Below are 255,089 nucleotides of genomic sequence, written 5' to 3' on the forward strand. Positions count from 1 at the left end.
ACTGTAGACTGCCACATACGTCTCGTGTCTGAGCCGTTGAATTGCGACTCTACTTTGTCTCTATTCTGACGCTTAACTTGATTGGGGCATCGGGTTAATCTCCCTCTTAATAAGCAAGTAATTCTAAAACACTAAGAAATGTTGATATTTAATAAATTACAAATTACATGACCCTCCCCTGGACTAGATTTAGAAAATACTAAACCCTCCCCTTGACTGAAATTGAAAAATCACGGCCCTCATTTTCCTCCAGGTACCCATTATGTCAATTTTTATCCATCCCTAATTTGTTCACTTCTAACCTAAACACATTGTCTTTTTGTTTTAATCGTTGGGGGCCATTTCACAGGTTTGGTTGGCTTGAATTTCACCAATCGCCAGGTAGAGTAGCTTTCAAGCCGGGCTGAGGAGTCAGGAGTGTTGCGTGCGTCGCCGCTGACCAGCTGTCCCGTCCAAGTCTCTCCACGGTCATATCAGGCAGTATCGTCTGGTCACCAGCTGTTACTGTATTTTGGCCAAGAGCCCAAGACACCATCACCAGCACTTTGGGGGGAGTCATTCACAATGCTGTGATAATCGCTCATTTAATATTTTATTGACTAATTGTTTGGCAAATCTATTGTTGACAAATAACGTTAGCTGTTCAGATGGTCCGCCACAACATTAGTTATAGCCTACAACTACCAGACTACTGCCATAATGACAATTTGTTTTAAGCAATTCCAAGTGGGTTTGTCACTATTGATTAGACGTACAGTTGATGTCGGAAGTTTACATACACCTTAGCCAAATACATTTAAACTCAGTTTTTCACAATTCCTGACATTTAATCAGAGTAAAAATTCCCTGCCTTAGGTCAGTTAGGATCACCACTTTATTTTAAGAATGTGAAATGTCAGAATAATAGTAGAGAATGATTTATTTCAGTTGTATTTCTTTCATCACATTCCCAGTGGGTCAGAAGTTTACATACACTCAATTACTATTTGGTAGCATTGCCTTTAAATTGTTTAACTTGGGTCAAATGTTTTTGGTAGCCTTCCACAAGCTTCCCACAATAAGTTGGGGGAATTTTGGCCCATTCCTCCTGACAGAGCTGGTGTAACAGAGTCAGGTTTGTAGGCCTCCTTGCTCGCACACGCTTTTTCAGTTCTGCCCACAAATTTTCTATAGGATTGAGGTCAGGGCTTTGATGGCCACTCCAATACCTTGCCTTTGTTGTCCTTAAGCCATTTTGCCGCAACTTTGGAAGTATGCTTGGGGACATTGTCCATTTGGAAGACCCATTAGCGACTAAGCTTTAACTTCCTGACTGATGTCTTGAGATGTTGCTTCAATATATCCACATAATTTTCTTCCCTCATGATGCCATCTATTTTGTAAAGTGCACCAGTCCCTCCTGCAGCAAAGCACCCCCACAACATGATGCTGCCACCCCCATGCTTCACGGTTGGGATGGTGTTCTTCGGCTTGCAAGCATCCCCCTTTTTCCTCCAAACATAACGATGGTCATTATGACCAAACAGTTCTATTTTTGTTTCATCAGACCAGAGGACATTTCTCCAAAAAGTACAATGTTTGTCTCCATGTGCAGTTGCAAACCGTAGTCTGGCTTTTTTATGGCGGTTTTGGAGCAGTGGCTTCTTCCTTGCTGAGCGGCCTTTCAGGTTATGTCGATATAGGACTTGTTTTACTATGGATATAGATACTTTTGTACCTGTTTCCTCCAGCATCTTCACAAAGTCCTTTGCTGTTGTTCTGGGATTGATTTGCACTTTTCGCACCAAAGTACATGAATCTCTAGGAGACAGAACGCGTCTCCTTCCTGAGCGGTATGATGGCTGCGTGGTCCCATGGTGTTTATACTTGCACACTATTGTTTGTACAGATCAACGTGGTACCTTCAGGCGTTTGGAAATTGCTCCCAAGGATGAACCAGACTTGTGGAGGTCTCCAATTTTTTTCTGAGGTCTTAGCTGATTTTCCCATGATATCAAGCAAAGAGGCACTGAGTTTGAAGGTAGGCCTTGAAATACATCCACAGGGACACCTCCAATTGACTCAAATGATGTCAGTTAGCCTATCAGAAGCTTCTAAAGCCATTACATAATTTTCTGGAATTTTCCAAGCTGTTTAAAGGCACAGTCAACTTAGTGTATGTAAACTTCTGACCCACTGGAATTGTGATACAGTGAATTATAAGTGAAATATTCGGTTTGTAAACAATTGTTGGAAAAATTACTTGTGTCATGCACAAAGTAATGTCCTAACTGACTTGCCAAAACTATAGTTTGTTAACAAGAAATGTGTGGAGTGGTTGAAAAACGACTTTTAAAGACACCAACCTTAGTGTATGTAAACTTCTGACTTCAACTGTATTTCTAAGGGATTACTTTAATTCTCTGTGTGGTTTAGAAATGAACAAGAATTTTGTGAAGTTTCAGCTCTCAACCAAGTGCATTTTAGATATGAACACTTGATTGGAATTAGATTTTGCAACTTAAATCAAGTGTAAAATGCAGGCTATAGGTAGCCTTCTGCAAAACATCAATTTTTACCAAATCTGATATTAATTTGACAGCTAATTGTCGAATTCACCTTCATATTTTTATTTTACATGTAGGCTATAATTTAAGAGTTACGTTTGTCAACACACCATTTCTGACCGTTCCCACTTAATTTGGCTTACAATAAAAGGGCTTTATCATTTTCACAATTTCACAGTATTATTCCAACATAGTGTATATATATATAAAACAAAAGTTATGTTTTTGACTGCATTGGGCCTTTATTAAAGAACATTTAGTTGTATGTTTAGAGATGAAAGAGGAGAGTGTGCTGAAGCAGAAGGTTGCTGGTTCAAATATCCGAGCGACAAGATGAAAAATATTCTGTGCCCTTGAGCAAGGCACTAAACGCTAATTTGCTCCAGGGCCTCCTACTACTATGGCTGACCATGTAGAACAACACATTTAACAGCACCTATCTGGGGTTGTTTTGTGCACCAGAGGCAGCGGCTAGACCACCCTAGGCCACGTTTTGCTTTCATTTCTAATGATTCCTTAATTTAATTTTAACCGTATAGAGGCCAGTGTGCAATTCTGTGCCCATTGATTGGCTAACATGACTCCCTGTCAAAATAAAAGTTAAACAGGCCTAATAAAATAAAAACTCAGTCTAGACTAACTGTACTAAATCTTCTTTCGACCACATATTTTGAGTGAAGGGTAATTTTTGTAGAACGTATTTATACATTTAAAAAACGTAAATACATCCCCTTGTTTTGGCTTTAACTGGGATAGGATACCTTGAAACAACCAGATGACATTGCGCGAACAATTTCAAATTAGGCTACATCTTTCATCTTCAAAAAGTTTCACTGTTGCCCCATGCCCAATATTGGTCGTCCAATTTGAGCGGAACGAAAAATTAATGTCATATTGAATTAAATGCTAAAGATAAATCTGGAACGTAGGCCCCCACATCTCCATTATTTGCAAATATCATGGACATATATATTGTTATAAACATAGGCTGTAACCACGTGTTTATTTTTGTTATTTTTGTTTTTAGAGAATAACAGGGCTCTATTCAATCTATCGCTTAAGCGTTACAGATTGCGTGATCGAAAAGCTCATTTCCGATGGGGGCCGACATGCAGCGTTTATCGTGGATGCAGTATACACAAATGTGGGAAGATTGCCTTTGCCAGCTCTAACGCAGAATTTCAGCAATACAAATTTGATCCAGACCCAAATTTGTGCTAACACAAAATAGCATTTTGGCCTCAATCCAATAATTTCACGTTGATGAAAGAGCCTTTTCGTCAGCCTAAAAAAAAATATGAAAGCCCGCTCTGAAACACACAATGTTCAATTAGCCTACACATTGGCCTACAAACATGTTTGTCATATTTTCCCCTAAGCCAAACAGTTCACTACATTTCACAAATATCGACCCAAATAAAAGTTTTGACTTTCAAAGTCATGTAATTTTGTTCATGTGCAGTCCCATTTGTTTGTCAGCGAGGAGCTTGCGTGGGTGCTGACAGCTATGTCCGTTCATCGATGTGTAGGTCGAGGGAGGACCCCAGATAGAGAGGAGAGCGGCTCCCCGTCTCCCTGAAGACCATGGAGGGGGATTCGTGGAAACAGAGGACGCTGGATAGGTGGTGGTGCCGAGGGTCCTCTGTACAGATATAAGCCCGCTGTGGTATCTAGGTTCGAAACCAGACTTTGTGAGTAAAAATATGGCGAGGGAAACATTCTTTGAAGAGTCGAGTAGTTGCCAGCTTCGGCCAACAATTCCAGTCCAACCGCGGTCTGTCGCTTCCATTTCGTTCTAAAAGGAAAATTAGGGTTTAGAGAAAAAAATTAAGCTATTTATTTGGCCATCGTTATCTGCTATTATAACAAGCAGGAGGAAATAGAATTGGATGTAGCCCAGAATTTTTCATAGGCCTACTTTACTCACCCAACAGGCCTGTTTATTAAATAAACAATGTAGCTACATTAGGGGAAAATGTCAAATCTCCTCACAGTTGACAGCCATTTTTGGGGTAAATAATAATTATAGCAATTGTGTAATAACAGCACGGCACTTCAATTATTGATACAGAATGCAGTAATTGATTATGCATGTATTCATGTGTTGTCCGTAATTGTGTTACTTGTAATTTCTTCACAACGGACTTAGAGGACTTAGACAAAACTATATGTTTGTAATAACATATTTTTGAGTGGCTGAATCCAATAACTAGGCCTACTTACATTAATTACAAATTACGGTTTCGATCTGTCTTGCAACTCACCGTCTGTTCTGGTACCAAGTTTTGACCTGAGTGTCGCTGAGGTTGAGCGAAGCTGCCAACTCCATTCTGTCCTGCACACTCAGATATTTCTGCCGTTCGAAGCTGCGCTCGAGCTGGGCCAGCTGGTGATCACTGAAAGCGGTTCGAGCTTTCCGGGGCTTCTTCAGCCGAGACGACGGACTGTCCCTGCTGCTGTCCATGTCACGGTCTCGCGCTAAAATTCATGAACATGTATTTACAATTAGATACATGACCAAAATATAACCAGAATCATAAAGGATAGAATTGTGATCTGCACATTTTCCGGTTAGCCTACAATCTTGGTTATGATTGGACAGGGATTTCAAGGGCTATAGGCCTATAACTGCCACATAAAATATCTCGGTTGTTTCCATGGTTATTGCACAGTGGATATGTGAAGCGCGAAAACTGGTTTTTATATGGGCTGATCTGATTCTCAGGGAGTACAATAATCCAGTTAATTGATCCACAAGGGATGAAAACCAGTCAACTGACTGGCGCGACTTCACAGGACTGTGGATAAATCCGAAATATAGAGCTGACAATATCCTCGGGTTACAAATCTGATTATCAGGTAGACAAATTGCACCCAAACCCCGAACAATTGGATGTATCGGTGGAAGATAAACCAACTAGAGAGAGAGAGACAATCTGATATACGAAACACCACTCATCCATGCAATGAAAACCAGTCATCATAGGCATTTATATTGGTCAATGTAAGGATGAGATGATGGTTTGACGCACACACTTTCAGGTTGATCACAAATAAGGAACGGTCTATAATATTAAAGTGGCCTATAATAGTCCTAGTCAAATTACATTATTATTATCATATTTATGTTAGCTGCAGCCATAGTCAATTAACCACGCTGAATACATTGTTTACGCTTAAAGGCCTTATTGAACAAATCATCATATAGGACTATACTTGGACTTTTTCTGTTTGCATTTTCAAAATAAGTGGCTTTAAAGGCAGTTAAATGGGCGCGCAATTTTATTTTCTCTCAATATAAATACTAATGTATTGAAAGTAGGCCTACAAACCAAGGGTATTGGGCTATATGCCTAATGCCTTCATATAATTGATGAACTAATATGATAGCCTAGTTTTTTTAATTAACGTTTTTTTTCTTTAATTTATAAGACATTCGGCTATTTATAGGCCTATCATAATTTGACAATTCTTAAAACAGCCGTCTATATGAGCGATTTACTCACTGTCAACTTATTTTACGGACTGTCAAGTAATAAAGCTTACCTTTGTATTCATTGTCCGAGGACGAGTTGCTGTCGATTTTATCCATAAAGTCGTCCGCTATTTTGGACTCAAAATGCTCGGAGTCTGGCATGGGATGTTCATGACTCTTGTATGGGGCACATGCTGCAAGTGGTTTGTTACAGTCTGCAAGAATATCCCGAATAAGAAAAGATGATGCGACTGTCCGTGGCTGGGGCAGTTGCCCATGCTGTAGCGAGGACTCCAGTGCAAAATCATGTCTGTGCATTGCATCTTCGACAGATTCCGGTCGCGGGGAGAGAGGAGATGAGCAGCCGCTTTCCAGGACGGACCTCGGGCTTAACTCCAGTGGACACCGGCATTTTTCGATCGAACTTTCTCCTTTCAAAATGTGTAGGCTTGCTGGTCTGTGAGACAGCAGAGAGTCAACACCAAAACTCGACCCGTTTGTGGAGACCTCCATGATAAATATAAATATGAACAGGGCAATTGGGTAATTTCGTACTTTTAAACTACAATTTGAGACCAAGTCAACTGTCCAGTTGGAAAATCCCAAAACAACTTTGACCAGGCAATTTGTTTTTATCCACTTTCCGTCATTAGGCCTACGCGTTTTACTGCAGCGTGTCTGTAGAAATATATGTTTATGTTCTGAAAACGACACTGTAGGCTATTCTCCCCCCCCAAAAAAAGTATCCTAGCTTAATAATAGCCTAATTCCACATGTTTTGTAGAGTAAACTTCCCCATGTAAGGGAAGGACCTCAACCAGTTAGCGAGTTCATTTCAGCACCAGTCTTAAGGTCCATGCAGTCTGCAGTCACGTCCTGCCTTTGAGGAAACCGGGAGACTCTGACGACACGAACAAACATGATGGGCTTACTGGTACTGTATATGGGTGATGTTGTGGCCCCCAAGAAAACAGAAAATAATAGACAAAGTCCCCTAGTGACCCTGTTCACAACTAAAGCACAATTGTCAGCTTTTAAAGGTGTCTCTAACAGTCTTACACAATGCCCTGAGCCCATTGGCTCAGAGAGTTTTTGGTGATAACTGAGGGGAGGAGGAGTGGGGGGGAAGGGTGGATTCAACCACTACCACCCTGTTTCATCTCACTCCTCATTACTGTAAATATGATACAGATATTTGGCCTGGGCATAATAAATTATATCTCCGTACAGATATTTTCCACACTGATTCATTACACCTTTACCAACGCTGGCAATAGTCCTCTGGTAACCTAGATGTACCTTTTCCTTGGTAATCCATGTCTAACAGGGTTGTTTATGTTTTCACTTCTTGCCACTGCAGAAATATGTATTTCAATGTTTACATATTCATATTTGTTGAATTGGCATGTTAGGTGTAGGTAAAATGGGGGGGGCATGTATGTCAGTTCCTCCCAGTCTGATATTTAAGGAGATGTAGCAGATGAGGATCTATGAAACTCACTCCTTAGCCTGCAGTAGCGCAACAGGTTAGAATGCTTCAGGAGGCCTGTCATGTGTATTTGTGAGGCAGAGGTCCCGAGTTTCTCATCTTGGTATGAGCTGGCTCGGGAGAAAGCGGTATGGCTTAGCAATCAGCGTGACGCCCTTTATAATGGTGCTGTGATCTGCAGTTGTGCTCAGCTCATCTACTGGGGTTGCTGTGGAGTGAGTTTGGGAGTGTCAGGTATATGTACTGAACAAAAATAAATACGCAACATGTAAAAGTGTTGGTCCCATGTTTCATGAGCTGAAATAACACAATGCCACAGATGTCTCAAGTTTTGAAGGAGTGTGCAATTGGCATGCTGACTGCAGGAATGTCCACCAGAGCTGTTGCCAGAGAATGGAATGTTCATCTCTCTACCATAAGCCGTTTTATGTTGTTTTAGAGAATATGGCTGTACTTCCAACCAGCCTCAAAACCGCAGACCACATGTAACCACGCCAGCCCAGGACCTCCACATCCAGCTTCTTCACCTGCGGGATTGTCTGAGACCAGCCAGCTGTACAGCTGATGAAACTGAGCTGTATGTCTGTCTGTAATAAAGCCCTTTTGTGTGGAAAAACTCATTCTGATTTTTTCCAGGCCCACCCATGGCTGCGCCACTGCCCAGTCATTAAATCTATAGATTAGGGCCTATTTAATTTTTTTCAATTTACTGATTTCCTTACATGTACAGTAAATCAGTAAAATCGATGAAATTGTTGCTTTTTTGTTCAGTATACATATAGTATTGTACCATATGTATAGGTTGTGGTTTTCCTTATATTATGCTAATGAACATAGAAAACATTATTTTCTATGTAGGCAAACAAACAGAAAATAGAATATATGAATTTATTGAAATAAATGACTCTAAATCAGTCTGACTTTTCCATTAAATGTTTTATACTCGGAACACAACCCGAGAAAATGATTTATAGCCAAGCTATGACCTAATAACAAACAGTGAAAAGTGAAGCAATATTAGCATATTTTAATAACTTTTTTCCTTTAATAATATTTTTCCTTTATTTTTCCTGGAACACATATTCATACCATTTGAGTGTTTTGTACTTTACCTTCTCGCTGAGTTAAAGAGTAGTGTAGTTTACGAACATTATATTACAAACCCTTGTGGTGGTAACAGTGTAAGTCTGGCCAGAAGTACAATATCTGTTGTTTTTTTGCCAATCTGTAATTGAGGGGTTTTAGAAATCAGTAAAATCCCATGATAATAATATTGTCAGTATCAGTAATACATATAGGTTGATTGCATCTGAGAGCAATTTGATTAAGGCCGGTTGGAAAATAAGACTTTGCCCCCTACTCCCTACCCAAACAGTTACTACATAGACTCTTCTCTATGTATGTTTTAGCCCACAGTGTAGGTTCCCTGGCCCAGCTGTCCTGTCCGTGCCACTGAGTCTGAGAAGTGTGCATTGAAGGCCTTCTTTCTAGCATATGGATCCCGGAAGGTGTCCAGAGCTGGGCCAACCTGCAGATAAGAGACGAACAGTGATGGTGAGTTTGGCTTGTAAAGAGATATGACATGGTTAGTTTGACCAGATTTACATAGAGATATGTTATGGTGAGTTTGACTTGGCCCAGTCTTATATGGCAATGTTTTATATAGAGATATGTAGGAAAGTCTTGTGTATATATAGATATGACTCTGGGCTCTTCGATCAATCCATCCTGCCAGATAGGGCTCAACACTGGAAACAAAATGAAAGCGACCTGCCATGTGGATTAACTCCAATGTGTGAGTAAACCCACTGAAAGATGTGATGGAGAGTTTGAGGAGCACATCTAATGCATCTCCACCGGCTCTTCTCACTCTTTCCTCCAGTCATTTAGATTTCTGTGTGTGGATTGTGGAAGAGTACTGTATAAAATACGTTTAGAATTTGGAATAAAAGTTGTTCTCAGATATGGAGTGCCATTTAATCCTGCAAGTACACACTTTTTTCTTACGTTTGACATGTTGCAAATCGCTTGTAGGATGCTTCAAATACAGAGAAAACAGTTCCTATCAATCAGTTCCCTTATCAAATCTACAAGTAAGAAAAAAGCACAGTGTAACTTTGCCTGTGTGTCATTTGTTTATTTAAATATTTACTTGTTTGTTATGTTGTCTTTGTTTGGTAAGAAATCATGTATCCTGTGGAACCATAGTATCTTATTGAAACAGGGAAGAAAAAACAAGCGATTCAACAAAGATAGAATTGAGAGAAGCAAAAGAAAAATGACAACACAAACAAACAAATGATGAGCAGATGAAACGCGGATCACGCCGGAAAAGTCAGGGATGCAAATGTCGAACCCAGAGCAATCAGAAATGCTACTTGACAGAAAATACTGAGGATTGTTAAGTATTTTATAAGGTTAACATTCGCCTTTCACCGTCAGCTGTCAGACAAGAAAGACTTTAGTGGTGCGCATGCCGCCAAAATAAACCTTAAATCGCCTCATTAAAGCTGACAGGCATAGAATGCAGACCTCGCCACCCCATTTTGTGTGTAATTTCCACCAAAAATATATATGCAGGAATGGGAAAAGATTGGGGAAGTAAAGTTAGGTGGGGAAGACTGTGTGTGTGTGCGCAGATTGTTAGTGTGGCAGGAGGCTGATTCCCCCATAATTGGAAGCAGTGGCCATTGTCAATGGAGTATTTTCATTGCCTCACTGACAGGTAGAGCCGTCACAATGATAGCCCACTTGTCAGTGTAAAACACCAATAAAAACACATCACTTTTGATTTAATTGGAGGCCTGTGCTAGCCATGAAGTAGGTGAGCGAGGGGGATCACTGAGGGTGTGTGGGTCTACGTGTGCCTGTGTGTTGTAAATGAAGGGGAGGAAATCTTAAATTTGACTATAAACATTCCCTAAGGCAGTCTATTCTTTATTCTGCTCCCCTTCCCTATTTTGCCTTCCATTCCTCACTGATTCCCTATGGACTGTGTGTAGAAATGCCTTCAGCAGACCAGGATACACCTCTCTCACTCACACACACACACGCACGCACGGTAATAGAACAACTACAATAATACTGGTTAGGCTGTCTAGGCTGGAGTGTTGGTGACCCTGTAGCTGTGCTCTGGTGTTACTGTACTGGGCTTTTACCTGCTGGAAGCGGGGAAGCTTCCACAGCGGGGTGGACTCAGGCATGGGCCGACTCTTCCTCAACAGAGTTGTCCGTGTCTCCTGGATGCGGCCCAGCTTAGGCTGCAAGGATAGCCACGCCAGAAGAGAAATGGACATACATATAAATACTTATTCTACCACCACTACAAGTACGACTTACTACTATTGCTGGTAATACCTTCTCCAAAACAGGTTATATAAAATTATACAAATATAACCCCTTCCTTGCGTGCCAGTCTTCAGGATTCAGAGTGCATATGAGTTGGGCTCAATTCAGTTTTCAATAAAGTAAATTCAGGAAGTAAATAGACATTCAATTCATGAATGGAAAAATGCTCATAGGAAGCAATAAGCAATTTCAGAATCCACCCCCCGAATTGAAAACGGAATTGACCCAAACCCTGGAGCACACTGCTCCTGGCTACCTTTAAACCAGCCTCCTCTCCTTTCCTCTCCACTCGTCCCCAAATCTCACCAAGTTTAGCTGCCTCTCCTCCAGGGCTCTCTTCTTGGCCTGCTGCTCCTCTAACCAGTCCTGGGCGTACTTGTGCTCCAGCAGCTCACAGATGGGAGTGGAAGGCCTGAGACGACACAACACAACACAGGACTGACATTGACCTGACTGACTGTCCTAGGGGACCACTAGAAGAGGGACCTCTTTGATGCAGCTGAAAAATGTGAATGTGGCTGCATTTGAAATCACTTCCTACCAACTTGGCACAAACTGGTTGAATCAACATTGTTTCAACGTCATTTGTCAACGTATTGTGACATGGAAAATACATTGGGTTTCAAAAAAGTAATCAGTGTAAACTGTTCTTTTGAGGGTAAAATTTAAACCACAGAATTATGTCATCAAGGTAACCAAATATCAACAAAGACAAATCTTGTATAAAATGTTTAATTAGTACCTTTAAAACGTCAGATCTTCAACATTATATCCACTATGAGAAAAAAACAGGCTGTGCAGTACCTCCTACTGGATAATTAATCTATCTACAGTTACCCTTTGGTTTCCCATCAAGGATTTGAACTAAGCCCAGCTTAGCTAGGATATTTGTCACTGACTATCACCAATGTGCTATCGTGGGAACGATTGTTGAGAATGGATCTCGAATAAAAAGGAAAATAGATTCATTGTTGCTATCGAAGTCACTCCAAAGGGTAGGTTTAACAAAGCAAATTAAATGTGCCCATACTTTATCACTCATATACTGTATAATCAATAATGCTATTTAAGCCTATAGCATTTACAAAGTCATCAACAGCTATTGTTTCAATTCAACCCAGAATAAAAAAATGAACAATACAATAAGCCTAGGGTTTCAAGCTCCAGTTGATTTCAAATTTAATAACATGTAGTGATATTGAATTATGTGTTTAGTTGTCAACGCAACCTAATATAAACATTTCAAGGAGATTCATGTTCTGTGTGGATTGTTCCATCTGTGTCACTGATTAGTCTGGCTTTATTTCCAGTATTTTTTTAAATTTCAAATTAATAATTAATGTTTTGGATTCATGTCTCGAGATTGAAATACAATAAATAGCCTATTAATTATGTGTTGGATTCACGTCTCCAACTCGACCAAAAGTTAAAGAATGGGCTGAGATGTAAATATCTCCTTTAAATGTTGATATTTAGTTGCATTGTCAACCAAACACAATTGGATATTACTTTTGTAGTACAGTAAATAGCCTAAAGTTAAGGTGATCTTTTTTTAAATATATATGTACATAAATATATTTTTTTTTACCCCCTTTTTCTCTCCAATTTCGAACTTGTCTCATCTCTGCAACTCCCCAAAGTGCTCGGGAGGCGAAGGTCGAGTCATGCGTCCCCCGAAACATTACTCGCCAAACCGCGCTTCTTAATAACACCCGCCTGCTTAACCCAGAAGCCAGCCGCACCAATGTGCCGGAGGAAACACTTTTCACCTGACTACCGAGGTCAGCCTAGAGGCGCCCGGCCCGCCACAAGAAGTCCCTAGAGCACAATGAGCCAAGTAAAGCCCCACTGGCCAAACCCTCCCCTAACCCAGACGACACTGGGCCAATTGTGCGTCACCCTATGGGACTCCCGATCACGGCCGGTAGTGATACCTTCTGGGATCGAACCCGGGTCATAAGTGACGCCTCTAGTACTGAGATGAGGTGATGCCTCTAGCACTGCGATGCAGTGCCTTAGGCGGCTGCGCCACTTGGGAGGCCCAAGTTAAGGCTATCTTACAAACTAATGTGATATTCAACCTTAAAATGAGTAACACATCCACAGCCACATTTTGAGGCTACTGTAACTATACACAGATGCATCTTGCCCATAGGGTGCACAAAAGCACGTGCCCCCTCTGATTTGTCTTGTAATTTCTTTTTACTAAACTTCATTTTTATTCCCAGGTTTTTCATAATTATTTATAAAAATATCTGTCAGCTGTATTTTGCGGAGGGGGCACATTGACTGTACAATGCAGAGAGTACCCCCCCTCCCTATTCTCCCCAGTAAGTTTTTCCTTCTAAGGTGCACCACAGAACAAAAGAGAGTGTGTAGAGTGACACACAGCATTTATATTGATTTTAGCTGCCGGTGATGGGCAGAACTCAAAGGAGGTATCTTTGCTAAATTAATTTGATCTAGCTTTGTAGCCTATTGATTCCTTCTCGATGAATAAATAAAATGGAAATGGAAAAAAGTATGTGGACACCTGCTCGTCGAACATCTCATTCCAAAATCATGGGCATTAATATGGTCCCCCCTTTGACGCTATAACAGCCTCTTCTGGGAAGGCTTTCCACTAGATGTTGGAACATTTCTGCGGGGACTTGTTTCCATTCAGCCACAAGAGCATTAGTGAGGTTGGACACTGATGTTGGGCGATTAGGTCTGGCTCGCAGTCTGCGTTCCAATTCATCCCAAAGGTGTTTGAAGGGGTTGAGGTCAGTGCTCTGTGAAGGCCAGTCAAGTTCTTCCACACAGATCTTGACAAACCATTGCTTTCCTGTTCAACATTGTCATGCTGAACAGGAAAGCACCATCCCCAAACTGTTGCCACAAAGTTGGAAACAGACAATTTTTACGTGCTACGTGCTTCAGCACTCGGCGGTCCCGTTCTGTAAGCTTGTGTGGCCTACCACTACGCGGCTGAGCCGTTGTTGCACCTAGACGTTTCCACATCACAATAACAGCACTTACAGTTGACCCGGGCAGCTCTAGCAGGGCAGAAATTTGACCAACTGACTTGTTGGAAAGGTGGCATCCTATGGCGGTGCCACATTGAAAGTAGCTGAGCTCTTCAGTAAGGCCATTCTACTGCCAATCTACTGATTTTATACACCTGTCAGCAACGGATGTGCCTGAAATAGCCAAATTCACTAATTTGAAGGGGTGTCCACACACTATAAACTCAGCAAAAAAAGAAACGTCCCTTTTTCAGGACCCTGTCTTTCAAAGATAATTTGTAAAAATCCAAATAACTTCACAGATCTTCATTGTAAAGGGTTTAAACACTGTTTCCCATGCTTGTTCAATGAACCATAAACAATTAATGAACATGCACCTGTGGAACGGTCGTTAAGACACCAAAAGCTTAAGGACGGTAGGCAATTAAGGTCACAGTTATGAAAACTTAGGACACTAAAGAGGCCTTTCTACTGACTCTGAAAAATACAAACATTAAGATGCCCAGGGTCCCTGCTCATCTGCGTGAATGTGCCTTAGGCATGCTGCAAGGAGGCATGAGGACTGCAGATGTGGCCAGGGCAATAAATTGCAATGTCCGTACTGTGAGATGCCTAAAACAGAGCGACAGGGAGACAGGACGGACAGCTGATCAGACCACGTGTAACAACACTTGCACAGGATCGGTACATCCAAACATCACACCTGCGGGACAGGTACAGGATGGCAACAACAACTGCCCGAGTTACACCAGGAACGCACAATCCCCCCCATCAGTGCTCAGACTGTCCGCAATAGGCTTAGAGAGGCTGGACTGAGGGCTTGTAGGCCTGTTGTAAGGCAGGTCCTCACCAGACATCACCGGCAACAACGTCGCCTATGGGCACAAACCCACCATCGCTGGACCAGACAGGACTGGCAAAAGTGCTCTTCACTGACGAGTCGCGGTTTTGTCTCACCAGGGGTGAGGGTCGGATTCGCGTTTATCGTCGAAGGAATGAGCATTACACCAAGGCCTGTACTCTGCAGCGTGATCGATTTGGAGGTGGATGGTCCGTCATTGTCTGGGGCGGTGTGTCACAGCATCATCGGACTGAGCTTGTTGTCATTGCAGGCAATCTCAATGCTATGCGTTACAGGGAAGACATCCTCCCTCATGTGGTACCCTTCCTGCAGGCTCATCCTGACATGACCCTCCAGCATGACAATTCCACCAGCCATACTGCTCGTTCTGTGTGTGATTTCCTGCAAGACAGGAATGTCAGTGTTCTGCCATGGCCAGCAAAGAGCCTGGATCTCAATCCCATTGAGTACGTCTGAGACCTGTTGGATCGGAGGGTAAGGGCTAGGGCCATTACCCCCAGAAATGTCTGGGAACTTGTAGGTGCCTTGGTGGAAGAGTGGGGTAACATCTCAAGGCAAGAACTGGCAAATCTGGTGTAGTCCATGAGGAGGAGATGCACAGCAGCCGGTGGCCACACCAGATACTGACTGTTACTTTTGATTTTGACCCCCCATTTGTTCAGGGACACATTATTCCATTTCTGTTAGTCACATGTCTGTGGAACTTGTTCAGTTCATGCCTCAGTTGTTGAATGTTGTTATGTTCATCCAAATATTTACAGCTGTTAAGTTTGCTGAAAATAAACACATTTGACAGTGAGAGGACATTTCTTTTTTTGTTGAGTTTATAGAAAAGTATCTCCCAACCACAATTAGCTACTAAGCCATTTCAGGCTATCAAAGTTAGAGTAGTTTGTCTAACAATCTTTGCTGGCATACCTGCTGGCAAGGTTGCTAGATTTTAGAAAAGCAAGCAATTATTAAATGTACTGAACAAGACTTGCATTCCTTTCAAATAATTTACCCAGATTTTAGCAGAGAAGCATATTTAGTTTCTTTCAAAAAATAACCACCAGTCAGGAGGATACAGACATCTCAAGAGGTATGCTTGGATAGGCAGAAAAATACTTGGTTTAAATGTAATCTGATACCTTATGATAATATCATGATATTTGTGTATTGTACTGAACAAACATATAAACGCAACACATTCAAATATTTTACTGAGTTACAATTCCTATAACGAAATCAATCAATTTAAATAAATTCATTAGGGCCTGATCTATGGATTTCACATGACTGGGAATACAGATATGCATCTGTTGGTCACAGATACCTTTTTTAAAAAGGTAGGGGCGTGGATCAGAAAACCAGTCAGTAGTGACACATCTCCATGCAGCGTGACACATCTCCATTGCATGTTGATTGTTTCCTGTGGAATGTTGTCCCACTCCTCTTCAATGGCTGTGCGAAGTTGCTGGATATTGGCTGGAACTGGAACAAGCTGTCGTACACGTCAATCCAGAGCATCCCAAACATGCTCAATGGGTGACATGTCTGGTGAGTATGCAGGCCATGAAACTCGGACATTTTCAGCTTCCAGGAATTGTGTACAGACCCTTGTGACATTGGGCCGTGTATTATCATGCTGAAACATGAGGTGATGGCACGACAATGGACCTCAGGATCTCGTGAAGGTATCTCTGTGCATTCAAATTGCCATTGATAAAATGCAATTGTGTTCATTCTTCGTAGCTTATGCCTGCCCATACATAACCCCACCGCCACCATGGGGCACTCTGTGTACAACGTTGACATCAGCAAACCACTCGCCCACCCGACGCCATACACGTGGTCTGCGGTTGTGAGGCCGGTTGCACATGCAGCCAAATTCTCTACAACAACATTGGTAGAGAAATGAACATTCAATTATCTGGCAACAGCTCTGGTGAACATTCCTGCAGTCAGCATTCCAACTGCGCGCTCCCTTAAAACTTAAGACATCTGTGTGTTGTGTCACAAAACTGCACATTTTAGAGTGGCCTTTTGTCCCCAACACAAAGTGCACCTGTGTAATGATCATGCTGTTTAATCAGCTTCTTGATATGCTACACCTGTCAGGTGGATGGTTTATCTTGGCAAGGAGACATGCTCTCTAACAGAGATGTAAACAAATTTGTACACAAAACTTTTTGGGCATATGGAACATTTCTGGGATCTTTTATTTCAGCTCATGAAACATGGGACCAACACTTTACATGTTACATTTTATTTTTGTTCAGTATATTTAATATACAGGGTTGGGCAGTAACAGATTTTTTAAACGGATAACAAAAACAATGCAACTGTAATCCGTTACGTTACCAGCTAAAATATTGTAATCAGATTACAGATACTTAAAAAAAAAACTTGATTACTTTTAAAGCGGTAATCTGCAGTAGAAAAAATAACAAAGTGGCTTTTCCACCTGTGGTTCAGTAAAAATCTGAGGGATGGGGCTGGTGAATTTTAGATAAATAAGCTTTTTGTGCTTATGGAACATTTCTGGGATCTTTTATTTCAGCTCATGAAACATGTGACTAAACACTTTACAAGTTGCCTTCATGTTTTTTTTCAGTGTAAATATCATGCCATAATATGCACCTGCATTGACGTGTTATGATTCCATGTACTGCGTTGTAATTTGGATGTAATATCCTAGGCATGTTAGTGCAGTATATTGAGATGTGTGATTTATAACAGTCAAAATGACACCCTCATTAAAATGACAATTGAACAGGTAAATAAGTATGCTTAGATAACCTATGCAGAAAATATACAATTAAACATAATGAATATGATTCTAGATTGTTTGAAAAATGCCCTCCACCCTCACGTACATCGTGCCCCCTCTAAGATAATGGGTGCATGACGCCCCTGACTATACATTTATTCTGGTGTAATCATATAAAGCATGCATGTTCAAGACACAGCAGCATTCATAGGTTGTCGCAGGCATAGCCGCAGGAAGTAGGGGTGCTGAGGGTGCTGCAGCATTCCCTGACCCCCCCCCCCCCCATAAAATGTATAAACTTGCCCATTATTACTCCTATATTTGCGGAGAAAAACTCAGCAAAAACTCTTCAGCAAGCCCCCCACCACCTTTGTTTTTCTATTGGAATTTTGTTGTGCTTTTAGATGGTTGAATGCATACTGATAACAGATTGGAAATTCAACTTTTGGCTGTCTTTTTGGGTGAATATAGGTTGGAATATCATTGATCAATGTCTCAACCAAATATTATCCAATAATTGATGTTGAAATAATCTGATGTGCACAGTGGGTATTCTCTAAATAGTGCACTACTTTTGACCAAGGCCCAAATGGGTGCCAGCTCCACCCCCCGTGGTGACTTTTATTGCTTCATTAGTGCACGCCACATGCCCCTGCACTCATCCCCTCTCCACGAGCCCTAATAAAGTTGGACAGGGGTGCTACAGGAGCCCCGCTACAAGCAGCCTGGTCTGGAGAAGAGGAGAGAGTATTGGTCCCTGCCCGTCCTGTCTGCCTGGATCTGAGCATTCCTCTTTTCTATCATGGCGGAAATAAGACCACCTAGAGCGGAGTGTAAGCATTCCTTCTCCAATTTCATAAGTGTGATTAAAGAGTCACTCACAAGTGTATACAAGTGTAGACTGTTATAGGATGTTATGTTCTCCTTCAGAATACATAGCTCTAGGACTGTGTGTGTTGTTATCATCATCATCAGCATCAGTGTGTTGTCATATGCATGGGGGAAGGGGGGCTTCAGTAGTAGGATCCTAACTCATGCACACAAGAGTTCACCTTGGCATTTGGTGGATAGGGTGTGGGGCCAAACAAGTCCCCAGGGAACCATGATTTTATCTGTCATGGTTCCCCCCTCCCTCCCCGTGACCCTGCCTCAGCCCCCTCACAGGCCCAGGCGTCAAGATAGAAGAAGATAAACCTTCCCCTGACACCAAGAGGGGAAAAAGAGAGAGGGATGGGGAAATACTCGGAGAAGGAGAGCAACTGCACACAAGGGCGTTAGCCAAATAATCCTGCTCCATTTTACGGATCCATTGCCCACAAGGAGGGAGAAGATAGACAGGATTCTTGGAACCTATGCCCATTTGCCTCATCGTAACAATCCCTGCATTTGAGGATTTTCATGATACCAGTATTGCAACACTCAGAAGTATTATGGCTAGGAAACAAAACATGAAGCTGACATCGGCCAGGATTCATTTAAAGGCCCGTTGCAGCACTGCGCAACCAGCGATGTACCTATTGAAGATAATTTCCCTGACATTCGCAGAGATCACATTCATGGTAAATACTTGATGTCAGCCAATCGTAAATTACCTTTAAAAGTGAAGGGCAATGCACTTGAACTGAATGCCAGCCTTATTTGTTGAGCAAAAGTGCTAATGCCTTCTGTTGTCACCAAGAGTAACATTTGTTTATTTCCGGAGGACCATAGAGTTTAGTCTGCTTCGTGTTTTCTTTTTTGCCATGGAAAATTGAGTTTTGTGGTATCAACGTATACTGGTATTGTGACAATCCTACTACAATTAGGATGTGATGTGAGATCCCCTGTCACATGATGGTGGAGGCATCATTTTCTTTCTCACATAGTCCCTCTACCACCCCATGCCCTCCCACTCTTTTCCATCCCCAGCCTCCGCTCTCAGCCAGTGGCTATGTCGTGTGAGAGCCAGCAGGATCAGACAATAGGAATTAACACGTCCACTTCCATAATGTCTTTCTTAAACCAATTCCAAGTATCAAAATGCACAGTGAAAGAATATGTGTGGATGATGGGCTTTATATTTCTATAATTTGTCTCCAGACCCATGTCAGCATTGAGTTTATTTTTACAGGGACAGTGCACATTAATCAACGTTTCAGTAAAAGTGCCGGTTTTAGCCAGCCGGCTAATTTTAAACCGCAGTCCCTGCGCAGGTTATTAAAAACAATTACAATATAGACAATCATTGAGCAGTGAGCACACGCAGAGCAACATAGGACAAGCAAGACGTAGCATACAGACAGAGCAACATAGAACAAAAAACAACATTGCAATGCTTTTCAAAGTACTGACTAAATACTGACTGAACGCTCCATAGTACTAACTGAATGCTTTATAGTACTGGCTGTGAATGCTTCATAGCAGGAATGGAGTGCTGCCGAAATGTGGAGGAGCGGCACTCCCTAATTGTTTTCAATTTGAGAATACATGGACCTGGTAAAAATATTTCTGATAGATTCTCAATAAATTATATTTAATTACCACCAAAATTCCATGAAAACTATAGAATGACCAACTAAGTAAATATGTAGGCTACAGCAGCCTATAGGAAGGTAAATGGTGGTTTCTTCCCTGTCTTCCATCTCTGGCGGATAAATAATCATAACATTTAAAACTATAAAAATAAGACTCATAAATATAAAAAAGTAGTAACAAAGACTAATAGAAACAAATTTGTGTTGATTTGGCACACGAGCATCAATACATTACCCATCCCCCAACACTGTCAACCAAGAGTCAAGACTAAACCGATTCACCTTGGTGGTGTGCAGACTGGTTTTATATTATTCTTAACGATTTCGCACAATCCAGAAAAAAAATGCTACAATATGTCTGTGAAACTATATTGTAGCAGGCTCAAGGGTGTGGGGTTTCCACATCACCAAGTTCAATAACCAAACACGCACAGGGAGCACAACTAGAATGCAAATGGGGGAATTTATTAGGGATATTTGCACACGGGGGGGATCCAGCAACCAGTTCACAACGGGCAATCGTACAGATAATTCTCCCGCTTCTCACACTCTCCATAACAGGCGTTTCACTCTCGGTCAGCCTGCTTCCTCTTATCCCCAAGCGCTTAAAGCTCCACCGGCTTGCCTCGTTGGGGCAGGAAGTCCATATAAGGTGCGGGGGTGGAGCCAGCGGGCTGCACCCCTGAGCCTTTTATCCCCCCCAGCTCCCTAGAGCATCCCTCCTGGAGAGGGTATCAGCATTTCCATGGGCTGCACCTGATCTGTGGACGACAGAGAAAGCAAAGAGCTGTAAGGAAAGGAACCAGCGAGTGATCCGGGTGTTACTGTCCTTATTCCGTGACATCCAAACCAGTGGTTGTGCCGTCCCAATAAGTCATATTTTAGAGTCTCCAGCGCCCACTTGATCGCAAGACATTCTTTCTCCACAGTGGAATATCTTTGTTCCCTCGGCAACAGCTTCCGACTAATGTATACAATTGGGTGTTCCTCACCTTCTTGTAGCTGTTATAGGACGGGCACCCACCCCTGTTTCGGATGCATCGGTCTGTATCACCAGTGGTTTGGAGTAGTCCGGCGTCACCAGCACGGGTCCAGAACACAGGGCTCCCTTTAGGCCCTGGAAATCTTTCTCCGTCTCCTCTGTCCACATCACCTGGGCGGGCAGACAGCTCCTGGTCAGATCTGTCATTGGGCTGGCTAGGGAGGCAAAGTGGGGGATAAATCTCTGGTAGTAACTAGTCAACCCCATAAACGTACTGTGAGCGGACCAAGTAATTGGGCGTCACTCTAAAGCGGGAAGGTGGAACAAACGAGTCAGGAGTAGGTTTTCTTGATTGAACAAAGTTCTATATTGAGGACATTTGGTCAACACAAACACTCCAACAGAATCAATGAAACTCTCCAAAGGAAAAAACATATCTTCTTCTCCAGAGCAAAACAGGAACACAATACGATTGTCTTTAAACTACCACAAAAAGTCACGACATTGTCACCGTCTTAATGGTTCTTCCTAGATAGCTCTTCTGTCTCGGTGGCCATCTTCCAGAGATAGTCCCCCTTCTTGCTGGTTCCATACTCTCTCTTATAGGGGAAGGAGAATATCTCATTAGTAGTGTCAGCTGTGCTTAATTGCCTCTGGTTCACTTGTCTCCCATGCCTTGTTGGGCTACCATCCGTGAGCCCAGCCTGCCCTCTGGTGGTCCTTCCACATACCTTCCCCCTCAGGACCGAACCGGAGGGTCGGGCGCCAGACGCACCGTCTTGGTCGCGTCGGGACAGCGCGTCTGCATTCCCGTTCCTCGATCCGGCCCTGTGGATGACATGGAAAGAGAACGGTTGTAAAGACAAAAACCATCTGGCTATTCTGTTGTTATTGTTTCTCTTACCAGCCATCCACGTGAGGGGCGCATGGTCCGTAACTAAAGCAAACCTCCGACCCAGTAGGTAGTACCGGAGATAATCGAGGGCCCACTTAATGGCTAAGGCCTCTTTCTCTACGGTAGCATACCTCTGTTCCCGATCGCTGAGCTTCCTACTTATGAAGAGAATCGGCTTCTCTGCTTCACCTTTACCCTGAGCTAGTACGGCCCCGAGCCCTGTATCCGAGGCGTCGACCTGCACAATGAACTCTTGTGAGAAGTCTGGAGCCTGTAGGACGGGATCAGAACACAGGCCATCTTTTAACGATTGAAAGGCATCTTCCGTCTCGTCTTTCCACTCTACCTGGTTTGGCAAGTTTTTCTTGATGAGGTTTGTGAGGGGATTGGCAATGGTTGCATATCCCGGGATAAAACGGCGATAATATCCCGTTATCCCTAAGAAGGCCCGAACGTCCCACTTGGTCCGGGGTCGCGGCCAGTCCCGAATTGCCCTGGTCTTCTCTGCCTGTGGGCGTATTTTCCCATTCCCCACGGTGTACCCCAGGTATTCCGCTTCGGACAGACCCAGGCAGCATTTATTTGGATTGGCCGTCAACCCTGTGGCTTCCAAACTCACGAGCACCGCCCGTAATCGCAGGAGGTGACTATCCCAGTCCTCGCTGTGGATAACCACATCGTCTATGTACGCCGCTGCATACTCTTGATGGGGCCGTAGAATGGCATCCATGAGGCGTTGGAAAGTTGCAGCGGCACCATGCAGTCCGAAGGGCATCCTCACATACTGGAAAAGCCCCTCTGGTGTGGCGAAGGCAGTCTTTGGGCGATCCTCCGGAGCCACCGGCACTTGCCAATATCCCTTCGTCAAATCCAGGGTGGTGATGAACTTGGCCTTTCCTAAGCGCTCCAAGAGTTCATCCACGCGGGGCATGGGATATGCATCGAATGTAGAGATGGCATTCACGGCCCTAAAATCGTTGCAGAGTCTCATACTACCATCGGATTTGGGGACCAGGACTATGGGACTGGACCACTCACTCGTCGATGGCTCGATCACACCCATCCTCAACATCTCCCTTACCTCGTTCTTAGCGATGACTCGGCGAGCCTCAGGAATCCTGTAAGGGCGGATATGCACCTTCTTGCCGGGTTCAGTGTGGATATGGTGGAACAGGACATCTGTTTGTCCTGGGAATGGAGAGAATATTCGACCGAAGTTCATAATCAGCTTGTCTAGCTGTCTTGACTGCTCCGGCAGGAGAGTTTGACCACGGCGCACCGGTGGTAGAGCCTCCTCTTTTCTTTTTCCCTCCAGGGCCATCAAAGCCACCTCCTCCTCTCTTCCATGGTACGGCTTTAACAGGTTTATGTGATAGAGTTGGACCTTCTTCCTTCTATCAGGTTGCTTGATGAGGTAATTGACCGGTGAGACCCTTTTCATTACCTCGTAGGGTCCCCTCCACTGTGCCAGCAAGCGATGTTCGGCCGTGGGCACGAGCACCATCACTTTCTCTCCCACGGTGAACTCACGGGGGGGGTCGCGGACTTATCATAGGCCCGGCCTTGGGTCCTTTGTGCCTTCTCCATATGCTCCTTGACTATGGGCCACACTGCTGACAGGCGGTCTCTCATCAGGGTAATATGTTCTATTGTGGATCGAAAGGGGCATGGTTGGATCTCCCAGGTCTCTTTGGCTAAGTCGAGGATCCCTCGACAGGGTCTGCCATAGAGCAATTCAAACGGAGAGAATCCAGTGGATGCTTGGGGTACTTCTCGCAGGGCAAACATTAAGTGTGGAAGAAGCATGTCCCAGTTTTTCCCGTCTCGGGACACCACTCTTCTCAACATGCTTTTAATCGTTTTGTTCAAGCGTTCACACAACCCGTCTGTTTGAGGGTGGAATATGCTTGTACGTATCTGTTGAACCTGATACAACCGACACAAGTCCTTCATCAACCGCGACATGAATGGGGTTCCCTGATCAGTTAAGATCGTCTTGGGGAGGCCCACCCGAGAGAACATCATGAATAATTCCTTGGCAATTCCCTTTGACGACATGTTACGCAGGGGTATGGCCTCCGGGAACTTGGTAGCGTAATCTATGACCACTAGGATGTACTCGTGTCCTCTGGCGGATTTTGGGAGGGGTCCTACGAGGTCCATAGCTATGCGTTCAAAGGGAGTCTCTATGATGGGGAGAGGAATCAAAGGGTTACGCAGGTGTGGCCGTGGAGCTGTACGTTGACATTGATCACACGTCCTACAATACCTGGCCACATCCCGGGTGACCCGGGGCCAATAGAATCTCTGCATGATTCTGTCAATAGTCTTGTCTCGTGCCAGGTGTCCTCCTAGGACGTGGGAATGGGCTAACTGTAGAACTGTATCCCTGTATGGTCTAGGCACCATTAGTAATTCCTGGTTTTCCCCCCTTCGTCGTACGACCCAGTATAAGAGACCGCGCCTGATTGCATAGTAAGGAAGAGGGGGCTCACCTGATCCGTCGACGTTTCTCCCGTCGATCACCTTCACCTTCCTCATGGCCTCCCTTAGGTCTGGGTCTCTATGCTGTGAGGTGCCGAACTGTCCCTTTAATTCCTGGGGCAGATCAACCTCGGTAGAGGGATGTGGAGGATGTTCCCCATCCCCCTCAGGGGTGACCGATGAGAACCCCTTCCAGGTTCCCTCCTCGGATGGAGCTTCAAATATATCCCTTAGCGTCTGGTTGCTCCTTCCTTCCTGTGTAGTGTATAACCCTTCACAGGTGTCTTCATCGGTGGTTTCCTGGAATATCTGTCGTAAACGTTGGGTTGCTATTTCTTCCTCTGCTGCAGAGGACGAGGACGTAGCTACGTCTCCTTGTAGGACTACTACCTCGGGCTTGGATTTTCTCTTCTTTCCTGTCCCCCTTCTTTCCACGCATAACGTCATCTGCCGAAGCTCCTTATATAGGGGACAGTCTCTCCCGATCAATAATGGTACCTTCAGCTGGGGCACTTTCCCTGCCCTGACTGTACACCTTCCTTTTGGAGTGAGAATCGGCAGATTCACAGTGGGGTAATAGTGGGTGTCTCCATGGATACAGGATACGGCTACTTTGTCTGGTAGCAGTGTTGCGGAGGTCACCAGCCGCTCCTCTACTAACGTAACCATACTTCCCGAGTCGAGAATGGCTACCACATCTTGTCCTTCGACTCGAACTGGAATCTCTGGGGCTGGAGCTATTTCTGCTAACCAACAGTGTTGATCCTGCCCCCTCAAACCGAGATGTGTGGGGGTGGGCAGTGATGACTCTGTGACCATGGGCTCGTCCTTGCTAGGACATTGTGGGGCATAATGGTTGGGAGACTGACATTTATAACACCGACCCTGCTGTGTGGGGGATGACTTCTCCCACCTCCGGAGGGGGTTTGGACGTTTCGGTGGCGGACGCGCCGGGGTGAGTCGTGGTACGGGATTGGAAGAATCCTTCCGTTCCTCCTTGTCACTTTTTAACAACTCCCCTGTAGACCGATATGTTTCCACCGCCTGTGCTATGTCGTCGGCTGACAACGGGTTGGCTTGCCCCACAACCCTTTTTAAGTCACTGGGTAATTCCCTCAATATCTTGTCCACTACAAGAGTCTCTATCACCTGTCCTACTCCCTTTTCAGGTTCTAGCCACTGTTTCGTCAGTGGTATTAATGCAAAAATCTGGGAACGGACGGGTTTGTCAGCTGTGTAGGTCCATTGATGGAACTTTACGGCCCTATCTCTGGCAGTCAGCTGGTACCGGGATAGGATCTCGGTTTTTAGTCGCCCATAGTCTGCAGCTTCGCGGGCATCCAGGTCAAAATAGGCTTCCTGAGCCACCCCGGTCAAAAGAGGGGCTAATGCGCTCGCCCATTCTGTGGGCGGCCACTCTTCCAAGGTGGCCGTCCTTTCGAAGGTCATGAGGAATGCCTCAATATCATCCTCCTTGTAGAGACGAGGTAAGATGGCGTGAGCAGCCGCTCTTGGCTTAACTCTAGGTTCTTCTCGCCGGCTCAGCTGTTGTTGCAGGAGTTCTATGGTTGTATGCTGTGCCGTGATCAATTGTTGTAGTAGGGCGTTATCCATCGTACTTGAATGGTTCCTCCTGGTCTACTGGAAGAATCTTGAATTACTCACTTATCCTTGTGTCACTCGTCCACCTAATGCCCACATTCTCCACCAATGTGAGCGGACCAAGTAATTGGGCGTCACTCTAAAGCGGGAAGGTGGAACAAACGAGTCAGGAGTAGGTTTTCTTGATTGAACAAAGTTCTATATTGAGGACATTTGGTCAACACAAACACTCCAACAGAATCAATGAAACTCTCCAAAGGAAAAAACATATCTTCTTCTCCAGAGCAAAACAGGAACACAATACGATTGTCTTTAAACTACCACAAAAAGTCACGACATTGTCACCGTCTTAATGGTTCTTCCTAGATAGCTCCTCTGTCTCGGTGGCCATCTTCCAGAGATAGTCCCCCTTCTTGCTGGTTCCATACTCTCTCTTATAGGGGAAGGAGAATATCTCATTAGTAGTGTCAGCTGTGCTTAATTGCCTCTGGTTCACTTGTCTCCCATGCCTTGTTGGGCTACCATCCGTGAGCCCAGCCTGCCCTCTGGTGGTCCTTCCACAGTACGTACCTGCTTCTTGGTGAGGGGGCGTGGCCAGTCCTGAATCGCCTCCATTTTCTTCACCTGGGGTTTTACACATCCCCTCCCGAGTACCCCAGGTACTCAGCCTCCCGCCCCCTGTAAGGCCTGCAATACCACGCTCACCTGGTTTAGATGGGTCTCCCACTCGCTCCCATGGATTACAATATCGAGGTAGGCCGCCGCGTACTCGCGATGGGGACGGAGAACCCGGTCCATCAACCTCTGGAAGGTGGGCGGGGCCCGTGCAACCCAAAGGGCAGCTTCCTGTTGTGGGACAGCCCATCAGGGGTGGCAAAAGCAGTTTTCTCCCTAACCTCGGGAGCTAAGGGCGCCTGCCAATAACCCTTCGTCAGGTCGAGCGTGCTGATAAATCAGGCGGTCCCTAGCCGTTCTATTAGTTAATTAATTCGGGGCATGGTGTAGGCGAACTTTGAGAGTTCGGCACCATCACTATGGGGCTGCACCACTCACTCTTCAATGATTCCAGCTTACAACATTGTTGGAGAAAGCTGAGGGTTCAGCCTTCCGTGGTTGTCCTCTGTGCAGTACCTCCAAAGCCACCTGTTGATCTTCCACCAGTTCCACTAGCTGATCCTCTTTCTGCTGGTTAGCTTGGCTTACTAACTCTTTAGCTTCGAACGGGAGAGAGCGTAGAAATAGATCTATGACCACTTTCTCGATGGGCGTGATCGTCAGTGGTTCAGCAGTTAGCCAGTTCTTGGCCAGCCTAATCACATCATGTATTTGCGGTCGGGGGGGCGCTGTGACATCATACACCCAATCATGGAATCTTTGCGCCCTGCTAATCAGGGTGTAACCATACCGGCGCAGGATTTACTTTTTCAGACCCTCATAATGCGTCGCCTGGTCAGCAGTCAGATTCTGATAGGTATTTTGTGCCGCGCTTGACAGGAAGGGTGATAGCAGGCTGGCCCATTGCTCATGGGGCCATTTCTCCCTAGCCTCCATCCTCTCGAAGGCTTGGAGGTAAGCCTCGATGTTGTCAGCCCCTGTCAGTTTCAGTATAAACATACAGGGTTTTGGGACGAGGCGTTGCTGCACCTGCATGGGCAGCTGTCAGCTGGCTGAGTTCAGCTCGCAGGAGAGCGGTCTGCTGACGCTGTTCCTCCAGCAGCTCCCAATGCATAGCTTGTTGCGTTATGTTCACCAATGCTTCCATTATGCTCTGTGTCTGTTTAGTTATTGAGCTTGGTTTGCTATGCCCGTATTCTCCATCACATGTAGCAGGCTCAAGGGTGTGGGGTCTCCACAAGTTCAATAACCAAACACGGGTAATCGTACAGATAATTTACACGCGTTTCCCTCTCGGTCCTCTCCCTCTTTGTGCAGCCCGCTTCCTCTTTTATCCCAAAGCACTCAATGGCTTAATTATCCACCAGCTTGCCTTGTTGGGGCAGGAAGTCCATATAAGACTTGTGGGTGGAGCCAGCAGGCTGCAAGATATTTTCCTTCAATCACCACTCCCCTCACCTCTCCTTGCTATCTGCAAAAATATATTCACAGTATTATGAATGAATTGTGGTTTATTTAGGAGCATTTCGTAGTGTGACTGATTTTACCAATTGCATTAGTACTGTACAAAGTTAGAGGTGCGCTATTTGATAGATTCTCCCGCTCCCCGTATCTCAGGCTTCCAGTGGGGGGACCTGAGGTCAACCTACCCCCCCCTCCCATCTCATACTTCTGAGTGGGAGACGTTCCCAGGCAGTAGCCTGCCTAGCTCACAAACTAGAATCAGGGGGCCCACTCCGACAAGGTTAATTGACCCACAGTCCCACACGGTGACATGATATCATTGACGTGACGTGCAAATGTCACCATTCCAACTTTTTTTGTGCGGGCGCCCTGGGCAGATTCCCATGTCGCCTATACCTAAATCCACCACTTCATCGGAGGCTTGACCACTTTGAGCGGGCCAAATCGGTAGAACTCCCCTCTTGTGTATCAGAACCCAGAAAGATATGTGATCACATGGTTAAGGTGCTGTCCTTTCAGCACCACAATTTGAAGGGCGCTCAAATTGCTTAAAATAGCTCTCATCATCAAGATCTGTTGCCTACGCCTAATAGTCCTACTCATCACTTATTATTATTACAAATAGAAGATTCTCTCTTCTCACAATGGTGCCGTTTAGCAAACTTAGATAAAAGCTGAATCGATCTCTCGCAAAGTCATATAATTGTTAATTTGTATTTTACATAACAGACCCGAAAATAATCGCATATACTGTCAATGTAACACCAAAAACAACACCTCATTTCTTATCTGAAGAGTACATTTTTTAAAGTAATTCAAGAAGATCTAAATGCATATTCCCATGAAACTGATTGAGATTAAATGATTGGCATTAAGTTTGGAAATTTCACCGGTAAAACGTGAAGTATTATTTACTATTTTGAAATTAGGTAGGCCTATGCCTAACTTGGTGTTTCAGTGTATTAATAATATAATTTTTTCTTGAGACAATACGTGTGGGCATAAGCGGACGTTGCAATTGGAGGATGGATGTTATGCATAGTCCAATTCTACATCTGTCGGTACAAAACTTTGAATTAGAAATTATGAAATCATAAAAGAAAAATTGCGCTACACCACTGCTTCATAGTACGGACTGTGAATGCTTCATAGTACTGACAGAATGCTCTACAGTACTGACTGTGAATCCTTCATATTAACTGAATGCTTCATAGTACTGACTGTGAATGCTTCATAGTACTTACTGTGAATGTAAGTTGTGGGAACGTATGTTTTTGGTTTCACATTGATTGTGAGAATTAAGCCATAAGTTTCCAGACTGGTAAAACTGAAAGTTTTTTTTACATTCTAAAAACAGAAATTACAATTTTGCCTGTTCTGGGAGCGTTTATTTTTAGGTTGCTGGGAGGTTCTGAGAATTTTTACTCTGGTCGCTTAATTTTTTTAATGCTCCGCAGAATGGAAATTATAGGTTATTTGCAGTGGTGGACAAAGTACTAAATTCTCAAACTTGAGTAAAAGTAAAGATACCTTAATAGAAAATTACTTACAATTGAAGTCGGAAGTTTACATACACTTAGGTTGGAGTCATTAAAACTCGTTTTTCAACCACTCCACAAATTTCTTGTTAACCTCTCTGGGTTAGGTCAATTGTCCCACCTGGCCAATAGCCAGGGAAAATGCAGAGCGCCAAATTCAAATAAAATGATATAAAAATCAAACTTTCATTAAATCACACATGTAAGATAGCAAATTAAAGCTACACTCGTTGTTAATCCAGCCAACATGTCAGATTTCAAAAAGGCTTTTCGGCGAAAGCATAAGATGCTATTATCTGATGATAGCACAACAGTAAACAAAGAGAGTAGCATATTTCAACACTGCAGGCACGACACAAAACGCAGAAATAAAAATATAATTCATGCCTTACCTTTGACGAACTTCTTTTGTTGGCACTCCAATATGTCCCATAAACATCACAAATGGTCCTTTTGTTCGATTAATTCCGTCGATATATATCCAAAATGTCAATTTATTTGCCGCGTTTCATCCAGAAAAACACAGCTTCCAACTTGCACAACGTGACTACAAAATATCTCAAAAGTTACTTGTAAGCGTTGTCCAAACATTTCAAACTACTTTTGTAATACAACTTTAGGTATTTTTAAACGTTAATAATCGATCAAATTGAAGACGGGATGATCTGTGTTCAATACAAAAAGAAAACAAACTGACGCAACTTTTCTGGTAATGTGCCTCTCTCAAACAATTTACTTCAAGTGACTATCATTTAAGATGGCCGTACTTCTTCATTACACAAAGGAAAAACCTCAACTAATTTCCAAAGACTGGTGACATCCAGTGGAAGCAAACAAGTGCAAACAAGTCCCTTAGAAATCTGGTGTCCCAATGAAAACTCACTGAAAAGACAGTGACCTCAAAAAAACTAATCTGAATGGTTTGTCCTCTGGGTTTTACCTGCTACATAAGTTCTGTTATACTCACAGACATGATTCAAACAGTTTTAGAAACGTCAGAGTGTTTTCTATCCAAATATACTAATAATATGCATATCTTATATTCTGGGGATGAGTAGCAGGCAGTTGAATTTGGGCATGCTATTTATCCAAAAGTGAAAATGCTGCCCCCTACCCCGAAGAAGCTAACAAACTATAGTTTTGGCAAGTCGGTTAGGACATCTACTTTGTGCATGACACAAGTAATTTATGCAATTATTTCACTTATAATTCACTGTATCACAATTCCAGTGGGTCAGAAGTTTACATACACTAAGTTGACTGTGCCTTTAACCTGTTATGGCTGCAGCCCGTCGCCGGTACACCTATGACAACATCCAGCTCAAGTGCAGGGCGCGAAATTCAAAATCTATTTTTTTTTAAATATTTAACTTTCACACATTAACAAGTCCAATACAGCATTTGAAAGATAAACATCTTGTCAATCCAGCCAACATGTCCGATTTTTTTAATGTTTTACAGAGAAAACACCACATATATTTATGTTAGCTCACCACCAAATAAAAAAGGAGGACAGACATTTTTCACAGCACAAGTAGGATGCAAGTAGCATGCACAAGCCAACCTAACTAACCTAGAACCAACCTAAATAACCTAGAAAAAACTACCTCAGATGACAGTCCTATAACATGTTACACAATAAATCTATGTTTTGTTCAAAAAATGTGCATATTTTAGCTATAAATCAGTTTTACATTACTGCTACCATCATAGCTACAGTCAGAAATCGCACGGGAGTAGCCAGAGAAAATACAGACACCAACGTCAACTACTAATTACACATCATAAAACATTTCAGAACAATATATGGTGGATAGCTAAAGAAAGACAAAGATCTTGTGAATAGAGCCAATATTTCTGATTTTTGAAGTGTTTTACAGCGAAAACACAATATATCGTTATATTAGCTTACTACAATAGCTAGCACACAGCAGCATTGATTCTAGTCAAACGGTAGCATAGCACAGTTCGACAGATATATGAAAAAGCATCCCAAATTGGGTCCTTATCTTTGTTGATCTTCCATCAGAATGTTCTCCAAGGGGTCCTTTGTTCAGAAACGTCTTTATTTCGATCCAGAACGAACGATTTCCCTCTTGAATTAGCAAGCACACTGGCCGTGCGTTGCTAACCTCTCGTTCTTGAACCAATTCTTGCGTCGCATCACGTCTAAAGTCCAGAATAAATTTCAATAATATAATGAAACTATATTGAAAAAACATACTTTAGGATGATATTGTGACATGTATCAAATAAAATCGAAGCCAGAGATCATATTCACCTTTAACGAGTGTTTTCCAGGAGCCGAGTCCAGGTCCTACTTCGCGCCCAGAAAAAAAAATTAAGTGCGCAAGTCTCACTCCAAGAGGTTGTGTTCAATCCCAGGACGAGATAATCAAGTCATTTCTGCTCTCACTTCCGCATGACACCCAGAGGAAGGCGTATGACGTGTTTCTACAGTCCTAAGTGACATGCCCTTTTATAGACAAGGTCTTGAAGAGCGACATCGATTTTGGAAATCTCACTTCCGGATAGGAAATGGGCTGTAAAAATAGTTCTGTTCCACTTAGAGAAATAATTAAAACGGGTTTAGAAACTAGAGACTGTTTTCTATCCAATAGTAATAATAATATGCATATTGTAAGAGCAAAAATTGATTAAGAGGCCGTTTGAAAATTGGCACATATTTTCCAGTTTTTCAATACGCCCCTGCAGCCATAACAAGTTAAACGGCTTGGAAAATTGCAGAAAATGATGTCATGGCTTTAGAAGCTTCTGATAGGGTAATTGACATCATTTGAGTCAATTGGAGGTGTACCTGTTGATGTATTTCAAGGCCTACCTTCAAACTCAGTGCCTCTTTGCTTGACATCATGGGATAATCAAAAGAAATCGGCCAAGACCCCGAAAAAAAATGGTGGCCCTCCACAAATCTGGTTCATCCTTGGAAGCAATTTCCAAAGGCCTGAAGGTACCACGTTCATCTGTATAAACAATAGTACACAAGTATAAACATCATGGGACCACGCAGCCGTCATACCCCTAAGGAAGGAGACGCATTCTGCCACTGCTCCAAAACCGTCGTAAAAAAGCCAGACTGCACATGGGGACGAAGATCGTACTTTTTGTAGAAATGTCCTCTAATCTGATGAAACAAAAATAGAACTGTTTGGCCATAATGACCATCGTTATGTTTGGAGGAAAAAGGGGGAGGCTTGCAAGCCGAAGAACACCATCCCAACCGTGAAGCACGGGGGTGGCAGCATCATGTTGTGGTGCACTTCACGAAATAGATAGCATCATGAGGCAAGAAAATTATGTGGATATATTGAAGCAACAGCTCAAGACATCAGTCAGGAAGTTAAAGCTTGGTCGCAAATGGGTCTTCCAAATGGACAATGACCCCAAGCATACTTCCAAGGTTGTGGCAAAATGACTTAAGGACAACAAAGTCAAGGTATTGAAGTGGCCATCACAAAGCCCTGACCACAATCCAATTTGTGGGCAGAACTGAAAACTTTTGCGAGCAAGGAGGCCTACAAACCTGACTCTGTTACGCCAGCTCTGTCAGGAGGAATGGGCCAAAATTCTCCCAACTTATTGTGGGAAGCTTGTAGAAGGCTACCCAAAACGTTTGAACCAAGTTAAACAATTTAAAGGCAATGCTACCAAATACTAATTAGTGTGTATGTAAACTTCTGACCCACTGGGAATGTGATGAAAGAAATAAAAGCTGAAATAAATCATTCTCTCTACTATAAATAAATCATTCTCTCTATATATTATTTCACATTCTTAAAATAAAGTGGTGATCCTAACTGACCTAATATAGGGAATTTTTACTCAGATTAAATGTCAGGAATTGTGAAAAACTGAGTTTAAATATATTTGGCTACGGTGTATGTAAACCTCCGACTTCAACTGTATGTAGGACTTGCATCCTTGGCACAATAAAGTTATTATATTCTACTCTATCCATAGGCTTCATTAATACCATTCAGACTTGAAGTTGATACAACAACTATGATAGCTGAGGTTCATAGATTGGTATGAATATTAGTTTCAGAATCTAACGTTTTAGGGTCCATACACAGATAGGTTACATACAGTAGCTAGCTACACATCCATAGGCATACAGTTATTTTTATCCTCCACTACACAATAAGCAAGTAAATAGTTAGCTATCTATGTTACTTCAGCTGCATTGCACGGCAAGGCAAGCTTACACAATTGTACATTAAATTTGCAGTAAATGCTTTAGCTAGCTTGTACATTTTTTGCTTGACTCGTGACGTTATAAGACTTACATTTGCTTCCACCGTCCTGTTTTGTCAGCCATCTTTGCTGAAGAAAGTCACCAGGAACGGGTGGCTCTAGTCAAGTTCGTTAATGGAACCATGATTGGTCATATAAAAACCTTGGGTCCCAAATGTATAATGAGTGCTCTAATTCCCCCTTGTGGTGGTCTGGAGCAATGAAGCTGTGACGCTGGGTACCTCTAAGTCCCGCGGTGTAAGCTCGCAACCTTTAAAGGTGTATGTATTCACCCCCTTTGCTATGAAGCCCCTAAATATGATCTGGTGCAACCAATTACCTTCAGAAGTCACATCATTTGTTAAATGAAGTCCACCTGTGTGCAATCTAAGTGTCACATGATCTCAGTATATATACACCTGTTCTGAAAGGCCCCAGAGTCTGCAACACTACTAAGCAAGGGACACCACCAAGCAAGCGGCACCATGAAGACCAAGGAGCTCTCCAAACAGGTCAGGGACAAAGTTGTGGAGAAGTACAGATCAGGGCTGGATTATAAAAAAATATCCTAAACTTTGACCATCCCACGGAGCACGGTTTCCACGCGAGTAGAACACGGTGTGCATTTCGTTGTTTGCCGCACATTCCGGTTAAAACGCCGAGAAAATAACGCAGAGAAATGGTTTGAAATGAATGACATAAGTAAAACCACCCTATTTTGTGCTTGGAAGTGAAATTTTTGTACAAATAGGATTAGCTTAGGATGCTACATCTAACAAAGGGAAAACAGCATTTTATTTTTCCTGTGTCGCGTTGAAATTCCTCCGCCTTGCGCAACGCCCTTTGTAATTCCGGGATTTTGGCTTTATGCGATCAGTGACCCCCTGGTGGTGAAGAATCGTCAGTACAGTAATTAGGTGACACCCAAACGTGGATCACATTCAAAAAGTGGGTACTTAGGATATCCAGCCAATCAATTGATTGGGTATTGATGTTAGTTCAATTGAACTAACAAGTGAAATTGCCATATTTACCTTTTCAGGTGGATCTTTTAAATAATATCAAAATTGATTGGTTTTCACATTAACCTAGAGTAACGCTTTCAGGTTAAAGTTTAATTCCCAAATAGCCTATACAGGTTTGATTTATCATTAAAATTGATCAATCAGTAAAATCTGCCTTTTCAAAGCACATTCAGTAAACCCCAGTACTGACGGAAGTCCCGCCTCCAGCGGGAATCCCATGTGGCTTCGGCCTTAGGGAGAGGTGAACCTAGTGGTGAATGTAACCTAACATTTAAACTACTGCTTACACCTTTTATGACAATCCAGACAATCCCAATTGCTTGGATATCATCGTCTCATTCAATTGAATAGGTTAAATTGTCGGACATACCTTTTTAGGTCTTCCAATTAAATGAGACATTTTAAACTTTCCAATAGTAACCTAGATGAACCAACTTCCCAGGTTAATTAATTACCAGATAGCCTATCCAGGTATGATTTATCATTGATTAATTCAATTTGCTTTTGCTTTTGCAAATTCATTCACATCCAACTCCCACAGTACTGATGGTTCATTAACATCTATAAATAGATTCAAATCGTCTTTGCAGCTTCCAACATATTCCAAAACCAAACTTTGGAAAATTAAGAAAAACATTTTTCCTTTCAAATGTTCTAATAATGCGCAAGCTATCAGAGGGGGTAGCCCCCACTCGCCCGCTAATTAGTGAACCTCCACCCATAAATGGATTGATCTCTGACCTCAGCAGCGATAACAACCCTAATTATGCCATTAGCGGAAAAACAGCAGACATGGCGAACAACGCTCTCCAAAATCAACCATCGGGCGCAGGCCTCAGTGTCTCTCCAGTCTAGCCCTGATGTCTTGCCATCCCAGATTGGCATCGGTCCAATACCGCAGTGCACAGTTGAAGCACGAGCAGGTAACGGTAGGCATAAAAAGGGACAGGTGGATAGAACCGGGAAACCAATGACAAATTCAGAAAAGGGAAACATTCTGCTAGCTATGGAACTGTGTTTGAAAACTGAATTAAATGTAATTGCAAAAACTTATGATGATGAACAAGCACAAACTCTTCAACAAAATCGTCTTCTACAGGAACAAAATCGTATGCGAAAGGAACAACTCAATTTAGCCAAAACTAAATACGATGAGGTCCACGCCAAACTAGATAAATCTGACAAGTTATCTACAAACAGGAGCGCTCAACTTGATAACATACATGCAGTTTTGTTGAACGTTACTCAAACTAACATGGTTCTACTCAAAATGCTTTAGACCAAAGACGATCAGTTAAAGAACACAATGACTAAGTTGGATGACAGATCAGCAGAACTCATTGAAGTCGCTGACCAAATTAATGATGAGAGAACTCAGGTGATGAAGATGGAAATATTGATTTCTAAGCAAGCGGAGGAAATCTCATCACTGAATCTCTCGCTCTGTACTCAATACCTCTATCTGTAAACCATGACAGATAAGTTTGAGACCGAAAGGAGAAAGTGCGACACTCACCTGTCCAAAATCAGTACTCTAAGCACTCAAGTGGACTCTGCAATGCAGCAGAATACCACCCTTAGGTACCATCTGGAGGAAGTCCAGAATGGTCACGCTCTACAGCGTGACTACCCATCCAATCAACCGGAGCCCTGTACTCAAAGGAGTAAAGACGATAGGTTTCAGACTTTGCCTCCCTCGTGTCCCTCAGTCTTCTTCTCTTGGCCATTCGGCACTGAGTAATAGGGTGCCTCTTGGCCAACAAAGCCAAAGCTTGGCTTCCCCTCTTGGCCTTTCAGCCCCAATTTCCCCACAGGATGAAGCCTGCGCCCGCTTGGCGCGGAATACCTTCACAAACTCGTCTAGAAATTTCCCACCTTTGACCCTGTACCAGGTCAGCCAAACGATACTGAGACGTTCCTAGCTGACATAGAGGACGCATTGATGGCTACCCGAACGCTACGGGTTCTGACAGGGTTTACCTGTTGACGCGAACATCAAATTAACACGTGACAAGTTTCATTCGTCTACAACAGCAACACGTGCTAAATGACAATGCTAAACTTGCCACAGCTTTGAAATTAGAATTCAGTGGTTCTGCGACTCGCAAACACGATAGCTCACTTGCTAACACCATCAAACAAGCTCAGAACGAACACCCACAAGCTTACTATCATAGGCTTTGTTCAGCTTACTCTGGCCTATTCACTGAAACAGGAATAGAAGAGCTGTTACCATTCAAACAAATGTTTCTGTCGAACATGTATCCCACCTTCATTACCTACTTGTGCCCTGCAGCCCACGTTGACTTGCCCATCTTACAACTCAGAGAGCTTGCAAGCAAAGCTTTTGAGGCTTTCACAATCTGGGTTTAAAAAAAAAAACTAATGTTTTTTTCTTCAATAACTAATAAGCCTTTTTGCCTTTTTACTAAGTAATTAAAATTTTGGAGTCAATTAAAGATGAGCAAAAACAACCCATTTCCAGAGCTTTCTATTTAGCAGACATAGAGCCCTGACCACTCGGTTTTGAAGTTTGACCAGGAGCACTCACACCAGTTAGAGGGTGCATTATCAGGTATTGGAGAGATGACGCACAACAACGGTTTCTACCACAAAACCGCGATTCCAATAACCTCCACAGTCTAAATAACTGTAAAGTACGTAGCCATCGAAACTACCGCTACAATCGACCTGTTCGCTACATTCCTGCACCAAACCCACACAGTGTCAGAGCACAAGGGTAACAAAGGGTTAAAGGACGATAAAAAACATAGACCAATGTTCTCCAGAAGTTCCACTACGTGAAGAACTAAAGCAAGAAAAATTTGAGAAAAGGGTAAAAGTCACAAGGACTGGACAGGGATTTACAGGACACCAGGTCCGCAGGAATTAACACCCATATCAAGGACGTTAAAATTTGAATTTCTCCCGCTCTCACTCGAGACCCTATCCAGGGCCCGCTTGATCAAGAAACAAGCCCACAGGCTTCGTCTAAAGTTGCGAAGAAAAAGATCAAAAGCTTAGTTAAAGCCAAGCCCACTCAAAATCCGAAAAGTCGATCTGCTTTCACCTTGAACAGACATGCCACTAAACCCGAATCTAAACGCCCATACCTGGAAACAGTCTTGGAGGACTGCTTAACTTGTCATGCGCTAATTGATTCGAGCGCGACAATCTCATCTCATCTCTCAAACATTGTTTGATGATCTCAAAGGGGCTTTGAAGCCAACTAAATGTTGGTTAAAAGTGGAACGATGCGATACTACACTTCGAGGGGTCACTCAGACTACCTCGCCTCTCACATTGAGAGTCATGCTGAAACTACACTTCCAGGACGTATCGCTCGTTCCTGTGTATGTTACCAGCCTCGAATCTGTACCTCTGCTACTTGGAGCAGACTTGATGGAGCGGTTACTCCCACTGATGAATTGGAAAACCAACCAGGTATGGTCACAGGCCACAGTGCATTCTCCACTGACCACACTGTCTTCCCCTAACGCTAGCTGCAACGCAGTCATTCACGGGTGGTAGCTTTCAAAAGCACCCCTTGGGAAAAAGATGTTTAGAAACCAAGGAGATATTACGATATCTCGACACAGTCCATCAGAAAACCTGATTGACCATTCTTTTCATGATTTTGAGCCAGCTGTCTCTGTGAATGAGCAACTCCCCCCCGCCCTTGCAGTCGTGCATTATGGTCATTTAGATTAACTTCTCTTGCCCTTCGGACACTTCCGCAAGCACTGCGACCGTCTCAGCAAGAAAAACATTGATGCATAGAGTGTACTCTGCTTCCGATGATACACCTTCCGCTTTGTGGGGGATGACTACCACTGCTGAAACATTTTGCGATATCACAGACAGATATCCTCATCTCAGTTCGCAGGTACTGAAGAGGTTGCCACACGTGGACGCTATGGTGACTGACAGCCCTCGACAGCCACTGAGCGTTTTGAAGCACAAACACCAGGAAATTTGGTTGAAAGGTTACAGCCATTCCCATAACGCGGCCGCTGACAACTCGTACATAGGGTCCGACATTTTCGTTTGTGCCTCGGATACCAACACCACCCGCTTGTGGGGGGGAGGGGGGGGTATAGTAGCCCAGACCCATGATGAGTACCACACTGGTCAGAGAAGTCATGCCTTGCCATGTGTAGGTTCAACTACAATACAACTAGTAAAATGCTCTAATCATGTGTTCCGGTAGGATAATATTTCATAATAAATCGGTAGGATAACTGCTTCCCTTGAGTACCAGTACCAATGCCAGCAACAGTCAGACTAGCTACAATCAGTAAGAAGGTTAGAGACCTAACCAATCAAATTATCCTTGACAACAGCGACATAGGAGTCACTCAGAGTGCAACACAGGGAAGGGAATCTCCAGAGCACTCTTCCACTAATAACTTTCCTCCTGAATGGAGGGTTTTATTTATTAGAAGTCATGAACCATGATCACACCGCGTATGACTGGTCCAGTGCTTATAGAGTACCTCCGTCGTGAGGTTAGCTCCTCCGTGGATAGCATAGCTATGAAATAGACTTCTTCACACCTATCGCCACATACCTATCGCCACTACAATTGTGGAATACGCAGTGACTTGTAGTAAAACCGCTAATTGACTCCCTCGACCAATTCTGACTAACCTCCAGGCATTGACCTGAAAATTACCTGATTACGTCAAACTCATTCTGAACAAGTTGTAGTATGCCAGGATACTTGGTTTTCTTCCCTTGACATGCGCGCTTGTGTAAGCATAAACGCACATGTACAACGGAACATCCCATTAGGATTTATGCTAGGATCACTTAAGGGTCTGAGCAAAATACCAGCCTTAGTAAAGTTGAACATTTACTTTGAGGCCTTTGACTCTACAGCTACAGTACTCACCAGTTTTCTTCCCAGAGCTCCATAGGTCATCCCTGTAGACTGCCCAAAACTGGTGCCTTACAGCTGTAGACTCATCATATAGTTATCAACTTAGGATAGTGCCTAAGCAACACACCAAGTAGGAAAACCCTAGACTTGACATTAGAGACAATTCCACGATAGAGTCATTTAGCCAGGACATTGAACGTATATAGAATACAGTCCAATTAGATGATTTTGGTGCAAGATCTATATTTGGTATATCTTTTGTTTATGCTTTTATTCCTTTTCGGTTCAGTTCCTTTGACACTTAGGAAGTGATAGAGCCATAAACAAAGTCCCCATACAACCATCACTTACTGCCACAATGCCGCTCATTGGGGAATTAATGTAATTATATATTTTGTGAGTGTGTGTGCGTTGTTAAAATCTGCCTAAGTTACTGCCCAGATCTTCCAGTCTGGATGACCAGACCGGACACCCACTGCCCATCCTTGTGGCGGCCTGCCCCACTGTCAGAGAGCCTACCAAGGTAAACCACCAGAGGGGGGGACCGTAATGGCGATCACCAACCAGGACATCCCCTGGCCATTCCTGTGGTACTTTTCAGCTTCCAGGAAACCTACCAGATTAAACCACTAGAGGGGGACCGCAACGGCAAGGTAATTATATATTTTGTGAGTGTGTGTGCGTTGTTAAAATCTGCCTAAGTTACTGCCCAGATCTTCCAGTCTGGATGACCAGACCGGACATCCACTGCCCATCCTTGTGGTGGACTGCTACGCTTTCAGAGAGCCTACCAAGTTCAACCAACAGAGGGGGACTGCAACGATGAACTACAAACAGGACATCACGTGGTCATTATTTTTATGTTATTTGTAGGATAATTGCAGGATAATCACAAGATCCAAACCATCGGGACTGGGGACGGGGGACGGGGACGGGGGGACGGGGGGCTGTCATGATGTGGTCCTTCCTGGTAATAGATCGTGGCTTCTCACTCTCTCCTACACCCAGGTTCTGTTATCTCAGGTCATAAACTCCTGGCGGAGACTCTCTCCCCCTTTTCATGCAGTATGGAGAGAGAGAGTTTCACAGTAGAACAAAGGAACTCCTGCCAAATTCTACTAGGTTGCAGAATTTGAGAATGGAACAATATCCATATTTTGGAGAATGTGTAAACGGTCGGTGGAGAAGCCAGCTACGACCCGATCCGTTTCATGTTTATGACCTCATGAAAGAAAGACAATACAGCCACATTACCCTAACTCTGTTTATACAGGTGCCTCCGTTATGAGGTTTGCATCTAATTATTGTATAAAATGAATGAGTAAAAATGAAACTATTTGTGAAATGATGTAATGCGATGTTAAACCTTTAATGAGAGAACTCTATTCCCTTTAAAGTTTAACTAAGTCATTGGCCCGCCCCCGTGAGCACAGACATGATCAGGCATCATAGAACTGCCTTTTCTACTGTTACGAATATAATTCCCTCCTGAGGAAATCCTCTTTAGACCAAGCATACATCGGTGTCAGCTGAGGTGGCACAGGTTTGAGTACCAAGACTGAGCAAACCCACAGCGTGAGCTGTGATTGTGAATAGTTATTGAATTCCTAACCATACCACATGGATCATTGGCTACACGTCTGGAAATGGTTAAACTCTGAGACTATCGATCCCTACAGGATATGAGCAAATCTTAGATACTAGTCTGCAGCTAGAAATTATGTAAACCTGGGTTGCGTATACCAACAACCGCCGAAACACCTATTCTATGAGAACATTTTTGAATGGAACTCATGGTTAGAATGAAGTAGCCATTCTAAACACGAAAGACTTTGATCTTCAGAGAAACAGAGATGCGGATGAACTGACTCTCCAGCAGACGGACTGACGAATCCAACAGAGATCACGACGACTCCTGGGCGTAAATATATATTGATTGCAATTATTCCCGAATGAGTGAGCGTTCATGTGCAAAGGATTAGCATTTCAATTAATATAATTATCAACTGTGTGTGTAGTGATCCCTTTTGTCTTTCCCGCTCTCGTTCAGTCCACACCCACTTCCCTTTGTCCACCAAGCCGTCATATGGGCTTAGCCCACTAGGGATACCTCCCTATCATTTGTTTGTAACAGATCTACTGTTTGTTTGTTTGTGTATTTCTGTGATTATTTAGTTAGTTAGTAAATAAATGATTGAGACATGGATGATTCATAGTAAAGGCTGGGTTCATGCAGATAACCAACATTTTACGACGTTTGGAATGAGACTGACGTGAGGTAAAGGATAATTCATTAATAAGAAGACAAATTGACCAGATATTAAAATATCTGAAGAGTTATATTAGGAAAATTATAACTTTGTAATCTGAGGATTTTCCTTTGTGCCCTGACTTCCTAGTTACAGTTACATGATTAGTTTAATCACGTAATAATAATTACAGAGAATTGATTTGATAAAATAACAGTGTTCACTTTTAATGATGCCAAAGACACGACACAACATTGCAGCTGAAAACAACTGAATTAGCCATTTACCAATTACTCGTATCTATGTGTGTTCGGATTTTTCCTTATGAACATTCAGAGCAGATCCTCATCGAGGGAATTAAGCTAAATAAATGCTGGCACCTATTCATGTTGCTATGGTTGTGATTTCATTATTTCAATGGGATCTCTTGCTTGAGATCTATTAATAACATATCCACTGCTGCTGTGAATTCAAACATTTGTGCCCTTGAGAGGAGACAGACACGTATAAAGCTTTGGTGGAGATATATCTGTACGCTACAGAGCACAGCGTGCACATTCTATACAAGTTGTGCCGTAGTGCATAATCGCTACAAATTGATTTGTTAGCTAAGTGGTGGCGTCGGCTGGCTATCCAGCTCACATTAAGAAGTGCAATGGCAAATTCACCTTTTGTCAAAATGAAAACAGTGTAGAGAAGATTTACTGCTATAACTCAATGAAAATGGATAGAACATGTTAGCAAATTGGCCATCCACAGTATTGTAACCCTAGTTTCCTTCCATTCATGTTGTGATGCCCTGTTCCAGTATGAGAGAAGTTGTGTCTGAAATTACATTATTGCTAATACCTATCTATCTGCACTAGATAGGGAATAGGGTGTCATTTTGAACACAACCCCACATCAGATCAAATAAAGTGGGACACTCACTGTGTCGAGATGCCAAAGGTAGTGTCAGGGGGGATGCGAGGGGGCACAGGGACATGGGAGCCCCTTCTGGCAAGAGTGGCTTGTCTCCTGTCGTGGGTGGCGCGGTACTGATAATGCTCCTTGGCAGTCACCAGGCCGGACTTCACCCCCTCGCGGTTCAGAGCCACAAAGTCCTTCTCAGGCCTCCTGGAGTGGCCTCTACTGCCACTGGTGGGCAGGGAGTGTGTGTGCCAGTTGGACAAGGCTGGGAGAGTAGGGCACAACACAACGGCAGAGAGTGAGTTCAAGGCCTGTATTCACAGTGTTTCCTCTAACACGCAATTACTATTTATTTTTATCGAATATATTATTATTGTTATTATTTGTATTTATTTATTTCCGTTTTTTCTTTCTGTGTATAATCAGGTTGACAAAACAAAATAAGAAAGATTCACCCCCAATATTTTCCCCATATATACTTCAACACAGTTACTTCCTCCAAAGACAAATGTTGAATTTGTTATTAAAGGTCCAATGCAGCCATTTTTATCTCAATATCAAATAATTTCTGGGTAACAATTAAGTACCTTACGGTGATTCTTTAAAATTAAAAAAATTGTAAAAAAGACACATGTATTTCTCAAGCAAGAATTTTGCTACGACTGTCTGGGAGTGGTCTGAGTAGTGAGGGTAAAACTGAAAATTATTGGCAGAAACGTTTAGAGTTCTGGTCTATTAACCCATTTTTACCACAAAGTCCATCCCACCAAAACAGGCTGAAATGTCAGGCAGTCTTTTCGAACAGCACTTACACTAAAAGGGCATTATTATCATTCTCACAACTTTGCAGTATTTTTTTCAACCTTATAGTTTGGAAATATACAGTACAGTGCATTCAGAAAGTATTCAGACCCCTTGACTTTTTCCACATTTTGTTACGTTGGCCTTATTCAAAAAAGATATATAATGAATCTCATTAATCTACACACATAATGACAAAGCAAAAACAGGTTTTTAGAAATGTTAGCAAATGTATTAAAAATAAAAAACTGATATCACATTTAGAATAAGGCCGTAACGTAACACACACACCCTTATCAACTCATCCAAGACAAATTCCCTACAGATGTCTTTGAAATGGAAATCAAATTGAACTATTTTACAGGTAAAAAGCATGCCCAGCTAGCACATAACATTCTGAGAACCATATATTTCTTGGAGCTTGGTGAGAGTGTAGTTGTTCTGTGGTTATTTTGCATAAAACCTTCCCACAACTTTCTGGGAATAGTGCAGGATAGTTGCTTGGCTTTGGAACATTCTCAGCACATTCATGGAACTTGAAAAAAAAAAAAGTTCTTCCTATTTCATAACTTTAACGGAAAGTTTCCTAAGTGTTCAAACATGGTTACATTTTGTTAATGTTTTAGGAATGTTCTCCAACTGGTTTGACATTGGGAATGTTCTCAAATAGTTTAGAGAGCATTAAGAAACAACGTTCTTCTGTGGGAATTTCAGTACTTCAGCATAATGTTTCTTACAGGTTTCCTCATGGTTATATTTAAAGTCATGTTCTCAAATTGTTTTGCGAAAGTTAAGACAAAACTATCTCTATCCTCTATCTTGTTAAGTGTGTTCAGGGATGTTGGCCATACATACAATTGGCCACACCTGATCTTAATGAGTGCTTGTTTCATTTGAAATGGGCTATTTGAATAGACTAAAATGAACAGCTTTGTGTGCGTAAAAAAAACATGACATGCTAGCTGGAGCTGGTATGTATGGATACTGGTGTCACAGGGGACTAATTCCATGGATAGAGAACAGATAATCATAGGTTTGTATCTCACTGATGCTGTGTCACAATAAAAAAGAAATGTGTTTGCATGATTAATGCCTAAGGAAATCAATTAATGTGTCCTATCTGTGCATGGAGTTCCAAAAAGTTGACCCAAAATAAGCAAGCAGTGAAATTAAAATACTTAAAAAACCTCACAGGAGAACTTTAAAGGAACCAGAGTAAAACTTTCTCAGAACCTCACTGCAACTTAAAAATAAACGTTCCCAGAACAGACGATATTTTCACTTCTGTTCTCAGAACGTTGGCTTGGATCCCACAACCAATAGAAATCCAAAAACATATGTTCCCACAACTTTAAAGGAACCACATGTGCTAGCTGGGCGGCGTCTACACGGCTACATCTATGCAAAGATAGATCAATCGCTCACGTACAGTAGATAATGTCTTTCCTGAAATATTTATAGCTGTGTAAAGAGTTGGAACAAGGCTGTTCTCTGTGAAGCAGCTCATTGCAACACCAATTTCCATCAGAGGGGTTTTGATTAGTTGCGAGACGGTGACATCTCCATAAGACGCTTGACTCTCTCTCTCAGTCATCTCTGTCTCGGTGACAATATGGAGGTGTGTTCCCCAGGTGTCGTTACCACCGTCGCTGACAGTGAGCCTTTGTTATCCTTTTCACAATTATTGAAATTCAGTTTTTTATGCCATTTTTAAAAGAGCGCTCTCTGTCTAGTGGGTAGTGACAGATTTAAGAGGGGGGGGGGGGGTTAATTTGAGAGAGTTGAGTGTTTAAACACTTAGAGCGGCTCACGATTGACAGTCGAGCTCAATCGGGAGACATTTCCACTGGGTGAGTGGCGAGGGCCTGGAGGGGGGTTCAAGGGTTGGTTTGGTGGGGGTTCAGGAGAGAGTTTGACATTCCCCGGCGTCTGTCCGCTGACGGAAGAGCATCATTATCATTCTCCAGCTGGAGAGGGAGGAGGACATGCACAGTTTAGCTGGTGAGAAGAGGAAGAGTGACAGGGAGGGCCGGCTGCCTGAGGGGATGCTTTCTCAGCCAAACACACTGTGACATCAGGGCTGACGGTAATGGGGACACATGGGTTGTATCCCAAATGGCACCCTATTCCCTAAGTAATTAAATAGTTGGCCATATGACACTGCCATGGCCGTCACAATCCAGCCCTCTCCAGTGCACTCAGCGTGTGTGTGCCTGACAGACACACCTCTGAATAATATCCAAGATCGTTTTTACCATGTGCTGTTTTTTTAAACAGTAAAAAATGTTTTTTAAATTTTATTGTGTGCTGTGGAGGGGTTCCACACACCTATCAATGCTAAGTCTGGGGTTAAAGAAAATAATGGACCACAAGGGATGCAAAGGAGGATTCATAATAATAGTAATGATTTTGTCACCCCCAATGTGTAGACTAACACCCAATTGAGTGATGCAGGATGGACACTTTGCACACCCCCTACCTTCTGAGACTCCTCCGTCCTGGATGGTCGCAACAGTTCCGTACACAAAGTCAGGTCCAAGACATGTCAACCCTTTAGACTTGGTCTTCCCAAGCGCTGGCTGTAGGTAACAGACAGAAAAACAGGACAGTATTCACCTTAAAGCTAGAATCCTTGGTTTCTACATTCATTTTTGGACTGATAAATTAATGGTATATATCAATGAATTATTGAAGAGAATAACTTATAAATGTCTCATGAGTTTGTACATCTGCTGTACCCCATCAGAAGCCAAAATATAAGCTGGTTTTACTCCAGTTTGTAAACAATGTAAATGAAAACAAACACTGTATAGCCTCAAAACATAGAATTAGGAATTAGAATAGGATCTCTATGGTTAAAACTCCATTTCGATACCATGGATGGTTAGTCCATCCATCGCGCTGTCTATGAATGTGAGAGTGGTGACATTTTCACACATTTTGCTATAAGGCTGAGAGAAAATGTTGCTCTTTTAAAGCTAATTCCCTACAATTCTACACATATTGCCATGGGGCCGAGAGAAAAATGTGCAGTTTGATAGCTAATCATTTAGCAGACACTCTTATCCAGATCAACTTACAGTTAGTGCATTCATCTTAAGATAGCTAGGTGGGACAACCACATATCACAGGCATAGAAGGTACATTGTTCCTCAATAAAGTGGCTACAGTATCAATAGAGTCAGAGCTAGGAGGTGTGTGGGGGGGGGGGGGGGGGGGGGCTGGTTACAGCTAGGGGGAGCTGGTTCCACCATTGGGGTGCCAGGATAGAGAAGAGCGTGCACTGGGCTGAGCAGGAGTTGCCCTCCCGTAGGGGTGGGAAGGCCAAGAGACCAGAGGTAGCAGAACGGAGTGCTCGGGTTGGGGCATAGGGTTTGAGCATAGACTGAAGGTAGGGAGGGGCAGTTCCCCTTGCTGCTCCGTAGACATGTTGTTGTAGTGGATGTAAGCTTCGACTGGAAGCCAGTGGAGTGTGCAGAGGAGCGGGGTGACATGAGATAACTTGGGAAGGTGGAAAACCAGGCGGGCTGCAGCGTTCTGGATAAGTTTCCGGTTTTTGATGGCAGAATTGCGAGTTGCAGTAGTCCAGATGGGAAAGGACAAGTGCCTGGATTAGGACCTGCGCTGCTTCCTGTGTGAGGTAGGGTCGTACTCTACGGATGTTGTAGAGCATGAAACTGCAGGAGCGAGTCACTGGTTTTATGTTTGCAGAGAACGACAGTGTGTTGTCCAGGGTCACGCCAAGGTTCTTTGCACTCTGGGAGGGCGACACTGTGGAGTTGCCAACCGTGATTGAACGGGCAGGCCTTCCCCAGGAGGAAGAGCAACTCCGTCTTGTCAAGGTTAAGCTTTAGGTGGTGGGCCGACTTCCAAGTTGAGATATCTGCCGGGGATGCAGAGATGCTTGTCGCCACCTGGGTGTCAGAAGGGGAGAAGGAGAAAAGTAGTTGAGTGTCATCCGCATAGCAATGATAGGAGAGACCATGTGAGGATATGACGAAGCCGAATGACTTATAGAGAGAAGAGGAGAAGGCCTAGAACCAAGTCCTGGGGGACACCAGTAGTGAGAGTACGTGGTGCACACACAGATCCTCTCCATGTCACCTGGTAGGAGCGGTCTGCCAGGTAGGATGCAATCCAAGAGTGTGCAGAGCCTGTGACGCCCAGCCCTGAGAGGGTGGAGAGGAGAATTTGATGATTCACGGTGTTGAAGGCAGCAGATAGATCTAGGAGGATGAGAACAGAGGAGAAAGAGTCCGCTTTGGCAGTGCGGAGAGCCTTTGTGACTATGACACATTTTGCCATGATGCTGAAAAAACATTTTGCAGTTTTACAGCTAATTTACTGAAATTCAAAACGTTTTTGCCATGGCTTATGACGTGTTCGTTTGCTTTGGGAATGGGGGGGCCCACAGATCTGGGACCAGGCTACAACAGTATCAGCCAGCTTCGGAATCCACAATTTCTTCCTCACCAGGCCTATTTTTGAAGAGCTCCTAGATGCAGAAGATTCCCTAAGCTGTCAGAAACGAACATGGAAAGCTTGAGGACCTTAAAGTTCCTAACCTCACTGTTGAAACCATTCATATTTATTTTGAATTTCAAAAAAAATCTATGCCAAAGTCGCAAGAAGAACAGCACTTGGGAGCACATTTGAAAATTGTAACTCACGAACAAGAACGTCAAATATGTCAGACTTGTGTGGAAGTGATCAATTGTCAGCTACTTTATCAGTAAGTCTTTAGAGACGTTAATAGGTGGAAAGACACTACCTGTATAAATTACTGTTAATTATCCCAGGTACTTAAAAGGCACTAATTTCCATAAAATATTCCAAACAAGATCAAAATTATTTTTGGAAAGACATTGATTGTCATATGGTACAAACATTTAACCAACCCTTTTAAATGGAGAGTTTTGTTTCAAAAGAGCGAGCGTTTTAGTAGCGGCAGTAAGACACAATGGTGGTCGAGTGGTTCTTTGTCTCTTACTGGCTTCTGTAGCCTACACAGAGAGGTGAAATGTTCAGAACGGTGCAGATGGAAATGTAATGCATAGAGCACCTGACTCGATCCCCGTATTCTATTACATGGTAGACAAATCAGGTTTGTTCTACATAATGCATTTCTATAGCGTGTTCTGTAGCGTTGGACCCCCCTGTTAACTGGCGTTGGACCCCCCCTGTCCCAAATGGCACCCTATTCCCTCTATAAAGTAGTGCACCAAATAGGGAATAGGGGGCCAGTTGGGACACAGCCCAGGATTGAAGGGTGATTAAGAGAAACGGGGCTGAATGAAGCAGCTCCTCTTCTCCAGTATTGAGGTGCGGCTTTATACCACCTGTCTGCCATCTCTACACTGTAGCTCAGAGAATCTCCAAGGGGGTGGAAGTCAGGGGTGCGGGGAACGAGCAATAGGTGATGTCGTACTGCGCTTTGGTCGTCTTGTTTCAAAGTTCTCCATTCAAGTTCTTGCTTTTAAGTTAAGGTCTCATCATCTCTCCACAAAGACGGGAAGAGAAAATCCAAACCCCAGCTAGGGTGATGAGAGAAGGGTGCGAGGGATTGCTACTCCACATTACCTGAACACATTGAAGTGTATGACATGTACCTATGATCTGCAGGCTCTTTACTGAGTGACAGAAACAGAGGTTCTGAGCACGCGTCAGTCACACAGATGAGCACATACGAAAGCTTCCCCACTCATGCTGTCTTGTGTGATTTGTAGGCAGATAAAAACATCCTTTGGTTATAGCGAATACCTTGTGCCAGCAACGGAAACACACAGATACAATATGGCATCGCTAGCTTGAAGCCTGGCTTTCAGCTATGGCATGACTCAAAACATAAGTCTCATTTAGAATACAATGGAAACACTTTTACCAGATAGTTAATCACAGCATAACCATTGTGAAAATTACCTCACGTTTAAAGCCTGCCTGAGCATCTATGTATGAAATGTGGATTACACCACAATGGTCCCAAATGGCACACTATTTATTTTTATTTTTTTTATTTTTTATTTAACCTTTATTTAACTAGGCAAGTCAGTTAAGAACACGTTCTTATTTACAATGACATTTACCCGGCTGGGCCAATTGTGCACTTCCCTATGCATGATAATAGTCCATTCTAAATCAAAACAAATTTCACACATACAGGACCAGTCAAAAGCTTGGACACACCTACTCATTCCAGGGTTCAACTTTTTTTTATTTGACTATTTTCTACATTGTAGAATAACAGTGAAGACTATGAAATAACACATATGGCATCATGTAGTAACCAAAAAGTGCTAAACAAATCAAAATATATTTTAGATTTTAGATTCTTCAAAGTAGCCACCCTTTAACTTCATGACAGCTTTGCACACTCTTGGCATTCTCTTATTTAGTATATGTAAAGCCAAGATTAAATCAAGAATAGTCTGATGGGTGACAATATTTGCCTATCATTTACATTTACATTTAAGTCATTTAGCAGACGCTCTTATCCAGAGCGACTTACAAGTTGGTGCATTCACCTTAAGATATCCAGTGGAACAACCACTTTACAATAGTGCATCTAACTCTTTTAAGGGGGGGGGGGGGGGGGGGGGGGGTTAGAAGGATTACTTTATCCTATCCTAGGTATTCCTTAAAGAGGTGGGGTTTCAGGTGTTTCCGGAAGGTGGTGATTGACTCCGCTGACCTGGCGTCGTGGGGGAGTTTGTTCCACCATTGGGGTGCCAGAGCAGCGAACAGTTTTGACTGGGCTGAGCGGGAGCTGTACTTCCTCAGAGGTAGGGAGGCGAGCAGGCCAGAGGTGGATGAACGCAGTGCACTTGTTTGGGTGTAGGGCCTGATCAGAGCCTGAAGGTACGGAGGTGCCGTTCCCCTCACAGCTCCGTAGGCAAGCACCATGGTCTTGTAGCGGATGCGAGCTTCAACTGGAAGCCAGTGGAGAGAGCGGAGGAGCGGGGTGACGTGAGAGAACTTGGGAAGGTTGAACACCAGACGGGCTGCGGCGTTCTGGATGAGTTGTAGGGGTTTAATGGCACAGGCAGGGAGCCCAGGCCAAGGAGTTCAATCTTGGTTTCATTAGACCAGATAATCTTGTTTCTCATGGTTTGAGAGTCCTTTTGGTGCCTTTTGGCAAACTTCCAGCGGGCTGTCATGTGCATTTTACTGAGGAGTGGCTTTCGTCTGGCCACTCTACCATAAAGGCCTGATCTGTGGAGTGCTGCAGAGATGGTTGTCCTTCTGGAAGGTTTTTTGGTACCTTTACCCAGATCTGTCCCTCGACACAATCCTGTCTTGGAGCTCTACAGACAATTCCATAGACCTCATGGCTTAGTTTTTGCTCTGACATGCACTGTCAACTGTTGGACCTTATGTTGGACCTGTTATTCCTTACATTGGCCTTACAAGATTACCCCAGGTAATCTTAGGTTTCATTACATACAGTCGGGAGGAACTACTGAATATAAGAGCCATGTCAACTCACCATCGTTACAACCAGGAATATGACTCTCCCGAAGCGGATCCTGTGTTTTGCCTTCCACCCAATACAATGGATCTGATCCCAGCCGGTGACCCTAAACAACGACGCCGTAAAAGGGGCAAACGAAACGGTCTCCTGGTCAGGCTTCGGAGACGGGCACATCGCGCTCCACTCCCTAGCATACTACTCGCCAATGTCCAGTCTCTTGACAATAAGGTTGATGAAATCCGAGCAAGGGTAACATTCCAGAGAGACATCAGGGATTGTAACGTTCTTTGCTTCACGGAAACATGGCTCACTCGAGAGACGCTAACGGAGTCGGTGCAGCCAGCTGGTTTCTTCACGCATCGCGCCGACAGAAACAAACATCTTTCTGGTAAGAAGAGGGGCGGGGGTGTATGCCTTATGATCAACGAGACGTGGTGTGATCATAACAACATACAGGAACTCAAGTCATTCTGTTCACCAGATTTAGAATTCCTCACAATCAAATGTCCACCGCATTATCTACCAAGGGAATTCTCTTCGATTATAATCACAGCCGTATATATGCCCCCCCAAGCAGACACATCGATGGCCCTGAACGAACTTTATCTGACTCTTTGTAAACCACACACCCTGAGGCTGCATTCATCGTAGCTGGGGATTTTAACAAGGCTAATCTGAAAACAAAACTCCCTAAATTCTATTAGCATATCGATTGTGCTACCAGGGCTGGTAAAACCTTGGATCATTGTTATACTAACTTCCGCGACGCATATAAGGCCCTCCCCCGCCCTCCTTTCGGAAAAGCTGACCACGACTCCATTTTGTTGCTTCCAGCCTACAAACAGAAACTAAAACAGCAAGCTCCCGCGCTCAGGTCTGTTCAACGCTGGTCCGACCAATCTGATTCCACGCTTCAAGACTGCTTCGATCACGTGGATTGGGATATGTTCCGCATTGCGTCCAACAACAACATTTACGAATACGTTGATTCGGTGAGCGAGTTCATTAGAAAGTGCATTGACGATGTCGTACCCACAGCAACGATTAAAACATTCCCAAACCAGAAACCGTGGATTGATGGCAACATTCGTGTGAAACTGAAAGCGCGAACCACTGCTTTTAACCAGGGCAAGGTGACCGGAAACATGACCGAATACAAACAGTGTAGCTATTCCCTCCGCAAGGCAATCAAACAAGCTAAGTCCCAGTATAGAGACAAAGTAGAGTCGCAATTCAACAGCTCAGACACAAGAGGTATGTGGCAGGGTCTACAGTCAATCACGGATTACAAAAAGAAAACCAGCCCCGTCGCGGACCAGGATGTCTTGCTCCCAGACAGACTAAATAGCTTTTTTGCTCGCTTTGAGGACAATACAGTGCCACTGACACGGCCCGCTACCAAAACCTGCGGGCTCTCCTTCACTGCAGCAGAGGTGAGTAAAACATTTAAACGTGTTAACCCTCGCAAGCCTGCAGGCCCAGACGGCATTCCCAGCCGCGTCCTCAGAGCATGCGCAGACCAGCTGGCTGGTGTGTTTACGGACATATTCAATCAATCCTTATCCCAGTCTGCTGTTCCCACATGCTTCAAGAGGGCCACCATTGTTCCTGTTCCCAAGAAAGCTAAGGTAACTGAGCTAAACGACTACCGCACCGTAGCACTCACTTCCGTCATCATGAAGTGCTTTGAGAGACTAGTCAAGGACCATATCACCTCCACCCTACCTGACACCCTAGACCCACTCCAATTTGCTTACCGACCCAATAGGTCCACAGACGACGCAATCGCAACCACACTGCACACTGCCCTAACCCATCTGGACAAGAGGAATACCTATGTGAGAATGCTGTTCATCGACTACAGCTCAGCATTTAACACCATAGTACCCTCCAAACTCGTCATCAAGCTCGAGACCCTGGGTCTCGACCCCGCCCTGTGCAACTGGGTCCTGGACTTCCTGACGGGCCGCCCCCCCAGGTGGTGAGGGTAGGTAACAACATCTCCCCCCCGCTGATCCTCAACACTGAGCCCTCTCCTGTACTCCCTGTTCACCCACGACTGCGTGGCCATGCACGCCTCCAACTCAATCATCAAGTTTGCGGACGACACTACAGTGGTAGGCTTGATTACCAACAACGACGAGACGGCCTACAGGGAGGAGGTGAGGGCCCTCGGAGTGTGGTGTCAGGAAAATAACCTCACACTCAACGTCAACAAAACAAAGGAGATGATTGTGGACTTCAGGAAACAGCAGAAGGAGCACCCCCCTATCCACATCAACGGGACAGTAGTGGAGAAGGTGGAAAGTTAAGTTCCTCGGTGTACACATCACGGACAAACTGAATTGGTCCACCCACACAGACAGCGTTGTGAAGAAGGCGCAGCAGCGCCTCTTCAACCTCAGGAGGCTGAAGAAATTCGGCTTGTCACCAAAAGCACTCACAAACTTCTACAGATGCACAATCGAGAGCATCCTGTCTCACCGCCTGGTACGGCAACTGCTCCGCCCGCAACCGTAAGGCTCTCCAGAGGGTAGTGAGGTCTGCACAACGTATCACCGGGGGCAAACTACCTGCCCTCCCAGGACACCTACACCACCCGATGTCACAGGAAGGCCATAAAGATCATCAAGGACAACAACCACCCAAGCCACTGCCTGTTCACCCCGCTATCATCCAGAAGGCGAGGTCAGTACAGGTGCATCAAAGCAGGGACCGAGAGACTGAAAAACAGCTTCTATCTCAAGGCCATCAGACTGTTAAACAGCCACCACTAACATTTAGTGGCCGCTGCCAACATACTGACTCAACTCCAGCCACTTTAATAATGGGAACTGATGGAAATTATGTAAAAATGTATCACTAGCCACTTTAAACAATGCCACTTAATATAATGTTTACATACCCTACATTACTCATCTCATATGTATATGTATATACTGTACTGTATATCATCCACTGCATCTTGCCATCTTTATGTAATACATGTATCACTAGCCACTTTAAACTATGCCACTTTATGTTTACATACCCTACATTACTCATCTCATATGTATAGACTGTACTCTATACCATCTACTGCATCTTGCCTATGCCGTTCTGTACCATCACTCATTCATATATATTTATGTACATATTCTTTATCCCTTTACACTTGTGTGTATAAGGTAGTAGTTGTGGAATTGTTAGGTTAGATTACTTGTTGGTTATTACTGCATTGTCGGAACTAGAAGCACAAGCATTTCGCTACACTCGCATTAACATCTGCTAACCATGTGTATGTGACAAATAAAATTTGATTTGATTTGTAGACAGGTGTGCACTGTAAATACTTATGGTAATATACTAATCGTAATATATACATTATAAACAGGAGCAATAGTGACCAGTAGCAGGATAAATAGAAAAATACGAATGGTAATGGCAATCATCATTTTAGCAGCAGCTTAGGTTGTCTGAGTGGGTAGAGACCTGTGGATGGGCAGTGTGGATACTCTGTGGGAGAGGGACAGCAGTATTTCTGAACCATTTAACAGTCTTATGACCAGGGGATAGATGTTTAGGAGTCCGTTTGTCTGAGCCTTTATGTGCCAGTACCGCCTGCTGGACGGCAGTATGGAGAACAGTCCATGTCTCAGGTGGCTGGAGTCTTTGGCAATTTTTCGTGACCTTCTCAGACATTGCCTGGCATGTACGATGGCTGGGAGCTCGCCCCAGTGAGCAGTCCACACTAGGACCTTCCGGCCACAGGCGGTACGGTTGCCATACTAGAGGGTGATACAACCAGTCAGGATGCTTCTCAATGGTGCAGCTGTAAAAGTTCCTGAGTATCTGAGGGGCCATGCCAAATATGTTCAGTCTGCTGAGGGAGTAGAGGTGTTGCTGTGCCTTCTTCATGACTTTTCTGGTGTGAGACCATGTTAAGTTCTATGGTGGAAAAAATGACGAACTCTGTTATGCACATGCGCTGTATGAGCCTCTCATGTAAGAAGAAGCTTGTGTTTTTCCTCTCTTGTTTTTGAGTAACTTAGTCACGCAGCCTATTACAAAGGGCCGTCAGAGAGTGACCAGGTTTTGGTCCATCCTGTTCTTTTCGTATCTTTCAAGGGCACAGCTGTGTGGAGATATGAAGAGAACCGAGGAGTGCTTGAGCAGTAGCAACAATTCTATCAGCAGAAAGGAGTAACAAAACTGTTGGAATCACTTGTTTGTACGCTAGGTTCCCATCATGATCACACACATCTGCTAAACTGCCAAAGGTTATAAAAGCTGAGACCCAACTCTTATTTGTTGGGCTCTAACTTTGCACCTTTTCTTAAGCCCTCTTCTTAATGCATGGGTCGCAGACATGTTTAAAAAAAGAATAATAGGAACTCAGTCTGGTTCTCAACTTACGGTGAGAATTATAATATATGCCATTTAGCAGACGCTTTTATCCAAAGCGACTTAGTCATGCGTGCTTACATTTTACGTATGCATGGTCCCGGGAATCAAACACACTACCCTGGCGTTACAAGTGCCATGCCCTACCACCTGAAGTACAAAGGACCACATATGTCATGTAGAATAGTAGAATACACAAGAAGCATTCCCAAAATGTTGTTGTTCATAAGCAGTTTTTCTCTTGTTATGTCAGTCACTGACAGTCACTTAGTTAGCCATGTCAGCTAACAATGTTTAGATAAGTTAGTTTAGCCAGCTATCTCAAGTTGTAGTTATCATGGATGAATACCAACCGGGCAAGCAGGACACATGCCCAGGTGCCTGACCTCCAGGGGGCCCCCAATGACTCTCACTCAGATATCATATTAACATGGCATAAATCATGGCAAAATGTGAAGAATTGCAGGAAATTTGCTTTAAAACTGCAAAGACTTCTCTCCACCCTATGGCAAAATGTGTAGTATTGCAGAGAATTAGCTTTAAAAACTGAAATGTTCTTATCTCTGCCCCATGACAAAATTTGAAAAATCTTAGTGATGTAGAATTGAAGTGCTAGCTTGTTGTTGCGGTTGTCCTGAGGTGTAATATATACAGCAGTCACGATAACAGATGAAAACTCTAAATCGGGAGGTAGAAGGCATTTGACCATCAGGTGTTCCAAGACTGGAGAACAATAGGTTGAGACTTCCACTGCACACCATCTGTTGTTGATGAAGAGAGACATTCCCCTCCCCCTCTGAATTTCCCTGAATCCAATGACCTGTCCACTCAGAGAATGGAGAATCCATCGAGTTGGATAGCCATGGGGGGTATCTTGTTCGAAAGCCATGTTTCTGAAAAAATTATAATATTGCAGTTACAAGAATCCTGTTAATAGCAAATCCGCGATTGGAGGTCATCCATCTTTTTATCAAGTGACATTGGACAATAGAATGGAGGGAAGTGGTGGCCGGTTATCCCTTCACCTTACTCTCAAACAGGACGCCTGATCACTTGCCTCTTTTTCGCCTGCATTTTCTCTTGGGTAGCCCGAAGATTGGATCAGAGGTACAGTGCATTCGGAAAGTATTCATACCCCTTCACTTTTTCCAAATTTTGCTAAGTTACAGCCTTATTAAAAAATGTATTAAAGAAATGTTTCCCCATAATACCCCATAATGACAAAGCGAAAACAGGTTTTTATAAATACCTTATTTACGTAAGTATTCAGACCCTTTGCTATGAGATTCGAAATTGAGCTTGTATCCATTGATCATCCTTGAGATGTTTCTACAACTTGATTGGAGTCCACCTGTGGTAAATTCAATTGAATGGACATGATTTGGAAAGGCACCTGTCTATATAAGGTCCCACAGTTGGCATTGTATATCAGAGCAAAAACCAAGCCATGAGGTCGAAGGAACTGTCCATAGAGCTCTGAGACAGGATTGTGTTGAGGCACAGATCTGGGGAAGAGTACCAAAAACATGTCTGCAGCATTGAAGGTCCCCAAAAACACAGTGGCCTCCATCATTCTTAAATGGAAGAAGTTTGGAACCAACAAGACTCTTCCTAGAGCTGGCCGCCCGGCCAAACTGAGCAATCGGGGGAGAAGGGCCTTGGTCAAGGAGGTGACCAAAGATCCAATGGTCACTCTGACAGAGCTCAAAAGTTCCTCCGTGGAGATGGGAGAACCTTCCGAAGGACAACCATCTCTGCCACACTCCACCAATCAGACCTTTATGGTAGAGTGGCCAGATGGAAGCCACTCCTCAGTAAGGCACATGACAGCCCACTTGGAGTTTGCCAAAAGGCACCTAAAGGACTCTCAGACCATGAGAAACAAGATTCTCTGGTCTGATGAAGCCTGAATGCCAAGCATCACGTCTGGAGAAAACCTGGCATGCTGTGGGGATGTTTTTCAGCGGCAGGGACTGCGAGACTAGTCAGGATCGAGGGAAAGATGAACGGAGCAAAGTACAGAGAGATCCTTGATGAAAACCTGCTCCAGAGTGCTCAGGACCTCAGACTTGGGTGAAGGTTCACCTTCCAACAGGACAACGACCCTAAGCACACAGCCAAGACAACACTCACTACCGAGGAGTCTAAAACTGCTTCTGGAAGCAATGTCAGCACAAGTACTGTTCGTCGAGAGCTTCATGAAATGAGTTTCCATGGTTGAGCAGCCGCACACAAGCCTAAGATCACCATACGGAGAGGTGTAAAGCTTGCCGCCATTGGACTCTGGAGCAGTGGAAAAGCATTTTCTGAATTGATGAATCATGCTTCACCATCTGGCAGTCCGACGGACGAACCTGCCCTAATGCATAGTACGAACTGTAAAGTTTGGTGGAGGAGGAATAATGGTCTGGGACTGTTTTTATGGTTCGGGCTAGGGCCCCTTAGTTCCAGTGAAGGGAAATGTTAATGTTACAGCATACAATGACATTCTAGACGATTCTGCGCTTCAAACTTTGTGGCAATCGTTTGCGGAAGGCCCTTTCCTGTTTCAGCATGACAATGCCCCGTGCACAAAGCGAGGTCCATACAGAAATGGTTTGTCGAGATCGGTTTGGAAAAACTTGACTGGCCTGCACAGACCCTGACCTCAACCTGATTGAACACCTTTGGGATAAATTAGAACGCAGACTGCAAGCAAGGCCTATAATTGCCCAACATCAGTGCCCGACCTCACTAATGCTCTTCTGGCTGAATGGAAGCAAGTCCCCGCAGCAATGTTCCATCATCTAGTGGAAAGCCTTCCCAGAAGAGTGGAGGCTGTTATAGCAGCAAAGGGGGAACAAAGGGGGAACCAACTTCATATTAATGCCCATAATTTTGGAATGAGATGTTCGGCGAGCAGGTGTCCACATACTTTTGGTCATGTAGTGTATGTTACCTAGCTGGCTATGGCTATCCAACACTGAAATTCAAGGTAAGCTTTTGGTTTTATTAATATTGCCACCGGGGCCCACTGGTGTAAATCTAAACTGCTAGGTAACTGTACTGCATGATTGTCACAGGTTTACTAATGTATTAGTTCTAGTAGCTATGTTGTTGACTAGCTAATATGGTGACAAAGATGTAGGCTGTGTGTCACAATTAGCTTTTATAATATGAAGATTCTGCTTGGAAAGGTTTTTTCGCCTGGTCACAGACAGCTGATGTGTCCACAACGAAGGGAAAAGGTGAGAGGAGGAGAGCGTGTAGATGTGAGAAGGAATTATACAACGATCTGGCTGCTGTGAACTGTGTTTGTGTGTGATCAGGGGTCTATTCATTCTGCCGAATCTGTTTAAAAACTTTTCTTAAATGGAAGCAAACAGACCGAAACTGGGAAAAACATACCTGAATTCTCCAATAGAAACTCTCGTTTGCAACTGTTGGACTAATGATTACACCCTAGATCAGCTAGATGCAGGCAAGATTGTGCAAGGCGGGATTGAATGTGTCAATGTCTGTCACCCTGATTACTCAAATTTCATAGAGCCCCCCCCTAGGAATCCAAAATCAAATATGTTGCCATATTTGTGGGCGGCTGAAAAAAATAAAAAATGTAAAACTTAGCTAGAGCTCCCTAAACAGACCACCCCACATTCCATAATGTCTCCTCCACCCCATCCCACCCCCATAACCCTCCCCCTTCTCTTCCCATGTCTGTCTGTGATCCATTCTCCATGCACAACCTGTCTGTTTATTGATATGCAAACTCTCCTTATGAGCGCCTAATCCCCAAGCATTGGGGATAATTTATAAAGCATTTACATAAAGAAGGCCAACTAATTGGGAGCATGTGTCTGGGTAAGCCCCCCACAGACTCTCAAGGACCCGTACTACAGATGAGCTGCTATAGGCTCTTCGCCTCTCCCCTACAGAAATCGAAACATCAAAGATGGATAGAATTCTTCCCATTTCAGATGCACCGCTTTCCTGCAGTCAACTGATCAAATCGCCCTCTAGTGGCTCCATGGGTGGAATGTTATTCATATTTTTCATAATTAATCAACAATATATATATATATATCCGGTGTTTCTATGTCAACTGTGTTTTGTTATAGCTCTGTTATAGCTCTGTGATGTATATAAAGTGTAATATTGGGATGCAAACTCTAAATTTAACACATTTCAACTATATCTGACATGGTACAGGTGTCTTTTTTTTAAGCCCACAACCATTTGTGTGAAGTGTATACTTTGGTTTCAAAGTAGATTTGTTTAAGACTACCAAGAAACACTGTGTGACCCTGATTTGGCCCACTGCAGTAAATTAAACATCAATAATTGCTTTCCTGCCTTCTTAGGTCAGTTGAAAAGCTGAACATCAAACTAACATCAAATCATCAAGTTGATAAACTTGTAACTTTTGAGAAAATAGCCCTTGAATGTTTTTGTACACCTACTGGAGAGCTCTTCTTTGTCTACACCCATTCAGCATCATTCACACCTTCTTAAGCGTTACCCATCACTTTAAGGATTCACATGTGAGTACGGTAGTGTACTAAACAACCAAAGACTTCAAGACTAAAGGCTGGTTTAAACTATGTCTATCAACATGTCTGTGTACAGTTGTCACAGTGACATAATGAACATTCTATTGTCGTCCGATGTCAAACTTCTTGTTATTTTTATGAAAAAGTATAAACACAAAAACGACAGGCTGCATTACATCAGCAGCCTGGTGGTCCAAAATAGCAAACAAGCTAGCAAACCAGGCAACTAAAAGCAACTTACTAAACAATGTTTTCGTTAGTTTCTAGCTTGTTAGCTTGCTAGCTAACGTTAAATTAGCTGGCTAGCCAGTTCAAATAATGACATATCATAGCTGACGACCTCCTAACTTTATCTAATTTGTATTCATTATTAGAGGAAAATAAACTCGCAACAAGATCATTATTAACAAGTTAATGGCGAGCTAATTACAGAAAGTAGCTTACAGTTGTGAGTTTGACGAAATAAAAACAAGGCATTCTCCCGGAGAATTTTAGAACTTGGACACGGTCTTGTTGGCCAAACGTTACTGTTATATCCTAATTTGACTTTGGTGCAGGTCATGTTGTTCTTCACATTAGCGTCTCTGGTAAACACACACCATATCAAATAAAATCTATGTTTATTTGTTACATGCACAGGATACAGGAGGTGTAAAAGGTACAGCGAAATGGTTACTTGCATAGTGGAGCCTTTTGTTTAGGCATGTAGCTAGCTAGCTAGCTAAACAATTAACCATAATCCCAACAACATTTATCTGCCCTTAACCTTGTTCTGAACACCTCCAAAACAAAGGTTGTGTGGTTCGGTAAGAAGAATGCCCCTCTCCCCACCGGTGTGATTACTACCTCTGAGGGTTTAGTCATCTCATACAATTACTTGGGAGTATGGCTAGACGGTACACTGTCCTCCTCTCAACACATATCCAAGCTGCAGGCTAAGGTTAAATCTGGACTTGGTTTCCTCTATGTAATCGCTGCTACACCCATCAAGCAGGGGGGACAGAGATGCTTGTTAGTGGGTCCTGAGATGTGTTGCGTCCCGAATAGCACATAGGGCTCTGGCCAAAAGAAGCGCAGTATGTAGGGTGGGCCTCAAGGTTTAGTTTTGTAATTTCCTATTCGTTTTTAAATTATTATTTTAAATTCAGTTTAGTTTCAATTACTTTTCAGACTTGATTTACTAGTTTGTTTTCAGTTTTAGTTTGATAAAAATATTTATATTATATTTATATTAGTTTTATAAAATTTCGTTTCAGTGTTAGGGACATAAAGTAGACTTACAGTATGCATGGGAGGCTAGAATATATTTGTGGTGTAGGCCTATAGAAGGTGTACTCAAGTACTATTCAAGATGGTCCGGTCACACAAAGTTCAGGATGAATATTGTCATTTATCAGCATAGTCAGGGTTGCCATGTCTGTGTTTTTTTTTGTTGCCAAATTGGGCATCTTTGAAAACGATGTCGCGCGTGAAAATGTATTGGGTTGCAGGATTTTGGGCTACTTCTAAATTGCACCGCGGCCGCCATGGCAATTTCTTAAAAATATATATTTCACTGTGACCTGCTGCCGCTTGTTTCTGAGTGAGTGTGTGACAGAGTGAGTGGTGGCGAGGGGGAGGTCCGGAGGGGTGTGTGTGTATGTGTTGAGACTGAGCGCTGCAGCAGGCAGCTGAGTCATGTGAGTGAGAGGAGACAGAGCAGCACGCGCATCATGACAACTTTTTACCACTTTAGAATGTCATTATGGAGACACCTATTTCCAACCCTTTTCCCATAAAACATGTTAACGCGCTAGAACTGATGCGCATCAAGAAGTAACGGTGACAAAGCACAGGAAAACGACTTTAGGCGCATTACATGCTGACTAGACAGGGCGTGTGCCATCGCACTCATGTTGATTTTGTCCATCCACACCAGACGTGATCAGGACATGCAGGTTGAAATATCAAAACAAACTTTGAACCAACTATATTAATTTGCGGACAGGTCGAAAAGCATTAAACATTCATGGCAATTTAGCTAGGGCTGTTATTTTACCTGAAATGTACAATTTCCTCTACTTAGACAATTAATCGACAGATAAAGGGGTAAACCGAGTTAGTAATCTCTCCTCCATCAGGCTTCTTCTTCTTTCGACTACATGGTGGTTGGCAACCAACTTTAAGGTGCATACACCCCCACGTGGGTATATGCTAATTGAAACCAATGAGGAGATGGGAGAGGCGGAACTTGCAGGGCGCCAAGCATCATAAATTGAACCAAGTTCAATTTTAGCGCTAACGCGCAAGAGCAGTTTGGATGCAATGATCCGCGTCATTGCAAAAACGACAGGCTGCATTACATCAGCAGCCTGGTGGTCCAAAATAGCAAACAAGCTAGCAAACCAGGCAACTAAAAGCAACTTACTAAACAATGTTTTCGTTAGTTTCTAGCTTGTTAGCTTGCTAGCTAACGTTAAATTAGCTGGCTAGCCAGTTCAAATAATGACATATCATAGCTGACGACCTCCTAACTTTATCTAATTTGTATTCATTATTAGAGGAAAATAAACTCGCAACAAGATCATTATTAACAAGTTAATGGCGAGCTAATTACAGAAAGTAGCTTACAGTTGTGAGTTTGACGAAATAAAAACAAGGCATTCTCCCGGAGAATTTTAGAACTTGGACACGGTCTTGCGCGTCAACGAGCGTCTGCGCAGACAGGCGCTAAAATTTAACATGGTTCAATTTATGATTAGCCTATTAATTTCTACCATTTTACACAATAAATATGTTGAAATTATGATATCACTGGAGTCATTGCAAATCAATTTGTGGCACTTGTGTTGCCTACCTGGAGCTGGCAAACTGATTTAAAAATAGCCTTTAACTTCAGTTTATTGTTGTCGTAGCCTTGTGTTATTATGCAATTATTAATGTGCATGATAATTTAATGAAATTGTAAGTTATCAATTGTGATCATGGTCACAGTTCTATTGCAATTGCAGATCAGCTGTTGTTAGAATGCATTAGATTGAAGGTAACCGTCAGTCAGATTAGGCTACAGGTAAAAAATTTATACATTGACGATCCCATCCTCAGTAGCCTATTCCAGCAGGCTATTTTTGCAACACAAGCACTTCTTACCATGAAAGAGTCTCACTATTCATGTTAAATACATTAATCTGACAATTCGACCTAAGCAAGCTGCAACATCATTAATTTGAGATATTAACAAGGCTACTGTGTAGGCCATCTGAAATTAGATGTAGGCCTATCAGGGGCTATAGGCCATCTGCATCTAGCTAACCAAACCATGGCAAAGTTGATTTACATTTATAAACACAGATTTTAGTCAGTAGGCCTAGCCTATGCCTGTTGAAAATGACAAGTCAATCTCCCAAATAGGCCATTTATAACCGTTTGTATTCATAACATCTGGCACAATTGCCAGAAAGAGCCTAACATTTGTTTTTTTAAAGTTTAATAAGGGCAAATGATCTTTTCTCTTGAGGCATATTCAAATTCCTTTATCTTCTTATGGCTGAAGGGGCAGTATTGAGTAGCTTGGATGAAAGGTGCCCATATCAAACGGCCTGCTCCTCAGTCATAGTTGCTAATATTTGCATATTATTATTAGTATTGGATAGAAAACACTCTAAAGTTTCTAAAACTGTTTGAATTATGTCTGTGAGATTAACATAACTCATATTGGCAGGCAAAATCCTGAGTTGAAATCAAAACAGGAAGTCAGAAATCTGAGCTTGTATGTATTCACCAGAGTCCCTAATGAAATCCCCTTGAGATATGAATGATTGTGCACTGCCTAGGGGTTCCACTAGATGTCAACCATCAATAGAAATTATAATGAGACTTCTATGATGTTGTGGGAGAGAATGATAGCAGAATCAGTCAGGTGTCCATCAAGCAGCCATTTTCTGATCATGCTTTTTCCTCATGGTACTCACTTGAGCTCCATTGCTCACGAAGACAAGAAAGAATACTCCGGTTGGAACTTTATTGAAGCTATATGTTAAAAACATCCTAATGATTGATTCTGTACTTAGTTTGAAATGTTTCTTCGACCGGTAATATCACTTTAAGTTTTTGTCCGATTTAACGCTGACCAGAATTAGCGTTTGGATATGTAAACCAGACGCGCTAACAAAAGAAGGTATTTGGACATAAATAACGGATTTTTTAGAACAAAACAAACATTTATTGTGGACCTGGGATTCCTGGTGTGCTTTCTGATGTAGATCATCAAAGGTAAGGGAATATTTATCATATATTTTCTTGTTTATGTTGACACCATCTTTGCGGCTGTGGTGTTTTACTTTTGAGCGCCGTCTCAGATTATAGCGTGGGTTTCTTTTTCCATAACGTTTTTTTGTAATCTGACACAGCGGTTGCATTAAGGAGAGGTATATCTATAATTCCATGTGTATAACTTGTATTATCATCTATATTTATGAGTATTTCTGTTGAAACGATGTGGCTATGCAAAGTCACTTGATGTTTTTGCCACTAGTGAATCTAGTCGCCTCAATGTAAACTCAGATTTTTTGATATAAATATGAATTTAATCAAACAAAACATGCATTGTGTAACATGAAGTCCTATGAGTGTCATCTGATGAAAATAATTGAAGGTTAGTGATTAATTTTATCTCTATTCTGGTTTTTGTGAACCTATCTTTAGCTGGAAAAAATGGCTGTGAATATTGTGGTTTTGTGGTGACCTAACATAATATTCGTTTGTAGTGCTTTCGCTGAAAAGCCTATTTGAAATCGGACACTTTGGTGGGATTAACAACAAGATTACCTTTAAAATGATATAAGACACATGAATGTCTGAGGAATTTTAATTATGAGATTTCTGTTTTTTGAATTTGGCGCCCTGCACTTCGACTGGCTGTTGTCATATCGATCCCGTTAACGGGACTGCAGCCATAAGAAGTTAAAACTTCTTAAGGCTAGGGGGCAGTATTTTCATTTTTGGCAAAAAAATGTATCCATTTGAAACTGTCAATTTCTCAGCCCCCGAAACTAGAATATGCATATAATTTAGTCAGATTAGGATAGAAAACACTCTGAAGTTTCCAAAACTGTCAAAATGTTGTCTGTGAGTTAAACAGAACTGATATTGCAGGCTAAAACCTGAGGAAAATCCAATCAGGAAGTGCCCCTGTTTTTGAAACCTCTCTGTTCCTATGCATCCCTATTGCCCATTTAAAGGGATATCAACCAGACTCCTTTTTCTATGGCTTCCCTAAGGTGTCAACAGCCTTTAGACATAGTTTCAGGCTTTTATTTTGAAGAATGAGCGTGAACGACCACATTGCGTAAGTGGATAGGTGGGGGCTCTCAGAGTGAGTTGTGCGCAAAAGAGAAAGGCAGCCATTGTTACTCCCGGTCCTAGTGAAAAGCCAACTGTCCCGGTTGATATATTATCGAATAGATATTTGAGGATGGATTATAAAAAACGTTTGACATGTTTCTGTGGACATTATGGATATAATTTGGAATTTTTGTCTGCGTTGTCGTGACCGCTCTTTCCGGTGGATTCCTGGGCTTAACGCACCAAACTAACGGAGGTATTTGGATATAAAAAATATCTTTATGGAACAAAAGGAACATTTGTTGTCTAACTGGGAGTCTCGTGAGTGAAAAAATCCGAAGATCATCAAAGGTAAACGATTAATTTGATTGTTTTTCTGATTTTCGTGACCAAGTTACCTGATGCTAAGTGTACTTATTGTTTTGTCGAGCGATCGATAAACTTACACAAACGCTTGTATTGCTTTCGCTGTAAAGCATAATTTCAAAATCTGAGACGACAGGTGGATTAACAAAAGGCTAAACTGTGTTTTGCAATATTGCACTTGTGATTTCATGAATATGAATATTTTCGAGTAATATTATTTACCTGTGGCGCTTAGCTACACTATGCTATTCAGTGTTGCTGATGACAATTATCCCGGATCCGGGATGGGTGGTTCAGAAAGGTTAATCAAATTAATTAAGCCAAATTTCTTAAAATCAATCCCATATACTATGTTATTACAAAACAGGTTTTAAATTCTTTGGTAATGCCAATGTGGAAGACTATCAAATGCTTCTCAAAGATGCCCTCTGGTGGTCAAACTACCACTAACTTGGCTGACAATTAAAACTTGGCTGACAATTTAATAGTGTGCCACAGAATGCTGCAGACCCACAAGGTGTGCTGCAGCATGACGCAACTTTTAAAGGAGGAACTACTGTATATGATTTTACATTTGGATAATAAAGTATTTAAAGCATTTTGAAGATATAAGCCACCTGCATTTGTTTATTAGGCTACTACAAGTAAACATAGCCTACAAATACATACTGTAGTAAACATGGGAAAGTGCCTAATTCCTTACATAAGGGAGAGCAGGCCCTGTTTGTACTAGAGAATGCAAGCACGTGGGAGACCGTGGTTCAATTCCCCGACGGGGAGGAAGGAGTAGGCTGTCCTTGTAAATAAGAATTTGTTCTTAACTGACTTGCCTAGTTAAAAAAAGGTTACACTAAGAGCAGAACATTTCTGCACCCTAATGTTCTAATTCTAGTCTAACCAATACCCAAATGGAGATCAGGTGAAAATAAATATCTCATTGATTTATCAAGACCAGTCCCCATGCTTGTCTCAGAGCACTGCTAAAATAGTTGTAGGCTTCAATATGCTCTTTAAATAAATAAGACCTACACCACTTTTAACAGAACATTACTCAACACTAGTGAGACTCATGTCGCCTACGGTAGTCCTACAGGATGTCGAAAAATATGACGTGACTCTCCGCCAATAATTACATATAGAGGATTGGAGGATTCTAAATTAAAACCAAAAGCCATCTCATGGGTCTCCTGGTGGCAACCGGCACAGGTATCGAACCTGCATCAGCCAGTTAAGTTATTTTATAATCAGTCTAGACTTCGAAGAAATAGACTCCAATTAAGCGCTCTTGTTGTTTGTAAAGTCAAATTAAAATATAGATTATTGTTGAAATGAATTGCTCGATGGTTTTCTCCATCTGTTGGTGTGCAACACTTGCATAACAAGTTTGATATATTTTCAGCACCAGCCACTGTTCACCTCCTATTGATTGCGCTGTGGTTGCCACCAGTTGTTTTTAAATTGAACTAGGCAAGTCAGGTAAGAACAAATTCTTATTTACAATGACGACCTACTCCAGCCAGTCTATTAGACAATTCTTTAGTAAAGGTTGAATAGTCTATTGTTCAGCTAATAGCCCATCCTAGAAACGTTGTTTGCAGAATTCACAGCCTGCTACCCTTGTGATAAACTAATAATAATACCTTTTCCCCTTTCCACTTGTTAAAATTGATAAAGTGTTTTTAGCCACAATCGGCCCCAACCCCAATTAATACATTTGGGCACAGTCGATAGCGTGCTGGACTTCGGGCTAGAATATTGAGGGTTCGAAACCTGCTCCCTGCTTGTTTCATTACATTATTATGCCGGTCACAGAGCAAATAGCCTGTATCGTTACTCACATCTCGTTCCTCGCCCTCTTCCACGTGTCAAATTAAATAAAGGTAAAAAAAACAAAAAAACTGAATGACACCTTTATTTGCCCTAGGAAGAGTACATGATCAGTGAATATATTCAATGTACAGGCTACAATATGGGGATCTCATGCGTGGTAATAACTACAGTACATGTATATGGCACAATAACGTTATTATATTCTACTCTATCCATAGGCTTCATTAATGCCCTTCAGACTTGAAGTCGATACAACAACTATGATAGCTGAGGTTCATAGATAGGTTCTGAACTAATATTCACACCAAACGTTTTAGGGTCCATACACAGAGCTAGTAGGAGTTTGCACCATATTTCATGTTCCAGTTTTAAATCATTGAAGGTGAAGAAGTGTACACTTTAGGAAGGAGAAATAATTTGGACAGAGATAAGAAATATATTATTCAACTGGCAATGCTGCCCCCTAGTGTTGTTTTCTGAAATCGAATGACATTGAAATATCTCAAAGAAGAAACTAAGGCACAGGCAGCCCAATTCTGATATTGTTTTTTACTAATGGTCTTTTGACCAATCAGATCAGATCTGAAAAAGATCTGATGTGAAAAGATCTGATTGGTCAAAAGGCCAATTTGTGGAAAAAAAAATTAGAATTCGGCTGCCTGTGCAAACACAGCCTAATAAGCAAGTGAGGGCAGCATGGGTATGATTGCTCGGCGCTTTGCCTGGTCCATGTAGCCTATCTTCAAACCATGCTCCTTACCCTAATTAAAAGAGGATTAGCCAGCATGGAGTCCCTGACCACTCCGATGCGAGAAGCCTGCATTTCCAGGTTCAGGACGGCTACACCTTGGGGAAATAGAGGAGTTATTCCAGATGGTACAACCAACAAGCAAATCAATCAATTAGGCCTACCTAAAATAGTACAATTGCTGCTAGACCTTGATATCCATGGAGAAGGCTAGCCTATATCATAGGTGGGTTTCCTGGACACAGATTAAGACTATTTCTGGACTAAAGAAGCTCAATGGAGAATCTACTTTGAAAATGTGTTTTAGTCCAGGATTAGGCATAATCTGTGTCCAGGAAACCGGCGTATAATGTTCTCTGTAATTCTATAGGCCTACCCTCACGAAACAGCTAAACGCTTGGCATCTTAACACAGATACACATTCTTAGGATTTTGATTTAAACATTTGATTTGAGATACACATCCTTCAGAAATTTCTGCTCAGATTTAATGTTCTTATTGAACTGACAGCACATGCTCTGGTTTTATCTAGGGTCTAAATATTAGTAATGTGGCAATTGGCTCCGGGGTGAAGTTTCCAATACAGATAAAGGATCAGCTTCCCCTCCCCCAATCCTAACCTTAAAGGCCCAGTGTAGTCAAAAACGTGATTCACTGTGTTTTCTATACAGTACCAGTAAAAACTTGACACACCTACTCATTCAAGGGTTTTTCTTTATTTTTACTATTTTCTACATTGTAGAATAATAGTGAAGACATCAAAACTATGAAATAACGCATATGGAATCATGTAGTAACCAAAAATGTGTTAAACAGATTCTTCAAAGTAGCCACCCTTTACCTTGATGACAACTTTGCATTTTCTAAACCAATTTCACCTGGAATGCTTTTCCAACAGCCTTGAAGGAGTTCCCACATATGCTGAGCACTTGTTGGCTGCTTTTCCTTCACTCTGCGGTCCAACTCATCCTAAACCATCTCAATTGGTTTGAGGTCGGGTGATTGTGCAGGCCAGGTCATCTGATGCAGCACTCCATCACTCTCCTTCTTGGTCAAGTAGCCCTTACACAGACTGGAGGTGGGTTGGGTCATTGTTCTGTAAAAAAATTATAGTCCCACTAAGTGCAAACCAGATGGGATGGCGTATCGCTGCAGAATGCGATGGAAGCCATGCTGGTTAAGTATGCCTTGAATTCTAAATAAATCACAGACAATGTCACCAGCAAAGCACCCCCACACCATCACACTCCCTCCTGCATGCTTCACGGTGGGAACCACACATGTGGAGATCATCCGTTGACCTATTCTGCGTCTCACTAAGATACGGCGGTTGGAACCAAAAATCTCAAAGTTGGACTCGTCAGACCAAAGGACAGATGTCCATTGCTAGTGTTTCTTGGCCCAAGCAAGTCTCTTATTGTCACGACTTCTGCCGAAGTCGGTCCCTCTCCTTGTTCGGGCGGCGTTCGGCGGTCGACGTCACCGACCTTATAGCCACCGCCGATCCACTTTTCATTTTCCATTTGTTTTGTCTTAGGTCTTACACACCTGGTTTCACTCACCCAATTACCTGTTTATTATTTAACCCTCTGTTCCCCATGTTTGTTTGTGAGTGATTGTTCTTTGTGAATCGGTCCGTTATTGTGGGCTCGTATATCTGCCTTGCATTTTGAGTAAAGTACGTTGATTACTAATTTCTGCTGTCCTGCGCCTGACTCTACACCAGCTACACACAGGACCCCATTACACTTATTATTGGTGTCCTTTAGTTGTGGTTTCTTTTTAGCAATTTCACCATCGGCGTACACGTCACTGATAAACTGAAATGGTCCACCCACACAGGCAACGTGGTGAAGAAGGCACAACAGTGCCTCTTCAACCTCAGGAGGCTGAATAAATGTGGCTTGGCACCTAAAACCCTCACAAACTTTTAGATGCACAATTGAGAGCATCCTGTCGGGCTGTGTCACCGCCTGGTACGGCAACTGCACCGCACGCATCCGCAGGACTCTCCAGAGGGTGGTGCGGTCTTCCCAACGCATCACCGGGGGCAAAGTACCCGAAGGCCAAAAAAAATCAAGGACAACAACCCCTTGTTGCCTGTTCACCCCGCTACCATCCAGAAGGCGAGGTCAGTACAGGTGCATCAAAGCTGGGACCAAGAGACTGAAAAACAGCTTCTATCTCAAAGCCATCAGACTGTTAAATAGCCATCACTAGCACATTAGAGGCTGCTGCCTAAATACATAGACTTGAAATCACTGGCCACTTTAATAAATGGAACACTAATCACTTTAATAATGTTTATATATTTTGCATTACTCATCTCATATGTATATACTGTATTCTATTGTATCTTAGTCTATGCTGCTCTGATATTGCTCATCCATATATTTAAATATTCTTAATTCCATTCCTTTGGGTATATGTTGTGAAATTGTTAGATATTACTTTTTAGATATTACTGCACTGTCAGAGTTAGAAACATAAGCATTTCGCTACAGCCGCATTAATATCTGCTAAACAAGTGTATGTGACCAATAGAATTTGATTTGATGAAGGCCTGATTCACTCAGTCTCCTCTGAACAGTTGATGTTGAGATGTGTCTGTTACTTGAACTCTGTGAAGCATTTATTTGGGCTGCCATTTCATTTCTAATGAACTTATCCTCTGCAGCAGAAGTAACTCTGGGTCTTCCTTTCCTGTGGCGGTCCTCATGAGAGCAAGTTTCATCATAGCGCTTGATGGTTTTTGCGACTGCACTTGAAGAAACTTTCAAAGTTCTTTCTGGATTGACTGACCTTCATGTCTTAAAGTAGTGATGGACTGTCATTTCTCTTTGCTTACTAGAGCTGTTCATGCCATAATATGGACTCAGTCTTTTACCAAATAGGGCTATCTTCTGTATACCACACCTATCTTGTCACAACACAACTGATTGGCTCAAATGCATTAAGGAAAGAAATTCAACATATTAACTTTAAACAAGGCACACCTGTTAATTGAAATGCATTCCAGGTGACTACCTCATGAAGCTGGTTGAGAGAATTCCAAGAGTGTGCAAAGCTGTCAAGGCAAAGGTTGGCTACTTTGAAAAATATAAAATATATTTTGATTTGTTACACTTTTTTGGTTACTAAATGATTCCATATGTGTTATTTCATAGTTCTGATATCTTCACTATTATTCTGCAATGTAGAAAATAGTAAAAATAAAGAAAAACCCTTGAATGAGTAGGTGTGTCCAAACTTTTGACTGGTACTGTATATTTCCACACTATGAGGCTGGAATAATATTGTGAAATTGTGAAAATGATAATGCCGTTTTAGTGTAAGAGTTATTTGAAAAGAATGCCTAAATGCTTTCAAAGATTTTAGTGAGTTACAGTTCCTATATGGAAATCAGTCAATTGAAATACATTAATTAGGCCCTAATCTATGGGTTTCACATGATTGGATTTCACAATACAGATATGCATCTGTTGGTCAAAGATAAAAAGTTAGGGGAGTGGATCAGAAAACCAGTTAGTATATTTTCCTCATGCAGTGCAACACATCTCCTTTGCATAGAGTTGATCAGGCTGTTGATTGTGGCCTGTGGAATGTTGTCCGACTTTTCAATGGCTTTGTGAAGTTGCTGGATATTGGCGGGGACTAGAACACGATGTCATACACGTCGATACAAAGCATCCCAAACATGCTCAACGGGTGACATGTCTGGTGAGTATGCAGGCCATGGAAGAAATGGGACTTTTTCAGCTTCAAGGAATTGTGTACAGATCCTTGTGACATGGGGCCATGCATTATCATGTTGAACCATGAGGTGATGGCGGCGGATGAATGACACGACAATGTGCCTCAGATCTCGTCACGGTATTCTTTGTGCATTCAAATTGCCATCGATAAAATGCAATTGTGTTTGTTGTCCGTAGCTTATGCCTGCCCATACCATAACCCCACTGCCACCATGGGGCATTGTTTTAACAACGCTGACATCAGAAAACTGCTCACCCACACGACACCATCTGCCCGGTACAGTTGAAACCGGGATTCATCCGTGAAGAGCACACTTCTCCAGTGTGCCAGTGGCCATCGAAGGTGAGCATTTGACCACTTAAGTCATTTACGAAGCCAAACTGCAGTCAGGTATAGACCCTGGTGAGGATGACGAGCAGGCAGGTGAGCTAACCTGAGACGGTTTCTGACAGTTTGGGTCGAAATTGTTTGGTTGTGCAAACCCACAGTTTTAACAGCTGTCCGGGTGGTTGGTCTCAGACGATCCCGCAGGTGAAGAAACCAGATGTGGAGGTCCTGGGCTGGTGTGGTTACATGTGGTCTGTGGTTGTGAGGCCGGTTGGACAGACTGACAAATTCTCTAAAATGACGTTGGAGGTGGCTTATGGTAGAAAAATGTACATTCAATTATTTGGCAACAGCTCTGGTGGACATTCCTGCAGCCAGCATGCCAATTGCACGCTCCCTCAAAACTTGAGACGTCTGCGTGACAAAACTGCACATTTTAAAGTGGCCTTTTACTACCCCCAGCACAAGGTGCACATGTGTAATGATCATGCTGTGTAATCAGCATCTTGATATGCCACACCTGTCAGGTGGATGGATTATGTTGGCAAAGGAGAAATGCTCACTAACAGGGATGTAAACACATTTGTGCACATAATTTGTGAGAAATAAACTTTTTGTGCATATGGAACATTTCTGGGATATTTTATTCCAGCTCATGAAACATGGGACCAACGCTTCACATGTTGCGTTTCTATTTTTGTTCAGTATAGTTAATATACAGGGTTGGGGAGTAACAGATCAAAAAAACTGATTACAAAAAAATTCAACTTGTAATCCGTTACGTTACCAGCTAAAATATTGTAATCAGATTAGATACTTAAAAAAATAAAATAGATGATTACTTATAGGATGAATTTTAGAGGTAATCTGCAGTAGAAACAATAAAGTGGCTTTTCAACCCCTGGTTCGGTAGAAATCTGAGAGATGGGGCTGGAGAAATGTAATCACCGTCAAATTCATAGATAGAGTTATGGATGCAAGAATTGACCATCCATGATATCAACATTATAGTTTTAACCATGTTTTGAGGCTATATAGTGTTTGCTTACATTTTCTTTTTTAAAATTGTATTTATTCATTTAACCTTTATATAACTAGGCAAGTCAGTTAAGATCAAATTTGTATTTACAATGACAGCCTACTGGGGAACAATGCCTTATTCAGGGGCAGAACGACAGATTTTTACCTTGTCAGCTCGGGGATTTGATTCTGCAACATTTCGGTTACTGGCCCAACACTCTAACCACTAAGCTAACCAGAAGCTAGCTAGCTAGTTCTTCTTTACAAACATTGGAGTAAAACAAGCTTATATTTGGGGTTCTGGTGGGGTAAGACGGTTGTAACTAAGCTCATGAATAATTTATAAGTTACATTCTTCAAGAATCAATGGGTATATATATCATTAATTTATAAATCCCAAAATGGATGTAGCAACTGCTGAGGGCCCCTTTATGATCAAAAATTATGTTTGCGAAAAAATTCTTTATGACACCTTTCTGTTTTCAAAATGACATTCGAAAAACACACTGAAAAAAAGTGCAAGTTTATTTTTGTTCTGCGTCTGACTACAAGTCAGAGACCACTATGACACACTAAATGCATTTGCTGGATTGTGGGAAAAGAGCAGGAAGAGGCTTTTGTAGGTTACAGCAGGGGTGCAATTTTCACTGGGGACATGACCACAGAGAGTGCAAACAGTGGCAGCTGTTGTCTGTGTGTGTTTTGCTTTTTCTCTGCGTTGTAAAAGCAAGCAGAGCAGAAACTGGCTACTCTTTATTTGACTGATGTAGATGGCAAGGTAACTGACTTAACATAAATAATCCCAGTGCTGAGTTAGTAGTGTAAATTACATGTAACGTTAGCTAGTGTTTCATCCCCTCTCGACTGAACTTCTGTCTGAAGTGAATTAACTAACTAGCTAGCTAGCTAGTAGCTTCCACAGCCAGGTCAGCTCTAGCCTCTAGCTATCTGTCAGGTAGCAATGTCTAACAGCTGTTGTGTGTATGGAAGTGCTTTGTAGCCTTTGTTTTGTCCCGTTTCAACAGAATGAAATTAACTTGGCTTGTTCTCACCAGTTGATGTACCATTAGAGCTAGTAAAGCAATGTAACGTTATTGATCTGTCAGTTGAGTTTCCCAAGCTAATTCCCTACTTTTTACACTGACACGTTATAAACAGCTCTACAGGCTTCACTGTCATGGTGCATAGTCAGTACACAACACTATGCTCATAATGTCTTAGCAGGACCAGATGGTGACAGGTGTCCCAGCAGGGTCAGACAGCCAGGGAAGAACAGTATACAGTACAGAGCTCAGGTGAATTTTGCAGTATATTATATCAGTGAATGGATACAAAATTGTTGTGTATGCTACAGTCTGGGATCTGGGAATAATGGTAATTTCAATAATTTAACCATTGATTCTATTCTTGGATAATGTATAAATATACACTAAGGTAATTCCTTGTCTGAGCAGGATCCGATGGTGATAGGGGTTTAGCAGGGTCAGGCAACCAGGGAAAACCAGTCTGATGGCACAGACATGAACTTTTGCAGATGCAACACTTTATTCTATCTGTGCAGCAAACACTGGACAAGCCAGAAACTTCAAATAATTTAACTATTTTAAGGCAGTCTGACAAACATTGATCTCCAAACAAAGTTGATCTCAAAACTGTATCAAGGGTTGATAGGCTTTCCCCAATGACACAAAACATGTAAAACAAAAATATGAGGAAGACCTGGGAGACACTACTCATGATGATGAATGGATACAGATATGTTAGAATGCTCAGTCATGTTCATATAATCTCAGACATAAATTACAGCAGTTTAAGACTATCCATAGAAGGTACTATATGCAAGTGAAACTGAATATCATGAATTCAGAAATGTCGTTCCTCTGCTGGAGGAAAAGGGGACATATTTCAATATGTTATGGTCTTGTGAAGGCTGGCTGAATTATGGCAAAGAGTATGTTATTTTATTTCAGCATGTCTCCAGATTCTCCCTTCTCCCTGTTTTTCTTTGCTTGAAAATGTTGATACTGGAGACTTATCAAAAGAAACTGTGTAACCTAACATTTAAGCGGCTAAGAAATGCATTGTCATTAATTGGAAGGTTGGTTATCCTCCCACAATGTCCTAATGGATGGCAGAAATGTTAAGTTATGTATCACTATATTTGATGTATTACAATATTAAGGGTATACTGTACAACTTTCATAAGGTCTGGATGCCTTATATGGAATACTGTACGACAAAAATAGTCTGTATTGAAAACATGCCGACGTCAGGGGAGATGCCTATTTAGGCAATCCTTAGCTGCTAGGCTGCTCAGTCTTGGCCCTGGGGGTCTGCCGTACTGTTGGTTGTAACTCTGGCCTAGGCCTAACACACAAAAACGTGTCAAAAAAAGTTTTCCCGGACTTAAAGGCTTTAACTGCATCAAGAAGTACCTCTTCTGTAATATGGCCTTCACTTTAATCTTTCTGTAATAGCTGTTAATTTGACATCATTAATATTTTTTTTTAAATCCATACAATTAGCTTCGGTTTGTGGAGATGGAGGAGACAAATGAAAACATATGCTTAAAGTACTTTACTTTGTCTTTCAAAATATAGTTTGGTGAATCATGAGTCATTTGTAACAAGTTTCAGTTAATTATTTTTGGTAGCATTTCTAAATTGAAGATTTTAAAAGAATTTGGTGCATTTTTCCCTATATTCCATCTAGTTTGCTTTATTTTGATAATATATTACACTTGATCTTTCTTAAATAAGTTCCTCCATTTATTTTTGTTTTTCCTCTTACTTTTTCTGAGCCTCTATGGCAGTTTTTATTGCTATCTATCTGTACTGTTAGTCTTTCCATTTCCTTTGTTAATATATACTCCTTTGACCTAAATTGCTTTTGTTTTAGAGAGGAGTACCGAAGTCCATGGCCTCTAAAGGCACATTTAAAAGTGTCCCATACAATAAGGGGATCTGCTGTGCCTATGTAATGTCAGAAAAAGTCAGTTATAAATTATTTAATCCTAGTTAAAAACAAGTTATCATCCAATAGGCTTTGATTAAATTTCCAATATCCTCACCCATGTGGAAATTCTGCAAGAGTAATATATTTGCCAATTATTTGATGGTCCGACTGCATTCTGCCCCCTATCAACACTTTTTAAACTTTTTGTGCCGGAGAGAATGACATAAGTAGTCAAGACGACAAGCTTTCACACGGTCAGGATATTTAAGCCTCCATATATCCACTAGTTCCAATATATCTATATTTGTGATATATAAGTGCATGAGGGTGATAGTTTGTAGTGTGATTTCCTTCACTGGCCATAGAGGTATTTAAAACTGTATTATAATCTCCCACCATAATAATATAGACTTGTATTGCTTGTAGGGTTAATATATTATTATACATATTTTCAAAGAAGCGTGGATCATCATTATTTGGACCGTATAGGTTAATTAGTCATATCTGTTTATGACCTAATAACATATTAAAAATCACCCATCTACCTTCAGGATCTGTTTGGACAATTTGCACATTCGGATCAAAAAATTACGGTTACTTAATATCATCACCCCTTTTGAATTACTTTGTCCATGGGAGAAATATATTCCGCCTCCCCATTCCTTTTTCAACACAACGTCATCTTAATTTCCAATAATTAACTAATAATATGCATAATAATGCAGGCAGTTCGTGCAGAGGGTTAACTATAACCAAGATTACCATGACAAAAATGACATTTTTGGCAAGCAATTATTATTTTAGCAAACAATTATTGTGATTCATCCTATATTGTCCCTAACATCATTACCCTCTAGCAACAGATGTGGGACACACACACACTCAACCCCTTTCCCCCACAAACAACCATAAGCTCAGATGCTCAAAACTGGTTCCATCCCTGAGCCCAAGGACTTGATTTACGATGGCATATACAGTTGCAGCTGTTTTAAAAGGCATGCAAAACTGACACAAAAATGGGGATATTTGATTAACCATTGTCAAGTCCTAGGTGATGGAGAGCAGATCACCCCTTTCCCCTGAAACACACACACGCTAGTCCCCTGTTGTGACCATTTCCCCAAGCATCTCTGTGCAGTCAGACCTTTGATTATTTGGTGCCACCAGGGCCAAAATTATACGAAGGCGTTTTATGTACGGGGGAGTTTTGTTAAGAGCCCTGACGCTCAATCTGAATATTAACATGCGTTTCTTGCAGTGCGGTTTTGGAACCATAAGGACCTTATCAACAAAAAATAATTTTCAAAAAACAAAAGGTTAAATTGATGCACACCTTGATGGGATCGGCCATATCGCCATGTTACAGCGCTTGTTTACGGAAGACAAGAGACAACCACCTGTGCTAATTAGCTATCTAGCATGCTCTGAACACCTGTGTGTAAGCATCTTGTTTATTTGAAGGATTCTTTCTTTCTGATGAAAGATGCTTATTTCTAAAACCCTCTTAGGTCTCACTCCCCCCTATCTGAGATATCTACTGCAGCCCTCATCCTCCACATACAACACCCGTTCTGCCAGTCACATTCTGTTAAAGGTCCCCAAAGCACACACATCCCTGGGTCACTCGTCTTTTCAGTTCGCTGCAGCCAGCGACTGGAACGAGCTGCAACAAACACTCAAAGATGGACAGTTTTACCTAAATCTCTTCATTCAAAGACTCAATCATGGACACTCTTACTGACAGTTGTGGCTGCTTTGCGTGATGTATTGTTGTCTCTACCTTTTTTTCCTTTGTGCTGTTGTCTCTGCCCAATAATGTTTGTACCATGTGTTGTGTTGCTACCATGCTGTGTTGTCATGTGTTGCTGCCTTGCTATGTTGTCGTCTTATAGGTCTCTCTTTATGTAGTGTTGTCTCTCTTGTCGTGATGTGTTTTTTGTCCTATATTTAAATACTTTTATTTTTAATCCCAGCCCCCCATTATCACTACTGTATCATACAAGGCCAAGAATTCACACAAGTTTTTATACTAGCTATTTCATACTGACATCTCAAATGTATCAATCCTGACTGAACATGGATTTATTTAAACAGCTTGTTAGCAAGCAATTAGCCTAATATTGGATTAAAGAAGCCTAACGTTACTCCTTAGTCCAAGGACATTCTTTACATGTTCTGTTTAAATGGCGAATTTGCTGTAGAAGCCAAAACAGCCAAATACTATATCTAAACGTGAATTGATGCTCTATTGCTGTACGGATCTAGAAACATTAATCCCTCTACTTTCATATGACATCAAAATAACTTAACAAATGAAAAATACACACTTACTGTACACTGTTTTAACCGGTTGTAACATAATTGCAGCCAACAGCATTTTTCAGTGACAAGACGTTTGTGGCATGTCTTCTCTTTACACACAGGTGTTCGGAGACACAGATAGCCAATTAGCACAGGTCGTTTTACTCTGTCTTCTGTCGGTTTTCCTTAAACAAGCATGGTAACATGGAAATATGGCTGTGTGGGACCTAACCCTAAAACGGTGTGTATCAATTTAACCTTTTGTTTTTAGAAAAAAATGTCTTGCCGATATGAAAGATAAGGTCCTTATGCTTCCAAAACCATACCGCAAGCGATGCGTGTTAATGTTCAGACCGAGCGTCGCGGCTCTTAACAAAAATCCTCCCTTACAATTGACGCCTTCGTCCAATGTCAATGACTCTTATGTGTAATGTAATGGAACTGAGTTATGATTATAATTAGACCCGCACGGAATCCGCGCACGCAGAATTCCCTACGAAAATCTGCCGAATTTGAAATAGAATGCATATCTAAAGCTAAAAATAAGCTGCCAGCTGATATAAAAGTTAAATAAAATTGACTTGTTGTTGAATTTAAGTATCCTGTTTTCATTGATGCATTTCAATAATCGAAAAGTGTAGCCCTTCCCCTGTGTGAGTGAGAGGTGCAGACAGCTACGGGAATGAATGACAGCTGTCTGATGAGAGAACCAACAAAAAATGCCCAGATTTACAGCAGAAGAGCTGAGAAGTAAACACTTGGCGACCAGAATAACAGCCAGGGCGTTTCCAGCTGAACTGTATGAGAATGGAGGAGTACTTTTCTGCAAAGTCTGTCAGCATTCAATCGCCATCAAACTGTGGTGGAGCACCTGAGGTCACTCCGAAACAAAAATAGGAGGGCTAATTCCGTGGACCAGGTAAACATTCTGATGCTTTGGCTAGCTACATTATCTAATAGGTTTGTTCTAGTTAGCTAAAATCGGTTCTTGACAGTTACATTTTTGTCTATCTACATAGTGGCAAGTTAGCCTGGCAAGCTTCCCCATGTTGTCACTCCAGCTCCACCGTTTCATTTAGGCTAGCTAGCTAACTTAGCTAGCTAACATTACTTCAGCTAACAAGTTAGCCAAAGTGACGTGATGGAGCTATCAAGTTAGGAATCACAAAAACAGCAAGTAAATAACAAAAAAATGTCTGAAAATATGTTAACTATCATTGTTTGAAAATGTATTTGTGTGAGAGACATACTGTCAGGTTTATGGGCTGTGTTAGTGTCGTTTCAGGAGAGTGTGTGCTTAGATTCAAAGCTTGAGATCCACTATAGGCCTGCTATTGAACTCAACCTGAGAAATCTTAATTTACTAAATGTAACCATTGTTCTTTATTTTCAAAAAATGTTTCAGTCCAAACAAGAACACGTGTCTGGCAAGGACCCCTCCACAGCTGAGAGGAGTTCATCGTGGACTTTACAAGAACATTAATCAAAGCAGATATATAGTTCTCGAAAAGGGGCCCAAGTTCTCCACATTTCTGAAGAAACACTGCAAGCAGGGAGGGTATATCCCAGCGCCATCCCATCTGCGTACAGAGTACTTGCCAGAGCTCTATCCACAATTTGAGCAGGACATCAAAGACGCTGTAGAGGGAAAAGATCTTTACTGTATGTCATCCTTGATGAGACGACCGATACCTTTGGAAGCTGTGTGCACTTGCCATTCTACTTAAGCCAGTGGGTGAATGACCTGTTGTAGCAGAACTGGCTTTCTTGGATAAAGTCAAATTTACCACGGTGTCCCAAGCTTTCCTGTATCAATAACATGGGGGTTGACTTTAACAATGTGTGGGCTTTTGTAAGCGACTCAGCTAGCTACATGAAGAAGGCTTTCACCAGCATCTTGAAGGGCCTCTTCCCCAACTCTGGACACGTCACCTGCTTTTCCCATCTTTCCCACGTCCTGTGTTTCAGGACGTGAACTAGCTGTGTGCTTTGGTGAAAAAGGTGTTAGGCACCCCAGCGTCGTCTGGAGCAGAGATCATTCATGCTGGAAAATGACCATTCTCCTGTGAGTACATGGATGTGCTCACCGACTTCACTACGACCTTACCAGAAACAGCAAAGTATGTCCAGGACCTTTGTGAGCTGCTGAGGGAACGCAAGGCCCAGCTGAAGGCCCAGGCAGTGTTCATTGTGGAGCATAGCGGCTAACCTGATAAAGCTGGAGGAGACCTCTGTGCCAACAGCCCACAACATCGCCAGCAAGCTGGAGGACCTGCAAATGCAGTTGAGTATGGCAGAACAGCTGGGGCTGACAACTGGCACCCTCATACAACTGAGCTGCTGTGGCAGCTTCCAGAGGAAGACAGGCTCTCCTGCACCGAGTTGTTCCATTCTGCAATGGCAGCAGGCTCAATCAAGCTGCACACTGTGCTGGAGAAGCACCCCTGCATTCACCTGTCACTAACTGTTCTAGATCCAGCCCAGGGGGTAGGCGCAAGAAAGGACATTAAGGACTGTCCATGCCATCCCTGCTCGGAGCCAGGTGTCTGCAGAAGAGTTGCACAGATACATGGGCATCGACAAGGCAGATGCTACAGAAGTCAGTGCAGTGGACTGGTGGGCAGCTACGGAGGACAAGACAGCCTTAGCTCACATTGCGGCGATGCATCTGTGCCTCCCCACTACCTCAGTGGATGTAGAAAGACTTCTCACATTATAAGATGCTACTTAGTCAGCATAGAAGGAGCCTCATGGAGAAAAATGACAATTTTGTTGATTGCAAAGTATAGTAGCATTGAGCACTAAAAAGCATGTCAGTCACACCCACCAACTCTACCACTCTTTCTGTGTTTTGGTTTGAAGCAATTTGATAATGAATCAATAGTTATATGTTGAATGGAACAAAGAGACAGAATGGTTCACCTAAACTATTTGGTGTTAATGTATTTATAGCTGGATTCGTCAATGTATCATTTGTATTTATATGCCTTTGCACTTTATTTATCTATCATATTTACGATTAAAGGATCATATACTGTAAAGGTTGAGTTTGTGTAGAGGTTATTTTTGACTGAGCTTTAGTAGAAGGATAACCGTAGGTTCATTGTCAACTAAGCATTTATTCACATAAGCCATGTTCCCATGTTATAAAATAATGTTACTACCCTAGAGGCAAAAAAAAACTTTCCGCAGAATTTCAGCAGAAATCGACGCAGAAAATATAAGAAATCCCCGCTGATTCCGTTTGGGTTTGGTTATGATCAAGCGCTAGCAAGAAATCGGCAGCAGCTAAGGCCAGAGTCAACAACGTTACTATACAACTGATGAAAACCATTACAAATTACATAGTTTCAAAATAATATAACGTTATTCATATCAGAGGCAAGAACTGCAATTTAGTTTTTTGTAGCTAGTTTACAAATGAAGAAATCGACGACATTACATACCTCTTTACTTCCTGTTGGTATCTTATGTTGTTATGGAAACGCGACGCCAAACATTGACGAAAAGTGTACACAAATAGGAATCCCATTGGGTAATGAATGGAGGAATTTATAACAGCCACTCTAGCAGACTGTAGACCAATCGCGTTCACGTTGTCATGCTGTGTCACGTATTTGCTAAACTAATCGTCATGCAATCCCTTCTCAAAGTCAGGGTATGAGTCGAAAAACCTGCCTATTTTCCTCGAAAGTACATAAGGTCACAATTCCAAAGCTATACGGTATTACAGACAACGAGTTAATTATCTTACATCTCGGAAAAAATGTGTAAAGTTGTAGTTCTTGTTGACGAAATTAATGCTAATATTGGGTTTTTGATCTGGCGCCCAGTTGACTCCCATTCCCTATTTGAAGGACAGCTCTCCTTGTCCCATCATGGGCAACGTACATTAATATGATTCCAAAAGAGTTTCCCAACTCCTCAAAAGTACCAACTCTGAGTATCTCTGACCAAGCTCTGTGGGTTGCGCCTCCGTCACTATATTGCCATTGTTGTTAACGTTCTACAGACGCCTCAGCCATATTGATGCTCAAAAGTAGAACGGGGGCTAATGACTTTGAACTATGGAACGCCGTTTGGGTCTTTTTGTGTCAAAAAATATACACGTCAAAAAGCACTTTTTAAAAATGTATTATTTTATTTTTCCCCCCTTTTAAAAAAATATTGTTTTAATTAATAACAAATCAATACAGGAAGTAGATGTTGGAACACAAGTCACTTGAGTGGGTTGAGTCACTGACTTGATCTTCCTGTTTGGGTTGGCGCCCCCCCTTGGGTTGTGCAGTGGCGGAGATCTTTGTGGGCTATACTCGGCCTTGTCTCAGGATTGTAAGTTGGTGATTGAAGATATCCCTCTAGCGGTGGGGGGGCTGTGCTTTGGCAAAATGGATGGGGTTATATCCTGCCTGTTTGGCCCTGTCCGGGGGTATCGTCGGACGGGGCCACAGTGTCTCCCGACCCCTCCTGTCTCAGCCTCCAGTATTTATGCTGCAGTAGTTTATGTGTCAGGGGGCTAGGGTCAGTCTGTTATATCTGGAGTATTTCTCCTGTCTTATCCGGTGTCCTGTGTGAATATAAGTATGCTCTCTCTAATTCTTTCTTTCTCTCCCTCTTGGAGGACCTGAGCCCTAGGACCATGCCTCAGGACTACCTGACCTGATGACTCCTTGCTGTCCCCAGTCCACCTGGCCGTGCTGCTGCTCCAGTTTCAACTGTTCTGCCTGCGGCTATGAAACCCTGACCTGTTCAAGGGACGTGCTACCTGTCCCAGACCTGCTGTTTTCAACTCTCTAGAGACAGCAGGAGCGGTAGAGATACTCTGAATGATCGGCTATGAAAAGCCAACTGACATTTACTCCTGGGGTGCTGACCTGTTGCACCCTCGACAACCACTGTGATTATTATTATTTGACCCTGCTGGTCATCTATGAACATTTGAACATCTTGGCCATGTTATGGTATAATCTCCGCACAGCCAGAAGAGGACTGGCCACCCCTCATAGCCTGGTTCCTCTCTAGGTTTCTTCCTAGGTTCTGGCCTTTCTAGGGAGTTTTTCCTAGCCACTGTGCTTCTACACCTGCATTGCTTGCTGTTTGGGGTTTTAGGCTGGGTTTCTGTACAGCACTTTGAGATATCAGCTGATGTAAGAAGGGCTTTGTAAATATTCAAATATTTGATTTGAAGTATATATAAATAATATACAAAGGACAATTAGGCTAGGGGGTACAATATCACATTACACAAGGACCTTAAGGGACATACATACACTTATTATTCTAACATCTTTTTTGTTAGTAGATTATTTAATTGTCTTAAAATACAGTTCAATAAAACAATTTAAGGTAAGAAAATGTGGTGTTTTGTTTGTAAATTTACATTTGTGAATATGACATTTGGCCAAAAGAATAATGAAATTAATTACATAAAAATGTTTCAGCTTATTTCTATCGTAGGTAAAGAATCCAAGCGGTACATCTCTCCACAATAGTGTAAGATCTTCATAAATGTGTTCAATTATAAATCTACTGGTGTCTTGCCACAGTTTTCTTACATGAATACAATGCCAAAAAAGATGGAACACTGTTTCTGGGTGGTCATTACAAAAGGAGCCATTTGAGTTGATCTTTTCCTTAAACTTCTTCATATAGTGGTTGGCAGGATAATATTTATGAATCATTTTAAAGGAAACTTCCTTAATTTTGTTAACAAGTAGGTATGTGTGTGGCAACATCCAAACTTTTTTTCAACTGATATTATCAATAAATCCATTCCAATTAGGCATGACATAAGGTATAGATAGATACAACATCCTGCTGAAACAAGGTTCATATCGCTCTGTTGTTGAATGGACCAAAAGAGAAACAAATCTTTCCTACTGATGAGTCAACAGGGTCAACGGAAGGTAGGCTCTGAGGGTCAGGTCTTGACACGTTCCTGAATAATAAAGCAACACCTGAGGGAATGGCATCTAAACAATTGCAAAATCTTTAGGTGTTACAGGGATATTGAAAAGTGATAAGAATTCCTTATAACTGAGCAAAAGACCCTCTGCATTTACCAGTTGGCTCACCAATAGGATATTATTTCGGAATCAATGTTCTAAAAACAAAGAAGTATTTTTATACAATATATCCCGATTATTCCATAAATAATATCTGTGTGGAGAAAAATTATGCTTATAAATTAAGGACCATGACAAAACCTGCCGATGAAAAGCAGAAAGTTTCACTGGAACTTTGTCAATATTATAATTGCAAACCAACAATAAAGTTAAGGCCACCAAAAGTAGAGAAGACATGATTAGGAATAAAATTCCACATAGAAGTGGGTCTTCTTAGGAATTGTTTTATCCAATTGATCTTAAAATTATTATTTAAGGTAGTAAAGTCCAGGAAATTTAGCCCACCATTCTCAAAAGTGTTCATTACAACAGTTTTCCTAATGTAATGGGTACGGTTTCTCCACAGAAAGTTGAAAAGCATCTGGTCTATCTCCTTGCTTATTTTACTGTCAATATATAAAGATAGAGCGCCATATGTTAGTCTAGAGATACCTTCAGCTTTGGTTATTAGGACTTTCTTTTAAAGATAAGTCCCTCTGTAGCCATTGATTTAGCTTCACCTGGGTTTTTTTAATAAAGCCTCTAGGCTTTTGATCCTTTGTAAAGGTTATGCCCAAATTGTCACGTTCTGACCTTAGTTCTTTTTTTATGTTTTGTGTTAGGTTGGTCAGGGCGTGAGTTGGGGTGGGTAGTCTATTTTCTTTTTTCTATGTTGTTATATTTCTATGTCTGGCCTGATATGGTTCTCAATCAGAGGCAGCTGTCGATCGTTGTCTCTGATTGAGAATCATATTTAGGTAGCCTGTTTTCCCCATTTTGGTTGTGGGTGTTTATTTTCTGTTTAGTGTCTGTTCACCTAACGAACTGTTTCGTTTTCTCATTCATTGTTATTTTGTGTGGTGTTCAGTTTGGTATTAAAATATGATGAACACTTACCACGCTGCATTTTGGTCCTCTTCTCCTTCACCAGACGAGATTCGTTACAGAAACACCCACCAACTCCAGACCAAGCAGCGTGGTAAACGGGAGCAGTGCAATCTGGACTCATGGACATGGGAGGAGATACTAGATGGCAAGGGACCCTGGGCACAGGCTGGGGAATATCGCCCCCCCAAGGAAGAACTGGAGGCAGCGAAAGCTGAGCGGCGGCGATATGAGGAGGTAGCACGGCAGCGCGACAGGCACGAGAGGCAGCCCCCAATTTCTTTGGGGGGGGGGCACACGAGGAATGTGGCAGAGTCAGGTTGGAGACCTGAGCCCACTCCTCGTGCTTATCGTAAGCAGCGCGTTACTGGTCAGGGACCGTGTTAAGCGCACGGTGTCGCCAGTACGCGCTCATAGCCCGGTGCGCTATAGGCCAGCCCCCAGCAAGTGTCATGCGAGTGTGGGCATCCAGCCAGGGCGTATTGTGCCGGCTCAGCGTGTCTGGTCTCCGGTACACCGTTTCGGCCCAGGGTATCCTGCGCCGGCTCTGCGTGCTGTGTCTCCGGGGCGCTGGGAGGGTGCAGTGCATCCTATGCCTGCGCTCCGCCCGTACCAGGCGAATGTGGGCATTGAGCCTAAGGGAGAGGTGCGAGTAGTATGCACCAGATCTCCAGTGCTCACCCACAGCTCGGTTCAACCTGTGCCTGCACTCTGGATGGTCCGGGCTAAAGTGGTCATCCAGCCTGGAGGAGTGGTGCCAAGGCTGAGCACCAGAGCTCCAGTGCTCCCCCACAGCTCGGTCCATCCGGTGCCTCCTCCATGCACCAGGCCTCCTGTAGGTCTCCCCAGCCTGGTGGGTCCTGTGGCAGCCCCACGCACCAGGCTGTCTCTCCGTCTCCTCCCTCCAGGTTCTCTCTCCAGGTCAGAGCCGCCCGTCTGTCCTGAGCTGCCGGAGCCGCCCGTCTGTCCTGAGCTGCCGGAGCCGACCGTCTGTCCTGAGCTGCCGGAGCCGCCCGTCTGTCAGGAGCTGCCGGAGCCGCCCGTCAGTTAGGAGCTGCCGGAGCCGCCTTTCACTACGGTGCTGCCGGAGCCGCCTTTCACTACGGCGCTGCCGGAGCCGCCCTTCACTATAAAAGTATAAACTGTAGTAGGATGAGTCAAAAACGTAGGAGCAGTGAACGTATAAGGTACCGAGATCTGCACCATTTAAGTCAACTTAAAGTGAAAATAGCTTATTCCATAAACTCTGAGCGAGATGTTGTCATGACTGTCCTGATCAGGTCAGGTTACATGAGACCACAACCCTACAGATTGTCTCTCACCCCAACAGAGGAGGAGAGATCTAGGGGTATGAAGATGTGGGGGTTTTATGACCCCTCACGCACATTGTAAATCTTAGGCAACAGACAAAATTCCTTTGTCCTCTCACTATGGAGAACCGGCCTCAGAACATTAAACATGCAATAAATGGACTTTGGAACAATGGTGGTAATGACGATAGATGGAATATTAATATAATTTTTGTTATGTTATTAAAAGTCAAAGGACGACGTTATAATGAAAACATTGTAACTTTAAGAGTTTTCCTAATATGTGCTTGATGTTTATACATTGTACGTTGTGTGGAAAATGTCCAAATCAAAGAGAATGTTTTTGTAAACATGAAATGTGAAGTTAATTGGATCTGAGTAAAATCTAGACCTTGCCTCATAACTTGGTAGCCCAGAGAATTGCCCTAAAGGCGGTTACGCCCACTTCTGACCCGAGGGTATAGGACATGTGAGTTAAGAATTAACATATCAGACTAAGTGACCCGAGCTGCAGCCAAGGTCTGAGTAGTCAACGAACCCAAAACGCAAAACGAGGTTGAAGACAAAGGAACCTTATTCTATCCATGCTACGGATGAGTAGCTGCGTCTAAGAGGGTGAATTTAGAACTGATCACCCGGTCTCCACTCCCCATCGAAGCGTGTACCTACACTGTTTTCATTCCTACGCTGTGAGCCCTGAGCTACAGGGCTGGCTTTCCTCAGAAGACTCCTTTCAGAACAAGGGCGAGGATTCAGACCACTAAGCAAAAAGGACACTGACATCGTGCGGACAACCAGAGAAGTGCGCCATCCGAAAAGACGAAACGGTCCACGCAGAGACCCCCAGCGGAGACCTTAAACACGTAATTACATCATTATATTCTGACCCATAAGAACGGCAGTTCAGGGCAAGGTTAGGGTTAAAATAAGCATAGCTGACAAATGCACCCAAATGTATATTTCTCTCGTGTACTTTCTCTGTTTCTCTCTCTTTTAAATCCCCATTTTGGGTGACGCACCAGAGTGTGTTGGCCCATTGTACTAAGTTCTAATCAATAGCCTAGACTGTGTTTTTGTGTATGTGTATCTTTTATTATAATTTTAGCTTTGTAGTAAATAAATAATCAACTAAAATTGGTGTGGTACAAGCTCATTGGTGTGACTCAGGTTTGTGCAGATTTTCGGATTATGCGATGTTCAGAATGAGACTGTAGAGGAAATTGATTAATTAGCGACTGTTGTAAAATCGATATTCTGATATTCTTTGAAACTCAATAAAACTAATTTTACCATGGTGCCCCAGGTTAATGAGTTAATAATTGCCTGATTCATTTAATCACGCAATTATAAACCGTTAATCATTTGATGAGCAGCAGTCGTCACATTAACTAATACAGCGTCACGACAATGTTATCCAGCTTTTGAAATTCAACTCAACTGAAACTTATGTTCAAGACCAAACCAAGGGTTCTTTGTAGTAAGAGAGACCTCTTTAGTGTAATCAGGAACTATTCTGATAAATAAAATACAAAATAATAATTTAAATGAAAGGGTACCTACTATTTTAAGTGCATATGAAAACTGATCATAAAAAAAATTGAATAAAAAATGTTTTACATATACATGTTCCTAAGACCTTTTTCACTTGGAAATAAGTATTAATAACTAAATAGAACAATAACCGTGTAAAGTCAGAGCAGACCTGTATGCCCTTTAAAACAATATCTTAGTTATTGTATACATAAAAAATAAATACAACTTTCAGTCTTCTTCGTAAGTTTGTAAACAAAATAGGCCTTCTGGTCATACAAGAACAAACTAATAAATTGAAGTACCTGAGTATTCCGAAAAATAGTCACCTGATGCTTGTTAGGTAAAGTTAAACAATACAAGGAAAATGAGAATACCATGGTCGAAACCATCAATCTGTTCATTCTGGTGAGATTATAGGGAGGAATATGGATTTCTGAACCGTTGATGAAGCCTCGTCCTCTGACAAAGAAAGCAGCCTTTCCCTAATTTCGTGCTTTCTTGATCGTTGGCCACAACTTGTTCCTTCTTTCTATGTCCTTCGGGCTGAGATGCTCGGCGAAACGCATACCATGGCTCTGAAGGAAGGCGTTCTTCTTAGCAGCTTTCCAGACAGCATCCCTGTAGAATCTGGCAGTGAAGAGGATGATGATACCCCTTGGTCTTGAATCGTTTTGCTGTTGCTTCTTGCCGAGGCGATGCACAATGTTGATGGTATTACGAGCAGTGGCTCGGGTGGTTGTTGTCCTTGATTATCTTTTTGGCCTTCCTGTGACATCAGGTGGTGTAGGTGTCCTGGAGGGCAGGTAGTTTGCCCCCGGTGATGCGTTGTGCAGACCTCACTACCCTCTGGAGAGCCTTATGGTTGTGGGCGGAGCAGTTGCCATACCAGGCGGTGATACAGCCTGACAGGATGCTCTCGATTGTGCATCTGTAAAAGATTGTGAGTGTTTTTGGTGACAAGCCAAATTTCTTCAACCTGCTGAGGTTGAAGAGGCGCTGCCATGTTTCCATGAAACAAAGAACGTTACAATCTCTGATGTCTCTCTGGAAGGCAACCCTTGCTCGGATTTCGTCTACCTTGTTGTCAAGAGACTGGACATTGGCGAGTAGTATACTTGGGAGTCCGTCTACGGAGCCTGACCAGAAGACCGCTCCGTCTGCCCCTTCTGCGGCGCCGTTGTTTTGGGTCGCCGGCTGGGATCCGATCCATTGCCCTGGGTAGTGGACCAAAAAGAGGATCCGCCTCGTGAAAGTCGTATTCCTTGTCGTAATGTTGGTAAGTTGACGTTGCTCTTATATCCAAAAGTTCCTCCCGGCTGTATGTAATAAAACTTCAGATTTCCTGGGGTAACAATGTAAGAAATAATACATAAAAAGACAAAATACTGCATAGTTTCCTAGGAACGTGAAACGAGGTGGTCATCTCTGTCGGCGCCGGAAGTACAATCTTCGTCCCCATGTGCAGTTGCAAACCGTAGTCTGGCTTTTTTATGGCGGTTTTGGAGCAGTGGCTTCTTCCTTGCTGAGCGGCATTTCAGGTTGTGTCGATATAGGACTCGTTTTACTGTGGATATAGATACTTTGTACCTGTTTCCTCCAGCATCTTCACAGGGTCCTTTGCTGTTGTTCTGGGATTGATTTGCACTTTTCGCACCAAAGTACGTTCATCTCTCGGAGACAGAACGCGTCTCCTTCCTTAGCGGTATGACGGCTGCGTGGTCCCATGGTGTTTATACTTGCGTACTATTGTTTGTACAGATGAACGTGGTACCTTCAGGCGTTTGGAAATTGCTCCCAAGGATGAACCAGACTTGTGGAGGTCTACAATTTTTTTCCAGATTTCTTTACATTTTCCCATGATGTCAAGCAAAGAGGCACTGTGTTTGAAGGTAGGCCTTGAAATACATCCACAGGTACACCTCCAATTGACTCAAATTATGTCAATTAGCCTATCAGAAGCTTCTAAAGCCATGACATCATTTTCTGGAATATTCCAAGCTGTTTAAAGGCACAGTCAACTTAGTGTATGTAAACTTCTGACCCACTGGAATTGTGATACAATGAATTATAAGTGAAATAATCTGTCTGTAAACAATTGTTGGAAAAATTACTTGTGTCATGCACAAAGTAGATGTCCTAACTGACTTGCCAAAACTATAGTTTGTTAACAAGTTGAAAAACTAGTTTTAATGACTCCAACCTAAGTGTCTGTAAACTTCCGACTTCAACTGTATATGTCTATTCCTCATGAAGCCAGATTGGGTCTCTTCTATAATTGAGTCCAATACTGCCTTCATTCTTCTTGCTAATATAGAGGCTAATATTTTGTAGTCATTATTGAGCAGACAGATTGGACGGTAATTATCGAGTAGAAGTAAGTATTTCTTGGGCTTAGGTATTAATGTAATCAGACCTTGAGTCAAACTGGGAGGGAGAGCATTATTTGCTTTCAGAAAAGACCTCCAACAGAAATGGGGCTAACTGTTGAGAAAAAGTTTTGTAAAACTCAGCAGATATACCATCAGTCCCAGGAAACGTATTATTTTTAAGGTGTTCAGTAGAATAAATTATCTCTTCAACTATAATAGGGTCATCACACTGTTCCCTCTCAGCCTCCCAATTGATTTCACACACCCCAAAATATATTTAAATAGTGGAGTAGGGTGGTGTTATTTTGTATTTTTTTGTGAGTGTATTGTTAGATGGTAGGGTATTTGTTTATTTATTTTTTCAAGCAAAGTATAAGGAAGTTGTACTCCAGTCTAGTAGGTGGCGGTAATGGAACATTTATTGGATGCCAAACGCCGTTAGACCTCATCGAAGAAGTAGTAGTATTTGGTCAAGTTGTAAAGTGCTTTGTATCGCTTTGGTTACTATGGAGGCAGTTGGTTAGCTGGCTACGGTAATGTTAGCCGTTAAATTCACACACACAAGACCGAGGATCACAAACAGTCACAAAAATGTGAGTTGATAGCTAGGGACTATAGCTAAGGTTCTGTCTGCATTTTTGCCAACATTTAGTTATTGACGTAACCTTGTTCTGTTCAATGTTCTCTACCTAACGTTTTATAGCTACAGTACCGTTATAGCTAGGAACGTTAACTAGTTACTAAATAACGTTACCCCAATTAATGTTAAGTTCAAAAGAATACTAACGTTAGCGTGGAACCCCGTATTATCGGTATATTCAACAGCGTTTAAGAAATATATTACCTTCAACAGTGTTATCTTGTGATCAAGCCATCAATGTTTTGTGATTATTGGTGTCATAAAAATGTTAACGTTAGCTAACGGGTCAGCAATTAGCATGTTTGACATTTCAGTGGAAATACTAACGTTATCCACATAAAAAATGAGAAGCCAACCCCGTATCCGAAGTGTTTACTAGATAGTTGGCTAGCCTTCTGGTAAAAAAAATGTTTTTACTCGCATGTCAACTTTTCATTGCGTAGCCCGTTGCGCCCTCCTGTGGACTCTTAAAAAATGTTTCTTCATCAACATATTCAGTGTTGTAACCAAATAATGTGTCATAATTTGTTTTATAGATTAATCTTATGTTTTGAGAAAGTAAAGTTTAATACTAAAATATACATTTGTTTAAATGAATAGAACTTTAATTTCAGTCATATGCATTGACATAAACAACTTAAACACTGTTGGAGTTTGTTGCAAAGATGCACTTGGAAAGTAAAGGAAGAAATGCACCAGATGGGTTGAATAAATGTATACACTGCTCAAAAAAATAAAGGGAACACTAAAATAACTTTTTTCTTTACATAGTTGAATGTGCTGACAACAAAATCACACAAAAATTATCAATGGAAATCAAATTTATCAACCCATGGAGGTCTGGATTTGGAGTCACACTCAAAATTAAAGTGGAAAACCACACTACAGGCTGATCCAACTTTGATGTAATGTCCTTAAAACAAGTCAAAATGAGGCTCAGTAGTGTGTGTGGCCTCCACGTGCCTGTATGACCTCCCTACAACGCCTGGGCATGCTCCTGATGAGGTGGCGGATGGTCTCCTGAGGGATCTCCTCCCAGACCTGGACTAAAGCATCCGCCAACTCCTGGACAGTCTGTGGTGCAACGTGGCATTGGTGGATGGAGCGAGACATGATGTCCCAGATGTGCTCAATTGAATTCAGGTCTGGGGAATGGGCGGGCCAGTCCATAGCATCAATGCCTTCCTCTTGCAGGAACTGCTGACACACTCCAGCCACATGAGGTCTAGCATTGTCTTGCATTAGGAGGAACCCAGGGCCAACCGCACCAGCATATGGTCTCACAAGGGGTCGGAGGATCTCATCTCGGTACCTAATGGCAGTCAGGCTACCTCTGGCGAGCACATGGAGGGCTGTGCGGCCCCCCAAAGAAATGCCACCCCACACCATGACTGACCCACTGCCAAACCGGTCATGCTGGAGGATGTTGCAGGCAGCAGAACGTTCTCCACGGCGTCTCCAGACTCTGTCACATGTGCTCATGTGCTCAGTGTGAACCTGCTTTCATCTGTGAAGAGCACAGGGCGCCAGTGGCAAATTTGCCAATCTTGGTGTTCTCTGGCAAATGCCAAAAGTCCTGCACGGTGTTGGGCTGTAAGCACAACCCCCACCTGTGGACGTCGGGCCCTCATACCACCCTCATGGAGTCTGTTTCTGACCGTTTGAGCAGACACATGCACATTTGTGGCCTGCTGGAGGTCATTTTGCATGGCTCTGGCAGTGCTCCTCCTTGCACAAAGGCGGAGGTAGCGGTCCTGCTGCTTGGTTGTTGCCCTCCTACGGCCTCCTCCACGTCTCCTGATGTACTGGCCTGTCTCCTGGTAGCGCCTCCATGCTCTGGATACTACGCTGACAGACACAGCAAACCTTCTTGCCACAGCTCGCATTGATGTGCCATCCTGGATGAGCTGCACTACCTGAGCCACTTGTGTGGGTTGTAGACTCCGTCTCATGCTGCCACTAGAGTGAAAGCACCGCCAGCATTCAAAAGTGACCAAAACATCAGCCAGGAAGCATAGGAACTGAGAAGTGGTCTGTGGTCACCACCTGCAGAACCACTCCTTTATTGGGGGTGTCTTGCTAATTGCCTATAATTTCCACCTGTTGTCTATTCCATTTGCACAACAGCATGTGAAATTTATTGTCAATCAGTGTTGCTTCCTAAATGGACAGTTTGATTTCACAGAAGTGTGATTGACTTGGAGTTACATTGTGTTGTTTAAGTGTTCCCTTTTATTTTTTTGAGCAGTGTATTATATTTTAGACATGTCATTTTTTTTTTTACAAATAAATAATTTCATATGAAAACAAACAAAACAAAGAAAACAAAGAATTAAATCTCAACCTCCACCCCTATATTGTCACAAAAATCCAGCTCCACCGCTAACTATAGATCTCACTCTACACACCTGCAGTGGAACCAGTGCTGGCAGAAGTCTCGGGCCTACACTCTTACGGGGAGCTTGCAGGTGGATCACGCTCCCCGCAGTGAGCACAGCGAGTGGTGTCTTCTTTTATTTGGAAACAAAACACATCAAATTGATTAACATGGTTTTGCAAAATGTAGAAGTACTACAGCAACAATAGTAATTGATACAAATGAGAGAGAGAAAGTTGGTAGGCCGGTTTGGTGGTGACAGACAGGGGGGGTGATGTGGTGGTGGTGGTGGACGAAACCGCTGACGATGGCTTGGAGGAGCTGGTGTTTGTAATGGTGGGGTTAAGGGGCCGATGATGGTGTGGCCGGGAGAATAGGCACGTGGCCTTCTTCTGTAGCTGGGGGGTCCTACAGGTGTTGCACACTGGGAGGCACTGACGGTGGTGATGCAGCTGTCAGGAGTGGTTCCAGCGGGAGGTCCAGCGGAGGCGATGGCGTCAATGGTCTCATCCATGGCAGCCCTCTCCTGTGCCCTCTGTGTTCTGATGGCTGCCCGACGCGCTCTTTCTCCTCCGCCCTCTCCTTCTCACCCCTCTCCTGCCACTGGCGCGTGTATTCTTCCCCGGTGAGGCATGTGACGACCACAGGGAGTCTTCTGTATTGGTCTAGCCGATACTTCAGGACAGTAAGGATGTGCCTCAGGTCCTTTGCTATCAGCCCCCCCTCTATTAGGGGGTGTTCTTCTAGAGCTAGGGCTGGAGCAAGGACTGGGACTGGAGCAGGGGCTGAGGGTCCTCCTGTGGTCGCTGGGGAGGAGGTGCTGATAGACGGTACAGTGCTACTGGTTCCAGGAGAGGCGGTAGTGGGACCCGGTAGGGACCGAGACGCCATTAAACGGGACACTTCAATGGCTGAAGGGTCAAAAGGGAAAAGGCCATACTTCTTAAACCCTTCCACCACGTAGCGCATGTCCTTGCAGTGCTGGTACGGGTAGCGGAATACTCTGGCAAATTCAGATTTGTTTACAATGTAGGAGTGGTCAATATGGCTGAGGTCTCCAGCTACCTTGGAGTGTGTTGGAAGACAAAGAGGTATAACCCCTTCCCTTAGTGCTGCTGCGAGCACCTCCGGGTCCATGTGGCTCGTGTCCATTTTTTTAAATGTATTTTAACTTTTATTGAACTAGGCAAGTCAGTTAAGAACAAATTCTTATTTTCAATGACTGCCTAGGAACAGTGGGTTAACTGCCTTTTTCAGAGGCAGAACAACAGATTTTTACCTTGTCAGCTCAGGGATTCGATCTTGCAACCTTTCGGTTACAAGTCCAACGCTCTAACCACTAGGCTACCTAAACCACTTCCTGAACAGGTCCCTGTCAATGTAGCCACTGTTTGACCGTCCATACAAGGCTTGGGGGGGGGGCCTTCCAGTGTGTAGTGGCAACCGAGGAAACACTTCGGGTAGATGATAAATGGGGGGGACATCCTCCCCAGCTGTGTTGAAGCAGGCCAGCACTGATGTGCTCCTTGGTCCCCGGAGCCTGCTAGTACATGTGTTTTGCGCCCCGGGGAGCCAGCACTTTGTGCCTGCTCTGGTCGCTACGAAACCCAGACTCATCGCAGTTATAGATTTGTTCTAGGTTTCTCCCTCAATCCACTCTCTTCCAAGTGCTTCTCATAAGAAATAAAGAAGGTGTCTATCGTCAGACGTGTGGCACACTCAGCTCTCCCCCTAACTAGGTTGTCCGGCCTCCTCAAGCTCAGGTTCTTGTGCCTCTTCCTGAACATTTCCCACCACCTTTTCCCCAGCGGTGGGATTGTTTCCCCTGGGTGCCGAAACCTAGAATAGAATAGAATATAAAATTGTCCATCCAGGATGAAAATGTTTGTTTTGGCATCACCATACACATCCACATTTACATCACACACATTGAGAACAGTCAGTCCAGCATTCTACATACAATAACACATAGAACACCAAATACTTGCGCAGTAGATACATGGCTGGCGCAGTAGATACTGTACTGCACCAGATAATGTTCATCCTCTGGTGCAAGCGATGTGGGTGGTCCACTGCGACAACCATGGGTTACCCGGCCGGCCGCTCAGCCAATCTGCCACGGTCTGCCGAGGTACATCATGCACCTTGGTAGGTAAGAAAATAAAACTGTTACTAGCAGATAAAATTCACATACACGTGGTAATCTCCTAAAAACAAAAGATGCCTAACCTTGGCAGCCTGGCGGCTAGCCATCCCTGCCCCGCAGTCCTCCATGGCATGGAAAATGTCCATCTCACTCCACTGCTTTCTCTTGACTTTCTCCATGCTGTGGTGGTAAATACATGTCGCTAAATAACTTGGCACACAATACACGTTTTAGAAAGATAACTTAATCTGAATATGTATAAACATTTACATTTCAGAGCTAAGGCATTGAAAGGTGATGATGATCACAATAACTGAAAGTGTACCGACGTTTTTTGTTTGATATCTGTAATGAAAATTAGTGTCCCAATTAGTTTAATATTGATGCATACATTGTAACATTTGACTAAATACTGCCTCTATGTACTGTAGCTGTTGTAAGATTAAACATAGCCTACAGTGATAGGTGTCAAAAAGTTCATGGTTCAAATAGAATTTTTGCAGATTGTGCAAAACGCCCCCATCAGAGGACTCCAATTTTGATACGGTAAAAGCTTGACAACATTTTGTTGTTTTCATATGTATTATCTAACGCTTACAATTTATTTCCTTTTTGCTTACTTAGCAGTTATATCAACATTTAGCAACCAAGCTAGCAACATTAGCAAATCCGTTAACTATATTTGAGGTAAAAAGTTGGATATTAAATGTTGTTTGGTCTGTCGCGTAGTCAAAGTTTATGTTATATCGTAAAATAACTCACTTTTGTACATCGTGCTGGTCCGTACAATTGACCTTATTTTAGCGCCCAAAAAACGTAATACTTCCAGATCGATTGTAAAGCACAATTTCTCTCTTTTCCAACAAAGTCAATGACGAGACCTTCATGATGCCCATCTCTGCATGATTCAAGAAGGCAATGAGCTCTGTCGGGTCTTTTTAAAAATGGGGGGGAAGCGAAACCTATTGCGTGATAGTGAGTAGAGATGTCGTGTGGGGAAACGTATTTTTTCACTCACTGTCCAACTTATCACCTTATCGCCTCTAAAATGTAAATAAAACACGATAAATAGTTTATATAATGTGTCATTACATACATATTTGAAGGTCTGTGTCAAATTTGAATCAGGTTTAGGGAGGTGTTAAAGTGATCTTGAAGTAAACAGCGGCTTTTGAGAGTCATGATAGCTTGCAGTGATGACGCAAAAAATTACTAGGTATCCCACCTTACCCTCTCCATTTCTTGTTTTTAAAAGGTGAGAGAAGTGCTACACTTGGTGGAGAGAGGCTGTAAGACAGAATTAGTTGCTTTATGCGTGCTGTACGTTATGCACAGCGTCGGAGGGATCAGTTTTTTCACATTTTCTCCAATATTATAGACCCATTACCATGTCAATCAATGTTTGAATAGAAACGTAGTTCACACCCCAGATTTTCATGTCAACACAGTCGCTACAGTCCCATTAGTTTTCTTTGCAGCCTCGTTTGAATGTCGCGGTTGCGCACATTTGTACGGAATGGGGTTAGCGTACGTTACAACGTGTATGTATACATGTTACTTTTTTGAAAACCCTCAACCTAACTTAACTTACATAAATTGCAATAAAAATCAGTGGTCAGCTAGCTAGAAGGGTGTCTTTAGTCGCAAAACTTACCGTTATTTTCCAGTCCATTTAAATGTTGAGCTCGAGGTGATTTAGTCCTCCAACCGCTAGAAAGTATCCGAAGTTAGGGGGTGGCCGATGTTGGGGGGAAATTAGCTAGCTAACGTTAGATAAAAATTGCTGACACCATTCAAATCAATGAGGGTTTGGAACTTTAAAGCTAATTTATCTCAATCATCTTTTTGATAGAGCCTTACTAGCTAATGTTATCGTCCCAAGTGCTTGATATTGTTAATGTTTGTTGCTAGCGTTAGTTGGTTTGACTTGTGTTAACGCACTGATACTGTGAATAAAACAAATTTGTAAAGTTAGGGTATGTTACGTTAATCAGCTAGCTAACTAAGTAGCAAGCTAGCTAACTAACGACAAAGTTATTTATATCTTGACTTCTTCTAGCCAGATTCATTGGTTTTTGTTTGCTGGAAATCCCTGATATGACTCTGCTATCTATGGTAGAACTTAAGACTAGCTTCATTCAACAGTCACTAGGTAACTTAGCTAGATAAAATAGCTAGCTAATTAATTTTGCTAGCAGCTACCTAATGTTAGCTTCATAAATTGATCAAATCCCCCACTTCACAGCTTCACAATGAAAAAGGGGGTTACCCAGAGGATCTCACCCAGGAGAGGAGCCAAAGTAAGCTTAAGGATACAGAGTCTGGGCTCACCACTGTTGGACCCTTACAGCCTTACTCCATATCCCACCCGTTTACCTCTCCACCGGACAACCCACTCCAAGATGGACAGTAATCACCAGTTAGACATTACTGATGCGAATGAAGATTGTCTACTCGCAGAGACTGTGACCATTGAAGGTAGAGAAGGACGAGTCTGGTCAAAACATTCAGGTACTAGCTAGCTACAACAATTCCTTTAATGTGTTGCTTTCACCTTTGACCTGTTTGGATGAAACACTCTTTTTCGTCATTTCGGGATAGATGAAGAGAGTATCCAGGGAATCAGATATATCACAGAGGACCTGATCTCGAGGCTGACCAAGCAGGACAATTTAGCCTTTGTACGGTCCCTAAACCTGGCCGTAATAAAGAGTGGTGACAAGAAATTCAAGGTAAGAATTATGTGATGAAGCTGAAATATCCTTTTCCATCAGTCGGATTTAACAATCACCAAAACAGCACCATGTAGGAGACCCACGGTAAAGGCGCACAGAGACAACAAAGCTTGTTTTCAAAATCATCAAAGATATATTATTTTAACCCAAAACCTTTTAATAAAGACCTTTATAGTCAAATATAATGGGGAAGGGAATGAGAGAGCTACTTTAGATTTTGGAAGGGATTCTGATCATTGAGCATTGAGTGATTAACTGAGGTAAGACTTCAGTGCAGGACAGGGGTTGAGGTGTTCAGAGTATCGGTGTGCCGATCTTGTCATAATTGTATCTGTTTTATCACACTTGATACTCGTAATTGGATTTACTCGTGATCGGAAAACCCAGAAGTGCGCTTTAAATGCCAGTAAAGCCTATTCCTCAAGTGTGCATTACTATACTACCACTTAGAGCGCATCTCACAGCGCATCGTTATGTTCCTTCACACACATTGTTCAAAGGTAAATTATCCCGATAGATGAAAATGTACATGATTTACTTACTTAGTCCTATTCAAACGAACATTTTCTCTCCCGACACTTATGCCACAACATTTGTACAATTAAAATAAACAATCGACATTTGTCATTTTATCTTCGAATGATCTGCCGCTTGATAAACATACCTGGGCGAGAAAAATAATAGCAACCAAGCATGGGCTTGGATCGTGACATAACGTCGTCAGCAATGGAATAATTATACGGACAGGCTAAGTAGACAGAAAAAAACAACCATATGGCTTCAGCAAAGTCGGCAGGATATTATTAGATTGAACAACAATGACTAGCTACGGATTCTGATTCATACACAATGTTTGGAGAAGGGAGACTTGTGCCATGAGACGAGTGACCGTGTGACTGAAACAGAGCTTGTTCTAATCCAATCATTGCAGCAAGCTCAACCGATACCCCACCCGTTTCTTTACAGACAGAAGAACTAGCCAATAGTTGTTTAGAGCACATAGCGCTTCACACTGAGTGAAAGAGCGATGCGTGCTGGCAGCTGAAAGCACATTTTTTAGATCACAGATAATTACAAAAAATACTTGTCATAATCGTATTTGGAAAATTCTTTGTCTGAAGGTATTGTGACGTGGAAAATACATTGGATTTGAAAAAAGTCATCCACATCAACTGTTGTTTTTAGGGAAAAATTTTAACCACAGGTTTCAAATCAAATGTTATTTGTAATATGCGCTGAATACAACAATCTTATTGTGAAATGCTTATTTACAAGCCCTCAACCAACAATGCAGTTAAGAAAATATTTACTAAATAACCTAAAGTTAATTTTTTTTAAATAAAATAACAATAACGAGGCTATATATATGGGGGTACCGGTACCGAGTCAATATATTGGGGTACATGTTAGTCGAGGTAATATGTACATGTAGGTAGGGGTAAAGTGACTATGCATAGATAATAAACTGCAAGTAGCAGCAGCGTTAAAAAGAAAGGGGGGGACAATGGAAATAGTTCGGATAGCCATTTGATTAGCTGTTCAGCAGTCTTATGGCTTGGGGGAGGAAGCTGTTAAGGAATGTTAAGACTTGGCGATCTGGTACCACTTGCCGTGCGATAGCAGAGAGAATAGTCTAGGGTGGCTGGAGTCTTTGGCAATTTTTAGGGCCTTCCTCTGACACAGCCTGGTATAGAGGTCCTGGATGGCTGGAAGCTTGGCCCCAGTGATGTACCGGGCCGTACGCACTACCCTCTGTAGCGCCTTGCGGTCTGATGCAGAGCATTTGCCATACCAGGCAGTGATGCTCTCGATGGTGCAGCTGTAGAACTTTTTGAGAATCTGAGGACTCATGCCCAATCTTTTCAGGCTCCTGAGGGGGAATAGGTGTTGTCGTGCCCTCTTCACGACTGCCTTGGTTGTGTTTTGACCATGATAGTTTGTTGTTGATGTGGACACCAAGGAACTTGAAGCTCTCGACCTGCTCCACCACAGCTCCATCGACGAGAATGGCGGCGTGCTCGGCTCTCCTTTTCCTGTAGTCTACGATCATCTCCTTTGTCTTGATCCCGTTGAGGGAGAGGTTGTTGTCCTTTTACCACACTGCCAGGTCTATGACCTCCCTATAGGCTGTCTCATCGTTGTCGGTGATCAAGCACCGACCGTTGTCGTCTGCAAACTTTTGTCACCAATTGGCAACAGATTGTAATGCGAATATTCAAAAATCTGCATAAAGAAAATATGCAAATTTTCTCACCAGTGGTATGTTTCCGCCAAACTGACTTGTTGCAGATAAAAATCAGTGTGTGATAACTTAAACGAAAAAGTACATTTCGTGTGCACTTTCATGTACTGAATTATAATCTAAAGTTCAATGTGGTTCCATTGCATTTTCAACTCTACCGATAGTTTTGTCACAATAACGGTTGGGTTAAATAGCAAATCTGCCTACTCTGGTTGGCACGTGCGCTCTAGCCAGAAGATACAGTGTGGCAAGGCTGTCTACATAATGAGATTATTACTTTCACCACCCTGTGAAGTTCATCATAAATTATTTAATCTGTAGCCTAATAAACTGCATGGTTTCATGATTCGTAGTGGAAGGACCACACACCAGATCATCGCGTGACTCCAAGTTTACTTTCGATATGATGGTTTTTATATCAATATTTGCGCACAGCCTAGCGGTTAAGAGCTTTAGCCCAGTAACCAAAAGCTTGTTGGTTCGAATCCCCGAGATGACTAGGTGAAAAGTCTGTCGATGTGCCATTCAGCAATGCACTTAACCCTAATTGCTCCCGTAAGTCACTCTTGATAAGAGCGTCTGCTAAATGACTAAAATGTCAAATGTAATTGTCATAAAGGTGTTTCCAGCGCCATTTCTCGCATAATTAATTTTACCGACACAAAAAGATCCCACCATCGTGAATGAACAAATTATCTGTCGGCATTTATAAAATTGTACCGAAACTTCCTGTTTCCATCACAGCTGTCGTGATTATTATTATTTGTTTGTTATGACTTGCATAAAACGGATGGAAATGGATGGAAGCATGTTAGTGGTAACCAAATTTCAACATAGACAAACCTTGTGTAAAATATGTTGAATTTGTACCTTTTTAAAATGTCAGATCTTCAATGTTATATCCACTATTAGAAGAAAAAAAACAATAGGCTGGGCACAGCACCTACTGGAGAATTGATCTTCAGCTACCCTTTGGTATCCCAACCATGGTTATAACCAAGCCCTGCATAGCTATTGTCACTGACTATTACCAATGTGCCATCGTGAGAATGATTGAGATCTCCAATAAAAACTAAATAGATTTACTGTTGCTATCAGTCATTCCAAAGGGTAGGTTTACAGAGCAAATGAAATGTGACCATACTTTATCATTCATGTATCATCAATAATGCTATTTAAGCCTATATAGCAGTTGCAAAGTCATCAACATCTATTGTTTCAATTCAACACAGAATTCAACCTAAAAATAGACAATACAATAGGTCTAGGGTTTCAAGCTCTGGTTGATTTTAAATTGTATGATATGTAGTGATATTGAAATGTGCTTGGTTGTCAACGCAACCAAATACAGTATCAACATTTGAAGGAGATGTATCTTCTGCTTGGATAGTACCTTCTGTGCACGTCTCCAAAAAATCTAAGTTAAAGAATAGGACTAAACCAAACTATATTTAAATTTGATTGATTTAATCCTATTCTTTAATTTAGATTTTTGGTTGAGATGGAGATGTGAATCCAACACAGCAATTATTAATTTGTAGAAAAACTGTAATTAAAACCAGACTAAGTCAGTGGCAGAAGATGAATCCCCTTTAAATGTTGATATTTGGTAACTTTAGGCTATTTACTGTATTACAAAAGTAATCTTTAAAACAAATGTAACATTCAATCTTAAAATTAGTAACATCCATGGCCACATTGAGGTTACTGTAACTATACATTTTTTTCTTCTCTAATCATATAAAGCGTGCATGTTCAAGATTGCATGCATACTGTAGGTTGTTGCAGGTCTGTGGAGATCTTCACAATTGCTGTAATATTTTGCACAGAATCTTGAACAGTATTGGTCACTTGCACCATGTACAGTGCATTCGGAAATTATTCAAACCCCTTGACTTTCCACATTTTGTTACGTTACAGCCATATTCTAAAATTGGTTAAAATAGTTTTTTTCCTCAATCTACACACAATACCCCATAATGACAAGCAAAAACTGTTTTTTTACACTGTTGCAAAGTTATAAAAAAATAAGATAAAACTGAGCACATTTAGATAAGTATTAAGACCCTTTACTGTACTTTGTTGACGCACCTTTGGCAGCGATTACAGCCTTGAGTCTTCTTGGGTATGATGCTACAAGCTTGGCACACCTGTATTTGGGAAGTTTCACATTCTTCTCTGCAGATCCTCTCAAGCTCTATCAGGTTGGATGGGGAGCATCGCTGCACAACTATTTTCAGGTCTGCATAGATGTTCGATCGGGTTCAAGTCCGGGCTCTAGCTGTGCCACTCAAGGACATTCAAAGACATCCAAAGCCACTCTGTCACGTTCCTGACCTGTTTTCTGTTAGTTTTTGTATGTGTTAGTTGGTCAGGACGTGAGTTTGGGTGGGCAGTCTATGTTTTGTGTTTCTATGTTGGTTTAATGGGTACCTGATATGGTTCTCAATTAGAAGCAGGTGGTTTTCATCTCCTCTGATTGAGAATCATATTAAGGTAGGTGTTGTCACATTGTTTGTTTGTGGGTGGTTGTCTCCTGTCTTCCGTGTCTGTGTATGTTGCACCACACGGGACTGTTTCGGTTTGTTCGTTCGTTTGATGTAGTCTGTTCCTGTTCGTGAGTTCTTCGTGTCTTTATGTAAGTTCCATGTTCAGGTTTCGTCTACGTCGTTTTCTTATTTTGTAGTTTGTTGAAGTGTTTTCGGTTTTCGTCTGTACTTTAATAAACTTAATTATGTATTCACAACCCGCTGCATTTTGGTCCTCCGATCCTTCTCTCCTCTCCTCGTCCGAGGAGGAGGAAGAACTAGACAATCGTTACAGAATCACCCACCCACCTAGGACCAAGCGGCGTGGGAGAGCGCAACAAAGTAACCAGGACTCGTGGACATGGGAGGAAATATTGGACGGAAAAGGACCCTGGGCTCAACCAGGAGAATATCGCCGCCCCAAAGCTGAGCTGGAGGCAGCGAAAGCAGAGAGGCGGCGATATGAGGAGCTAGCGCGGAAGCAGGAAAAGGATCTGGGCTACACTACGTGGGAGGAGATCGACAGGTGGTCGATCGACCCAGGGCGAGTGCCGGAGCCCGCCTGGGATTCTCTGGCGCAGTGCGAGGAGGGATACCGGCGAATAGAGGCAGCACGACGACGCGGTAGGAAGCCTGTGAGTAAACCCCAAAAATTTCTTGGGGGGGGGGGCTTAAAGGGAGAGTGGCGAAGTCAGGTAGGAAACATGCGCCTACTCCCTGTACTTACCGTGGAGAGCGAGAGTACGGGCAGACACAGTGTTACGCAGTAGAGCGCACGGTGTCTCCTGTACGTGTGCATAGCCCGGTGCGGGTTATTCCACCTCCCCGCACTGGCAGGGCTAGATTGAGTATTGAGCCGGATGTCATGAAGCCGGCCCTACATATCTGGCCACCAGTGCGTCTCCTCGGGCCGGCTTACATGGCACCAGCCTTACGCATGGTGTCCCCGGTTCGCCTACATAGCCCGGTGCGGGTTATTCCACCTCCCCGCACTGGTCGGGCGACGGGGAGCATACAACCAGGTAAGTTTGGGCAGGCTCAGTGCTCAGTGCTCATTTCCGGCGCCACCTCCCCGCTCCAGGCCAGTACCACCAGTGCCTACACCACGCACCAGGCTTCCAGTGCGTCTCCAGAGCCCTGTTCCTCCTCCACGCACTCTCCCTATGGTGCGTGTCTCCAGTCCAGTACCACCAGTTCCTGCACCACGCACTAAGCCTCCTGTGCGTCTCCAGAGCCCTGTACGCACTGTTCCTTCTCCCCGCACTCGCCCTGAGGTGCGTGTCCTCAGCCCGGTACCTCCAGTTCCGGCACCACGCACCAGGCCTACAGTGCGCCTCAGTCGGCTAGAGTCTGTAGTCTGCCCAACGCCGTCTGAGCCATCCGTCTCTCCAGCGCCATCTGAGCCATCCGTCTCCCCAGCGCCATCTGAGCCATCCGTCTCCCCAGCGCCGTCTGAGCCATCCGTCTCCCCAGCGCCGTCTGAGCCATCCGTCTGCCCAGTGCCGTCTGAGCCATCCGTCTGCCCAGTGCCGTCTGAGCCATCCGTCTGTCCCGAGCCATTAGAGCCGCCCGTCTGTCCCGAGCCGTCAGAGCCGTTCGTCAGTCAGGAGCCGCTAGAGCCATTCGTCAGTCAGGATCTGCCAGAGCCGCCAACCAGACAGGATCTGCCAGAGCCGCCAACCAGACAGGATCTGCCAGAGCCGCCAACCAGACAGGATCTGCCAGAGCCGCCAACCAGACACTATCTGCCAGAGCCGCCAACCAGACAGGATCTGCCAGAGCCGCCAACCAGACAGGATCTGCCAGAGCCGCCAACCAGACACTATCTGCCAGAGCCGCCAACCAGACAGGATCTGCCAGAGCCGCCAGCGAGCCATGAGCAGCCAGAGCCGTCAGCGAGCCATGAGCAGCCAGAGCCGTCAGCGAGCCATGAGCAGCCAGAGCCGTCAGCGAGCCAGGATCTGCCAGAGCCGTCAGCGAGCCATGAGCAGCCAGAGCCGTCAGCGAGCCATGAGCAGCCAGAGCCGTCAGCGAGCCATGAGCGTCCAGAGCCGTCAGCCAGCCATGAGCGTCCAGAGCCGTCAGCCAGCCATGAGCGTCCAGAGCCGTCAGCCAGCCATGAGCGTCCAGAGCCGTCAGCCAGCCATGAGCGTCCAGAGCCGTCAGCCAGCCATGAGCGTCCAGAGCCGTCAGCCAGCCATGAGCGTCCAGAGCCGTCAGCCAGCCATGAGCTGCCCCTTAGCTTAGAGCTGCCATTTATCCAGAACTGCCCCTCAGTCCAGAGCTGTCTCTCTGTCCGGAGCTGCCCTTCAGTCCGGAGTTGCCCCTCTATCCTGAGCTACCTCTCTATCCTGAGCTACCTCTCTGTCCTGAGCTACCTTGTCCCGGAGCTGTCCTTTATCTTGGTGTTGCCCCTTAAATTAGGTGGGTGGAGTAAGAGGGTGGTCATTCTGAGGGGGAGACGTAAGCTGGGATTGACTATGGTGGGGTGGGGACCTCGCCCAGAGCCTGAGCCACCACCGTGGTTAGATGCCCACCCAGACCCTCCCCTAGACTTTGTGCTGGTGCGCCCGGAGTTCGCACCTTGAGGGGGGGGTTATGTCACGTTCCTGACCTGTTTTCTGTTAGTTTTTGTATGTGTTAGTTGGTCAGGACGTGAGTTTGGGTGGGCAGTCTATGTTTTGTGTTTCTATGTTGGTTTAATGGGTACCTGATATGGTTCTCAATTAGAAGCAGGTGGTTTTCATCTCCTCTGATTGAGAATCATATTAAGGTAGGTGTTGTCACACGGGACTGTTTCGGTTTGTTCGTTCGTTTGATGTAGTCTGTTCCTGTTCGTGAGTTCTTCGTGTCTTTATGTAAGTTCCATGTTCAGGTTTCGTCTACGTCGTTTTCCTATTTTGTAGTTTGTTGAAGTGTTTTCGGTTTTCGTCTGTACTTTAATAAACTTAATTATGTATTCACAACCCGCTGCATTTTGGTCCTCCGATCCTTCTCTCCTCTCCTCGTCCGAGGAGGAGGAAGAACTAGACAATCGTTACACACTCCTGCGTTGTCTTGGTTGTGTGCTTAGGGTTGTTGTCCTGTTGGAAGGTGAACCTTCTCCCCAGTCTGAGATCCTGAGCGCTCTGGAGCAGGTTTTCATCAAGGATCTCTCTGTACTTTGCTCCGTTCATCTTTCCCTCGATCCTGACTAGTCTTCCAGTCCCTGTCACTGAAAAATATCCCCACAGCATGATGCTGCCACCACTATACTTCACCGTAGGGATGGTGCCAGGTTTCCTCCAGACGTGATGCTTGGCATTCAGGCCAAAGAGTTCAATCTTGTTTTCATCAGACAAGATAATCTTGCTTCTCATGGTCTGAGAGTCTTTAGGTGCCTTTTGCCAAACTCCAAGTGGGCTATCATGTGCCTTTTACTGATAAGTGGCTTCCGCCTGGCCACTACCATAAAGGCCTGATTGGTGGAGTAACTGCAGAGATGGTTGTCGTTCTAAAAGGTTCTCCCATCTCCACAGAGGAACTCTGGAGCTCTTTCAGAGTGACCATCAGGTTCTTGGTCACCTCCTTGACCAAGGCCCTTCTCCCCCGATTGCTCAGTTTGGCCGGGCGGCCAGCACTAGGAAGACTCTTGGTTGTTCCAAACTTCTTCCATTTAAGAATAATGGAGGCCACTGTGTTCTTGGGGACCTTCAATGCTGCAGACATTTTTTGGTACCTTTCCCCAGATCTGTGTCTCAATGCAATCCTGTCTCTGAGCTCACTGCCAATCCCTTTGACATCATGTCTTGGTTTTTGCTCTGACATGCACTGTCAACTGTGGGACCTTATATAGACAGGTGTGTGCCATTCCAAATCATGTCCAATCACTTTAATTCACCACAGGCAGACTCCAGTCAAGTTGTAGAAACATCTCAAGGATGATCAATGGAAATGGGATGCACCTGAGCTCAATTTCGAGGCTCATAGCAAAGGGTCTGAATGCTTATGTAAATAAGCTATTTGGAAAAATGTCTAAAAACCTGTATTCACTTTGTCATTATGGGGTACTGTGTGTAGATTGATGAGGAAAAACATGTAGTTAATACATTTTAGAATAAGGCATAACAAAATGTGGAAAAAGTCAAGGGGTCTGAATACTTTCCGAATGCACTATACTTTAATGTGATCTCAACTGCGAACCAGGTCATTTGGTTCTGCTATTAGATGAAGCACAGTGATAACATGAATCTGTTGTATAAATAAACAAAATATCTGACATTGTATTCCTATTTGAACTTTGCTGTGTTTTTAAGTGGTTGAAAGCACAGTGATAGGCATTTCGGTGACAACTTTAATTTAAGATCCAATGCAGACAGTTTTATTTTATTTAACTTGGCAAGTCGGTTAAGAACACATTCTTATTTACAATGACGGCCTGCCCCGGCCAAACCCTAACCCGGATGACGCTGGGCCAATTGTGCGCCGCCCTATGGGACTCCCAATCATGGCCGGTTGTGATACAGCCTGGAATCAAACCATGGTCTGTAGTGATGCATCTAGCACTGAGATGCAGTGCCTTAGACTGCTGCGCCACTCGGGAGCAATAACAAATAATTTCTGGGTAACAATGAAGTACCTTACTGTGATTGTTATCATTTAAAATGGCCAAAAAGAAACAAATATCTTCTTAGCAAAGAGACATTTCTCAAGCAAGAATTTTGCTGAGACTGACTGGGGGTGGTCTAATTGGGGAGATGAAAACTAGCTGTTATTGACAGAGGTTTGTAACTGTCTTTATTATTGGTCTATTAACACATTTACTGATGTCACCAGGCAGGCCTAAACTCCACCACACCAAACAGGTGGACTTTTTAGGCCGGTCTTTTCAAACAGCTCTTACACTAAAAAGGCATTATCATCATTTTCTGAATTTCACAGCATTATTCCAATCTCATAGTGTGGGAATATGTATAAAACACAAGCAGGAAATTCACGTTTTTGACTGCACAGGGCCCTTAACCAAAAATCATGGTTTTTGCTTGTGCTTTTAGATGGTTGAAATCGTAGTGGTTACACATTGGAAATTCAACAACATTTTTGCTGTCTTTTTGAGTGGTTAAATATAGTTTAATCTCATTGATCAACGTCTCAACCAAATATTACCTAACTTCCACATTGAAATGATGTGGTGTTCCCAGTGGGATCAAATGTAGCCCATGAAACTTTCCTGAATTAAAACCCTGATCATCCACATACCATGCGAAAAAATGTGCTGCGTCAACCTCTTTTAATCACACTTAATGGATGATGTGATAAATGATCATAATTCTGAATTGATTTCGACATCCCAGAGAAGACAGTAGAAACGTCCATATGCTCAGCAAGTAAAGTATTGTAATGGCAAATACCTCTGCAAGCTCCTTGTAGTTGCCATTGTTTGCAGAACTTTCCCTCATCTGCCCTTGGCTCGTTGCAGGACGATCAACATGCCCCCTAAAAGCCAACTCTTACATGCCCAAAAATGAAGTATCACTGTTTCTTCTTCTTACCTTCTTGTTGTTGCACAATTTAACCAGACCTTCCTCCATTACATGATTGATACAGCTTTTTCCCAGAAGCTGGAATCTGATGTAGGCAATGAAATGGCTTCTTCAATTAAAAAAGGCACTATTTGTCGTTAGCGTTAGCTTGCCATTCTGGCGGAGAAAACTGCACTCTGGTAGCTAGCTACTTGCTACTAAAGTTTGCAGGGCAAATTGAAGAAAATGGCACTACATCAACACAAAAATAAAGATCTAAAACCAAGAAAACAATATTTAATCTACCTCCGCTGTCTCCTGTAGTTTGAAGAAACTAATTTGAATTAAATAATGTCCTGAAACTGCTGAACTATTTCAATCAACCCAACAATGTCACCAACTCACCAAGCTTCTAAATCACACATGTGTAGTACTAGGTTCATTCTCTGATCCTTTGATTTTTATGGACATGTCAGTTCATACTGCAAAAGCTTTGATGGGTTGGAGGACGTCCTCCGGAAGTTGTCATAATTACCATGTAGGTCTATGGAAGGACGTGAGGAGCACAAGCCTCCTAGTTTATTTTGGATTGAAGTCAATGTAGCCAGAGAAGGTTGGAAAATAGCTGTCCTCTGGCTACACCGTGGTGCGTCCCTAGTGGGTGCTGTTGAGATTATTGTAGACCATTGCAAAACATTGTGTTTTAATCAGGTATTTGGTGACGTGAATATATAAAAATATTTTTTTTTTTACTGAGTAGAATGTTCCTCTTCTGAGGAGCCTACACTGACATAGATACAGACGTAATACAGTGGCATATCTTCTGTGTTTCAGTTCATTGAGAATTTGGAGAAGTGCGAACACCTGCAGATCCTCAACGTCAGCTATAATGTCATTGAAAAAATTGAGAAGCTTGAAAAGCTGCACAACTTGCGGGAACTACATCTCTCTAACAACATAATCCAGTAAGAGCACAGCACACTTAAACAACACTCAATCAATTCCTTTTATTGATGTACTCTGCCATTTGGTTAACAGACTACGTGTATCAAACATTTATTACGATTGCTAATTGTAATTGTTTTTTGTAATAAAACATTTTAAGAAACGTTGTTTCTTTCTGCAGTAAAATTGAGGGCCTAGAGCACATGGCAAGACTTCAGCTTTTAAATCTTTCCAGCAATGACATTGAACATGTGCCTCTATGGCTGGCTAAGAAACTGAGATCACTCCAGACTTTAAACCTTCAACGTAACAAGATCTCTTCTGTGAGTATCTCTGTTTTTTCTCTGTCTTCTTCATCATGCACCACCTATGCACTTAATTTAGCCTGTTTCTATCTTTCCGATTGTAGCTAGTTTATGATGTATAATTTATTCAGGTCAGGGGTGTCATTTCAGCTAAACTTAAAGAATGGAAAAGTGACGGGGTGAGAGGATAAAAAACTATATTTGAAGATAATTTACTGCATTTCTACACAATTTAAAAACGAAATGCAATTTGGAGAACAGAAAGTATCACTTTGTTGCTGTAGCTTCATTCACCTCAGTCAATAGGGAACGTAACATTCTACAAACACATGTCATACAATAATTAGCTGCCTGCTACGCACTAGCTCAGAACCAGGATTAAAACTCTAGTTTAGTTTCATGTCAAGTCAAACAGCAGTTACCTAGTTAAAGCCATGTACTACAGCCATCTTTACATCTGCAATGTGTTGAGAAAAAGTTACGCTGTTTCCAGTAGCTGCGTCAATGCACTCTCCATAAAGCCAGCCAGCCATACAAACAGCCTTCCCTCCCTCTCCCAGGTGTCTGCAAGGTCCTAAAATAATCGGCTACATAAAAAAATCCCCATTAAAATTTGTCAGTTTAAGCTAGAGATATCTTTTTTGCATTGGATGCGTCTCAATCCACCGCATCTGCGTTGAGCGGTAACGGAGCTAGAGCGGTGTTTGTCAGACCATGAGTCATCCCGAAAATCTGTCTAATCACAAAATCGTCTGAACGGTTTGGCCTAAAAACTATTATGGCACCTTTATGGAAAGATGAGACTCACTCAGTCACTACAAATATACATGCATCCTTCCTAACTTAGTTGCCGGAGAGGAAGGAAGCAGCTCAAGGATTTCACCATTAAGCCAATGACGACTTTAAAACAGTTAAGAGTTTAATGGCTGTGATAGGAGAAAACGGAGGATGGATCAACAACATTTTAGGTACTCCACAATACTAACCTAATTGACAGAGTGATAAGAAGGAAGCCTGTACAGAATAACATATTCCAAAACATTCATTCTCTTTGCAACAAGGCACTAAAGTAATTCATGATAAAAAATAAACGTAATGGAGCAAAGCACAGGCAAAACCTGTTTTCAATCTGCTTTCCACCAGACACTGGGAGATTAATTCACCTTTCAGCAGGACAATATCCTGAAACACAAGGTCACGTTTACACTGGAGTTGCTTACCAAGAAGACAGTGAATGTTCCTGAGTGGCCTAGTTACAGTTTTGACTTAAATCTACTTGAAAATCTATGGCAAGACCTAAGAATGGTTGTTTAGCAATGATCAACAACCAATTTGACAGAGATTGAAGATTTTTTTAAATAATAATGGGTAAGTGTTGCACAATCCAGGTTTGGAAAGCTCTTGGAGACTTACCCAGAACGACTCAACGCTCTAATCGCTGCCAAAAGTGCTTCTACAAGGTATTGATTCAGGGGTGTGAATACTTACGTAAATTAGATACTTCTGTATTTACTTCAATAGCAAATATTTCTAAAGATGTTTTCACTGTCAATATGGGGTAAAATATTTCATCCATTTTAAATTGTCTGTCACAACAAAATGTGTAATAAGTCAAGGGGTATGAATACTTTCTGAAGGCACTGCGTTTGTGCGTACGTGCATGCATGCATGCATGCATGCATGCATGCATACATACATACATACATACAGTTGAAGTCGGAAGTTTACATACACTTATGTTGGAGTCATTAAAACTCGCTTTTCAACCACTCCACACATTTCTTGTTAACAAACTATAGTTTTGGCAAGTCTTTGTGCATGACAAGTAATTTTTCCAACAATTGTTTACAGATGGATTATTTCACTTATAATTCAGTGTATCACAATTCCAGTGGGTCAGAAGTTTACATACACTAAGTTGACTGCCTTTAAACAGCTTGGGAAATTCCAGAAAATGATGTCATGACTTTAGAAGCTTCTGATAGGCTAATTGACATAATTTGAGTCAATTGGAGGTGTATCTGTGGATGTATTTCAAGGCCTACCTTCAAACTCAGTGCCTCTTTGCTTGACATCATGGGAAAATCAAAAGAAATCAGCCAAGACCTCAGAAAAAGAATTGTAGACCTCCACAAGTCTGGTTCATCCTTGGGAGCAATTTCCAAACGCCTGAAGGTACCACGTTCATCTGTACAAACAATAGTACGCGAGTATAAACACCATGGGACCACGCAGCCGTCGTACCGCTCAGGAAGGAGACGCGTTCTGTCTCCTAGAGATGAACGTACTTTGGTGCGAAAAAGGCAAATCAATCCCAGAACAACAGCAAAGGACCTTGTGAATATGCTGGAGGAAATAGGTACAAAAGTATCTATATCCACAGTAAAACAAGTCCTATATCGACATAACCTGAAAGACCCCTCAGCACGGAAGAAGCCACTGCTCCAAAACCGCCATAAAAAAAGCCAGACTACGGTTTGCAACTGCACATGGGAACAAAGGTTGTACTTTTTGGAGAAATGTCCTCTGCTCTGAAGAAACAAAAATAGAACTGTTTGGCCATAATGACCATTGTTATGTTTGGAGGAAAAAGGGGGAGGCTTGCAAGCTGAAGAACACCATCTCAAACGTGATGCACAGGGGTGGCAGCATCATGTTGTGGGGGTGCTTTGCTGCAGGAGGGACTGGTGCACTTCACAAAATAGATGGTATCATGAGGAATGAAAATGATGTGACAACATTTTGAAGCAACATCTCAAGACATCAGTCAGGAAGTTAAAGCTTGGTCGCAAATGGGTCTTCCAAATGAACAATGACCCCAAGCATACTTCCAAAGTTGTGGCAAAATGGCTTAAGGACAACAAAGTCAATGTATTGAAGTGGCCATCACAAAGCCCTGACCTCAATCCCATAGAAAATGTGTGGGCAGAACTGAAAAAGCTTGTATGAGCAAGGAGGCCTACAAACCTGACTCAGTTACACCAGCTCTGTCAGGAGGAATGGGCCAAAATTCACCCAACTTATTGTGGGACTCTTGTGGAAGGCTACCCAAAACGTTTGACCCAGTTAAACAATTTAAAGGCAATGCTACCAAATACTAATTGAGTGTATGTAAACTTCTGACCCACTGGGAATGTGATGAAAGAAATACAAACTGAAATAAATCTTTCTCTACACTATTATTCTGACATTTCACATTCTTAAAATAAAGTGGTGATCCTAACTGACCTAAGACAGGTAGTTGTCACTAGGATTAAATGGCAGGAATTGTGAAAAACTGAGTGTACATGTATTTGGCTAAGGTGCATGTATACCTCCGATTTCAACTGTACATACACTGAGTTGACAAGACGTTAAGAACACCTGCTCTTTCCATGGCAAAGACTGATCAGGTGCAAACTACTATCCCGTATTGATGTCACTTGTTAAATCCACTTCAATAATTTTAGATGAAGGGGAGGAGACAGGTTAATGAAGCCTTAAGGCGATTGAGGCATGGATTGTGTGTCATTCAGAGGGTGAATGGGCAAGACAAATCATTGAAGTGCCTTTGAGCTGGGTATGGTAGTAGGTGCCAGGTGCACCTGTTGGTATCAAGAACTTCAATGATGCTGGGTTTTTCATGCTCAACAGTTTCCCGTGTATCAAGAATGGTCCACCACCCAAAGGACATCCAGCCAACTTGACACAACTGTGGGACGCATTGGAGTCAACATGAACCAGCATCCCTGTGGAGCGCTTTCGACACCTTTGTAGAGTCCATGCCTTGATGATTTGAGGGTGTTCTGAGGGCAAAAGGGGTGGGGTGCAACTCAATGTTAGGAAGGTGTTCCTAATGTTTGTTATACTCAGTGTATATTTCTACACTGAGATTGGAATAATACTGTGAATTGTGAAAATTATGATAATGCCCTTTTTTATTTGTAAGTGCTGAGCGATTAGTGCTTTTTGAGGTCGGTTCGGTTTCAGTCATAAAAAAAGAATCAAGATTTCACTTTCGATACATTTTTTAAAACATTAAATTCACTCTGCATTATGTGGGTTGAAGGCTGTAACAACACAGAATATTTTTAAAAATAAAAGTCAGATGATGGTAGTGACTGCCCATGACTGCTTATCACTTATTAACCGTCAGTTATTCACATTACTTTAATAAAATATTTCAGTTGTGTATATTACATTTGTTTTATTTTATGACTTATTTAATTCCATGTCATCTCATCTCTATAGAGCTGCTGCCTATGCTGTCTGACAAAGTCACTATTTTAGTAGTTCTTCAAAGTAATAAAGCATACTTTTATGACTGCTGAATACCAACTATCACTTAGATCATGTATTTTCAGGTAGAGATACCTCGCGAAGAAACTGCTCTCTGTGTATCCCCTCTTGTCTCGCATTCTTCGGTCTCTTACGTAGCAGGCGTAAAAGAAACACAGACCGGACAAGTTTAGCTGTGCAATAGATTATGGTCATTGTTGTTAGATTAGCGCAGAAAACGTGATGTAGAACATTGGCCTGTTGGAAACTACAACTCCCTACTACATCACGCAGTCCGGGCATGATCTGATTTGTCTGTACAGAAAGTGCAGCGCAATGTGCACATTGAGCTCACAGAAAAAAACTACGAAGTGGAATTCAGATAATTGACCCGACGTTGGTCAGTTAGTTGTTTAAAAACTGAGAAATAACCACCATTTTGGTTAATCGCTCAGCCCTAGTAGTTTGTAAAGACCTGACATTTCATCCTGTTTTGGTGGGATGGAGTTTTGGTTCAAAATGTGTTAATAGACACATTTTAGGCCAAACAAGTGGTAAATTAGGCCAAATAGGTGGTACATTAGTTAATAGACCAATGAGAAAGAGTTCCAAACAGGTCTACCAATAACAGCTAGTTTTCCCCTCCCCACTCAGACCACTCCCAAACAGTCCTAGCAAATTTCTTGCTTGAGAAATTGCTCTTTGCAATGAAGCTATTCTTTTGTTTCTTTTTGACAATTTTAATTGAAGACAATTGCAGTCAGGTACTTAATTGTTACATAGTAATAATTTGATAATGAGATGCATTGAACCTTTTTAAGATAGTACTTTACTAATCCTCAAAGGGGAAATTTGATTGCACCAGCCAATACATTCTTGAGATGACGCCGACAGAGATGGTCGCCTCGCTTCGCGTTCTTAGGAAACTATGCAGTATTTTGTTTTTTTTATGCATTATTTCTTACATCGTTACCCCAGGAAATCTTAAGTCTTTTTACATACAGCCGGGAAGAACTATTTGATGTAAGAGCAACGTCAACTAACCAACATTACAACCAGGAATACGACTTTCCCGAAGCAGATCCTCTCTTCAGACCACCACCCAAGACAATGGATCTAATCCCAGCAGCTGACTGAAAACAACGACGCAGAAGGGGCAGACAGAGCAGTCTTCTGGTCAGGCTTCGTAAACGGGCACATCGCTCACCGCTCCCGAGTATACTACTCGCCAATGTCCAGTCTCTTGACACAAGGTAGATGAAAATCGAGCAAGGGTTGCCTTCCAGAGAGACATCAGAGATTGTAACATTCTGTTTCACAGAAACATGGCTCTCTCGGGATATGTTGTCGGAATCGGTCCAGCCACCGGGCTTCTCCATGCAACGCGCCGACAGAGATGAACACCTCTCTGGGAAGAGGAAGGGCAGGGGTGTATGCTTTATGATTAACAACTCATGGTGTGATCATAACAACAGACAGAAACTCCAGTCCTTCTGCTCACCCGACCTAGAATTCCTTACTATCAAATGCAGGCCATTCTACCTACCAAGAGAATTCTCGTCAGTTATAGTAACAGCTGGGTACACCCCCCCCCCCCCTTAAGCAAACACCAAGACGGACCTCAAGGAACTTCACTGTATGTAAACTGGAAACTATATACTCGGAGGCTGCATTTATTGTAACTGGGGATTTTAACAAAGCAAATTTGAGATCTAAATTTTATAAGCATATTAATAGCACGACACGTAGGGCTAATACTCTCGACCACTGCTACTCTAACTTCTGCGCTGCATACAAAGCCCTCCCCCGCCCTCCCTTCAGCAAATCTGACCACGACGCCATCTTGCTCATCCCGGCTTATAGGCAGAAACTTAATCGCTCCCTATCCCAGTCTGTTGTCCCCGTATGCTTCAAGATGGCTACCATTGTTCCTGTACCCAAGAAGGCAAAGATAACTGAACTAAATGACTACCGCCCCGTGGCACTCACTTCTGTCATCATGAAGTGCTTTGAGAGCCTAGTCAAGGATCATTTCACCGCCACCCTAGACCCACTTCAGTTTGCATACTGCCCCAACAGGTCCACAGATGACGCAATCACCATCACACTGCCCTATCCCATCTGGACAAAAGGAATACATACGCGGTTCATTGACTACAGCTCAGCATTCAACACCATAGTACCCTCCAAGCTCATCAAGCTGGAGGCCCTGGGTCTCAGCCCCTCCCTGTGCAACTGGGTCCTGGACTTTCTGATGGGCCAACCCCAGGTGGTGAAGGTTGGAAACAACATCTCCACTTTGCTGACCCTCAACACTGGGGCCCCACAAGGGTGTGTGCTCAGCCCTCTCCTGTACTCCCTATTCACCCACTACTGCGTGGCCATGCACGCCTCCAACTCAATCATCAAGTTTGCAGACGACACAACAGTAATGGGCTTGATCACCAACAACGACGAGACAGCCTACAGGGATGAGGAGAGGGCACTCTGAGTGTGGTGTCAGGAAAATAACCTCTCGCTCAATGTCAGGAAAATAACCTCTCGCTCAATGTCAACAAAACAAAGGAGATGATTGTGGACTCCAGGAAGCAGCAGAGGGAGAACCCCCCCCCCCCCCCCCATCCACATCGAAGGGTCAGCAGTGGAGAAGGTGGAAAGTTTCAAGTTCCTTGGCGTACACATAACAGACAAACTGAAATGGTCCACCCACACAGACAGCGTGGTGAAGAAGGCGCAACAGAGCCTCCTCAACCTCAGGAGGCTGAAGAAATTTGGCTTGTTACCCAAAACCCTGACAAACAGTTACAGATGAACAATCGAGAGCATCCTGTCGGGCTGTATCACAGCCTGGTAAGGCAACTGCACCGCACTCAACCGCAAGGCTCTCCAGAGGGTAGTGCGGTCTGCCCAACGCATCACCGGGGGCAAACTACCTGCCCTCCATGATACCTATAGCACCCGATGTCACAGGAAGGCCAAAAAGATCATCAAGGACAACAGCCATCCGAGCCCCTGCCTGTTCACACCGCTATCATCCAGAAGGCGAGGTCAGTACAGGTGCATCAAAGCTGGGACCGAGAGATTGAGAAACAGCTTCTATCTCAAGGCCATCAAACTGCTAAACAGCAATCACTAACTCAGAGAGGCTGCTGCCTTCATTGAGACCCAATCACTGGACACTTTAATAAATGGATCACTAGTCACTTTAAATAATCCCACTTTAATATTGTTTACATATCTTACATTACTCATATCACATGTATAACTGTATTTTATACCATCTACTGCACCTTGCCTATGCCGCTCGGCTATCGCTCATCCATATACTTCAATGTACATATTTTCATTCACCACTTTAGATTTGTGTGTATTAGGTAGTTGTTGGGGAATTGTTAGATATTACTGCACTGTTGGAACTAGAAGAACAAGCATTTCGCTACACTCGCATTAACATCTGCTAACATCTGCTAACCATTTTTGTCTTTCTCTTCATACCCGGGGCTGCTGCAGCTGCATGAGCTGTCCAGACTAAAGCCTCTGAAAAACCTAACAGAGCTGACTGTGGCAGAGAACCCTATAGCCAATCTCCCCCATTACCGTCTCTTCCTGGTTTTCCATCTGAGGTCACTTGAGACACTGGATGGGCAGCCAATCAGCCAGGAAGAGAGAGAGCAGGCCCCTCAGCGCTTTCAAATGGGTACATTGCAGTATTGCACAATCCCTGCTTAAAACCCTGAAAGGGTCTCATTACTAGATGAGCCTTTGTATATTTTAGATACTTGGTGTGTATTCATTAGTGCAAACCTTAGAAAAGTCCCTCATTTTGGCCCGTTAGTTTCCTAGTGAATATACAGTACCTCAGTACCAGACTTAGGTTGTTTCCTAGTTGGCACTGTTAGTGGAAATTGCAACTCTTTTCATGCTGTGGTTGCAGAGGAGATTGAGCGTCTGGAGCAGGACCTGGAGTGTCGTGCGGCAGAGATCGGGAGGCTGCAGAGTGAGCAGGTGGCTGCAGTGGAGGAGCTTGAGCAGCAGGAGGAGCTCATTGACCAACTGCAGCTAAAGAGCCTGCAGCAACAGCACTGCCAGGCCCAGCAGGAGCAGGAGCTGGACACCAAGACAGAGCTGGTGGGCATTTATCTCAACATGCACGCACTCACTCAAATACAGACAGACAGACAGAGAGAAAGAGACACACACACACACACACCAGAGTTTCCGTTAGGAAAATGTGGTGCCGGACAACGTGACCGGTAAGATTTTAATTTACCGGCCATTTGAGAAATTTACCGGACCGCTATGCATTGGGTGTGTCTCAATAGGGCGGCCACCCACGGGGCTCAGAATGACAGATCGCATTTTGATTATGGCAATTCATCATAACATACCATGTAGCTCCTGTAATGAGGCATCCGATAAAACGTCATTTTCAAACCTTTGCCAAAATACAATTAGCGGGAAAACACCAATCTAAACAATGCACCTGATGCGAGCGGTATATGACAGAGATGAACATCTTCGTTAGAAACTTGGGAGGGGGTGAATGTAAAGATGCAACAACTAGGATGGGTTGCTAATATACAGTGGTTCTTCCTGTAAAAGTTGCATCATACTGCAGCACATCTTACGGGCTGCCGCAGAATTCTATGGCACGTTATTTAATTGTCAGCCATAGTTACCATTAATGCTAGTAAGTGCTAGTTTGACAACCAAAGGGCATCTTTGAGAAGCATTTGATAGCTTTCAATATTGGCTGTACTAGAGAATTTAAAATCTTTTTAAGAACATAGTATATGGGATTGATTTTAAGAAAATGTTACTTAATTAATTAGATTAATATTGTAGTGTTTCCCTTTTGAAAATATGGCGCTGTACAACATGACAGTCATTAGTAGGCTACAGTACTAAGAGCATAACATTTCCACACCCTAATTGTAGTCTGACCAATACCCAAACAGAGATTCAGGGAAAATAAAAATCTCATTGATTTATCAAGACCAGTCCCCATGCTTGTCTCAGAGCAGTGTGAAATGGTGCTGAAATAGTTGACCACATGCGGGTAGGCTATTGCTTCAAACTTCAATATGCTTTTTAAATAAATAAGACCTACTCCACTTTTAACAGCACATTACTCAACACTAAGTAAGACTCATGTCACCTATGGTAGGCCTACAGTATTTGTAAAAAAAAAAATTTCAATGACGTGACTCCGCAAATAATTAGATTTGGAGGATTCTAAATTAATATCGAAGGGGCATTTTTCATAAGGGCAAATCTGATCTGTGAGTATCTCAGGGGCTTTTATATCGTTCTAAATTCAATTAATGAATAATAATAATAACTTTTTTTATTTTAATTATGATATTTTGGAGATGATTTCGTTTTCAAATAACCTAATGTGAGCGGGGGGGGGGGGGGGGGCACATTCTTGAACATGGGCTGAAACATTCTTACTAATTTGTAAATAAAGCCAGTTTTGTTATTTAGAATTATTTATTTCTGTTTTTAGAGGGAGAGAAACCAAAAGCTCACCGTTGCCTCATGGGTCTCCCGGTCGCGGCCGGGACGGGTATCAAGCCAGCATCTGTAGCAAAGCAGTTTGCACTGCGATGCAGTGTCTTAGACCGCTGCGCCACTCGGGAGGCACCATCCACAAAGTTTTTAATGCTGATCAATTGCCTTGCACAAAGTATCAAAATACAAAGAGGTGTTGGCTAAAGTCTATTGTCCTGCTAATAGCCCATAATGGGCTGATATAATACATGGTGTCCAGGTCAGGATAACCAAAACATTTCTTTATTAAAGACTATCAGAAAGAAAGAGTTGGTACTTATTTATTTCGATCTAAAGCCATGAATGAGTGAGTCACTCAGTTTTATGTAGGTGCCGAGGCTATATGACTGCGCCATCAACTTTATTATTTAGCAGACATCACTTGCTTATATTCAGTCAACACATATATCATGGAATATAATTGAACATTTTTGTTTCTCTTAGAATAAAAACCTTAATGTAACAACAGTTGTAAGTAATGCTGACGAGTAGAAACAAAAAAATAAGTGTATTTTTCAGGGCGTGCGAGACAGAGGAATATCAATTCTTACACTATTGTTAATGCATTGTATTACTAATTAGGCCTAATTAGGCCTCATATTTACCGTTTTCATTCTCGGAGTGGAAAAGTTGTTTGCAGAGTTCACAAACTGCTACACTGTGAGAAACAACTTTTGGTTATCATTTACAACTTGTTAATTTTTTTCATTGTCTTTTGTTTGGAGTGCTCCATGTGAGCAATGATGGGTCTGGTTTCTTGGTCTTGTTAATGTTGAGGGAGCATGAGTGCCTGAGCATACACAGAAGTAGCATACCTGACCTGCTGCGAATAAATGCAATAAAGTGCCCATTTGGGAATGTTTGATTTGTGATTGTCTTTCTAACCACATCCACCACTAATAAGCTGAGCTTCTCAGTCATTTTTTCAACGAAGTCTGTTTTCTAAACATCCATTGTGAATGATACCCTAATAGTTCCTTACAGTAGGCCTGCGTGAAAGAGCAAAATATCATAATCTGATGATCCCATACTGTATATCAAGTGGAGCGTCATAGAATAGCTTTCCCTTGCGCAAAAACAGCTGTCTGTCCCTCAGAAAACTCTGAGGGCCCGGAATAGGCTAGTTGATACAATGTTGCACTTCACTAGCGATAGCTCAAGACCGATAGAAATGCAGGCAGACCGGCTGTAGCGCAATGAATGTGATTCAAAGAACCAAATAATTAATCAGTATTTTTATTTATTTGTTTTTATTTGTCGGCTTTATGTATTTTTACTTGGTTGACAAACGGCAACATTGGCCATCTTTGCGTTCCATGCGCTCATTTCGGCTACAGTGCATTCGGAAAGTATTTAGACCCCTTGACTTTTTCCCCATTTTGTTACATTACAGCCTTATTCTAAAATGTATTAAATAATTTTTTCCCCCTCATCAATTTACACACAATACCCCATAATGACAAAGGGAAACAGGTTTTTAGAAATGTTTGCAAATGTATTAAAAATTAAAAACAGATACCTTATTTACATAAGTACTCAGAACCTTTGCGATTCGATATTGAGCTCAGGTGCATCCTGTTTCCATTGTTCATCCTTGAGATGTTTCTACAACTTGATTGGAGTCCGCCTGTGGTAAATTAAATTGTTTGGACATGATTTGGAAAGGCACACACCTGTCTATATAAGGTCCCACAGTTGACAGTGCATGTCAGAGCAAAAACCAAGCCATGAGATCGAATGAATTGTCCGTAGAGCTCCGAGACAGAATTTTGTCGAGGCACAGATCTGGGGAAGGGTACCAAAACAAATCTGCAGCATTGAAGCTACCCAAGAACACAGTGGCCATCATTCTTAAATGGAAGAAGTTTGGAACCGCCAAGACTCTTCCTAGAGCTGGCCACGTGGCCAAACTGAGCAATCGGGGGAGAAGGGCCTTGGTCAGGGAGGTGACCAAGAACCTGATGGTCACTCTGACAGAGCTCCAGACTTCCTCTGTGGACATGGGATAACCTTCCAGAAGGACAACCATCTCTGCAGCACTCCACCAATCAAGCCTTTATGGTAGAGTGGCCAGACGGCAGCCACTCCTCAGTAAAAGGGACATGGCGGCCCACTTGGAGTTTGCCAAAGGCACCTAAAGGACTCTGACCATGAGAAACAAGATTCTCTGATGAAACCAAGATTGAAATCTTTGGCCTGAATGCCAAGCGTCATGTCAGGAATAAACCTGGCACCATCTCTACGGCGTAGCATGGTGGTGGCAGCATCATGCTGTGGGAATGTTTTTCAGTGGCAGGGACTGGGAGACTAGTCAGGATCGAGGTAAAGATGAACGGAGCAAAGTACAGAGAGATCCTTGATGAAAACCTGCTCTGACTGGGGCAAAGGTTCACCTTCAAAAAGACAATGACCCTAAACACACAGCCAAGGAAATGCAGGAGTGGCCTCAGGACAGCCAAAGCCCGGACTTGTACCAAATCGAAGTGCCAAGCTTGTAGCGTCACACCCAAGAAGACGTGAGGCTGTAATCACTGCCAAAGGTGCTTCAACAAAGTACTGAGTAAAGGGTTTGAATACTTATGTAAATGTGATATTTCAGTTTTTGTTATTCTTACAAATTGGGAAACATTTTGAACCTGTTTTTTGTATTGTCGTTATGGGGTATTGTGTGTAGATTGATGAGGGGGAAAAAACGTTTTAATCAATTTGAGAATTATCCTTTAACGTAGCAAAATGTGGAAAAATTATAATTTCCGAATGCACTGTATATAGCCGCCAATGATCACGGTGTATCAGTGTTCGTATGGCAGAGGCTGATGCTCTCACATTAGTTACATTTTTAGTTTTATATTTTTAGCCTTTTAATTAAGATTTTTATGATTAACCACTTGACAAAAATTGAGAAACAAAATTTTTATTTTTGAAATTAAACTGTTCCCAGAAGATGCATACATAACTGGCACGCAGATCAATGATAAATTGTTAGTTTTTCCATACTTGAAACTCATGCGCCTCCTATGAAGTCTTAGTAAAATAATTGCATGGTGTGGTATTGCATGGTGTGGCATAGTGTTTGTGTGTACAGAAAGCAAATTCTTTAGTTTTTATTGCTCATCGTTCACATGATTTCTTAATGGCCTTTTATGACTCAATGGTATACATGATTTGGTTTCATAAGTCATGCACCCAGGTTGCGTCAAACAAACAAAACACTAACCTTTTCAAATGCCAGGGCCTCACTCCAGTAACTCGTATTCATTATAATATAATAGGCAACACTAATCTTAGATCAGTACATCTACTCTTTATGAATACAGGCCATGATCATGTCTTCATCCATTTTTCTCATTTGCTCTTTGCATGAATTTTCTGTTTGTTTTCCCACTGCTTCGGTCTCTTCAGCCTCCTTCATTGCCTGCTCCTCTACTGGATGCTATTTGTCAGGTACTCCTGAAGACACACACATATTCATGTGAACCCAATGCCCACTGCTGACCCATGTCCTTGTTTAAATGTCCATGACTCTTCTGTCCATTCAGGTTCTCACTCGCAGAGCACTCTCATGTTTGCCAGCATTTTGTTGTTTTTGTTTGTTTACCTCGTGTTTCAGATTAAATGTAAAGATGATAGATGCTGCCTGTTTTTTCTTGGTTTGACTTCATATGGTCAAAGCTAGTATAATATACAGGTACATTTGCACTTTTGTTTTTTATTGTGACAAAGTACATTTAGGTAGATAGCAGCTGCTTTTAGATAGGCTATTATACTGAGCAGTGACTTACATGGGATTGACCACCATAATGATGAGCTATATTTTTCGGAGAATCCAAAATATTGCAATTACATTCCATTCTAACTTGCAGTGAGTGTATGATGCTTTTCTTCAATGTGTTTGTGATATCTCTGTATAATCTCTATACTGCATGGCCGTATTGACAGCTGAAACAGAAAACGGTGGAGCTGACGCGAGCATGCCAGAAGCAGTATGAGCTGGAGCAGGAGTTAGCCTTTCAGAAGATCGACGCCAAGTTTGAACCATATCCCTATTACCCAGACCATGTGAGTGCATCCATCCAGACCCCTCATGAGCCATCTCTTCATTCAGTTGTTGTCTTAGGGTCCGCCGACAATGGCACCCTATTCCCTATACAGTGCAATACTTCTGGTCAGAAGTAGTCAACTATACACTGAGTGTACAAAACATTAAGGACACCTCTTTCCATGACCTAGACTGACCAGGTGAATCCAGGTGAAGCTGGATTAATCTTATTGATGTCACTTTTTAAATCCAATTTAATCAGTGTAGATGAAGGGTAGGAGACTGGTTAAATAAAGATTTTTAAGCCTTGAGACATGGTTGTGTGCCATTCAGAGGGTGAATGGGCAAGACAATGGATTTAAGTGCCTTTGAACAGGGTATGGTAGTAGGTGCCAGGCGCACTGGTTTGTGTCAAGAACTGCAACACTTCTGGGTTTTTCATGCTCCGTACTTTCCCGTGTGTATCAAGAATGTTCCATTACCCAATGGACATCCAGCCATCTTGACACAACTGTGGGAAGCATTGGAGTCAACATGGGTCAGCATCCCTGTGGAACGCTTTTGAGTCCATGCCCAGACAAATTGAGGCGCATTAAGATTAGGAAGTTGTACACTCAGGAAATAAGATGCCATTTTGGATGCACCCTTGGAATCTGCATGAATTCATGATTAATTTCCCCTCTCTCTCACCAGGAGTTGGAGGCAGAGAGCTTGCTGGAGGAAAGCCCTTACATTGGAAAGGCACGGCACAAGAGGAACACGGTGGCCTCAGATGGCATCCAGAGTCATCAGATGCCAACTGCTGGCCACATAGAGACAGACAACCCCAGGCAAGACGTGGCCAAGATCAGCTCCAGAGACTGCAGCCAAGAACAGACTAAAGGTACAGAAGAGGGAGTATGGTTAAGTTCGTCCTACTAGATGCTGATCTTGGATCAGTTAAGTTTTTTTTCCTTCTAATGGCTAAGGTTCGAATTGGAGGAGGGGAAGCTGATATGGTAACACAACAAGATTTTCCTATTGTCTGCATCACCCTGCCTACTGTATGTGAAGTGAACTACAGGGTTGTTCCTCTGACTGTTGCTGACTGACGTGAGTGTTAGGTGAGGTGTAGTTAGGTGAGTTCTTGTTTGTGTGACTGTGTCCCCAGCCGAGGAGCGTCTGCAGCAGTTGCACAGGGAGATCGAGGAGGCAGAGCAGCAGGTCCTCAGGGCCGGTGGAGAGCTTCGCCAGCTGCAGGAGACACTCTCCCAGAAACAGGTGAGACACCGGCTCTCCTATTGTCTGTGTCCCAAATGGCACCCTATTTCCTATACAGTGCAGTATTTTTGTCAAAATTAATGCACTTGGTCGTTCCATCAAATTTGTCCCTTTTTGGTAGTGTAACTTTGAATTTTATTACAACATTTTTTACCTAATTTTAACAATCTGTCATGAATAGCACATGTTCAACTTAATAAAAAACATGTTTTTCCATTTCAAGAAGTTCAATAAAAAAAATACTATAGTAAGTGCCAAATAAAGTGACAGGGTTGATGATTACATCTCAAATCAGCCTTAAATCCCCTTGACAGGGGGTATGGAAGCTTGTTGTGTGCAACAGGAAGGGGACATTGAATGAGTAGAACCAGCTCACATGTTGTGCTATGATTTGACAATTAGATGTTCAATGTTACATTTTTTTATATTAATGATGTAAAGGCCCCAGTTTAGAGGACCTGCGTGATTCTGGTACTGGTTCCCATTTTTCCATTATTAAAGTGGCTAGAGATGAGTCAGTATGTTGGCAGCAGCCACTCAATGTTAGTGATGGCTGTTTAACAGTCTGATGGCCTTGAGATAAAAGCTGTTTTTCAGTCTCTCGGTCCCCGCTTTGATGCACCTGTACTGACCTCGCCTTCTGAATGATAGCGGGGTGAACAGGCAGTGGCTCGGGTGGTTGTGTCCTTGATGATCTTTTTGGCCTTCCTGTGACATCGGGTGGTGTAGGTGTCCTGGAGGGCAGGTAGTTTGCACCCGGTGATGCGTTGTGCAGACCTCACTACCCTCTGAAGAGCCTTCCGGTTATGGGCGGAGCAGCTGCCGATATTACCCCCCCACCGGTTATGTCGGTGACCGTGTAGATTGGCTTGGCACTATCCAATTTTTTTTTCTTCTAATAGTGTAATAACAGTATCCAGTAGTCCCAGATCTGTTTGTCCTATTATGTCAACTCCTCATCACTCCTTGTCACTTATTGTCATGTCAAAGAGTTGACATGATTGCACAAACAGATCTGCGACCATGCTACAATAACAGCACTGTTCCACATCAACTAGCCTAATCCACCCCGGACACTTCTAAAAGCCTCTTCTCTCCATCCTTCATCTAGGTGTCCGAGGCAGAGAAAGAGCAACTAAGGCAGAAGCTCCACTGGAGGATCCAGCAAGTGAGGCAGCTGAGAGATGAGGCGGAGGCTCTGGAGGGCCAGCTGGAGATACAGAGAGGGGAAATGAACCGAACCCAGGGAGAGCTGGACAACCTCCAGGGCCTACTCGTCACACTGGACCCCAGGGACCCCCAGCATGTTAGTACTTTAGATAGCTAGCTACTAGCTCTGGTCCAGGTCGTTAGTGTGCATTCCTCCACTAACGGCTTGGACCAGAGCGAGCGATCAGCATCACTTTACACCACCCGCACCACTGACACACTGCAGAGCAGAGCAACTTATTACATATTGAATACACCAAACTCACAGGATACACCACTTTAGAACCTTTTTAAACTAGTCCCTTCAGTTGCATACACTGTTTTAGTACTTTTCTGAACGAATCTCTACAGTTGGATACACTGTATTCTGGCACTTTAGCAAGTGTTTATTCATACTGAATACGGCAAATTCACAGGATACACCATTTTAGAACTTTCCTAATCTAGTCTCTTCAGTTGCATACATTGTCTTAGCACTTTCCTAAACTATTCCCTTCAGTTGGATACAGATTTAGCACTTTTCTAAACTAGTCCCTTCAGTTGGAATTGATGCAGCACTTCAATATACAGGGTCGATGTGCAGGGGTACGAGGTAGTTGAGGTAGATATGTACATATAGGTAGGGATGAAGTGACTGGGCAACGGGATAGATAATAAACAGTAACAGCAGAGTATGTGATGAGTCAAAAGAGATTAGTGCAAAAAGTGTCAATGCAGATATTCCGGGTAGCTATTGGTGAACTATTTAGCAGTGTTATAGCTAACCAAACTTTGTGCATCGGTACCGCTTGCGGTAGCAGAGAGAACGGTCTATGACTTGGATGGGCCTTCCTCTGACACCGCCTGGGCTGTATGCACTACCCTCTGTAGCGCTTTGGGTCAGATGCCAAACAGTTGCCATACCAAGCGGTGATGCAGCCAGTCAAGATGCTCTCACTGGTGTCAACCTGTTCCACAACATCCCTGTCGATGTGAATGGGGGAGTGTTCGGCCCTCTGTTTCCTGTAGTCCATGATCAGCTCCTTTTGTCTTGCTGACGTTGATTTAAAGGTTGTTGTCCTGGCACCACACTACCAGGTCTCTTACCTCCTCCCTGTAGGCTGAGCTTGGTGATCAGGCCTACCATTGTCGTGTCACCCGGTCACGCAGTAGTGGGTTAACAGGGAGTACAGTAGGGGACTAAGCACGCACCCCTGGTGGACCACCGTGTGGAGGGTCAACGTGGCAGATGTGTTGTTGCCTACCCTCACCACCTGGGCGTGGCCTGTCAGGAAGTCCAATGTAGAAAATAGTAAAAATAAAGAAAAACCCTTGAATGCGTAGGTGTGTCCAAACTTTTGACTGGGACTGTACAGTTGAAGTCGGAAGTTTACAAACACATAGGTTGGAGTCATTAAAAATCGTTTTTCAACCACTCCACACATTTCTTGTTAACAAACTATAGTTTTGGCAAGTCGGTTAGGACATCTACTTTGCGCGTGACACAAGTAATTTTTCCAACAATTATTTACAGACAGATTATTTCTCTTAATTATTCACTGTATCACAATTCCAGTGGGTCAGAAGTTTACACACACTAAGTTGACTGTGCCTTTAAACAGCTTGGGAAATTCCAGAAAATTATGTCATGGCTTTAGAAGCTTCTGATAGGCTAATTGACATAATTTCAGTCAATTGGAGATGTACCTATGGATGTATTTCAAGGCCCACCTTCAAACTCAGTGCCTCTTTGCTTGACATCATGGGAAAATCAAAAGAAATCAGCCAAGACCTCAGAAAAAAAATTGGAGACCTCCACAAGTCTGATTCATCCTTGGGAGCAATTTCCAAACGCCTGAAGGTACCACGTTCATCTATACAAACAATAGTACGCAAGTGTAAACACCATGGGACCACGCACCCATCATACCGCTCAGGAAGGAGACGCGTTCTTTCTCCTAGAGATGAACGTACTTTGGTGCAAAAAGTGCAAATCAATCCCAGAACAACAGCAAAGGACATTGTGGAGAAAACGGGTACAAAAGTATCTATATCCACAGTTAAACAAGTCCTATATCGACATAACCTGAAAGACCCCTCAGCAAGGAAGAAGCCACTGCTCCAAAACTGCCATAAAAATACCAGACTATGGTTTGCAACTGCACATTTGGACAAAGATGGTACTTTTTGGACAAATGTCCTCTGGTCTGATGAAACAAAAATAGAACTGTTTGGCCATATTGACCATTGTTATGTTTGGAGGAAAAAGGGGGAGGCTTGCAAGCCATTGAACACCATCCCAGCCGTGAAGCACGGGGGTGGCAGCATCATGGTGTGGGGGTGCTTTGCTGCAGGAGGGACTGGTGCACTTCACAAAATAGATGGCATCATGAGGAATGAAAATGATGTGGATATATTGACGCAACATCTCAAGACATTAGTCAGGAAGTTAAAGCTTGGTCACAAATGGGTCTTCCAAATGGACAATGACCCCAAGGATACTTCCAAAGTTGTGGCAAAATGGCTTAAGGACATCAAAGTCAAGGTATTTGAGTGGCCATCACAAGCCCTAACCTTAATCCTATAGAAAATGTGTGGGCAGAACTGAAAAAACGTGTGCGAGCAAGGAGGCCTACAAACCTGACTCAGTTACACCAGCTCTGTCAGGAGGAATGGGCCAAAGTGCCCCCAACTTATTGTGGGAAGCTTGTGGAAGGCTACCCAAAACGTTTGACCCAAGTTAAACAATTTAAAGGCAATGCTACCAAATACTAATTGAGTGTATGTAATCTTCTGACCCAATGGGAATGTGATGTGAGAAATAAAAGCTGAAATAAATCTTTCTTTACACTATTATTCTGACATTTCACTTTCTTAAAATAAAGTGGTGATCCTAACTGACCTAAAACAGGGAATTTTTACTAGGATTAAATGTCAGGAATTGTGAAAAACTGATTTTAAATGTATTTGGCTAAGGTGTATGTAAACTTCCGCCTTCAACTGTACTACCCTTTCCCACCAAACGCAACATGCAACAATTTTAAAGATTTTGCCGTGTTACAGTTCATGTAAGGAAATCAGTCAATTGAAATATATTCATTAGGCACTAATCTATGGATTTCACATGACTGGACAGGGGCCAGGCCAATCAGAATCCCTACAAAAGGGCTTTATTTTAAACAGAATTACTCCCTTTATTGTCCCCAGCATAAGGTGCACCTGTGTAATGATCATGCGATTTATTCAGCTTCTGCCACATCCAACAAGATTCAGAGCCGGTGTAGTAGGATTCGATCTTGGTCCTGTATTGACACTTTGCCTGTTTGATGGTTTGTCAGAGGGCGTAGCGGAATTTCTTTTAAGTGTCTGGATTAGAGTCCCGCTCATTGAAAGCGGCAGCTCTAGCCTTTACCTCGGTGCGGATGTTGCCTGTAATCCGTGGCTTCTGGTTGGGATATGTATGTACGGTCACTGTAGGGGCAACGTTGACGATGCACGTATTAATGAAGCTGGCAACTGATGTGGGCAACTCCTCAATGCCATCAGATGAATCCCGGAACATATTCCAGTGTGTGCTAGCGAAACAGTCCTGTAGCTTAGCATCTGCTTCATCGGACCTCTTCCGTATTGAGTACTTTCTGTTTATGTTTTTGCTTGTAAGCAGGAATCAGGAGGATAGATTTATGGTCAGATTTGCCAAATGGAGGGCGAGGGAGAGCTTTGTATGCGTCTCGGTGTGTGGAGTAAAGGTGATCTAGAGTTTTTTGCCTCTAATTGCACAGGTAACATGCTGGTAGAAATGAGAAAACGTATTTCAGCTTTCCTGCATATAAGTCACCAGCCACTAGGAGCACTATAGAGCTTATGGCCCTATACAGCTCATTGAGTGCAGTCCTAGTGCCAGCATTGGTTTGTGGTGGTACTATAGACCAGTGGTTCCCAAACTGTGGGGTGCGCCCCCAGGGGTCAGCAGGGTGGGCACAGTGGTCCGGCTTTAAACTTACTTTTGAAAGTTGTAATAGTAGAATGCACAAGGTGCAATTTCGAAATTGGGTAGTTCCACATCAGTTCCTCATGTTTTTCATTGCATACCTTAGATAGCTATTTAGAACTTGTCAGAAATGTCCAGATCAACTAATGTCAGCTAACAATTTTCTATTTAGGTTTTTTAGCCCATAGATATTGTTGTAATATTTTTGTCACTCACATAGCACAAATACACATTAGACATGGCAAATTGTATAGAACTGCAAGAAAATTTACTTTAAAACTGGAACAAAACAAATTGCGCCCCATGACAAAGTGTAAAATTGCCACCAACAAGAGGGTGTGAACAGTTTGTTTCATGAGTGCTTGTGCCCATAGCTATAGACAAGGGGCGGGGGATGTTCCCCAATGCTGGAAGGGGGAGCCACAGTGAAAAAGTTTGGGAACCCTTGCATAGACAGCTACGAAAAATATAGATAACTCTCTTGGTAAATAGTGTGGTCTACAGTTTATCATGAGGTAGGTAAAGTGAAAAACTGGAGAACCTGGAGACTTCCTTAATATTAGAAATTGTGCGGCAGTTGTTGTTAAGAGACACCCAACCCCTCTGAGCTTCCTCGACGCAGCCGTTCTGTCCTGCCGATGTATAGAAAAAACATCTTGATTTATATTTACCATGTCGTTGTTCAGCCACGACTCTGAGAAACATAGGATTTTGCTGTTCTTCAGATCACGTTGATAGGATAGTCTCAAACAGAGTTCATCCAGTTTATTCTCCAGTGACTGCACTTTCGCCAATAGAATGGAGGGTAGAGGCGATTTATCCACTCTCCGACATAGTCTTGTCAGGTATCTATAGCGCCGTCTCCACCTTCGAGTGTCTGGGATTTGGGCCTGGTCTGTGATAATCAATATGTCTTTTGCCTCCTACTCATTGAGGTAGAAGTCCTCGTTCAAATGGAGGTTAGTGATAGCTGTTCTGATATCCAAAAGCTTTTTTCTGACATAGGAAACGATGGCGGATACATTATGTACATTTTAATTTTATTTTATTACAGCCCAAAAATACACAAAATAGCACAATTGGTCAGGAGCCCGTAAACGGCCGCCATTCCCTCTAGTGCCATTATTCATTACTCTGATAATTCATACTCTAATATTTATTAGATTTACATCACTTTTTTTTTTTTTATATATCCCTATAGTGTTATGCTATTTTAGCAGACGCTCTTAGCATACACACTTATTTCTTGCTTGCATAACCTACATGAAACAATTAGCCCTGTTTAAACATTACATTGGAAATGCATGTTTTTTTCAACTTTTAACCACAGATAGCATAACACTATAGGGATATTACATTGCAGAAAAACAACATGTGCAGAATGTTAAAAAGAGGTTTAGAAAACAGGAAAAGGCATTTCGGGGGGCAGGACAAACACAGGATGCGTAGCCACTCTTTTTGTTTTATCTGCCCCTCCAGGTCGTGGACTTTAATCATACATTTCCAGAAGATATTCTCCACATGTGTTCTTATTTCTCTTGTCAAAACGTTTTGAACCGTTTTCAACATACATGAAGATGTACATGTAATCTAAATCCATAAAAAGTAACATATTTCATTTGTGGAACCTCGGTCACAAACAAAGAAGTGCACATTGCTATATTTCCATCGCACCTGCATGTGTCAAAGCTTAACTTGATGGACCTCTCAGAATAATTCATTATTTTTACCCTACGGGAATTCTGTGGGAATTATTCCATGGAAGCAACAAGTGAAAAAAAGGGGCTACTGTGCCTTTAAAAGAAGTTGGTGAGTTCTCTGGGGAATCACCATAGAGGGCAGGGAAAGAGAACTTGCCTCACTTCCACCAAATGCCAGGGGCATTGTCATAGCCTATCCATGCATGTTGATTGGTCAACAGGGCGGCTTCCTGTGTTGATTCGAAGAGAGAGAGTGGAGTACATGAGGGAAGGGGGTTAGGAGGCATGCTCAGGCTGTGGGGACTAAAGAGTGAAGTCCTAAAGAAGGGGAAACCTCAGCCCCTGAGCCTGTAGAGCTGGGGGGTTGGACCTAACCGTGAGGGAGGGAGTCAGGAAATGCAACGTCTTCACCCGGGGGCATCCTGTAGATTCGGGGGAAGCAGATGAGAGCTGGCTAACTGGATGCATTTGCGGGGATGCAAACCAAAGAGTAATCTGACTGCACTGATTTCTAGTGAGTACCGCAACTTGGCCTTGGGAGGGACTCCTGACATTTTTCAGCTTTTTCTCCCCCTCTCGTATCTTCTTTCTCTACTGTGTTCTAAATTGAAGAGAATGTTTAAACAGAAACATACTTGTTATTGCAACCGTTACTAATATGTAACAGGACTCTGGGTGAAAGGTTGTTCTGAAGGTTTTCCAAAAATGTTGTTCTTCTCCTGTCTTGATTTCATATTTGCATCACTCTTCTGTAAACAGGAATACACAGTTTTTCTTGCTATTACCTAAAATTACTGGACTGTACTGTTATAGTTTGACCTACTAAGCATTTTTACAACATTTTTTGGGGGGCCAGTACACAATCAAATATGACAGCCGTCACATAACATAAAGTGACCGACTGGTTATTATATTTAGTGAACAATGTGAAGTGAATTATAATTAGGTTTGTAGTGCAATTGTTCTTGCTCTGTGAGTGTAACAGAGCTGAAGTAATGAATAAGTAAGTTGGCCCGGTCAGGAAGAATTGAGTAGGAAGCATAAAAGTCCTCTTCTGCGTTAGTGTGGGGTTAGGTCACTCACATTCCTCTTTGGTCACCTCTGATATGCCAAAGCTAGTGTTTTCACTCTAAAATAGGGTTAACCTGATACCCATAAAAAGAACCTGCACAGTTATGTAAATGTGATGGGATATTAGTATTTTTCTTGCTTTTCATGGCATATGCTCACATTTTGTGTCCGTTAACTTACCATAGACTACCTCTATTGAATGTGAACTAATGATAATATAGTATAACAAGTGCTTAATTTGATCCGGCACCTCTGAGTTTTGGACTGTTTCATTCCGCAAACCATTTGCCAGGATCCAGTACCTCTCTTGGCATGAGAAATGTTTTCACTGTTTGCAATGTACCCATTCTGGTAACACTTTACGATAAGGTTCCATTTCTAAAGGACTTACAAAAAGTTTGTAATTATGATATTAACAGTTATTTCATCATTTGTAAATGCATTATAAACCTTTAATAAATGTTATAACAAATTGGTCAAAATAGTTTGATTTCCAGTCAGTGCTTGCCAAATAGTAAGCCACTATTTACCTCCAACTATTGACAATTTTTAAATTCACCTACAAATGCGTGTAATATTGAACCCTTATGTATCATCATGCAACTTTATTTTCAATAGTTGCACAGTTGGAGGAGGTATCCTTAATCTTATAAGTGTTTAAGTGCATTTATAAGTTGTTAATAACTGGAGGTAAATATTGGCTTACTATTTGGCAAATACTGACCAGTTATTGCAGGCTAGCGTCCCACCTCGACAACAGCCAGTGAAGTTGCAGGGCGCCAAATTCAAAACAACAGAAATACCATGATTAAAATTCCTCAAATATACAAGTATTATCCACCATTTTAAAGATTCTTGTAAATCCAACCACAGTGTCCGATTTCAAAATGGCTTTACTGCGAAAGCACACCATGCGATTATGTTAGGTCAGCACCTAGTCACAGAAAACCATACAGCCATTTTTACAGCCAAAGAGAGGAGTCATAAAAAGCAGAAATAGAGATAAAATGAATCACTAACCTTTGATGATCTTCATCAGATGGCACTCATAGGACTTCATGTTACACAATATATGTATGTTTTGTTCGATAAAGTTCATATTTATATCCATAAATCTCAGTTTACATTGGCACGTTATGGTCAGAAATACATTGTCTCAAACAAACATCCGGTGAAAGTGCAGAGAGCCACATCAAATTACAGAAATACTCATCATAAACATTGATAAACGATACAAGTGTTAAACATACGAATAAAGATAAACTTCTCCTTAATGCAACCGCTGTGTCAGATTTCAAAAAGGCTTTACGGAGAAAGCACACTTTCTGCGATTATGTTAGGTCAGCACCTAGCCACAGAAACCCATACAGCCATTTTCCAGCCAAGGAGAGTGTCACAAAAGTCAGAAATAGCATTAAAATGAATCACTTACCTTTGATGATCTTCATCTGGTGGCACTCCCAGGTCTCCATGTTAGACAAATGTTTGTTTTGTTCGATAATGTCCCTCTTTATGTCCAAATACATCCTTTTTGTTTTCGCGTTTTGTCCAGTAATCCGAATGCTTAAGGCGCGTGCACTAAGTCCAGACAAAAAAGTACAATAAAAGTTAGTAGAAACATGCCAAACGATGTTTAAAATCAACCCTCCGGTTGTTTTTGTCATAAATAATCAATAATATTTCAACCGGACAAAAGCTTCGTCAATAGGAAAGGAGAAACAAGAAAGGCGCGTTCCCGATCAGGCGCATGGCTGATGAATGGAAATTTCCACTGGCCACTGATTGAAAGTGCTGTATCTCCCTCATTTTTCAGAGTAAAAGCCTGGAACGATGCCTAAAGACTGGCAACATGTAGAGGAAGCCAGAGAGCTCGTGAGCTGGATCCTAAGTCTTTGTATGGTGGATAGGCTTTCAATGGAAAAACAGCCTTTCAAAATAATAGTACTTCCTGGTTGGATTTTCCTCTGGTTTTTGCCTGCCATATCAGTTCTGTTATACTCACAGACATTATTTTAACAGTTTTAGAAACTTTAGAGTGTTTTCTATCCAAATCTACCTATTATATGCATATCCTATCTTCTGGGCCTGAGTAGCAGGCAGTTTAATTTGGGCACGCTTTTCATCCAAAATTCTGAATGCTGCCCCCTACCCTAGTGAAGTTAAAGTTACCTCTGTAATTATCCTGCCCCCTAAAAAACGTAACGTGAACGTGGCTGATATTCTAAGAATTGAATAGAGTTGGGCCTGCCTGAATTTATGATTGGCGCAATATTGTAACCGTAGACCAACGCCTGGCCATTGCTGTGGTGAGACAGAGAAGCGTGCCTGTACCTCTCACAGAACTAGAAATACATTCACTTTCTATGACCTCACTCTGCTCTGATAGACATGAGCCTGCAACTCTCATAATTTATTTCCATATAAAATCATAGGCACGGGAAGGGTGCTGGAGGTGCTGCAGCACCCCAGATGATACATTTAAATATATTTGTTGAAGTTATTTAATTCCTGCTGTCTGTTAAAACCTCTACGGACCCCCCATCCCGGATCCGGGATCATCCTCATCAGAAACGCTGACTAGCATAGCCTAGCCTAGCGCCACAGGGATATCATATAATATAATTTCATGAAATCACAAGTCCAATACAGCAAATGAAAGATAAACATCTTGTGAATGCAGCCAACATTTCCGATTTTTAAAATGTTTTACAGTGAAAACACAACATATATTTATGTTAGCTCACCACAATAGCCCAACACACAACGCCATTTTTTCACCGCAAAGATAGCTTTCACAAAACCCACAAATAGAGATACAATTAATCACTAACCTTTGAACAACTTCATCAGATGACAGTCTTATGACATCATGTTATACAATACATTTATGTTTTGTTCGAAAATGTGCATATTTATAGCTATAAATCGTGGTTCTACATTGCCGCCATGGTCACGAATGGCACCAAAATGTCCGGAGAAATTTTAGACAGCCACGTAATCTAACAGAAAAACTCATCATAAACTTTGCTGAAAAATACATGTTTCGTATATAATTAAAGATACACTGGTTCTTAATGCAACCGCTGTGTTAGATTTAAAAAAATAACTTTAGTACAAAGCACAGCATGCAATAATCTGAGACAGTGCTCAGCCATTCTCCGCCATGTTGAGTCCAAAGAGTCCACAAAAATACGAAATAACATCATAAATATTCCCTTACCTTTGATGAACTTTCATCAGAATGCAGTGCCAGGAATCCTAGTTCCACAATAAACCGTTGTTTTGTTTTAGAATGTCAGTTTCTTCTGTCGAATTAGCAACTTTGGCTAGCATGGTGGAGCTCACGTGTCCATGAAGATTTTACGCATGAACGAAAAATTCAAAAAGTCATAATAAAAGTCGAATAAACTGGTCAAACTCAGTTGAGAATCCATCTTTAGGATGTTTTTCACAAATATATCCAATAACGTCCCAGACGGAGCATTTCTTCGTGTCTACCTAACGCATTGAGGACAACGATATGACAAACCCAAGTGCGAAGCCAAGTACTACCAATATGGCTGACCTCTCACTCCAACGAGTCCCATCCGGTCCCAGAAAAGGCTAGACACTTCATTCCATGTTCTACTGCCTGTTGACATCTAGTGGAAGGCGTATGAAGTGCATACAGATCCATAATTACAAGACAATTGAATAGGCAATGCCTTTCACAGAGACCCATTTCAGAATTTTCACTTCCTGTTTGGAAGTTTGCCTGCCAAATGAGTTCTGTTTTACTCACAGATATAATTCAAACAGTTTTAGAAACTTCAGAGTGTTTTCTATCCAATAGTAATAATAATATGCATATCATATGATCTAGGACAGAGTACGAGGCCGTTTAAATTGGGCACAATTTTATCCAGAATTTTATCCAGGGCGCCCCCTATTTCCAAGAGGTTATTAAGAAATAAATGAAAAAATTTGGAAGACTACACCAGGAGTATGCCTATAATTTAGCCACATAGGATCAATAGCTTTTTTATATATTTTTTAAATAGCCTAGCTGTGGATTGTGTGTAGCCCAATCCCAAATCAAATTTTATTTGTCACATACACGTGATTAGCAGATGTTATTGCGGTTGTAGGGAAATGCTTGTGTTTCCAGTTCCAACAGTGCAGTAATATCTAACAAATTACATAACATATACCCAATACACACAAATCTAAGTAGGAATGAATTAAGACTATACATATGGACAAGCGATGTCAGAGCGGAATGGACTAAGATACCGTAGAATAGTATAGAATACATTATATACATAAGAGATGAGGAATGCCAGATATGTAAACATTATTAAAGTGACTAGTGTTCCATTCCTCAAAGTGGCCAGTGATTTCTAGTATATGTCGATAGGCAGCAGCCTCTAATGTGCTAGTGATGGCTGTGTAACAGTCTGATGGCCTTGAGATAGAAGCTGTTTTTCAGTCTCTCTGTCCCAGCTTTGATGCACCTGTACTGACCTCGCCTTCTGGATGATAGCGGGGTGAACAGGCAGTGGTTTGGGTGGTTGATGTCCTTGATGATCTTTTTGGCCTTCCTCTGAAATCGGGTGCTGTACGTGTCCTGGAGGGCGGGTAGTTTGCCCCCGTTAAAGCGTTGGGCAGACCGCACCACCCTCTGGAGAGCCTTGTGGTTGCGGGCGGTGCAGTTGCCGTACCAGGCGGTGATACAGCCCGACCGGATGCTTTCAGTTGTGCATCTGTAAAGGTTTGTGAGGGTTTTGGGTGACAAGCCAAATTTCTTCAACCTGAGGTTGAGGAGGCTCTGTTGCTCCTTCTTCACCACACTGTCTGTGTGGGTGGTCCATTTCAGTTTGTTTGTGGTGTGTACGCCAAGGAACCTGATGCTTTCCACCCTCTCCACTGCGGTCCCGTCGATGTAGATGGGGGGGGGGGGTGCACCCTCTGCTATTTCCTGAAGTCCACGATCATCTCCTTTGTATTGTTGATGTTGAGTGAAAGGTTGTTTTCCTGACACCACACTCCCAGAGCGCTCACCTCCTCCCAGTAGGCTGTCTCGTCATCGTTGGTAATCAAGCCTACTGCTGTTGTCGTCTGCAAACTTGATGATTGAGTTGGAGGCGTGCTTGGCCATGCGGTCATGGGTGAACAGGGGGTACAGGAGAGGGCTGAGCACGCACGCTTGTGGGGCCCCAGTGTTGAGGATCAATGGAGTGGAGGTGATGTTTCCTACCTTCACCCGTCAGGAAATCCAGGACCCAATTGCACAGGGCGGGGTTCAGACCCAGAGCTTAATGATGAGCTTGCAGGGTACTATGGTGTTGAATGCTAAGGTATAGTCAATAAACAGCATTCTTACATAGGTATTCCTCTTGTCCAGATGGCATTGGCACTTTTTGTAGTCTGTGATTGTCTGCCACACGTCTGAGCTGTTGAATTGCGACTCCACTTTATCTCTATACAGACGTTTAGCTTGTTTGATTGCCTTGTGGAGTGAATAACTACACTGTTTATATTCTGCCATATTACCAGTCGCCTTGCCATGGTGAAATGCGGTGGTTCGCGATTTCACTTTCACGCGAATGCTACTATGCTACTCCTAATTTACTAATTTACAAAAATAAAAAACATACACTGGTTCCTCCTTTAAAAGTTGCGAGCTTTCACCGCGGGACTTAGAGGTACCCACCCCCTTGCAGTGCTCCAGACCACTGCAAGGGGGAGTTAGAGCACTCATTATGCATTTTGGTCCCAAGGTTTTTATATTTACATTTACATTTACATTTAAGTCATTTAGCAGACGCTCTTATCCAGAGCGACTTACAAGTACATACATTCATACTTTTTTTTTGTACTGGCCCCCCGTGGGAATCGAACCCACAACCCTGGCGTTGCAAGCGCGTTGCAAGCGCCATGCTCTACCAACTGAGCCACACGGGGCCTGTGGCCTTATATTACCAATCATCATATTGAGTGGTTCCAATGACGAATTTGATGCGAGCTACACGTCCCTGGTGACTTTCTTCAGCAAAGATGGCTGACAAAACATTATGGTGGAAGCAAATTTAAGTAATTATAACGTGATAACGAGTCAAGCTAAAAATGTACAATTGAGAGGAATATGTTAGTTAATGTAGAGACAAACGATTGTGCATATTGTTTTTGTCATAAAATGTAATTATGAAAATCGCTATTTCGCAAGTTTTATCATATCCAATACCAGGTGTATCAAACTCCATTCTTTGAATGATGTATTACAATTATACACGTCAACATTCTTTTCCACTCCTGCCCCTGGGACATCAATGATTACACATTGTAACTATGCAATAGACTAGAAACATGATTTAAGTAAAGGCTGATTTGTAATTCATATATACAGAATAAAACACAGTACATCCTGCCAGCATGTCCACAAGCGAGCCACTCAGGGGGATAATGACGCGTGGAAGAGAGCGAGGAACGAGATGGGAATAACAATCCAAGCTATTTGCTCTGAGACCGGCATAATAATGTAATGAAACAAGCAGGGAGCAGGTTTCAAACCCTCAACATTCTAGCCCGAAGTCCAGCAAGCTATCGAATGTTTTAATTGGGGTTGGGGCCGGTTGTGGCTAAAAACACTATCAATTGTAACGTGGAAAGGGGAAAAAGTATTATTATTATATTTTTTTCAGAAGCAGGATGGGCTATTAGCTGAACAATAGACTTTTCAACCTTTTACTAAAGAATTGTCTAATAGTTGAGCTAGGTGTGAACCCCCCCAACTTGCAACAAATAATTTGTATCCATCTTTCCAAATCTACCTACAGTCGTGGCCAAAATTTTGAGAATGACACAAATATTAATTTTCACAAAGTTTGCTGCATCAGTGTCTTTAGATATTTTTGTCAGATGTTACTATGGAATACTGAAGTATAATTACACGCGTTTCATAAGTGTCAGGCTTTTATTGACAATTACATGAAGTTGATGCAAAGAGTCAATATTTGCAGTGTTGACCCTTCTTTTTCAAGACCTCTGCAATCCGCCCTGGCATGCTGTCAATTAACTTCTGGGCCACATCCTGACTGATGGCAGCCCATTCTTGCATAATCAATGCTTGGAGTTTGTCAGAATTTGTGGGTTTTTGTTTGTCCACCCGCCTCTTGAGGATTGACCACAAGTTCTCAATGGGAGTAAGGTTTGGGGAGTTTCCTGGCCATGGACCCAAAATATCGATGTTTTGTTCCCCGAGCCAAATGATGATGCAGAAATGTTATGCTCTTAGTGTAACCTTTATTTAACTAGGCAAGTCAGTTAAGAACAAATACTTATTTACAAGGACAGCCTACTCCTTCCTCCCGTTGTACAGCGTCATATTTTCCATTCTAACGGAAACCCTGAGGGTTTCGTTTTTTGTTTTTCTCTGACTATAAACACCATAATATTAATCAAATTAATCCCATATACTGTGTTATTACAAAAAAGGTTTTAAATTCTCTGTTAATGCCATTAAATAAAAATGTTTGTCTCTGTGCTTCATAATTTTCTTTCAATTCGCAAGAGGCTGAATGTATCTCAACAGAGAAAGCATCCGAGTGAGCGAAACAGCGGCCCTATCTCTGTATGTAAAGCCCATTTATCTGATGCTGTATGGTCAAAAATAATATGATATTGTTGAAAGCATCCAAGTGAGCAAAATATATTTTTGACCAGACAGCCTCAGATTGTTGGGCTTCACATACAGAGAGAGGGGAGCTGATACGCTCGCTCGGATGCTTTCAAAAATATCATTATTTTTGACCAGCATTGAAGCGCTGAAGGGAAGCCAGCGAGCATTTGGCCTACCTTGATAATAAAACAATTATAATAATAGCCAATCAGCTTGGAGCTAAACTGAGTGAGCTCAACTTTGAATGGTCCTGGAGCACCAAAAAAAAGTGTCAAGGGAAGCCAGTTTGGATTTGGCTTCACACCAATCACATCACCCCAAAAGCCAATCTTCATATACAGAAAAAACTTGAATGGTTTCATCTCTTTGTGTTGTCTTCCGGTGGCCAGCTAGCTAGCTAAAATTGTCACTTTCCTAAATTAGCCATGGATGGAGATCGGGATTGTGGTTTTACTTAATTCTCCGTACTGGCCAATGATTATAACAGCGATTCTGATCCAACCATAAATTCACACGTTGTGCTCCTGGCCTACAAGTTCAACATGTAGCTAGATGTATTAGGTTAATGTTAAATAGCTGGCCTGGCATTTTAGCCAGGTAGGCTAGGACAAAAAAACTAAAAGCGTGTACTGTATCATGACAGTCATAGACCGTTTAGTCAACATGAAAGAAGAGGATGGAATTGGCATTTCACTACAAGTAGGGTGATTCAACATGTTTTTTTTCTAGACTGAACCGAAATACACTGCTCAAAAAAATAAAGGGAACACTTAAACAACACAATGTAACTCCAAGTCAATCACACTTCTATGAAATCAAACTGTCCACTTAGGAAGCAACACTGATTGACAATAAATTTCACATGCTGTTGTGCAAATGGAATAGACAAAAGGTGGAAATTATAGGCAATTAGCAAGACACCCCCAAAAAAGGAGTGATTCTGCAGGTGGTGACCACAGACAACTTCTCAGTTCCTATGCTTCCTGGCTGATGTTTTGGTCACTTTTGAATGCTGGCGGTGCTCTCACTCTAGTGGTAGCATGAGACGGAGTCTACAACCCACACAAGTGGCTCAGGTAGTGCAGTTCATCCAGGATGGCACATCAATGCGAGCTGTGGCAAAAAGGTTTGCTGTGTCTGTCAGCGTAGTGTCCAGAGCATGGAGGCGCTACCAGGAGACAGGCCAGTACATCAGGAGACGTGGAGGAGGCCGTAGGAGGGCAACAACCCAGCAGCAGGACCGCTACCTCCGCCTTTGTGCAAGGAGGTGCACTGCCAGAGCCCTGCAAAATGACCTCCAGCAGGCCACAAATGTGCATATGTCAGCATATGGTCTCACAAGGGGTCTGAGGATCTCATCTCGGTACCTAATGGCAGTCAGGCTACCTCTGGCGAGCACATGGAGGGCTGTGCGGCCCCCCAAATAAATGCCACCCCACACCATGACTGACCCACCGCCAAACCGGTCATGCTGGAGGATGTTGCAGGCAGCAGAACATTCACCACGGCGTCTCCAGACTCTGTCACGTTTGTCACATGTGCTCATGTGCTCAGTGTGAACCTGCTTTCATCTGTGAAGAGCACAGGGCGCCAGTGGCGAATTTGCCAATCTTGGTGTTCTCTGGCAAATGCCAAACGTCCTGCACGGTGCTGGGCTGTAAGCACAACCCCCACCTGTGGACGTCGGGCCCTCATACCACCCTCATGGAGTCTGTTTCTGACTGTTTGAGCAGACACATGCACATTTGTGGCCTGCTGGAGGTCATTTTGCAGGGCTCTGGCAGTGCACCTCCTTGCACAAAGGCGGAGGTAGCGGTCCTGCTGCTGGGTTGTTGCCCTCCTACGGCCTCCTCCACGTCTCCTGATGTACTGGCCTGTCTCCTGGTAGCGCCTCCATGCTCTGGACACTACGCTGACAGACACAGCAAACCTTTTTGCCACAGCTCGCATTGATGTGCCATCCTGGATGAACTGCACTACCTGAGCCACTTGTGTGGGTTGTAGACTCCGTCTCATGCTACCACTAGAGTGAGAGCACCGCCAGCATTCAAAAGTGACCAAAACATCAGCCAGGAAGCATAGGAACTGAGAAGTTGTCTGTGGTCACCACCTGCAGAATCACTCCTTTTTTGGGGGTGTCTTGCTAATTGCCTATAATTTCCACCTTTTGTCTATTCCATTTACACAACAGCATGTGAAATTTATTGTCAATCAGTGTTGCTTCCTAAGTGGACAGTTTGATTTCACAGAAGTGTGATTGACTTGGAGTTACATTGTGTTGTTTAAGTGTTCCCTTTATTTTTTTGAGCAGTGTATAAACGCAACATGCAACAATTTTAATGAGTTTATTCATTTCGGTCATTTGAAATAAATTAATTAGGCCCTAATCTATGGATTTCACGACTCAGCAGGGGCGCAGCCATGGGTGGGAGGGCATAGGTCCAACCACATGGTAGCCAGGCCCACCCACTGGGGAGCCAGGCCCAGGCAATCAGAATAAGTTTTCCCCCACAAAAGGGCTTTATTACAGACATAAATACTTCTGTTTCATCACACGTGGTTACACGTGGTCTGCGGTTGTGAGGCTGGTTGGATGTACTGCCAAATTCTCTAAAACGACATTGGCGGCATCTTATGGTAGAGAAATTAACATTAAATTCTCTGGTAACAGAGACATTCATGCAGTTGACATTCCTGCAGTCAGCATGCCAATTGCAAGTTTCCTCAACTTGAGACGTCTGTGGCGTTGTGTGACAAAACTGCGCAATTTAGAGTGGCCTTTTATTGTCTCCAGCACAAGGTGTACCTGTGTCATGATCATGCTGTTTAATCAGCTTCTTGATATGCCACACCTGTCAGGTGGATGGATTATCTTGGCGAAGGAGAAATGCTCACTAACAGTGATGTAAGTAAATAAAGAACTAAACATTTCTGAGAAATAAGCTTTTTGTGTGTATGGAACATTTCTGGGATCTTTTATTTCAATCAATCAAATGTATTTATTAAGCCCTTTTTACATCAGCCGATGTCACAAAGTGCTGTACAGAAACCCAGCCTAAAACCCCAAACAGCAAGCAATGGAGATGTAGAAGCACGGTGGCTTGGAAAAACTCCCTAGAAAGGCAGAAACCTAGAGAGGAACCAGGCTCTGAGGGGTGGCCAGTCCTCTTCTGGCTGTGCCGGATTGACATAACAGTACATGTCCAAGATGTTCAAACGTTCATAGATGACCAGCAGGGTCAAATAATAATAATCACAGTGGTTGTAGAGAGTGCAATAGGTCCGCACCTCAGGAGTAAATGTCAGTTGGCTTTTCAGAGAGAGAGAGAGAGAGTCGAAAACAGCAGGTCTGGGACAAGGTAGCACGTCCGGGGAACAGGTCAGGGTTCCATAGCCGCAGGCAGAACAGTTGAAACTTGAGCAGCAGCATGACCAGGTGGACTGGGGACAGCAAAGAGTCATCAGGCCAGGTAGTCCTGAGGCATGGTCCTAGGGCTCAGGTCCTCCGAGAGGGGATGGAGAGAGAATTAGAGGGAGCATACTTAAATTCACACAGGACACCGGATAAGACAGGAGAAATACTCCAGACATAACAAACTGACCCTAGCCCCCAACACAAACTATTGCAGCATGAATACTGGAGGCTGAGACAGGAGGGGTTGGGTACGCTGTGGCACCGTCCGACGATACCCCCGGACAGGGCCAATCAGGCAGGATATAACCCCACCCAACTCCACGCCACTAGAGGGATATCTTCAAACCACCAACTTACTACGCTGAGACAATGCTGAGTATAGCCCATGAAGATATCCCCCTCGGCACAAACTTGAGGGGGGAGCCAAACCCGGACAGGAAGGTCACTTTAGTGACTCAACCCACTCAAGTGACACACCCCTCCTAGGGACGGGATGGAAGACCACCAGTAAGCCAGTGACTCAGCCCCCGTAATAGGGTTAGATGCAGAGAATCCCGGTGGAGAGAGGGGAACCGGCCAGGCAGAGACGGCAAGGGCGGTTCGTTGCTCCAGTGCCTTTCCGTTCACCTTCACACCCCTGGGCCAGACTACACTCAATCATAGGACCTACTGAAGAGATGAGTCTTCAATAAAGACTTAAAGGTTGAGACCGAGTCTGCGTCTCTCACATGGATAGGCAGATCATTCCATAAAAATTGATCTCTATAGGAGAAAGCCCTGCCTCCAGCTGATTGCTTAGAAATTCTAGGGACAATAAGGAGGCCTGCGTCTTGTGGCCTGCGTCTTGTGACCGTAGACCGTAGAACAAGCATCTCTGTTTTGTCCGAGTTTAGAAGTTAAACAATTGCCGCCATCCACTTCCTTATGTCTGAAACAGATGCTTCCAGAGATGGCAATTTTGGGGCTTCACCATGTTTCATCGAAATGTACATCTGTTTATCGTCCGCATAGCAGTGAAAGTTAACATTGTGTTTCCGAATGACCTCACCAAGAGGTAAAATATATAGTGAAAACAATAGTGGTCCTAAAACGGAACCTTGAGGAACACCGAAACTTTGTTGATTTGTCAGAGGACAAACCATCCACAGAGACAAACTGATATCTTTCCGGCAGATAAGCTCTAAACCATGCCAGAACTTGTCCGTGTAGACCAATTTGGGTGTCCAATCTCTCCAAAAGAATGTCATGATCAATGGTGTCAAAAGCAGCACTAAGGTCTAGACAGGGGTGGGCAATTCCAGTCCTCGAGGGCCTGATTGGTGTCACAGTTTTGCCCCAGCTAACACACCTGACTCCAATAATCACCTAATCAAGATCTTTAGTTTAGAATGTAATTTCATTAATCAGCTGTGTTTGCTAGGGATGGAAAAAGTGAGACATCGATCAGGCCCTCGAGGACTGGAGTTGCCCACCCCTTGGTATGATGCCGTTAAAGGGTCATTTATCACCTTCACGAGTGCAGTCTTAGTGCTATGGTGGGGTCTAAAACCAGCATGAAGAGTTTTGTATACATTCTCTTCAGTGAGTTGCTGCGCAAACAGCTTTTTCATATTTTTTTTGAGAGGAATGGAAGATTCGATGTAGGCTAATAGTTTTAGAGTCAAGGTTTGGGTTTTTCAAGAGAGGCTTTATTACTACTACTTTTAGTGAGTTTGGTACACATCCGGTGGATTAGGAGCCATTTATTATGTTCAACATAGGAGTGCCAAGCACAGGAAGCAGGTCTGTCAGTAGTTTAGTTGGAATAGGGTCCAGTATGCAGCTTGAAGGTTTAGAGGCCATCACTATTTTCATGAATGTGTCAAGAGATCTAGGATTAAAACACTTGAGTGTCTCCCTTGATCCTACGTCCTGGCAGTGTTGTGCAGACTCAGTGCAACTGAGCTTTGGAGAAATACGCAGATTTAAAGAGGAGTCCGTAATTTGCTTTCTAATGATCATGATATTTTCGTCAAAGAAGTTCATGAATTGATCACTGCTGAAGTGATTTCAGCTCATGAAACATGACCAACACTTTACATGTTGCGTTTTATATTTTTGTTCAGCGTACTTGCACACACACACACACACACACACACACACACACACACACACACACACACACACACACACACACACACACACACACCAGTACCATGTACAGCCACATACAGTTGAAGTCGGAAGTTTACATACACCTTAGCCAAATACATTTAAACTCAGTTTTTCACAATTCCTGACATTTAATCCTAGTAACAATTCCCTGTCTAACAATTTCTGATCAGTCAGGATCACCACTTTATTTTAAGAATGTGAAATGTCAGAATAATAGTAAGGGGAATGATTTATTTCAGCTTGTATTTCTTTCATCACATTCCCAGTGGGTCAGAAGTTTACATACATACACTCAATTAGTATTTGGTAGCGTTGCCTTTAAATTGTTTAACTTGGGTCAAACATTTCGGGTAGCCTTCCACAAGCTTCCCACAATAAGCTGGGTGAATTTTGTAGAGTGGCCAGAAGGAAGCCACTCCTCAGTAAAAGGCACATGACAGCCCACTTGAAGTTTGCCAAAAGGCACCTAAAGACTCTCGGACCATGAGAAACAAGATTCTCTGGTCTAATGAAACCAATATTGAACTCTTTGGCTTGAATACCAAGCGTCACGTCTGGAGTAAACCTCCCCATCCAACCTGACAGAGCTTGAGAGGATCTGAGGAGAAGAATGGAAGAAACTCCCCAAATACCGGTGTGCCTAGCTTGTAGCGTCATACTCAGGAATACTCGAGGCAGTAATCGCTGTCAAAGGTGCTTCAACACAGTACTGAGAAGAGTCTGAATACTTATGTAAATGTGATATTTCAGTTTTTGTTATTTTTATACATGTGAACATTTTTCTAAAAACCTGTTTTTGTTTTGTCATTATGGAGTATTGTGCGTAGATTGATGAGGGGGGGAAACGATTTCATCAATTTAAGAATAAGTCCGATACCTAATAAAATGTAGAAAAAGTCAAGGGGTCTGAGTACTTTCCGAAGGTACTGTATGAACTAACAGGTTATAGAGCAAACAACGCAATTATCACAATACATAGGTTGTAATATGGCTTTTTTCCTTGCTTGGCATCCCCGTTGATTTTACCCATGCACCGCTACTGGTCTCCAGTCAGGAACTCGCATCAAATATGTCAGTGAACAGCATGCAGCCAAAACAGGGCTTTAGCAATATTTCTAATACAATCACAGCAAAATAAGTTGTAAAAGCAAATGACTCCTGCTGAAAATAGAAGACTAATCTGCCTGTAGGCTACCAAATATGTTATCAACTTCCAAATAGGCCTGTTGAGCGAACAGCATTGTTTTATAAAGTAAAACGAGAGAGGCAAGGCTTTTGACACAAGGGCATCAGCCATCGCCAGTGATTGAGCTGCGCATCATTGGGTGAGTCAGTGAAACTGGAAGGCTTTTTTAGGACTAGAATATTATACAATATGCATCTCCACACACCTAGGCCTAGGCTATTGATGGATTGATGACAAGGTTGTTTTTATTGATCGCATATTCTCAGTTTGTCATTGTCAAAATAGGCTGTTATTTCAATCATTTGTTAGGTATTAAAACAAATTCTGCTAAGGTTTTCAGTCATCTAAAATGATGTGGAATTGCATGAAATGCTTTTATAAAAGGCAACCAAAAAAAGCTACAAACTGTGTGCAACTTCTGCAAGCGCCTACTGCTCTGTGCCAGTACGCAAAAGTGAGGATAATGCATGCAATGGTCACCCAGTTTACAAATTAAGCATTGAGTAACACATTATTACAAACACATGCATTCATATTTTCGTTACAAAATGTATTGATTAAATTTGGAGTTGTCATGCTGAAGTATGGCCATACCTACAGTAATAGGAGCCTAGGGGAAAATCCTAATTTCCTATTAAAATAGAATTTTCATCTTCTATTGACATCATTGACAGGCTCTGATCAGGCCCTACACCCAAACAAGGGCACTGCGTTCATCCACCTCTGGCCTGCTCGCCTCCCTACCTCTGAGGAAGTACAGTTCCCGCTCAGCCCAGTCAAAACTGTTCGCTGCTCTGGCACCCCAATGGTGGAACAAACTCCCTCACGACGCCAGGTCAGCGGAGTCAATCACCACCTTCCGGAGACACCTGAAACCCCACCTCTTTAAGGAATACCTAGGATAGGATAAAGTAATCCTTCTAACCCCCCCCCCCCTTAAAAGAGTTAGATGCACTATTGTAAAGTGGTTGTTCCACTGGATATCATAAGGTGAATGCACCAATTTGTAAGTCGCTCTGGATAAGAGCGTCTGCTAAATGACTTAAATGTAATGTAAATGTAATGTAATAGGAGTGTATATTGACCTACTGTCGCTGAACCCTGTCCATCCTCCCCTCTCCAGGCCCATGTGAAGGCTCAGGTGTCCAGTAAGAGCCAGCTGCTGGACATGATGAGCAGGAAGCACCGGGAGCTGGAAGGCCGGCTGGATGACATGCTCTCCCGTATCGCCAAGGAGACCGAGGAGATCAAGGACCTGGAGCAGCAGCTGACCGACGGTGAGAGGGACTAGAACTTGATGATTTGTCTGAGTCCTGTTCATTAGCCACAAAAAGGAAGAAAACCGACTGACACGGGGAGGGGCTTAAAAAAAAAAAAAAGTAAGTAAAAAAAAATAGGCAAGTAAGTTAAGAACAAATTCTTATTTACAGTGACAGCCTACCCCGGCCAAACCCGGGCGAAGCTGGGCCAATTGTGCTCCGCCCTATGGGACTCCCAATCACGGCCGGATGTGATACAGCCTGGAATCAAACCAGGGACTGTAGGGACGCCTCTTGCACTGAGATGCAGTGCCTTAGACCACTGCGCCACTCTACCTGAACGTGTTCAATTAGAAACGTTTTCCTTTGTAAAACATTTTCCTACAATGTGCCCTAATGAACACGACTCTGCTGTCTGTCTCCAAACAGATAATGAGAGAGAGCTGCTTCTGGTTGGGTTTAAAGTTTAGTTTATTAGGATCCCCATTAGCTATTGCACATACTCTTCCTGGGGTCCTCATAAAACGTACAAATACATGACAAAGTACAGAACAGTTAAAGACGACAACAAAAGTTATATATTGGAAAGACCTCAAGAGACAACAAAAATACTATTTACACACTGTTCATAAATACAGTTGAAGTCGGAAGTTTACATACACTTAGGTTGGAGTCATTAAAACTCGTTTTTCAACCACTCCACAAATTTCTTGTTAACCTCTCTGGGATATGTGGGACGGTAGCGTCCCACCTGGCCAACATCCAGTGAAAATGCAGAGCGCCAAATTCAAATAAATTACTATAAAAATTTAACTTTCATGAAATCGCACAATTCAGTATACCAAATTAAAGCTACACTTGTGAATCCAACCAACGTGTCAGATTTCAAAAATGCTTTACGGGAAAAGCAAACAATGCTATTATCTGAGGATAGCACCCCAGCTAACAATCACAGACCATCATATTTCAACCTTCCAGGCGCGACACAAAACGCAGAAATAAAGATATAATTCATGCCTTACCTTTGACGAGCTTCTTCTGTTGGCACTCCAATATGTCCCATAAACATCACAAATGGTCCTTTTGTTCGATTTATTCCGTCGATATATATCCAAAATGTCCATTTATTTGTCGCGTTTGATCCAGAAAAACACCGGTTCCAACTTGCACAACGTGACCACAAAATATCTCAAAAGTTTTGTCCAAACTTTTCAAACTACTTTTGTAATACAACTTTAGGTATTTTTTTAACGTAAATAATCGATAAAATTGAAGACGGGATGATCTGTGTTCAATACCGGAGGAAAACAATGTGTAGCATGCTTTCTGGTCACGCTCCTCTAACAAACAGTACACTTCACTGGAGCCTCATTCTGAACATGGCTACTTCTTCATTTCTCAAAGGAAAAACCTCAACCAATTTCTAAAGACTGTTGGCATCCAGTGGAAGCGATAGGAACTACAGGAAGGTCCCTTAGAAATCTGGATTCCCAATGAAAATTCATTGAAAAGAGAGTGACCTCAAAAAATATAAAATCCGAATGGTTTTATATAAATGCTAACCTCTTACCATTACAATAACAGGGGAGGTTAGCATTTTTTGGGGGGGATGATATTTCTCACTCATCATTATCCACGATTCATGCAGGACTATCGATAATCATAGTAGCATCCACATAAATGTAGAAGTGCTTAGAAACATATTCTATTCTTATTTACAATAAAAGTGACTCCAAAATGAAACATTATTTATCATTTCATTTCTATTGGACAAAAATAATCTGAAACACAACCAAAACGAACAGCAAATGCATCCAACAAATTTGTAGAGTCACAAGCTTGATGTAATCATTGCGTGGTAGGAATTTTGGACCAAATACAACATTTTTGACTACTTTAATTGGTCCCCTCAGTCATTTTATCGTTTCAAATCCAAAATGCAGCGGTACAGAGCCAAAACAACAACAAAAATGTTTCATTCTCACAATACTTTTGGAGCTCACTATGTCTGTTTGAAGTGTATGCAAATATATTATAAAGTGGTTAGACATTTTCAACACACAAATGTTTCTTAAAAAGACTAGAAGAGAAGTAGTCAATTTCTCCTTAACCATGAAACACTAGCATGCATGTTGTTGATGTTAGTTCTGTGTGCAGTTAAGGGCAGGGTGAGCTACTTTGTTTTGAGCCAGCTGCAGCTTTGCTAGGTCTTTCTTTGCTGCACCTGACCCTATTAAGATGGGACAAGATCAGAGCCTGAACAACTAGTACAGTTGATCTTGGTGTCAAAATCTCAGAACATCTACTAAATTGGTCCTTAGTAGGGTATGTTCATAGCAGTTGTATGTACATTTTATCATTACGCCATTGACACTATTTGTTTCTTCCCAGGAAAATGTGGCATCATGTGCGAAGCTGCAGCTTTAACATATCTGCAGATATCCCAGACAGTTCCCCTCCAAAAGTCCCACTAATTGAGTTAGACACAATAGCTTCCTTGTTTCAGAACCCCTACCCCCCATTATTATTCAGAGCTCTTCCAAACTCACATTAAACCTACCAGGCCTTGCTGTGATCCTTCTAAATACCTGGAGAGTATAATTGCTATTTAGACTCACTGACACGGTCACGAGTCTCCCCACCATTGTCCTTAATGAACCACAATGGATAACCAACCAATGGCACTGCCTCCCACCACAGGTCAGATAGCAGCCAACGAGGCTCTGAAGAGGGACCTGGAGGATATAATCTCTGGCCTGCAGGAGTACCTGAGCGGGGTGAAGGAGCAAGCCCGGTGTGCCCAGGCAGACTGCCACCACCTGCAGAGGGAGATGGAGGCCCTGCAGCGCTACCTGAATGAGAGCCAGGAGCAGCGCCGCCTGCTGGAGACAATCGCCACCGCCACTGATACAGAGAAAGCACAGCAGCAGCAGGAGCTGGACGCGCTGAGGAGGGAGAACGCTGAGCTGCGGCGGGCACAGGGTCAGATCAGCGCCTACGAAGCGGAGCTGGAGAGCCAGCTGCAGGAGCGCCACACTGAGGCGGGCCAGCTAAAGGAGGAGCTGGGGCGAATGTGCAGGCTTAGCCAGTTGGAGCACGCTGCCCTGCAGGCGGCGTTGGACAAGGAAAGGCAGTCCAAGGACAATGCCCAGGCCCGACTACAGCTGGCTGCAGAGAGGGAGGAGCTCCAGGAACAGCTCACTGCTCTACAGGAGGACAAGGCCAGTCTGGAGGAGTGTGTGGGTGCTCTGCAGAGTTCTCTAGAGCAGGCCAGGGGAACATTGCTATGCCCACAGGAGGTGCAGAGGCATCTTGAGCAGATGATCAGGACCATCACCTCAGGGCAGCCTGGCCACATCAGGTGAGGGAGTCTCCCACTGTTCACCCCCAGTGAGAGTGGGACCATATAGTTGGGTAGAAGACTTGCCACAAAGCCTAAATAAGGGAGATAGCCCTCAGTGGCGTCATGCTGTCAAATAAGTTATAATGGTAAAGATAGGGTATGGGCCCTCATTCCAACTCTATGATTGGGACAAACACATGGTTTATGCATACTTGGTATTCACATCGTATTTTTTTTAAATTAATTTACCACAATTAATTTCAATAGACATTTAGCAAAAATAGATAGGATTCTGCAACCATGGAGAGGTAAATACTCTATTTATGGAAAAATCACATTGATTAACATTTTGGTCCTATCACTTACTAATGGCACTGCCTACTCCAGATAACAATTTTTTTTAATCATAAAAATGTAAATCTAAAAAAGATTTCATTTTATTTGGAATGCTAAGACGGATAAAATAAAACGTGCCTATTTATATAATGAATGAGTTTGGGAGGCTAAAATTATTAAATATTAAAGCTTTAAACCTCTCACTAAAAACTTCACTCATACATAAGTTATACTTAAACCCAAAATGGTTTAAGTAGATTATTAAGAAAGGCTCATCCTTTGTTCAAAAATGGCCTTTATACAGATTTCTCATTTCCGACCAGTGGAATTTTTTTGTTTTGTTTGAAGTATCGCCCTTTCTTAAACAAGCCGTACAAAGCTGGTTACAATTTCAGTTTTATCCTCCAGAAAAGATAGAACAAATATTACAACAAATGTTATGGTTAAATTAAAATATACTGATTTTTTTTTAAAATCAAAAAACATTCTTTATGGAAAAAAATAAAAAAATGTGTATTATATTGGTTAATGATATTATGAATAGAAACGGAGGAGTTATGTCACATATGCAGTTATCGAAAATATATGGGAATATCTGCTCAATCCAAACTTTACAACCAACTGATTGCAGTACTAACACAAAAATTGTCACGTTTGCTGGAATAATTATCGGACCAAACTGCAGCGCGATATGGTTTCCACATTAATATTTTTTGAAAAGGCACAAAACAACAAAGAAAGAACAAAACAAACAACGAACCGTGACTACAGTGGACTAACTCAAAATAATATCCCATAAAACACAGGTGGAAAAAATGCTACTTAAATATGATCCCCAAATAGAGACAACGACACCAACATAGAAAAACGAAACTAGAACCCCACATAGAAAATAATAACTAGAAAACCCCCCAGTCACGCCCTGACCTACTATACCATAGAAAAACAAAGGCTCTCTATGGTCAGGGTGTGACAAAAATGGAGGAGGCAAGTGGAAAAGGGAGAAGGTAGGGAACTTGTTAAAGATACAAATTGGCTGACAGGAACTGGCATAAATAGAAAAATATACCATTTTCATCTGAGGACAAAAATGTTGACAGCTGCGTCATACAGGTTGCAAAATAAATGGGAGGAGCTTTTCGATGTACCAATTCCATGGCACATGGTTTATGAACTGGTACAAGAAACTACACTTGATTCAAGACTTTTTAATTTTTTTAAATATTATTATATACCATTCTTGCCACCAACAGAATGCTATATATACAGTGGGGCAAAAAAGTATTTAGTCAGCCACCAATTGTGCAAGTTCTCCCACTTAAAAAGATGAGAGAGGCCTGTAATTTTCATCATCATCATTTCATCATCACCACTTCAACTATGACAGACAAAATGAGAAAAAAAATCCAGAAAATCACATTGTAGGATTTTTTATGAATTTATTTGCAAATTATGGTGGAAAATAAGTATTTGGTCAATAACAAAAGTTTATCAATACTTTGTTATATACCCTTTGTTGGCAATGACAGAGGTCAAACGTTTTCTGTAAGTCTTCACAAGGTTTTCACACACTGTTGCTGGTATTTTGGCCCATTCCTCCATGCAGATCTCCTCTAGAGCAGTGATGTTTTGGGGCTGTTGCTGGGTAACACGGACTTTCAACTCCCTCCAAAGATTTTCTATGGGGTTGAGATCTGGAGACTGGCTAGGCCACTCCAGGACCAAAGTCACGAAGCGCGTTCACTAAAACCTGACGAAATGTCCAAAAGTTCCGTAACAGTCAGTAGAAAGATGTCAAACGATGTATTGAATCAATCTTTAGAATGTTGTTAACATAAATCTTGAATAACGTTCCAACCGGAGAATTACATTGACTTCAGATGAGCGATGGAACGGAGCTCCCTCTTATGTGAACGCGCATGGTGAAAGCATGGTCAGGTCATGGCAGTGGTGACTAATTATTCTCTCATTCGGCCCCCAGCACAGTAGAGTCATCAGACAAAGTTCTACAGACTGTTGACATCTAGTGGAAGCCGTAGGAAGTGCAAACCCATTCATATCCCGCTGTAATTTCAATGGGATCTTGGTTGAAAATCCACCATTTCCCCAGAATTTCAAACAGTTTTAGAAACTTCAGAGTGTTTTCTATCCAATACTAATAATACTATGCATATATTAGCAACTATGACTGAGGAGCAGGCCGTTTACTCTTGGCACCTCTGTGCACCTTTCATCCAAGCTACTCAATACTGCCCCTGCAGCCATAAGACGTTAAAAAGAAAAAGAAGAAAAAGAAAAACACATGGTTCAGAGTGGCCAAGTGTTGGACTTATCATCACCTGCAGTACTACTCTCTCTCATGTTAGCAGGGTCCGCAGTGAAGTGAGCGTGGTGGGCCGCAACTTGGAGCGGCTGCAGCGTGAGGTGCTGGGAGTGGTGTCTGCTGCCCAAACAGACCGGGACCAAGCCCAGCAGGGCCAGGCTCGACTCAGTACGGAGCTGGCCTCCCTCCGAGAGCAACACAAGGCAGCCTGCCAGGCTGCAGCACAGGCCACGGTGAGTCTCTTCTTTTTCCACCACCTCCATAGGCCACTGGTAGGATGTATGGTGAAGTTGGGTCAGTTTCGCACACTTTACCTTATTGCTTAAGTTTAGGATTGGGGAGAAGAAGCTGATCCAAGATCTTTACCAAGGGAAAACTTCACCCCCTGAGAGGAGGGAAGCATCTCTGACTGATTTGCCACTGCTGTTGTTTTACTTGTTCCCTGTTGTTCATGGCTTGTCCCACCCACCAGCAGGCAGCAAAGAAACTCAGTGAGGAGGAGATACTCCAGCTCCGGGAGGAACTGCAGGAGGCACGAGAGCTCCAGAAACTGACGGGCCAGCGGCTCCAGGAGGCTAAGGACGAGCAAGAGCTTTTGCTCGCTGAGCTGAAGGAACAAGACAAACAGGTCATTACTTCCACTGCTCAAAGGATCTACGAGTCTTCTGCCCACTAGTTTATAAGTATAACACACACAGAAAACAACATGTACCACTAGAGCTACTGTTTAGAAACCATTGTGGGAATGTATCACATCATAATTGTAAATGAGTTAAGTTGACAGGATTGCTGAATGAATGGATATAGATGGACAGATAGACGGACGGATAAATTGACTGATCTACTCACTCACTGACTGTAGGTTCTTGTCTCCCCCAGATGGAAGTGGGCGAGTGCCACACCCAGCAGCAGCTGAAGTCTCTGGACTTGGAGCTGCTGGAGCTAAGAAGCTCCTTCACAACGGCAGACAAGATGTCCGCCCAGCAGTTGAGAGCCGCCAAAGAGCAGCTCTGCTCCTTACACACCACCGTGGAGCAAATCAACCAGGAGAGGGCTGAGGTGGGTGTCTCTTCATAAACTTAAACACCTATAGGCTGTGTCCCAAATGGTACTCTGTTCCCTACATAGTGCACTACTTTTGACCAGAGCCCTATGGGACTAAATAAATCTCTCTCTCCTTTTCGTCGTCCTATACTTTTGCGGTGCTGTCTGTGTGTAGAGACTGTGTTAGACTAAAGAGAATAGCTATTTTTCAAAGAATCTGTCCTCAATTTCTCCCTTTTTTTCTCTTCTTTCCTCCATCTCAAAATTCTCCTCTCGGACCTTATTCAATACGGTTGAGAAGGAGGCCAGGAGTTAAAATGAGAGGAATTGAGGAAAGACTCATTAAGATTGAGTCAATCTATTTGTGACGTGTTGTGTTAATGCAGGATGCGGAGGAGCTGGAGGGGTCTAGGGTTCTAGCAGCTGAGATCACTCAGAACCTGACCAAAGCCGAGGCTGAGATCCAGCTGCTGCAAAAGCTACTGAAAAAGCTACTGAAGTACAGGGTATTAAAAAAAGCTAAGACTACAACTCCTACAGAAACAATGTCTACATCCCAAATGGCAGCATATTCCCTATATAGTATACTACTTTTGACCAGGGCACATAGCGCTTTAGTCAAAAGTAGTGCACTATGTCGAGAATAGGGTGCCATTTGGAACACACTCCGTGTTGTACATGAGTAGAGATGTACTCTTATTTAACAATATTTGTGCTCTTTCCATTAGATGCATTTGATGGACCAAAATAGCCTGGGGGGTATTTCAGACATCAGCATTCAACAGCAGGAGCTGGATCGACTGAAATGGGCCTTGACCAGACAAGAGGCGCAGACTAAGCAACTGCGGGAGCAGCTCGCCCTGGCTAGAGAGAGTTAGTCGGCTGAACAGTTTGTTTTAGCCCTTTTTGGTTGAGTTAGTCTTAACACTGTAAAAACACCCCAATTCACCTATTAGGCCTAGCCCTGTATGTCTTTCTGAAGCTTCGATGCCTACATCAATATTTAAAAAAACAATATATACTTTTTTGCACTATAATCCACTTTATTGTTGTTTTGTTGACATCCCCAATGTGATTTTGACTCCACAGAGAACAGCGGGAACCTGGAGGAGCTTATGGGGGAGGTGTGTGCTCTCAGGGAAAACCTGGTCCAGCAGAACCAGGTCTTATCCAGCCTCAGAGACCCTCACAGGACCAGGGGTCACTGGTACTATGTCCCATCATCCACAAATGTAAGGAACCACCACCACCTACCAACCTCCCTGTGACTGTTTCAGTAGTTGATGGTAATGCTTTATGGGATTGTCGGAGTGTGGATATGACTGCTACTTGGCTGCAAACTCAGAAGAACCAAATCAAGCTAACTTATTCGGTTTCCTTCTGGGGAAGGAAACCACCTCCACAAAATCCTGATTCGACAAAAGATATAGTGATGTTATACCACCGACACATCAAAATAACAAAAAAAATGTACACCCAGTGTAATAACACGTTGACACGATCATTGTCATAACACTGTCATGACCCATATATTTACACCTGTTGTGACAGATATTGCGTTATTTTATGGAAGGTTATGACACCTACATAAGAGTGCCAAGAAGTTTCCTTTCGTTTGAAAGTTTGTTTTTTAAATCCTTTGTTGTTACTGTAATGAATTATTTACAGCCATGTTTGTTTTCCTCATATTTTAAGTAACTTGTAGAAAATACACAAGCATTAAGACCATCCTGTGTCACTTTACTTGGACTAAGAAAATACACTTTATGACCAATTAGGCCTATCTGGCTTATATGATCCATCACCAACATGCCCTTATATCAGTCATCAGTCAAAAACAGTGTGTCTTGTCCTGCTCCTGAAATATGCTCCTGCATTCATCCCAGTCATCAGCAACAGAGCACTGGGGTAGATGTGTGTCTGACATCAATGTGAGTGCAATTACAATGATAATTTAATATGGTCTATTTAAAAAAAATATTAATGAAATGCTCTGCCTTGTGTGGTGGGTTTTGACAACCAGCCATAAAATAATGCAATATATGTGTTATGACAGGTTATGACAGCTGTTATTGCATGGTTATGACCGTATGAGTTGACTGAGTTTGAGGGACAGATTTGGAATTTAGCAAGGATACCATGGTTAACACCCGTACTCTTACGATAAGTGCCATGGGATCTTTAGTGACAACAGAGAGTCAGGACACCCGTTTAACATCCCATCCGAAAGGCTGCACCCTACACAGGGAAATGTCCCGAATCACTGCCCTGGGACATTGGGATATTTTGGGGGGGGACCAGAGGAAAGAGTGCCTCCTACTGGCCCTCCAACACTACTTCCAGCAGTATCTGGTCTCCCATCCAGGGACCGACCAGGACTAACCCTGCTTAGGCATGCCAGCAGTGGGAGACCAGAGGCATGCCAGCAGTGGGATGCAGGGTGACACAGGGTGTCACCATTAAGATGAAAGCTGCAATGCCGAGGTTCAAGCTGTGTGCCCACTGTGCCGCCATCAGGACTATTTGGACACATTGCCTTAGGATGAGCTACTTCTGTACTCCTTACCACACTAGGCAAGTAATAGAACTCAAAATCAACCAGATCATGCAATATGCTATTGATGTATTTTGGACATTGGTTTATGATATTGACTACTTTAAACATCTTCACCTGAACTGCTGGACAGATTGGTACAACATTTGGTATATAGCATCTATGGATGCACGTCTTTAACCCCCTAGAGTCGATTGATGCACCGGTGTGTCAATCTAAGTAACATAATAAAAGAATCCCCATCAAAATCTGTCAGTTTAAGAAAGAGAGATGGATGCATTGGATGGTTCTCAGTCCACCGCATCGGCCGACGTCGCACTTCCGCGTCTGGTGAAAGGTGGCAGAGCTAGAGCGGTGTTTGTCAGACCATGAGACATCCTAAAAATCGGTCTTCTCGTGTAAACGTCTGTAGCATCCAAATTGTTTGGACTACAAACTTAAGGTGTTCTCTGTTTTGCCCATTCGACCCTGACAAGTGTCCCGGGACACGTCTGAAGGTAACCAGTAGCGTTTTTTTTTTAACTAATGGAAGTATGAATGTAGTTTTGTGACTACCCAAAATAAGGGGTTAAGTACACAACATGACCAAAAGTATGTGGACTTGCTTACATTCAGCCACAAGACCATTAGTGAGGTCGGGCACTGATGTTGGGCGATTAAGCCTGGCTCGCATTCAGGGTTCCAATTCATCCCAAAGGTGTTCAATGGTGTTGACGTCAGGGCTCTGTGCAGGCCAGTCAAGTTCTTCCACACCTATCTCGACAAACCATTTTTGTATGGACTTCGCATTGTACACAGGGGTGTCGTGTCTTTGCTGTCATTAATGTGTTTGAATATTATTTTATAAAATCAATGAACTACGTTTAATTATTACGCGATTAAATTAACCATTTAACAATTAATTAAGTAGTAATCTGGGGCACCACGGAACAAGTTTATATAACGAGTTACTGTTTTCCGAATTATCTCTTAAAGATAAAGATCTCTTACATCAGTCAATTCATTAATTCTTATTTACCTTCAGTCTAATTCCGAACATCAACTTCAAATCTGCATGAACCCTAGCATAAACCCTAGCATAAATGATGAATCAGCGATATACAAATTGTGTTATTTATTTTCTAACTAAATAATCACACAGAATTACATAAACACACAAACAGGATAGTTTACGGGTTGATTACTACACAAGGCAATGAAAAGTCCCTAGTGGACTAACCTGATATGATGGCTTGTTACAAAAATGAGAAGGGACGGGCATGCAAGAAAGAGCGGGAGAAGAGAGACTAAGGACTTCACTGTTGTACATACAGCTGATAACTATGCTCATGGAAATGTGAATACTTTGCACATGAACGGCTGCTCATTCGAAAATAATTGCAATGTACATATTTACGTGTGTAAGTCTTGTCTCTCTGTTGAAATCGCCGGTCCGTCTGGGGAGTAATTCGACAGAAAGTCTCTGGTTTGTCCACCAGAGATCAAAGTCTTTCGTAGTTGTAGATTGCTCAGCGGGCTCTGTTATAGTGGATACGTTAGACGTACCACTGGTCGTTTGATAGGGGAATGTGCTTTAGAATGGTTCTTTCAGAGTACCACCCGGTGGTTCTCGGTCGAGTTTACTAGACCTAAGAGTGCTTAAACAGCTGCAGACTGAATGGCAGCAACCCGGCGTGTTTTGGTCTAATATGTTAATTCTTCAGCGAGTCCTTCTAAACACTTGGAGATAAAGGGTGTTCCATTACGTTTGGCATAATGTCTGTGCTGACATAGGCGTGGTTACTGACTGGATAAACTTTACATGAAAAACGTTTTATTTATTTAGAAGGCCAAGATCACATTTCGTCTTCTCACAAAGAGTTTCATATTTAATCCTAGAAGTTCCACAACATTTGGATGTAAACCTGACAACTGGGAAATATACACATTCAGAGATACAGTTATGTTATACCATCCTTAATGAGATCCTAAAACAACAACTGATCTGACATAATTGTTCTTTAAGTACCCACGGATCCTTCCAACTGTTTGGATTACAGAAATATTGTTTCGTTATCCAATCTTGGATGTCACAGTACTACAAAATCTCTCTCTGTTGTAACAAAGGGATTTTTAACTTCCCTTTCATTGTATGGGAGTGAGAGAGTTCCTGCTGGTATTTACGAGCGTCATAAAACGGCCAACTTCACCCCTCTCTCCCTCTGCGGGAGGGAGAGGGCGCTGTAGAGCGGACCCATTGTAACCTGATTCTTCAGATCTTCATAGGAGAGTCATGACCGGGGCAATGTCATGCTTAAACAGACCTTCCCCAAACTGTTTCCACTAAGTTGGAAGCACAGCATAGTCTAGAATGTCATTTTATGCTGCAGCGTCAAGGGGCCTAGCCTGACCCATGAAAAACAGCTACAGACCATTATTCCTCCCCCACCAAACTTTACAGTTGCACTATGCATTTAGGCAGGTAGCGTTCTCCTTTCATCTGCCAAACCCACATTTGTCCGTCGGACTGCCAGATCTGTAGCGTAATTCATCACTCCAGAGAACGCTTTTCCACTGCTTCAAAGTCCAATGGCGGCGAGCTTTACAACACTCCAGCCGACGCTTGGCATTGCGCATGGTGATTTTAGGCTTGTGTGCGGCTGCTCGGCCATGGAAACCCATTTCATGAAGCTCCCGACGAACAGTTCTTGTTCTGACGTTGCTTCCAGGGGCAGTTTGGAATTCGGTAGTGAGCGTTGGAACCGAGGACAGACAATTTTTACGCACTTCAGTTTTCGTCGACCCTGTTCTGTGAGCTTGTGTGGCCTACCACTTCGCGTCTGAGTCGTTGCTGCTCCTAGACGTTTCCACTTTACAATAACAGCACTTACAGTTGACCAGGGCAGCTCTAGCAGGGCAGAAATTTGACCAACTGACTTCTTGGAAAGGTGGCATCCTATGACGGTGCCATGTTAAGTCACTGAGTTCTTCAGTAAGGCCATTCTACTGACAATGTATGTCTATGGAGATTGCATGGCTGTGTGCTCGATTTTATACACCTGTCAGCGACGGGTGTGGCTGAAATAGCCGAATCCACTAATTTGAAGTTTTTCTTCCTGAGTTTTTTTCTTATTATCTCCTAGATTTAGGACAGACACTTCAAAACCTTGTTTCTTTTTAAAGGCCAAAATCAATATTTTATCCCCCCAAAAAGTATGTATTTTTATACCTAAAGGGGTCCTAATATTCACAACCAAATAGTTAAATTATCCATACTATGACAATCTTAAAACAATTCCATGTCAGCTTAGCACCCCCCTCCCCCCAACACCTTAGACTCTAAAGCAGGGGTGTCAAACATACGGCCCGCGGGCCGGAACCGGCCCCCAAGGAGGTTCGATCAGGCCCGCAGGATAATTTGAAAGTGGAAAAAATGCATAAAAGACATGGAATTAATATTTTTAATTCGCTGCAATTCATGGATTATCCGCTAAGGGGCGCACTCTTTCCATCAGAGTAGAAGACAAGCTGCATCACTGAGACAGACTGAAAACAGCAGACGGTATCAATGCGCCATCTGCTGCTTGTTACGACGTTGTTAATACCTTGGTCTCTACCTCTCCGCTACACCCTCATTAGCCAAAATGTCGTTATCCAAACGGAGAAAAGTAGATAAGGAGTGTAGAATTTTCAAAGAAAAATGGACCACGTCCTATTTATTTACAGAGATGCACGGAAAACCTTCATGCTTGGTGTGTTTGCAACAAGTTTCGGTATTGAAGGAATATAATATTCGACGCCACTACGAGACTCATCACAGCGAAAAATATGACGGCTTGCAAGGACAACTGAGAAGAGATAAGATTAACGAATTGCTGGCGGGTCTGAGGAAATGATTTTATATGCGTATGTGTAAGTGGTTTAAAAATTCCTTTCTTTAAAAGTCTCATTTAATCTTAAAGTGCATTACTATATTTTTCAGTACCAATTAAAGTTTTGTGCCTTTGTACAATCAGTGGGATCAGTTGCAATGCATATTTGTGAATGATAAAAGTAAATTGCACATTTGTCTAAGGAAATATGAGGTGTTTCATGAAATGTTTTGTAAAAGGATAGTTCATTAAATTTCAATATTTTCCTAATGTTCTTGTGCTTCTTTACACCAAAACAAAGGAAAGACATGATATTTTGGTTATTTATAGCAGAGTATGGTATAATTTTAATGGTCCGGCCCACTTGACATCTCCCTAGGCCGTATGTGGCCCACGATGCGAAATGAGTTTGACACCCCTGCTCTAAAGAATGAAAGGCAAAATTTTCCAAGAGTCACGATAAAACAACATGAGCTTGCATTAACGCTTTTTCCTGTCTAACAGTGCCACCATGCAGCCAAACTCAAGAGATATAAACATGTGCCTGTTATAGCGCCACCGTGTGGTAGATCTGAATGTGCTTGCATATGTTGAGTGTTGACAGTGTTTGGAATATGTACACCAAGTTTTGGTACAATTCAAATATCGGTGTCTGATCTGTATGAATTTATGTGCTAGACCACGCCCACATGAAGTATGTTTGAGATACTAGCCTAGAAATTGTTGCGTTGGGAGACATTGGTCCACAGATCAAGTTTCGTGCAGATCGGTAATTTGGTGCCAGAGGAGTTGTGTTTTAAATGTAGTATGTTTAAAGCCTAAGTTATACTGTATATATGCAACGCAAGACCGCAAAATGGTGATCCTGCTTAATTGTGTCGAGTTTATAATTGCGGGGCTGTACACCTTTGCGTATTTTTCCTACACAATTACGCAGGATCGTCGTTTTTGCATAGCTATTTGTAGTTCTTATATTGCATTTGGTATAAATTAGGCTTAAGGCTGATATTGTACAGGACTAATATACTATAGTTTTATTGTCTGTTTCTCCTTGTTCCGTCAGGCTCACAGTTTAGGTTCTCAGGGCACTCAGGATTCAGGTCTAGGGTCGCAGTATCCTTCTTCGCCTGACAGGGGGCACCACAGCAGCAGGCGCAGGGGGGTCAGCAGGGATAGAGGTCCCCAGCCTGAAGGGGGATACTGGGTCTACTCCCCTCCGGTGCACACATCCTCACACACTTCCAAAGGAAGAGGTATGTATAGGCACATTGCAATTTTCCTCTGAGACCTCTGTAGTTACACTACGATACAGCAAACCGTGAGAGTCAACACATCAACGTGTGTGTGCACGCATCGGTGTATGTGTGCATCGGTGTGTATCCGTATGTGTGTGTATGTGTCTGCGTGTGCTTGACCCCTCAGGTGAGGCGAGGGACAGTAGTGGTGAGAGCGATGTGGCAGACTGCAGCTCCTCTGGGATGGGGACTGGGGATCAATTCAACCATCCCCCTGGCTCGGCCATCTACACCATGCTGCCCGACGGTTCGCCCCTGCCCCCTGGCTCTGTGATCTATGCCCCCCCTGCGGCCAGCCTGGCGGTCAGTCCCGGGACGGTCATCTACGGGTCTCCACCACAGGGGGCCCACCTGGTCTATGGCCCCAGCAGCCTCTCTGGGCCCTGGCTCGGAGTCAGCCTCCCCACCGGGGTGCTCCACTGCAACATGCCAGGGCACAAGGAGATGGTGGGTGACATGGATGAGATGATGATTCCTAATGGTTTGAATGGACTAATCCAGTGTTTCCCAATCCTGGTCGTGGGGACCCAAAGATTTCCGCTTTTAGACCTAGCACTAACACACTTGATTCATCTAACCAGCTCATCATCAAGCCTTTGATGATTTGAATTACTCAAAATCTAACAGTTGCACCCTTTTTGGGTCCCCAGGACCAGGATTGGAAAACACTGGGCTAATCTACGATATGACCACTAGAGGGTGAATTAAGATGATATTGAAAATGCATTAACTAAAATGATGCCCTCGACTTACAGATGCCTTTTTTCTCTGGCTCCAACATGGGTGGCGTTCAGAAGGTTACAACATGCTGAACGTCCCAGAGACGCCATTCCTTACTCTGGCCACATGTCAGAATGAATAGTATCTGTATCTGAGTGCTCCACAACACTGTGCTCTACTGACTCCGGAGCTCTAACATGCTGACCACACCGCTCGTGCGCGTCTGCCATTGCGCGCATGTTGATTTTGTCCACCCACACCAGACGCGATCAGGACACGCAGGTTGAAATATCAAAACAAACTCTGAAATATTAATTTGGGGACAGGTCGAAAAGCATTCATGGGATCTGGGTTCTGACTCCGAAACTTAAAATATTGTTAATTATCAGGTATCCTATTGAAATATTGAGTGCCATAGTCTGGTTTCTACACCAGAAGTTAATGGTTATCTGTAAGACGAATGTATATGGTGGAGGCAATTAAGGTTGGAATGTATTGAGTAAAGGATGGGCAATCACTGATGTGGTTTAGTGAGGAAGGGGGCTGAGGTCAGGTCACATTAAGGAAGAAGGAACAGTTTATTGCCCGCATCACTTAAATAAATATACAGTATATATATATACTACCAGGGGGTGGATCAGTTTTAATATTGCGGATAGATTGTAGCTTCCATCAATGTAATTGTCTGCATCATTTCCAATCCCCCATATATTATTTTGATAAATATTTATATATACACCACCACTTAGAAATTGCTATTTTGTTAATGAAAGAAAAGCTATTTTTCTTGTCCATTAAAGTAACATCAAATTGATCAGAAATACAGTGTAGACATTGTTAATGTTGTAAATGACTGTTTTAGCTGGAAACGGCAGATTTTTTTAATGGTATATCTACATGGCAGGTTTTGTTAATTAATCCAAGTTTATCATTTTAAAAGGCTAATTAATCATTAGAAAACACTTTTGCAATTATGCCTGCACAGCTGAAAACTGTTGTCCTGCTTAAAGAAGCAATAAAACTGGCCTTCTTTAGACTAGTTGCTGTTGTGGTCTGGCACAATGACATCAATGAGAAATCGCAAGCTCAATATACAAATGTTTTGATGTCGCCGTTTTATCAACAGAAGAGTATAACCGATAAAACCAAAATGAGTAGATGTACTCCACTGCAAAAAGACTGGGTACGTGAGAACATTGATAGAATTTGTACGTCAGCTTTGATGGCAGGTTTGAAAGCTGTGATCAAAACGGCAATTGAGGGGGTAGTGGATGATATAGAGCAGGATGCTTTCAAATACTAGTTGAGTACAATTCAGCTCACTTCGCAGTCATGCAAAGGGTTAATACTGCCACAGTGAAAGTCACTAACAGTGGTTTTAATGGCCAAGGTAAGACAAAGAAACAAGAATGAAAAAATTGCGAAAAAACTTTAAAGTGTAGGGGGACAGATCCCTGTTTTAGATGTGGGGCCGTTGGTCATTGGAAGAATGAGTGTAGAGTGGTAATGGAGACTACTGCACCTGCTGCATTCGAGGGGATGCTGCGATGCAAGCATTTGCATCTTTGTCAAAACAGCAGCAGCAAACACTCCTGAAAGCAGTGGGACAGGAAACTTTCACATAGCGGTGTATGGCCTCGGTTAGATCAATAGTGGTTACTTTTTTTATGTGAAGGGAGACCACGTCTTACACAACTTTCTAATAGATACCGGCGCTTAAATATCACTGATTCCTTACGATGAGAAATTGGCTAAATTTGCGACAGGAAAAGTATCACATTTAGCGGGGTAACGGGCACAATTCTAAGGCGAAACAGCTATTACCTATGTCATTGGACATTGGGCCAGTAACCATACCAGGATAATTTGACATGGAAGGAAATGGAACCGATTTAGCTAGGTTGCTTGCTGTTGCTAGCTAATTTGTCCTGGGATATAAACATTGAGTTGTTATTTTACCTGAAATGCATAAGGTCCTCAACTCCGACAATCAATCCACAGATAAAAGGGTAAAATGAGTTTGTTTCTAGTAATCTCTCCTCCTTCAGGCTTCTTCTTCTTTGGACTTTATATGGTGGTTGGCAACCAACTTTAAGGTGCATTCCCACCACCAACTGGACTGAAGTGTGGACCTCTGTTCATCTTTCAATCACCCATGTGGGTATATGCTCCTAAAAACCAATCAGGAGATGGGAGAGGCGGGACTTGCAGCGTGTCAAACGTCAAAATAGAACCAAGTTCTACTTTAGCGCTTGGCTTTACAGACCCTCGCGAGCAGTGTTGGTGCAATGATTGAATAACATGTATGTGTACATTTATTTTGCAGCGCTTGCTCACGCGATGGGGGCGGTGTGGTCAGCATGTAAGCCATAAAAGTGTGTGTGTATCCGTTCGTTCGTCTGTCCGTCCGTCAGGAAAGGGAGCTGGCCAGGCTGGAGCAGCTGGTGGAGGAACAGCCACGTGGCAGCCAGGGCCCAGGGGAGGAGGAGAGGCAGGCCCATGTGGAGAGGGATGTGCTCAGGTACCAGGATCAGCGCACACAGCTCAGACTGGAACTCAGAGAGCTCCGGAGAGCCTTAAGCCAACTTCGCCGCCGCAGGTACGGTAACCCTCAGCTCTCACAGTCCAGCAGGGTTAAGGTAAATTCGAATTGAAGTCAGTCAATTCAGGAAGTGATTTGAATAAAAAAGTCAAAAATTTGAATAACTTTCTACATAAATAACTTCTCCTTTTAAGCTTATTGAGAAGTAATTGAAAAGAAATACACTTTTTTCAATTATTGGATTAGAATTTTTGTTCACTTCCTGAATTGACTGACTTCAATTTGAATTGACCCCAACCCTGCAGTCCAGTACATCATATTTTTTGGGAGACTAAAAGACCAACTTGGGGACATCTTGCTCAGGTATGTGTGTGTCTCCTCAGGGAGATGCTGGAGGGCCAAGGGGGGTCAGAGGTTGTGGAGGAGTCCCTGCGGCACCACGGGGCTCTGCTGGATGAAGTAGGCTGTTTGGAGAAGACCCTGCTCCGCCGCAGGGCTGAACTCAGGGAGGCAGACCGACTGCTGCTGGAGGCTCAGAGCAGCTTGAAGGACACAAGGACCAAGGTCACATATATTGACATATATCACATATATAATGTTATTAGGAAGTGTATATTCGACCGGAAGAAGAAAACGTACGCTTAGGCATAGGGGTCGAAATAAATAACTTAATGTTAGCATACCGCCGTCCACCACCATTCATTTTCTGCCAGTCGAATATACACTGCCATATTCTTATTACCTCTTGGGTGGCAGAATGTAGCGAGGGGGGTACATTTACGGGTGGCCATAAATAGCCCCCTTCATTTAAGGGGGAGGGGGGTGCAGTAGTTGGTTATCAGCAGCTTGATAGTCTGCCCTTCTGGTTTAAAATATTATAGTTGAATTACTGACCGTCTTACATTTGAAGACTTTGTTGCTGGTGAATGGTGATATTTGTCTGTAGTACCATCTCTTGTATCATTAGCCAGTAGTGTTGTAACAGACTGTTTCATGTGACCCTGTGTAGACCAAAGCGACTCTCCAGCAGCAAACTGAGGCCCGGAGGCGGCTCGCCGACACAGAGCAGGAGCTGGAGGAGCTGGAACTCCGCACTCGGGACAGCGCCTCTTTGCTGGTGGAGGCCAAACAGCATCTCAGGGATCTGCAGGAGGATCTCCAGGAGCTGAGGAGACGCAAGGAAGAGCAGGGAGACACTCTACAGAGGGTGGAGGAGGTGGTGGCTGCCCGCGACCTGGTGTTCCAAGAGGTCAACAAGAAGGTGAAACGAGCCAGTGAGCGACTGGAGGCCCTCCGGAGCCAGCTTCAGGAGACCCAGAGCAAGGAGGTCGCACTGCTGGAAACCTGCAAACAGTCTGAGAGCACCCTCGCCCAACGCAGGAGCGAGCTAGAGCAACTCAACATTCAGGTATTGCAATGACATTCTTAATTTTTCTGTCACAATGTCAAGTCAAATTTTATTTAAAGGGGTCACAACACACTTAGCCTCAATGAGAATCGGGAAGCCTGGTGAAGTCTATGGCCAAAATGAACTAAAATGGGGTGGAGAACCGGTGTAAATAAGTGACACCTCGCAACACATCAAACTAATCAAATGCCTTTCTTGGGTTCAGCTTAACATGCAGCACTCCTTCAACTGGCATGTCAGGGAGGGTCACTAGGGGCACTTGCCGGTAACCACGTTAGCCTCATTTAAATGCACACCGATATTCATAGCCGGTTCGATAGTCACAGACCTGTTTGTATCAATAATGTGCCAATGACCAATTAGTAGTTCAAATTACTTTGTATGTAACTGTGTGTGTGTGTATGTAGGTGCTGCGTGGGGATGTAGAGGCGCTCTATGTCCAGAAGGGTGAGCTGGAGGCCCAGCTGACTGGGAGGAGGGCCAGCGTGGCTGCACTCAAACAGCAGGGAGGTCAGGAAGAGGAGATCCTACAAAGTGTCCACTTACAGATCAACAAGCACAAAGCAGGTAACCAGCCCTAGCACGAGTCACACACAGCTAACTCACCTAGTTTTCACCTAGATTGACACGGTCAGAGGGTTTTGCTCAAGGCCCAGACCCTAAATAGCCTGGTCCAAGATCTGTTTGTGCTCTTGCTAACTCCATTGCTCATTGTCAAGCCAAACATGTTTGCATGGCAATAAGTGACAAGGAGTTGGCTTGATGGCACAAACAAACTGGCACTCAGGCTACGCCCAAAAGCCTAATGATAGCAAGGTACAGACATCCCAATAACTATATAAACAGTATAGAAGAGTAAAAGTATGTCAATATTATTATTAGTGCAAATCTGCCACGTGTGGTTACAGCGGGAAAGCGAGTGCAGCCCAAGAATCAGAAAGTGTGGACATGGCATAAGACCATGAACCATGAGGTTACTCTGCACTTCAATGCTTATGTATTACTACATAGTAGTAACCTTATAGAGTTGTGCAGTTTGATGACTGTGTGTCATTGTGTGTGTTTGTGCTTGCACATGTGTGTGTGTGTGCCTGGCTGTGTGCATATGTGTATGTGCAGAGCTGAAGCACGTTCTGGAGATGTTGCAGATGACGGGCCAGGAGCTGCAGGCGGTGAAGCTGCAGCATGACCAGCGCCTGGACCAGCTGGAGAGGAGTCAGGAGAGCCTGCAGCAGGTCAGAGGTCACTCGTAACGCTGACTGGATCTCAAATGGCACCTTATTGAGGGCTGTGACAGTTTGAATAGTAAAAATTATTTGGTGCACATTTTCCTCCACTCTTGACTGCATGTGCTGCCATAGAAATAGAATGGGCATCCTCATTCAAGTCAATTATGGTATAATGGGTGGACTGGCAGCCATTGTGAGTGTACCCAAAGGAGCAAAGCAGGAAGTAAAAGCAGGAAGTGCACCCATCAATACAGTGCAATCGGAAAGTATTCAGACCCCTTCCCTTTTTCCACATGTTGGTACGTTACAGCTTTATTCTAAAATGGATAAATACTTTTTTCACTCATCGATCTACACACAATACCCCATAATGACAAAAAAACTGAATTACCTTATGTACATAAGTTTTTCTATGAGACTTGAACCCTTTGCTATGAGACTCGAAATTTAGCTCAGGTACATCCTGTTTCCATTGATCATCCTTGAGATGTTTCTACAACTTGATTGGAGTCCACCTGTGGTAAATTTAATTGATTGGACATGATTTGGAAAGGCACATACCTGTCCCACAGTTGAGAGTGCATGTCAGAGTAAAAACCAAGCCATGAGGTCCAAGACAGGATTGTGTCGAGACACAGATCTGGGGAAGGGTACCAAAAGATTTCTTCAGCATTGAAGGTCCCCAAGAACACAGTGGCCTCCATCATTCTTAAATGGAAGAAATTTAGAACCACCAAGACCCTTTCTAGAGCTGGCCGCCCGGCCAAACTGAGCAATCGGGGGAGAAGGGCCTTGGTCAGGGAGGTGACCAAGAACCCATTGGTCACTCTGACAGAGCTCCAGAGTTCCTCTGTGGAGATGGGAGATATATAATGGCGCAGGAGGAGATGTTTGCCGTTTTATAGGCTCCTAACCAATTGTGCTATTTTGTGTTTTTTTGCGTTTTTTTACTTATTTTGTACATAATGTTTCGGCCACCGTTTCTTATGACTGAAAAGAGCTTCTGGCTATCAGAACAGTGATTACTCACCTCGAACTGGACAAAGACTTTTTTACTTTAACGAGTCGGACGCAAAGGATTTACTCCAGATACCAGACCATAGCCAAATCGCCGTCATTCGCATGAAGAGAAGACGCCGATACAGGGGACGCAGGTCCGGGTGCCTTTGTTAGAATTCTTCGATGAGTAGGTAATCCGTAGCTGTCTATTTACCACCAAAAATCTATGCTGGCACTAAGACCGCACTCAATGAGCTGTATAAAGACATAAGCAAACAAGAAAATGCAAGAAACAAACAAAAAAATCAGGGGCGGTGCTCCTAGTGGCGGGGGACTTTAATGCATTTCTACCAGCATGTTACATGTGCAACCAGTGGGAAAAAAACTCTAGACCACCTTTACTCCACACACAGAGAGGCATAGATAGCTCTCTCTCGCCCTCCATTTGGCAAATCTGACCATAATTCTTTCCTCCTGATTCCTGCTTACAAGCAAAAACTAAAGCAGGAAGTACCAGTGACTCATTCAATACGGAAGTGGTCAGATGACGCAGATGCTAAGCTACAGGACTGTTTGCTAGCACAGACTGGAATATGTTCCGAGATTCCTCCAATGGCATTGAGGACTATACCACATCAGTCACCGGCTTCATCAATAAGTGCATCAATGATGTTGTCCCCACAGTGACCGTACGTACACGCCATGGTTCACAGACAACATCCAGAGTGAGCTAAAGGGTAGAGCTGCTGCTTTCAAGGAGCGGGACTCTAACCCAGACACTTAAAAGAAATCCCGCTATGCCCTCAGACGAACCATCAAACATACAAAGGGTAAATACAGGACTAAGATTGAGTCCTACTACACCGGATCTGATGCTTGTCGGATATGGCAGGGCTTGCAAACTATTACGGACTACAAAGGGAAGCCCAGCCGCGAGATGACCAGTGACACCAGCCTTCCAGACGAGCTAAACAACTTCTATGCGCGCTTCAAGGCAAGCAACACTGAAACATGCATGAGAGCACCAGCTGTTCCGGACGACTGTGTGACCACGCTCGCCATAGCCGATGTGAGTAAGACCTTTAAACAGGTCAACATTCACAAGGCCGCAGGACCAGACGGATTACAGATTGAGTCTGTAATACCTACATGTTTCAAGCAGACCACCATAGTCCATGTGCCCAAGAACACCAAGGTAACCTGCCTAAATGACTACCGACCCGTAGCACTCACGTCTGCATCCATGAAGTGCTTAGAAAAGCTGGTCATGACTCACATCAACACCATCATCCCAGAAACCCTAGACCCACTCCAATTTGCATACCAACCCAACATATCCACAGATGAAACTGCCCTTTCCCACCTGGACAAAAGGAACACCTACGTGAGAATGCTTGCTGTTCATTGACAACAGCTCAGCGTTCAACTCCATATTTTCCTCAAAGCTCATCACTAAGCTAAGGACCCTGGGATTAAACACCTCCCTCAACACGGGGGGTCCTTCAGGGGTGCATGCTCAGTCCCCACCTGTACTCCCTGTTCACCCATGACTGCGTGGCCAAGCACGACTCCAACACCATCATTAATTTGCTGACAACAGCACTGTGGTAGGCCTGATCACCGACAACGATGAGACTATAAGGAGGAGGTCAGAGACCTGGCAGTGTGGTGCCAGGACAACAACCTCTCCGTCAACGTGATCAAGACAAACGAGATGATCGTGGACTACAGGAAAAGGAGGGACGAGCCCACCCTCATTGTCATCGACGAAGCTGTAGTGGAGCAGGTTGAGAGCTTCAAGTTCCTTGGTGTACACATCACCAACAATTTATCATTGTCCAAACACACCAAGACGGTCGTGAAGAGGACACGACAACACCTTTTCCCCCTCAGGAGACTGAAAAGATTTGGCATGGGTCTTCAGATCCTCAAAACGTTCTACAGCTGCACCATCGAGAGCTTCCTGACTGGTTGCATCACCGCCTGGTATGGCAACAGCTCGGTCTCCGACCGCAAGGCGCTAGAGGGTAGTGTGTATGGTCCAGTACATCACCAGGGCCAAGCTTCCTGCCATCCAGGACCTCTATTCCAGGCGGTGACAGAGGAAGGCCATAAAAATTGGCAAAGACTCCAGCCATCCTAGTCATAGACTGTTCTCTCTTCTACCGCACGGCAAGCAGTACCGCAGCACCAAATGTACACTACCGTTGAAAAGTTTGGGATCACTTAGAAATGTCCTTATTTTACATGAAAACATACATGAAATGAGTTGCAAAAGAATAGGAAATATAGTCAATATGCTGACATGGTTATATATAATGATTAAAACATTTTGGGGAAATAATAACTGTGTCCTTCAAACTTTGCTTTTGTCAAAGAATCCTCCATTTGCAGCAATTACAGCCTTGCAGACCTTTTGGCATTCCAGTTGTCAATTTGTTGAGGTGATCTGAAGAGATTTCACCCCATGCTTCCTGAAGCATCTCTCACAAGTTGGATTGGCTTGATGGGCACTTCTTACGTATCTTACGGTCAAGCTGCTCCCACAACAGCTCAATAGGGTTGAGATCCAGTGACTGTGCTGGCCACTCCATTATAGACAGAATACCAGCTGACTGCTTCTTCCCTAAATAGTTATTGCATAGTTTGGAGCTGCTTTGGGTCATTGTCCTGTTGTAGGAGGATGGCGTTGCAAAATGGAGTGATGGCCTTCCTTCTTCAAGATCCCTTTTACCCTGTACAAATCTCCCACTTTACCACCTCCAAAGCACCCCCAGACCATCACATTGCCTCCACCATGCTTGACAGATGGCGTCAAGCACTGCTCCAGCATCTTTTCATTTTTCTGCATCTCACGAATGTTCTTCTTTGTGATCCAAACACCTCAAACTTAAATTCCTCTGTCAATAACACTTTTTTCCAATCTTCCTCTGTCCAGTGTCTGTGTTCTTTTGCCCATCTTAATCTTTTATTTTTATTGGCCAGTCTGAGATATGGCTTTTTCTTTGCAACTCTGCCTAGAAGGCCAGCATCCTGGAGTCGCCTCTTCACTGTTGACGTTGAGACTGGTGTTTTGCGGGTACTATTTAATGAAGCTGCCAGTTGAGGACTTGTGAGGCATCCGTTTCTCAAACTAGACACTCTTATGTACTTATGTCTTCTTGCTCAGTTATGCACCGGGGCCTCCCACTCCTCTTTCTATTCTGTTTAGAGCCAGTTTGCGCTGTTCTGTGAAGGGAGTAGTACACAGCGTTGTAGGAGATCTTTAGTTTCTTGGCAATTTCTCACACGGAATAGCCTTCATTTCTCAGAACAAGAATAGACTGATGAGTTCCAGAAGAAAGTTCTTTGTTTCTGGCCATTTTCTATGTATATATTCCATTTAAGATCAGCTGTATCAAATTCATTTATAAAGCCCTTCTTACATCAGCTGATATCTCAAAGTGCTGTACAGAAACCCAGCCTAAAACCCCAAACAGCAAGCAATGCAGGTGTAGAAGCACGGTGGCTAGGAAAAACTTCCTAGAAAGGCCAGAACCTAGGAAGAAACCTAGAGAGGAACCAGGCTATGGCCAGCTCATTTACAACATTAACAATGTCTACACTGTATTTTGGATCAATTTGATGTTATTTTAATGGACAAAAAATGTGCTTTTCTTTCAAAAACAAGGACATTTCTGAGTGACCCCAAACTGTTGAACGGTAGTGTAGGTCCAAAATGCATCTTAACATCTTCTACCCCCAAGCCATAAGACTGTTGAACAGCTAATCAAATGGTTACCCGGACTATTTGTATTGACCCCCCCAGTCTTTTTTTTTTTTACGCTGCTGTTATTATTTTTTACTTTAGTTTATTTCGTAAATAACAGGGCTACCTGTTGTATTCGGAGCATGTGACAAATAACATTTGATTTGATTTGAGTACCTTCCAGAAGGACAACCATCTCTGCAGCACTCAACCAATCAGGCCTTTATGGTAGTGGCCAGACAGAAGCCACTCATCAGTAAAAGGCACACGACAGCCCGCTTGGAGTTTGCCAAAAAGCACCTAAAGGACTAGACTATAGGAAACATGATTCTCTGGTCTGATGAAACCAAGAATGAACTCTTCGGCCTAAATGTCAAGCGTCGTGTATGGAGGAAACCGGGCACCATCCCTACGGTGAAGCATGGTGGTAGCAGCATCATGCTGTGGGTATGTTTTTCAGCGGACGGGACTGGGTGACTAGTCAGGATCGAGGGAAGATGAAAGGAGGAAAGTACAGAGAGATCATTGATGAAAACCTGCTCCAGAGCGCTCAGGACCTCAGAATGGGGTGAAGATTCACCTTCCAATAGGACAATGACCCTGAGCACACAGCCAAGACAACGCAGGAGTGGCTTTGGGATAAGTCTCAATGTCCTCAAACCCGATCGAACATCTCTGGAGAGACCTGAAAATAGCTGTGCAGCGACGCTCCCTGTCAAACGTGATAGAGCTTGAGAGTATCTGCAGAGAAGAATGGGAAAAACTCAAATACAGGTGTGCCAAGCTTGTAGCGTCATATCCAAGAAGACTCGAGATTATAATCACTGCCATAGGTGCTTCAACAATGTACTGGGTGAAGGGTCTGAATACTTTTGTAAATGTGATATTTCCGTTTTTAATTTTTTATGAATTTGCAAACATTTCTAAAAACCTGTTTTTGCTTTGTCATCATGGGGTATTGATGAGGGGGAACAAACTATTTGATACATTTTAGAATACGGCTGTAACAAAATGTGGAAAAAGTCAACGGGTCTGAATACTTTCCGAATACACTGTATGTGCTGTGATTTGTTGATTCACATGGACTGAGATTACCAAAATGTTATATTATTATCCGTATTTAGTGCGCTACGTTTGACCAGGGCTCATAGGGCTCTTGTCCGAAATAGTGCCATTTAATGTGTACACAGACAAGTGGGTGTTTACACTTTTTTTTGTTTTTTTTTGTGTGTGTATTTTATGTCTCTGTGTGTTCCCCCAGGTGCGCGTGGAGCTGCAGGCGCTGCAGCAGGAGGCATCACGCCAGAAGTCTGAGGGCGAGCTCCAGAGGAGGCTGGCGGAGCAGGACCGGATGGAGCTAAAAGAGGAGGCGCAGGGAGTCCGGGAGCAGGCGGAGGAGGCCGCCAGGGAGAGGAACAGGCTGGAGGAGCAATGCCGGAACCTGGAGGCCAGACGGACACACGCCGACCGGTGCTTGGAGGCGGCGGAGGACGCGGCGCGGGGGGCTGAGGCTGAGCTGAACAGGCTGCATGCAGAGCTGGGCCAGCTGAGACAGGAGCAGAGACAGCCTCACACACACAGGTATGAATCACCCACAAACTGCACTTTTTCTATTATTGTATTTATTGTCTTTAATTTTCTAGAAGATATGTCCTTTGTCTATGCTTGATGATATGTTTTAATGTATGCACACGAGCCGGAAGCAAAATCTCTCCACGGGGATAATAAAGTCATTATTTTATCTTATCTCATCTTATCCTTCAGGCAGAAGATGGAACGAGACACGGCAGCCACTCAGCAACAGCTATACCGGGAGTCTGAGATCTTCAGTGGTCGGAAGGAGCAGGTGGAAGAGCAAAAACGGCAATTAGAGATGCTGGAGGAGGAGGTGCGAGTGTTGGTCATGGTCCGGGACAGTGTCGTGCGGGAGGAGCAGGAGGCGAGGAAGCAGCTGGAGGAGGATGAACGGAGAGCTGAGCAGCTGGAGCACAGGCTGATGGAGCTGCACACTGACCTGGCTGAGAGGCAGACTCAACTACAAGTAACATGACAGGGCAAGATTTAGACACCATACACTGTTGCCAATAAGTCGTAGTCTGAAATAGCACCCTTTTCCCTGTATAGTGCATTACTTTGGTCAAAAACTGCACTTTTTTAGGCGCAGCCATAGTGAAATAGGCCTATACAATTTGCATATACTCCAGAATGTTATGAAGAGTGATCAGATGAATTGCAATTAATTGCAAAGTCTCTCTTTGCCATGCAAATGAACCGAATCCCCCCAAAATATTTCCACTGCATTTCAGCCCTGCCACAAAAGGACCAGCTGACATCATGTCAGTGATTCTCTCGTTAACACAGGTGTGAGTGTTGACAAGGCTGGAGATTACTCTGTCATGCTGATTGAGTTTGAATAACAGACTGGAAGCTTCAAAAGGAGGGTGGTGCTTGGAATCATTGTTCTTCCTCTGTCAACCATGGTTACCTGTAAGGAAACACGTGCCGTCATCATTGGTTTGCACAAAAAGGGCTTCACAGGCAAGGATATTGCTGCCAGTAAGATTGCACCTAAATCAACCATTTATCGGATCATCAAGAACTTCAAGGAGAGCGGTTCAATTGTTGTGAAGAAGGCTTCAGGGCGACCAAGAAAGTCCAGCAAGCGCCAGGACCGTCTCCTAAAGTTAATTCAGCTGCGGGATTGGGGCATCACCAATACAGAGCTTGCTCAGGAATGGCAGCAGGCAGGTGTGAGTACATCTGCACGCACAGTGAGGCGAAGACTTTTGGAGGATGGCCAGGTGTCAAGAAGAGCAGCAAAGAAGCCACTTCTCTCCAGGAAAAACATCAGGGACAGACTGATATTCTGCAAAGGGTACAGGGATTGGACTGCTGAGGACGTCATTTTCTCTGATGAATCCCCTTTCCGATTGTTTGGGGCTTCCGGAAAAAAGCTTGTCCGGAGAAGACAAGGTGAGCGCTATCATCAGTCCTGTGTAGTGCCAACAGTAAAGCATCCGGAGACCATTCATGTGTGGGGTTGCTTCTCAGCCAAGGGAGTGGGCTCACTCACAATTTCGCCTAAGAACACAGCCATGAATAAAGAATGGTAACAACACATCCTCCGAGAGCAACTTCTCCCAACCATCCAGGAGCAGTTTGGTGACAAACAATTCCTTTTCCAGCACGATGGAGCACCTTGCCATAAGGCAAAAGTGATAACTAAGTGGCTCGGGGAACAAAACATCGATATTTTGGGTCCATGGCCAGGAAACTCCCCAGACCTTAATCCCATTGAGAACTTGTGGTCAATCCTCAAGAGACAGGTGGACAAACAAAAACCCACAAATTCTGACAAACTCCAAGCATTGATTATTCAAGAATGGGCTGCCATCAGTCAGGATGTGGCCCAGAAGTTAATTGACAGCATGCCAGGGCGGATTGCAGAGGTCTAGAAAAAGAAGGGTCAACACTGCAAATATTTACTCTTTTTATCAACTTCATGTAATTGTCAATAAAAGCCTTTGACACTTGTGAAATGCTTGTAATTATACTTCAGTATTCCATAGTAACATCTGACAAAAATATCTAAAGACACTGAAGCAGCTAACTTTGTGGAAATTAATATTTGTAATTCTCAAAACTTTTTGCCACAACTGTATACTCAATGGCTCCATAGTTGTATTGGTTCACAACGTTTCAAACCTAAAACTGCTGCTTAAGTGCAATGGAGGAAGCAGTCATTTCTGTGTGTGTGTGTAGTGTGCGCGGGAGCTGCAATGTGAGGCCAAAGAGCGTGAGGAGAGGCAGCGGCAGAGGCTCCAGGAACTGCAGGCCCAGAGCCAGGTTGAGGAGAGCTCTCTGGCCCAGCACACACTCAGACTGGAGCAGGTCAACACTGCAGTGGCCGACATGGAGGACAGGAACCGGCGAGTAGTGACCAGGGACCACAAGCAGTGTGCCGTCCTGCAAGAGCACGTGCCTCTGCTTGGTAAGCGAAAAATAACTTGTACTACTTACAGTTGAAGTCAGAAGTTTACATACACTTAGGTTGGAGTCATTAAAACAAATTTTTCAACCACACCACACGTTTCTTGTTAACAAACTATAGTTTTGGAAAGTCGGTTAGGACATCTACTTTGTGCATGACACAGTCATTTTTCCAACAATTGTTTACAGACAGATTATTTCACTTATAATTCACTGTATCACAATTCCAGTGGGTCAGAAGTTTACATACACTAAGTTGACTGTGCCTTTAAACAGCTTGTGAAATTCCAGAAAATGATGTCATGGCTTTAGAAGCTTCTGATAGGCTAATTGACATAACTTGAGTCAATTGGAGAGGTGTACCTGTGGATTTATTTCAAGGCCTACCATCAAACTCAGTGCCTCTTTGCTTGACATCATGTAAAAATCAAAAGAAATCAGCCAAGATGTCAGAAAAAAAATTGTAGACCTCCACAAGTCTGGTTCATCCTTGGGAGCAATTTCCAAACGCCTGAAGGTACCACGTTCATCTGTACAAACAATAGTACGCAAGTATAAACACCATGGGACCACACAGCCGTCATACCGCTCAGGAAGGAGACGCGTTCTGTCTCCTAGAGATGAGCGTACTTTGGTGCAAAAAGTGCAAATCAATGCCAGAACAACAGCAAAGGACCTTGTGAGGATGCTGAAGGAAACTGGTACAAAAGTATCTATAACCACAGTTAAACAAGTCCTATATCAACATAACCTGAAAGGCCACTCCGCAAGGAAGAAGCCACTGCTCCAAAACCGCCATAAAAAAGCCAGACTACGGTTTGCAACTGCACATGGGGACAAAGCTAGTACTTTTTGGAGAAATGTCCTCTGGTCTGATGAAACAAAAATACAACTGTTTGGCCAAAATGACCATTGTTATGTTTGGAGGAAAAAGGGGGAGGCTTGCAAGCCGAAGAACACCATCCCATCCGTGAAGCACGGGGGTGGCAGCATCAAGTTGTGGGGGGGTGCTTTGCTGCAGGAGGGACTGGTGTACTTCACAAAATAGATGGTATCATGATGAATGAAAATGATGTGGACATATTGAAGCAACATCTCAAGACATCAGTCAGGAAGTTAAAGCTTGGGCGCAATTGAGTCTTCCAAATGGACAATGACCCCAAGCATACTTCCAAAGTTTTGGCAAAATGGCTTAAGGACAACAAAGTCAAGGTATTGGGGTGACCATCACAAAGCCCTGACCTCAATCCTATAGAAAATGTGTGGGCAGAACTGAAAAAGCGTTTGCGAGCAATGAGGCAAACCTGTCTCAGTTACACCAGCTGAGTCAGGATGAATTTGCCAAAATCCACCCAACTTATTGTGGAAGGCTACCCAAAACATTTGACCCAAGTTAAACAATTTAAAGCAATGCTACCAAATACTTGTCACGCCCTGACCATAGATAGCTTTTATTCTCTATGTTGGTTAGGTCGGGATGTGGGAATTATATTTCTATGTTGGCCTAGTATGGTTCCCAATCAGAGGCAGCTGTTTATCGTTGTCTCTGATTGGGGATCATATTTAGGTAGCCATTAACCCATTGTGCTTTGTGGGATCTTGTCTATGTATAGTTGCCTGTGAGCATTATTCTAGCTTTACGTTTCGTTTGTTCGTTTTGTTTGAAGTTTTTCTATTCCAAAATAAAGGATGGAAACATACCACGCTGCATCTTGGTCTACTCCTTATGACGAACATGACAATACTAATAGAGTGTATGTAAACTTATGACCCACTGGGAATGTGATGAAAGAAATAAAAGCTGAAATAAATACTTCTCTCTACTATTATTCTGACATTTCACATTCTAAAAATGAAGTGGTGATCCTAACTGACCTAAGACAGGGCATTTTTACTCAGATCAAATGTCAGGAATTGTGAAAAACTGAGTTAGAATGTATTTGTCTAAGGTGTATGTAAACTTCCTATTAGACTTAGACTCCTTATTTGCTCGCTATCGCTGTACTCTCGCTCTCAACCAGGGTTAAAATAATATTAGTTTTCTTTCAAATACTTTGATTGAGCTTACCTGGCACCATGGAACCAATGGTATAGTCCCCAAAGTACAAAGCCTGCCCATCTGACGCCACACGCAGGCTCAATCAAATGCTCCAAAGAGTTTGAAAGACATACAGTGCCAGTCAAAAGTTTTAGAACACCTACTCATTCCACTATTTTAGTGAAGACATCAAAAGTATTAAATAACATATGGAATCATGTAGTAACCAAAAAAGTGTTAAACAAATCAAAATATATTATATATTTTTTAGATTCTTTAAAGTAGCTACCCTTTCCCTTGATGACAGCTTTGCATTCTCTTGGCATTCTCTCAACCATGCATTTAAATTAACAGGTGTGCCTTGTTAAAAGTTAATTTGTGGAATTTATTTTCTTCTTAATGCGTTTGAACCAATCAGTTGTGTTGTGACAAGGTAGGGGTGGTATACAGAAGATAGCCATATTTGGTCAAATTCCATATTATGGCAAAAACAGCTCAAATAAGCAAAGAGAAATGACAGTCCATCATTACTTTTAGACATGAAGGTCAGTCAATGAGTAAAAGTGCAGTCGCAAAAACCATCAAGGGCTATGATGAAACTGGCTCTAATGAGGACCCAGAATTACCTCTGCTGCAGAGGATAAGTTCATTAGAGTTAACTTAGACTTGGAGTTAACACTTATTTTAACTTAATATAATACATCAATAAAATCAATTTAGCCTCAAATAAATAATGAAACATGTTCAATTTGGTTTAAATAATGCAAAAAACAAAGTGTTGGAGAAGAAAGTAAAAGTGCAATATGTGCCATGTAAGAAAGCTAACGTTTAAGTTCCTTGCTCAGAACATGAGAACATATGAAAGCTGGTGGTTCCTTTTAACATGAGTCTTCAATATTCCCAGGTAAGACGTTTTAGGTTGTAGTTATTATAGGAATTATAGGACTATTTCTCTCTATACGATTTGTATTTCATATACCTTTGACTATTGGATGTTCTTATAGGCACTTTAGTATTTCCAGTGTAACAGTATAGCTTCCATCCCTCTCCTCGCTGCTACCTGGGCTCGAACCAGGAACACATCGACAACAGCCACCCTCGAAGCAGTGTTACCCATGCAGAGCAAGGGGAACAAGTACTCCAAGTCTCAGAGCGAGTGACGTTTGAAACGCTATTAGCGTGCACCCCGCTAACTAGCTAGCCATTTCACATCGGTTACACCAGCCTAATCTCGGGAGTTGATAGGCTTGAAGTCATAAACAGCGCAATGCTTGAAGCATTGCGAAGAGCTGCTGGCAAAACGCACGAAAGTGCTGTTTGAATGAATGCTTACGAGCCTGCTGGTGCCTACCATCGCTCAGTCAGACTGCTCTATCAAATCATAGACTTAATTATAACATAATAACACACAGAAATACGAGCCTTAGGTCATTAATATGGTCGAATCCGGAAACTATCATCTCGAAAACAAAACATTTATTATTTTAGTGAAATACGGAACCGTTCCGTATTTTATCTAACGGGTGGCATCCATAAGTCTAAATATTCCTGTTACATTGCACAACCTTCAATGTTATGTCATAATTATGTAAAATTCTGGCAAATTAGTTCGCAATGAGCCAGGCGGCCCAAACTGTTGCATATACTCTGACTCTGCGTGCAATGAACGCAAGAAGTGACACAATTTCACCTGGTTAATATTGCCTGCTAACCTGGATTTCTTTCAGCTAAATATGCAGGTTTAAAAATATATACTTCTGTGTATTGATTTTAAGAAAGGCATTGATGTTTATGGTTAGGTACACGTTGGAGCAACGAGTCCTTTTTCGCGAATGCGCACTGCGTCAATTATATGCAACACAGGACACGCTACATAAACTAGTAATATCATCAACCATGTGTAGTTATAACTAGTGATTATGATTGATTGATTGTTTTTTATAAGATAAGTTTAATGCTAGCTAGCAACTTACCCTGGCTTCTTACTGCATTCGCGTAACAGGCGGGCTCCTCGTGAGGCAGGTGGTTAGAGCGTTGGACTAGATAACCGTAAGGTTGCAAGATTGAATCCCTGAGCTGACAAGGTAAAAATCTGTTGTTCTGCCCCTGAACAAGGCAGTTAACCCACCGTTCCTAGGCCGTCATTGAAAATAAGAATGTGTTCTTAACTGACTTGCCTAGTTAAATAAAGGTGTTAAAAAAAATAAAAATAAAAATTATTCGGCGTAAATCGGCGTGCAAAATTACCGATTTCCGATTGTTATGAAAACTTGAAATCGGCCCTAATTAATCGGCCAATCCGATTAATCGGTCAACCTCTAATTGATACGCCATCCTATCTGGTTTGCGCTTAGTGGGACTATCATTTATTTCTCAACAGGACAATGACCCAACACACCTCCAGGCTGTGTAATGGCTATTTGATCAAGGAGAGTGATGGCGTGCTGCATCAGATGATCTGGCTTCAACAATTACCCTGCCTCAACCCAATTGAGATGGTTTGGGATGAGTTGGACCGCGGAGTGAAGGAAAAGCAGCCAACAAGTGCTCAGCATATGTCTGAACTTCTTCAAGACTGCTGGAAAAGCATTCCTCATGAAGCTGGTTGAGAGAATGCCATGAGTGTGCAAAGCTGTCAAGGCAAAGGGTGGCTACTTTGAAGAATTTGTTTAACACTTTTTTTTTGTTTAATACATAATTCCATATGTGTTATTTCATCATTTGGATGTCTTCACTATTATTCTACAATGTAGAAAATAGTAAAAATACAGAAAAACCCTTGAATGAGTAGGTGCGTCCAAACTTTTGACTGGTACTGTATTTGAAAGAAAGCAAATACTCTTTGAACTCAGGTCTGATCTCAATACACTTTATCTTTCATCATTCGCTCCTATCACCAATCTTCACTGCAGTGTTTGCTGGTTTTTGCCTGCCTGGTTTGTCCATCCACACCTGAAGCAGTTTGTTACCTGACTGTGTGTGTGTGTGTGTGTGTGTGAATGTGATCCCAGGGCAGGAGCTGTGTGAGAGGGAGGCCCAGCTGCAGGAGCAGGCTGAGGAGCTGCTTACGCTGCAGGAGGAGCTGGGGGCGTGTCGGGTGGAGGTGCAGTGTATGCAGGAGGAGAGGAGGACTGCCGAGAGCAGGCTGCAGGCCCAGAAGAGCTGCGAGCACGCCCACCAAGAGAAACTTAAGGAGACAGAGCAGGTGGGTCATAGGAATGGATGGATGGATAGATGGTAGGGAGGGATATGGATGGCTACTGGCTTTTCACTTAAACTTAGTGGATATCTACGTATTTTTCATTGCTGTACCATTTTAACAGGATGGTATCGTAGCGTCTGTCATCAGACTGTGGGTTGCGACGACTAAGGAGGAACTAATTTGGAACTCTGTTCCGGTGCACATTTTTTCATCAATGATCATTTGGAAAAATAACGATTTCGCAGGTGTTCGCATCTTTCTAATTTTCGGAAGGGGTGGGGACAGTTGGCCCATGTGTTGGCTGTGAGTTTCCGTTCAGGCGGTTGGAGACTTCGCTAGTCTCGTTAGTATCTTTTCTCCTACATCTTCCCCCAGAACCTAATCGAGCATCTGAAGCAATTTCAATTCTTCGTTTCCGAGATTAAGAAGAATGAAACGTGTCGCCCATAGTCTCTGTTGACATATTTAGGCAATCTGAGTGGCAAATTTGCAGGGTTTCGGAGAAAGTGATTGGTAACAGGATAAATAATAATAATATTAAACAATATAGCAGCATCATAAGTGGTGGTTGTGTGTGTGTGTGTGTGTGTGTGTGTGTGTGTGTGTGTGTGTGTGTGTGTGTGTGTGTGTGTGTGTGTGTGTGTGTGTGTGTGTGTGTGTGTGTGTGTGTGTGTGTGTGTGTGTGGCTAGAGACCTAGGTGGGGGTGGGCAGCTATTATCTAGCTGTTTAAAAGTCTCATTGCTTGGGGGTAGAAACTGTCTCGGAGCCTGTTGGTCCGAGACCTGATACTCTGGTACCGCCTACCGGAAGGAAGCAGAGAGAACAGTCTATAGAAGGGGTGGCCGGAGTTTTGGGAAATTATTTGGGCCTTCCTCAGACACCGCTTGCTATGCATGTCCTGAATGGCTGGGAGCTGGCCATGGTAGATCAGGCTGCACAGGACAACAACCAGAAGGCCAGAGGCCTGCAGAAGGAGCTCAACACAGTGTCCAAGGAGATGATGGGCCTCAGAGACAATGTTCTGTACATCTCCACTACAGAGTTGGAGTTAGTTACAGAGTTAGACCTTCAAATGTAGACTGAGTGTACAAAACATTAGGAACACCTTCCTAATATTGATTTGCACCCCCTTTTGCCCTCAGAACAACCTCAATTCGTTGGGGCATGAGACTACAAGGTTTAGAAAGTGTTCCACAGGGATGCTGGCCCATGTTGACTCCAATGCTTCCCAAAGTTGTCAAGTTGGCTGGATATCCTTTGACTAGTGGACCATTCTTGATACACACTGGAAGCTGTTGAGCGTGAAAACCCAGCAGCAACATTGCAGTTCTTGACACACTCAAACCGATGCACCTGTTACCATACCCCATTCAAAGACACTTAAATATTTTGTCTTGCCCATGCACCCTCTGAAAGACACACATACACAATCCATGTCTCAATTGTCTCAAGGCTTAAAAATCCTTCTTAAACTTGTCTTCTCCCCTTCATCTACACTGATTGAAGTGGATTTAACAGGTGACATCAATAAGAGATCATCGCTTTCACATGGATTCACGTGGTATTCACACCCCTTGACTTTTTCCACATTTTATTGTCTTACAAGGTGGGATTCAAATGGATTCAGACTGTCACCGATCTACACAAAAAACTCTAATGCCAAAGTGGAAGAAAAATTCTGACATTTGTAAAACATTTATGAAAAATAACAGTAATATACAGTACATAACTATTCAACCTCCTGAGTCATGTCAGAATCACCTTTGGCAGCGATTACAGCTGTGAGTCTTTCTGGGTAATTATCTAAGAGCTTTGCACACCTGGATTGTACAACTCTGTCAAGTTTGTTGTTGATTATTGCTAGACAGCCATTTTCAAGTCTTGCCATGGAATTTCAGGCCTATTTAAGTCAAAAATGTAACTCGAACATTCAGTGTCGTCTTGGTAAGCAATATATACTATATTATACTATATATTTGGCCTTGTGTTTTAGGTTATTGTCTTGCTGAAAGGTGAATTTGTCTCCAAGTGTCTGTTGGAAAGCAGACTGAACCAGGTTTTCCTCTAGGTTTTTTCCTGTGCACAGCTCTATTATGCTTCTTTGCCATATTTTTTGCAGTTTTTCTTTAGTTCCTTATTGCAAACAGGATGCGTGTTTTGGAATATTTGTATCCTGTACATGCCTCCTTCTTTTCACTCTTTCATTTAGATTAATATTGTGGAGTAACTACAATGTTGTTGATCCATCCTCAGTTTTCTCCTATCACAGCCATTAAAGTAAGAAACTGTTTTTAAGTCACCATTGGCCTCATGGTGAAATCCCTGAGCGGTTTCCTTCCTCTCCGGCAACTGAGTTAAGAAGGACGCCTGTATCTTTGTAGTGTGTGGGTTTATTGATACACCGTCCAAAGTGTAATTAACTTCACCATGCTCAAAGGGATATTCAATGGCTGCTTTTTTTATCCTTCTTTGTGAGGCATTGGAAAACCTCTCTGGTCTTTGGTTGAATCTGCTTTTGAAATATACTGCTCGGCTGAGGGACCCTACAGAGAATTGTATGTGTGGGGTACAGAGATGTGAGGTAGTCATTCAAAAATCATGTTAAACTATTATTGCACACAGAGTGAGTCAATGCAACTTATTATATGACTTGTTAAACTAATTTTAGGCTTGCCATAACAAACTTTGACATTATGGGATATTGTTTGTAGGCCAGTGACACAAAATGTAATCTGTTTTAAATTCAGACTAACACAAGAAAATTTGGAAAAAGTCAATGGGTGTGAATACTTTCTGAAGGCAATGTTATGGAAAGAGTAGATGTACCTAATGTTTTGTACAATCAGTGTATATCTCCCAACCTGTCTGATGGGTCACGTCATTGAGAAAATCAAGGAACTGGAGTGTTTTTTTGTTTTTAAAATGCAGTATTCAAAAGATTGGCCAGCTGGCTCTGACTGGTTCTGGAGCTGGATTTGTCATAAGCATTGATTTAGGGAAAACTTCATCACCGATAGAAACCACTGGCCTATATTTGACCATCTATTGTCATCTCCAAAAGAGTCTTCCATAAATTGCGGCCGCAAATCCGCCATCAAAATATTTAGAAAGAATCACTGTGCAACCTTTGGTAGGTGGGCTGCTGACAGGCTTCGGCTGTGGCAAAGCCAAGTCAGCCCATGCACTTGGTTTCTCACAGGGGAAGTGAAATGATAGGCTACAATGACTTTGCTCATGATCATGCATGCCGCAAATGGCATGTAACTTTAATTTCCTTATTTTCTTTCGCGGGTGCCTTTTCATTATCTGGGTAGACACTTCTAGCTAACGTTACACCAAACAAAGCAATGGAGATTTGCACATAGTGGGCAGTTCAGATTTGTCACTTCAAACCCAAATATATCATACTTTTACTAAAACGATGACTTATTGACTTAAATTGTTGCACATCATAGGTAAGCTATAGCCATCGTCTTTCAGCTCGAAAAAGTAGATTACTGTTTTGGGCATTTAAACTACACTCAAAAGCTATCTTTTTAATATTTTGTTCATTAGTCCACTGTTAATACAATAAAGAAAATCATGCATATCAGCAGTCAAGTTTTCAAGATGGAGCACTTTCAGTACAGAGTATGAAGTTGCATTCTGTTATGTAATCTGTTGTGTCCCTCAGCTGCGCAGTCAAGAGGAGGGGGGCGAGAGCCGCCTGAGGGAGATCAAGGAAGCCATGCGTTGGCTGAAGACTGACGTCAAGGCAGAGCTGAACAGTGGGATGGTAGAGCTGCCCCTCGCCCCTGACCAAGATTCCTCCTCCTCAGACACTGACGACCACAAAGAGAACTACCCCCTCTACTCAACCCCAGCCGTGCCTAGGCCAGCCTGCAATCCTACTGTAATGCCTCAGCTTTGCTACCTTACATCTCTCCCTGTCATATCTAGTTTGTGCTGCACACACAAGTCTGTTAGCCTGGTTGCCAGTCTATTTCTGCTCTCTTGCCAACACCTTATGGAATTGTTTAGCTTGACAATGACAAAGGCAAGAGCACAAACATATCTGAGACCAGGCTTCAAGTCTGTGTGTACAAAGCTTTTTTGAGCAATGCCCAAGATTTGTGTCTGTGGTTAACTTTTGGTATTTGAGTTTAACATACTTACATTTTCATCATACCTCATGCGAAATACCTTGTAACAAAGATTACTGCAGAACCGCTGTTCTACCATCACTAGCAGGCAGAGGTCTTGCCTGTGTTCCTTAGATTGATGGAGTGTACAGTACAGTGTAGGAATTCCTCTGAAGCGATGACAGGTCTGTGTTTCTCTGCATCTGTCTTCAGGATGAGCAGTGGAAGGGAGAGGTGCTAAGAGAGAGACTTCGACAGCAGGAGGACCTCCTGAAGGTACTACTACCCCAACTTGTCTTTACATTCTAGTATGCTTCATCTCATGTTGTGGGGAAAGTAGTAGTAAAAATACACTTTCTCTAGTCCTTGGCCTACATCCTAATCTGACTTTGGTGCAGGTCATGTTGTTTTTCACATTACCGTCTCTGGTAAACACACACTACATAAAATAAAATGTATTTTGTCACATGACCAGGATACAGAAGGTGTAAACCCTACAGTGAAATGGTTACTTGCATAGTGGAGTATTTTGTTTAGACCCATAATCCCAGCCCATACTACCATGCACCATGCATTAATCTGCAGGAAGCTAAAGCTAACCAACTTGGTTCAATGTTAGCTAGCTAGCTAACATTAGGCTATAACTAGCAATGCAAATGTATTTCTGAGATGCGATTAATATTAATACACAGCTCATACACTTAACGTTAGCTAGCGAGCCAGCCAGCTAATGTTGCCTGCTAGCTAACAGTACGCTTTAACTTGCAGTGAAAACGACTTTCTGACAAAATTTGAAATGTATAATATCTGAAAATGTAGCTAGACTCTTACCCATATTCATGGATGAACGCTTCTCCCTCTCTGTCATGGATGCCATGGTTTCCCTTAGTTTGAAGATGTAATCCGGAGACAGGGGTTTTATACAACAGCCTTCTGTGTTCTCTTTTCGACTCCCATCGCATTTGCAATCATACTCTGCTTCCACTGGGCATTTTTACGGATTTCAAAACTCGGTCAACTTCTTCCGCGACAACAATACTATTGAGCGCCGTTTCTTCCCCATCACTGTCATCAGAAGACTCTACAATGTTTCGTTCAATATAAAAAAAAAATCTAAATGTCTGATTCATTTTTATAGTCAGAGCGCGTCAGCGTGGCGCACGATCCCCCTTCAGAAAGTAGTCCATCACAACTTTTTCCCACTGATCTTTGTCGATAGCGCCTGTTAAATTCAGGGCAGCATTGCTGAGAGCAGTAGCCACACTTTTGCAGTTATTCATGATATCTTTAAAAAGATCCACAGTCGAAAGGATTATCTACACATACTGAGCAGCTCATGTTATCGAGAGAAGCAGCAGAGGGAGCAGCCCCCTATCCACATCGACGGGACAGTAGTGGAGAAGGTGGAACGTTTTAAGTTCCTCGGCGTACACATCACGGACAAACTGAAATGGTCCACCCACACAGACAGCGTGGTGAAGAAGGCGCAGCAGCGCCTCTTCAACCTCAGGAGGCTGAAGAAATTTGGCTTGTCACCAAAAACACTCACAAACTTTTACAGATGCACAATCGAGAGCATCCTGTCGGGCTGTATCACCGCCTGGTACGGCAAATGCTCCGCACACAACCATAAGGCTCTCCAGAGGGTAGTGAGGTCTGCACAACGCATCACCGGGGGCAAACTACCTGCCCTTCAGGACACCTACACCACCTGATGTCACAAGAAGGCCAAAAAGATCATCAAGGACAACAACCACCCGAGTCACTGCCTGTTCACCCCGCTATCATCCAGAAGGCGAGGTCAGTACAGATGCATCAAAGCGGGGACCGAGAGACTGAAAAACTACTTCTATCTCAAAGCCATCAGACTGATAAACAGCCATCACAAACATTGAGTGGCTGCTGCCAACATACTGACTCATCTCTAGCCACTTTAATATTGAAAAAATGTATGTAATAAATGTATCACTAGCCACTTTAAACAATGCCACTTTATATAATGTTTACATACCCTACATTACTCATCTCATATGTATATACTGTACTCTATGCCATCTACTGCATCTTGCCTATGCCGTTCGGCCATCGCTCATTCATATATTTGTATGTACATATTCTCATTCATTCCTTTACACTTGTGTGTATAAGGTAGTTGTTGTGAAATTGTTAGGTTAGATTTCTTATTAGATATTACTGCATGGTCAGAACTAGAAGCACAAACATTTCGCTACACTCGCATTAACATCTGCTAACCATGTGTATGTGACAAATAAAATTTGATTTGAGCATGCTACATGGCAGACCAATCCGAACTCATCTCTCGCCATGTCCAGCCCATCCATTATCTAGGGTTAGGCCAATCATGGCTAGCGGGAAGGTTCCTGTTTTTTTTTTTCCCATGGCTAAACCAACCAGGCTCATAATTTATTTTTACAGATGTCATACAAGTTTGTTATTAAGGCACATGAAAGTTCACATGTTCCAGATGGTGTTTCAGCCCAAAAACGCATTTTGATAAAAAATAAAAATGTCTTCGTGCAAATGCCTCTCCTGTGATGTAGTGACGTGTGACATACGCCTAGATTTCTGGGTCACAGATGGGCAGGGAAGGCCTATCTATGCCATTCTTCATTTGTTTCTGACTGTTCTGTTGTCCTCGCCAGTCTCAGCTGGGCAGACGCATGTGGTCTCAGGAAGAGTTTCTGAACCAGCGCAGGCAGCAGACCGAGGGGAGTCTACTGGGGCTGAGCAGACGAGTGGACAAGCTGGGCCAACTGCTCGGCAACTGCACCTCGGACTCCCTCTCTCTGAGCTCCTCTGAGACCCCACTTAAACAAGGCTCTGTAAGTGTGAGCAAAAAGGTAAGGAACCCTTGTCTAATAGCACTTATAGCAGCTACATTCATCCATCAGTAAAAGGAATTTATGTGATTTGCCATGGTACTGTTTACTGTATGGTATACATTCATTTTAGAACCACCCTAATAGTTCATGTAGATTCATTGTATCCATAAACTACAAGTGGAAATCAGTTCTTAACAATACAGTCTCGGTCTTGATCTGTTTAGCCAGATGCTCCAGAGAAATGGCGTCTCCAGGAGAGTGCGCAGGCGTCCCACAAACCTGTGAGACTGGATCCTACACTACTTGAGAAGTAGCCAGGCCCCAGGCTGAGTCCAGGCCTCTGACAGCCTCCCAGCCTCGGTGTAGGGTGAAGTTGCCCCTAGATGCTGATCCTGGGTCATCTTTGCATTTCCCCACTAATGGTTAAGGTTAGGATTGGGGGAGGGAAGCTAATCCTAGATCACTACCTAGGGGAAACTTTACCTTAGAGCGTGAACAGTCATCCTGTCTGTTTGGTGTGGCATGCCTAAACATGACCCACCATCACAGCAATATTTACCCAGGGTGAAGAGGAACAGTCTCTCATCCATCCAAAGTGCACTTGGCCTGTCAGCAGGATCATCAAGCAAGATAAAAAAATATATATATATATATTCATAACTATACAAGTATATACAGTGGGGAGAACAAGTATTTGATACACTGCCGATTTTGCAGGTTTTCCTACTTACAAAGCATGTAGAGGTCTGTAATTTTTATCATAGGTACACTTCAACTGTGAGAGACGGAATCTAAAACAAAAATCCAGAAAATCACATTGTATGATTTTTAAGTAATTAATTTGCATTTTATTGCATGACATAAGTATTTGATCACCTACCAACCAGTAAGAATTTCGGCTCTCACAGACCTGTTCGTTTTTCTTTAAGAAGCCCTCCTGTTCTCCACTCATTACCTGTATTAACTGCACCTGTTTGAACTCGTTACCTGTATAAAAGACACCTGTCCACACACTCAATCAAACAGACTCCAACCTCTCCACAATGGCCAAGACCAGAGAGCTGTGTAAGGACATCAGGGATCAAATTGTAGACCTGCACAAGGCTGGGATGGGCTACAGGACAATAGGCAAGCAGCTTGGTGAGAAGGCAACAACTGTTGGCGCAATTATTAGAAAATGGAAGAAGTTCAAGATGACGGTCAATCACCCTCGGTCTGGGGCTCCATGCAAGATCTCACCTCGTGGGGCATCAATGATCATGAGGAAGGTGAGGGATCAGCCCAGAACTACACGGCAGGACCTGGTCAATGACCTGAAGAGAGCTGGGACCACAGTCTCAAAGAAAACCAATAGTAACACACTACGCCGTCATGGATTAAAATCCTGCAGTGCACGCAAGGTCCCTCTGCTCAAGCCAGCGCATGTCCAGGACCGTCTGAAGTTTGCCAATGACCATCTGGATTATCCAGAGGAGGAATGGGAGAAGGTCATGTGGTCTGATGAGACAAAAATTGAGTTTTTTGGTCTAAACTCCACTCGCCGTTTGGAGGAAGAAGAAGGATGAGTACAACCCCAAGAACACCATCCCAACCGTGAAGCATGGAGGTGGAAACATCATTCTTTGGGGATGCTTTTCTGCAAAGGGGACAGGACGACTGCACCGTATTGAGGGGAGGATGGATGGGGCCATGTATCGCGAGATCTTGGCCAACAACCTCCTTCCCTAAGTAAGAGCATTGAAAATGGGTCGTGGCTGGGTCTTCCAGCATGACAACGACCTGAAACACACAGCCAGGGCAACTAAGGAGTGGCTCCGTAAGAAGCATCTCAAGGTCCTGGAGTGGCCTAGCCAGTCTCCAGACCTGAATCCAATGGAAAATCTTTGGAGGGAGCTGAAAGTCCGTATTGCCCAGCGACAGCCCCGAAACCTGAAGGATCTGGAGAAGGTCTGTATGGAGGAGTGGGCCAAAATCCCTGCTGCAGTGTGTGCAAACCTGGTCAAGAACTACAGGAAACGTATGATCTCTGTAATTGCAAACAAAGGTTTCTGTACCAAATATTAAGTTCTGCTTTTCTGATGTATCAAATACTTATGTCATGCAATAAAATGCAAATTAATTACTTAAAAATCATACAATGTGATTTTCTGGATTTTTGTTTTAGATTCCGTCTCTCACAGTTGAAGTGTACCTATGATAAAAATTACAGACCTCTACATGCTTTGTAAGTAGGAAAACCTGCAAAATCGGCAGTGTATCAAATACTTGTTCTCCCCACTGTATATATGTGTGTGGCTTAAGAAGTACTGTATCCTTAACATAGTTTCCACTACCTCAACTAGTTTGAGAAGTTTTTTGGGCAAATTCAATTACATTTTTGCCTATGAATATGCTTGTTTTTTGTATGACATATATTGGTATATTTTTTTACTTTTTAATATCAATGTCTCATTTATTTACAAGCTATCCAGTCACGGTAGCATTTAATTCCTAGCATCCGGCTAAAGCATGAAAATAAACTCTTTCAGTTTAGTCTCTTCATTTTTTGCAATGTCAATCTAATATACCTTTCATACCAATGTAGGAACTTGAGTGGACTAATAATTGTTGATAAATGGTGACTTAATTTATCTGCCTACTATATCAAATTAATAACATTGGCTGTGACAGAACTGAGGATGAGTCAACAACTTTGTAGTTACTCCACAATACTACCCTAATTGGAAGAATAAAAATATTCCAAAACATGCATCCTATTTGCAATAAGGCACTAAAGTAAAACTGCAAAGAATGTGGTTAAGTAATGAACTTTATGTCCTAAATGCAAAGTGTTATGTTTTGGGGCAAATCCAACACTACACATCACTGAGTACCACTCTTCATACTTTCAAGCATGGTGGTGGCTGCATCATGTTATGGATATGCTCGTCATTGGCAAGGACTAAGGAGTTTTTCCAGCATAAGAAGAAACAGAATAGAGCTAAGCACAGGCAAAATCCTAGAGGAAAACCTGGTTCAGTCTGCTTTCCAACAGACACTGGGAGACATTCACCTTTCAGCAGGATAACAACCTAAAACCAACACTGGAGTCACTTACAAAGACAACATTGAATGTTCCTGAGTGGCATTGTTACAGTTTTGACTTAAATCGGCTTAAATCTATGGTAAGACATGAAAATGGCTGTCTAGCAATGATCAACAACCAAATTGACAGAGCTTGAAGAATTTTAAGAATGTGAAAATATTGAACAATCTAGGTGTGTAAAGCTCTTAGAGACTTACCCAAAAAAGACTCACAGCTGTCATCAATGCCAAAAGAGATTCTAACAAATTTTTGAAAGAAGAAAAACGCAAGATGGTGTGATCATCCAACGTGGATCAAAGAAGGTACTTTCTGAGATCATCCTACAGACGTTCATCCAAATCAGATATTTCGTTTCTTTACATTATCGGAAAAAGCATATTCTAATGCTTCTATAGCAAAAAAGAACATAGGCATAAAAATGAGGACACAAAAAAAATGTGGCTTGCTTCAGCTCTTTGAAAGTATTTTTTTGGTTATGGAAGTAGTTTAAAATGTTTTACATAAGTGAAGCGGTAAAATATATAGTCAAAGTTAAATATATAAAAAATATCTGTTCTGATTACTTTGATAGACTATCAAAGCTCACTCTCTCGTCTGTGCCTAGGCTAATTATTTGCTGCAGTTTATCCTCCATCACCAGAGTAACTCATCAAAACCCAACATAACATTACAATGTAACCCAACTCGGGTTCAGGCCTACCTTAGAAGTAAGCTATGTTAATAGACTAGTAACCTGCTGTGTTACAGTTCAGATTTAGTGAGAAGTGTGTGGCTGTGTGATGTCGGGGTGGTGTGTATTAACGATCTAATTTGCATGAAGTTGTATAAAAAGTTGTAATAATTACATCAATTGTTTCAAATTGTTAAACTCAGTTTTGCATGAAGATTTGTTAATATGACCACCCTACCTTGAGTTGATCTTAAATTACTGTAAATATGTATTTAGTACTGCCTCATTTGCATATTAAGTGCTTCATTTGCAAAATTTCACTTTTTTATTTTATTTGAATCGTGTGTTTTACATCAGCCCTGAAAATGTCATAACAGTATGACCACCCTATCTTGAGATATTGGACAAAACGTGTTGAATTTTGTAATCCAGACAAATTATTTGGTACCATTATTGACTAGGGATTAACATTAACCTGTCCGTGAACTTTTTTTTACATTTTCCGCTCATTTGAAATTAAGATATCTCAGCAATGGTAAATCATATCCTCATGAAATAAAGTGTTTTGTGTTCCTGAGAAGCTATAACTGGGAATACAAATTATAACACCAGAACCAAAGTAAAATTTTGTCCCCTAACACCCTACACTTAAACCACAATAATAACTAGATTATAATTTTCCATGAAGAAAAATGCTGTGACTTGCTTCAGCTCTTTTGAAAGTATTTTTGTGTCAGTGGAAGAAGTTTAAAATGTTTTACTTAAGTGAAGCGGAGAAATATAGTCAAAGTTAAATTTTAAAATATCTGGTTTGATTACTTTGATAGACTGTATCAACCTTATTACTTTGAACTGTGGGGCAATTGGATCACATATTTAATCACAAATAACTACACTTTTACTCATAAGGAATTAGAAAAGTTTAAGGTTATCATTTGGGGAGAGAAATATGATGGTGCATCTAGTGGAATAACTTTAAAGTTTGTTAGTGTTGTATAAGGCCATAAGCAAACAAGAAAATGCTCTTCCAGGGGCGGCGCTGCTAGTGGCCGGGGACTTTAATGAAGGCAACTTAAATCCATTTAACCTCTTTTCTACCAGCATGTCACATGTGTAACCAGAGGGAGAAAAAACACAGTAACCGTACATACACTACCGGTCAAAAGTTTTAGAACACCTACTCATTCAAGGTTTTTTCTTTATTTTACAATAATAGTGAAGATGTCAAAACTATGAAATAACACATGGAATCATGTAGTAACCAAAAAAGTGTTAAACAAATCAAAATATATTTTATATTTCAGATTATTCAAATAGCCACCCTTTAACTTGATGACAGCTTTGCACACTCTTGGCATTCTCTCAAACAGCTTCATGAGGTAGTCACCTGGAATGCATTTCAATTAACAGGTGTGTCTTGTTAATTTGTGGAATTTATTTTCTTCTTAATGCGTTTGAGCCAATCAGTTGTGTTGTGACAAGGTAGAGGTGGTATACAGAAGATTTGATAAGACCAAGTCCATATTATGGCAAGAACAGCTCAAATAAGCAAAGAGAAACGACAGTCCGTCATTACTTTAAAACATGAAGGTCAGTCAATCTATGATAAAACTGGCTCTCATGAGGACCGCCACAGGAAAGGAAGACCCAGCGTTAACTCTGCTGGAGAGGATAAGTTCATTAGAATTAACTGCACCTCAGATTGCAGCCCAAATAAATGCTTAACTGAGTAAAAGTAACACACATCTCAACATCAACTGTTCAGAGGAGACAGTGAATCAGGCCTTCATGGTTGAATTGCTGCAAAGAAACCACTACCAAAGGAAGAAGAGACTTACTTGGGCCAAGAAACATGAGCAATGGATATTATACCGGTGAAAATCTGTCCTTTAGTTTGATGAGTCCAAATTTTAGATTTTTGGTTCCAACCGGCCATGTCTTTGAGACGCAGAGTAGGTGAACGGATGATCTCTGCATGTGTGATTCCCACTGTGAAGCATGGAGGAGGAGGTGTGATGGTGTTGGGGTGCTTTGCTGGTGACACTGTCTGTGACTTATTTAGAATTCAAGGCCACACTTAACCAGCATGGCTACCACAACATTCTGCAGTGATACGCCATCCCATATGGTTTGCACTTAGTGGGACTATCATTTGTTTTTCAACAGGACAATGACCCAACACACCTCCAGGCTGTGTAAGGGCTATTTGACCAAGGAGAGTGATGGAGTGCTGCATCAGATGACCTGGCCTCCACAATCACCCAACCTCAACCCAAATGAGATGGTTTGGGATGAGTTGGACCGCAGAGTGAAGGAAAAGCAGCCAACAAGTGCCCAGCATATGTGGAAACTCCTTCAAGACTGTTGGAAAAGCATTCCAGGTGAAGCTGGTTGAGAGAATGCCAAGAGTGTGCAAAGCAGTCATCAAGGCAAACGGTGGCTACTTTGAAAAATCTAACATGTAAACTATATTTGGATTTGTTTAACACTCTACAATGTAGAAAATAGTAAAAATAAAGAAAAACCCTTGAATGAGTAGGTGTGTCCAAACTTTTGACTGGTACTGTATATCCATTGATTATTGAAGAATGTAACTTATAAATGCCTCATGAGCTTAGTTTAACTGTCACACTCCATGAGAACACAAAATATAAGCTTGTTTTTCTCCAATGTTTGTAAACATTGTAAATATAAACAAACACTATAGCCTCATATCATGGTTAAAACAATCATTTTGATATCATGGATGGTTAGTCCTTGAATCCATAGCTCTGTCTATTAATCTGAGAGTGGTTACATTTTTCCAGGCCCATCCCTCAGCTTTTTACCAAAACAGAGGCGGGGCGTCCATTTTGTTATTGCTTCATCTATGGATTTGTCCTTTAAACAGCTTCATATTATCAAGATACCAAAGTGTCACCAACGATAGGCCTGTAGCATATGGCATACATTTTTCGCATGTAAATAGCACTTTTCTGTAGTGCTCAAAGCATGCCATTCCATGAGCACAGTATTTAACTCGAATCAATGAGCCCAATCAGTCCTCCATGACAACAAAATAATAAACAGAATAGTAGGGCTGGCTTAGTTTTGGGGTTATGTTTAGGTTAAACAATTTGGCTAATCTATACTTACATATTTCAAAGTACTATTCTTGAAGATCAAGGGGTATAAGATTTGTTGGAATGACTGAAATTCTGATACACTTTGGTTTTTATGGTAAATATATAATTTAATCATATTATTATATGTAGTAGAAAGCGATGGGTTAGAAGAAGCCTACATAACCAACCCATAAAGTAAAATGTATCATCCATATATGGCCAGCTATGTAAACTTGAACATTGATTTATCCTGCAATATATGTTGTTTAATTGGTGACAAACATTTTTGTCTTCCTCTAATGCCTCTTAAGGGGAAAGTAATGCAATGTAATGAGATTATATTACTGAGTTTGGGTAATCCAAAAGTTACGTTACTGATTACAATTTTGGACACGTAACTGTAACGGATTACATTTAGAAAGTAACCACCCAACCCTGACCATAACCCTAACCTTACACAACCAAATCCGTTACCTAACCATTTTAAATGTCAACTTCAATGGGGTAGGGACGTCCAAAGGATTCTGAATATCACGAACCATATGGTTATCATCTGAGAGCTGTATCCATGAATACTGGTGTGAGACACAGACAGCGGCCTGACCATAGAATTAGGAATTAGAATACTATTATGACATAGCCTGACAATAGATCACACAGTAGTTATTTTCTGAGGGAAATTGATCTCTCTTATCTTGTGTCCCCTGCCCAGTATTCACGGATACAGCTCAGATGATAAACATATGGTCTTACAAGGTCATTTAGAATTTTTGAAAAACACTTCAATTACATTTCCTCCGGAGCCACAGGGCCGATCTGGACGAAACTTGAGATATGGCATCTATGGAACAAGGATTTTCAACGCAATATTTTCCAGACTAGTATGTCAAACAACTGACCAATAAATATTAATGTGGGCGTGGTCTGTCACAAATTCATATAAATCAGACACAAATTGTTGTATTGTAACCAAACTTAATACACATGTTCCAAACCCTGTCAAGACTCAACATATCCAAGCACATGCGGATTGACCACAAGGTGGCGCTACAACAGGCCCATATTTATATCTCTTGATCTGTTTCACTCAGTGTTGAAATCTGTTTGACTCCGTGTTGAAATTGAAAACCTCTGTGGTTATTGTGTTGTGATGATATACCTCCCATTTGAAGTCTGGATTGTGATTCCTAGGATTTTTGTGTGGTGTCAAAATCTGACTAATTGTTGTAACTACTTATTTTGCTCTTTTTTTTAGTCTATGTTTCTGTACAGCACTTTGTGACATAGGCTGATGTAAAAAGGCTTTATAAATAGATTTGATTGATTGCTGTCAGGACAAACACTTTCACATCCAAAGCTACAGATAGGGAGATGGAGAAGTTTGTCATAAGGTGGCTGCAGCTTGCACCAGACAGAGAAGGAGGCAGAAAGGAGAGGACAAAACACAGCAAGGGAAGGGCGGATAGACCCAGAGAGACATAGATTCATTTACATACACACATGCATCCAAAAGTTACTAAATTCCATTAGTGGTAATACTATACATTTCTCCATGTTCTCGGGAAGATACAGTAAAAGGCAAAACTGGTCAGAGTTAGCAACAGTTTGGCTTAATTCTCCATACTGGCCAATGATTATAAAGGTGATTCTGATCCAACAATAAATTCATATATTGTGCCCCTGGCCTGAGAGGATGGAAGTTCAACATGTAGCTAGCATTTTAGCCAGGTAGCCTAGGACAACAAAAACTAAGTGTGTACTGTATGACAGAGTCATAGATCATTCAGGCAACATGAGAGAGGAGGATGGCATTGGCGTTTCTCTACAATTAGGGGGAGTCTATGTTTTTTCTACTTGCACACACACACACAGAGAAATCAGTCCCATGGACAGCCACATCATATTTAGCTTACATTGATTGGACTAAATCATTTTTGGTATCTTTTAGTTGTCACTGTATTAGACTAAGCATAAGTGATTAGGTTATGTTGAAATGGTGCTGGAATAGTGGAGCCAGCTCCTGTTTTCTTTGCGACTTGGTGTAACTCTCCATAGTTCTAAATCAGTAGTTGTCTGAAAATTTCGTAAACATTAACTTCATTCACCATCCTGTAGGTTATGTAACTGTTTGTTACAATCAATAGGTTTTGTGGACTTCACCAGACATATGTTGCTCTCCGGTTTTGTGATTAAACAAAGGTGTAGTTGAATTTATTGTCTCGGCCTTAGGCCTATATATCACGGTGTCAAGGCATATGAACTACCAGGTTATAGAGCAAGCAACGCAATTATCGCAACACATAGATTGTCATGGATTTTTTTTCCTGGATTGATTCCTCTGTGATTTTACCCCCGCACCACTACTACAACACAATCAAATTGTGCAACATCTGCCGGGACTGTTGTGTTACTTCGCCCAATATCCTTATTAAGGTGATAGGGCCACAAGTGGTTTGAAGTGCGTGCATCCCAGGTGGAATTGGCATCCAAAATAACGTGAAAAAGCAAAAAAGTGATATCAATTCCTTTAGACATATATTTTAAGATACCTTATTGGAATTATGAAAAATCACCCTGAAAATGTACCTGTCCTTCAAACGAGGGGGAACTATTTTACTAGACGCCATTCTGCTGCCCAGTTTTGATAGCTAATGGTTGAAGTATTACTGCGCAGGTCCGTGTGGGACAACGCAAGTCCCTACAACGCGCAATGCCTTCGGGGGTACGCCAAATAAAAATGTGATTCACAAAACAACAAGAAATAAATTAAAATGAAATAAATAATTTTTCTTCACATTTTCAAACAGTCCATTTACATTTTCCAACGGGGCTATACATTTGGGTGAGGTTTTATTCTCACCTGAGTAGCCTCGTTTCAATGCCAAAAATAAAATTAAACTATCTAGTGTTAAATAACTACACAGTGTCAAATACAGGTAGCCTAGTCAAATAATTAACATCCAATCACATTAACCGTTACTCTCTCACGGGATTCCATTAACGGTCCGTATGTAGCCAAACGTAGCTGCTGCGCTTTCTGTTTGCTCGAAAATGGATGAATGGTTAAAAAAAAGTAAGGCAGACGTCCATAGAAACACTTACCAGCTCTACTGGTAGTACTGCCTCTACCAGCAGTACTGCACCTGTCAACGACACAAGTTGTTCTGCTTCCACGAGCACATTCAATGCTAGCATCAGTAATTCTACATTTGTGGTTAGCCCAGCTAGCATGGACACTGACAGTTGTGAATCTGATGCAGTCGAAGAGCTACTGCCCCCTTACCCGGGAAAGCACTGAACAACAGACAGGGACATTGGACCATCGAAGAGACGCAAATATGATGAGAACTACATTGATTTGAGGTTCACATATTGGGACTAGTGCCTTTCCTCAGCCACAGTGTGTTATATGTGCAAAAGTACTATCTCACAATTTGATGAAACCTTCACAGACATTTAGAAACAAAACACTTTTTGAGCGAGAATTAAGAGGACTTTCGAGTAGTAAGACATGTATAAAAGCAACAGATACCATTAGTAAGGAGGGGTAGAAGCGTCTTATATGGTGAGTTACCGAGTGGCTAGGACAGGCAAGCCCCAAACTATTGTGGAGGACTTAATTCTTCCTGCTGCCCCGAATATGGCTGGGACAATGCTGGGGGAAAAGGCCCCAAAAATATATACTGACAATACCTTCATCAAACAACACTGTTTCGTGACACATCCGTGACATGGCAGGAGATGTTTTGAAACAATTACTGCTTCGCATACAAGCCAGTGAATTCTATGCATTACAACTGGACGTGTCAACAGACGTGGCGGGCCTGGCACAGCTCTGGTATATATACGTTATTTTTATGGGGGGTCAATTAAGGAAGACATCCTCTTCTGCAAACCACTGGAAACCAGGACAACAGGAGAGGATATGTTTAAAGTACTGGACAGCTTTGTGACATCAAATGGACTTTGATGGTCAAGATGTGTTGGTATCTGTACTGATGGCGCAAAAGCCATGACAGGGAGACATAGTGGAGTGGTAACGCGTGTGCAAGCAGTTTCTCCCGACACCACTTGGATACACTACAGCATCCACCGAGAGGCTCTTGCTGCCAAGGGAATGCCCGACAGCTTGAAAGACGTTTTAGACATTCCAGTGAAAATGGTTAACTGTTAAAGCAAGGCCCCTGAATTCTCGTGTATTTTCTGCACTATGCAATGATATGGGCAGCGACCATGTAACGCTTTTACAACACACAGAAGTGCACTGGTTATCAAGAGGCAAAGTATTGACACGTTTTTTTAAATTGAGAGACGAGTTTAAAGTTTTCTTTACTGACCATCATTTTCACTTGTCTGACCGCTTGCATGATGACGAGTTTCTCACACGACTGGCCTACCTGGGTGATGTTTTTTCTCGCCTGAATGATCTGAATCTAGGATTACAGGGACTCTCTGCAACTATATTCAATGTGTGGGACAAAATTGAGGCCAATCAATGCTTGGAGTTTGTCAGAATTTGTGGGGTTTTGTTTGTCCACCTGCCTCTTGAGGATTGACCAAAAGTTCTCAATTTGATTAAGGTCTGGGGAGTTTCCTGGCCATGGACCCAAAATATCGATGTTTTGTTCCCCGAGCCACTTAGTTATCACTTTTGCCTTAAGGTGCTCCATCATGCTGGAAAAGGCATTGTTTGTCACCAAACTGTTCCTGGATGGTTGGGAGAAGTTGCTCTCGGAGGATGTGTTGGTACCATTCTTTATTCATGGCTGTGTTCTTTGGTAAAATTGTGAGTGAGCCCACTCCCTTGGCTGAGAAGCAACCCCACACATGAATGGTCTCAGGATGCTTTACTGTTGGCATGACACAGGATTGATGGTAACGCTCACCTTGTCTTCTCCGGACAAGCTTTTGTCCGGATGCCCCAAACAATCGGAAAGGGGATTCAGAGAAAATGACTTTACCTCAGTCCTCAGCAATCCAATCCCTGTACCCTTTGCAGAATATCAGTCTGTCCCTGATGTTTTTCCTGGAGAGAAGTGGCTTCTTTGCTGCTCTTCTTGACACCAGGCCCATCCTCCAGAAGTCTTCCCCTCACTGTGCGTGCAGATGCACTCACACCTGCCTGCTGCCATTCCTGAGCAAGCTCTGTACTGGTGGTGCCCCGATCCCGCAGCTGAATCAACTTTAGGAGACGGTCCTGGCGCTTGCTGGACTTTCTTGGGCACCTTGAAGCCTTCTTCACAACAATTGAACCGCTCTCCTTGAAGTTATTGACCGATAAATGGTTGATTTAGGTGCAATCTTACTGGCTGCAACATCCTTGCCTGTGAAGCCCTTTTTGTGCAAAGCAATGATGACGGCACGTGTTTCCTTGCAGGTAACCATGATTGACAGAGGAAGAACAATGATTCCAAGCACCACCCTCCTTTTGAAGCTTCCAGTCTGTTATTCAAACTCAATCAGCATGACAGAGTGATCTCCAGCCTTGTCCTCGTCAACACTCACACCTGTGTTAACGAGAGAATCACTGACATGATGTCATCTGGTACTTTTGTGGCAGGGCTGAAATGCAGTGGAAATATTTTTTGGGGATTCAGTTCTTTGCAATTAATTGCAATTCATCTGATCACTCTTCATAACATTCTGGAGTATATGCAAATTGCCATCATACAAACTGAGGCAGCAGACTTTGTGAAAATTAATATTTGGGTCATTCTCAAAACTTTTGGCCACGACTGTATACAGAGAAAACAGTCGGCCCGAGGATTGAACCCTGTAGCACTCCCATAGAGACTTCTAGAGGTACGATCAACAGGCCCTCCGATTTGACACACTGAACTCTGTCTGAGAAGTAGTTGGTGAACCAGGCGAGGCAGTCATTTGAGAAACCAAGGCTGTTGAGTCTGCCGATAAGAATGTGGTGATTGACAGAGTCGAAAGCCTTGGCCAGGTCGATGAATACAGCTGCACAGTATTTTCTCTTAGCGATGGCGGTTATGATATCGTTTAGGACCGTTAGCTTGGCTAAGGTGCACTCATGACCAGCTCGGAAACCAGATTGCATAGCGGAGAAGGTACGGTGGGATTCGAAATGGTCAGTGATCTGTTTGTTAACTTAGCTTTCGAAGACCTTAGAAAGGCAGGGTAGGATAGATATAGGTCTGTAGCAGTTTGGGTCTAGAGTGTCCCCCTTTGAAGAGGGGGCTGACCGCGGCAGTTTTCCAATCTTTGGGGATCTCAGACGATACAAAAGAGATTGAACAGGCTAGTAATAGAGGTTGCAACAATTTCGGCAGATAATTTTAGAAAGAGAGGGTCCAGATTGTCTAGTCCGGCTGATTTGTAGGGGTCCAGATTTTGCAGCTCTTTCAGAACATCAACTATCTGAATTTTGGTGAAGGAGAAATGGGGGAGGCTTGGGCAAGTTGCTGTAGGGGGTGCAGGGCTGTTGACCGGGGTCGGGGTAGCCAGGTGGAAAGCATGGCCAGCCGTAGAAAAATGCTTATTGAAATTCTCAATTATCGCAGATTTATCGGTGGTGACAGTGTTTCCTAGCCTCAGTGCAGTGGGCAGCTGGGAGGAGGTGCTCTTATTCTCCATGGACTTTACAGTGTCCCAGAACTTTTTGGAGTTTGTGCTACAGGATGCAAATTTCTGTTTGAAAAAGCTAGCCTTTGCCTTCCTAACTGCCTGTGTATATTGGTTCCTAACTTCCCTGAACATTTGCATATCGCGGGGGCTATTCGATGCTAATGCAGTACGCCACAGGATTTTTTTGTGCTGGTCAAGGGCAGTCAGGTCTGGAGTGAACCAGGGGCTATATCTGTTCTTGGTTCTACATTTTTTGAATGGGGCATGCTTATTTAAGATGGTGAGGAAATCACTTTTAAAGAATAACCAGGCATCCTCTACTGAGGGAATTAGGTCAATTTCCTTCCAGGATACCCGGGCCAGGTCGACTAGAAAGGCCTGCTCGCTGAAGTGTTTTAGGGAGCGTTTGACAGTGAGTGGTGGCAGAATGAGGCGACGAATAAAAAACTTGGCATATCTGAAGGTCATGCTCATAGATTAGACGAACAGAAGCAGGAATTGGCTATTGCGCTTGAAAAGAGTCAAAACCTAAATCAAGAATTAGAGAAAGACCTTGGGGATAGGCAGAACCAAATTAAACATCTCAGGGTTTCGCTGTATTTGAAGTTGTTATATTATCATTAGTGGTCTATTATCGGGTAAAAGCATATGCTTATTATTCATTTCTCAAATATTTACTGTATTAGCTAATCATTCAGTCGAATACCCTATGCTACAGCCATTGAATCTGTCTTTGAGCGTTAAGAGACGTTAACTTTTTACGGCTGAGATCCCGTTAATGGGATCGACTTGACAACAGCCAGTGAAAATGCAGGGCGCCAAATTCAAACAACATAAATCTCATAATTAAAATTCCTCAAACATACAAGTATTTTACACCATTTTAAAGATAAACTTGTTGTTAATCCTACCACAGTGTCCGATTTCAAAAAGGCTTTACGACGAAAGCACACCATCTGATTATGTTAGGTCAGTACCTAGTCACAGAAAAACACAGCCATATTTCCAAAAGCAGAAATAGAGATAAAATGAATCACTAACCTTTGATGATCTTCATCAGATGACACTCATAGGACTTCATGTTACACAATACATGTATGTGTTGTTCGATAAAGTTCATATTTATATCCAAAAATCTCAGTTTACATTGGCGCGTTATGTTCAGTAATGTTTTGCCTCCAAAACATCCAGTGATTTTGCAGAGAGCCACATCAATTTACAGAAATACTCATCATAAATGTTGATGGAAATACAAGTGTTATGCATGGAACTTTAGATAAACTTCTCCTTAATGCAACCACTGTGTCAGATTTTTTTTTTACTTTACGGAAAAAGCACACCATGCAATAATCTGAGTATGGCGCTCAGACACAAAAACAAGCCATACAGGTACCCGCCATGTTGTGGAGTCAACAGAAGTCAGAAATAGCATGATAAATATTCCCAGATGATCTTCATCAGAATGCACTCCCAGGAATCCCAGTTCCACAATAAATGTTTGTTTTGTTCGATAAAGTCCATCATTTATGTCCAAATACCTCCTTTTTGTTCACGCGTTTAATTCAAAAATCCAAATTCACGACGCACAGGCACACTTAGTCCAGGTGAAAAGTAAAACAATTCCATTACAGTTCGTAGAGACATGTCAAATGATGTATAGAATCAATCTTTAGGATGTTTTTAACATAAATCTTCAATAATGTTTCAGCCGGAGAATTCATTTTTCTTTAGAAAGGAGAAGGAACGCAGCTACCTCTCATGGGGACGCGCCTGAGTGAGCTCATGGCACTCTGCCAGACACCTGGTTGAAACAGCTCTCATTCCCTCATCCTTCACAGTAGAAGCCTGAAACAAGGTTCTAAAGACCGTTGACATCTAGTGGGAGCCTTAGGAAGTGCAATATGAGCCAATAGACACTGTATATTCGATAGGCAATAACTTGAAAAACTACAAACCTCAGACTTCCCACTTCCTGGTTGGATTTTTTCTCAGGTTTTTGCCTGCCATATGAGTTCTGTTAAACTCACAGACATCATTCAAACAGTTTTAGAAACTTCAGAGTGTTTTCCATCCAAATCGACTAATAATATGCATATCTTAGCTTCTGGGCCTGAGTAGCAGGCAGTTTACTCTGGGCACCTTATTCATCCAAGCTACTCAATACTGCCCCCAGCCATAAGAAGTTAATGGCTAGCTCTGTCCATGACATTATGTTATTATATTTTTCAATCTTGAAATACAAGGGCAAATGTTATTAATCGGTGACTGAAATTTCGCGCTACATGATATTCACTTCCGGACTTGGAGAGCGCTCAAAGCTTTGTAGAACACCTCTCTGAATAACGGGGCGTGGTTTTGGCTTAACTGCGTTGGGAAAAAGAAAGACGCCACCAGATCCATTAAGGGATTTATGTGAAGGGAGACGTAAGAGGCCACTTCTCAGACAACTTTCTAATAGATACCGGCGCTCAAATATCACTGATTCCTTACGATGAGAAATTGGCGACAGGAAAAAGTATCACAATTAACAGGGGCACAATCTAAGGCGATACAGCTATTACCTGTGTCGTTGAACATTGGTTCAGTAATGATACCAGGATCATTTTACATGACGATGGGAGTAGAACCGATTTTGGGGTTGGATAATCTTTGCGAGATTCCGGGAGAGTGGATTCTAAAAATCTAAAAATTGGCAGTAGGAACCGGGATAGCTGAACAATTGTTGTTTCAGGATCATCCACTATGGCAAAAGACGCATTCGATTGTGGTCTAATCAAAGGTTACAAGCCTGTTGTGGTGGAGGGAGAACCGCCACCACCAATGAGGCAATACCCTATTAAACCGGAGCCTGAGGAATCATTTCCGGAGGATCTTCCAATATTACTTGAACGCGGCATAGTGGTACACGGACCAGCTCGATGCAACAGCCCTTTATTCCCAGTGAAAAAGGGACTAAAATGGCGTATTACTGTGGATTTTCGCAGCATAAACAAACATGTAGTGAAAATCACACCAGTGGTACTTTTAGTACTATATCTATTGACACAATGATGAAAATAATCATGGCCTCTAAACCTTCAAGCTGCATACTGGACCCTATTCCAACTAAACTACTTAAAGAGCTGCTTCATGTGCTTGGCCCTCCTATGTTGAACATAATAAACGGCTCTCTATCCACCGGATGTGTACCAAACTCACTAAAAGTGGCAGTAATAAAGCCTCTCTTGAAAAAGCCAAACCTTGACACAGAAAATATAAAAAACTACCGGCCTATATCGAATCTTCCATTCCTCTCAAAAAAAATTGAAAAAGCTGTTGCGCAGCAACTCACTGCCTTCCTGAAGACAAACAATATATACGAAATGCTTCAGTCTGGTTTTAGACCCCATCATAGCACTGAGACTGCACTTGTGAAGGTGGTAAATTACCTTTTAATGGCGTCAGACCGAGGCTCTGCATCTGTCCTCGTGCTGCTAGACCTTAGTGCTGCCTTTGATACCATCGATCACCACATTCTTTTGGAGAGATTGGAAACCCAAATTGGTCTACACGGACAAGTTCTGGCCTGGTTTAGATCTTATCTGTCGGAAAGATATCAGTTTGTCTCTGTGAATGATTTGTCCTCTGACAAATCAACTGTATATTTCGGTGTTCCTCAAGGTTCCGTTTTAGGACCACTATTGTTTTCACTATATATTTTACCTCTTGGGGATGTCATTCGAAAACATAATGTTAACTTTCACTGCTATGCGGATGACACACAGCTGTACATTTCAATGAAACATGGTGAAGCCCCAAAATTGCCCTCGCTAGAAGCCTGTGTTTCAGACATAAGGAAGTGGATGGCTGAAAACTTTCTACTTTTAAACTCTGACAAAACAGAGATGCTTGTTCTAGGTCCCAAGAAACAAAGAGATCTTCTGTTGAATCTGACAATTAATCTTGATGGTTGTAAAGTCTTCTCAAATAAAACTGTGAAGGACCTCGGCGTTACTCTGGACCCTGATCTCTCTTTTGACGAATATATCAAGACTATTTCAAGGACAGCTTTTTTCCATCTACGTAACATTGCAAAAAAAAGAAATTTTCTGTCCAAAAATGATGCAGAAAAGTTAATCCATGCTTTGGTTGCTTCTAGGTTAGACTACTGCAATGCTCTACTTTCCGGCTACCCGGATAAAGCACTAAATAAACTTCAGTTAGTGCTAAATACGGCTGCTAGAATCCTGACTAGAACCAAAATATTTGATCATATTACTCCAGTGCTAGCCTCCCTACACTGGCTTCCTGTTAAGGCAAGGGCTGATTTCAAGATTTTACTGTTAACCTACAAAGCGTTACATGGGCTTGCTCCTACCTATCTTTCCGAGTTGGTCCTGCCTTACATACCTACACGTACGCTACGCTACGCAGGCCTCCTAATTGTCCCTAGAATTTCTAAGCAAACAGCTGGAGGCAGGGCTTTCTCCTATAGATCTCCATTTTTATGGAATGGTCTGCCTACCCATGTGAGAGACGCAGACTCGGTCTCAACCTTTAAGTCTTTATTGAAGACTTATCTCTTCAGTAGGTCCTATGATTGAGTGTAGTCTGGCCCAGGAGTGTGAAGGTGAACGGAAAGGCTCTGGAGCAACGAACCGCCCTTGCTGTCTCTGCCTGGCCGGTTTCCCTCTCTCCACTGGGATTCTCTGCCTCTAACCCTATTACAGGGGCTGAGTCACTGGCTTACTGGTGCTCTTTCATGCCGTCCCTAGAAGGGGTGCGTCACTTGAGTGGGTTGAGTCACTGACGTGATCTTCCTGTCTGGGTTGGCGCCCCCCCTTTGGGTTGTGCCGTGGCGGAGATCTTTGTGGGCTATACTCGGCCTTGTCTCAGGATGGTAAGTTGGTGGTTGAAGGCTGGGGTGGGGCCACAGTGTCTCCTGACCCCTCCTGTCTCAGCCTCCAGTATTTATGCTCCATTAGTTTATGTGTCGGGGGGCTAGGGTCAGTTTGTTATATCTGGAGTACTTCTCCTGTCTTATCCGGTGTCCTGTGTGAATTTAAGTATGCTCTCTCTAATTCTCTCTTTCTCTCTTTCTTTCTCTCTCTCGGAGGACCTGAGCCCTAGGACCATGCCTCAGGACGACCTGACATGATGACTCCTTGCTGTCCCCAGTCCACCTGGCTGTGCTGCTGCTCCAGTTTCAACTGTTCTGCCTGCGGCTATGGAACCCTGACCTGTTCACCGGACGTGCTACCTGTCCCAGACCTGCTGTTTTCAACTCTCTAGAGACCGCAGGAGCGGTAGAGATACTCTTAATGATCGGCTATGAAAAGCCAACTGACATTTACTCCTGAGGTGCTGCACCCTTGACAACCACTGTGATTATTATTATTTGACCATGCTGGTCATTTATGAACATTTGAACATCTTGGCCATGTTCTGTTATAATCTCCACCCGGCACAGCCAGAAGAGGACTGGCCACCCCTCATAGCCTGGTTCCTCTCTAGGTTTCTTCCTAGGTTTTGGCCTTTCTAGGGAGTTTTTCCTAGCCCCCGTGCTTCTACACCTGCATTGCTTGCTGTTTGGGGTTTTAGGCTGGGTTTCTGTACAGCACTTTGAGATATCAGCTGATGTACGAAGGGCTATATAAATACATTTGATTTGATTGAAATTTGATTTGGTAGCGGATGGCAGACCTATTGGCATCAATTCTCTCAAACCAGTCTGCTAGACATAAAATGGATTCTGGTCAGTGCCGGTGGCTGAGGAGTCACGAGACTGGTTTGGGTTCTGTTGCCAGGGGGAGTAATATACGTGGGCTAGGGCACCGATGGGATTTACAAATAGTCCAACTTTGTATCACGCTGCATTGAAACAATCGCTTAAAGGGTGTACATTTCAGGGTTCTGTGTTGGTACAATACGTAGATGATTTGTTATTGGCGTAAAAAGATGAAGAAACTCATATGTGAGACCTTACCACATTAGTAAACTATTTGGCAGAGCAGGATCACAAAGCATCATATGAGAAAGCACAACTATCGAAACAAGAAGTAACATATTAGGGAGTGTCTATTTCGAAATGGAAACAAAACATATTACACGTGATAGAGTAGAAACAATGCGTTCTCTGGCATAGCCAAACACTCCTCCACGCTCAGGAAAACCCTAGGAGCGTTCAATTTTGTGAGACATTTTATTCCGTAATTCTCTGAAATTGCTGAACGACTTACAGAGTTGACAAAAGGGGGGAAGGGTCCCCATGAAAGGATAGAGTGGAGTCAAGAGTGTGAGATGGCGTTTGTCGAGCTAAAGAACCAATTGTGTCAAGCGCCAGCATTGGGGTTGCCAAACCTAAAATGACCTTATATTATAAAATGTTTGTTCATGAACATGAAAGACATTGTAGCGCGGTGGTTACGCAAAAGCATGAGGGAATAGAGAGACCAGTAATGTACTGGAGTATATCGTTAGACTCGGTGGCGACAGGAATGCCACCGTGCCTGAGGGCGGTACAAGCGACAGAAATGGTGTTGCATAACACAGCTTCGATTACAATGGGGCAAAAAGTGGATTTGTATGTTCCACATGCAGTAGCAACCATAGCTAATAGCACGAAAGCACAACACGTTACTAGCGCGAAATGGAAAAAATGGGAATTAAAGTTAAATGGGTAAAATCTACATTTCCATAAGATTGATACTTTGAATTCTACGTCGTTAATGCCGTTGCCCGGGGAGGGTGAACTTACATGTGACCCAGATCAATTTACGCCAAAGCCTAGGCCGATTTGGAAGAGACAGCATTGGAATTGGGACAAGTATTGTATACAGATGGCTCTAGTTACATGACCATAGAAGGGAAGAGAGTAACGGGGTACGCTGTGTGTGATGACAGGGGTGTAGTAACGGCTGGCCCAGTGCCATCCTCGGTGTCAGCCCAGGGGGTGGAATTATATGCATTAGCCGAGGCCTGTCGGCTGTCGGAAGGGGAGAATGTAACAATATACACTGATTCTCGATATGCATTTGGGGTAGTTCATGATTTCAGTACATTGTGGTCACAATGGGGGGCATGTTAACAGCGATAGGAACAGAAATAAAAAATGGACAGGAGCTAGAGGCATTATTAGTAGTGTGTCAGCTACCCAGTAAATTAACAGTGGTGAAATATGAAGCTCATTCTAGTCGTACAGATAAAATAGCCATAGGGAATCGCAGAGCAGACGAAAGTGCTAAGGCGGCAGCCTTAGTAAGAGAAGGTGTTAAAGCACCTGCAGCGGTAAAGTCCACAGCCTATTCTCGGGGGGTTCACACTTCTCACGTGAAACGAGATCCAGCTGCATAATGGGTGAGCTGGAAGCTGCCATGATAGAGGAAGCGGAGCTAAACCGAGAGAGGAAGAGTAGATTTCACTGTAGACAAGCAGTTGGGTGGGGTCTGGGAGCTACTTTAACCACCATAGTCTTTGTGTCTGTTGCTTTAATGCTTACTGAACCATGTAAAAAGTATACATTGACAATTCGCATTGAAAGGGTTGCCAAATATGAAGACACGAGAATGCATTGGGGTAGAGTCAGTACCAGTGCTACGGATACTAGACAGATCACTAATCACAAAGGTATGTTGATATGGGTGAAGCCACTTGATAACAGGATTAGTACATTGTACGTAGGTTGTTCAGATCAAGGTGTAGTTTTATTACAGACAGGAGTGTGGAAGGATCATAATAATACAGAGTCTTAAGAACGAAACTAGATTTTATCTTTTGCCGCAGATGGTTCTAGATCAGCTGAAGCTCAGTCGATAACTTTCAGATGAATGCTACCAGAACTAAAAACATTTCAGGAAGTTGATAGCATGAACACAACCATTGCTGACAATGGACTTAGGTTTTTCTTTGCATATATAGTTATGCATAGTTTAACACATTATTAATACTGTTATGTTTTGTGTTTCTTTTTGCTTTTCAAGTCTTGTGCTATCACTCTCTTAGGAACCAGAAGTTGAAATGGAGAAAGTCAAAGCTACAGCTGAAATGTCACTCTGTTATCCGACGAGAAATTGGAATAAGAGTGTGTATAGTGTGATTAGAGATCAAAGTCCATAAGACGTAGATTTGTAAACATAATAATCAACTGTGAATGTTAATCATGTTATTATCATTGTCTGTTCATTTATAAGTCATTTCCAAGTTTATATAATGATGAACAGTATGGAGTTAATGTTCAACAGGGGGGACTGATGAGTTATGACTTATAAATGTGAAAATATGAAATATACTTATTCATGTCACTAAGGGAGAAAGGGGACTGTATAGAGTTTACATTCTGTCAGGATATGTTATTGTTAACCATCAGGGATCTCATGGGAGAAGAGACACAGTCTGGTACAAGTCAACATGACAGCCGTGAGTTGGGGAGGAGTGAGGAATTTGTGCAGAGGTCAGGTTAGATGAAGTGAGGAAGAACATATGACTAATCTTCTGGATAGCAACAGAGGTGTATTGGCTGCTCAGATGTGCAAGGAGGGGCTCAGCATAGGAGAAAGGGTTAAATACAAGTGGTTATGTGCAGCTGTATGACCCAGTGGGTGAATAAACTTGGTTCGAGCTTGATTAAGCGTCCGTGAGTTTTTTACTCTGTTTATTTAGAACCTAACACTTATTTTCCTCCTTCCCTAGCTTAATTTCCTTTCATCCTTTATTATCTTCCTTTCATAGAACCCTTTTCTCCTTTCCTAGCTCCCATTCATTGATTTTGACAGTCCACCCACTTAATATAACAGTCCCTTTGCTCTTGTCCACCAGATTCCTCAAGACCATGCAAGAACTTGGCCCCAGCAGACACCACCACAAGAAAACCCAAGGATTCATCAGACGCACAAGGGTGCATGTGTCCAACCAACGCCGAGAATAGACACATCTTCCCTCTCTCCTTCTTCTCCTGGTGGGCAACAATTCCTCACTCACTCATGTTTCAGTATCAGCTGGTGGAGGGAGAGATGGGGAGGATGTGTCCATCCGTTGCATAGGAAAGACACATCTTCCCTGTCTCTTCTCCTGGTGGGCAGCAATATACACTTACCTCACTCTAACCCACCTCATTGTGTTATAGTGAAATGCCCCTTAAAATATGGGAAATGCTCACCAAGCAAGAAAAGATCCTGGAACAGCAAACGCTCATCCTATGCCTCATAGCAGAATGCTGCAGAATATGTGATCGAAGAAGGCCTTCTGCCGTTGAAGAATCAACAAGGTCTCCAGAGCCTGGAAACCAAACTTCAGGGGGCTGACTTCAAACTGAATGTCATGTCCACTCCCGCACCTGCGCTCGAGGTCACCGGTCTACTACCCACCTGTCCTGGCAAGCCATCTTTACGCACACCTGGCAACCATCATTGCGCACACCTGTGTCTCATCATCAGTCACTACTCCCTTGATTACTTACCCTTTATATAGCACGCTTTTGTTATTAGTCATCAGGTAGTATTGTTTATGTTTCTATGTCAGACGCTTCTCTTGTTTTATATAGCTCCATGTTCGTTATTATTAAACTCACTAACTGCACCTGCTTCCTGACTCCCTGCGTCTACGTTACAGGATACTAACTATACAAATGGAAGCAGCAGTTAACCAAGATATCTCCCAGATGGTCGGCGAACAGGAACACCTTCTTCGTCAACACCATGACCAGCTGGCTCATTTGGCGACGGCTATGGATGAGGTCCTCCGCATTCTTCAACGAGTCGACATTACTCAAAGGGCATCATCTCCAACCAAAGTTATGTCAAAGGGCATCATCTCCAACCAAAGTTATGTCAGCTGTTATGACATATTATGACATGGTTATGACTGTGTCCTGATGCTGGGTGTCAAGTAAAGTGTAAAAGTGATTTTTGCTACCTTTATTTAACTAGGCAAGTCAGTTAAGAACAAATTCTTATTTACAATGACAGCCTACCGGGGAACAGTGGGTTAACTGCCTTGTTCAGGGGCAGAACGACAGAATTTTACCCTGTCAGCTCGGGGATTCGATCCAGCAACCTTTCGGTTACTGGCCCAATGCTCTAACCACTAAGCTACCTGACACGTTAGCGGAAACTGCATTCACGTGGTAAAGGATTCATATGTTGGCTTAATCGGAAATTACCTTTAGGGGCGCTTTCACATATCCTCTTATGATACAGATTCTGGAGCATTTGGTACCCTGATCCACACTATAAAGCAAGTGTGAAACCGAAACGAACCCTGGCTGAAACAAATTCTGGACCTGTGTGAGTACATGCAGGAACGCCTCAAATTGCAGGCCACAATTGCACCCTTCACTTTTGACCAGTAGTGGCGCCTCCGCTTGAAAACACTTCACTCCAAAATATTGGCCGCTTTGTGGGCGTAGGAGTGAACCTATTCAAGTGAATAGATTTGGAAAATGTAAAACATTTTTTTATATATGATTAGCTGGCTACAGCCGGCCAACTTTACATACTGTATAACCAAACGAAGATAGACCACAGCCCGTCGTTTCAAATGGGAACAAATGAGTCATAATGGGCAGAACAAGCAAGGAAGTGGGCAGAACCAAGCACGAGCTAGCGAGATCCTATTAGCGCGTTCTAGCATGTATTTGCATATTTCCGTTAAGGAATGCCTACTCTGTGAATTGCGCGTGTGCAATAACTCAATTCGGCCTTTGCACTAAACAACACCATTTAAAAAAAACTTTGGCAAAGGGTAAAGTCTACAAAACGTAGTCCACATGTTTCATCAATGAGAAAATTTGCAGAATGTCGGTCAAAATCCATCTTGTTCCATCTTCTCCCACTGCCGGACACTGGGCTTCCTTTCACTACCATATTTGGTAGTGAGTGGAAATGCCAAGCGGATGCTTCACATTCATAAATCCGGTGAAATATCTGTCTCGCCTGTGATGTAACGTTAGCTCGCTATGTGACAACATCAGCTAACGTTATCTAGTTTAGATAACTTCATATTAGCTTGTTATCTTGATGTAGGCCTATTTATCATTGTAAATCAAAAACATGCTCCAAATGCATTTGTAGGGTTCTGACAATTCCCACTCTCTCTTCGCCTGACTTTGCCTTCAGGATAATTTTCTGCTGGGTAGATTGATGTAAATGTGATATTTCCGATTTTTATTTGTAGTACATTTGCAAAAAAACAGTTTTGCTTTGTCATTATGGGGTATTTTGTGTAGATTGATGATAAAAAAATATATATTTAATACATTTTGGAATAAGGCTTTAATGTAACAAAATGTGGAAAACATCAAGGGGTCTGAATACTTCCCGAATACACTGTAACCCGGAAGCCAGCTGCACCAATGTGTTGGAGGAAACACTGTTCAACTGACGACGAGGTCAGCCTGCAGGCGCCCGGCCCGACACAATGAGTCGCTAGAGCGCGATGAGCCAAGTAAAGCCCCACCGGCCAAACCCTCCCCTAACCCGGACGACGCTGGGCTAATTGTGCACCGCCCTATGGGATCAAACCCCAGGTTGTAGTGACACCGCAACACAGTGATTCGCGCACTGACCAGGTAAGCGGGCACTTCAGTATTCAAATACCTTGTGTGATTTTAGGCTTTATTAGTTTAGTGACAACCTATGTAATTTGCTAGGTTATTGTTAGCTATGCACTGTTGAAAATGTTGTTTAACCGGAATAAAAGTAGGCTTAGCTACAAGGAGACAACTCTCATCTGACTATACCTGCTGAACGGGGCTTAGTTCATGGATGCTAAAGGAAACCAGACTTCCCCGCAAAACTTACCAAGAATAAAACATAGAAAATAATTTATTTGGTCTCTCTGTGTTTCATACATTTCCTTAATGTATGGGAGAGAAATGCATCTGCTAACTAATCCTGGAAGTACTGTCAACACAATGAGGGGGAGCCAGAGGGAACTGCTAGGTGGGTAGACAGGCTGCCTTAAGATCCAGACTTCCTCAGGTACTCAGCCATAGTAAATGCTTTCTTGTTGAGTTGTCCGCCATGGACCCCTTCTTTTCCCATGACTAAAACCAATGCTTTTCCGGCAGAGGCTGTATGTGTCTAACAGGAGAAAGCATCCGAGCGAACGAAACAGCGCACCCTCTGTCTGTGTGTGTAGCCCATCTATCTGATGCTGTCTAGTCAAAAAGAGTATGACATTGTTGCCGCCTGTTGCACTGAATGCAAGGGAAGCCAGCGAGCATTTGGCCTCCCTTGATAAAAAAATTATAGCCGAACACTGATTGGCTGAGAACTCAGCTGTGAATGGTCCTGATGCACCCAAAAAAAGTGTCATGGGAAGCCAGTTTGGATTTGGCTTCACACCAATCCCATCACAAGCCAAAAGTCATTGACTGAAAACTTGAATTGTTGCATCTCGGTGTGTCGTTGTCCTCCGGTGGCTAGCTAGCTAACTAAAATCGTCCCTTTCCTAAATTAGCCATGGATGTAGATAGAGATTTGGACTTGTAGTTTTATTTAATTCTCCGTACTGGCCAATGATTATAACGGCGATTCTGATCCAACCATAAATTCATGCATTGTGCTCCTGGCCTGAGGATGGAAGTTCAATATAAAGTCGGCTAATGTTAACTAGCTGGCCTGGCCATCGTTGCCAATGAAAGGAAGTTAGGCTGGCGAGCAAGCATTTTAGCCAGCACAACAAAAACTAAAAGCGTGTACTGTATGACAGAGACTGTTTAGGCAACATGAAAGAGGAGGATAGCATTGGCATTTCTCTACAAGTAGGGTGAATCAACATGTTTTTTTCTACTTGCACACACACACAAATTAGTACCACGGACAGCCACATCATATTTAGCTTAAGTTGATTGGACTAAATCGTTTTTTGGTATCTTTTAGTTGTCACTGTATTAGACTAAGCATAGGTGATTAGAGGATGTTGAAGTTGAAATGGTGCTTGAATAGTGGAGGCTGTGCCTGTTTTCATTGCGACTTGCTGTAACTGTCTGTGGTTATAAGTCAATAGTTGTTTTCCCGCTCAGCCCAGTCAAAACTGTTCGCTGCTCTGGCACCCCAATGGTGGAACAAACTCCCTCACGACGCCAGGTCAGCGGAGTCAATCACCACCTTCCGGAGACACCTGAAACCCCACCTCTTTAAGGAATACCTAGGATAGGATAAAGTAATCCTTCTAACCCCCCCCCCCCCCCCTTAAAAGAGTTAGATGCACTATGGTAAAGTGGTTGTTCCACTGGATATCATAAGGTGAATGCACCAATTTGTAAGTCGCTCTGAATAAGAGCGTCTGCTAAATGACTTAAATGTAAAATGTGGAAGCATTAACTTGCTTGACCATGCTGTAAGTCATGTAAACTGTTTATTACAAGTAATATGTTTTGTTATGAAACTAAGGTATGGTTGCCATGGTGTCTTCTTATTGTCTCGGTTTAGGCCTATGAACTAACATGCACAGCTATTGCCTACAATATATTTTATTTTGATTGTTCAGGTTCACCATCAGCAATAGTTTTGGTAGTTTTTCCTTTAAACAAATCAGTGTATATGGTCATTTTTAGATATACTGGGTAATGTGGATCATTTCATAACGAGCAATCACTTTTGTGAGACACACTGCATGGAAAATATCGTTCCATAAAAATTTCCAAATGGTCGAAACCATTCGATTTTGAGATGGGGTGAAATCCAAAGTTGTGCTATATATATGGGCTATGTCATAGCTAATTTGTAAATGACAAATATTGATACATTACTAGCTCAAACACTTAATCTGCAAATATGACAAATTCATTTGTAGGTGATGGGGATTTCAGAACAAAAGTGGGGAGACAGAAAAACAGGCTACATTGCCATGGGAGAAACATTGCCATAAGCCATGGGAGATTGAGCGAAAATTAAGATTACTTTTGAGTAGTAAGACATGTATAAAAGCAACAGATACCATTAGTAAGAAGGGGGTAGAAGCGTCTTATATGGTGAGCTACCGAGTGGCTAGGACAGGCAAGCCCCATACTGTTGTGGACTTAATTCTTCCTACTGCCGCGGATATGGCTGGGACAATGCTGGGGGAAAAGGCCAAAAAAACTATACAGACAATGCCTTCATCAAACAACACTGTTTCACGACGCATCAGTGACATGGCAGGAGATGTTTTGAAACAATTACTGCTTTGCATACAAGCCAGTGAATTCTATGCGTTACAGCTGGATGAGTCAACAGACCTGGCGGGCCAGACATATTTCCGTTACGTTTTTGAGGGGTCAATTAAGGACGACATCCTCTTCTGCAAACCACTGGAAGCCAGGAAAACAGGATAGGATATTTTTTAAGTATTGGACAGCTTTGTGACATCAAATGGACTTTGGTGGTCAAGATGTGTTGGTGTCTGTACTGATGGCGCAAAACCCATGACAGGGAGACATAGTGGAGTGGTAACGCGCGTGCAAGCAATTGCCCCCGACGCCATTTGGGTACAATGCAGCATACACCGAGATGCTCTTGCTGCCAAGGGAATGCTTGACAGCTTGAAAGTCATTTTGGACACTACAGTAAAAATGGTTAACTTTGTTAAAGCAAGGACCCTGAATGTATTTTCTGCACTATGCAATGATATTGGCAGCGACAATGTAACACTTTTACAACATACAGAAGTGCGCTGGTTATCAAGAGGCAAAGTATTGACAATTTTTTTTTTAATTGAGAGACAAGTTAAACATTTTCTTTACTGACCATACATTTCAATTGTCTGACCGCTTGTATGATGACGAGTTTCTAACACGACTGGCCTATCTGGGTGATGTTTTTTCTCGCCTGAGTGATCTGAATCTAGGATTACAGGGACATTCCGCAACTATATTCAATGTGCAGGACAAAATTGAGGCTTTGATTAAGAAGTTGGAGCTCTTCTCTTTCTGCATTAACAAGGACAACACACAGGTCTTTCCATCGTTGTATGATTTTTTGTGTGCAAATGAACTCAAGCTTACGGACATTGTCAAATGTGATATAGCGAAGCACCTGAGTGAGTTGGGTGCGCAATCACTTTCCCGAAACGGATGACACAAACAACTGGATTCGTTATCCCTTTCATGCCTCCAGTCCACTTACCGATATCTGAACAAGAGCCTCAATTAAATTTAATCAGAAGTCACTGCCAGATTTCTTGATTGGGCATTGCTCCAGAGTATGCTGACTTGGCAAATCGCGCTGTTAAGACACTGATGCCCTTTGCAACCATGTACCTATGTGATAGTCGATTCTCGGCCCTCACTAGCATGAAAACTAAATACAACCCAACATTGCAGAGTTATGTGCATCCTTTCAAGCACACCCTTCTCATTAACCTGTGGGGAGTTATTCACAATTTTTGATAAACAAATAAGATTTAATATGTAAGATGGTTGAATAAATGATTTATTATTTGTGCCCTGGTCCTATAAGAGCTCTTTGTCACTTCCCACGAGCTGGGTTGTGACAAAAACTCAACCTCATTCTTATGTTTAATAAATGTATTGTATAGTGTGTGTGGCAGGCTTACAATGATGGCAAAAAAGACATTTGAGAGTGCGCTGACCCTGATGCTCGAGGGGGTATGCAACTGGAGGTTGAATGTTTGAAGGGGTACAGGACTATAAAAAGTTTGGGAACCACTGATAAAAGGAAATCAGTCAATTGAAATGAATTCATTAGGCCCTAATCTATGGATTTTACATGACTGGGCAGGGGCTCAGGGAGGGCATAGACCCACCCACTGGGGAGCCAGGCCCAGCCAATCAGAATGAGTTTTCCCCCACAAAAGGGCTTTATTACAGACAGAAATACTCCTGTTTCATCAGCTGGCTGGTCTTAGTGTAACGGATGTGAAATGGCTAGCTAGTTAGCGGGTACGCGCTACTAGCGTTTCAATCAGTTACGTCACTTGCTCTGAAACCTAGAAGTAGTGTTGCACCTTGCTCTGCAAGGGCCGCGGCTTTTGTGGAGCGATGGGTAACTGTTGTTGATGTGTGCAGAGGGTCCCTGGTTCGCGCCCGTGTCGGGGCGAGGGGACGTACTAAAGTTATACTGTTACATTAGGAGAAGAAGCCGGATGTGGAGGTCCTGAGGTTGTTCTGCCAAATTCTCTAAAATTACATTGGAGGCGGTTTATAGTGGAGAAAATAACATTAAATTCTCTGACAACAGCTCTGGTGGACATTCCTGCAGTCAGCATGTCAATTGCACACTCCCTCAAAACATGAGACATCTGTGGCATTGTAGAGTGCCCTTTTATTGTCCTCAGCACAAGGTGCACGTGTAATGCTGTTTTATCAGCTTCTTAATATGCCACACCTGTCTGGTGGCTGTGTTGTCATTGCAAAGCAGAAAAGCTCACTAACGGGGATGTAAACAAATTTGTGCACACAATTTGAGAGAAATAAGCTTATTTGGCGTATGGAATATTACTGGGATCTTTTATTTCAGCACATGAAACACGGGACCAACATTTCACTTGTTGCATTTATTTTTTTGTTCAGTATAGATACGTACCGAATCATCTTTAAAGAGAAAGATGCACATCCCTAGTTGCCACACACAAGATTGCCCTTAATCCAGAGCTGTTCTCAAAACAAAATCTAATTACAGAAAGCGCCAAACTGAGATCAAGAGTTGTTTATCCATAAATATTTTACCATGGTTAAGAAGTGGTCCTTCGAAGCCAGTATTATTACACAAACACTTTTTATAATCTGGTCTTGTCAAGAGCATCTGTGCTTAGATTCACAAGAGTATAAAGAATGTACAATAATGGTTATCTAAATAAAGTAATTCAATAATGAAAGTACATTATGCGATCTCAATTGTACATTTGCTCAAGCCAAAAATGTTACATTAATCAAAGAAAATCATTACAAACAGAAATGGCTAGCCATCAGTGAACCAATTCCAACACGTAAGATTTTTGACCAGGGACCATATGTATCAAGCCTATCAGAGTAAGAGTGCTGATCCAGGAATAGTTTTGCCTTTTAGATCATAATGAATAAGACTACATGGACAGGGTGGACCTGATCCTAGATTCTCTCCCACTCAGCTGCTTTGTGAATATGAGACTAGGCCTACGTGATGGAGCTACATGTAATGAGACCAATTTAAATCCTTCTCAACACTTCCAAGGAGACCGTTTGGGGAAAAGCACCACAACTAATATTAGCCAGTCTCTTCATGCCACCAAAGAACTTGAGTGAAAGGCAGACTGGACCAATCTTTTTACAGTGCATCGAGCTTTGAGAAATTGCATTACAGTTGTATCTTCTAAGCCCATTTTCAAGATAACACTACTGCTGCGTTGCGATACTGGGCCCTGAAATACAGCACAAGCAAATACCGATTGAACATAACACACTAACACCTCTGCAGAAGAAAAAAAAAAACATTCAGAATCATAGCTCGACATCTCTCTGACTAAGAAATCACATACATCAGTGATGTCAAGGTAAATATGGAATGACTTCAACGAAAGATTAGTGAGAAACATAAGCTCTCTACAGAATGCACCGCGTGCGCTCATCCCAATGTGGAGATCATTGTTGTGAAATGGTGAGGAATGAGCTTTCCTGTCCTCTGGGGTGTATTCATTAGTGCAAAACGATTTGCATTAGAAAACATTTTGCAACAAAAACAAGGGTTTGTTATTGGACAAATTCAGGTAGGTCCTTACCTGTTTGCTTTCATTTGGTTCATAGTGTATACACCAGAGGAATCTGGTGGGAGGAGCTATAGAAGGAAGAGTTCATTGTAAAGTCTGGAATGGAATCGTAACATCAATCACCTTATCAACTTGTTTGACTCCGTTCCATTTCTACCATTAAAATGAGCCCGTCCTGCTATAGGGCCTCCCACCAGCCTCTGGAATACACCCCTGCTAAGACATGAAGAAAAGGGACAGGAACTGCTTAAGGTGAGTAGCTAAGATAAACTGCTCTCATTGCGTGGCTCAGATAGCCCTGCTGGATGCTCCATTACAAGGGAATGAATCTGGTGTTATTAGAATCGGAACCAGACAAAAAAATACAAAATATTTTTGTGCCTTTGAACGGGGTATGGTAGTAGGTGTCAAGAACTGCAACACTGCTGGGTTTTTCATGCTCAACAGTTTCCCTTGTGTATCAAGAATGGTCCACCAACCAAAGGACATCCAGCCAACTTGACAAAACTGTGGGAAGCATTGAGTCAACATGGGCTAGCATCCTTGTGGAAAGCTTTCGACACATTGTAGAGTCCATGGCCCAACAAATTGAGGCTGTTCTGAGAGCAAAAGGGGGTGTAACTCAATATTAATGTGTCCCTAATGTTTTGTACAATATGTGCATATGATCTGGAGAGGCAGTAAAATATCAAAATAGTTATAAATCTAATATAGTAGCCTATTGAATTTACAGGAAGGCGTTCTACATTAGTTTGCATAACAAGTTAACACTAAATTAGGCAAAAACAATCACAGTGAATGATATGGGGGGTGTGATCAGGGGTCGCATCCCAAATGCCGCAATATTACCTATGCAGTGCACGACTTCTGACCAGAGCCCTATGGGTACAATTTGGGATGCAAGCAGTGAGATGAAGTCCCTGAGATTACATCAATCAAAGGGAGAGAGGTGCATTGCTGAACCACCTCACAACCTCAATTCACCAGCTAAGTCCTACTAAAGTGCCCCAGGGGACATAGGAGAGAGATATCCCTCTAATACAAAGCCACGGGCTGAGCAGGATGACCAATTTCCACAGCCACCATAGATCCACATACAATACTCCCATTTGAGTCACAGCTGGAGTGGGCATCTGAGATGTCTCACTGATCAGAATCTCTACTGATGGGGTGTATTCATTGGGCAATTTCAGGTTAGTCCCTCCCTGTTTGCTTCCGTAAGGTTTCTAGTAAAAAAAAAAAACTGCTGGAGCTCCATCTCCACCGAAACGGCCTCCAGACCACATCACAAAAAGTGCAAAGATTTCTCTTGGACTCCACGCCCAGTGTTCTGTCTAACTTTCCAATAGTACATGCTACAGGTCAGATCTCTCTCATTGAGGCACCCAAGAAATTTGACAATTTGGTCTTTCACACGCTCATATTCTACATTATACTATACCCATCATTTCCCACTAATGTTCATTAAAATAAATGGGTAAAAAAATAACAAATATTTTATAATAATTATATCGAACAAAAAGTCAATCCAACGTATTCCAAGACCGATAAAATCTCCGGAAACGTTTAAAAAGAATTAACAATTTGGTGAATGGTTATACACGTTGAGTGAATCATGCATCCATTATCTTTGGTATCTGTGCCTGTTTGCTAAGTATTTTGCAGCCACTCTTAATAATTTAATTTGAATTAAAACAGTACTACATTCAAAACACCACAAGAGTGATGAATCATTCCATTTATAGTTATGCACATCATGGTTTCTTCTGTGGATAGAAAAAGGCTTTTTCTTCAGTAGAGCAGCCAGCCAGCCACAAAGGCCTGTTGCTGTGTTCTAATCACAATGTGTGACCCATGAGGCTTGCTCATCTCATCATAGGTGCTGGGTGCACTGGGTTATGTAGGCTATGGGGACATACAGTATAGCTGTGTGAGATAGATACGGGGAGACAGAGAAAGAGATGGATGTAGATGGCTGGGAGTGGTATAAAGCCCATCCCTGGCTCAGAGCCTACTGGGGCCCAGACTGTCAGTGCCTTGGTGGAGGCATGTGAGCTCCTGGGTGGTGGAGGGAGGCTGTGGCACAGGGGGCAAAGGTCAGCTGGAGGGTCAGCGGGTGTGGTCATTAGCAGCTGCAGCCTTCCTTCTGGGGCTGCAGTTCACTGGTCAGCCGGCCACCCTGCGGGGCGGAGGGCTTGTGCTGGACACCAGACTCGGCGGCGTTCAGGTCCAGGCTTCCGTCCTGAATGTTCTGGTAGATCTTCTTGGCTGCCTCCAGAAACGCGTCCTCCACATTCTCACCCCTGGGTTACAGGAAAACAACCGACTCAGGCACAATGGACTGACTAGTCTCCTAGTAACTTCAATGCACTCTTTGATGCAAGTGAAAACATTTGGGTGTGTTAACTTACGTCTTTGCACTAGCCTCTAGGAACAATAGACCTACAAAAACAGACTGAATTAGGTCCATAAGAAAAGTTGTTTGCAAATAGAAAGTGATTGTTCAAACTTTGATTCCCATGATCTACAGTACACGGAGATCTGCTGTGATAAACCTTACCGTTCTCCTCAGCAAACTGCTTAGCCTCCTCATAGGTTACATCTCGCTGGGCCTCCAAGTCTGCCTTGTTACCAATAAGAATTATCACCTGGGGGGATAGCACACAGGCCAGGGTTGTCATGGCAGCATGGAAATATACAACTGTCTTGTAAAGACACAGTTTGATCAGGAGTTCAGATTTCCAGCTGGCTGACTCACAGTATTAGGGTTGGTGAGGTTTCTAGCATCAGTCAGCCAGCTGCTAAGGTGGTTGTATGTGCTTCTCCTACAGGAAAGGACAAGAGAACATTTTGAACCATAACAATAATAGAATTTCAGTTCAAATGTACAAAGACATAATACCAGATAAGTCATTGTGAATACAAGATAATGGAAATTGGACAAAAGGTTAAATGGGGTTACTGAATCCATGCTAATTCCCAACACTCGAATGCTGGGCACCTTATGGGCTGGTTTGCCGAAACACAGATTTTGCATAGGCCTGGATTTAAAAAGCACTTTAAATTGACATTCTCCATTAAACATGCTTTTTAGTCCAGGACTAGGCTTAATCTGTGAGGCTAGATAAATAATCAATGTAATAGTCGCCAGGGCCCGCGTTATGGGCTATGGGCGCTAAGGGGCCTGGTCCGCTCTACCGTATCCCCTTGCCCTCCAAATCAAATATTGATAATTAATTTGAAAGGCGTGAGCCGACAGAAAGACGCATCAATCTCATAAGTTACCCGAACCAGCATCCCTCTGTCTCAGTGTGTGTGGCCAATGTATGTGATGCTGTTTGGACAAAAAGACTATAGCATGTCATACTATTTTTGTCCAGACAGCACCAGATACACAAGTATGTAGACACCCCTTCAAATTAGTGGATTTGGCTATTTCACCCACCTCCGTTGCTAACAGGTGTATAAAATCGAGCACACAGCCATGCAATCTCCATAGACAAACATTGGCAGTAGAATGGCCTTACTGAAGAGCTCAGTGACTTTCAACGTGGGACAGTCATAGGATGCCACCTTTCCAACTAGTCAGTTCTTCAAATTACTGCCCTGCTAGAGCTGCCCCGGTTAACTGTAAGTGCTCTTATTGTGAAGTGGAAACGTCTAGGAGCATCAACGGCTAAGCCGTGTGGTAGGCCACACAAGCTCACAGAACGGGACTGAAGCACGTAAAAATCGTCTGTCTTCGGTTGCAACACCCACTACCGAGTTCCAAACTGCCTTTGGAAGCAATGTCAGCACAAGAACTGTTTGTCGGGAGCTTCATGAAATGGGTTTCCATAGCCGAGCAGCCGCACACAAGCCTAAGATCACCATGCGCAATGCCAAGCGTCGCCTGGAGTGGTGTAAAGCTCACCGCCATTGGACTCTGGAGCAGTGGAAACTAGAGGTCGACCGATTAATCGGAATGGCCGATTAATTGGGGCCGATTTCAAGTTTTCATAACAATTGGAAATCGGTATTTTTGGACACCGATTTGGCTGATATTAAAAAAATAAAAATATTATACACCTTTATTAAACTAGGCAAGTCAGTTAAGAACACATTCTTATTTTCAATGACGGACTAGGAATGGTCGGTTAACTGCCTTGTTCAGGGGCAGAACGACAGATTTTTACCTTTTCTGCTCAGGGATTCAATCTTGCAACCTTATAGTTAACTAGTACAACGCTCTAACCACCTGCTTTACATTGCACTCCACGAGGAGCCTGCCTGTTCTGCGAATGCAGTAAGAAGCCAAGGTAAGTTGCTAGCTAGCATTAAAAGTATCTTATAAAAAACAATCAATCATAATCACTAGTTAACTACACATGGTTGATGATATTACTAGTTTATCTAGCGTGTCCTGCGTTGCATATAATCGATGCGGTGCGCATTCGCGAAAAAGGACTGTCGTTGCTCCAACGTGTACCTAACCATAAACATCAATGCCTTTCTTAAAATCAATACACAAGTATACATTTTTAAACCTGCATATTTAGTTAACTTCTTTGGGGTAGGGGGCAGTATTTTCACGTCCGGATGAAAAGCATCCCTAGAGTAAACGGCCTGCTATAAAGCCATAAAAGCTAGAATATGCATATTATTATTATGCATGCATTTTTATCTAACGGGTGGCATCCATAATTCTAAATATTCCTGTTACATTGCACAACCTTCAATGTTATGTCATAATTACGTAAAATTCTGGCAAATTAGTTCGCAACGAGCCAGGAGGCCCAAACTGTTGCATGACTCTGCGTGCAATGAACGCAAGAGAAGTGACACAATTTCACCTGGTTAATATTGCCTGCTAACCTGGATTTCTTTTAGCTAAATATGCAGGTTTAAAAATATATACTTCTGTGTATTGATTTTAAGAAAGGCATTGATGTTTATGGTTAGGTACAGTCGTGCAACGATTGTGCTTTTTTCGCAAATGAGCTTTTGTTAAATCATCCCCCGTTTGGCGAAGTTGGCTGTCTTTGTTAGGAAGAAATAGTCTTCACACAGTTCGCAACGAGCCAGGCGGCCCAAACTGCTGCATATACCCTGACTCTGTTGCAAGAGAAGGGACACCATTTCCCTAGTTAAAAGAAATTAATGTTAGCAGGCAATATTAACCTCTCTAGGGTACGTGAGACAGTAGCGTCCCACCTCTTCAACAGCCAGTGAAACTGCAGGGCACCAAATTCAAAAACAGAAATCTCATAATTAAAATTCCTCAAACATGCATGTATTTTACACCATTTTAAAGATACACTTGTTGTAAATCCAGCCACAGTGTCCGATTTCAAAAAGGCGTTACGACGAAAGCACACCATCTGATTATGTTAGGTCAGTACCTAGTCACAGAAAAACACAGCCGTTTACATTGGCGCGTTACGTTCAGTAATGTTTTGCTACCAAAACATCCGGTGATTTTGCCGAGAGCCACATCAATTTACAGAAATACTCATAATAAACATTGCTAAAAGATACAACTGTTATGCATGGAACTTTAGATAAACTTCTCTTTAATGCAACCGCTGTGTCAGATTTCAAAAAAGCTTTACCGAAAAACAAACCATTCAATAATCTGAGTCGGCGCTCAGAGACCAAAACAAGCCATAAAGATACCCGCCATGTTGTGGAGTCAACAGAAGTCAGAAATAGCATGATAAATATTCACTTACCTTTGATGCTCTTCATCAGAATGCACTCCCAGGAATCCCAGTTCCACAATAAATGTTTGTTTTGTTCGATAAAGTCCATAATTTATGTCCAAATACCTCCTTTTTGTTCGCGCGTTTAGTACACAAATCGAAATTCACGATGCGCAGGCCAGACGAAAAGTCAGAAAATTCCATTACAGTTCGTAGAAACATGTCAAACGATGTATAGAATCAATCTTTAGGATGTTTTTAACATAAATCTTCAATAATGTTTCAACCGGACAATTCCTTTGTCTTTAGAAAGGAAAAGGAACGCAGCTACCTGTCACGGGGGCGCGCCTGAGTGAGCTCATGGCACTCTGCCAGACATCTGGTTGAAACAGCTCTCATTCTCTCCCCGTTCACAGTAGAAGCATCAAACAAGGTTCTAAAGACTGTTGACGTCTAGTGGAAGCCTTAGGAAGTACAATATGACCCCATAGACACTGTATATTGGATAGGCAAAGACTTAACCTACAAACCTCAGATTTCCCACTTCCTGGTTGATTTTTTTATCAGCTTTTTGCCTGCCATATGAGTTCTGTTATACTCAGACATCATTCAAACAGTTTTAGAAACTTCAGAGCTTTTTTTATCCAAATCTACTAATAATATGCATATCTTAGCTTCTGGGCCTGAGTAGCAGGCAGTTTACTCTGGGCACCTTATTCATCCAAGCTACTCAATACTGCCCCCAGCCATAAGAAGTTAAGATCGGTGTGGAAGAACTTGACTGGCCTGCACAGAGGCCTGACCTGAACTCCATCAAACACCTTCGGCAGGAATTGGAAGGACGACTGCAAGCCAAGCCTAATCGCCCAACCTCACTAATGCTCGTGGCTGAATGGAGGCTGTTATAGCAGCAAAGGGAGGGAACCAATTCCATATTAATGCCCATGATTTTGTCATGAGATGTTCGACAAGCAGGTGTCCACATCCTTTGGTAATGTAGTGTATATCCAACAGTAACAAACTAATGAAAATGGTTTTGTGTTATTTGAAAAAAAATTGAATCTTATTCTAATGTTACCTAAGACCTTCATAAACACAACCAAATTATTATATTTGCGATAGCATATATGAAATGTATTAATAACACTGTTAGAATGTTGCAGTCAAGCTCATTCGCTTGAAGGGGGGTCCCTCGAAGCAAAGCAGTTCCAGCGTAAAACATTATTGTCCCCTTATGGAAATCAAATGCCCGTCCAACTGCTTAGTTCTGGTGCTGGCCCTGATAGTCACTTCAAGTAAAGCCCAGCTGAGATCCTGGCCTACCTGGTGATGTCATAGACCATGAGTGCCCCTGCTGCTCCCCTGTAGTAGCTGCGTGTGACGGCCCTGAAGCGCTCCTGTCCCGCAGTGTCCCAGATCTGCAGTTTGATCTTCTGGCCGCTCACCTCGATTATCCTTGTGCCAAACTCGACTCCAATAGTGTGGGGGCAGTCTGCCATGACTGTTGGGAAAACAGATAGGCCCTATTAGCTTACTAAAAGTATCTATTGAAGAGAGTATCTTGAGTGCAGTGCACATTTCTTGGTTTGTTAACAGAGGTGTATTCACTGCGAACCAAACTAAAGTAAACAGGAGGGTCTAATCCCAACTTGTCCAATAAATCCTATTCTGCATGGTGACTATGTTGACTTGTGTTTGTATATTGCTGTAAATGTACTTGGCAAATAAAGGTCATTATAATACTGAAGAAACACTTGATTCTGTTGCAAAATATTTTGCAAGTGTGCACTAATGAATACATCCCCGGATTATGTAACCTTGAATGGAAAGTCAACTTTGTAAACATGCAGTGGTACAGTAACATGATTGTGTACAATCTTCCATAAAGGAGACACCACTGCTTTTTAGACCATACCCACATTTCTTTTCTGTGAACTGGTGAAGCAGGCATGATTTCCCTACACCCATATCCCCTGTAGTGGGAGAAAACAAAGCAATATAGGCAATGCTTACAATTATTCAAAGGCTTATATGAAACATGTAAGAAATTGTATAAGATACTGGTAACTTGTTTTAACCACTTCTCAACATAAGCTATAACTTGGCACAACATCCACCCATCCCCCACTATACCCCCACATTTTGTACCTTGTTAAGTAACCACAGACCCACATACTCAACCCTCCCCCATGAATAGGACTCTGTTAAAAAGATGCATATGCATTCTGCTCAAGGATGAGACTATAAGACAATGAACTGTGGGAAGGGCCAATGGAAACGTCGACATCAGGCCGAACAGGATTACCCACGTCCCAGATCGACCAATCGGAAGGCCAGACGACAAGATCAACCTACTTTGCTAGTTGCCTATATAATCTGTATGTACTGTTTAGAGCGGCCTCTTCTCCGACGATTTCATAAGAATCTGACAGAAAGGGGCCGTGCACGTTTTTGCCTGATATCTTTACACTTGAATAAAACGGCCTTATTATAAAATTATCCACCTCGTCCTATGTCTCCACTTGTTCTCCTGTCTCAAGTAAACGTTTTATCAACAAACAGTGATGTTGAAGATGTATGGGAAGAGTGTTGTAGTTAGGCTCATTTATAAAATAGTTCAGGATAAGTATGTACACTTAAGCAGTATTCTCAATGAAGGCACTTTTACATAAGACCAAAACAACTGCGATGAGACATCAACTAACATTCAGATTCGTTTCAGTGAGCTATGTAAAATATTGGAATCTTGGCCACTTACCAATAATAATGTATTTGAAGATGTAGGAGTAGTTGTATGGAGCAGTAGTCATTTCGGCTCTTGAATAAAGAAAGGAACGTCAATTTGAATTAAACGCTCTAGCTAGCAATAACACCAACCAGAATGTAAACTGTAAACAACCATGCCACAGCCTGAGGCCCACTACAACAGTCAAACTCGAATTGAAAACCATAAGCTAGCTATAACGTTAGCTAGGTAGCTAGCTAGCAAACTGATACATTTTGTCGTCATCTAGCCTATGCCATAATAAACATATTGCGAACTTCAAATTCACTTTGGCTATCTACTCCGATTTCAGAGCACACAGTCTCGTCAGTGTGCCAGAGCACAGAAAACCTGATGAATTTACGAACGCTCAACACCCGAATATGGCCCGTACCAGTAAACGTCGGCAAAAAAAACGTAATTCACGTGTTCCCAGCAGCACAGCAACAGCCACCAACTGCTAGGGTGAGTAAAATGGTCAGAGTGAGGTGTTCTCTCAGTTAGTTTGGGTGCTTGACTGCGGTTGTGAGGTTAGAACACTCGGACCCTATTCCTCAGCCAGAGCGTCCAGTGTGCGCTCTGAACGCTCATTTAGGAACGGACGATCTAACAACGCTCTGAATTTACAAACGCCCAGAGCTCACTCTGGCACTCAAAAGTCAATTTACGAACACACCCTAAGTTAGGCCTATTCGATTTTGAAAATGTGGTGCTAGCTAGATCAGAGGAAAAGGGCGAAACAGTAATGTAATGGGGAAAACCTAGCGTGCTACATTGGCAACTGTAACGTTGGCCAAAGGGAACTCCCATTCAGTTGCTAGCTAGTTAGCTATCTGACTCTTGCGCAAGTTAGCATTAGCTAGCTAACGTTATGCATTTAGCTAATTTAAAGTAATGTTGAGCGGTACCAAACTTGAATTCCCCAATTTCAGATAAACATGATACATGTCTTTGTTTTACCTTGTATTTGAATACTTATCTAGCTGTCTAACCCGTCGATCTGATAAATTGGTCCTTTTAAGAGGCTTTCACAATTCTTCATCAATAACAGCTAGCGCAACCAAGTTCAGCTGTATACCGCAACCTACTGGACAGGAGTACACTCAGCTAACGCTGCACTGATATGGAAGTGATCATTTTTTCCCATGGGGTTTTTCCAATGATGTGTAAATGATGTGATGATGTGTATAAATGACACTGTTGGGGAAGCTACTCTGAAAAGACAGTTTACCAAGCTACCAGTTACTTCACTCTGAAAGAAGTTAAGCTAGGCTAGTGGCCAATCCTCAAAAATTGCTTTAGTTTTTGAGATACCCCTACCAAATGTAGAACAAAACACAACCATGTTTAAAAAAAATCTGTCTCCCATTTATGAAATGGATTGTTGTGAAAAATATTTTACTGCAAAAGGGGTTACATTTATAGATATTGGGACACACCCTAACCTTAAAACATGCAGAATAATGCCTGGCTGGAGGGGGGCACATATCAAATCAAAATGTATTTGACACATGTGCCGAATACAACAGGTGTAGATCGTACAGTGAAATGCTTACTTACAAGCCCATAACCAACAATGCTTTAAGTAAAAAATAAAATTAAAAAAGTGTTAAAACATTGATTTCTTATAAGGATTTCTTATAAGCTTCCGGGTTGGAGTCCCGCTCCTTGAAAGCAGCAGCTCTACTCTTTAGCTCAGTGCGGATGTTGCCTGTAGTCCATGGCTTCTGGTTGGGGTATGTACATACAGTCACTGTGGGGATGATGTCATCGAGGTACTTATTGATGAAGCCAGTGACTGATGTGAGAACACTAAGGTAACCTGCCTAAATGACTACCGAACCATAGCACTCACGTCTGTAGCCATGAAGTGCTTTGGAAGGCTGGTCATGGCTCACATCAACACCATTATCCAAGAATTCCTAGACCCACTCCAATTTGCATACCGCCCCAACAGATCCATAGATGATGCAATCTCTATTGCACTCAACACTGCCCTTTCCCACCTGGACAAAAGGAACACCTATGTGAGAATGCTATTCATTGACTACAGCTCAGCGTTTAACACCATTGTGCCCTCAAAGCTCATCACTAAACACCTCCCTCTGCAACTGGATCCTGGAATTCCTGACAGGACGCCCCCAGGTGGTAAGGGTAGGTAACAACATATCTGCCACGCTGATCCTCAACATGGGGGCCCCTCAGGGGTGCGTGCTCAGTCCCCTCCTGTACTCCCTGTTCACTCATGACTGCATGGCCAAGCACGACTCCCAACACCATCATGACTTTTGAATATTGACTGCAAGGTAGACAATATTGGAACATACATGAATTTGTCTTGAACTGCAATCTGGTCATATGTTCCAGTCTTTTCGTTTCATCTTGTGTCAAATCTTGAGCCAATGACATGTTCAACTGGTTCTACAGTTTCCCACTTCTCTGTGAAAGAATGTGGACCTCTTGCATTCAGAATTTAGCACAGTGAAAGGATTCTCTAACCCTTCAAAACATGCCTCAACTTTCTTGGACATTTCAGTTTGTCCTTCATCACACAGAACATTCTTAATGACAGTTTCTTTAGCTCGCTGTTGGATATCATGAACTCTCTTCCATGGAATTCACAACAGAATTAACTGTACTTTGACCTACATCTGCTGCCTTTAGATCAGCAATTACAGACGCACAACTATTTACAATGTCTGGGGAAGACATCGCTGACTCACTCTACATTTTCAGTCAACACTTCTCCAACATCATTACCCTTACAAGTGTTAAAGGTGCTTTGAGGGTTTGAAAAAAATCGACATCACCGACTGAACCAAATTAACTGCTAATGTGGCAATTATTTAACTTGAAGGAGCTGGAGCAGTTTTGCCTTGAAGAATGGGCAAAAATCCCACTGGCTAGATGTGCCAAGCTTATGGAGAAATACCCCAAGAGACTGGCAGCTGTAATTGCTGCAAGAGGTGGCTCTACAAGGTATTAACTTTGGGGGGGGTGAATAGTTATGCACGCTCAAGTTTTCAGGTTTTTGTCATATTTCTTGTTTGTTTCACAATAAAAATATTTTGCATCTTCAAAGTGGTAGGCATGTTGTGTCAATCCAATGATACAAACCCCCCAAAAATATATTTTATTAATTCCAGGTTGTAAGGCAACAAAATAGGAAAAATGCCAAGGGGGGTGAATACTTTCACAAGCCACTATAACTTTGTTTTCCCAAGGAATGGCAGCGATGGAAGAAGTTGCTACCACCAGTATTTCAGGAAGACCTTGGTGAGTGGTGAAAAAATCCTTAGAAATTGGTTGGTGTTGTCATGTCTTTGGCATTATTAAAGTGAAGACTGTTATTTTATCAAATCAATTCTCTGTAATTATTATTACATGGTTAAACTAATCATGTAAATGTAATTAACTAGGAAGTTGGGGCACCAAGGAAAGTCTTCAGATTACAAAGTTATAATTTTCCTAATATAACTCTTCAGATATTTTAATATCTGATTAGTTAGTCTTCTAATTAATTAATTATTCTTTACCTCACGTTAGTCTCATTCCAAACGTCGTAAATTGTTGGTTATCTGCACGAACCCAGCCTTTACTATGAATCATCCACACACCAATTGTCTTAATAATGTATTTACTAACTAACTAACTAAATAATCACAGTAATGTATAAACACACAAACAGTAGATATGGTTACAAGGAAATGATAGGGGAGGTTCCCTAGTGGGCTAAGCCGATATGACGGCTTGGTGGACAAAGGGAAGTGGGTGTGGACTGAGAACAGGCGGAAAAGAACAGAGGGCTCACTACACACAGTTGATAATTATATTAATTGAAATGCTAATCCATTGCACATGAACGCTCATTTGTTCGGGAATAATTGCAATCAATATATATTTACACCCAGTGTGTCGTCGTGATCTCTGTTGGAATCGTCAGTCCTTCTAACCTTCTTACTGATTGTAGCTGGTCTAAGCTGGTCTAACGGGTTCCAAGATGGCGTAGCAGTGTAGACGTGTTTGTTTGGTCCTCTCGTGTACGTTTGTATTTTTCGTATTTCTTGTATATATATATATATATATATATTTTTTCTATCTCTTTTCGATTTTTAATTTGATTATACCTTCCGGTAACCTACCTCACCCAATGTGATACGGAATCGCTATTATTTTTTAACTTTGGAACACATTCAAGAACCCCCAGTAGCTAACCAGCTAATCAGCTACAAGCTATTTAGCCATTTTTAGCCGCTGCTAGCAGCTTTTACCTTCTGCACAGACACCAGCCCTGTTATTAGCCTGGATATTACTCACCAATTTACCAGCATCGGACTGTCTCTCGACAACAACGCCGGATTCCTGCCGTAATCCCTGAGCCACTACTTCTGATCCTCACAGCTAGCTTGCAGCTAGCGCCACTGCCACGAAGCTAGCACCAGTTAGCAAACACAATTCTACAATCACAACCTCTCTTTCGCCATCCGGCTTGGATTCTCTGTCGACATGACCACGTCTGGTCTGCAGACGAATACCCCATCCGCTGTGCCCTCAACCGGCCTCCGTCTGAGCAGACCCCCTCCGTCCGAGCAGACCACCCCCCGGGCTACTAACTTTAAACGTCGCATGCTAGCTTAGTGGCGGCTTCCCTGCTCCATCTACGGCTGCCCCCTGGAACTATGATCACTTGGCTACATAGCTGATGCCTGCCGGACTGTCCATTAATTCACAGTACTCCATTCTGTTTATTTGTGTTTTATCTGTCGGCTCTGTGTTTTATCTGTCGGCTCTGTGTGTAGTCAATCCGACCCTCTCTGCCTAGTCGTCGCCATTTTTACCTGCTGTTGCTGTGTTAGCTGACTAGCTGCTGTTATCTCACCTGTTGTTTTAGCTATCTCTCCCAATCAAGACCTGCAATCACTTTATGCCTTACTGTATGTCTCTCTCAAATATCAATATGCCTTGTATACTGTTGTTCAGGCTAGTTATCATTGTTTTGGTTTGCAATGGACCCCGTAGTTCCACTCTCCGTACCTCTGATACCTCCTTTGTCCCACCTCCCACACAGACTTCCGGCGCCGAAAAGAGATGGCCGCCTCGCTTCGCGTTCCTTGGAAAATATGCAGTATTTTGTTTTTTTACGTGTTATTTCTTACATCGGTACCCCAGGTAATCTTAGGTTTCATTACATACAGTCGGGAGGAACTACTGAATATACGATTAACGTCAACTCATCATCGTTCCTACCAGGAATATGACTTTCCCGAAACGGATCCAGTGTTTTGCCTTCCACCCAATACAATGGATCTGATCCCAGCCGGCGACCCTGTGCGACGCCGAAAAAGGGGCAAACGAGGCGGTCTCGTGGTCAGGCTTCGGAGACGGGCACATCGCGCTCCACTCCCTAGCATACTACTCGCCAATGTCCAGTCTCTTGACAATAAGGTTGATGAAATCCGAGCACGGGTAGCATTCCAGAGAGACATCAGGGATTGCAACGTGCTCTGCTTCACGGAAACATGGCTAACTCAAGGGACGCTAACGGAGTCGGTGCAGCCAGCTGGTTTCTTCATGCATCGCGCCGACAGAAACAAACATCTTTCCGGTAAGAAGAGGGGCGGGGGGGTATGCCTTATGATTAACGAGAAGTGGTGTGATCATCATAACAACACACAGGAACTCAAGTCATTCTGTTCACCTGATCTAGAACTCCTCACAATCAAATGTCGACCGCATTATCTACCAAGGGAATTCTCTTCAATCATAATCACAGCCGTATATATTCCCCCCCAAGCAGACACATCGATGGCCCTGAACGAACTTTATCTGACTCTTTGTAAACTGGAAACCACACACCCTGAGGCTGCATTCATCGTAGCTGGGGATTTTAACAAGGCTAATCTAAAAACAAAACTCCCTAAATTCTATCAGCATATCGATTGTGCTACCAGGGCTGGAAAAACCCTAGACCATTGTTATACTAATTTCCGCGACGCTTATAAGGCCCTCCCCCGCCCCCCTTTCGGAAAAGCTGACCACGACTCCATTTTGTTGATTCCAGCCTACAAACAGAAACTCAAACAACAAGCTCCCGCGCTCAGGTCTGTTCAACGCTGGTCCGACCAATCTGAATCCACGCTTCAAGACTGCTTCGATCACGCGGATTGGAATATGTTCCGCATCGCGTCCAACAACAATATTGACGAATATGCTGATTCGGTGAGCGAGTTCATTAGGAAGTGCATTGACGATGTCGTACCCACAGCAACGATAAAAACATTCCCAAACCAGAAACCGTGGATTGACGGCAGCATTCGCGTGAAACTGAAAGCGCGAACCACTGCTTTTAACCAGGGCAAGGTGACCGGAAGCATGACCGAATACAAACAGTGTAGCTATTCTCTCCGCAAGGCAATCAAACAGGCTAAGTCTCAGTACAGAGACAAAATCGAGTCGCAATTCAACAGCTCAGACACAAGAGGTATGTGGCAGGGTCTACAGTCAATCACGGACTACAAAAAGAAAACCAGCCCCGTCGCGGACCAGGATGTCTTGCTCCCAGACAGGCTAAACAACTTTTTTGCCCGCTTTGAGGACAATACAGTGCCACTGACACGGCCCCTTACCAAAACCTGCGGGCTCTCCTTCACTGCAGCCGAGGTGAGTAAAACATTTAAACGTGTTAACCCTCGCAAGGCTGCAGGCCCAGACGGCATTCCCAGCCGCGTCCTCAGAGCATGCGCAGACCAGCTGGCTGGTGTGTTTACGGACATATTCAATCAATCCTTATCCCAGTCTGCTGTTCCCACATGCTTCAAGAGGGCCACCATTGTTCCTGTTCCCAAGAAAGCTAAGGTAACTGAGCTAAACGACTACCGCCCCGTAGCACTCACTTCCGTCATCATGAAGTGCTTTGAGAGACTAGTCAAGGACCATATCACCTCCACCCTACCGGACACCCTAGACCCACTCCAATTTGCTTACCGACCCAATAGGTCCACAGACGACGCAATCGCAACCACACTGCACACTGCCCTAACCCATCTGGACAAGAGGAATACCCATGTGAGAATGCTGTTCATCGATTACAGCTCAGCATTTAACACCATAGTACCCTCCAAACTCGTCATCAAGCTCGAGACCCTGGGTCTCGACCCCGCCCTGTGCAACTGGGTCCTGGACTTCCTGACGGGCCGCCCCCAGGTGGTGAGGGTAGGTAACAACATCTCCACCCCGCTGATCCTCAACACTGGGGCCCCACAAGGGTGCGTTCTGAGCCCTCTCCTGTACTCCCTGTTCACCCACGACTGCGTGGCCATGCACGCCTCCAACTCAATCATCAAGTTTGCGGATGACACTACAGTGGTAGGCTTGATTACCAACAACGACGAGACGGCCTACAGGGAGGAGGTGAGGGCCCTCGGAGTGTGGTGTCAGGAAAATAACCTCACACTCAACGTCAACAAAACAAAGGAGATGATTGTGGACTTCAGGAAACAGCAGAGGGAGCACCCCCCTATCCACATCGACGGGTCAGTAGTGGAGAAGGTGGAAAGTTTTAAGTTCCTCGGTGTACACATCACGGACAAACTGAATTGGTCCACCCACACAGACAGCGTTGTGAAGAAGGCGCAGCAGCGCCTCTTCAACCTCAGGAGGCTGAAGAAATTCGGCTTGTCACCAAAAGCACTCACAAACTTCTACAGATGCACAATCGAGAGCATCCTGTCGGGCTGTATCACCGCCTGGTACGGCAACTGCTCCGCCCACAACCGTAAGGCTCTCCAGAGGGTAGTGAGGTCTGCAGAACGCACCACCGGGGGCAAACTACCTGCCCTCCAGGACACCTACACCACCCGATGTCACAGGAAGGCCATAAAGATCATCAAGGACAACAACCACCCAAGCCACTGCCTGTTCACCCCGCTATCATCCAGAAGGCGAGGTCAGTACAGGTGCATCAAAGCAGGGACCGAGAGACTGAAAAACAGCTTCTATCTCAAGGCCATCAGACTGTTAAACAGCCACCACTAACATTTAGCGGCCGCTGCCAACATACTGACTCAACTCCAGCCACTTTAAAAATGAGAATTGATGGAAATTATGTAAAAATGTACCACTAGCCACTTTAAACAATGCCACTTAATACAATGTTTACATACCCTACATTACCCATCTCATATGTATATACTGTACTCTATATCATCTACTGCATCTTGCCATCTTTATGTAATACATGTACCACTAGCCACTTTAAACTATGCCACTTTATGTTTACATACCCTACAGTACTCATCTCATATGTATATACCGTACTCTATACCATCTACTGCATCTGCCATGCCGTTCTGTACCACCACTCATTCATATATCTTTATGTACATATTCTTTATCCCTTTACACTTGTGTGTGTGTGTAAGGTAGTAGTTGTGGAATTGTTAGGTTAGATTACTGTTGGTTATTACTGCATTGTCGGAACTAGAAGCACAAGCATTTCGCTACACTCGCATTAACATCTGCTAACCATGTGTATGTGACTAATAAAATTTGATTTGATTTGATTTGAAACACATGCGGTGACCTCACCCATTGAGACCAGCATGTCCAGAGATACAACCTCTCTTATCATCACCCAGTGCCTGGGCTTGCCTCCGCTGTACCCGTGCCCCACCATACCCCTGTCTGCACATTATGCCCAGAATCTATTCTACCACGGCCATAAATCTGCTCCTTTTATTCCTTGTCCCCAACGCTCTAGGCGACCAGTTTTGATAGCCTTTAGCCGCACCCTCATCCTACTACTCCTCTGTTCCTCGGGTGATGTGGAGGTAAACCCAGGCCCTGCATGTCCCCAGGCACCCTCATTTGTTGACTTCTGTGATCGAAAAAGCCTTGGGCTCATGCATGTCAACATCAGAAGCCTCCTCCCTAAGTTTGTCTTACTCACCGCTTTAGCACACTCTGCCAACCCTGATGTCCTTGCCGTGTCTGAATCCTGGCTTAGGAAGGCCACCAAAAATTCTGAGATTTCCATACTCAACTATAACACTTTCCGTCAAGATAGAACTGCCAAAGGGGGAGGAGTTGCAATCTACTGCAGAGATAGCCTGCAAAGTTCTGTCATACTTTCCAGGTCTATGCCCAAACAGTTCGAACTTCTAATTAATTTTTTTTATCTCTCCAGAAATAAGTCTCTCACTGTTGCCGCCTGCTACCGACCCCCCTCAGCTCCGAGCTGTGCCCTGGACACCATCTGTGAATTGATCGCCCCCCATCTAGCTTCAGAGTTTGTTCTGTTAGGTGACCTAAACTGGGATATGCTTAACACCCCGGCAGTCCTACAATCTAAGCTAGATGCCCTCAATCTCACACAAATCATCAAGGAACCCACCAGGTACAACCCTAAATCCGTAAACATGGGCACCCTAATAGACATTATCCTGACCAACTTGACCAGCACAAAAACATCCTGTGGCGAACTGCAATAGCATCGAAGAGCCCCCGCGATATGCAACTGTTCAGGGAAGTCAGGAACCAATACACGCAGTCAGTCAGGAAAGCAAAGGCCAGCTTTTTCAAGCAGAAATTTGCATCCTGTAGCTCTAACTCCAAAAAGTTCTGGGATACTGTAAAGTCCATGGAGAACAAGAGCACCTCCTCCCAGCTGCCCACTGCACTGAGGCTAGGTAACACGGTCACCACCGATAAATCCGTGATAATCGAAAACTTCAACAAGCATTTCTCAATGGCTGGCCATGCCTTCCTCCTGGCGACTCCAACCTTGGCCAACAGCCCCGCCCCCCCCCGCTGCTACTCGCCCAAGCCTCCCCAGCTTCTCCTTTACCCAAATCCAGATAGCAGATGTTCTGAAAGAGCTGGAAAACCTGGACCCATACAAATCAGCTGGGCTTGACAATCTGGACCCCCTATTTCTGAAACTGTCCGCGGCCATTGTCGCACCCCCTATTACCAGCCTGTTCAACCTCTCCTTCATATCATCTGAGATCCCCAAGGATTGGAAAGCTGCCACGGTCATCCCCCTCTTCAAAGGGGGAGACACCCTGGACCCAAACTGTTACAGACCTATATCCATCCTGCCCTGCCTATCTAAGGTCTTCGAAAGCCAAGTCAACAAACAGATCACTGACCATCTCGAATCCCACCGTACCTTCTCCGCTGTGCAATCCGGTTTCCGAGCCGGTCACGGGTGCACCTCAGCCACGCTCAAGGTACTAAACGATATCATAACCGGCATCGATAAAAGACAGTACTGTGCAGCCGTCTTCATTGACCTGGCCAAGGCTTTCGACTCTGTCAATCACCATATTCTTATCGGCAGACTCAGTAGCCTCGGTTTTTCTAATGACTGCCTTGCCTGGTTCACCAACTACTTTGCAGACAGAGTTCAGTGTGTCAAATCGGAGGGCATGTTGTCCGGTCCTCTGGCAGTCTCTATGGGGGTACCACAGGGTTCAATTCTCGGGCCGACTCTTTTCTCTGTATATATCAATGATGTTGCTCTTGCTGCGGGCGATTCCCTGATCCACCTCTACGCAGACGACACCATTCTGTATACTTCTGGCCCTTCCTTGGACACTGTGCTATCTAACCTCCAAACGAGCTTCAATGCCATACAACACTCCTTCCGTGGCCTCCAACTGCTCTTAAACGCTAGTAAAACCAAATGCATGCTTTTCAACCGTTCGCTGCCTGCACCCGCACGCCCGACTAGCATCACCACCCTGGACGGTTCCGACCTAGAATATGTGGACATCTATAAGTACCTAGGTGTCTGGCTAGACTGCAAACTCTCCTTCCAGACTCATATCAAACATCTCCAATCCAAAATCAAATCTAGAGTCGGCTTTCTATTTCGCAACAAAGCCTCCTTCACTCACGCCGCCAAACTTACCCTAGTAAAACTGACTATCCTACCGATCCTCGACTTCGGCGATGTCATCTACAAAATAGCTTCCAATACTCTACTCAGCAAACTGGATGCAGTTTATCACAGTGCCATCCGTTTTGTTACTAAAGCACCTTATACGACCCACCACTGCGACCTGTATGCCCTAGTCGGCTGGCCCTCGCTACATGTTCGCCGTCAGACCCACTGGCTCCAGGTCATCTACAAGGCTATGCTAGGTAAAGTGCCGCCTTATCTCAGTTCACTGGTCACGATGGCTACACCCACCCGTAGCACGCGCTCCAGCAGGTGTATCTCACTGATCATCCCTAAAGCCAAAACCTCATTTGGACGCCTTTCCTTCCAGTTCTCTGCTGCCTGCGACTGGAACGAATTGCAAAAATCTCTGAAGTTGGAGACTTTTATCTCCCTCAACAACTTTAAACATCTGCTATCCGAGCAGCTAACCGATCGCTGCAGCTGTACATAGTCCATCGGTATATAGCCCACCCAATTTACCTACCTCACCCCCCATACTGCTTTTATTTATTTACTTTTCTGCTCTTTTGCACACCAGTATCTCTACTTGCACATGATCATCTGATGATTTATCACTCCAGTGTTAATCTGCTAAATTGTAATTATTCGATTTATTGCCTACCTCCTCATGCCTTTTGCACACATTGTATATAGATTCTCTTTTTTTCTACCATGTTATTGACTTGTTTATTGTTTACTCCATGTGTAACTCTGTGTTGTTGTCTGTTCACACTGCTATGCTTTATCTTGGCCAGGTCGCAGTTGCAAATGAGAACTTGTTCTCAACTAGCCTACCTGGTTAAATAAAGGTGAAATAAAAATTTAATAAAAACTGTTGCTGGCATTGGTACTGGTACTCAAGGGGACCAGTTATCCTACCGATTTATTCTGAAATACTATCCTCCCGGAACACATAATTAGAGCATTTTACTAGATGTATTGTAGTTGAACCTACGCATGGCAAGGCATGACTATTTTTGCCATTTGTTTGAGGTGGAAGTCCACTGGACTTCTACGACCAGTAGAAAAGACTTCAGTAATATCTTAGATGTGTTCTAAGGTTGTCCCCGTCTAGGGGCCTATCTGCTCCTCACTGTTTTCATAGGGGAGTTTACAACTAGATTTGTTTTATGCTCTGGTGGCCTCATACGGTGTTGCATGTAGTCTCGACCCCCCCCCCCCCCCCCCACCGGCCTCGATGAGGCTCATCATGGGTCTGGGCTACTATTCCCCCTCTTTGTGTCTCGGGACGCCCCCGAGGCACCAATGAAAAGGTCGGACCCTATGTGCGAGTTGTCAGCGGCCGCGTTATGAGAATGGTTGTAACCTTTCAACTAAATCTCCTGGTGTTTGTGCTTCAAAACGCTCAGTGGCTGTCGAGGCCTGTCAGTCACCACAGCATTCGCGTGTGGCAACCTCTTCAGTACCTGTGAACTGAGATGAGGATATCTGTCTGTGATATCGCAAAATGTTTCACCAGTGGTAGTCATCGGGTCAGTTGCGGGACTGCCGCCATTAGTGTCATTGTAAGGGGTGACAGTCCCCCACAAAGCGGAAGGTGTATCATCGGAAGCAGAGTACACTCTGTGCATCAATGTTTTTCTTGCTGAGACAGCCGCAGTGCTTGCGGAAGTGTCCGAAGGGCAAGAGAAGTTCATCTCAACTACCGTATTGCACGACTGCAAGGAGGAGGGAAGTTGCTCATTCACAGAGGCAGCTGGCTCGAAATCATGAAAATAATGGTCAGTCAGGTTGGCTGATGGAATGTGTCGAGATATCGTAATATCTCCTTGGAGGTTTCTAAACGTCTTTTTCCCGACGGGTGCTTTCGACAGATACCCCTCGTGAATGATTACGTTGCAGCTAGCATTAGGAGAAGACAGTGTGGTCAGTGGAGAAGGAACTGTGGCCTGTGACCATACATGGTTGGTTTTTCAATCTATCAGTTGGAGTAACCGATCCATCAAGTCTGCTCCAAGTAGCAGGGGTTCAGATTCGAGGCTGGTAACATACACAGGGTGAACGAGCGATACGTCCTGGAAGTGTAGTTTCAGCATGACTCTCAATGTGAGGGGCGAGGTAGTCTGAGTGACCCCTCGAAGTGTAGTATCACATCGTTCCACTTTTAACCAACGTTTAGTTGGTTTCAAAGCCCTTTTGAGGTAATTGAACAATGTTTGAGAGATGAGCGATATTGTCACGCCCAAATCAATTAGCGCATGACAAGTTAAGCAGTCCTCCAAGACTGTTTCCAGGTATGGGCGTTTAGATTTGTGTTTAGTGGATATAGTCCCCACGAAGTGGAGTGGTCGTTTGCAACGATGTGATGTGCCATTTCTGTTCAAGTTGAAAGCAGATCGACTTTTTCGATTTTGAGTGGGCTTGGCTTTAATGAAGCGTTTGACCTTTTTCTTCGCAACGTTTGTATCAGTCTATAGACAAAGCCTGTGGGCTTGTTTCTTGATCAAGCAGGCCCTGGATAGGGTCTCGAGTGAGAACGGGAGAAATTAGAATTTTAACTGACACTTTTTGTGGGTTGGGTGCAGGAACGTAGCGAACAGGTCGATTGTAGCGGTAGTCGTTTTGATGGCGACGTACTTTACAGTTACTTTACAGTTATTTAGACCGCGGAGGATATTGGAATCGTGGTTTTGTGGTAGAAACCGTTGTTGTGCGTCATCTCTCAATGCTCTGATACCTGAGTGCTCCTGGTCAAACTTCAAGACCGAATGGTCAGGTCTCTTAGCATTGTGAGCTTTTGATACCTCAAAAGCTGTGCTTGCAAGCTCTCTGAGTTGTAAGATAGACAAGCCAACGTGGGCTGCAGGCCCCAAGTAGTAATGAAGGTGGGATACATGTTTGACAGAAACATTTGTTTGAATGGTAACAGCTCTTCCATTCCTGTTTCAGTGAGTAGGCCAAAGTAAGCTGAACAAGCTTGTGGGTGTTCGTTCCGAGCTTGTTTGACGGTGTTAGCCAGTGAGCTATCGTGTTTGCGAGTCGCAGAACCACTGAATTCTAATTTCAAAGCTGTGGCAATTTTAGCGTAGTCATTTAGCACGTGTTGCTGTTGTAGACGAATGAACCTTGTCTTGTGTCTATTTGACATTTTCTTTAACAGGTAAACCCTGTCAGAACCCGTAGCGTTCGGTTAGCCATCTAATGTGTCCTCTATGTCAGCTAGGAGCATCTCAGTATCGTTTGGCTGACCTGGAATGGGGTCAAAGGTGGGGAAATTCTTGACGAGTTTGTCAAGGTATTCCACGCCAAGCGGGCGGAGAGGTTTGGCTTCTTTCTGTGGGGAAATTGGGGCCGAAAGGCCAAGAGGAGAAGACTGAGGGACACATGAGGAAGGCAAAGTCTGAAACCTATTTGAGTGAAACCTGTCTTCACTCCTTTGAGTGCCGGGCTCCGGTTGCTTGGTTGGGTAGTCACGCGTGTGATCGTTCAGGAATTCCACCAGATTGTACCTAAGGGTGGTATTCTGCTGCATTGCAGAGTCCACTTGAGTGCTTAGAGTACTGATTTTGGACATGTGAGAGTCGCTCTTGCTCCTTTCGGTCTCAAACTTATCTGTCATGGTTTGCAGATAGAGGTCTTGAGTACGGAGCGAGAGATTCAGTGATGAGATTTCCTCCGCTTGCTTAGAAATCAATATTTCCATCTTCATCACCTGAGTTCTCTCATCATTCATTTGGTCAGCGACTTCAATGAGTTCTGCTGATTTGTCATCCAACTTAGTCATTGTGTTCATTAACTGATCATCTTTAGTCTGCAGCATTTGGAGTAGAACATTGTTACTTTGAGTAATGTTCAACAAAACTGCATGCATGTTATCAAGTTGACCGTGCTTGTTTGTGCTTGTTTGTAGATAACTCGTCAGATTTATCTAGTTTGGCGTGGACATCATCGTATTTAAATTTGGCTAAATTGAGTTGTTCCTGTAGCATACGATTTTGTTCCTGTAGAAGACAATTTTGTTGAAGAGTTTGTGCTTGTTCATCGTCATAAGTTTTTGCAATTACATTTAATTGTTCAGTTTTCAAATGCAGTCCCATAGCTAGCCAAATGTTATCCTTTTCTGCATTTGTCATTGGTTTCCCGGTTCTCTCCACCTGTCCCTTTATGTCTCACATTACCTGTTTGTGCTTCATCTGTGCACTGCGGTATTGGATCGATGCCAATCTAGGATGGCAAGACATCAGGGCTAGACTGGAGAGAACCTTTACGAGGCCTGCGCCCGATGGTTGATTTTGGAGAGCGTTGTTGTCTGCTGTTTTTCCGCTAATGGCATAATTAGGGTTGGTGTCGCTGCTGAGGTCAGAGGTCAATCCATTTATGGGTGGAGGTTCACTAATTAGCGGGCGAGTGGGGGCTACCCCATCTGATAAGCTTGCACATTATTAGAACATTTGAAAGGACATTTTCCAAAGTATGGTTTTGGAGTATGTTGGAAGCTGCAAAGATGATTTTAATCTATTTATAGACATTAATGAACCATCAGTACTATACCAGTAATGTGGGAGTTGGACGTGAATTAATTTTCAAAGGCAAATTGAATTAATTAATCAATGATAATGATTAATCATACCTGGATAGGCTATCTGGGAATTAAACTTGACTTAACCTGGGAAGTTGGTTCATCTAGGTTACTATTGCAAAGTTTATTGAACATTATTGAAGATTTATGTTAAAAACATCCTAAAGATTGATTCAATACATCATTTGACATGTTTCTACTGACTGTTACGGAACTTTCTGACATTTCGTCTGCTTTTAGTGAACGTGCTTTGTGACTTTGGATTTGTTTACCAAACACGCTCACAAAAGTAGCTATTTGGACATAAATGATGGACATTACCGAACAAATAGAACATTTATTTTGGAAGTGGGAGTCCTGGGAGTGCATTTCGACGAAGATCAGCAAAGGTAAGTGAAGATTTATAATGCTATTTAGGACTTTTGTTGACTCCACAATTTGGCGGGTAACTGTATGGCTTGCTTTTGTGGCTGAACGCTGTTCTCAGATTATTGAATATTGTGCTTTTGTCGTAAAGCTTTTTTGAAATCTGACACAGCGGTTGCATTAAGAACAAGTTTATCTTTAATTCTATGTAAAATATGTATCTTTCATCAAAGTTTATGATGAGTATTTCTGTTATTTGATGTAGCTCTCTGCAATTTCTCCGGATATTTTGGAGGCATTTCTGAACATGGCGCCAATGTAAACTGAGGTTTTTGGATATAAATATGAACTTTATCGAACAAAACATATATGTATTGTGTAACGTGAAGTCCTATGAGTGTCATCTGATGAAGATCATCAAAGGTTAGTGATTCATTTTATCTCTATTTCTGCTTTTTGTGACTCCTGTCTTTGGCTGGAAAAATGGCTGTGTTTTTCTGTGATTTTGCGGTGACCTAACATAATCGTTTGTGGTGCTTTCGCTGTAAAGCCTTTTTGAAATCGGACACTGTGGTGGGATTAACAAGAAGTGTATCTTTAAAATGGTGTGAAATACTTGTATGCTCGAGGAATTTTTATTATGAGATTTCTGTTGTTTGAATTTGGCGCCCTGCACTTTCACTGGCTGTTGTCATATCGATCCCGTTAACGGGATTGCAGCCTTAAGCATCTCCAATCCAAAATTAAATCTAGAATCGGCTTCCTATTTTGCAACAAAGCATCCTTCACTCATTCTGCCAAACATACCCTTGTAAAACTGACTATCCTACCGATCCTTGACTTCGACGATGTCATTTACAAAATAGCCTCCAACACTCTACTCAGCAAACTGGACGCAGTCTATCACAGTGCCATCCGTTTTGTCACCAAAGCCCCATACCCACCCACCACTGCGACCTGTATGCTCTCGTTGGCTGGCCCTCGCTACATATTCGTCGCCAGACCCACTGGCTCCAGGTCATATATAAGTCTTTGCTAGGTAAAGCTCCGCCTTATCTCAGCTCACTGGTCACCATAACAACACCCACCCGTAGCACGTGCTCCAGCAGGTATATCTCACTGGTCATCCCCAAAGCCAACACCCACTTTGGCCGTGTTTCCTTCCAGTTCTCTGCTGCCAATGACTGGAACAAATTGCAAAAATCGCTGACGTTGGAGACATATCTCCCTCACTAACTTTAAGCATCAGCTATCTGAGCAGCTTATTGATCGCTGCAGCTGTACATAGACCATCTGTGAATAGCCCACCCAACTACCTACCTCATCCCCGTATTGTTTTTATTTACTTTTTTGCTCTTTTGCACACCAGTATTTCTACTTGCACATCATCGTCTGCACATCTATCAGTTCAATGTTAATTTGCTCAATTGTAATTACTTCACTACTATGGTCTATTTATTTCCTTACCTCCTTACTCTATTTGCACACACTGTATATAGATTTTTCTATTGTGTTATTGACTGTACTTTTGTTTATCCTATGTGTAACTCTGTGTTGTTTTTTGTCGCATTGCTTTGCTTTATCTTGGCCAGGTCGCAGTTCTAAATGAGAACTTGTTCTCAACTGGCCTACCTGGTTAAATAAAGGTGAAAAAAATGAACCAGACTTGTGGAGGTCTACAATTTTTTTGCCTGAGGTCTTGGCTGAATTTTTTTAATTTTCCCATGATGTCAAGCAAAGAAGCATTGAGTTTGAAGGTAGGCCTTGAAATACATCCACAGCTACACCTCCAATTGACCCAAATTATGTCAATTAGCCTATCAGAAGCTTCTAAAGCCATGACATCATTTTCTGGAATTTTCCAAGCTGTTTAAAGGCACAGTCAACTTAGTGTATGTAAATTTATGACCCACTGGAATTGTGATACAGTGAAATAATCTGTCTGTAAACAATTGTTGGAGAAATTACTTGTGTCATGCACAAAGTAGATGTCCTAACCGACTTGCCAAAACTATAGTTTGTTAACAAGAAATTTGTTCAGTGGTTGAAAAATGAGTTTTAATGACTCCAACCTAAGTGTATGTAAACTTCTGACTTCAACTGGTGCTAGCTACACATCCATAGGCATTTTTATCCTCCACTGCACAATAAACAACAAAATTGTACATTACATTTTCAGTAAATGCTTTAGCTAGCTAGATTCTTTACATCCACTGTTTCACAAGATGATAGCCTGATTTGGAGTCCCTAAAACATTAAACAACCAGAATTACAATTTCATACTCATGTCACAACACCCATAAAGCTAGCCAGCTAGCTGGCTAATGTTAGCTAGTCAGCTAGCTTGCTAAATTGCAATTTTCATAAATTAACTTTATGATTAAAAAAATATGCATAATGTAAGAAATTGTATAAGATACTGGTAACTTGTTTTAACCACTTCTCAACATAAGCTATTCTTGGCACAACATGCACCCATCCCCACTACTTTGTCAGACCCACACACACATCCCCTCCCCCATGAATAGGGCCTGTGAAAACAAACGCACATGCAGGATGCCTTTGGATGTGACTAGGACAAAGAACTGTGTGAAAAGCCAATGGAATGTCGACATCAGGCCGAACAGGACTACCCACGACCCAGATCGACCAATCGGAAGGCCAGACGACAAGATCAACCTACTTTGCTTGTTGCCTATATAATCTGTATGTACTGTTTAGAGGTCGCTCTTCCGACGATTCAATACGAGTCAGACAGAAGGAGCCGTGATGCACGATTTACTAAGATATTTTTACATATCAATAAAAGGCCTTATTATATAATAATCCACCTCGTCCTATGTCTCTACTTGATCTCCTGTCTCCAATAAACGTTTTACTAACAATAATCATTTGTCTCTACATTAACTAACATATTCCTCTCAACTGTACAGTTTTTGCATGATTCGTTATGACGTTATAATCACTTACATTTGCTTCCATCTTAGTATTTTTGTCAGCCATCTTTGCTGAAGAAAGTCTCCAGCCTTGGGTCGCATAGTATCAAATTCATCATGGGAACCACTCGATATGATTGGTCATCGCCCAGCGGTCGCCGCTGGTGATTGGCATAAAGTTGGGAAAATTTATATTTTTCATGCCAAGTTCACATCACCCAAAGGTCCCCCGCTTCTCACCACTTTCCTTCCGTTGAAAATGAATGGGAAGCTTAGTTTCAACGCGCGGCACTTGTGCTATTGTACATGGGGCATTATGTAAATTTATTATTTTATTTATTTATTTTAATTTTTAAAAAGAAACATGTTTCTTTTGTCATTATGGTGTTTTGTATGTAGGTTGATGAGGGGAAAAAACGATGTAATTAATTTTAAAATAATGCTGTAATGTAACAAAATGTGGGAAAAATTGTCTGAATACTTTCCAATTGCACTTTATAGTGTATCTGCAGATCCAGAAGCATCAGGCAGTAGGTCCTCTTATCCTGGTCAAAAACATGGTGGTAGAAAATTCCCATTACATTCTGAATCATAGTGTCCACCAAAATTCTAATGAAAAACACCATATGAGAGCTTTTAAACCTAAGCTCTGCTTTCAGTGTTGTCCATTTTTGTAATTACTATATCCTATGGGAGCAGCCATAACATTTTGGTACTGAAGTAGAAAATCTGTCAAAAAACATGACTGAGGGTCACAAATGAGCGAGATTTACTATTCAAGTGTCATCTGTCAACTTTTAGTTGAAAAAACACACTTGAAGCAAATGTAAACATTTAATTAAACCGATTTAATCAAAGAGCAGTTGAACAAGAGTTAGCAAAGTTTAGGATGTTGTCTGGCAGCCTGGCAGGCGTGGTGCCAACCGCAAAGCAACTTTCCCTAATGTATCCTGGAGAGAAAGAGAGAGAGAGAGCGGGTGGCAGTGGAGGGATCCTTCAAATTATGTGAAAGGGAAGCAGTATTCTAACACACAAGTAACAAGTAAAATAGCCTGATGTGGACACCAATTCAGAGGCAAACAATGTGAAAGTATCTAGGAGTCATCTATAGGTAATACCACACAAAATGAGAAAGAAACACCTTGAGAACATCATGCCAAACAGGAAGTGTAAAGAATGGTCTTTCCTCAAAAGACAGGGAAGGCGAGGAGGGTCTCAGCTGAGGTCAGAGTTTCTGGAACATCAGCATTCGTGGGTTCGATTACTGGCTCAAAATGGCCAGAAGCAAAGTACTTTCTTCTGAAACGCGTCAGTCTATTCTTGTTCTGAGAAATGAAGGCTATTCCATGCGAGAAATTGCAAAGAAACTGAAGATCTGGTACAACGCTGTGTACTACTCCCTTCACAGAACAGCGTAAACTCGCTCTAACCTGAATAGAAAGAGGAGTGGGAGGCCCCGGTGCACAACTGAGCAAGAGGACAAGTACATTAGAGTGTCTAGTTTGAGAAACAGACACCTCACAATTTCTCAACTGGCAGCTTCATTAAATAGTACACGCAAAACACCCGTCTCAACGTCAACAGTGATGAGGCAACTCCGGGATGCTGGCCTTTTAGGCAGAGTTCCTCTGTCCAATGTCTGTGTTCTTTTGCCCATCTTAAACTTGTATTTTTATTGGCCAGTCTGAGATATGGCTTTTTCTTTGCAACTCTGCCTAGAAGGCCAGCATCCCGGAGGCCAGCATCTCGCCTCTTCACTGTTGACGTTGAGACTGGTGTTTTGCAGGTCGCAAATTAATTATGGAGGGTGTGGAACTTTCCATACTGCCTTAGTAGTATTGATGGGAAGCACGTCCAGGTCAAGGCACCACCTTTAGTGGGTAGTGACTATTTCAATTACAAGGGCACACACTCCATAGTGCTTCTTGGAGAATGTGATGGCCACTATCGTTTCACCATGGTAGACATGGGGGCACATGGTCGGCAAAGCAACAGAGGAGTGTTACAGGAGAGCACCTTTGGGTCTCGTCTCCTTGAGGGGAAGCTCGAGTTGCCACCACCTCAAGACCTGCCTGGCACCACAACCACAGTCCTGCATGTGTTTTTTGGAGATGCTGCTTTCCCCTTCCATGTTAATCTCATGCGCCCCTACCCAGGTATGTATAGATATACACTATGAGTGTACCAGTGAGACGTTCAGGCCCAAGGTACTTGCTATGTGTTGGATGTACTGCTGTTTCTTTTATACATTACGTATGTTTCAGCAACCATGGGCAACAAGGACTTCAGATTGTAGCTACAACCATTCTATAGGAAAAAGTAGTGCTATCCAGGTTCCTTAGGATATCCCTACCCTAAACCCCTACCCTACCCTACCTTAACCTTTTAAATGTCAACTTCAGTTGGTTGACGTCAGTTGGGATGTCCCAAGTATCCCGTTTAGACTTTTCCCTCCCAGATAGGCCTACTTAATTTTTGCATCACAACACTCGACAACGTTCTGACAATTGTAGCCAAGGAGTTGTTTATTGTAGCGCACAAAAAAAACACAACATTGTGTGAATGCTTTTATATTTACATTCTTTTCTTGGTCCAGCATCAATAATGTTTCATGCCTTTGGTATGTTCAGCACCACCTCTACCTGTATTTATCTCTTGTAATATTTAGTACCACAATTGTCATGCCAATGAAAACCAATGGCTTGTATTTGTCTTTTTACTCAATTTACAGGTACCAACCTTGATGAAGACCAGAAAATGTACAACTACCATCATTTCCGTGCACAACGCATCATTGAGAACTCTTTTGGCATCTTGACTGCCAGGTAGAGGATCCTTTGCCGGCCAATTGAGTTCCATCCCGACAAGGCGGTGGACGCTGTGAAGGCATGCATCGCCCTTTACAACTACTTGTCATAAACCGATGCTGCCAACACCCCAGCTGCCAGGTACATCCCTCCCAACTTCACAGATTCCACCACGGCATCTGGTGAACAACAACAGCCAGGAGAGCGGAGAAGGCAGGTGATGTGTGATGTCAACCTTCAGGATCCAGGGCGACTCTGCAATACCAGGGCATCACGGGCTGCATTGGGGACCAGGAACTAACTTAAGACATTCTTTATGTCACCTCAGGAAAGTGTCTCTTGGCAGCAGACTTGTCAGAAGTGAAGTAATACAGTAATAAAACATTGATATGTAACCTGTTGAATGACTGTTGATTTTGACATGACAAATGACATGACAAAGACTTGAGAAATGTTTGCAAAACAAAAACTTTTATTTCTCCAATTTGGTAATTCTACAAGTGCAAATATATGAGGTAGTGCTGCAGATTTGGCCAATTCAACAGAACAAAGTGCAAACATAAATTAGTTATATATTATTAAGGGTTGGCACAGCATTTATTCTTAGTTTATAGGCATTTAAACATAATTTCTGGACATTTAAATAATTTAATGAATCAGTTATCAACAGAGAAGTTATTCATTCACTAATTAACAGTTAAATTAAACAAATTAAAGATGCTACACAAACCCTTTACAACATATCTCAACAATATAAAGTGTCACAGAACCTTTTTTAAAGAACAAAACATTTATTTTGAGTGTGTGTGGTTGTGTACTCTTCAGTTCCCTGCTGATCCTCAGACGCTGGCTACTCATACATAGCCAGCTCCATTTCAAAGAGGAGCTTATGTATAGCAAACTTCGCACAGGATTGGGCAGAGTTGTTTAACTCAGGACTAAATGGGCCTGATCCTGCGCTGCAGTCATCTGACATATGCAATTACATCAGTTCATAAAAAGTTACGTGTACAATAACCAGCCGGTGTAGTTTTTTCATAACGGTAATGTTGACTGATCAGTAATACAATGTATAATGATAGCATAACACCCATCTACCATATGGATCTATTAAACTTATTATAATCACCATGTCTTTAACAAACAAAAAGACATTACCTCTTCTGATATGTTGGAGTCGGTTCCCCGGTGATTGACATAGGAGCTCAGCCATGATAGCATGAAGTAAAAAGACAGCACCGTTTTCCCACCTGCCCATCTCCACTTCGACCCTTCATTTAAAAAAAATCTTAACCAACTGCCTCCACTTCTTGTAGCAAGCTTCCCCTTCCATCCCCATTACCTCCCTGATCTCTTTCCAGGAGTTGAAACTAAACTATTGTCTTTGGAATCCCTACACGTGGTATCATAAATATGTTTATATTTGCGAACTTCTTCTGATAGCCTTTCGTCAAATTTCTCCATGTTTGTTCTGAAGGAAGTGAGTTTGTGTTAATACAGGATGTACCGCCTCCACCAATCATGTCATTGCAGAGCTATACAGAGCTAAACGGAGCCCTCTGCATTGTTACAAAATTTGAGAGGCGCACAGCGATGCGTGACAGACCTCAATTTGGCCTATGCATGCCTCCGGAGGCTCTGCAATTGCATCACACCCTCCATACGGAGCCTCCGACCCCATTTATGGATCAAGCATAAATTGGCTTTTACGGTCGCTGTCCTTTCAGCACCACGAGCCTGTCACTTTTGATGTGACACTGTTGTTGTTGCTATTGGTGATAGTGTGATATTGGTGTTAGGCTACCATAAGTTATGTAAACTGTGTGTTTTTTTTTTGCTTCTCGCACTATTAATGTTATGACCTATGCATATGTTCAGTTTGTCCCAGACTCTAATTAGGTTCTATCATTTTCTTTCGTCTTTATTTACTTTTGACTACTGAGGTGGAAATACTTTATCTGGTGGGAGTACTTTGACCTTTTTAACCTGTCTCTCCTCTCTGGGGAGGTTCCCATTGCTTGGAAGGCAGCCACGGTGCATCCTTCATTTAAAGGGGGAGATCAAGCTGATTCAGATGACCATCCTATTATCCATGCTATATTACGGAGACGCAATTTATAGATCGGCAGGTAAGGGTGCTCAAGTGGCTAGCCATGAGATTTGCCACCAATACTCCTTTGGGACACATCACTGCACTCTATACTCCTCTGTAAACTGGTCATCTCTGTATACCCGTCGCAAGACCCACTGGTTGATGCTTATTTATAAAACCGTCTTAGGCCTCACTCCCCCTAATCTGAGATACCTACTGCAGCCCTCATCCTCCACAAACAACACCCGTTCTACCAGTCACATTCTGTTAAAGGTCCCCAAAGCACACACATCCCTGGGTCGCTCCTCTTTTCAGTTCGCTGCAGCTAGCAATTTGAACGAGCTGCAACAAACACTCAAACTGGGCAGTTTTTTTCTCCATCTCTTCATTCAAAGACTCAACCATGGACACTCTTACTGACAGTTGGGGCTGCTTCGTGTGATGTATTGTTGTCTGTTCCTTCTTGCCTTTGTGCTGTTGTCTGTGCCCAATAATGTTTGTACCATGTTTTGTGCTGCTGCCATGTTGTGTTGCTACCATGATGTTGTCATGTGATGTTGCTACCATGCTGTGTTTTCATGTGTTGTCCTATGTTGCTGCCATTTTATGATGTTGTCTTAGGTCTCTCTTTATGTAGTGTTGTGGTGTCTTTCTTGTCATGATGTGTGTTTTGTTCTATATTTACATTTTTAATCCAAGCCCCGGTCCCCGCAGGAGGCCTTTTGCCTTTTGGTATGCCGCCATTGTAAATAAAAATGTGTTTTTAACTGACTTGCCTAGTTAAATAAAGGTGAAATAAATAAAATACAAATATATTGAGGATATTGTTTTTTTATATACTTATTGCAAGTCACTTTGGTGTATAACAATGAATTTACAAAAGTCCATCATGTACATTTTTTTATATTAGATTTCATATGTAATTTTGAAACTCAGAAGAGGTTTTGCTTTTAAGGTATAACTAACCTATATTTGATATTTACTCACCATGTTAATCTACTCATCGTCCCTAACAAAACCAATTGCATAGCATTTCTTATCCTGTGATACACTTAAGGGAAAGTTCAGTGATTTTACACACTGCAAACAACTAGCAACATTTTGGGATCAATTCCCCATCTAAGTCAATGTATTAAAGTAGTATGTATTAAATTAGTATGTATTAAATGTCATGCCTGATATTGATTGTGACCAATGAATTGGTTGAAAGGT

The 255,089-nt window shown here is 42.8% G+C and overlaps 4 protein-coding genes and 2 long non-coding RNA genes across 19 annotated transcripts; 3 read left to right on the forward strand and 3 right to left on the reverse strand.

Moving 5' to 3' along the window:
• Positions 1 to 207: 207 nt before the first annotated feature.
• Positions 208 to 7,071, reverse strand: barhl1a (BarH-like homeobox 1a). The gene is made up of 3 exons (XM_071402338.1): positions 6,093 to 7,071; positions 4,811 to 5,024; positions 208 to 4,341 (listed from the first exon to the last, which is right to left on the reverse strand). The coding sequence occupies exons 1-3, from the start codon at positions 6,532 to 6,534 to the stop codon at positions 4,062 to 4,064; spliced, it is 936 nt and encodes a 311-aa protein (XP_071258439.1). The 5' UTR covers positions 6,535 to 7,071; the 3' UTR covers positions 208 to 4,061.
• Positions 7,072 to 8,427: 1,356 nt separating this feature from the next.
• cfap77 (cilia and flagella associated protein 77) lies at positions 8,428 to 82,259 on the reverse strand. Of its 5 annotated transcripts, none has more exons than XM_071402341.1 (7): positions 82,145 to 82,259; positions 68,352 to 68,437; positions 46,173 to 46,272; positions 42,914 to 43,157; positions 11,165 to 11,270; positions 10,669 to 10,770; positions 8,428 to 9,038 (listed from the first exon to the last, which is right to left on the reverse strand). In XM_071402341.1, the coding sequence occupies exons 2-7, from the start codon at positions 68,412 to 68,414 to the stop codon at positions 8,916 to 8,918; spliced, it is 738 nt and encodes a 245-aa protein (XP_071258442.1). In that variant the 5' UTR covers positions 68,415 to 68,437; positions 82,145 to 82,259; the 3' UTR covers positions 8,428 to 8,915. The 5 variants fall into 5 exon arrangements, with proteins under 5 accessions (XP_071258442.1, XP_071258440.1, XP_071258444.1 ...); XM_071402339.1 differs by lacking the exon at positions 82,145 to 82,259 and adding an exon at positions 78,729 to 78,833; XM_071402343.1 differs by lacking the exons at positions 8,428 to 9,038; positions 10,669 to 10,770; positions 11,165 to 11,270; positions 82,145 to 82,259 and adding exons at positions 20,438 to 20,754; positions 20,986 to 21,190; positions 78,729 to 79,120.
• LOC139576343 (uncharacterized) lies at positions 79,322 to 81,892 on the forward strand. Its single transcript, XR_011675099.1, has 2 exons — positions 79,322 to 79,617; positions 80,104 to 81,892. It is a non-coding gene; the product is annotated as an uncharacterized lncRNA (long non-coding RNA).
• A 9,114-nt stretch (positions 82,260 to 91,373) lies between the features above and the next one.
• cntrl (centriolin) lies at positions 91,374 to 196,940 on the forward strand. 6 transcript variants are annotated; one of them, XR_011675100.1, is made up of 35 exons: positions 91,374 to 91,492; positions 98,308 to 98,573; positions 98,664 to 98,794; positions 109,903 to 110,033; positions 110,195 to 110,336; positions 118,086 to 118,272; positions 118,510 to 118,703; positions 124,068 to 124,187; positions 124,861 to 125,050; positions 125,318 to 125,427; positions 126,539 to 126,733; positions 148,913 to 149,066; positions 151,749 to 152,409; positions 155,094 to 155,283; positions 155,523 to 155,678; positions 155,930 to 156,109; positions 156,481 to 156,600; positions 156,823 to 156,967; positions 157,184 to 157,326; positions 163,563 to 163,752; positions 163,922 to 164,241; positions 166,929 to 167,113; positions 167,440 to 167,620; positions 168,066 to 168,464; positions 168,872 to 169,031; positions 169,584 to 169,699; positions 175,702 to 176,021; positions 176,205 to 176,481; positions 178,203 to 178,431; positions 183,480 to 183,673; positions 187,345 to 187,563; positions 188,006 to 188,068; positions 190,456 to 190,653; positions 190,860 to 191,063; positions 196,557 to 196,940. XR_011675100.1 is itself a non-coding variant. In XM_071402350.1 (34 exons), exons 2-34 carry the CDS (start codon positions 98,315 to 98,317, stop codon positions 196,587 to 196,589), a joined length of 6,492 nt encoding a protein of 2,163 aa, XP_071258451.1. In that variant the 5' UTR covers positions 91,374 to 91,492; positions 98,308 to 98,314; the 3' UTR covers positions 196,590 to 196,940. The 6 variants fall into 6 exon arrangements, 5 of the variants coding, with proteins under 5 accessions (XP_071258451.1, XP_071258449.1, XP_071258450.1 ...); XM_071402350.1 differs by lacking the exon at positions 190,860 to 191,063; XM_071402348.1 differs by lacking the exon at positions 196,557 to 196,940 and having other exon boundaries at positions 155,097 to 155,283; positions 190,860 to 191,363.
• An 11,723-nt stretch (positions 196,941 to 208,663) lies between these two features.
• On the forward strand, positions 208,664 to 213,642 carry LOC139576346 (uncharacterized). Of its 2 annotated transcripts, XR_011675102.1 has the most exons (4): positions 208,664 to 211,690; positions 212,044 to 212,144; positions 212,879 to 213,017; positions 213,186 to 213,642. It is a non-coding gene; the product is annotated as an uncharacterized lncRNA (long non-coding RNA). The 2 variants fall into 2 exon arrangements; XR_011675101.1 differs by having other exon boundaries at positions 208,681 to 212,144.
• Positions 213,643 to 220,490: 6,848 nt separating this feature from the next.
• Positions 220,491 to 231,306, reverse strand: rab14 (RAB14, member RAS oncogene family). 4 transcript variants are annotated; one of them, XM_071402351.1, is made up of 8 exons: positions 231,152 to 231,306; positions 230,186 to 230,244; positions 229,347 to 229,400; positions 228,751 to 228,928; positions 224,505 to 224,571; positions 224,307 to 224,394; positions 224,158 to 224,188; positions 220,491 to 224,049 (listed from the first exon to the last, which is right to left on the reverse strand). In XM_071402351.1, the coding sequence occupies exons 2-8, from the start codon at positions 230,235 to 230,237 to the stop codon at positions 223,872 to 223,874; spliced, it is 648 nt and encodes a 215-aa protein (XP_071258452.1). In that variant the 5' UTR covers positions 230,238 to 230,244; positions 231,152 to 231,306; the 3' UTR covers positions 220,491 to 223,871. The 4 variants fall into 4 exon arrangements, with proteins under 4 accessions (XP_071258452.1, XP_071258453.1, XP_071258455.1 ...); XM_071402352.1 differs by lacking the exon at positions 231,152 to 231,306 and adding an exon at positions 230,586 to 231,132; XM_071402354.1 differs by lacking the exon at positions 229,347 to 229,400.
• Between the last annotated feature and the right edge of the window lie 23,783 nt (positions 231,307 to 255,089).

Source organism: Salvelinus alpinus, chromosome 5 (genome assembly GCF_045679555.1).
Source record: "Salvelinus alpinus chromosome 5, SLU_Salpinus.1, whole genome shotgun sequence".
NCBI classification, from domain to species: domain Eukaryota; kingdom Metazoa; phylum Chordata; class Actinopteri; order Salmoniformes; family Salmonidae; genus Salvelinus; species Salvelinus alpinus.

Coding starts and splice junctions, on each gene's coding strand:
- barhl1a (XM_071402338.1), bottom strand. CDS start 6,534: ATGGAGGTCTCCACAAACGGGTCGAGTTTTGGTGTTGACTCTCTGCTG. Junction 5,025..6,092: donor CTCGGACAATGAATACAAAG/GTAAGCTTTATT, acceptor CATGAATTTTAG/CGCGAGACCGTGACATGGAC. Junction 4,342..4,810: donor ACTTGGTACCAGAACAGACG/GTGAGTTGCAAG, acceptor TTTTCCTTTTAG/AACGAAATGGAAGCGACAGA.
- cfap77 (XM_071402339.1), bottom strand. CDS start 78,774: ATGCTGTTGGCTGCAATTATGTTACAACCGGTTAAAACAGTGTACA. Junction 11,271..42,913: donor ACCTTTGGCATCTCGACACA/GTGAGTGTCCCA, acceptor GTGTCGTCTCAG/GCCTTCCACTCCCATCTGTG. Junction 10,771..11,164: donor AGGAGAGGCAGCTAAACTTG/GTGAGATTTGGG, acceptor CTATCCTTGCAG/CCTAAGCTGGGCCGCATCCA.
- cntrl (XM_071402346.1), top strand. CDS start 98,315: ATGAAAAAGGGGGTTACCCAGAGGATCTCACCCAGGAGAGGAGCCAAA. Junction 167,114..167,439: donor AGCCAACTTCGCCGCCGCAG/GTACGGTAACCC, acceptor GTGTCTCCTCAG/GGAGATGCTGGAGGGCCAAG. Junction 178,432..183,479: donor AGAGCACGTGCCTCTGCTTG/GTAAGCGAAAAA, acceptor ATGTGATCCCAG/GGCAGGAGCTGTGTGAGAGG.
- rab14 (XM_071402351.1), bottom strand. CDS start 230,237: ATGACTACTGCTCCATACAACTACTCCTACATCTTCAAATACATTATT. Junction 224,572..228,750: donor ATGGTCTATGACATCACCAG/GTAGGCCAGGAT, acceptor CCTTTCCTGTAG/GAGAAGCACATACAACCACC. Junction 224,050..224,157: donor CTAGAGGCTAGTGCAAAGAC/GTAAGTTAACAC, acceptor CCTGTAACCCAG/GGGTGAGAATGTGGAGGACG.